This window comes from Catharus ustulatus, chromosome 16 (genome assembly GCF_009819885.2).
Source record: "Catharus ustulatus isolate bCatUst1 chromosome 16, bCatUst1.pri.v2, whole genome shotgun sequence".
Classification (NCBI taxonomy): Eukaryota; Metazoa; Chordata; class Aves; order Passeriformes; family Turdidae; genus Catharus; species Catharus ustulatus.
Window position 1 is genome coordinate 9,018,143 of NC_046236.1, and position 242,263 is coordinate 9,260,405.

The window sequence follows — 242,263 nt, forward strand, 5'->3', positions numbered from 1 at the left end:
CACTGTGCCTGTAGCAAAGGACCTCATAGAAACAGAAGCTATTTTGTACTTCAGGTCTGCACATCTCTATTCAAGTTCAGATGTGCAAGACTTCTCTTACCACATTCTCATTTCTGCATTGAATGGTGCTGGTAGTCAACAAATCAGGAAAAGCTGTGAAGTGATCAGGACTGAAAGGGAAAAATACCTAATTCATTTCCAATTTTATTGCACTTTCAGGTGCTATCATTACCCAGGGACAACACAACTGACAGCACCAGGCATTTGCTATCAATTGCTGGCCTCAAAGGCCAAGTGTGTTATTATAATTGATGGTTTTGCTCCTGTGGTGGTTGCACCCAAGTGCCAGTCTCTGAAAACAAAGCTAATGGTGTCTGAAAGTGGCAGGGCTGAGCAGCTGAACTTCTGCCATTTGCTCAACTAAGTGCCTTCTACCTAAACCCTGTTAGAATTCTCCCAATGGAAATTTCCTCATGTTTGAACACTCTTGTACACTTATATCTCATTAATGAATGAGATACCTCTAAGGGTGTAGGAGAAGAGGCAATTTAGTCTCTTTTTTATATAGGGAACCAATACTAAGGAATAGCCAAACAGCTAACTATAAAATAAGTAGCCTCATGATGTCTACATGTATTATATAAGACCATAAAACAACACAAAGTGGGCAGCAATACTTTTATTGACAGCTGTGGCCTATTTACTCTCTAAAAGACAAATATTCTATACATTCAGATTTATTCCATATTTCTAAAACTTCATAAGGCTACTGTGAATAGCGTTTCACTATGAAAGCCTAAAAAGGGTACTGTAAAACAAATTTAATGTCTTTAGGAATGCTCTAGACAGGTCTGCCCACCAGGCAGGACAACTGCCTTGACCTCCCTGCTGCCTCAGGTGAGTGCTGAGCTCAGGGGCTCTGGGGCTCTGCAGTGGGAGCTCCTGGGCAGCAGGAGCCACCAGCCAGCACCAGGACACGGCTGGGCTGGGGAGGCAGACTGCCCACATGTAACCTTGCAGGAATGGGCAGTGTTTGCACATCAACTCAACAAACATCAGTCCTGGCAGAGCGTTTTTCATGTTTTTGTACATGCCACTCCAGTTTGACCCAAGAGCAATCTTAAATATAAGAACACCATGCCCACAATGAACAGTTACTCATATTTCATGTTGTTTTCCAGGTAGGCCACAAAACTAAGCCTCTTAGATTTACAGGATTAGCTGTTTTAAGATGGCATAACCACAGGGTGACTGCTCTTTGAATAGGAATATAATACAGGAAGGATTTTGTGGCATTATTCTTTTGGGCACAGGATATTACCTGCTGCTTCCAATCAGTGGGAGTTACGGGTGTTACTTAAAGCTCTCCCCTGCTGTATATCACAACTGAAACAATAAATGAACTGAATTACATGAAAATTCATATTTTATTTACATAGCTGTGACCCTTAAGACAAGCCAGTAGTGGAAAACATCGAGGCTGTGAGATTGGCTTGTTCTTAAAAGAAATTACCTTCAAGTTTCTCAAGCCAGTCTGAGTTTTAATCTAGCACAAGGGGAAGAACGAATCTCAGGGCCAGGGTTTCACACCAAGGGATGATCCTTGAGTTTCAAGTCAGCATTGGGACAAATTAAGACCACCACATTCCACCACCACTTTTTCAGCTGATGTCTGGGCACTGTAACATCTTTCCTCAGCACTGACAGTGACAGCAATTTCTCGCTATTTATGCAAGTGAAATAATAACGTCTTACAGTTTGTCCTTGAAGGTTTGAATTCAAAGCACTGAAGCACTGTCTGACCATGGAAGAACCACTGAGCCAACGTGATGGCAGAGTGGAAGAGCCAGGGAATTAATGTCCAAACAATGAATGTGCAGAAAGTGCAAATTGTGAAAAATCAGGCACACAGGTCAGTGAGAGGAGGAAAGAAAACAAAAACTCACACTAATTACCCAGAGTTTTGTCCTCAGAAGTTAAGTAAGCTGTCATTAATCATGGTTACCAACATCAGCCACCAATAAATATTCACAGCTGGCTTTTGTGTCTGGTCTCAGATGGTTCTTTCCTTTGTGTCACTCAAACATTGATGTTTTTAATCCACATATGAAAATCTTCAAAAATTTAAAGAAAACACCACGGGACATAAGAAATCAGGGTTTTAATAAATGGGTTGCAAGGCAGACAGGACTAGGGAAAAAAGTCATCTTCTTTTTCCAACTTCTGAAACGATTTTGAAAGAAGAGGAAAATATAAATTATGAGAGACTTGAACACATCCTTTTCATTAAACCAAGACAAGTAACAAACTGTGTTCTTCAAGAGAAGTCTTTTCCCATTAGCAAAGCACAGGCTTTTATGCTAGAAATGAAATACAAAAGCTAGAAAGCTCTACAAGAAGCATACTCAAAACCCTGCTGGAAAGCAAGTTATAGCTGCACTGGTTTTGATTGGTTCATAGGAGTCACAGGGACAGTCCACTGTAACAATAAGACAACAGAAAGACTCACTAGCATTTCTTTCAGTCTGAAACAAAATTAATACCATAAAGCTAAAACTGTACCAAAAATTAAAATTTAATTCCCCTTATCTAGTATAGTATAATGGAGAGCTTCCTTCATAAGAAGCTTCCAAGCAGTATTTAAACTCAAACTTTGACACTTAGGAAAAAAAATAAAACCAGAAACACTTTATAAAATCCCCCAAGGGTTGAGTCTTTGGAAAGAGCAGCAAAAGGCTATCTGCAGGAAATTAGTCAAAAGGATTCCATTCAGTGACTACAGCATTTACTATAAACCAGTAAGTGCTGCATACACAGCTAATGTAAACACACATGTAGTTTTTGATAAAACCATCAGCAATGCCTGGACTGTACTTCTACTGTTCTAAAACAGTCCAATCTTTTACTCCAAATCATCTCATAATATTCAAGTATTTATATATAACAGTTCTTTCCATTCATGTCAAGACAGCATATCTTTGTGTATATATAAATATATGTATAAAACCCTCCATCAAATTATTAGATTTACCTCATTCTGTTGTTCACACAGAAAAACGTTACTGAGTTCTGCAGTTGTCAGCTCACTTCTTCCCAAAACCCTCTGCAACCAACTCTTTTACAGATCTCTCACTTCTGACAGTAATTGCTCAGAGCTGCTTCTGTGCTGCCTTTTGGCTTCTGTAGCCTCCAGATATAACAGAGTTCATATATGTCAGGCTGGCCACATCTACACAGACATGCACAGACCCCTGCTTTGTGTGCCAGGTACAGGAGATGCAGAACAAAGCTGCAGGACAGCAAGCTTCACCAGAAAGGTGATGCACTCTTGAGCACCTTTACATCTGCTGAAATGTCAGTTCCACCTGCAACGAGCATTAAAATTCTTACACATGTGAATTTTAAAACCAGGACCTCAAAACAAAACCCCCTCTCCTCATTTCAGCACCCTTTCAGAACTCTAGGGCAACTTTTTTTAATGTGTTTGGATTACATTTACCTTTCCCTTATATCACATTTTCTACACTGTCAGAGCATCATTCCCCTTGGACTCGGATTTTGTTTCACTTTGATTCTTCTTTTCTTTTACTTCTTTAGAGCTCTTCTCCTCCTCCTCCTCAGTTTCTGCTTTAACTACCTCTGATTTCTGTTCTTCTGTCAGACTTGATGGGTTTTGCTGTGCATCTTCTTTGTTGCTCTTCACCACCTCCTGTAGATTGTATTTTCTGAACAGAACATAGTCCCTCACCACACTTAAGCAACAGACGGTTTTTATTATTTCCACCACAACCGTGTATTGTGGATTATTAAGATCAACCTTGTTTTCAGGATTGAGGCTGCCCACAATTCCTGTAAAAGAAGATGCAATTTAAAAGATGCTGGGAAAAATGTTTAAGAGCATAAGCATGTCGTGTTTCTCAGTACTTGCAGTGAGATTATTTTTTAGTTACTTCAGTCCTACTAGTGGAACATCCTGCTCTGTTCTGCTGTTTTAAGCAACTACAAAAATAATTGGCTACAACTGAGGGGATCTTGCCTCCTCTCTCTAAATTTTTATCCATTCAATAAAATACTCAAGTAAGCTGGAGCTACTCTATGAGTCAAATATTGAACATAAATAGTAACATTATTATTTCAATACAGCATCCAGAGAGAAAGCCTAATAGCAGTCATTTCAAAGCACATTTAACTGATACTGCCAATTATATTCAACATTGTTCCCTCTTCTGCTTACAGTCTCTTAAGACATCAACGAGGAATACTGATGTCAAGCTTCTTTTAAGTCTTAGAGAAGCTTTCAGAATTCAACATAGAGGTTTTAAGCAACAAATGTGTAAGTCTATTATGACCTCTTTTAATAGTCTGACCCATGTTGTGCATGCAATATACTTGTGCATGTAAACTCTTCTGTTTCATGTGAAATCCATACATACCTGCCAGCTCCTTAATTACTTCTTCCCTACTCATATGGCTGTTATTACGAGCTTTGTAAACAATCTGAAAAGTACCCTTGTTAGGGGCTTTAAACCAAGGCTCAAAAAACGTTTCCGTGTATTTTTTCATATCTTCCATAAAAGCCTTGCAGGTTCCAGAAATGGGCAACATGCGCAGAATGACTCTTGTTTTCTTCTTTTTAGTGGTGTGCATATCCTTTAGTATATGATGCACCAGGTTCTCAGGTTCTACAAGAAAAACAGTTAGATGTGAGCAACAAATTGAAGGCATTATCTCTCCTCTTCCCCTTCTAAATAATAAGCTGGGAACTTGGCTGCACTGCTGTCAGCCTCAAATCCTTCTATGTAAAGCATTGTTTTACCATACCAAAACCAGGGAATCAAAGATTGTTTAGTCAAGGCAGTTTTCTCTACCTTTAGCTTCTTCACTAACAACAAAATGTAGTGGAATGGCCAAAGGGAAGGGTGTTTTTTTTGGTATACAGGAATACTTGGAAGCCACACTCTGTGGCCTTGTACTAACAGTGCTGAGAGCAGCTTGCATTACTCAGTATGAGCTGAAGTCCCACCTATGCCCTGGGTTCTGATGAACACCACGTTGTTGGCACCGCTCTCCACCGACTGGAACCGCCGCAGCTTCTGCTCCGTCGAGGCACGGATCTGGCCAACCTCCTTCTTCAGAGCTGCCTCGACATCATCCTCATCCTCCTCCCTGTCGCTTCCAGACAGCCTCTCCTCGTGATCTGAAAACTTCACACGGGCACCATTTGTTGGTGAGCACGGAGCAGCAGCGCACAGCCCACAGCCCGGGGCACACACACACTCACAAGGGGACTCGTCGGCAGAGCCGGGACATTCGGGGCGTGCGGCACACACGCAGTTTGTCCCACACACATGGCTCCTTCCACACACGCGGTTTGTCCCACACACATGGCTCCTTCCACACACGCGGTTTGTCCCACACCCGCAGTTTGTCCCACACCCGCGGCTCCTTCCACACACGCGGTTTGTCCCACACCCGCAGTTTGTTCCACACACGCGGTTTGTCCCACACCCGCAGTTTGTCCCACACCCGCGGCTCCTTCCACACACGCGGTTTGTCCCACACCCGCGGCTCCTTCCACACACGCGGTTTGTCCCACACACGCGGCTCCTTCCACACACGCGGCTCGTTCCCCACACCCGTGTGTGGAGCCGCGGCCCCGGGTGCCGCTCCGCCGCCCGCCCGCCCCGCTCCCCCGCCGCACGCACCTGCTCGGGCCCGTAGAGCAGGTCCCCGTACTCGCCCAGCAGGCTGTAGGCCTCCCCCACGCACTTGCGCTCGTTCATGTTGCAGGTGATGAGGATGCCGCGCATGCCGGCCTCCAGCTGCCGCCCGGCGCCGCGGGGCCGCTTGGCCCGGCCGGCCCCCGCCGCGAAGTGCCCCTTGGGCCGCCGCTTCCGCGCCGCCGGCTCGGCCGCGGCCATGGGGCAGCTCCGCCAGCACCGCCGCGATGGCGTCAGCGCCGCGCCCGCCCCGCGCCCGCCCGGCACAGCGCCGCGCCTGGAGCGGCGGCCGCGGGCACCGGCACCGAGCGGCGGGGAGCGAGAGTGCGGGACCGAGCCGCGGGCACCGGGACCGAGCGGCGGGGAGCGAGAGTGCGGGACCAAGAGTGCGGGACTGAGCCGCGGGGACCGGCACCGAGCCGCGGGGAGCGAGAGTGCGCGACCGACACTGCGGGACCGAGCCGCGGGGACCGAGCCTCCGGAGCGCTCTGGTGGCGCGCTCAGCCGCGGCCAAACTCGCAGCCCTCGATGCTTCTCCCGAGCTCCGGTTCCAGAGTTAAAGTCTGTGTTAACAATTCCGGGCTGAGCAGAACGAGCAGCCCTCGCTCCAGCCCTGTAACGCCGTGTCCGACACCGACCCGAGCCCTCCACGGGTGATGCTCCGGCCAATTCCCTGCCTGTCCGACTCCCGGAGGCGTCACGGTGTTCAGGGAGCCGCTAAACCAAAACCTCTTTGAACAGGTAAACGGAGGCTTGGAAAAACAGCGAACATGTGCTAACAGAACAGTGTGAGCCGTAGTGGAGTTCCTAAAGGAAGGTGTCCGTGTGCATCCCGGTCCGTAAGAGCTCCTTCGCCCTGCTGTAACTTTTTAAGTTTCTTGGACAATTAAGGGCGTAAGAATTGTAACAGGTTTTGATCTGTGGAAAAAACTGGACCAAGGCAGTTACCCCAAATCCAATACAAGAAAACCACCATTAGAAGCAAAATGCGATGGAAGGGGAGAAAAAATTGAAGTACTTGCTTTTTTTGCAGGATTTTTACAAAGTAAGACACTTGCACAGTAATGTAAAGTAAGACATTACACGATATCCTTCTTACTTTAATTTTGAATGCATTTGTACCCGATTCCCATCATTTGTTTGTCCCAGGGGCTACACTATGAGCTAAAGCAGACACTGATACAAATGAAATGGGAAACTCAGAGAGGGAAGAGCACAACAGTAATGTGTGTTAAATAAAATATTTAATGAAATATCAGGATCTTATCTTTATTGTTACTTAAAGGATAAAAAACTCTGTAAGAGTTTAACAGAATACTTTTGCTTCAAGAATCACTTTTGATGTGCAACATCTCCTAATGAGATTTTTAAATGTTTCAAAAGTTTCAAAAATTAAAAGTTGTAAGCATTACAAATATTTAGAAAAAAGTGCAAATAAAATGTGTGTCATTGAAATCTTTAAGGACTGGACTAGTAAAGTATTTAAAATATATGATAGAACAGAAATTTAAGAATAGTAGCAACAGCTGCTCATACTCTTTAGCACTTAATAGTTTTATCTGTTCTCTCACACTTCATTAAGGAGTTACTTTGTGATCTGCTGATATTTTTGTGTGTTTGAGCAACTTTCTATTTAACTAAGAACTGTCCTTTTCATCCCATTCTGACAATATCTGAATCATTTGACTGTCCTGATTACATTAAGCATGAAAAGCATTAAAATGCCTAGGATTCAGACAAAAAGATTGTATCCATTTTCAAGTTCTCATAGAGGGTCTAAGACACAAATACTTTTTGTAGGAAGAATTTTCTGTATTACTAGAAACAGTTCCAAGAGAGGTCAAAGCATCTGCATCAAAGGTAAGATCATTAGATTTCTCTTTCAGAAGAGCATATTCCCACTTGAAGTATCCACAACTTTTTTTATCACCTCCTTGCTTGCCAACAGGACAACAAAAAAATGCTCTGCCGTGATTTGGGCCAGCATTTGACACAGAGAGTCTTTTGGCTCTTCGGCCACAGTTACACAGAGGGGGAGTTATTTTTCCATTTCTCACAGCTCTTACAGCCTCATTCAAATTGACTGTGGAGTTCAGAACAGCAGGAGATACTTTGGGTAAATTTGAACTTCTCAAAGGTAAGGAGTGATCAAAAGAGGAAGTTTTCTCTTCATGTATATGAAAAGACTGCTTTTTTGCTGGTGGGCATGTCTTTGGACTAGTTGGCTTTCTTTTAGGAACCCCCAAAGGAGTAGAGTAATTTCTAATTAATGCTGATTGTGCTGAAACAGCATTTCCCTTTGCAAATGGTAACTTAAAAGCTGAAAATTTTGAAGTCTGCCTTTGTACTGTCCCTATATTATAGATTGTAGTATCAGGACTTTTGTAAACAACAGACCTCAGAGGTTCCACAGGTGCTGCACTTTCCTCCAAACTCTGATCATCTGAACTTGTCACAGCCAATTGTTTTGAAATAGTTTCTTCTTCAAACACTGTTAGACTATCTGTATTTGAGTCATCCTTGAGCTGAGCAGAGTCTGAATTTTGTTCATATTGAGATTCTGGTATCAAAGCAACATCTTCCCAGTCTGTCAGCAGAGACAAGCACTCAGAACTGGTGCTGATGTCCCCACTGGAGAGAGTAACTGAGGGGATGGTGGTGGAGACAAGCACCAGCCCTGATCCCTGCACTGGGAGGCTGGGCCTGGTTGTTCTCAGAGGCTGCCCAATGCTCAGTCCCTGCTGGATGCCTGTTGATGCAGGACTGGGACATGGCCGTGCCAGACCCAGACGAACAGGAAACCTGGCAGTAGATGCTGCTGAAGAGCTGTGGGACTGAGCATGGAATTCAGTCCTTGAGCTGCTGCTGGGTATGACACAGGCATCTGCAGAGGGATCAGTGCATGTGATCTGCTGTTCCCCAGTCTGTACATCAGAATTTATCTTGTTTCCAGCAATACTCTTGTGTTTGTTCTCAGCCAGAGATTTTGTTTCACAAGTTCCATCTCTAGATGGTTCAGGTCTGCTTTTACTTCCCAGTGGAGTCTTCTCAGTGATATTTACAGCCAGTGTTCTGGAAATTAAATTACTTTTCTGATGTGCCTAGGGAGTCCATAAACAAAAGCAGATTTTGGAAAGTGAATACCCAGACATTTTGGGAATAAATGCACAAAATTAATAAGCGTATCAGCCTAAGGATGTTCTTTCCAAATCATAGTCAAGATGCTGGGTTTATTATTTGAATAGCTCACCTTTCATCTGTATTCCAGGTTACAAAGCAAGCAGACAGGGAGATACAAAGTAGTGGCTAACCTTATCCAAAGATTTGGTAATTTTCAGCACACATCCGTCACAGATCAGCCTCCAAGCAAGACGAGCAGTATTCCGGGAATCATCCAACCCTTCAAAAGTATGGTTATATCAATGTCTTCTTTTTAAACTGCTACTGGGAACAGTTCTTATTACAGGAAAAATGTAAGCTAGGTAAGCCTTACATGAATGACAAGGAGTCACAGAACTGTGACACTTAGTCATCTAGTTCAAAAAAGGGAAGTGGAAATAAAAAATTCCAAATTCTCTATGCTGAAACATCTGAAGAATTAGCCATAGAGCTGAATATCTATTCACAATTTTAAATATCCTTGCTTTTTTTATTAATCAAGTTAAAAAAACAACATATTGTACTGGAATTCTCTCACATTAACATGATATCCAGAGCTATCAAGTAAAATCATCCACCTCCACCTCTTTTCTTTTGCATCCTAGCAATTTATAAATTATCTTGTGAACATACACTCAGTAGTAGAAAAGACTTCAGAAATGAAGTATGAGGTTAGAAATAACAAACTGATCTCAGAACACTTTGCCTTTCTTGTTTTGATGGTCTGTTGGACAGAACATGGCATAACCTGAAACAGTAGTTAGTACTCAGAGTGATGACTAGCTACTAACTAGCTGCTTCAGGTTAAGTTAGCTAACTAAAGCTGAACAGTGCTATTTAGCTAAATACATATATTTATATATGTATTAAAATGAGGATCCTCATGCTTACCAGAATGTTCCCGTCCTTCAAAAACTATCCCCAAATCCTGCAAAGCTCCATTTAGTCCTTTAGGCTTTCTGTTATAGAAGGCCTAAGAAAAGAAATGCAGGTGATTAACATGAAGCATTTCAAAGCCTCTCCCTAGTGAAACAAAGCCATTTCAGAAATATTCCCCTAGAATAGTAAATCTCACAAGGCAATTAAGCAAGTTGGATATCTGCATTTTAATACAGGATAATACTATAAGTGACTTACCCTATTAGAAATCAGAATGGAAAGAACATGAATCCCTTCTCTCAGTCTTAAGCAAATCCATTCTGTCTGAGCTCTGGAGTCAGTTGTCTGCACTCTATGGCTTACATTGATGAAAGTCTTAACAGACCAGCATTAAAGAATACAACTATAAATTATACCTTAAGATGCAATCAAAGGCATGGGCATGAATATTTTTGGCATAGGTATGGATTTTTTTGTAAGTGAAAAAAGTGAGTATTATTACTTGCTCCTGATATGAGTATCTGATTTGATCACTAGAAAGGGGAAATATTCACACTCTTTATCTTTAGAGATCTAATTCTGCTGCCTACCTCTAAGGTACCTCAAAGTACCTCAAAACAGACTATAATGATGACTTCCTACACAGCAATATAAGGCAGCAATAAGAGCACACAAAAAAAGAGGAAGCAAGGAAAGCAAAACATGTCAGGAAAGGAAGAGCAGCTCCTAAATTTTCATAATTATCATTCTTTTATCAAACAACAATCTTTTCCTAGCATTAAGATTTCTATTCAAATTCTAGGGCAGTTGGTTATTGAGCAATAACAATACAAAATAAAACCAGGTTACTGTGGTCACTGGGATATCCAGCATTGCCTTGTAAGCTCAGGTACAGTCAGCCTTTGAGGTGAGTGTGGGGAGAAATGTTTCAGTCTGTCAATCTTCTCACCCTGTACGTCGCCTTGAGATCAATCCAGGAATTCAGAATGTCAGGTTTGCGCAGCTGCTTCCTTCTACACTCGTAGTGCAAACACACACCCAGGTCCCAGTCTGTGCAGGGAAAGCCACAGTCAATCCACCACTACAGAACCAGCCTAAAATCCACATAATGTAGCCTGTGTGTCCCTTTATGAGGCCTAAAAATCTACATAAAGGGACACAACAGCAACACACCGTCAGCATCCTGTGCTGCTGGACAAGGAGGCACAGGCTGTGAAATGTCTGTCCATGGGGAACACTGCAACGGGACACCAGAAGAAGCAAACCCCTTTTGTTAGTAAATAACTTCAGACAGTTAAAGATCTCTAAGACATCAACTCATTTAGACACACTAAGAATGGTCATACAGTTCACTAAAGCAGAAAAATGTAACAGTGTCAGACCCTGGAGTCAAAGAGGCAGTGAACAGAACACATCAGGATTCCATGGATTTCATATTTGCAGTCTTATCCCAATATTCCACATTTTTAATACCTAGTAACAGGACTCTGGCTGCCTAGAAATGAAGACACAATCTCACTAGTGCCACCTAATGTTATTACTATGCAGAAAAAGCAAATGAAAATGTTATTTACCTGTCCAAGTAACAAAGGCACACGCTTTTGCTTCTGAAGCACAATTACTCTGACCATCTGTACTGAATATAATTTTCTTCTCCTTTTGTATCTTTTGAATCCATTTCAAAAACTGTGATAAGCAAATGTTTAGAGGCACCCCTTCATCAACTTGATTCTTCAAAGAACAGAACAAGAAATATGTATGATTTAGAACGCACTGAAATTAATTTCAGATATATTTCTTTTCAGCCTTTTAAAGGCCTCTTTAAATAAAAAAGTAAACAGAAATCATACAATTGTAAAACAATATTAAGTCACAATTATACCTGTGTTATACCAGTTAGTTCTTTACAGAATTCAGAGAGAATAGGATGCTCCTGGGGCTGGACGTACATGTGGAATTCAGATTCAATCACTCCTGTCGACGTGTTTAACAGGACTGCTGGAAATTCAACTGCAACAAACACAGAAGTAGAAGAAGAAACAAAACAAACAAAACAGAACCAAAACACAAAGCCAGAAGCATTAAAACTGTTCACAGGAATTATATCATTTTTATATGGGTCCCTGCCAACTCATCATATTCCATTATTCTATTATATATATATACACATATATATATATACACACACATATATATAAACATAGAGTTCAAGCATGATGCTGGTAAGTCCAAGGTTGTGGGTTTGATCCCTGTGTGGATCATTCACTCGTTAAGAGCTGGACTCGATAATACTTGTTGGTCTCTTCCAGTTCAGAATATTCTGTGATATGTATATATATATATATATATATATACACATTTCTGTTATTTATCTATCTATTATCCCATTACACTGGGGCTGAAACTCCAGGGGTTAGAAGGAACATAATGCAAGGAAGACGCATGACGACACACGGTTCAAAGAGAGCTCGGTGCACTCACTGATCTCGGGCCCGCGCTGCCCGCGGTCCCCCCAGCACGTGGCCTCGAAGTCCAGGACGATCAGGAAGCCGAAGCGCTGCCCTGCGGCCGCCCGCGGCCCGCTCCGCGCCCGGGAGCTGCTCCGGGCCAGCCCCAGCTGCCTGCGGAGACCGACCGCGCTCAGGGACCGCCCGGGAGCTGCGGGGACACGGACACAGGACACGGACACGGGACACGGACCGCGCTCAGGGACCGCCCGGGAGCTGCGGGGACACGGACACGGGACACGGACCGCGCTCAGGGACAGCCCGGGAGCTGCGGGGACACGGACACGAACACGGGACACGGGACACGGACACGGGACACGGGACACGGGACACGGGACACGGGACACGGGACACGGGACACGGGACACGGACCTGGCCAGACGCTTGGTGGCCATGGCCACCCTCCGCCGCCTCAGCGAGCCGCCGCCATTTCAAAGCTCCCGCGGGCCCGCCCCCATCGCGCTCTCGGCGCTCGGCTGCTCCGGCCGCGCCGCCCAGCGCGATCCCAGAGCTATCCCGGAGCTGCCGGCAGCGCGGGGCTGTGCCCGGCCGGGCCGCCTCACCCCGTGCCGGACATGGCGAAGGGGCTGTGCCTCAACGGGTGCAAGCGGCCCGGGCAAGGCGCGGAGGGGCCGCGGAAGAGGCGCAAGGCAGATGGCGGCGGCGCGGGCCTGGGCCCCGAGGTGAGAGCGAGCGCCCGGCGCTGCGAGGAGCGCGGTGCGGGCCCTGTGCCCATTGCCGCCGCTCCTCGGGGCTGTGCTGTGTCCCGCGCTGGGATGCGGTGAGCTCAGCAAAGCCGAGTACAGCGGCGGTGTACCGGGAGAGTCGGGAACAGGCAGTGCCCGCAGACAGCATCATGGAATGTTCTGAGTTGATCCACACGGCTCATCAACTCCTGGCCTGCACAGAACGCCCCAGCAATCCCACCATGTGCATGAGAGCATTGTCCAAACGCTTCTCGAACCTTGGCAGGCTTGGGGCCGTGACCACTGCCCTGGGGATCCCGTTAATGGCTCGGATTCTGTTCCTAGAGATGTGGAAAGTAACTCTTTTGGAGTGCTCAGCATTACATTTAAGGAATTTTGTTTAAAGAATATACACGTTCTCCAATATAATCTTCTCGTAAACAAAGCAGATCTTGAAAGGAGCGTTGTGTGTGCTCAGCCCTGAAGGATGCAGAGCAGCCCCACGGTAACAGCACCCAGGGCACCCTGAGTCAGTGCCTCACAACAGGAGTCGGTGTGTCCAGCCTGTGAGATCAGTCCTGTTTGTACCCGGTCAGAGACAAATTCCTGTGGGTGGCAGAACCCTCTCCTTGCTGAATCAAACCCTCTGCTCTTTGTGCAGGTTTTTTTACAAAGCTTTAATTAGACCGTATTGAAAACAACGGTGTCATTACTTGTCTCGCTTAGCATGAGATGTGAGGCACTAGCAATTACACCAGCCTGTGCTGTTATTGCCAGATGATTCTTAACCACTGGAGCCACGAAGGTTGTCACCTCTCTTGAACTTCTTTACCCAATGACAATGTCTTGAAGAGCACACCAGCTCAGTCCCGTGTGGGCAGGCTCTGTCCAAATTACTGAGCACACGACTTTAGTGTGCAGGGGAAAAGAAATTCCGGTGGTTGTTCATGCTGTGAAGTTTTACATTCTCGTGTTGGGTGGTGTTTTTCCCGCTGTATGCCTTGATGGCTTTTCATCACCTATAAAAAGAATAGCTTTAAAATTTTTACAGGAGTTCTTTGGAGCAGGCCGTCTGGTCAGTGGAGATCACAATACCGCATTTACTTGCTAATTAGCCTTTAGAAGAATTTGTGCATTTAGGCTTTAGAGAATTGCTGTGTAGAACTGCGTGGCACAGTCCCCACCTCATCTCCTCAGTGTTTTCTTTCTGCATCTTCCTTGGATTTTACTGAAGTATGTTTCCCTGCAGGGGTCAGCAAACCCTTCTGGCAGAGCAGATCCCAGCTGTAGACAGAAAAAGCCTCCCGTAGAGTGAGTGGCTACCTGTAACACTTGTACAAATGTTTAAAGCAGCAGTGGGGGAAAGGGTTGAGAGACTAGGATATTGCATTTGCGTAGCAATTGTCTCCTTACTGCATATATCTGCTTGTGGTAATCTTTATGAAATAAATCTTTGAAGTTGGAGTAGCAGGGTTACTGAAATGTTGAGTAAATGTAATATTAAAGTGGGATCTGCAAGGAAACTGTAGTCCCATAATGAGTGGAAGAGTTACTTTAAATGTAGCTGGTTGTATCCAAATAGTTTCTTTCTCCTCTTTTTTCATGGTGTGATTACATGAAACCTCTCTTTACCAGCGTTTCCCTTTCCACAGGAAAAGTCGTGTCGTTTGTCAGCAGCTCTGCTTGGCGAGGACTCTGAAATCAGCCAGGACCAGCTGTATGAGCTGCTGAAATACGCAGCTCTGGGGAGATGCCACAATGCAGCACAGCCCAGGTACACCCACAGCTGCAATCAGCCTGCTCTCCTGTTCTCCTGAGCTGTGAAAACATTCCTAAAGGAATATTGGCCATGCTGGGTTTGGAGCACTTGCCATGGAGTTTCCATAATGGCAGCCTGGATTGTACAGATAAAGTTATTGTTAGACTTGGCCAGGAAGCAGAATTCCTCTTCTGGCAGAAATCCTACCATTCCATCGCTTTGTTTCGTGCACTTTTGAAAAACTAAATGACTGCTGTGGAACTGAAGAAGCTCCACACACTGAGAAACAAAATACCCTGTAAAAGTATTAATGCATTTCATGTTAGATATAATTGAAACAGTGCTAGAATGTTCTAGAGCATTTTAGAAAAAAAAAAAACATTTTAGCCATTTCTCCTTTTCTCTGAGCCACTTCTCAGTACTGGAAAGGAAAGGCTGAGGAGGGTTTGTGACCCTGAATGGCAAAAATTAAATTAAATGAATTTTCAAATGAACTCAAAGCAGAAAATACCCCACTTTAGATTTTAATAGCAAATAGAAAATTATTTTGTGAAACTTACTTTGATGTATGAATTCACCAGACTGCATCACTACAGTTGAAGTTGCTGCTATATTCACATTCTGATGCATATGGATGAGGTATACATGTCTTGAAATGGTATGCAGCAGAAATTTGCAATAACTCTTCTTTCTGTGTCTCCTGTATTCTGTTGCTTCCAGGAATATGTGGCTGTTCAAGATAAGCTATAAAGCCTCTTCTTATTGAAGTCATTTGGCACTTTGCCATTTACTGACTTAAAAACTGGGCTGGTTCCAACTGGTTTTTTAAGAGCGCTTGATAATTGTTTTGCTTTGATTTTTATTTTTCTTTTTTTAATTATTGCTCTTTTTTAACTGCAGCTGGTGCCGTATTTATCACCAAAGCCACCTGGCTGGGGTTGTGGTTGTTGTTCTACATGAAATGAGCCAACTCCATTTCTACAGATTCTATTTACAGTTCAAACACCTCAGGAAAGTGTTCCGGCATGTAAGTCCCCAGACTGCATCGGTGTCTTCTCAGCTTCTTCCTGTCCTGAAAACATCCCAGGGATAATGGCTGCAGTGGAATTACTGCCTTTTCCAAGGATGTGCCCATCCTTGACAGCAAGTGAGAGGATCTGTTTGCAGCAGTTGTCAGCTCAGAACAAAGGACAGGCCTTTGATATTAGGAACAGGATTTCAAGACATATGTCTTTGAAGCCATACCAGGTGAAATGTTTATTGATGTTTTAGTCATCTGACTGTTATGTATCCTGCACCTACAGGATGTCAATTAGATTATAAATATCTTGGAATCATTTCAATAATTTGGAATTTACTCTGAGTGAGGAGACTCTCAATATAGTTATGCTGGTCCCACTGGTTGAAAAAATATCACTTTTATTATTTGTATTTTATGTCAAGTTTCTCCCATTTCCCAAAAATAGTATTAAAATAATTATTTTAATTTCCTACTTACAAACAGCATTTTTGAAGGGAGACAGAAAGAAAGAAAGAAGGACTTGAATTCAAGGTTCTAGAGAGTTCTTCCTGAACTGCAGCAAATGTAAATCAGGACTTAACTGGAAAGACAGGAACTGGCTTTAGTTTCTATCAAAGAAGGTCTTGAGATTTGCCTTCTTGATCATATCAGCCAAGGCAAATCTGTCCTGTAGTACAAAGAGTCCTGTATCATCCCTCATTGGAACTGGTTTGGTTTGTGTTGGGTTTTTCTACTTGATAAAACACCAAATGTATTTCCACTATTTCTTTATCCATTCTCCTCTGAATTTGGCTGGTTTGGGGATCAATAAACCCTTCATTCTCTTCTTATTTCTGCCTGTCTTTCAAAGTCACAAACACATTTTCACATTTTCTCTTTTCAGAGATTCACATTAGCACCTTCTGCTAACTTGCCAGTCAGCCTGTATGGAGAAGGAACAAACCTGAAGCCTCAAAGCACTCCACAAGGTATTTTGTTTGGGTTTGCATTGTCTCTTTCAAGACAGTGACTCACTTTGAACAGAAATGTATGACTTGCATCCTCTGCAATCCCAGTGTGCAGCCATGGTAAACATGTTTAGAAAGGAACATGTACAATGGCTTAAACCATGAGACTTCTTACTCTTACTAGTTCAGTAATTCATGTTGGGCCAATTGTCAAAGTGAATGCAAAATGAGAGAAAGTTTTTAACACATTTAATGTCAATCCCTTTTGCTTTACTACCCATTTTGTGAATATTTTATTCCAAGATATATCTAATTAGAGAGACAGATATATAAATTAGGTTTGAGCTAAGAAGGCTGTGTGTCTTTTTCTCTGACCCTCTCTCTCCAGTCTGTTGTTCCAAGTAGTAATTTGGAATGGTGCAGCCTCTAAATGTTGATGTGATGCAGAAACTGAGCTTGACAGATGCTGGCTTCTTTTTTTTTTTTGCAGGCTTGACTTCCACCAGCAGTGAATGCATTACTGAAAACTCAGACTTGCAATGTGATCCCATCATTCAGAGATATGGAGCAAAAAAACAAGGCCTTACAAGTTATACACTAACTTTAGAAGAGCAGGAAAAAAATGGCTATCCCATAGAAGGTCAGTTTTTGAGTGAGGGCTGATTAGTTGTTTTGTTGTGTTGGGGGTTGTTTTTAATTTTGACAGTTTGTATGTTCTGTCATATAAGACAAGTTGTTGAAGAAAGGTCTTTTTCTTATTCCTGGGTTTATTTTCCCTCCAGGTTCCCCTAGATCCAAGGGCTACATCTCCACAGAGTGTGATCAGCAGAGGACAGACAGCAGCCCCCTCTTTGGCCTGGATTGTGAAATGGTAAAAATCAATGTGTGTTGCCTGACAACACAGAGTCAGGCACCCAGCTCTTAACAGCTGTTCCCAAGTGAGCCAAACACTCTGTCTATTTGTGAAAGCACTTCTGATATCTTCATAAGTGCTGCCAGTCCCTTCCTTGATGGTACCAGTGCTAAGGCAGACATGGGAGAGGCCCCAGCAGTGGTGCTGGCAATGAGACAGAAATAATATCCTGAGAAGAGAGCTCAGTTCTGTTGGTGCCCAGAGCAGCAGCTGGATCTTCCAAGCTTGTCAGCAATATTGCAATAACCCATGAGACTGCTGTGGAATTCCTCCTCAGCTCTCTCTGAGGTTTGGGAAAGGAAAGATACTTCCCTGTCACACATCTTTCCTGTAGCCATCACAGTTCCTCTGGCAACTGCTCTGGTGAAGAGTCCTCCTTTAGTGCAGTTTTAGTCTTGCAGAGATGTCTGTTTGGCATGAGCATTGAGTAACTATTGATACAACCTGGGCTCTGCCTTTAAATTGTACAAAATCTCTGGGGCTGGAGCTGTTAGTGGCATTTGTGCAGTGCAGAGCAGAGACTGATTCTGTGAAATCAGCACTTCTTACAATGTTTTTCTGTGCTGTGCTTGCCTCTGTGTTTACTGTGCCTACAGTGCACATTTAACAATTACAATGAAGCACAGTAGAGTATAAACCCACCAACCATGAGTGGTAGATCTCTAAGTCAAGGAACTCGTTTGAAGTGATGCTGCTGCAGCCAAAGCACATATTAGCTGAGGTTTTGAGTGCCAGCATCATGCTGATTCAACAACTGCCTCTGCTTCTTCCTGACAGTGCGTGACTGCAAAAGGGAATGAAGTCACCCGTGTGTCTTTGGTGGATGCCCAGGGTCAGTGCCTCCTGAATGAACTGGTCAAGCCTGAGAGCAGAGTGATGAACTACTGCACCAGGTCACTTGCACAAACCTTTCTTATTTCTTTGCCTTTCAGAGCTGCAGCCCTGTCAAATTCAGGCTGTTACACAGGACCTTTCAGAAACCCCTTGGTTTGCAGAGATGCTTGCTGCATTTCCCTCAGTGTTAAGAATACAGTTCTTGCTGTGTGATATCATGTGTACAGTCTGCTGCACAGTGCCCATGGGGCTACTAGGCAGAACCATTGCTATTCTGCAGTGTCCATGGGAAAGTTCTGTAACTAATGATACACAGTACATGCTACTCTTCACTCCTGGTTATAAAATAAGATGGAGTCCATAGCTAAATTTGCTCATATGTAAAAAGTACATAGAGCTTTAGGGTGGGGCTCAGGATTATAACAAAAGCAGGCAAAATTCAAGACTTGTCTTCTTCAAAACTTCATCTGGCTTTATCCAGGAGGTGATGTCCCAGTCCCCTCAGGTTACTTGGAAGCATCTCCTTCCACCATCAGACTTGCAGTATTTCCTTACCTGTGCTCTCTGATGCCAACTGCATCACTTAAGAATACCTGGGAGAAACAAACTTTTGAAACAGATTGGTGGCACTCTTAGTTTAGCTACAGTATATCCTCTGATGTTGGAACAGAAAACAGTAAATAGCATTCTGTGATTAGCTACAGGAGTTCATATTTTACAGGACCTGCTTGTAATATTTTCCAGCACACACTGTTGCTAAAGGTATTGCTTTTAACTGACACAACTTTTGTTTTGAAGATTCTCAGGAGTCACAAAGAAAATGCTTCTTCCAGTGAAGACAAGACTGTCAGACATCCAAACCAGGCTAAAAGAAATGCTTCCCCATGATGCAGTATTGGTGGGCCATTCTTTAAATTTTGATCTTCAGGCTTTGGAAGTGAGTATGTTTTTAAGAATATTTTTCCCAACCCTGTGTTCCTCAATTCACACCTGAAAACTCTATAACAATTGCTCTTTTTATTAATAAACACTTGTTAATTGTTATGAATAGGGCTATTCATAATAAGGAATTTAAAAGCCAAGAACTCTCCTTACAGCTATAAAATTTACAAGGGGCTGTTCAGAACCCAAAAGAGAGAAGTCCAGACACAAATATTGTCACAACTGCAGCTTTACCCCTCTGCTTCAGCCAGATGCTTCTGATAGCTCTGGTTTGGGGGGAACTGAAGTCTTTTCTGTGGGTAATTTAACCAATCTAAAATTAATCATAATTAATCTTTCCAACCCAATCTCGATCTTCCCACTAGAGTGGGAAGTAGAAAGGAGATTGGACTTGTTTCATTATTCCTTTTGCTCTCTTGTGGGTGAGGTATCTGCCAGGGAGAAACTGGCAACTGAAATTAAAAGGCAGAAGCACAGAAAATTGTGGAGTTACTGTCCAGTTCTGTATGTCTGCTGTTCTTAAACTAAACTGGTGATGATTTTTCTCCTCCAGATGATCCACCCCAGCGTAATTGATACTTCACTGCTTTTCGCCAGAAGTGAAGGTCGAAGATTTAAGCTAAAATTTCTAGCCAAAGCTGTTTTAGGGTAAGATTATTACTGTACTGTCATGGGAAAGATTAGAAACTGTCATGGTGAGCTATAGGATCTTACTCTGCTACTAATAGTATCTGAATTACTATTTTGTTACTTTCAAAAGAAAGGAGCAGGTTGTGCAAGTAAGACACTGTAAAAAGGAATTTACTGGCTGCTTGAAACATCAGGCAGCATAATAAATGGACTTGTCTTTGAGCAAGCAGGAATGCTGTGACCCAACCAGATCTGAGTCCCAGCAAAACTCGCCTTCCTGCAGGGCTGTAGAGATGTATTGAATTGTAGAACAACAGAGGCACTCTGGCTTACACAGATGAGAGCTGTTTCAGTTAGCAAGAAAGAAAGAAAGGTTAATGCATGAAAGTCTGGTTTACTGACTTGAATCATATTTCTCAGTGTATCATTGGATAGTATCGTAGTGAGATAGTTCTCCCCATGCTCACAGTGAATGGAAATATTCTGCAGTGCCAAACTTCACTGAACTGACAGTTGCCTTCCTCTCTGTGTGCAAATTGTGAGTTGGGCTATTGGTCAAGAAAGAAGTAAAATTTAAAAATAGTCATGCATCAGAGTAGCAAGTATTAGCACTGCTTTTATCAAATTTTCCCTGTACTCAGCACTGGTGAGGCTGCACCTTGAGTGCTGTGTCCAGTTCTTTCCTCTCAGTTTGGGAAGGACATTGAGACGCTTGAGCCTGTCCAGAGGAGGCAACGGGGCTGGTGAGGGGCTGGGAACACAAACCCTGTGAGGAACAGCTGAGGGAGCTGGGCTTGTTCAGCCTGGAGAAAAGGAGACTCAGGGGTGACCTTGTCACTCTCTACAGCTCCCTGAAAGGTGGCTGTGCTCAGCTGGGGTTGGTCTCTTTCTCCAGGCAGCACTGACAGAACCAGAGGACACAGTCTCAAACTGCACCAAGGGAAATATAGATTGGATATTAGGAAAAAGTTTTTCACAGAAAGAATAATAAAGTAGTGGAATGGTCTGCCGAAGGAGGACTGGATGTGGCACTCAGTGCCATGGTCTAGTGGAGATGTAAGGACATGGGTTGGACTCAATGATCTTGGAGGTCTCTTCCAACCCAAAATTCTGTGATTCTGTAAATTCCATAAACCACTTTGCTCAACATTGGAAAAACATTTCTTGCAGTAACTTTTGGGAATATGTCACAAGAATGCTGCTGCACAGAACTGAAATCCTTTTTGGAGAGGGGAAAGCTCTTTTGCCTGAAAAGGACCTAGATTAGAAAAGACAGGATGTTGGTCATTGTGGAAAAACAGATAACCTGCCTGTTTTTTTGATGCCCTAGGAAGGAGATTCAGTCTGAACAGAAGCTTGGGCATGATCCTACAGAAGATGCTAGAGCTGCATTGGAATTAGCTCAATTCTTCATTGAGCAAGGACCCACAAAGGTACTTATATCTAATTAAGATTTCTCTCCTAAAATACAGAACATAATATTGTGCTTTCAAAGGAAAAAACTCCACTCCTGCCCATCTTCCTGTTGATTTAAAAGAGAAAATGGAGCTGTTATAGGGGCCTCCTTTTTGACAGCTTGTAACTTCCAGCCTATATCCAGATACCTGAATAACCTGGGCACCACCAGTGCTCAGTACTCACTGACATCTGCCAGCATTGCTGCTGATCCTGAAGAGAGGCACTGGGGAAAGAAGGACTGAGACACTTCCAGCCTGCAGGAATGCCTGTCATTTGTCTAGATGAAAGAAAAGAGAGACCTTGTGTGTTGTGGTAGTGATTCAGCTGGTTTTATGAGTCCCTTGTGTTGTTTATTTCTGAGAGAACTTTTTTGGAGATGATTGCCTGTTGATGCTGTGAGTGCTGCCTGCTCAAAAATGACAACAGAAAATAATAAGGCTAGAAATGAATGTTTCTTCACTGCTGGAGCGTGCCTACATGACTCAGAGGGAAAGCACAGGCTTTTTGGTCAGCTACAATTAGCTGATGAGATGAAAGCCAGCTAATAACCTTCTTCCTTCCCCAAGGTAGCAGAACTAAACTTGGAGATGCTTCTGACAGCTGAAAAACTGGCTGAGGTCTCACAGAACAAAGCTGTGCTACAGCCACAAGGATGTGGGTTCCAGGAACAGCTGAATGAGCCTCCACCATTACCCAAACCATGGTAATAAGATTCTCAAATATGTGTGTTTTTCCTTCAGTTGAATCCTCAGTAAAATCAAACAAGTGCCTTATGTTTTTCAGGAGCCATTAGGATCTTTAGACAGACACAAACAATTGCAGCATAGTGCTGAAAAACTTTAAGCAGTTTCATCTTAAATTTCACAGAGTATTTCCTAGGCTTCTTTTGATGTTGTGGACAAGAATATTCTTTCAAATTTCCTAAATGAATTTTAATCCTCTGACAAGCATTTCTTGAAAGCTTTTATTCCCCATATTGAAAAGTATTGTGATTCACAGTGTACTTCTCTCTGCTAGTTTTTTAGATTGTCTGCAGGTGACTGGCCAAAAACCCCTCCTCTTGGGCAGACAGGGATTAGACTCTTCTGGCCTGTGTCAGAGTAACCTGAGCACTTCAAACAAACAGGTGAATGGACTTAGAGTGGGTTGGTCTAAGCATCAAAATAGTTCAAAGTTGTTCTTGTTCTGGGAGTGGGTAGATGAGTCCTATTTTAAAAGCTGACTGACAGTACTCTTAGCAATAGTGTTAATACCAGGTTAGCTAAATCCATTTGAGCATTTCGGAAATGAGCTTTGATCCTCTGCATCCTCTCATGACTCACCAAAGAAGAATTTCTGCCTGAGGGCTTTCTTGGACAATCATGAAAATTAAACTTGGGAGTTCAATTCGATAGCCTTGTTTCTGATCCTCTGCAGTACAATTATCCTGTGTGCTCTTGTCTCTCCAGATTCTTCAGAGAGCCTTGGAAGATGTTCCTCTGTCCAAATTCAGTATCATTCAGTTCAGTTTGGGTCCAGAGTATCTTGCATCTCACCTTCATGCTGGACTTCATGAAAAGGTATTATTTTTTATTTGAGAATAGTGTTTGTGCTGAGCTTGTAGAGAGATATGATTTATCAGGAGGCACTGAGTAGTTAGTTCATTTGCTTTGTGAAGTGCCTTCTCTAATCTGTGTTCCAACAGGTGAGAAGCAAGCTGACTGACATGCTGACAATTTACGCAGGTCCTTTTGAAGAAAACTTTTGCCTGAAGTCTGTGAAGAAAGAATTTGGGAGGTGTGGACCAATCCAGTCCCTTTCAGTGGTAACTGAAACATTCCAGGTGAGGAGCACTCAAAGGTTGCTGACAGACCTGGAAGGTCTGACTAAAGTCTTGGAAAGATATGGATTAGAACCAGAGAAATACCAGTCATTCTGTTTGGAATTTTTTTTGTGGAAGTTTAGTCATCAACTACAATCATTGTACCTAAAAAGCTGCTTTACACAATGACAAGTGCAGCTCATGTGCTGCTCAGAGGGTTTCAAGCACTGGGGAAGCTGAGGTGATTTTTGTCCTTCTAAAGAGAACTGATCTGTTAAGGCCTTTAATAGCCAAAGGAAAAAAAAAAAAAAAGGTAGTGCTAATTAAAGAGTTAATTGAAGGGGGTTTTAAACAGCTAGAGTATGTGGAGTGTTACAATTTTACCCCCAAAATTTTTATATTATTCTACTTTTAAAAGAAAGCACAACTTTACTGAGACCTGACTTTTTTAAAAGGGAGAGCTAATGTATTTCACTGATAAAACTGAAGTATCTCACTCTTCTATTTCAAGCCATATGTCTGTATCCAATACGAAGTGCTGGAAGCTGCCCAGCTTGCAGTGGAATGCCTGAATGGAGCTGAGGTAGCAGGATCCTGCATTAAGGTAAGGGCAAACAGCAAAAGTTGTGTTCAGCCCAGGCACAGCCTCCAGTATCCCAAACATCACAGCAGTGTATCTGGGCAAATGCTGGCTACTTGTGTTGTTCAGGGCCACTAGCAGAAAGGAAGTGGATCCCTCTTTTTTTCCTTTCTGCCTTTCAGTAGAAGGGAGTTAGAAGCATGCTGACCTCCAGCTTGAAAAGGCAGAGCCAAGTGACAGGGCTATAAAGAGTATGGCATTTTAGTTTTACAGTGTTTCTGCATCACAAATATGATCTCCCTTTATCATGACTAATTAAGTTGGCCTTCGTTAGTCATAATTATTTCAAGTGATGGAAAATAACCTGTCTACTTTTGGTAATGGGAGAAAAATACTTTAAAATAGAAGCTCAGAACACAGAGCAGTGGGGGCTGACATGCTTTTTTTTCCTGCTGCATCCACTCCAGGTCCAGAGACCAGTCACTGCAGCAATGCTGGACTGCAATGTTCTGATTCAGGAATTAGAACTGGATGTAGAAAATGAAGGTGTGATTTATGTGGCTGGTCTAAAGAATTCATTAACAGAGACAGACTTGCAAGAAGAATTCAGCCAGTTGAAAGACCTGGAAACACTGTTCCTGCCAAAGGATCTTCAGAGTGGAAAGCACAGGAACTGCTGTTTCCTCAGTAAGTAGCTTCACACACACCCTGCATATTTCCTTCAAATAAACTCATTCAGCAGCCCTTGGGACTTTGCACAGACACAGCAAAAGCTATTGAAACCCAGGTAGGCTCAAAGGGATGATATTTAAAATGCTCCAGTGAAAGCACACATTGTTTGGAGGAGCACTTTATAGCTAAATATTTAGGAGGAAAAAAACTGCTTAAAAAAACCCCCCAAACATTTACTTAGAAAAATTTCAGGGTAGCCAATGGGCTCCAGTACTTCCATGTGAGGGGTGGCTACTGTGCAGCTTCACACAGACCAGTAGTCACCCCTGAAAGGTGAGAACAGCTTGATGAGTGCTGCTGCAGCCAACTGGCATTTCTAGTCTGATGTTTATCTGCAGCAAGATGAGGATCTGCTTGCTGCAGTGATTTGTTTCTCATCTCCCTCCTGCTCCACACCTTCAGCCCTGCCTTGCAGGTGCCAAGGAAGGCAGCAACAGCATTGCCAAAGTGTGTTCCCTTCTCTTTGCATTTCAGAATTCCAGAAAACCCAGAGTGCTGTGGATGCCCTTGAAGCTATAAATGGATGGACCATGAAGGGTAGTGAGCTAAGAAGTAGGAATGCTCTTGCTCCAGGTCACCTCTGGAGATGGATTTGGCAAATGAATTGCAGCAATGGGAAGCAAGGAAAACACATCTTCTATGAGAAAATGGAGCAGCTGTCAGACTCTGTGAGTGTGAGGCCCTGCTGGAGATTGTTCCAATTAGTGAGGAGGGACTGCCCTGGGAACCAGGAGTGGTAACTTGGAGCTGCAGAGCTGCTTGTGACAGAAGGGTCTCCTTGTGCTGGAGCAAAGGAGCTGCCAAGGATCAGTTCTCATAGAGCAGTGTGAGAGATAACACCACGAAAGATAATGTGATGTTTGCAGAGCACTGCATAACATTAAAACCAAATAGTGGGTGGTGCTGCCCAGGAACTGAAGCCTGGCACTGGAGAGCTGACAGGGCACAGGCAGCACAGGAGTCACAGGGAGATCTGAGTGGCTGCACAGGAAAGAAGAGCTCTAGCTGAGAACTCTGGAGGTGCAGCTCTCATTTTTGCCATGGTGCCATTGAGCAGAGCCTGTGGTTCTCCCTGCAGCTGGGCCACTGCACTGACAAGTGGAAGGCTCTTGGCAGGAGCAGCAGCACTGCTGCCCTCACCTGTACCATCCCACAGGTCAGGGATTTAATGCTTCTATTCACTTTTGCAGGAGCAGGATCTAAGGAAAAAGGTGAAGAAGTTAGATCACCATATCAAAAAGCTTTATAGGAGCCTGCAGAACAACACCCTGTGCGTTGTTCTCTTCCCTGGAGTGAACAGGTAACTTACTACCTATTTTGTAAAGAATCAAGGAAAATAGAGAGCCAAACATTTTTATCTTATTCTATTAAAAATTAAAGCCCTGCACAAGGAAGAGAAAGTCTAAAAGAAAGGCTGAAGAAGCTGTTGTACTTAATCTCACTTTCATATTGGGCCAGTAAAACCTCAGCCAAGTTATGCCCACACAGCAGGCTTGAGTCACAGTTCATGTGTCTGAGGGTCCACAGTGTTGATTAATTGTACAGATCTTACCAGTTCACCCACCTCCCCCAGAAGATGACTGTGAGATAAGTTTTATGTGGCTGTGAGAGAATCAAGCAGAGTTTCCATGCTGGCAGGAGTTTTTGGGGGGTGTGGTTTCTAGAACCACCTAATTACTGCAGCCAAGGCCTCACCTACCAGTTGTTGTGTTGTGGTGCCCCACAATGTGCTTCAGCCACAGCTGATCCAGGAGGTGGTTCATGCTCTTATTCTCATGTGATGAATGAAAAAACCCAAATCTGTTCACTGAGTCCTTCAGCTTTTGTAGAAAGGAGCAGATCATGCATTTGAGTTGGGCTGCAGCACTGCTATAAGGGATACTTCCAGCTGGAGTGGGCTTCCTGCATCCAGCCCCTGGGCCTGAACTGCCACAGCCTCACTGTTTAACTATTAACCAGAGAGATTCAGTCTTTCCTAAGAAAAGCCCTGGTTCCTGAGGACACAATCACTTAAACAGCCTTCTGTGCTCTCACTGTCACTGGTCAGCCTAATAAAGGTCACACCTACCTTTGTTTTTCCTCAGTGCCCTCAGCAGAAGGGGCATTGTTCCTTGTGGAGACACCAGACATGCCCTGAAACAGAAGCAGAGCCAGAGCTGCTCAGCAGCATCTCTTTTGCTTGACTGGGCAGCTACACCAGGTTCCCCTCCCTTACTTGCAAGGCTTCCTGAGAAGAGCCATGATGCTGTATAATCCTCTGCTCCAAACTATGTCCCTAGAGGATTCACCTGAAACCAAGAGATGTTTGGGCTTAATGGCAGTGACAAACCATTGCAGCCAAGGGCTGCTCTTGGTGTGATTTGCTCCAATTGTACAGTTACTAATAACTTTAGGAAAAAAAATATAATTTGTCATCTTCAATAGACCATCAGTTGTTTCTTCCCCCCACCCCAACTGTAGTTTACAAACAGAGCCAGCAGCAGTTCCTGCCTTTCCAGCAGAGTACTCCCTGCAGGTCACCCTGGGCACAGCTTGGATTCAAACAGTGTGACCTGGCTGGGGGCACTTCAGTGCATGTGGGCATTGGATCAGCTGCTTCTTCAGGCTCAAACTGCATCTGAGCAATCATTTGCCTCTCTCCCCCTGTATCACTCACACACCCTGCACACACTCACCTGTCACCCCACAGGAAGGTCTGAGGCAAGCATAGCTGGCAGTTGCAATCTGCACCAAGTGTCCTTTGCAGCAGTCACTGGGCTCAGCACGTCCCAATTTACTTTTCCAGGGCCATTTCCAACTATTTGCACTTAGCACAATCTTCCATCACCAAAGAGTAGGAATCCCACCAGCAGAACAGGTGGATTCAGGAATCTGCAGCCACAGAGAGCCTGTGGAAGCCCACAGAGCCTGGCTCACACTCTCAGGCTGCTGAGTGGGTTGGATGGGAGCTCCATCTCAAGCTGGGAAGAGATTTCTTGCCAAGTGTGAGGTTCCTGTATTACTGTTTCCCTGAGGACCAACAGTTCAGAGGAGGCTTCTTGATTAAAAAGGATGTCAAATGATTATGGGGTGGAAAAAATTAATTTTTCAATGTGGTGAGCCAGGGGGTGCAGGCCTCTCACAGGCAGCCCAGCAGTTATGTGTGTGAAGGCTGAACTGAGCAGAACTAACACACCTCTTACTTGTATTGCAGCACACATGGATCACAGTCTGGCCTTGGTCTGATGGGAATAAAAGATGATGAAGGGAGGAGTGCTTGTTAAACTGGCAAGATTTTAAGCAAAGTCTTTTGTTAAGATATTTTTAATTACTTTAAATATTGACGTCTTTTTAAAGATCTCTTACCATAAGAACAATAGGCTTTCACTCTGTATCTTCTACAATGTCTAAAAATAAAAGCCATTCAAAGTGTCTCAAAGCACAAAACTTTTTCCATTAACCCTTGTTGCTGTGGGAAGGTCGAGCCAGGCAGGTGCTCAGGCAGCACTGGGGCAAACCAGAGCAGTGCTCCCTAGGAGCTGGGCAGGACTGGCTGTGGATGTCACTCCCTGCTGGAGACCAAGGCACCAGCTGGGGCATCTCCCCTGGAACATCCAGGCCATAGACCAGCCAACCATGTCAGTGTGGAGCCTGCAGCAGCTGCTCAGCAGTTAACAGCTACCCCAGGAATTGTGTGGATTTCTGGAACTGTGCAGTGCCAACCCCTGAATTGGAGTCACTGCCTCCTTTCCGGGAAAGTGCTGTACTTAGTCCATGGAAAGGAGGAATCAGTGATTCATGCTTCTTGGACAATCTCCACTTTCTCCTCCCTCCCTAACCACCCCCCACCCTCCCCTCACACACACACAAAAAAAAAAAAAAAAAAAAAAAAAAAAAAAAAAAAAAAAAAAAAAGCTTCCATGTGGCTGTGGGAGGGGCAAGGGATGTCTGAAGGAAAGCACATGGCTGTGTGGAGCTGGAATCAGGATGAGGTGATCTGCAACCTGACAGCTCCACACCTGTCCTTTGCAGCCACTTGAAAGAGAGGCTGCTTGAGCATATTTTGTTAACATACAGAACTTCCAAGCACAAAGATGCTTAGGAGAGTTTTAGGCACTTAGGAAAAAAAAATGAAAAATTAAAAGGAAATGTTTGTTAAAAGGCTTGACCATGAGATGAGGGATTTTTTCCATGTGAATTGGAATAGGCTAAGATAAAGTTGAAATAGTTATCATTCCAGAAAATATTAAATACAGCTGGTGGAATATTTACACCCTCCTACTTTCCAACCCTAAGTTCACTGTGCTGGGCTGGGCTCTTTCCTTATGTTGGGATTTGAAAGTTGGGAGTTGTTGTGTGGAGGAGCAGGCACAAATACAGGAAAGTAGGAGAAAGGTAAGTCCAGCGCAAGCCCAGAAGCAGCAGTGAGCAGGCAGGAGATGCTCCTGTCAATATCATTAATGACTGAATTTAAAGCCACCTGAAAAATCAGTTATTCAGCAAGATGAATGCAGCCAAATTTCTCACACAAAGGTACTTTGGTCACTCAAGTGAGCCTGGCATTCATTTGGCTCCAGCTATTGCAAACTGGTATAAGCAATAACATCAGTGCTCCCACAGAAAAGGGAGCCAGGCCTTCAGCAGCACAGCCAGTCCCTGCTCTGAGCAGGAGGTGAAGGGCAATCTGACCCCAGCACTCATCCCCTGCAGACATTTACACTGCAAAGTTGAAAAAAACAGCTAATTTTCCTTCCACACACTTAAAAATTATGTGGTCACCTCCCTGCCAGGACTAGACGGGATTCAGTGAGCATCCAGGAGTCCTGCTTGAGAAACTCACATGACAAATAAAACTAGCAAGAGTCCTATTCATAGGCATGAAAAAATAAGTAATTTGTCCCTTTTTAATTGAAAAATGTAAAAAGGACTTCAGCTTTAAATAAGACATTTTGTACAAAGCTTGAGCACAAAAAAGTGAACACCAACGTGTCGTTATGTAAACACCACAAATGTTACTCATTTGTTCAGTAATGCACAGAACAGCGTGCGAGTTCCCTTTCCAGGGGTGAGATTTCTGTAGCTGTTCCCCTCCCCTCAGACCTTACTGGAATACAGGAAACCCAGAAGCTTTGGAACATTTACAAGCTACAGTAGTCAGGATACATTGTGACTAAAGGAAATTTTTTTTTGTTTTGTTTTTTCTTTAAGGGGTCGGTCATTTAAATATACAGAAGTACAATAATCTCACAGGTAAATGAATGGCAGCTTGGATTAGAAAAAGCACCAAAATATTTAATATACATCTGGCACAAATTTCACAAGAAGTCAGTAATGGACAAACCAATGCTTTGCTTGTAGGAAAAGAAAAACCTCAGACTGTACTTAATGCTCTTCTTCCAAAAGGGACACAACAAAAACATTGCACTCAGGATTGCTATCAAGTAAAGACAACCTTCTTATCACACCTTACTTGCATTGTGCCTTAGATTGCACATTCCATAAGATGCTGTTTCCATTCTGTTCCAGACACCAATGGTGAAAATTTGATGTAAAAGTAATTTTACATGATTGGGATTCAGTAGATGCATTGTCCTGAAATTCTCCCAATTTCCTCTAGATCAGGTTTCAAATTTGGTTGCATCCCCTTGAAATAAAGATCCTACATGAAACAGAATTTACTCCAGCTGTTTTCAAGCATTACATTTACACAGCACTTCTGACACTGCTGTCCCAAAGAAGAACCACGGAGCTGCTCCATGACATGCAACACATTCATCATTTCCCAGAGTGAGAAAACTGGCTCATAGAGGGTTATCTCCTGGGTAAGTCTGAAAGGCAAAACAGCCCTGGGCACAAAGAACAGCAGATGTGACCCTGCCCTCCCTTGCTGGTTTACTGAGGAGCCCAGAGGCCCATCAGGAATCAGGGAGCTGTGCTCACACGAGGCACAGTGACAGCCACACAAAGCCACGCTCCCTTAGTTACACTGAGTTACTTCTCTGGGAGCAAACACTACCAAAATGCATTCCTTCCACACACAGGGAGCTGAGGCTGAACTGGGGCCTCAAACCCACAAGAAGGAAATGAGGCTGCACCAACCAGTGCTCCCAGGCTGACCCTTCTCCACAGCCCATCAAGGCCTTGCGGTTGCTTCATGCCCTCAAGAGCAGCCAGTGCAAAACCCACAGCCTGGCTCAGGACAGAATCCTGCCAGTCCCATCGTGGCTCCTGGAACTTGAGTTACTCAACAACTTACAGCATGAGGCCCTCCAACCCTCCTGCCAGCCCATCTGTTTTTTGAAAGACTATTTCAAACGTACAGGCAAGAATGCAAGTGTATTTTCAAATAACTTTGTTTGGCATGACTTGAAAAGTCACAACTTCCAAATATGGAGCACTCATGTGTGAAGTCCTCTAACATGTAACACACATGGGAGCAGCAGCCAGCCTTCAGCTCCACCGATCCTCTGTGCAGGTTTGCCACCTCTGGCCACACAATCTCCACTCTCATGGGCCCAGAGAAGAGCAAAAGTCAGCAGCTGTAACTGCATAAAATGGCAACATTCAAGTAAACACACTGCTTCAACAGTAGGCAACCTTTAGTCCAGATATAATTTACAGGGGGAAAAAAAGAAACACTTTACAGCACAAACACTGGAGATGGATTTTTTTCCCTGCGTGTGAAATGACAAGTTATCCAAAAAGGGCTTATCTGAAGAGTGCAATTAAGCAAAGATAGAAACTTATTAAAAATTAAACAAAAAACAGTATTACCTACAGAACCAGTTGGATTTTCAAAGACTGAGGATTGCAATAGTAGCAAGGAACCGCTGCAATGTCAGTGATTTAAGGCAAGCTGTTAGGACAAGAACGTACATGCTCCTTTTACCTATTGTTTCACATGTCCCCTCTTCTCTTGAAATACGTGCCCATCCTGATAGTGCAAGAGGTCACACCTCAAAACCAGCCCTGACACTGGAAGAATCTTGCAGAGGCAGTTGCTACAGCATCAAACTATGGGGGATTTGCAGTGACAGCAACTGTTACAGTCTGCTTGGGGGGAGGAAAGGAAGGACACGGATGTGTTGCATGGAGAAGAACACCCCAATGCATTAATAAACACAGCTGAGCACCAAAGCCACTCTGGCATCTCCAGTTCTCTTGAGAACACTCCAGCTTTACTCAAGGACAAGGGTTTTATCCTGAGCAGGATTCTGACCTCAGGGATAAAATGGATGTGTGTAGCCTTTGCACTTTGGCAGCTCCCATCTTTGCTGTGTGGTGACAAGTCCAGTCCAACAAGGAACAAAACACAGTATTTTTGATTAAATTAAAAATACACTCATGGCACTGCATCAGGTGGGTTCCTAAAGCTTTTCAAGGGCAAATGAAAAGGCTGATGGCTCCCTCTTGGGGAGCAGCTCCTCCATCTTCAATTCACTGTCAGCACAGGCAGCCTGACCAGGGAAGAGGATGTGTGGTGACAGAAGCCCCTGAGCCACAGGCCACGTAGCTCTGCTCACTCGCTCTATTGCACTCCAAAAGTAGCACCCGGGAGGACCAACTCTGGTTTGCAGCATGACCCGGCCCCCTTCAAAGGGTCCTTTGCATACAGGTTAAACACAGGATACCAAAAACTATGGCAAATAGATAATACTTAACTTGGGTCAATTAAAAAAAATAGATTACTCATCCAGGCATAAAATCCTGGCACAAAAGGATGGTAGCCTTAAACTATTCAAGTCTAAGAACAAGAGGTAGAGATACCTACGTACTTCATGGTGAAGGAGATACAGCCTTCTTTCTGTTTTACAATCTCATGAATTTCACTTCAGTTCACACTATAAAACCAAAGTTCGATCTTCAATAGTCCAGAGAGAAAATGTTAACACTGGTGGGTTTGTTTGCACACAACAAAATTTAAGCAGACACTTTGCTTTAATACTTATTTGAAAAAAAAGTGTTTTTCTGCATATTGAAGCACTACCCTGAAGAACTCTTGAGTTTCAGGTTAAGCATCTTCCTTTTTAATATGAAAGGCTAAATTCACATGCACACACTTTGAGCAGAGTGGGCTCAAGGGAAGAACTGGATGTCCAATTTACTGAGGACCTTCTAAAACAGGATCACACTGCCAATCACAAGGCTGCAAGACCCAGAAACTCACAATGACTATTATTTACCAAAGAATGGGAATGATGTAACCTCAGCCACCAAACAATATCACAACTGAGGCAGCTATTAGCTACGTGGTGTTTCCTTAACTTTGTTGGGCTTTTTTTGGAAACAAAACTTATGTTGACAGTATCACAAAAAGTCTAAGGTCACTGTTAAGTGCATAGGCTTGGGAATCATGGGTGACAGGCTAGTCCTGGATCCATGGGTTCTTCAGGCTCTGATGGACACACTGAGAGTGAAATAAAAGTCACCCAGTAAAGCTGCTGCTGTCCCCCAGCACTGTCCATGGGAGAAGGGGCTGCACCCTCTGCCACCAGCCCAAACCACTCTGTCCTCAGATCAACCTGAGCTCACTTCATGCTCTGAACTGGCTGAGAACTGCCCTGGCTCAGAGGTGATCTAGGAAATCTGCTGGGCCAGCCAGGGGGAGCAGCTCTCACAGTCCCAACTGCCACAGCTGCTTCTGTGCCACCTGCCAGACCTGTGGCCATGTCCCTGTGGTCCTTTCACTAGGATTGCACAGCACTAAAAAGCTGCAGTTTTCCATGTAGCATAGCACCAGCAGCAAATAAACTCACGATTTGGTGTTCGATTCCAACTCATTGCCTCAGTCATGCTTTGTGGTCAGCTATGGGCAGGATCTTTCAAATTCTTACTTCAATCAATAGACAGATCTCAGAAATGCACCCACCCAAGTAAAAATTAGCACAATTAAACCTCCAGTAGTTCTGGAAGCCAAATTTTAAAGGTGTTGCAAACTATAATAGGGTGTAAGTGGTCGGTGTTTTATTACTAGGGGCTAAAGTTTACAGGAGTTGTATTTCTTTGCATAAAAGAGAAGGCAGTAAAATGCCACAGACTGTGGATATCAGACCAGTTTTCCATTATATTACTCCAACTATCTATATAGTTATCTATAGTTATTTATCCCAAGTTGCAGCAGATTCATCACATGCATAAAGTTTCCTAACACATAACCTAATTTTTTAAAAAAAATTAAACAGTTGCAACGGTTTCAAGGATTTCATCAGCATCACTGCTCACTTACAGTCCTGTGCCCTACACAATGAAGAATTAAATTATATAATAATGAAGAGTGAATGTATTTGGCCTGTTCCACAGATATTCACAGTTTAACCATTAAACAAACATATTTTCAGAGGTTCCAATATTATTAAAGACCTTTCAGACACACAAGCCCCACTCCCACACCCCAGCATTACAGAGTCTGGGCAGTCTCAGATGGGATCACAAAATCACCAGGGAATCCAAGAGAAGGTCTGACAGCCCCACTCACTGCCAGCACTGTCAAAGAGCTGCACCTTCAGCTCCGGCTTCAGGAGTTTAGAACTGACAAGTCTGTTCTGTTTGCTTCTGTAAATGGTAATTAAAGGACTGGAATTAGGCTAAAGATAAGTGATACTTTGCTAGACAGATCATTTGGCTATTTTTGCAAGTATCCTGCCCAGCAGCAGAACAGGAGCAGGATTGTCCCCCACACTGAACACGTGGGACCTCAGCCACTGGTAATGGAATGTCCCTTCCTGTGTGTTCACCTCCACCTTCAAAAGAAGCTGCATTACATCTGGCTGAGCCTGATGCACTACAGATGGATTTCCTCACTGCTGTCCACATTCCAACCACAAGATAAACACCTTCCTTAAAGAGCTCTATCCCTCATCCTTTGGAGCTGCTGCATGCTAGGGTGTAAATCAGAAGCTGCCATGAGCTGGTGTGCATGCATGCAATGGCTACCTATTTGAATAGTAACCTTCACACTCTGGACACTTTAAATTTCCTTTAAGGGGAAAAAAAAGAAGTGATGAACAAAGCATTTAATAGCTGAATGAATGAAAAGTCTCAAACTTACAAATACAGACTTCATTTACTATCAAATCAGTCTCCATTTGGAACTTTTCCTAGCAAAGCAGCCTCTGTTGGGGAATTTAGTTTAGTCTCTTAAAAATAACAGCACCATAATAACACCAGCAAAAGTCTCACCATAAATTCAACAATTCCAGCAAGAGTGCTTTGGCCTGCTTTGCTCATCAAATCAGAATAAGGTTTTGCTGCCGGACACTTACATGCCACACAAAGTTAGAGAAGCAAAGACAAAGCTTTGTGTGTATTTACCAATAAAACAGCAACTTCAGGGCACTCCTGCAAAGGAACAGATTCAGCTGCATCTAAAACAACCACACTTGTTTTCCACAGTCTGTGTCCCAGCAAGAGCAGCATGGACCAAACTCTCCTTTTATTAGATGAAAGAGATGCTATCTGTGGCTTCTGGGTTTGTTTATAAACAGTTTGCCTTACCCACATTTTGCTAGTGATTTATGACCTCAAAACCAAGCTCTTGCAGGGCTGCATACCAGCAAAGCCAGTCCCAGAATACGGGCAGATCCTACTCCCCTCTCTGCTAAACCCTGTGGGGGCACAGCAGATGTGCAAAGCATGACACCCTGGACCTGGTGACAAGCTCACCACTTCAAACCTGTTTCCCTTTAGCTTTAAAACCCTTATATCACAAAAGCTATTAGATGCTATGGATGACTATCCAGGCTTGTTTTGTTTTGTTTTTTTCAGCTGAAGTCTGTTTATGATCCTGAAATGCAGCTCTGAAAACAAAAAGGTGTGTAACGGAAGTATATCAAATTCATTAAGCCAGCACTTGGCTATACAGAAAGCCTTGGCAATCAATCCTTTTACCAAAAGGTGTAAAAAAGTTGACATACTAAAATTAAAAAAGGTAGCATCAATAACCCAAAAAGTTTCAACCAGTGTTAATAAAACTCCCTTTAAGTCACAATTTCAACAGGCAAATAGTCCCAATACAGGCATTGTAAAATAATAAATTGACTCCTATCCAAATATTATCAAATCAGTCTAAAAATGACTCATCTACACTGCTGTCATTAAGAACACATTAAGAATTCACTTTGTCATCAGATGCCAATATTGTTGCTCCAAAAAGTGTGGAGTATTAACTGCAATTTAGCAATTAAACATATGGTTTAAAAAATTGGTTCGTCAATATTAATGCAAAAGATAATTCCTTACATAGAAGTACTGTGCTTGCCAGACAAGTAAGGTAATACTTTAGGTATAAATCAAACAAATTAAAGCAGAATTATACCACAGTTTTCCTTGAAGACTTAGGATTTGTGTGTTGCTTCTGTCAATGTTTAGCAAACTTAAGAAGCAGAACCTTTGGTTCTTTTAGTCAAGTAAAAATATTCTCATGTACCACAAAAATACAACTTCCAGAGAAAATGGAAGTCCATCAACAAGTCCACTTTCAATAAAACTGAGGTAGTACTGCTCTTTTATTATGTGAATGTGTAAAGAGATTTAGATACAAATCGTCATCTACCACTCAGTTGACTGACAGGTACAGTAATTTTATAAAACAATCCCAACATTTAGTTTGAAAGTCCAAAAAAGGAATGATCTGGACTCATTCACTAGGAGTTAGCTCAAAATGGGAATTAGCCATATTACAAAAAGCTGTTGCTTATGTTGGTTTTTAGAGCCTTATTACCCAGGATTAATGCATTTATAGTTAACACTGCTGTTCATCTTGGTATAAAACCTTAAAATTATTACAGCCTAAAATTTCAACAATGTAAACAGCACTACACACAGTACAGACCTGCCCTGACAGATGTAGTATGAAAAACTTAATCTGGCACTGTATAATTTAGCAATGTTAATTTAACCTAACTAAAAAGAACTACATTGTGCAAGAAGTATCAGACTTATTTATACTAATCTGAAGTCTTAAAAAAAAATAAAATAAAAATAAAAAGCTTAACTTGTAGCCAGGGTCAAATATTTCAGGGCGAGAGTAAAAGGAATAACCAAAATTAAGAAAGTGCCTAAAACATGATACAGCATTCTAGAGCCCTTTCAAAGACAAGGCAGAAAAAGGTGTAAAGTAGAAAAATCTGGAGCCTCGGTAATTTCCAGAAACATCCAGAGTTTACATTTTGTGAAGGGCAACAAGTTGCTTTTGTCACTGCTGCTTGGCCACCACTAAGTCTGTTCATCCACACACAGGCCCTCTGTGTCTGAAGACAGAATACATTTGGTTTCCTCTTCCTTTTTCCTTCGCTCCATTTCCCACTCCACAAAGGTATCGAAGAGACTCGGCCAGGCCTCGTCCTCGCTGTAGTTGCTAAGGTCCGGTCCAATCACCTGAGTAAAATTTAGAAACATGTTCCACGTGTCCCGGGAGATTCCCTTGATTCCTGAGGGGTTCTTGATTAGGAAGTGTAACCACTGGTCCAAAATAGGGGGCTTGTTTTGGGTGAAGACTAATTTCCAAAGGGCAATGGCTATTTCCCGATGTAGTGACCTCTGTCCTTCTTCAGAGTCCAGGCCAAACTGGAAGGTGAAACGATAGAGATCCTTGAATTTATCTTCCTGCTTGGCTTCGTTTAGGAGGCTGGGGAACCTTGCACAAATGCCATCAATGCTGTCTGCATTTATTGCTTTGCAGCCTTCAAAAAACTCCTTCCTGTTAGGCAAGAGAAGAGAAAATTAGAGTGAGCCCTTCCCACCGACCTTGAGTGCCCAAGGCATCCCATCTCCATTCAGCTTCACTGAATCCAAGGGGATCATCTGGACAAGACAAGCTGTACCCTCAGCTCCAGTGGCACACAGATTTTGGCAATGGGAGCCAATGGAAAGACAGACAATTCCAAGGCATTCCTAAATGCCTTGGGGAACCACACACAACCCCCCAGAGTTAGCATTTGAAAGGTTCTGCTTTCTGGCTTTTCTGGACACTTTCACACCCTGGGATGCCTTTCACATTAAAAAGTGATTAAGAAATCCCACATGTTTGAAATCAACATTTAACCCAACTTGATTCAATACTGCCTGTGCCTAAATGCCCATGCTCTGGGCAAACTGCTTGCAAGGGACATAGCAGCTCACTGCTGCTTTTCCTGTGGTTTTTGGTTGCTCTTCCAGCCTGCAAAACCAAAGGGGAGCCACTGGTGTCAGTCAGCAAGGCATCTGCTGAGAGCCTGGAAGGGAGCACAGCATCACAGGGGCTGCAGCACAATGTATGGACACTGCTTGGAGCACCAGCTCTGGACCAAGTGGCCAAGTGGGACACATTTAGCTCCAGTTTCTCTGATGCTTGTGAGCAGCTGTTACAACCAGCCAGGAGACCCAGCAGGCTGATACAGGATGGGCTGGGGGGAAGACAAGACATGGATCTGCACTCAGGAGAACAGACCACATAGCTTTCCTTGATGGATGAAATCCATCAGCACCTGTACCATGGAGCGTGCCCTTCAACAAATACAACCTCTCACCACTAGATCTGTCCTCTCCAAGGAAATTAAAACCATGTTAATAATGCTCATGGTAGCTGTGCAGAATCACAGACACTACCTACAATCCCTTTAGCATCTTAGCAAATACCTGTGCTGTCAGCCTCCAGTAAATCCACATTTACATTCCAGAGTAACTCATCCCTTTGACACACACCCTCAGCCACAAAACTCTGAAGATGCTGTTCAGTGCACAGCAGAGGCTTGGGTCAAGGCTCTGAACACCAAAGTAATAAGCTCAGTAAAAACAGGCAGCATTACTCAAACCAATCTAGATAGACCAAAAAACAAAAAATTTGTTCTCACCCTGCCTTGTAGGCACTCTTCACTTGCTCTCATCTGGACATTGCCTGGACAATCAAGCTGGGGGAGGTTGCTGCAGTTTGGGTTTGCTTGTGGGTTTAGTGAGGGGAATTTTAGCCATTGCATTATTTCCTGTAGCATCACACACGTTGACAGCCTGTTGACTGAGTCCCTTGTCCAGAAGGGTGCACAGCACTTTGAACAGCAATCATTTGTCAGCTAGTACGAAACTGCTACCAGTGTCAAAATCATCTCATTTCCTTCTCTCTCTATGCTTTAACAAGATTAGTCTTGGAAAAAGACATTAGGTGTTACACTGGTTGGACAGGAACAATTCTGTCATTCTTTCACAGACTGTTAAGAAAGTTGGTAGCAATTACTAAAGAATCTTACATTACTTTAAAGGAAAAATTAATTTCAGTGTCCAATTCCATCACCAAGAAAATGCTGGATACAGTAAATTGCTTTTGGCAAATCAAGAATAAATTAATGTCTATAGAATCTCACTACACTGTTCATCAGCAGCAACATAATGGCCAAAACCACATCTTCTGAAATCCAGTGTGAGGGGAAGGGGAAAAGAAAACAATACAAAGCTTACCTTGTGCAGTGGTAGGAATTAATTTGATCAAAATACAAGTGTTAGAAGAAATAAGTAAGTGAAGCTAATGAGGTTGTCTCTCCAACATACTGTTGACAGGATATACTTTAACATATGAAAATAATTACAAGTTCTACAAGAACTAACCTTGTAAATTTGCACATGGTAGCAGCCTGGAATTTCCAAGCCAAAACTAGTACTTTAAATTCAGTGGGATCAACACAGAGGTCATTGCAAAATCGTTCCATTCCTTCTTCCAGTATGGCATCTTCCCGCTCGTCCTTATACCTCCTGAATAACTCCCCAATCCTCTGAAGAGAAGATTCCTCTGCACTGCAAACAGAGTCTTTCTTTGTATCTCCAGAGAATGTTGGAGGCTGACTGGACTCTACAGCAGCATCTGTTTTCTTTGTCCCATTCACAAGAATGTCTCCTGAAGCCTTCCCGCAAGCTGAGCCGTGGTCGTCTTTGTGGACTGCACCTCTCTTGCTGTGGGACTTGCTGCCAGATTCTCTTTCCCCATTTTTGCTGCCAAGGGTAGAAGAAGGATTCTTGCACTTGGTGACACACTGGCCCATGATGTTGCAAGCCCAGCTCCTAGCACGGTCCCCCTGCCCTTGGACACCCTCGCAGCTGCTCTTCAACACATCTCACCATGCCATTAGCAGCACTCAGCTAACCTGAAAAACAGTTTCAGAGTCAAACTGCTGTCTCTCTATAAAGAATATCTGAAGTATTAAATGTGGGATAACATTTGCCATTAAGTGACTGACTTCAGGATATTTTAGCTTTGCATACTGAAAAGGAGCAGTGTACACAAGGCTGGAATAAGCCATAAATTTCAGGCTGTTTTACCTAAAAATCAATACAGCTCACTCAGTGCTACACTATACTAACGGGTCCTAATAAAGGAAATTCCTAAAATTCTTACTGCAGCATAGGTTACAAAGAGGTTGATTCATGCACAGGCTTCATCACGACACACTAACTCTAACCCAGAAACATTTTAAAGGAAATGGTTTTTAAAAGTATACCCACCTTTTATATATAGAATATAAAACACTGAAACAAAGCAGGGAAAGGAGGACAGGGACACTGATGGGACAACCTGGCAGAGACCTAAGCATTGGATCTAGACTGTACCTCTAGGAAATCAGCAAAAGGGACATCTCAGGGAGGGGGGGAAGGGGCTGGCTGTTGGTTGGCTTGGGGGAAGAAGAGAGAGAGTGGAAGTTGTGTGTTTATTTTTAAACAAAGTTTGGAATCTAGGTTCTGTACTGAAAACACACAGAGTGTGTTCGCCAAAAGGAGGCAACACTTCTTATGCAAAAGAGTATTCAAAAATTGTTCGTTGTTTCAAGTGGGCTCCTCCCTTCAGGTAAGGAGACAGACAGGGGAGAGGGCCTTCTTCATAAAACTTATTCAGACAGACACACATGCAGATAAGAAGTAGTAATTCCAGTTCAGAGGGGATTTTTTTAAAATAAAAATTAAAATGCCAAAATGATTTCATCATACTCTCTTTTTATAAATCACAAAGCCTTGCATATTTGGAAATGATATTCTGCCCAGAGAAAAGGGTTCTCCAATTTTCTCTGTTAAAACCAAGCTAATACACTGATACTGCCCTATCAGCAAGCAGCTACACCAAGGACACTCCACTTCTCAGAAATGTCAGCTCCAAGAAAGCAATTGCTTATCATAGTCCTCCTTTACACACTTACTTGCATTTCACCTCTGCTGTCAGTTGGGCAAAAGCTTCAAACATAAAAATTGTGTTTGACTTAACTTTGTGTACAGCTTTTATTTTAGAATTAGAATAAGAAAGGAGATAAAAATTTTAAAATTAATAAATACAATAGCTGTCACATCAGTTCTATTGTATTTTTTCTTGGGCAAAGCTTTACTGAGACTGAAGCCCTCTTTTAAGTTGTAAACCAACAGCAGCAGCAAGTACAGATGAATTTTCAGATATCAGGATTACAAAAATAAATCTTCTCTCAGCCATTATATCTGCTTTGTCAAAACAGCACGTGTGCAGTTTCATGAGCAAAATATTTTGCCAGTGGAACTACAACAGCCAAGATTCTGGTTTTGACTACCTGGTTTCCCTTTCCCTCCCTAGTCCCTTTTCTTAAGCACATAACCCACACATGAAACTAGCAAATGCCTATATTTTAAGCAGGCAAAGAAACAAAGGTATTATATATTCTTTCATCACAATGCTTTAAATATTAACTTTGCAGCATCATTTTTATAGGCAAGCAAAGTTTGATTTAATGTATTCAAGAAATTCCCAACAGTATGTATTTGAAAGGATTTATAAAAATATGCATGTCAACATAAGTGCATGTAAATATAAATTATAAGATAATTTCACTGGTCCTTAGTACTTCACAGCTCTGTGAGCTGCAAAGCACAGCCTGGCTCTGATTTCTGTGCTGCCAGGTGCCTGAGCAACATTGTCCTCTCCAGTCTACACCAGTCATTATTTCATTACACCAAAACAAACAGGATATTAGTAGGCAGTGTAAAAACTGCTTAGTGATTAACTCCCACATACCCACTTGCTCCCCCCATCTTTAAAATCATCTGAATTCAAATGTTCAATCTACACTAATTCTTGTTCTTCCATCAGTTTCTCAGAGGCAGCTAGCATCACACTGGACAAATTTTTCTTTAGAGAGAAGTATGCAGCTAAAAGAACAGAATAAAAAATCCTGAGTACAGACTAGTATTAGAGTTTAAAGCAGAGTTTAGGTAGTATAGAAGACTTTCTGCTCAAAGATGTAACAGCAGTTATTAGCTATTGGTGATTTGGAACAGCTTTTTCCTGTGGGAGAAGGTTAAGGATCAGCTGCCTATTAGTGAACAGTACTTTCCTCTAAAGTAGTCAAATCACACACATTGTAATTAATCCAATTCACTTGAGGAATCCCAATAGTTTGCAATACATACTATGCCCATAATTTACCTAATAAAAGTGACACATGCTGTCGTGCTGCCTAAGCAACAGCTTGTATTAATGATAACAATCCAATGTTCAGGTTTCCAAAGTGACATCACCAGTGTGATGAAAGTGATGGGTTTTAAAATCATTTGCTGTCAAAAAGAGCACTACAATACACAGAAGGAAGATCTGCCAGCATTATCAGACACCTTTATGTAAGGAGGTGTCCCACCAAGCAGTTTCCAAAAAACAAGCAAGCCCAGTAGCATTAACCCCTAGAGGGCAAGTTAACCACCTCCCTCACATTGTACCCCTCTAACAAACACATTTTGTGTACTCCTACTTGCCTTACAAAGAGCTGAATGCTGCTGAACAGCCACTGCCTGGGCACTGCTAGCACTGCTCTTCCCTGCAGTAACAGAGTTCTTCCTCCTCCCTGCCAAGGAGGTTTTCTGAGCACAATCCTACTCCTTATGAACAAACATCAGAAGATACTGATGTAAAGTTGCTGCAATTCCTCACTTTTCTTCTACATGAAACTTGATGCCATGTGCCAGATACTTAAAAGCATTCTACCCCAAAAATAGCAAAACCAGCTCGAGAAAAAAAAAGAAGTCCAGACTGCATCCGCTGGCAGCTCCTGCATGTATCTGGTTTTGTAAGAGAAAAGTCTTTTGGCACTCCATCAGTTACCCTTCTGTAAATTGCCTTCGCTGAGCTGGATCCACTTCACTAACTAGTCACCTCCGCTTCCTACGTGACTCAGGTTTCAAGGCATGAAAGGAACAAGAGCCTTGGAAGGAGATAGAAACAAGTGGGAGAAGCCGGCCCTTTTGTTAAGGAAGGCTGGAGAGAGGATCTAATTGCAGCATCAGGAGCTGCAGCGAAGCCAGAGCTCAAGGAGTGGGAGACAGCACCCTCAGGAAGGTGAGCAGAGCTGTGTGCTCAGCTGCAGAGCAAAGTGAGTATCACAGAGCACAAGGACCAGCAGAGATTTCTCCCAGCTGGATCAGGAGCTATGAGTATAAAGTTCTTGTGTACACAAAGGTTACACTGGATTGGTGGCAAAGCATCAATTCCCAAAAGGGTCAGTTCCCAAGAGCAAAATTACTAAGAGGCTTGCACAGCATAAAAGCAAGACATAAAAGGCAGCAGTGACCACTGCTCTTGCCATTCTACTAAAAAGGATCAAAATTCAGGGCTAAGGTTGGAATGTGCTCAGAGCTACAGGATGCAGTGCTCCCAAAGTCTATTACTCAGAAAAGCATTGAGCAATGATCTCCAGTACATATGAATCACCAAGATGCCCATGAGGCCATCTTCCTCTTTCAAAGCAGAGATCCACAATGACATTCTCTGCACCTATCTAGAAAGGAGTCAGCAGCTGGAAACACAGGAAGATGAGGGCTGCTGAATACAGCCAGCTAAAGGAAAATCACCCTCCTGGAACAAAGGATGTGCAGAGCCATATGGCCCCACATATTAAATGAAAACCTAGAGAAGATTACAAAGGCCTTGGCTAATGCTTGGTGGGGCTTTTTGATTTGGTGGGAGTGTTGTGTCACACTTTTTTCTAAGTGCTGTAAGGAATTTGCAGCATTTTTCCTCCATTTTCAATGACCAGATCACACATAAACCAAAATTTGAAGGGAGCAAAACAAAGTGACTCAGTAATAACTCTCAATCATACAAGCACACCATAGCACAATTGAAAACAGCAGCAATGAAGTGTGGGGGGGAGCTGGCAGGAGGAGAGAAGATGCAAAGGAGTTATTTAAGCAACCCTGTATTTTTCTATGACTGATGTTGTTGTAGTAATAGAAGTTACTGGATATGACCAGAGAACAACAAGCAAAACAAGCATTATGCTGTTTAATAAAGTGTTGCATCAGAAGGTATTTATAATGAGTTTCAAAACACAGCAAGTATCAAGAGAGTACAGGAAAAAGCTTTCCATACATTCAAGAAGACCTCAAAGACAAATTTAGGAAATCTCATAACAAAAGGGGAGACAGCTCAGCCAACCATTAAATCCCTTTCCAAGTAGCATTTCACTAGCTAAGGCAAAGACAACATAACTAGAGCTTAACTAAGCCTCAACCCAGCCTCAGCTTTTCACAAACACTTGAGCACAGTCTAAGAATTTTACAGAAATCCAATATGCATTATCTCACTTTTAATGGACAGGGATACATGACTTTAAAAACAGCTGAGAGTAGGGAGCAGTGTATCATGGATGCCCTGTCTGTTTTCAGCCCTGAACAGATACACAGAGCTTCCCACTGGGGAGGCAGGAGAGGATCATTGCCACTGCTGAAGCAGAAGCAATCGCTGCTCTAACAATTGTGCTGGACAAGTGATCTTGTAAGCAAACATCTCATACTTACATAGTTTCAGCTACACAGGGAATCATTCCACTAGCTTCACAGCTTCCTTTAGGCTCCCTGGACTCTACATAGAATGCTGGAAGACAAAAGACCACACAAATCTTTACATTTAGAAGAGGCTGTGAAAACCATGAAACGCACCAAATCACTGAGAACCAGTTGTGCATTTAATAGAACTCTTCAGAGCCAAACTCCATTTGCTCAAAGAATAATTTATAAAAAACTATTTCACTTTTTTGACTTACAAAGTAGCATTTACACCATTAACTCTGCAGTCATATGAACCATAAAACAGGTACTGAAAACAACAGACAAATTCAGATGTTTGTTAGGGGTAAATACACACTTCCGGATACTTTCATGGCTTTCAGCATGGGAGAGTTAATTCCTCATTTCGTGCCCTCAAAGCAAAGCAGAGGACATGCTATCACTGCCACTGCATGTTAGCTGAGTGCTGTTTAATCTGTGAATGCCAGACAGCTGCTACCTAGCAAAGCATAATTTGGGTCTGGAGAGTAATTCTCTTTTTTCATTCTCTAGCACATTCTTTTCCATGTTTGTTTTCCCATGTTCAGTCGAGCTGGCTCAACTTCACTTCTCTTAAATTCACAGCTCTGCTGTATAACTAGGAATCTCTGAAGAGAAGCAGACAAAGGTATGTCTGGTTTTTGTAGCAAGAGCTGCAACTGCAGCCCCTAGTCAACACCTCTCTATCTGATCTAGTAGAAAAACAAAACAAACAAGAAATCTCTGGCAAAGCTCCCCTGCTCTGCCATACTAACAGAAACACTAAAACATCTCGTTTTTACAGCTCTTAGTACATCTAGGCAGCAGACAGGTGATCAAAAGCTGCCTTGTTGCACACTTACTTTTTACATAAGATTTACTTCTTTGGAAACAAGCAGGAACATTAGCTTGTTCAGAGCATCCTTCAGCAGAAAGAGATGGGTGAGTATAGAAATACAACCATGAAACAAGGTCTTTTCACACATGCCAATCTCCACACGAGTTTTCCCCAAACCTGAATTCTATATGTGGATTAGGAAAATTTGACTGACACATAAAACCTAATTCAGACCAAAGCTGTTGATAGAGCTCAAAAGCCCCAAACATCTCAAAATGCCTGGAAACTCTAGAATGGTACTTTCACTCATATACACACACAGAGCAAAACCACATCTCCACTGAATCATTTTTAGACACTTACTGTTGAGATGGAGACTAAAAGTCTACTTCACACTGGGTTTATATACTGTGCTCCCAAACCTCATCTTCCACACAACCAACCACCCTTTTTCCCTCCCCCATGGCTTCACAGCTCTTCTAGCAGACACTCCAGTGGGTGCACAGACACCAGGCAGCTTACCATGCAAGGAAACAGAGGATTGTCTGCCTCTCTTCTCATGGTGGAAGTACTAGCTTGAATTTCTTCCTATTTCACCATAGCATCCCATGAATTTCAAGAATTCAAAAAAATGCAACATCTGGCACATCTATGTTAATTTCTTTTGGCCTCCTGCATCTAAATAATTCCTTTTATAAATCACCAGGGAGAAATACAGGCTGCTGTGCAGCCTCATTCCCCAGAAACCTGTATAAACATCTTACAGTTCACATTTTGAAAAATCATTGTCATGGCAACTTTTTGCAATAAGCTACTTTTCAAACGTATTTGTATTTCTTTGGAAGATATCTATGATCCCATGATCCACCAAATCTACATTTCCAGTTGACTTACTGCACATACTGGAAGCAAACACTTATTTCAAGTTCAAAAGAAGCAGAATCTGATGGGGATCAGCCCTACCCAGCAAAAGCCAAACTTTTTCAGGTTGTTTGAAGTAATTTCCTTGTTGGCTGACCTATACACACGCACACTGACTGGAGCCAGAAATTTTAACATGTTAGAACCTCCAGCTACAATTCTTCCCCTTTCTTTATATTTCTATTCTTCTGAGTTGTCCATTTAACCTTTTTAAATTTTTTAATGTGTCAACTTTGACAACACAACTATGGCATATAGAACAAAAAGTTAGTATGAGTTAGCAGTTAAAAGATCAAGCTCTTCAAGGCTGTATTTAAAGGCTGTCATAGCACAGCAATGCACTGACTTCATCCTAAACCATGTACAGTGAGTGCAGCAGGGGTGGACAGAACATCAGCATGTTGGTGGCACAGGTTTTGGTTCAGTCCCTGGGCCAGAGCTGCAAGGTGTAGCTGCAGGCTGTGGTCACCAACACCCCTCCCCCTGTGCTGCTGTGGAGCAGCAGCATCACAGCACAGAACTCAAACAGCCTGCACTGCTCATTAGCAACCCCTCAGCAACCCTGGGGAAGTCAGTCAGTAAATAGTGTGGACCCTTGGGATGATGGAGGCCTTTGTTTTGTTCGACTGCCTCTTTTCACACCTGTGTCTAAGCCCCTGGGACCTCGCTCTCCTGAGCACTGGGCAGGAGATCAGTGCAGGCCCTCCACACCCCCAGCAGCTTTCCCAGAGGTAAGAGCAGGCAGCCTTCTCACCAAAGGCAACTTTCTTTGCTCTCCTGGGGGGAATCAGTGAAGGATCAATGGTATTGTTTCCCTCTTTAGCAGGCAGAAACTGAGAGGATCAGCTCTACACGTGGAAGTTTTCACTGTGCAGTTCAGAGTTCCCCACTAGAGCACCAAGCACTTGGTGCCCAAGTGTTAGAGCATAAACCAAACTTCAGTCAAAGCCACCACGTTTTGGAAACTGCTTATTTCAAGTCTGAACCTGCAATGAAACTTTCTCAGCAGAAACCCTCTGAGTGCAGGACAATGGCACATTATGGGCTGTCAGGAGCCCAGAACACACCCCACCACATCCCCAACCGAGCGCTGCACTAGCACCTGTCTGTCACGCTGATCTGCTCCACACCACTGCTGCACAAATACACTTATGCAAAGTTACTCAAGAGGAAGTCTAAAAGCAGGAAACTCCTGCTACAATTAGTTAAAATTAATTATTAGTTTGTGAGGCTTCCTGCAGCTGAAGAACCTTTCAATGAATTACAGACAGTAATGGTTTTGTGGGCAGATACAGGAGAACTTTACCAATCTGTTCCAAACCAGGATAACAAAACTATTTCTGACTAACCTCAGTCTGAGCTTTGGAAACAAAACAGCTTTAGAAATGTGATCAAAGTGGGTAAAATTTGTCTCTACAGAACATGTCAGCATAGAGTAGAAGCTGGTTTCACAGACACCTGAAAAGGCACCATGCAGAGTTCCAGCTGCCACTTGGCAGAAGGCTACATGGCAGTCTAGGGGAAAACCAAGCCAGGTAACAGCTATGTTGGAAGCCTGAATACTTTCTCAAATGAGAAGCAGACTTCTGAGAAAGATCATACTGGAAAGGCTTACACACTTTGTAAGGGAAGGCCAGGTACAAAAATTTAAAAAAAAAAGACAAAAAAAATCAGAAACAACTTCACCATATTTACAGTCCATAATGCTGGGCCAGGTCTCAGGGCCAAGGAACAGAGTTATCACCAAATCTCTTCCTCTCCCCCCTCAGTCACCAGGATGCAGGCAAAAGTCTCTTTACAACAATTGAGCCCTGACCTGGTGTGCTGTCACTCCAAGTCCAGAGCTTACTCATCAAAGGTGTTTTTTCCACTCAAGACTGGGCAGAAGAAACCTGCTTTCTGCACCGTTGAAGAGCACCTGACTCTGCAGGCACTCACAGAGCATGACACCACATTTCATTTCTGAAGTTCAGTAAGTACAGTAAATTCACGAATACAAGCCGCACTGACTATAAGCCGCATCTCTGGGTGTTGGCAAATATTTTGGTTTTTGTCCATAGATAAGCCGCACACGAATATAAGCCGCTCTGTCGTTCGCAGCGAGGACCCGCGTGCAATTATTAACAGAACGGCGGGAGGGCGGGGTTTACTGGCTGAGCTAAGGCTGTGCAGGCTCGGCCCGCTAGGGGTCGCTGACGGGGCCAGGTGGTCCAGCATGGTGCTGCAGCTCGGGGCCGGCCGGCGCTGCCCCTGGGCTCGGTCACCCCGGGTCGGCGCTGCCCCGCGGTGGCAGGCAGGGACGGAGCTTCCCCTGCTCCTACGGCAGCGGCGGCGGGCGGGGACGGAGCTTTCCCGCGCCCGTGGCGCCGGCGGCGGGCAGGGACGGAGTTTCCCCGCTCCTGCCGCGGCGGCGGCGGGCGGGGACAAAGCACCCCGTCGGCTCCCCGAGCCGCGGCAATGGCTGCGCGGGGCTCCCGTCGGCTCCCCGGGCCACAGCAATGGCGGCGCGCGCTTCCCCCCCCCCCCCCCCCGGGCCGCAGCAATGGCGGCGCCGGCTTCCCCCCCCCCCTCCCCGGGCCGCAGCAATGGCGGCGCCGGCTTCCCCCCCCCCTCCCCGGGCCGCAGCAATGGCGGCGCCGGCTTCCCCCCCCCTCCCCGGGCCGCGGTAGGGGCGGCCCGGGTCCCCCCTCTCCTCCCCGGGCCGCGGTAGGGCCGGCCCGGGTCCCCCCTCTCCTCCCCGAGCTGCAGCAATGGCGGCGCCGGGCCCCCCCCCCCGTCTCTCCCCTGGGCTGTGGCAGAGGAGGAAAGAGAGCTCTCCCGCCTCTCTCCCCGCCCCCCGTTCTGCCTACACGGAGCCAGGCTCCACCCGCGGTGCAACAAAGTAGCGATTTGTAACAATCGCAAAATGCCGACTTTGCAGCTGCTCGGCTCAGCACTCTGGCAGGCACTTCTGAGGTTGTATTAGCCGCTCCTGATTATTAGCCGCATTTCCGGTTTAGGAGCAAAATCTTAGTCAAATTGGTGCGGCTTGTATTCGTGAAATTACTGTACTCTCAAGAAAAAGTGGTACAGATGTTTCAGATCTGTAGTTCACTGCATGCAGCTAATTGTCCAAGGCCAGCTTAAGGAAAAATTAATAATAATGTGAAAAATTATAGGCAGAGGAAGACTAAAGCACCTTACTACTTTTTTCTTATGGAAAATACTTTCCTTAAGTAGCTTTTTCAGCAGATAAATGCATCATCCTTGAATCCCTACCTTCCCTTTACACTCTCTAACCACACAATACCTTACTTACTGATTACTTCTCATTGTTTCTCCATTTGGCCCCACTAAAAATTTTTCAATTGTTTCCTATTATGTGCTTCATCTTACTTTATTAGGTGGGTGGAATGATTTGTTAGGATTATTGTATTTTCAAAGAACAAACCCAAGTCCAGTTAGCTAAACAGAATGTAATTTTAGATGGGTGCCTTCAGGTGCTTTTGTAATGTAAATAAATTAATGAACTAATTCATGCAGCAGCAGTACTTGTTTTGAGAAGTCTATTTAAGCTATGAACAAGACAACGGGCAGAAGGGGAATCAAGACAGCCAAACAACAGTGCTGTTCAAGATCATGCCATCAGTTTTCAGTACAGCTGAAACCAGAACCCAAATCAGATTCCATCCAATTCCCTACCTTTTACATACTCAGACATGAACAAACTCATTTATTTTGCTGCACATAATTCAACCACCTTCAAAAAACAAAAGTTCAGTCACTGAGGAATTTCCCCTTCTCCTTCAAGATCCTTGACAAAGGCCATAAAAGGTCCAGCATGTACAAAAAAGCAAATAATCTTCTAGTGAGAGTTTGTGTGGTTTTTCCCTTTTCATGTGCAAAGGGTTGTACAATAATAATCCTTCAGTATTTTTCCAGGGTACACCAACTTTTGCACAGCATGACAGACCTTTAACACCTCAGTGTGTATTATGAATAATTAAAGCAGCTCATGCCAGGGGAAGAGCTACTCTGTGCTGACACGACCAGTTCACATCTCTACAGCAAAACTGCAGATTATGGGACCAAAAGAAACCACAGCCCCTGGTTATTTGACAGAGATTCATCCCACTGAAGGCATCTGAAAGTTGCTGTGCTACAAGTATTTACCTTACCCTGGTTCAATCCATTCAGCAAATTAACCTACAGAAAATTGCGGCTCCGTGCAGCCAAACCAGAATAACTTTGAAAAACCACCTTGGTCTACAATCTACTCAGCAATGGAAAGAAAAACATTTACTTTTAAACTGAGCTAAGTGTGCACAGATTTTCTTCTACACTAAGTTCAGCTATCACACTTCACCTTGAAGTGTCTGAGGTGCCTTCACCAATTACATTCAGCTGAATATAATCCAGGTTTATATCAAGTGACTCCTGTAATAATAAGATATGCTTTAAACTAATTGTAATAAGTAACTTCATATTTCTTGCTGTTCTCAACAATGAAGAAAAGACAGCAGTCACATACAAAAAAAGGAAGCCCTTCCAGCAGCTCTGGCTGACAGTCTCCCTTCTCCAGCAGAAAGCAGCAGTGAGAACAGGGACCCACACAGCACCCAGCATTGAAGGCCCAAGTTTAAAGAAAAGAGCCAGACCACCTCATAAGATCCCTGCTGGCAGCAGATGCTCTTAATGAGTTTACAGAAGGCCCACTGGCCATCTCAGTGAGTGTAACACAGTTTACAGACTGACAGCCAAAAGAATCACTCACTGCACACAGTTGTGTAGGAACTTCAGTACCAGCTGACCACATAAACACTGGAATCATATCTAAGTTATGTACAACAAATTGTTCTAAGTGAAAGCACTGACATATGAAAGTGCCTTAAGAGCATATGCTTGTATTTTTTTAACTGACTGCAGTTTCTAAAGCAGAAAATACACACCTGCAGAAGCCCTAATTCTCTCTCCTGATTTGATTTGCAACTTCCCTATTTCAGTGAACAACACCAGCATTTCCCACTATATAAAGCATTCTGCAGTATTTTGATGCTAACTGTATCAGTAGCTTCAAAGGAACTCCTTTGAGTACTTGAACTTGGTCATTAGTTGTAACAAAGATTCTTGCCTCTCCTTGAAAAATCTGGTGGCAGCTTTAACCAACACACTTTCCCCCATAAGTTTTCAAATATTATTGATTTCTCTTGACATCCTGTGCCCCACAAGAGACCAGGTGTGTAGGTATCTCTCCTGTGCTTCATGAGACATAATCACTAATCCAAGCACAGGTAACCTGGAAGCTGGAATACATCAGACCTCTGGCACTCCAGGCCACCCATTTATATGCTGATCCAGAATACTCAAGGCTCTCTGTACAGACTCATTGGCAATAAAAATATTGAACAGTCAGCATATGACCAAAACTAACAGCTAGGACATTTGTGTTTGTGCATTTATTACTAAGCTACACATGCCTTCCATAATCATAGTGCTAAGATGATTTCCTCCCTCCCTTTCCATTTTAAAACAAAAGGATAAGACTGACTGCATTGCAAGTTCCAAAGTTGCAGGAGGAAAAGCATCACACATGAAAAAAAAAATCAAGGAATGAACTAAAAACTGCCACTTTCTGCTACTACATGGATGCAAAAATAAGACTGGTGTATTTCAGGAGCACATAATCCTTTTGGTTCAAAAAAACCCACTTATGTTCACTAAACAGGAAAAGTGAGACAACAAACAACTATGACTGTCACACTGTCTCCGGCAGTCTGACTTTGCGGGAATAACAAACTGTGACAGGAGGTCAGGAACAGCATTCTCATGTTTTGCAAAGTAAGTTTTGTCTTTCACAAAACAGATGCTGCAGACAGAACAGCATTTATAACCATTCTTTCTGAGACACCAGAAGATTATACTAGCTTACTCTCTTTACTGGAATCCTATGCATTTGTTGTTTCTCTACAGTTTTCCTACTTCAGAGAAACAGTTCTTTAACACTTACATCTAAGTAGTCCCCTAACAGTCATTATTCTAGCAGCAAAACACTGCAATTAAATAACCTTTAACTAAAGCCCAGATTTTCTGCTTCCTTTAATATGCAGATCATTGGACCAGAGAGCTGTCCCCCAACACACAGATGAAATGGAAAGGTAAATGGGTCAGTTCTCAGATTATATTTTAGGCAAGAGGCTTTGGTTCACTCTTTGCTCTGTTATGGCCAGCACTGAGATCAGAATGTAAAATCCTCACCACACTATCACACCAAAGCCACACGTGACAAGGAGAACCTCCCCATGTCACCACAAAGAACACTGGCACTGGTGCAGGAGAACTCAGAGCTCCCCTTGGCTTTGCCAACCCCCACCTGCCTGGGGCTCTCCCACTGCTCACCCACAGCCCATCACCAAGAGCTGGGTAGATCCACAAACCCTCCTTAGGGAAGGGGGGAGCCAAGGTGCCAGTGAGCAATGGGAACACGTCTGCAAGTCTTGGCTTTCCTGATCACTCCCTGGGAAGGTTTCAACCCAGATCTGTAATTACCTGACTCAAGCAAGAGACAAGACAGGGGGAAGGAGAAATCACTGTTTCAAAAGAGGCACTCAAGACTTACTGCACAGAAGACACTGAAAATGTGCATAGACAGTTTACTTGTCACATGTTTACAGGGGGTAAATTGCAGTTGGCACTTTACCAGAAGGCAACATTTGCCCTGAACATTTGCCATGAAATTACCATTGTTTCAAATCAACTTAATATGTCATTACTGCTGGGTAACTTAAGAGTCAAGTATACAATTAATCCATGTCACTAACACATATAGTCTGCAAAACATTACAGCCATTAATCTACTATTTTTTAAAAAGGAGGAAGGGGTAAGAGACAAAAGAACTTATTAGACTTCCAGTAACCAGAAGACAAAGCCTATTAGTCAGAGGCAAATAGAGGAAAGGAAGCCAGAGAGATAAGATGCAGACCCCTAGGGAGAAGCAGCCAAAGAGAAGGAGCCCAGCCAGGGAATTCTGATGAAACTGTTAAGGGGGCTCCCCCCTCATCTTCCTGTGACTACCAAGTCCCTCAAGTGCTTACAGATTGTTCTTTCAGCCTTCCAAGAAATCTGGCTACCAATATTCAGCTTCTTCTGTATTTCTAAGGATGAAAGAAAGGACTGTTTTTCTAACATCCTATACTTCTATTTTTATAGTCTCCTTACTCACAGTTTTCCTGTTACATTCATGTACAGAGCCATGTGCCTAATGAAACAATAACATTGTTTCTGCCATTTGCAAGTTCTTACAAACTGCCAAAACCCCATCATGATGGATTTTATAGTGCTCCAAGGCTCTAGATTAAATTTATCAACGTTTCCCTGGAACCAATAAAGAAAATCAAGTGCTTCAGTGTGGGACAGATCTGAGCAGTGCTGGGGCACTCCCACTTCTGACCTGCAGCCGTGCATCTCTGTATCCAAACCCTTTGTGCATTCCTTTCTGCCACGAGGAAATAAAGGCAAGCCTAGAAGACATGTCTGTCCCTTCTTCCATCCCCTTTCCACCCAATTTATACCCCACTGCCCCTATACACACACCCAACACAGAGGATTTCTTCCTGTTCCTTAAGCTGAACCAAAGCAAGCAGCAGAACCAAGCCTCTCCCTTATCCACTCTCAAATTTGTCAGAACACATCCTAGAAGTCTGTCAAACCTTCTTGCTCAATATACACTTCTTCAATTAATTTAAATGAGGGTCTTCCAAAAGAGCTGTTCTTAGCTCTCTCTCAAAGTCATTCCTTCATCTGATCATCTTTTTTACAACACAATTCATGTCATGGAAGCCAGACGTAATTATAAATGAATTTCCAAGATCAACAAATTATAGAACTACTGAGACAAATCATTGAGAATTTGCTCACAACAATGAGCACAACATTCAACTTCAAAATAAAGCAAGAATCTGAGCAGAAAAGGCACCTAACACAGCCTTGAAGATCCTTTATATGAGCTGATTACATGAGCTCATTACAGCTCTTATTGCAGGCTGTCAGTCTCACAAAGAAAGCAGCCAACCAAAGCTGTAAGTTCCCCTGTTATTACTCGTGTTACCTTTTTTTAAGAATTACAGTATTCATGCCTACATACAACTTGCTATTACAAAATAATCAGAGTTTTAGAAATCGTTACAAGAGCCAGTATTTGCAGTAAGTTTGTAAAGCCAGTTGCACTTTGCAAATCTGAACTAATTCAACACAGATCACAAGCTCTCCTTTTTCTGCTGATGTGTAGAAAACCTTTGCTTTAGGCTGTGAGCTGCCTGTCATGTAAAAGTGAATGTTTTCCACAGACCACCATGGCACACCTGTGTGGGGGAGACTTTGAGGACAGATTACAGAATTGACAAGAACATGAGGTCAGATCTCTCTACTTACATAGGCAATCTTAACTAAGGAACTGTGTTTCTTTTTCTGAGGATTATCTTTCACCAGGGAAACATGCAGCAGTGTTCAGATGCAGTCAAGGGACACAAGTACTCAGACACTCTCTCTTCCCATTGCTCAAATAAAATAGTAATACAGCACCTACACATTAAGTGTTTAACAATGAGGTTTTTAAACATGTAAGAATTTGTTTAGATGATGTCTTTTGGTCAACTGTTCTCTCAAAAAAATACAGACCATGCCAGTGAGGCCTGTAATTTTCAAAAAGGTAGGGCAGTTCTGTGCTTTTTGTTTGTACAGCTATGGCCCCTTTTTTTTCAGAGCACTTAACTCATTACCCCTTTAGATTATGTGACAGACACTGCCATTCAAAAAAAGTTACCAGCTATGGATCAATGCTGTATTCTGACACTTGGCATCAGCCTGTTCAGCTATCAATGTAACATTTTGAAGGGCAGCATATCAGCACTGTTAACTATTTAGAAGACAATCAATTATTCTTTCCAGCAACTACAGCACTGATAGGATAGGCATATTCTTCCAACCAATATTTGCTTGAAACACTGATTATGCAAGTTATAATTTGTTATGAGTAGCTTATTAGTACCACCACAGCCCCAGAGAGTGATTAATGCAGATTGCAGCTTGCACAGGAAGGGTAAACACACTCAGGGGAGGGAGGAAGGAGAGCTGAAGCAGGAAAAAAGTGGCTGTGCAAAGGAGGTACGTTCAGATAGCAGAACTACCTTGGAAATAAATCGCTTTGCAGTTTATTGCTCTTTCTCCTGAAAACACTACGAACATTCACGTTCTAGCGTGACACGTGAGAAGGCTGGGCACGAAGCGCACCCGAACAAAGCAGCGGCTCTCCCCGGCCCTGGGGGGCTGCGGGGCTGCCACCAGCGCCAGCGACGTTCTGGGACCCCGCACACGGAGCACACCGGAACGGAAAAAAACAGAAGCAAACCCCGGGGCGAGGCAGCCCCGCCGCTGGGGCACAGGGATGAGTGTGGGGTGGGCACGGCCCGGCGGCACCGGACCCCACCGACACCGCTCGGAGCAGCGCCCGGCCGGGACCGCCCCGCCCGCGGCACCGGGGCAGCGCTGCCCGGCCGCTCCCGGCGGCTGTCCCGGCGCTGCAGGGCTGCGGCTCGGGGGGCCCTGACGTGAGGGGGCGGCGGCGGAGGCGCGGGGCCCCCCGAGCACAACCGGCCCTGGCGGGGCTGAGCAGCAGCGCGGCGGCCACGGACGAACCCCGCCGCCCGCGCCGTCGCCCGGGCCGTGCTGAGCCCCGCGCTGCCCCCGCCGCCGCTCCCCCGCAGCCCGGGCGGACGGGAAGAGCTTCGGTCCAATTCACTCACCTCCGCGGCGCCGAGCGGCTCTGCCTCCACCGCATCACTTCCGGGCGAGCGCTCAGCTGGCGGACGCGCCGTGACGCTGCGTGACGTGCCGTGATGTACCGTGCCGTGCCGTACCGTGCGAGGGGCGGGGCGCGCGACGCCGCACGCACGGTGAGGGCAGGGAAGGCGGCGGCTCGCGCCTCCCGCGCCCACCGGAGAGGGGCACCCGGCGGGGCGGGGCCGCGGCACGACTGCACCAAGGTAAAGGGGGAGGGGGGGAACGCGAGCGTACATGCGGAGGAGGGCGAAGGGAGGGGAGAGGCCGGAGGTGCGTGCGGTGGGCCTACCCCCCTCTACTTCGCGCGTTGGTTCCGCCCGGCCGTGGGGGTAGGGCCGCCCCAGCCGCCAGGGGGCGCAAGGACGCCCCGACCGGCAGCGCCCCCTAGTGGCAGCGCAGCTCCAGGCCATGGGGGGCGGCAGCGCCATCTTGACAGCGATGGCGGCCGGTGTGGGCAGCGCTCATTGACCCACAGCACTCCGAGCCCACAGTGCTCAGTGCCCACAGCGCTCACTGACCCACAGCACTCCGAGCCCACAGTGCTCAGTGCCCACAGCGCTCATTGACCCACAGCACTCCGAGCCCACAGCGCTCACTGACCCACAGCGCTCACTGACCCACAGCATCCGAGCCCACAGTGCTCAGTGCCCACAGCGCTCATTGACCCACAGTGCTCATTGACCCGCAGTGCTCAGTGCCCACAGCGCTCTGTGACCCACAATATTCAGTGCCCACAACCATCAGTGCCCACAGCATTCCAAGCCCACATTGCTTAGTGGCCACATGAGGACAAGGCAGCGTCTTAAGCTGCACCAAGGGAGGTTTAGGTTGGACATGATGAAGAACATCACTGAAAAAGTGATTAGTCATGGGAATGGGTTGCCCAGTTTGGTGGTGGAGTCACCATCTCTGGAGGTGTTAAAGAAGACTGGACATGGCACTCAGTGCCATGGCCTGGTTGCCAAGGTGGGGTTTGGTCACACTGGATTCAATGGGCTCAGAGATCTTTTCTAACTCTCCTGATTCTGTGACCCACGGCCCTCCATGCCCACAGCCCTGCTATGGTTCTCAAATAGCAACTATAAATCATGCCTATCAATGAGTTTCATTGAGTGACCCTCAGAATGAAATAAGAAAAGGGTCAGGGAGGATTTTGTCTCTGCTAGCATTAATATTTATACCTGTTCTCGAGCTTGGGAGTGTTTCCAATGCTGGGAAATATTTCTATTCATGCATTCAGTTGCATTTGGCTGGAAGCCAAAGTATGAATAAGGTGCATAAATCTATACTGGAGCTTGTGTCCATGTTGTTATATTTCTGTATGCTTCTATATTATATAAGCAAGGCCATCCAAGGATAGCTGAGAATTCATTTTCTCTGTGAAATTTCTCACTCTGCATTAAAATCTTTCTCTGCCTCTAACAGAGAACCAAACACAGGGTGAAAATTATATGAAAGCATGAACAACAGAGTTGGACAAGACTAGAGACAAGTTCATATTGCTTTAGAGTTTACCTGGACACTGTGCCTTCCATGAGGAAGCTAAGAAATAAGTAAACCAATTTTTTTTGTTTCCCTTCCTCTTTCCCACAGTCTTAAGGCAGCATTTCTGTTCTTCCTGAGGCTCCTGCAGCACAGGAGGCACTCCCAGGGCAAGTCTGTATGTCCTACTAAAACCAGATAATGCCTCAACCACCTCAGATTAAGACAATGAAAACCCAGTGATGAAAAGGAACTAGTTAAGGGTTTCCACTTTCATTTATTCAAGCGAAAAGAATGTTGTAGAACCTTAATTTTGTGTGAATTGGCTTATTTGAACTGACATAGGAAACAGTGATAAAATCCATGTCCTTGCTTTTACTATTTAATTATATTCTCTTTGCATGCAGTTTGCTTTTTCTGATCAAAAGACTGCTCCATATGCAAGAGCAAGCTTAAAAGAGATCCGAGTTCAGTCAGAAATCTGAGGCACAGATAGAACAGCAGAGTTCCCATCCCAGCTGATGAACAATGTGAGTACAATGACTTAGGGAGTCTGGTTCAGAGGTCTTGAGGGGTTTCAGATCTCTCCAGTTTGCCAGCAGAAAGACACTGGCATGACAAAATCCTAAAACCTGTGAAAGTCACCCTGCTTTTAGACACCATTATGAAATATCTTGGTTTAGTAACTTCATTCTTTCTCACCAAATCTGCATATATTTATGAATGCAGCTTGTAGATAGAACAAGTGAGAAATAAATGTCAGAGTCGAATTGATAGGAATGTCTGGAAATGTACAGCTTGTGTCAGTGGTAGAAATGAGGATGTAACACCATCATGGAAAAGAACATGATCTTTCATTCTAGTAGTTTTTCACCACATGGGGATGGAATACTATAGCTGTGATTGAGGTGTTGCTGGGTTTTGGTTTTGTCTGAATCTTAAAAAAAAAGTCATGAATGGTCAATCAAGAAAGAAAATCAAATGAAGTTTTCACTTCACCAGAACATACTGCAGCCACATGTGGTTGGCGTTTGCAGGGTACTGTCACAGGCCACTGAGTCATTGATTTGAGTAAAAGAAGTCAAAATTACTTTTGTGAAAACTAGATTTTGAAATTTAACATTGCTGGAAGGCATGTGACCTACCCAGTTATCACAGGAATCTGTGACCCCTGCTCTGCCCCCTGTACCACAGGAACTCATTGTCTCGGTTGTTGTCCCTCAAGGAAATGACAGCCCAAATCCACTGCTGCCTTAGGAACCACAGACTCATTTTGGCAGGCTTGCATGAAAGATGAATATGGATTACTGACCTCTCGTTGCTGTGGAGAGCTCTGAAAGGAATGATTGATTATCTGCTGCATTAGCAGCAGGAGAGAGACTGCAGATCACTTTTTAGCTAAGTGGCATGGTTTAGCTCCTTAAAAACCCCCAGATACATGAATTTTTATTAATCTCTTTAAATAAACATTAGCCAAAGAGTGCATTTGAAAATAAGAGCTACAAATTGGTATACAGGCTTGACTGGCTTATGGGCACACAGTATGGAACATGGTGGTGTTCCCCACTACAGTGTTGATACACCGTGGTCTTGAATGACATAATTTACTTCAGTAACAGAGATGTGAGCACACCTTAATTTGGAAGGCAGTCCAGCCCAGCAGTTTGTCATTGTGTCCTTAGACTCCTTGCCAGTAGCAAACCAGCTGTCAAATAAAAGTTGTGTTGCTCCTAAATAAAACATTTTACGTCTGAGAAATTCAAAGCTGCCTTATCAAATTATTTCATGCAGGGTTTTGTTTCCCACCTCCCCATAGCAAATGCAGTTTCAGCACCAGCACCAGGTGTGTGTTACTAAAGCGTGCCTTAGCTGGGATGTGAAAGAAGAGATCAGTTGTTTTAAAATACCCTTTTTTCCATGGGCTCTTTCACCCTTTATTTTCTAAAATCCTCTATATACTCACTGCTGGCAGATTTTATGCTTAAAGTGAATAGCTAATGCTTGAGTTAAGATGAAAGGATGAAATAAAATAGACTTACAACTTCACCAAAGGAGCTGTGCAAAGGAATAGAGTGCTGGACCTTCGTTCCCAGCCAAGCATCCCCTGCTGGGAAGCACCTGTGGTTTAGCTGCTCCTGGATCTGTAGTCAGTCTTGGGGCATCCTGTCTTCTATCCTAGCTGTGCTATGACACTACACTGTGGGGTCATTGCATAATGCAGTTGGCAGATTCCTTTTATTATTTTTATATGAACTTCTTGTTTGAATTCTAGACAAGCCTGCAAATAGCAAAATAAGACTGGTGTTTCACTCAATATTCAGATTATTGAACTTTTGGGTCAACCATCTAACAATCCAAAGGAATGTGTATTTGTTTCCTGAAAGAAAAACCTACTGCTCTTTATAGCTAAGGGACTATTTGTTTTAATTAACAGTGAAAAAGTTTGCCTGTTCACCATGCAGTAAGTCATTAACTGCGCAGATCTCCTTTGGGGTTTGGATACAATGGGATGTTTCAGGTGCTTGATGTGTGTATTGATAAGAGGGGGTTGCATGGAGACCGCGGCAGCGTTTCAGCTCTGCCCCAGCATCCAGCAGCGCTTGTTTGGGAGGCCACGCTTGGCTCCTCTCCAAAGCCCGATCCCGGCAGTGGGCTCTGAACTGCGCCCTCCCGCTTTTCCCCCCGACACGGCTGTGCGGACACACCTACCTTTGACCTCTCCTGCTTTGCTTTGTGCCAGTAAACACCCGAAATTTGCTCAGCTAATACAATAGCTCTGTACTTTCTGACAGAAACGCCTGTGGTTAACCTCTGTGGGCTGCATGCTGCAGTAAAATGAAGGGTGGTAGAAGTTAAACAATGGGTGTGACTACCACAAGATGGGTGTTAGTGGGAAAGTGGTGTAACATCCACTTAGCATTCCAGAGATGTGAAATATAATTATGATTTAAATGCCAAAGATGTAAGTTGCAAGATGAGTAACTGCAAGGACATGAAAGCCTCCCTTATCTTCCTTTCTATCCCACTCAGAATCATTTTGCACACCCACAAAACTAATACAAGTAGTGTCACTTGATGAAATTACACCTGATACATGACTTGTACCATCACTTACATTTCTGTCAGTGTGGGCTCTGTTTATACCAAAGGAAAAATTCCAATCTCATTTACAGCATTTAAAGTTGGAAGTAATTTTGCTCTCAGTGGAATTACTGCCTATTTGTTCTCCCACTCAGATCAGAATCTGACCCAGGCTTTGAATTTTGTCTTATTTGTTCTCATCCTTTCCTGTCATAGACAGAAGTCCTCGATCTGTAAAGGGCTCCTCATACCTTCATTTATGTGTCTTTGCAGAAATGGCTTTTGAGCAGGTCTGTAATGTTAAGAATTTTTTACTAAATGAGCCCTGGGAGCAGCTGGTTGCTGAGTGTACATGAATAGCTGCTTAGTGTCTTTTACATCATCCAGCATATGTGGGAAGGAGAGCAAGAATGCAGGATGAAGGGCTACACAGTTCTGTAGCAATTACAGCATAGAAAAGTTAAAGAACAAAGACTAAGTTGTAGCTGGGGGAATGGAAGTGGGGAAAATAATTGTTGGTTCTGGACTTTTCAATAAAATCTTTATAAGCAGATGCTTGGTGTATTTAAAATGCAAGGGTAGCAGGTGTAGTCAGCTCTGAACAAAGGGCATGAGCTGTCCCAAGCTGTCACCTTGGAAATTGTCTGATGCATAGATCAGATTTGAAAGCTGTATTTTAAACATTTTTACCCCTGGCATTGTTCCTTTTATTTTCTTTATGGATTACATGAAAATGTAAGCTGTTATCAGCTTCTTCAGAGGTGACACCTTCAGGTAAAAGCAGGTGGGGGAAGTCAGGAGAGGCTCTAGGTGAGGCCAGGATTTGGGACTCTGCTTGTGCTAGGTTAACACTTGTAACTGAACTGTTTCTTTTCTGTACAAAATATGCACCTAGCAGGGGGAAGCAGTGATTTTTCAGATACATGTACATCTGTGCCTTCATGTCTGACTGATATCACTGCCTGAAATGGAGCTCTAGAGTGGATAAAGTGAAGCACTTACTCCAAAGTGTTTGATGAGCTGGGACTACCTACTTATATTATTGTGGAATTTATTGCCTAGAAATACCATAAACATTTACTAGAAGTACTTTCTGGTGTATAGGAAGAATAATTTTCTGTCTGGGGGAAAATACATGATTGGTTAAACATGTTAAAATACAAATAGCAAAACAAAAATATTTGCTTTTAAGAATCCAGATAAAACAGTTCTTGAAACCACAAAAGGTCTTTAGATCACAGCAACAGTTAAGATAAGGCTAGTAATTTATAGTTCAGGATTTCTTGTGAACAAGAACCATGAGCCAAATCCTGTGTTCAGGTTAGAAACTGTAATTCCAGCTTTGGTGAGGGAAAGAGGGTGTGAGTGTCTGGAGCCACAGGAGGCTGGTTCTGGTCAGCTACTGTGCTGGAGGCAACAACTCAAGAACAGTACAGCCTGAGAAGCCTTTGGCTCAAGCCCCTCTTTTATAGCCCAGAATCCCAGAAATTGCCACAGGCTGCAGGGATTTGAACCATAGCACACTGCCAAACTTCCCATGGTAATTTGGGTGCTGCATTAGGAAGCAACTTTTCCTCACGGCCAAGAGCCCTCCCTCCAGAGGGAAGGTCAAGCTGTCTGAATTACTCTGCTCCAAACTGTCCAGTCCCAGCACACAGGTCTGATTTCAGGGTAGCTTTACTCACAGTAATTAGAGCTCCAGCTTGGCAAATGGATCCTGATAGTCAGATAATGTCCTGTCCCTGACACTTGTTCCTCATTGCATCCATGTTCTTACTTGGCGGTGCTGCTGCACCTCCCTTTGGGACAGTAAGGACCTTTGACAGCTGCAGTGACCCTTAAGCAGAAGTCATTGTTTCTGTTAATTTAATCTGTGGCAGAAATGTTGTTATCCAGAAGTGGATTTGTCTCAGGGATATTTGTGGTCTGTCATGAAATAGCGTAACACCTATATGATAAAATACTCATTTACATAAAGCAAGAATAAGATTTCGTTCTTTCTTCTGACAAATAGTCTTAGCACACCTGGAGGCTGATTCAGTGGGTTCAGCAGGTACACAGCTCTCTGAAAATCAAGACATTCAAGACTTTCCTAAATCCACAGTTAGTCTGCCTCTCCTGAGTGCTTAGATAAAATAGCTTTCATCACCTTTTCATCATATCAAACTCCAGCTGAATCATTACTGCCTACTGTCATGGTATCACAAATAAGCCTCTCAGCCCCTGGAGCCTATACAAGCTTTCAGCAATGTTGTGGTGGTTTTATCATGTATTTCATTCACAGATTTGCAAAGATAGGGTCAGCATTGGTACAACAATGTCTCAGGAAGGGGGACGTGTAGAGTTTCGGTGACTTGCCCAATGTCTGTTGCAAAACATTAGTGAAACAGAACCCAGGCATTCTTGTACCAGTCTTGATTCAGCAAAGCACTAAACCAAGTGCTTAACTTTGAGGAAGAGCTCAAGCTGTTTGAATGGAGATAGATTTAAGTATCTGTATAAATACTTTGCTGGACTGAGTCTTCAGCTTTCAACAGCTAATAATTGTTTACAGCTATTTCAGGGTTTTTTCATATAGCTCAGCATATCTTTGGATGGCAGAAATATTTTTATACTAATTTAATGGTGTGAAAAAATGTCCTGCTTGCTGGCCTTTTGGCAACTCAAACGTTCATGCATATGTTGGGGGATTTATCTTGTCTTTTTAGATGACACCAGCAACTCGACAAGAAGTTCTTGGCCTTTACCGCAAGGTTTTGCAAATAGCCAAAAACTGGCAGTCAGCATCAGGACAGATAGAGGAAACCATGAGAGAGAAAGAGTACATTAGAAATGAAGCCAGAACATTATTCCGAAAAAACAAAAACGTGAGTGTCCTCACAGTGTTGAATTTCTGAATTACTCTTCTCTTACTTTTGGCTAAGATAGGAATATAAGGGTTGAATTCCCAAAATTTCATTCACCTTAAATTCTGTTGTATTTGGGTTACAGTTTAAATATCATCCCTGAGAAAACGCAAACCATTTCAGCTCTTCATTAACTACTGTAGAAGTCTATAAGGTCTTTTTTCAGTAAAAAAGTGCCAAGAAAAAATTAAATTCCAAAGATACTGCTTGTGTAATTGAAGCAGCTTTTGATCTTTACAAAGTTAGCTAAGTGTATCATTACCCATGCAATAGCAAACAGAGCTCAGCAGCTTCTTTTTTTCTTTTCAAAGCAGCAATTATTGGCACTTCTTTTAAAAGAAGCACTTTAATTTTTTTCTTAAGGAAGAAGTTTCAAACCCTGGTAATCAAAGGCCCTTCTTGTAATTCAAGATCACAACACTTATTTATATCCCATATTGGTCTGGGGCTAAATTGAAGTAACGCAAAATATTTTAAAAAATGAATTTAAGTCATAATTCACACCACATTTCTGACTTCAAAGAGAGTTTCTGGATAGGATGGTAACAGAATGTACACCAATCAGTGTCTTTCCTTTCTCCACTGGTGACCTTGCACAGTGATGAACAGGTGAGCATGGTTTTTTCATAGATGTAGTAGTAGTAGTTTATATGTGTATTGTCTTTTTAGAGAGAAAATACCATGCTTGGGTAAAAAACTCCTTCTGTAGCCTCAGTCCTGACAGCCTCTGGGGCCTTACCATTCAGCACCATCAAGCCCAGAACTGTTGAGTTGAGGAAAATACCAATGTTACCTTTTTTGGATGTGAACAATATAATCATTGTATCTTCGGGTTTGCCAAAATAAACTAAGGAAAGCCACGTGCTGTGCATCATTTACACTTGAGCTTCCAATTGCTAATTACTGTACTCATATAAAACACTTGTTTGTCTGATCATCACAGGTAACAGATCCAGAGCTGATTAAGCAGTGCATAGAAGAATGTGAGGCAAGAATAGAAATTGGACTTCACTATAACATCCCTTACCCCAGACCTGTGAGTATAAATCACAAAATCCTCACTGATACCCACTGAGCTTTCCTTGTACAACAAAACCATCAGTTTCCATCACTCTCACTGCACTGCATTTTTAGATGAGCTGGCATTTAAATGTTTGCTAAAGCAGAGCCAAATGTACATTGAGATGTTTTCTTTCACTGTAAATTGGATGATTTCTTCTCAAAATAAGGAGTCAAAGCCTAAATGGAGTTGGAACTGAACTCCCAAGGCCTCTGAATATTTAGCCAACCAATAAATAATATTGAAAAACATGGTAATGGAATAAAATAATAGAAGAGAATGAAAGAATAAAAATACCTAATTACATCTGCCATAGGTACAATAATTTTTATAGCCTACATTACTGTTAGCTGTTCTCCTGGTCACAAATCAGCCCTTATGAAATACCTGTCTATGCTGCTGCTTCTTTTCCCTTCTTCTTACAGGAGAACATGTTCAAGATTACTGAAATGCTAGAAGTTACAGCAAAGTCTTCTAGTGCAGCATTCAATACAGTTTCCTCATTGCCCAGTCACTTCTGTCAGTAATATTTATGCTGCCTCCCATAGAGACACCCGCTCTGCTCCTGTCAATGAGTTTATATTTATACATCTATAGTTCCCTTATCAAGGCAGTCATGGCCAAAATTCAATTGTATCTTTATCAGATGCTTGCCTAAACTATGGTCACTGTTTCCATCTGTTTCAGTATACAGAATAACAATACACTGCTGGCAAACAATGTTCCTAGACCTGGGCCTAAAATGCATGCTCTGCAGTGGTTTCAAAATCCCAAAGGATCTGCTCTCTCAGACAAACTGGATGATTGTTATTTTTCAGATTCTAGAAATCTCTACTGCTGCTTTAGTCAGTGCTTTTACTACTATTTGCACCTAAACACCCATCTTACAGGATGACAGCCTCAGCAACACTAACACCTGACTGCTACCACCTACATTTTTCAGTCATTTAGGGAGGTTACAGCTGCTTGATTCCCACTAACAGTCTTACGAAATATAAAGACTTTGTCAATCAAGAGAAGATTCTGTCACCTATTGCTCCTTCTGCTGGTGGAGTCAATGACATTGATTGTGCATTTTAATGTGCCATATATATAATCATGACAGTAAGAAGGCAGGCTTTCAATACATACAGTTTGGGGGTTTTTTGTGCCTTGTTAAATAGGTATGAATAAATCACACAGTGATTCAAGACCTCTACTCAAGAATTTTTAGGGTTTCTAGTTCTTACTGTTCTGGAACATTTTCAGCAATCTTATTTCATCAAGTATCATTGCAGTCTGATATCAAACTGCAAAACAAAGTTACTAAGGCCTAGCTTATATAGGATTTTAATAAACAGAAAAATTAGGGCCTGAAAGTTACACCACTAATCACTCCTCAGAGAGTGCTCCTCCTAGAAATCTAATAACCTGGCTTGAGACAGTAAGAGTTACCCTCTCCAAAGGGTGAAGAAGTTACTTAAACTCAGTGAAACTTAGTCTGCATTTTTTGTCCCATTATGCACCTAATTGGTGGGATTTTCTTTTCCAGATCCACCTGCCTCCTATGGGCCTTGCCCATAAACAAGGCCGCATGTTGCGACACCAGGAAAAGTTAAGGAAGATTTCTAAGCCAATCTACCTGAAATCCCATGATGAAGTTTCATAAGCCACCATTTAAGCTGTGATGTGTAATCACATCCTTCAAACTGTGAACTGCAATCCAGGTGATTTGTGTGCACAACTGTGAATGGTGTGGTCACTTGCTCACACGTTTCCTGAGGCCAAAAAGCCAATTGATCCATCGTGTATGATGGACAAGGTTGGTTTAGTATTTATTACATTTCAACCACTGACTTGTCAATAAAAGTAACACTTTTTAAGGACTGAGGTGATACAAAGATTTCTTTGACATCAGGACAAACTGCAGCAGGATTTCCAACTCTATCTGTATAAGGGTTCTCTGGTGGTTTGAGGGTTCTCTGTGCTCAGTTGTGACTCAAGACAGTGCCTTGTATTAGATCAGCCAGAATCAAGGAAGTCTGGGACAGTCAAGCAGCCACAGTTCCTCCAGAGCTTCTGAAAGCCAGTAGGAATACAGTCACTGCACCATGTACCTGCTCTCCTTCCTCTCTGCTTTGCCTGCTGTCCCTGGAGGAGAGTTCCAGGTTCATAGTACCTTATGGAGAAGTTTTGTTTCTGGACAGTAGAAAAGAGTAGAAGTGCCACTACTCCTTTTCCTTTTTGCAAACTGCAGAGGAGTGGCCTAGGCTCCCTATGTCAGCTTTTTTTCTCCCTTCCTTTGGAGAGGGTGTGGATGTGAAATGCAAAGTTTGGAATGCTATTACACAACTCTGAGTAAAACATTCCAGTGTTGGGTTCCTCAAGTTCCCATGTATGGACTGGCTGAAAACTCTGCCTTTAGGGTATCACTATGGGAACAAGCTTAGGATGCTTTGGTCTCCTCACAGTGTGTTTTCAGATGGTCAGCTTTGCAGCATAATCAGAACACTGGCTTTCTCAACTATTATTTTAATTTTAGTGTTAAGTTTTAACTCTTATGTTATGGACAGAACCCTAACTTTAGTAAAAGAAAGTATCTACAAGTCTCCTAAGTTTGAGGGGTATTTCTGTTTTCCAGGTGCCTCATGAATAGAAGTAAAATGAAATCCTTTCATGAGTTACCAGTTGTTTTGGCTCCTTTGCAGTCCTCTGACTTTAGCAGGCTGTTGACAGCTTCAGGGAATTTAGGGGAGCCTTCCAACCTTTAGGCAGGAAATAACAATGAGACCAAGCCTGGACAAGAGCCACACTGTACTGGACACTACCTAAGCACAGTCCACAGCGCTTTAAGGATAACCTGTTCCAGCCTGACATTAACAGGCAAAATAAAACAAATTTGCAACATGTATCTGTGTATGATTTCCTTTTAAAGTGGGAGAAATCAGTGAAATCTCATTTCTGAACTCTCCAAGTCATCCAAACCCTCCAAGCTCTAATAAACAATGACAAAGAAATATTGCTGTCTATCTGAAAAGTAGGTTAGAACTGGTCCTGTGCAGAACAGACTGACAGTCCCTCCCCCAAGAATGCACTTTTAAGTGTGAAAAAAGTACAAGCAGATGAGAAAGTATAAGAAAACAATAAGCAGAGTGAATCAGCATGACAGGTACTGGCTGGCCCAATTTCTCACTACCTTTTATGGCTCCACTCTACAAAGGTCTCTATTCCCATATAATTATTTCCTGGGAATGCCTCATGTGGGGAGTAACAGGTAAAATGCCATTGTTCTCTCAGTGGAAGCTTTGTAAATTTACTGCTGTCAGGAAGACACAAAACAAAACTCCTTTAGCCTAAGAAAAGAGGGATTGCACTGAAAAAGCAGAAAAAAAAATACATGATTGCACACACTGCTTAATTCTTCATTGAAAGAGGTCTAAATACAGACTTCCTATCCTAATTCTGATACACCAGTGTAGGGATGTGTCAACTGAGCCCAACCAAAATGTGCAGAGGCAAGGGGTTTGAATGGAAGCTTAAGCTCACTCTTTGTCATTAAACTATCATTCAAATCTTTTGAATTGCTGAAGTTCATGTGACTAATGAAGGTTCTGATGCATCAGGTGAATAAACAGCCATGGAAATGAGCAGTCTATTGTCTGTGTTATAGTTACAACTCTTTCCTAAGTACATACTGTAAGATGTAGATTATTTCAAAAGAACAGCCCTAAAATTACAGAAGATTTACACCAAATGAGATAACAGGAGTTTGAGTTTACTTTTGAAGAAAAGTACAAAGAAGCAATTTTTAAAAGGTTCAAATACCCTCAAGTAACTCAAATGAGTATCCACTTGCATAACTGAGAAACCAGCAAGGAACAGCATCACATAATTTGAGATGCCTTAAAATGCTAGACAGCCTAATAATTCTTCAAAGTGTTGAAAAATTATTAACTGGTGCTTCATCTTCATTACTCTCCATCACCAGAAGGCAAAGACTGAAAATTGTTAAAACTTCAGGCTGTTCAGCTAAAGAAAGGATTAGATCAGCTCTTTTTTCAAGTCTAGAGAGCAAACCCTTTCTTTCATAACTTAAGGTAAAGTTGGTATGGAAAGGAGAATCTAACTAGAGTCCTTTGTTTTTTGAGGTCAAACTGGCAAACTACCATTTTGAGGGATTTCATTAAAAAAAAAATTAAACTGCAACTCAGTCCAGCAGATAGGCTGACATCTTAACTGGTACTCTTGTATTAGATGCCAAAGCCCTTATAACTTCTGTCAAGAAGTATCCCAATGATTGCACAATATGCCATTCCCACACCTTAATTTTACTTGCAAAAACAGGTTGTCCTGAAATGCCTCCTCTTTCTGCAGAATTTGTAATGCACTGGATTCACCCAGTCAGTGCACACTCTGTCCTGTACTTGCTGAACCTTCTCTTACTCCCCTTCCAGTAAATACTGTCATGTTCCAATTTATCATCCTAGTCAGGAGATGCTTTAGAATGATTTAGAAGAAAATTATGACATTAACTTTATATTCTTCAGAAATAAAAGTCCTGAGTCAGTTGCATGAACTCTCCTGCAAGTCAACTGCAAGGCAGTAATCATTTGTTGACACAGTGATCTGGCCTTGAATACCTAAATAACACCTCCTTTCTGGAAATTCTGTCCCTAAATCCATCATTACTAAGGTGGTAATTTATGGAGCTGTGCACTTATGACTAACGTTAGCAAACACACAACCTTTTAAGAATATGGATGTGGCAGCTGCATACTGAATGTCCCCCTCCATTGTCTGGGGGTGAGGAAATGCTCATTTTGCTGCAGCAGTGCCCTCAATTCCCAGGACAGCATCACAGCACCAAAACAGGTTAAGATAGATTAGGTTACCTGATGCACCTTCCTACTAATACAAGCTGCTTCTTGTAATACCTTCCAGATGTGAAGAAAATGAGGCAAGCTGGACCTCACTCTCCTGGGCCCTACTATGTATCCATCAGAAATGGTCCCAGCAACATCCATCTTTTATCCACACACAGAAGGGTCACTTATTTGATCATACCTATGTACTCATTTTCAAGAATTAGAGCAGAGACTTGCAATTTTCACTAATAATTCTAATCCCATTAGGCACAATATTCTAGCTATAAATGGAAGAATTTGGGATCTTTGTATTGTCTTCTGCTTTTTTACTGTATAATTTTCCCTGTAACAGCCCAACAGTGTTAAAATCCACAGGGGTAGTACTTTCTAAAAAGAATTTTTGTACAGATAAGAGGAAGGTTTCAGTCTCCAAAGAAAATGTACAAACCCTGTCTTATAGCATCCCTAGCTGGAAATCTGTCTCTGCTAAGGGAAAAATACCTCTTGCTCCATTAATGACTTTCTTTCCATCTGCCTTAAGTTATTACCAAGGGTGTAAATCTACAATTTGAAGTAATTACAGGTGGGTTTTGTGGCTTATTTAATTAATAAATGAAAATTCTAAACCTGTCAATCCAAGGATTCTAATACTACTGTTACAAGGTATTTAATTTGTACAAAAATTTTTCACATCTCTGTCATGTCCAGCTAGTGTCTGAGATGCCTTTTTTCTTTTTTCTAAATGTCTCAGCCTAGAAAGATTGTGAATTCTAATGTTTAGCCAGTTTATCATTTTCCAGGAAGGTCTAGACAATGCTAAGAAAATAAGGTTGGGAAGCTCATTTCAAAGAACCACAGAAAAATATCTCTAAGACAGATATCCCCTGACAGTAAATTCCATTACTTTTTCTGTACTAGGGAGGGCAGCCTAGGAAATCATGATTACTGATTACTGCAGTAATCATCAGCTGAAGCAAGTCAGCCCTGCCTGATCCCTGGTGAAGGGGATGCATAAATCCTGTCTTACAGACTTCTCTCTTATCTATATATTTTTATCATGTCTATAAAAGCTTAAAATACATCTTTAATTACATTCCATGAGATGCCTCATATCAAATCTAAACATCAGCACACAGGAAGCATTTAGAAAATCAACACAGTAACAAGGCCACTGCACACATGTCATAGCAAAGTCACTGTGTATTCCCAAGAACCACAACTATGCCATTTAATAAACTATCATTTATGTTTGTTCACAAAAAAGGGTTCACAAGCAACCCACATGGCAAGCTATTACACAGATTTCTAACAGTTTAAAAGTAATTGATCTCCATAAAATATAATTTAGGTAATGAATCTGACTTTTAAAAAATAGTTTAATTTAGATTGTTTGAAAGACCAGCATTATCTGTAAGAGGATTGACAAACCTTCATTTTAGTGTTAATTGTTGTTGGCCCAGCCTCCCTTTCAGCAGGTGAGGTGTCACCAGTGCCTTGATAAGAAGCAACATCTGAGTAGATGGATCCTTCTGAGAGCAGTGTCTGACCTGATCAGCCTATAGGGAAGGATTTTACAGCCAGGTCCTGCCCCTTTGGCCTCACACAGCTTCCATACAAGGAGGCTCATGACTGTTTTGTTATCTCTGATGCCACAGTGATCTCATTTGTGATTTGAATTGTTGCTGCAATTACAACAGTGACATGCAGGCATTCAAAAATACAGTAATCACCACAATGTTTTTTCAAATGTAAATTTCTGCTAATTTTAATGATATGAAAACTACAAAATATCTCTCTTATGAAGGCTAAGAAAATATTTTTTTCAAGGACCAATTTTAATTAATTTATTTATAGATCAACTGAAACATGATTCTCTTCTTAAAAACTGTTGTCTGTTTGGATGAGTGTGCTGTAACATTCACAAACAAGTTTTATTTTGGTATAGGTGCCAAATATCATTTAGTCTAATTTGTTAAGAGTAGTTTCTTCCTCTCAGTAATTTGAAACACCTGCACATCTCTGTCCCTTTTATTAAAACAAACATCCTCTAGGTGTCCTGGCCTGACACCTTTGCTCTACTCCCCACACACCAATGATGCACCAAAAGCCTGTGTGCTGGACTGTTAATGAGGGGTCAGGTGTGGAACATGAAGCTGCTGTTACCTGTGCATCTTCCTGCAGAGCAGCACTGCACAACACCCCAACACTTCTGCCTGACCTTGCAGAACCATTCTTAACAGTTACTATTTTATGAATATCTGCACGAAACAAACCAGTGGTTAATAGAACAATAATGAACAATAACAACAGATGAATTCCTATGACAAGAACTTTGTTTTTTAAGGAGTGGTAGCAGCATCCCTTGGAGCATGGAGCAGGATACTGGGAATTGCCAAGTGATGGCAGAATCTCTGACTTCATGAGGCCTCCAGCAAGTCATTAAAATGCTGCAATTTAGGCAATGAAAAAAAATACAAGACCCCAAATTAGTGGATGGCTGTGTAGTGCATGTTTTTTTAAATGTTTGCCTTGATGTTTGTGCTTCTATTGTACTGTGTACACAACTCTAATGATGCATCTTTATTACCTTCTTGGCATGCTGTGGGGATTAGCTAATGACTGCACAGCTCTTTGAAGATGTTCAGGCTATTTTATTTTTAATTAATGTTTGCAAGCTACTTTGAGCTTCTCTGATGAAAGGGCTTAAACAAGTACAAAATTTCAGGCAGTTATTAGTCCAACATGCAAGAGAGCAAGATGAGGAAGTGTGCTATGTTTAGTCAATTAACTGATGGAGAGTCAATTTTCCTCACAGTGGCTGGTATGGGGTTGTGTTTTGGATTGTGCTGAACACGGGGTTGATAATCCAGAGATGTTTTTGTTATTGCTGAGCAGGGACTGCACAGAGCCAAGGCCTTTTCTGCTTTTCATACTGCCAGCCTAGGGAGGAAATTGGGGGTGCTTGAGGGGGTGGCAGGAGACACAGCCAGGACAGCTGACCCCAAATGAGTGAAGGGACATTGCAGACCCTGTGACATCATGATCAGTGTGTACAGTGGGGGAGAAGAGGGGAACATCTGGAGTGATGGTGTTTGTCTTCCCAAGTCACCATTACTTGTGATGGGCCCCTGGTCTCCAGGGAATGGCTGAACACCTGCCTACCTGTGGGAAGCAGGGAATTAATTGTTTTGCCTTGTTTGTGTGCATGGCTTTTGCTTTCCCTATTAAATTGTCTTTATCTCACCCCATGAGGTAGTGGAGGGGGTGGGAGTGAGTGGCTCTGTGGGGCTGGGCTGCTGGCAGGAAGTAAAGTGAGACTATGGGAGAAATAAAACTACTCCATGTATCAGGTACCTGGAATATGTAGGTAAATAATATTGAAAAAAGAATTATGTGGTACAAGCAAACTGTTCTGGGAAATGGCAGCTCCCAATAATGTGCTGTCATGAAGTTTTCCATGGAAATTCTGAGACACTTCATCAAGGAATGACTACAGTTTTATAATACAGTTTTGGTAGTTCATTCTATCTGAGGATTGGAGGATTGGTTTCCTATGTTGACAACAGAATATTCTCATCTCCTCCCTCCTTGTCCTGCATACTCCTGGGACACAGAAGTGGTAGGCAAATCCACAATCTTATTTGCAAGAGTTGTGATGGGGAATTCCCATTAAAATCAGCATCAAAACTCTTTAGGCACGATTTCATTTAAAAAAAAAAACAACCATGCAGCCATTGAGGATTAAAGCAGATCTTTACAATCTCAGTATTGCACCCTCTCAGTCATCCAGCTGGCACAGGGCTGCCACACCTCGGTTTATCCAGTGTTTCTGGGGCTTGTCTGAAGGGAGTTCAATTGACAGAACATAGTTGGTTGAATGCCCAGTGGTGGATAAGACACCTCTTCTTTCACTTGTCTTGTATACAGGGCATGAATAGATGTTCTGATGAAGAAAGTTGGAACTTTCTCCAGGCTTCAGCCATATTATGGGCAAAGGATCATAAAGGATTTTTGGTAGTGATTCTCCAATTACCAAGGATTCTCTATCCCATCGTGCACCTTCCAAAAATAGGCCTCTCACATAGGCCCCATCTTCTGGCATTTTCTCCATTGTGTACTCCTGTTTCATCACCTAGAATGATTAAACCATTGCTTGATTTTATTTTTATCTGGAGTATATTAAATCCTATAAGTGACAGTTTGAAATTGCTCCTTTAAATAAAATACCTTTTCATCTGAAAACTCTATTTCTTGCTGCCCCAGAACATTTTTCAAGCTGATCAATAAAAACAAAATACTTCTGCATTTTTCTTACCTCAAACTCAAATCCAATGTGGTCAATTGGGATGGTGTATTTTCTGGCAAAGTTTTGTAAAACACCAGTCAAAAAAGACTGAGTGAAGAAGAATCCTGAGAGCCAAAAAACTGTGGGTGGTCCCTTGTCAACCCAATCCTGAATAAGAAAAGAGAAAACAAATGTAAAAAAATCCAATGTATTTTTGGCTTCATTGTGCCAATTCACCAGAAAAGGGATGTCTTTTCAGATACATTCAAACAGCACAATGAGATCTAAGCCTTGATGGGATCCTCTGCATCCTTCCATTGGTTTCTGTTTTTCAGAGACAGCAAATCACAGAAATCAGTTCTTTAGGATGACAACAAAAATAATCATCATTCTGAAACAACCAGAACTCAGTGCTACTGAGAAAAATTTCACAAAGTAGCATAAGCACGTTTTGTTAACTATAGGTAGTGGCCTCCAAAAACAATAGAAGTGATTGAATTTGGACACTTTTTCAAAATACTTTATTTTACAGTTTTGTAAACACCAATCTCCTAACATGAAAAAAGGCCAAATTATTTTACATTCTTCACTGATCACTGTGAGGGCCCTCACTACAGCCTACACATCAGATCCCAGCAGAGCAAATCTTTCCTGTACAAAGATGCCAGACAAGGAGCTCTTGGGCCTTGTCCACACAACTCAGTAGGTAAAAGCAAAACAAGGGCACAATGTCCTCACACTACTGTAAGTTCTTTGGAGTCAAAAGAAGCCCATACAATGCTCTGCTCCAGCAAACAGGAAACTGCCATTTATATACATCTCAGATACTTCTTCCTAGCTTTCTCCTCTCTTGACTTCTATGGGGCTTCACTACATCTCAGTACCTCACTATTTAAGGTACTTAAATTTTATGTAGTTTTAAGTAGTTTTAAGAGTGCTAAGAGTGCAAGGAAAATAATGGAATGGCAAGTTAAAAATAAAATAGCCTGTTCAATAAGCGTGAAAGTGGTGTCACAATTTATGAAACTTCAAAGATATTTACAGATACATATATAAAATTTCATAGTGCCTGTTATGCAGGCTCTAAAGCATTCTTCCACCCAGCTCAATGTCCTTTCAGCAAGGAAGTCATTCAGACACCAATTCAAGCTAAAATGAGTCTTCTAGAAATAGAAAGATGGAAACTACCAAAAGCAGCACTGGATTAGCACCACGGGATCATGCTCCCAGCTCACCCTGAACAATTGCCCAGCTAACTGCAGTGCTGCTAATGCAGAGTGTGTGTGAGCAGCTCACAGACTGGAGCTACCCAGGGACTGCTGAGCAAGGACAGCACTGGCCCACTCTCCCCATCCAGCTTTCAACTACAACTCCCCAGACTCCTCAGTGTCAGTTTAGCAGACCTGGAAGAACTCCAAACGACAGAGGAGATCGGACACGTAGCTTCCCAGAGGCTTCAGTGATGGATAGGATTTGGCAGCCCACATTGATGGCACTTTTCCCATCAGCATGCTGTTGAAAACATCTTCAAGCTCAGAAGACATCAACACTTGGCCTTTAATGGCTTTGCCTATATTAATGAGGCTGCTCTGAACAACTGCAGTAAGCCTTCAGAGAAAACAAAGGAATTGTCATTAGTTACTTCCTATTACCTGGCTAAATACCACTCAGTCCAACTTGAATGAAGGGTTGATAGAGGTGGTAAATGTTCTGTCAGAAATTCCTTATCTCACCTGTAGTTATCAAAACTCTTACTTAACTTTAGAAAAGCAAATTAGAAACACACACAGAATATAAGAGTGAAAACTTTCCTTCTAGTCAAGGGAAATCAAGTGACCAGAACTTTAAAGCTTATAGCACTCATAGTGTGCTGTGAATATTGGGACCTGGGTATCACAAAGACCAAAGTAACTGCTCTACCTCAACACAACAAACTCAAATCTGATTTAAATTCATCATCCAAGAATACAGGTATTATTGCTATAGTCAGGTACTCAGCTGCAGCTTTCATATCTTTTTAAAAGATTAATCCAAAGCAGAATCTTAACATGTTAGGAAAAATGTATGGTATATGTATATCACCAATGTAATGTATAGCACCAATGAACACAAGCATATTTCAGTTTGAGAAGTTCTACAGAAAACACTGAGCCATACCTGTTAAACCGAATTAGTTCTTGCCTAAGAACTGTATTCATGGACTCCTCATAAAGTACTGGGTATGCCTTCATCACTTCTTCCATATCAAAGCTACTTGGTAGTTTGGATAGGATGTCCTGTGCCAAATCTTCAACAACTTCCTGAAGTCACAAGTTGGGAGTGAATAACAAATATTCCTTTTCCCCCTTCTATTTTTATTTAATAAATTCCACAAAACACTAGGCTTTATATGTTTTTCTGTATAACCAATAGGTATTTTAGTCCATTTTCCTAAAGATACAGTGCTTTTATGCTCTTATTTGCTTTGGGCATCATCCTGTCTCTGCATGTGCCTGCTTGCTCCTTCCTTCTCAGTAATTTTAAATTTGTTAGTAATTTTTAGTTCATAACAAGGTTTTAGGCGATTACTAAGGAAACAGGCAGGAGAGCAGACAAGCATAATCCTATTACTGCCACAATGATGGAAAAGATGAAGCAGGCAGCATGAGCAAAATAAGGAGAAGACCCTATGAATACCCCAGCCACAAGAGAAGCTTTACTTACAGCATATTAGACATCACAGAATAAGCTCACTAGACAACCCTGCAGGAAATGAGACTCCATCTATTCCACTTTTCAAGAATCCATTTGTGTATAACATATAGATGTCAAATCTGAGAGGCTTTAAAGGTTATTTATCTATATCTCAAAGGGGCATGGATTTGGCCTGAGTAACCTGTGCTGCCAGGTCATGTGGTATTACTCTGTTTGGACTGAATGCAAAGTCATGAAGGTATCTTCCATCTTTAATGGTCCATCTATCCCAAATCCATCTGCTTCTCTACACAGACATTCACATCTACTCCCAAAGCAACAGTCATGAGATGAGAGGTGTTGGATTACTCTGAGACCTAGGACATCCCAGGAAAGGGCACCTTTCCAGACTGCAAATTGATCTTTCTTCCCCAGTTACCTGAGGGGACTTGCCAGCTCCCCCTGCTTCTCTAGGCAAAGTCAGGAGCACTGCATCAAAAAGCTGGTTGGTCTCCTGGTTATCCTTGGTGATGTCAGCATTTTCATGAAGTCCAAACACTTCAGGGTGTGTTGTAATTGGTAAACTTCGTATGTATTCAATATAAGACTGTAAAACAAGCATTCAGATGCCAGACATCATGTAATGTGATATTCATAAATGATCAGCAAACCAAACTGGGACAGAACCTTCCCATTTACAATTCAAGATAGTAGTTCCCTGTTAAACACATCCAGGAATTGACTGACTCTCCACAGAGATAAATGTAAAAGTTCTGAGTGATTCAAAAACTCGTGGAGGAGTTGTTAATACCACCCTCATGTAAGTGGCAAGAGAAAGGAAAGTGCATTAGAAATATCCAAGGAGTGCTGGTAGGAGTCACAGAAGGGGTAGGATGCTGGATGTGTCATCCCTACAACTGTGGGCTACACAAATAGGTGGGATTTCAGCACATTCATTATCTCTATGCAGCTGTTAGAAGGGAAAAAGGGGATGGAAATTGAGTATACACCTGCCATTCCACTTCTTCCTCCTGGTTGATGCTTTCAAGGTCAGACTGGTTGCAAGAAAGTGCATAAATACCATGTGAATTCCTGAAGCCTGACTCCTATTGGTTTCTGGAACTGTATTGGAATTTCCTGCACAGGGGTGGCTCTCTGCATCAACAAATGCCAGAGTATTGGATAATCTCTACATCCCCTTTGGGGTATGGCAGATATAAAGTACCAGATTAAAATTTCATATACAAGATACATTCTGGCATGAATTTATGATCTTATGGGGTTTATTTTCTATTTGTTGTATTCAGCATTATCCAAGCACAATGTAGGTAAGTTCTTCACCAATAATTTAGAGACAATTTACGATTCTTGTCTTCTCACCTCATAAGGGCCATGTGGTGGTATGTAGTAGTCACCTCCAGCTGAAAGCATGTACTTCTCCTGCTCTATATCCTTGTTGTAGACTATGGAAAGAAGGGACAGGAGAAGACGCCTGTCTTTATCATCTGTCACTCTACCTCCATAGTTACACTCCCCTGGAAAAAGACAAAGAAAACCAGGACAAAAAAACCTGAAAGTTAATGAACAAATAAAAATTGCTTTGCAATAATGTAAAACTATAGTAAGCTGAAGCTCCACAGCTCCAGATCTTCCAAAGTTTTCAGGTTTTATATTTCAATTGAGTCAATGAAAATTAGACCCTTGAACATCTATGTGCCAAATTAGTGATGGAAGGTTTAAGTACCTCTATGAGTTGGTCTGAGTAACTGCTACTCATGTCCCAAAATTCTTTTTCATAAAGCTAATCATAATACTAACAAAAATCAAGAATGACAAGGCTGTCAAAGGAGGTGCAAAGGGCAGCTTATCTCCCTGGAGCAAGGGAACAGAATAGCCACAGCAGCTGAGTTACACAATCAGCACCTCCTGCTTTAAACCCCTGAGCATTAGCACATCCTCCAGTGAAGTGCCAAAGCTTCCTGTGTCAGGCTCACATTGATCATCAAAGGTGAACCAGAGGCCATTGATGGTTTGATTTGATGTGCATAAAGCAAAGACCAGGAGGTTTGAGGGACCATCAGTAATTGTAGCAATATACAAGTCAAAACAACAATGATATCTGAGGGTTTGGGATCCACCTCCAGTCACAGTCCAGCTCCAACATCCATCCAGTGACAACCACATTGGATGTGGAAGGCCAGTAAAACAAACTGGTGTGGAATCCACTCAATTTGTCAAGAACTCACCAGTTTATCAGTGTATCAGCTAAAAATGCCCAGCAAAATCAACAAATCCGTGTGAGAGGATGCAGTGTCTGTACCTGTTAGATAGGTCAGAGCTTCAAACGGGATTTCTTCATATTCATTCAGAAACATCTGAATCTGTTGCATACTGATTCTGAGATCAGACTCATTGAATTCATATGGAATATTCCAACCTGTTCAATTCAGAAAAGATACACAAGGCAGTGGTGCAATGTACTGATGGCTGGGCTCAGGAAATGGTGGTGTTGGTACTACACTGCTTCTGCAGAGCTGAAGATACAACTGCAAGTCTAGAAGCAGCCTGGAATATACCAGGCTGTTTATTAAGCATAGGCATTTTGGCATCACAGTGTCCTGAAAATTATATTTTACCTGCTTATACTTCAAGCTAATCTGTTGCTACCTGGACACAATGAAAACAGGAGTTTTAATTCACTTATTGATTTCAATTTTTCATCTGCCCATCTATTAATATTGTTTGCAGATGAAATTCATAGTAACAGTACAACAAAACAAGCAAGCAGGCAGACAAACAAACAGGAACATACTCCAAATAATCCTTCAGAAAGCCTAAATCCCTATTACAAACCAAAAACAGGGGTGTTGATGGAACTATCCCTCTTCACCCAGATAGTTGGTCACATTAGCAGTAGATGGTATGTTAGAAAATGGCCTCTAGAAAATTTAGTTTTACTCTAAAGCAATAAATGAGTGTCTTCATACTGGAAATTTAGTGCTTATTTAAACAGCTATTAAAATAATGAAAGTAGTTTTCAGTCAAAATATATAATTTCCTAATAGCAACCTGTTATGAGGAAGACAGACTCAGCTGGAATGGAAGAACTTCATTTACACAAGTGCAGGGCATAAACTTTATATAGTTATAAAAATGGAATCTCTGAGTTCATATATTTCTATGCTATACAGAAATTCTATATAGTTTTCTATGTATTTGAAGATTACAGAAAAAGCTGAAGCACCAATCTTATGAATGCATATCTTTTCATTGCTGTTATAAACAACACACTGCAGCTACACAGATTTGTTTCACACTAAGTAAATAGATGCACTAGGTGAGATAAAACAAAGTATGCACATAAGTAACAAAAGCAGAATAGAAGGCATTTTTTAAATTACAAAAATTTAAAGTATCTGAATTTCATTGTTAGCAAGAACTACAGTAATCAGTTAATAATTTAGGAAGCTATAATTTCATGTAACTACCGTATAAAATATTTATTTGGAAAAATAGTATTTTCTAATCTTCCCCAAGGTAATACTTTTAGTAGCTTCAAAAGTAGCTTTGGCTGAATAAGAAGCCCTGCAAATAACAGCTTTTAGACTTTATGATGTTCTGTGCAAGGCAGATTGCACTCTTGTAATACTCTTAACAGTACTGCCTTTCTACAGAGAGACTCCAGCAATGCATTTCAAAAGCACAAATGTTCTCTTTTAAATAAAGTGCAAAATAATCTAAAACTTACCCAGTGGGCCAAAGTTTCTCCTTTCCTGCACAACAGCATGAAAAAAGCAAAGGCCAAAAAGCAGTTTTTGCCACAGTTTTGGCTTTTGGCAGCTTTTAAAAAACACAGGGTCAGAGATGGGATCATTCAGGTAGGAGCGAAGGAGGTTCACTCTAACGCCTTTTGGAGGCTCATTTGTCATTTTGATGCCATTCTGGAGGATACTAACAGGAAACTTTTCTGATGGATAACTAGTTAACCACAACCTAAAACGGAGTTTCAAAAGCATATTATTAAAAAAATCATATAATAGTGAGAGTAGTAGTAGAAAGAATAAGAATAAGAATAAGAATAAGAATAAGAATAAGAATAAGAATAAGAATAAGAATAAATCAAAAATATAATCCTGCATTTTGATCTCTAAAAGACTAAGTTTTACTACTTGCTTAACTACAAAGATAACATCTAAATCTGGTCCAAAATACAGGCATAAAGTAGATTATATTGGACAGGTAGAAAAGATGACCTCTTAATTATGGATCTTGATTTTATCACTGCACATAAATTATATGAATGTCATACTTAGGCATTCTTACAGAGGTATTTTAATTTCTTTTTAGCAGTCTTCAGCAAACAGGAAATACTCACATTAGAAAGTACAAAATACTAAAACTCCTACCTGAAATTATCATTGGTATTCTCAGGCACTATAACTTCCTCACAGATCTTTTCCAAGGCAGGCATCCAGCTGGTTGCAAGGTGGCAGTTTTGTAACACTACCCAGGTTCCATCAGTAATAGCCTGGTAAATCATTTTTTCTGCTATTGGGCCCTGGCCCTGGCCAAGTGAAACTGTTTGAATGCTTGAGCTTCCCATGCTAACATCATCAGCAAATTTTAGCAAACCTATGATAACAAGTTTTACACATGCAAACAAAGTCTATTAGAAAGTAGAATATGTTATCATGATCATTTTTATAATGTAATTAAAGGGAGAAAAGTAAACAAATATTTTATTCAATTAAAAAAAAAACCAAACAGAACCATCTCAACAACCCAGAAGCAGTATCATATGCTGCATCAGTCACTGTGTCTCTGAAGCACACAATAAAATTTAAGGGTATAAGGTATTATTTTTAAAAAAACCCCAAAAACTATCCAGATTAAATGGCTGACTCTTCTTTGGCCCCAAGTGTTCAGTTCCAGGTTGCACAACTGCTCTCAGCTCTCTCTACTGGATGGGTACAGTTGTTTATGGGGGTTGAGCTGCAAATTGGATCTTTAGATCTGGCTAAAAATAGACCTCCAGCTTTGCTATCAAAATCAGTACTTTCTGGAAATAATTCCTTACGGTATGGCTTCATATCACAAGTCTTTTGGCAGAAAACCAGATTTAAAAATAATCTGGGTGGTTATAGTTAAAAGGACATTTAACAAATGTGTTTTTAAGTGTGGCCTGTACACCATTTAATCAGCATCTGAGAGGGAGGAAACTTACTGGAGGAGGGGTTGCAATAAAGGCTGGGGCAAACCTCCAACACCCACCGAAAGAATTGTAATGCAAGTACAAATTATAAACAGGTCTGGATGCTACAGTCTGTTAGATCCCCAAATTGCTGCTCAGAGACATTTGAACACCACTTCTTTCATCACACGCTCTAAAAATTTTACTATCATTGTTTATATATGGGCAGATGCCAATGTCTGATATTTCATCATTGCTGTATTGTACTTTAAAACACTTTAAAGATCAAATGAGGGGGCCTACACTATTAATGGGTTAGTCAGACCCAGTGACATTTAACCAGATAAAAAAAGATCTTTTTAATACCAATCTCACCTGCCATAGGATCAGCACCAGGTGATAATATAAAAATCAAAGGGGCACAACAATTAGAATCACTGTAACTTCTTCCAAGATCAAATGTAGGCGGTTCAATAAATGTTCTTCCCATATTTTCCACAATGAACATCTGCACTGCCGGGATAATTTTGTCAGGTCGCAAACACCTAAGAATTACCATGCGATCCAACCCTGTCAGTGAGCTCCAGGAGTCTGGGAAGGTTTCTTCATGGGGCCTGACAGAGTCATAGATTGTCTTCCACTTGGAAGAATTGTCTCTTACGTGTTCCATTAGTCCCTGGAGGTTTGTCAGGCAAGATGCACGTACGATCTCAGCCCATGATTTGTTAGACAGCCAGTCTGGAGCTGGATTGGGGTGAGGATTATCCAGAGCAACACCTCCTGTCAGCAGGAAACGCCAAACAGCATCATCTATCTCACCATTTCCCTTCATAATGCCTACTGTTAGAAGGAAGGAGAAGAGCAGCTTGTCCTTTTCAAACAGCGAGCGGCAGACATTATTATAGATGCTCATTGTGAAATGGTCAGTTATATTTTTAATTCTCTCCTTAATACGTCCGCTCTTTCTGCTTTTAGCAATAGATTGAACATACAAGTTAATGAACCAAATCAATGAATACTGATACATAGGTTCAATGTTTGCCAGATCAGAGATGCAGAAGAAGACAACAGCTGAATGAACAGCAACTGGCTTATACCCCATTCGAGTAGAATCTATTTCCTGCTCAGTTACAGAGGCAATTTTTTGCTTTTCAGAGATCTCTTCAGATAACTCTTTGGATGAAGACAAAATATTAATTGCTGTTTCATCCTCTAAGATGTTTCCTTCTGAATAGGAAAGGACCTCCAGAATTTTATCTTCTATTTCCTTTAGTTGTTTCTTATTGGCTGCACTTTCTACAATGAGCTGGTTTTTCTTTTCTTCGAGCTCAGGCTTTTCCTTTGCAGCTACAATTCCAAGAAGTTGGTCCTGAAGACCCAAAGGTGTAATCATGAAATTGAGGAGACAAACTTTCACAGCCACTTCAGGATAATAATGAGGGTTTCTTAAGTGGGTTGTCATGTAAAACCTGAAGTCTCTTGAATATTCAATTATATTTTCCCCTAATTTCATGTATTCTACTCCTTGTTGTTTGAATGTTTGCTTTAATAAAATAGGTTCTAAGAAAGCATCTAATTCTTCACCAATATTTTCTAGCAAGACTGGTGTTCCAAGCTGAAGAGCAGTTTCTAATGTCCTCACATAATGTGTGTCAGATAATTTGATAACTGCCAGCTTGTTACTTTTCTCCATATTTTTTATCCACTTGTTAGCTTGCCTTTGAGGATCTATCATTAAAGCCCATCTTCTTGAGTTAGAAACAATTACACCATTGTCAATGGAAAAAGAATCCACTGGCAATCCAGCAATCTGCCATGCACGGATTTTGACTGGATCCCCTAATGTATTGCTTAGGCTAAAATCGCTGGAGCACGGAATGTTCTTTTCAATGCACAGATCCTGCCACTGCTTTTGACATTTTAGGCGATAATCAACAGTAAAGGCTCCCAAATACGCCACAGTTCCTGATGACAACAACACATCCCCTACTAGGTCTATGTACCGAAATCCTAACAACCGTGCAGCTTCTGTCCACCTCTCCTTCTCTCCACCCAGACCGCTGATCAGCTGCTCAGCTCGCACAAGCTTCTGCGAACAACGCTCAATATTATTCTCGAGCTCTCTCTTCCGGTTATTCATTTCATCAAACTCATCTTGCAAAGCCTGAAGGCGATCAACAACCTCCTTAAGTTCTGCTTGTTTCACTTGCAGCTTCTGCATTTGAACGTCCAGTATCGCTTCAGCCGCCTGCAGGCGCTCGCGCTTCGGGGCCACCACTTTCTGAACACGGTCGTACACCTCCATGGCTCGCACCCACTTGCAAAGGCCTTCACAGGCAGATGAGACGTTTTTCACAACCTCTGGCTGGAAATCTGGATGATTCATAAACTTCTCTCTAATTTTCTTCATTATAGGAGGAGGAATGTTATCCTTGTCGTATGACTTTAATCTGTCAAGGAACTTAATATCTGAAAGAAGTTTTTTAGCTGGCCCCCAGAAGTCTTCAATCATTTTACCTATATTGCAAATAAGATTAAAATCAGACTCAATATTTCATGTTCAAACTGAAAAAAAATACTTTGAAACACAGTATGAAAAATTAACATCAATTATATTGCAGTGGAATTTTACTATGCAAAGACTATTAAATAGTTTGGGAAAATCATTACCTAAAGGAATTCAGACAGGTCCTTCAACAGCACTAACTAATCTCATATTTATTAACTGCATATTAATTCTAAATCAACCAAACACATTAAGGGAAACAAATAAATATACAGTCTTTCTTATCATTGTCTATGAGATAAATCGGTAACTGTGGAAGTATTCCTTCTTAATCTAGATAAGACCATTTTGGATGAAAGGTATTTCTATAATTCTTATTTTTAATTATGAAGGGTAGAACTGTTTAGGTATAAGGTAGAAGAAAAGTGAAAGAAAACAGTCTCTTTCCTACCTTGCAAATCCTGTGCAATCCCACAATAACAACATTAAACCACACAGAAAAATCTTGTTAGAATAATCACCTGTGGCAGAGCTATAACTAGAATTCCCTCTCCCAGCACAACTGATAGTTTGGAAGCAGGGATTACAAGGGGAAACACAGGCAGGTGTTGCACAGCACACCTCCAGCATCCAGAGTTCCTCAAGGAACTGCAAATCTCAAGGTTGGCTCAAAGCAAGTTGGAGAGATGACTTTGTGCTGGTGACTGGGATCATATTTACAAAGCTGTGCAACAGTGTCAGGCAAGGGCAGTTATGTCAGCATGGCAGAAGCAGCTCTCTACTACTCTGTACTTATCACTGCCAGCAAAATGCACCTCCAGTGCACACAGCTGCATTCATGCCAGAAGCACCCCCACATTCCAGGGGCAGGGATAACAAAAGCTGGTTCATTACCGCTGCCACTGGGGTCGGGTTTCCTCTCTGCTTTAATTGACCTCATGATACAGATACTCTCCATGACGAGCTTGACAGGGCCAGGTGGATTCTGCATGGATTTCACCAGAGTGATGTCGGAGGGATTCAGGGTGTTAAGAGCTGCCTCTGCTGCAGCCAGAGCTGGCAGAGCCTCTGCAAGGTCTGCTTCACATTCATCCTGTTAAGACATGGGGCAGAAAGCTGTAAACCCTCACACAGTGCCAGGCGTGCAGCCTGATCACCCCACTACAGCACAGCCTCGCAGAAACTTTTCTCTTGATCAGTACCCATTAAATAGACTCTTCACAACGTTGTGTTTCTAGGAGTGAAAACTACTTTCACTTTACTTGGCTGCACAGTTTAAAGAGGCAGGGTTTGTAGATAAATCAGTAAATTTCATAAACTGAACTGATAGTTGAAAAATCCAGACAAGCTTTCAAGATCAAAGTCTCTGGTTTAGCAATGAGAATTAAAATAAAAATTAGATACAGTTAAATCTTACAGTGCTGATCAGGTGATCAGCTTAAATTCTTTATCATATACTCTGATCTCAGCAGTTATCCATATTTAATGTCATTATGATATTTCCAGCTAGTTACAGAAAAAATATTGAGGAATATTAAGGCTTCCCACAAGAAATTCTGTGTTACAGACGTCTGGCTATGGCATTACCTCTAAAGTTATGTCTAATAGGACTACATGCAGCATATGCCAAATTACCTCAGCTAACTCTAAATTAACTGTCTTTGGGCCTGGAAACAGTATAAACTCATTATTCAATCTGTTGAAAATGAGAATATATTAGTAGAGAAGTAAGAGCTGTACAACTTTCGGAACATGAACTAGAAAGGGAAGTTATGCAGGACTGTGAGATGCACTCAGACTCCAAACAGCCCAAATTTACTGTGTTTCTATTAGCAGTGTGTCATTCATCATCTGCAATTCTGTTAAAGAGCTTGGCTCACCCCATTAACACATCATCACATCATCACAGCTCCCATTTACTTGGAACCCATTGTGCTCCACGCTCAAACCCTCGAGCTCTACCTTAATACCCTGGGCAACAGCAGCTGCATCATTGGCCTCTTTTTCATCTGCCGACACTATTGCCTTTTTTGCATCTACTTCAACTGTCTCCTTTTCAATCTTGACCATCATTTTATCTGTTTCTGCAGACGTTTTAATCAGTTCAGGCTGAAGGTCAGTCAGTTCTTTCTGCATGTCTACAACCTAATGAAAACAACAGGAAATCAAGAAAAAAATCTGTGCAAACATTGTGTGCATTTCATACCTTGATGTCTTAGGAATAAAGATTGGAAGACCTATAGTAATGCAATCTCAAAAAGGACATTTGATCTAAAGAATTAATAGTTCTCTATTTTTACTAAGAGCTGTTTCATTTAAGTGATTAGATTTTTAAAGGTATTTTTATCATCATCTCTGCAAGACACTTGCTTTTTTAAGATTCATTAATGTCATTAATGAGAAATATATTGATTAATTCTATTTTTTCCTCACAGTCACTTTCAGATAATGAAAGTCCAAATAATCCTTTAGTACACAGGTGGAAAACAAAATCCAAAAGAAACCTGGAATGGAACACAGAATTAGTGACAGTTACAGCTGCAAACTGTATCTTCTTCATCCAGCAAGTATCCACAAGCCCCTTTAGTGTGTATTTTGAAAAGATCAATCCCTAGATCACATGGGTTGAAAAAGGAATTATTTATCTGGAACCTGATCCATTTTCTGCTTGGAATCTACTCAGGAATTAATGTTTAATATTGTCTTGCAATGTTTTTCAATTTCTCCCCTATTTTGAAAAGGATAATAGATAATAGAATGCTGAGGTGGATTCTCCAGATAAGGTTTTGAGAAAACAATGAAATTTATAATGTTTATTCCTCTAACATTTAATGAGTACCTTCATTTTATTTCTCTTTTCTATTAAGAGCTATAATCCAAATGTAGACACCACAGTTTCTTCAACTTACTAAGCAGAAATCTAGCTTTTCCTGCTGGCTTTCTATAGAAAACTATCAACAGCATCATAAACATGAAGAACAAATTAATAAGTTTTACTTTTATAAGTTTCAACCACACAGACCCCACACTGAAGTATGCATATGGCACATACTCAGCAATTTCATCTGAAGCTTACTTGTGAAGATGCAAATTCAAGCTTTTCAAGTCCCACAAGATAACGAGTCCTCATCATGTCAACTTCTTCCCTTTTTTTATTCAGCAGGGTCTTGAAGGTGAGAATCAGTTCCACGTAGGAAGTTGGTGTCACGTAGTTGTGTCTGCGCAGCGTAGCGTAGTAGCCAACAGAGAGTTCTCTCACACTTTCTTGGAAATATTTGCACACTGACACAACCCTAGGGAAAAATTTTCCACATTATTTTGAAAATACAGTCTGTCTTTATGTCAACTCTCAAAAAATTACTCTAAGTTTATGAAGTCATATTAGTGTTGGGGAAGGCAGAAATGTATTTTCCCCATTATTAGAAATGTTTTGGACTCCTCTCAAAGAATGGCCTGATTTTCAGAAACATCAGATACAAATGTCTCAGTATCTGACTTGCTCTGAAATCCCAGAGTTGGCTTAGCTTTGTCCATCTATGAGGACAGATCAAATACACTGGGGGCACGAGGGGCAGGGGAACAAAGTTTTGTTTCATATGTTTCTTAAGAGATAAACTCATACTCTTTTCTAATGTCATCTTTGAGCTCAATATCCTCTAAAAACTTGTTAGCAACCATTTCCAAAGCATCTGTAGGCCAGGTTTGGAACCAATCAATGGTGCAGCAGTTTATCAGTGAAGGGAACATCCGCAATCGATTCCGAAATGCATCTCCAATAGGACTCATGGCTACAAAAACAAAAGCATGATTGTTACCTAAGTTTCTTTGCAGTTAGGAAGCAGAAAAACAAATAAACCTAAATAAAAACATTCTAAGAAACAATGCATTGTATACAGACCTAAGCAAATATGCAAATTTTTCTTCACCCTTTCAATAAAGAAACTGTACATAGCAAGGGGCGTGGCTTCAATTTTCCTGTTCTCCATCCTTGCTGCACTTTGCATTTTCTCAACAATTTCAGCTTTCTCATCTGCTGCAAAGATATTAGGCACATCCCCAGTATTTAAAAGCATGTTGATATCTTCTACAAATGATTCATCCTTTATTTGGTTATCGCAGAACAAGAAGGACAGATTGTTGTTACCAACACCTGCTTTCAGCATGACTTGTTTGATATCATCTTTCCATTCATTGATGCCGTAGGATTTGGTAATTTCAATCTGGAAGAGCTCAAAGGAATTCATGAAGGTGGCGAGCTTGGTGGCGCTTTGCCGGCCGCTCCCGCCGACGCCCACCAACAACAGGTGCCCATTGTCCTGTTTCAGAACCCTGCATATCCTCGAGATGTGCTCAATAGCAAACTGGAACATCACCAGGGACATGGGGGCCTTGCTGATATTGTTGTATTCCTCAAGGTAGTATTCCATCACGCTTGTCAGCTGCTTTAAGTCTGTGATCTCATCATAAACTTTGACAGAAGTGCTCGGCTTTATATAGTCTCCAAAGAACAGGCTGCGGATATTATCATCAGTGACTTTTCCAGTAGGTGAGAGATGACTCAGTACCTAGGAAAAAGACAAAAATCAACAGGTTATTCTAAATATTAGAGAATTATTTTCCTTAAAGTCGTAATAATCCTTATCTACATAGCATTAATACTGCAGGAAGCACTGTTTTTCACTGTTCTAGTTACAGCCTTGGTCTGCAAAATAATACTGTAGGTTGACCTGCAGGTTTCCACATAAACATTCCTCACAGAGAGATACTGCTGTCAAATATAGGCCTAGTTCTAAAAAGGCTTCTCAGGAATGTACCCACTACACCCATCAGATCATCCAAATAATTATCTTGGGTAAAAGCACAGATAAATGCTGTGCAAGACATTTATTCCATTGCACAGAATCCCTCAGAAGTTATGAATCATTCTGATATGAATACTCGATGCTGAATAGAAGACTGTCCATACTTTTTAAATTCACTGATCAAAATACTGCAAAATGTCTCCCATACTGATTTAATCTCAATATTTAAGTATTTCTGAAAATGCATCAGTATCATATTGGTCCCAGCACATTATCCAAAAATACCTTATTAAAGTTCTGCTTGAAGCTGTTTAATGTTGTCTCTTGTACCATCTGAAAGAAAACTTTCTTGTCATCCTCATCAACCAAGCGATCATAGAAAACTCTGTAAACCTCATGAACCCAAAGTCTGATCAGTTTATCTCCATCCTGAAAATGTAAATACAAAAGAATGGGTAAATATAGCTCAGGCAGGATTTGTTCAAAAAGAAAAGGTTAGAAATGTCCATCTGGACCCTGCTATACCTGGTACTAAACTCAGTGGGAATTTTTCAATCCCAAGCCATTCAGCACATGGCCCAGCATCTGCTAACTTTACTGGATTCCTCACCTAGTTACCATCTTGTCCTTCCTGCCAACCCAAACTGGGACTCTCATGTCAAAGCATTTTTCTCTGCTGTATCAAATTGTATTAACAAAATGACAGCTCTCTCCCATAGAGAGAGACAGAAAATACATAATAAGGAATTCAGGGACTATTCTGATCTTAAACCCTGTAAATCTACTGAAATCATAGTTCATGTATTATAAAAAGAATTGTCTTTTTTCAGAGCTCTCTCCTACATCAACATAACTAAACTACAACTTACTTGCAAATGAGTGTGTGGACAGAGCAGAACTCCTTTAATAACCCTGGAAAAGTCCCGTAGATTAAAGACATAGTGGGATTTTGAAGGAGTTGGGAGAAAATTATCAACTGCCAATTTATAAAGCACTGATGTTGCCTGGACCATCATCTTACCAAGCCTTAGGAAGGAAAAGAAATACAATTTTAACTTCAGTAGATAAATCACAGGGAAAAGACAACAAAGGTGCTACAGGAAATAGATCCCATTACCTCAGAAATGAAGCATCAAAGCCTTTGCTGAAGTGCCAGTCAGTAACTGCAGTAAAAATCTTGGTTAAAATGTCATCATTGAAAGCACAGATAGAGACAATATTCAAGTGCCGCGTGAAGCGTCCTGTAGCACACACAGAAGGATGCAGAGAGGTTTAAATATTCAAATATTTTTCCACCTTTCAGCTAGCATCTTTTAGATTGGACTGTCACTAAAAAAAAACATTTGAATCTGGCACCAGCTTAATGATTTTGTTTCTGGCAAATTTTTGCCCTAGCAGTGAAGCAAAAGAAATATAAAGTGGCTTACATTTTCTATCAGTATTTAACTTAAAACTGTTTTGAATATGTAAAACATGAATCTCCATTTACAAGGCCACTATTACCCAATTCAAAATTTCAGCTTGCCTCAGCCTTCTTGAATATGATATGACACAACAAAAATTTTACAAATTATCTTGTTATTGGCTTTCACCTAAAAACAATCAGTCTATACATGAGTAAATTTTAGAAATTTAGCTATATCAGAAGAGTTATTTTCATAAAGCCTCCTCAGAACACATACAGTTATATCTGTATCACAGTGTTTTAGGAAGCAAAGTAGCATGAAGTGCCTTGTAACAATGCAGCTGTATATAGCCTATAATAATGTAACTGCAGCTACGTTAGGGCTTGTATTTACATACTTTTTTCATTAGAAAATATAACCTTCCTTATGGCACTGTAACAAGGATCATGGACTTGCAGGTAACATTCTTACAAATGAATACAGACAGCCTACCTTAGCAGCAGGAGATACAACTTGAGAAGAGACTTGCCAGAGACATGGCAAGCAGATGTATTCCCTCCCTTTTCCAAGGAAAACAGAAATAATCTCCATCATTAATTTTAGAATAACTTTTGTTATTCACAGTTTAATCAACACTAAAAACATTGTTTCTAATGTTGATTGAACTGCCTCTGGTAAAGGTACAGATTTGAACTTGAACATAACAGACCTGTACTTGGAATGACCCACTCAGTGAATGCTGTAGATCCAGCAGTCATAAATAAATGTTGACTTTGCCATCAGCAAACCTGAACCCACCCCTTAACTTCAGCCAGCTAGATAACCACTTGCCATAGCAATGTATTTCCTACCTGTAATGTCATTCCTGCCTCCCCCAGGGGGACCCATGGCTGTGACCAGCAGGACATCTATGATACTGAGGTGGGATGAATCTTTCCTGTCGTACCAGTGCCCATGATCAATCCACTGCCTGAGAAGCTCAATAGCTGGCTGGGCTCCATACACTTCCTTTTCAGGCATGTTTAGGTCATCTGTGGAGAACACAGACACTGAGTAAAAAACCTCAGTGTTTAGGAATTCAGTTTTCTTCTAAGGAAAAATAACTGAACCAGAAGTAGGAAAAAGATGTGTGTTGTTAATTGAACTAACCAAAATCAAATACCATTATACCTCACAGGCATAATTAAGGGTGATGGCTTAACTTAGTGTGGCTGGTGATTTTGTTTTGCTTCATGTCATGTCCCACAGCAATTCTTAGAAGTATTCTGAAAACAACCACCAATTAAACCTCTCAGCAAGGGCAGTGCTAATCCTTCAATGATCCCTGTGGGTCCCTTCCAACTCAGGACATTCTAGGATTCTCTGGATGCCTGAAAAAAGCACTGAGGCAATCCAAACTTACTACTTTTGGTGAACCACTTCCTTTGCCTAAGCCAGAACGAAAATTATTTTTAAAAAATGAAAAATATGTCTTACCCACAAAAATTATAGCTTCTTTCCCTGCTGGAGGTCCAAATAATCCTTTTCTTCTTCTGTCCAGCTTGGACATAATAATATCCTGGGTCTGGTTAGCAGAGGTTCTTGCAGAGAAATTGATGAAACTCGGGATGTATTTTTCCTTTGGAAGTTTTAGTAGAAAATTGTTTGTTATAGCTGTTTTTCCAGTGCCAGTGGGACCCACAAAAAGCAAAGGGACACTATGATCCACATATGTTTTAAGAAAAAACATTTGTCTGGCAGTTTCCATTGTTGGAATGATCAGCTCAGATACCTGTTATGCAGGAAAGTAAAATAAAACATGAAAATCAAACATCTAATACCTTAATCAACATGAATATTTGCAAGCAACTACAGGAACCCTGTAGCATAAAAACATTTTTAAAAACTTCTATTGTCTGAAAACCTAAACTATAACAAGGTTCTAGTAGATACTATGGCCCCACTTCTTGATCACAGTTTATACAGTCAATAGCACAACTAATATTACCTCTATGGTGGTTCACAGACATTATATGAAGTCTGGAGAACTACAGAGTTAAGTATGGCCCAATTCTGCTTCCCCACTGTGCAAAGGGAAAGGAATGCTGGTACGGAAATTTTTTTCTCTTCCTCGTTTTTTATTTATAATTAGCAGCTGTGGATTTGATATCAAGAAAAGATTTTTGGCAGCAGAATGAAATGTAATCTTACATCTCCCATGTACTTAATAGAGAAGACAATTGCAACTACAGTGGAATGAAATTAAACAAGTTATCTTGAAATTTCATCTGCAGATCTCTGCTGTGCTTCCCTTCCATTCAGTTCACAGCTGCCATCAAAATCTGAGTGCCCTATTTGGAAATGGAGGGCACCCAGGACTCTCAGTACTGTTCCCCACATCCCAAAGTAGTAGTAAGTCTCTTTGCTTGCTTTCTCTAAGTAACTGGTACTACAATACCATGAGATCAACCACTGAAAACAGAAATGAAGGAAAGGGAATTCATGCTTTGGCTTTTTCACACCATGGTTTTCCTAATATCAAATGCTGTTAAAAGAACAAAGCAGAACCCAAATTTTAACCACCAGGGAATCTCAGGGCTCTATGTGCACCTGCAGTGCTGAACTTCCACTGTTAGTGGTACCAGAATTGAGACAAAAGCAGGAAAAGGAGCTCACAGAAACTAATGAAATGTTGCAAATCAACCATCAAACAGCCTAATATAGTTATTTATACCTCTAAATCATTAGGTCAAATAATTATTTTTCATAATAAAGATACCAATGTGCACCTTAGCCCCTGGGGCAATAACTTCCTCTTCCTTTCTGATGTAGTCTGTCCACATCTTCCATTGCCCATGGCCATGCTTATTAAAATAGAAGTCATAAACACTCCCTGTTAATTGAAAAACAGAACACAGGAAAACCCACTGATTAAATTATAAAAATAAACTTCAGTAATTTTAGTGTGAGATTTCCAAAACTGTGAGAAAATGGAAGCTTTCTACTACACAAGATACACCCCCCCTCTCCTTCCCCCACTGCCATTATCAACAACAAATGATTTTAGGTCAGATTCAGCCACAGTGTTTGAGTACAACAGGAGGCATATGCTAGTCCTGGTTAAAACAGCCAGGAAAGGGCACCCAACTGTGCAGCCCAAAGCTTGGCAGATGGTGGCTTTGCTGCAGTCTTAACATCTACCAGGCACACTAAGTGCCAAGCTTTCTTACTGCTTTATAAAAGGTCAAGCAAGCACAGTTATGAAGGAGCACCTTTTTCTGGGAAGAGATTGTTTTTGTTAAGCTTCACGTTTTTAGGGCGTGGATTTTCCTCATTCATTCCATTGAGCAAGCTGCGGTAAAACGAATCAAATTTTCTTCTGCTGTTTGCATCAATGATCCCTCCAATTGTCCACACCAAAGCAAAAAGGAAAAGGGCCTGCAGCCACGAGGTGATTTGCTGAGCAGACATGGTTTCACTGTCCTCTTCATCCAATTCCTTTATTTCATCTAAAATACATATTTTGAATTTTAGTTAAATGCCAGTAATGACCATAAATCCCAATTCAAAATGCATTTCTGCAAAAGCATCCTGTGACAAAAGTACAGCACTGTCTCCAGTGGAAAGAAGCCAATCTACAAAAGGAGGATCTTGTCTCTGTAAAATACTGTTTACAAACAAAAATGAAATTCTATGAAAAATATTTAGGAAGAGTCCTAGCTGTTTTGTTCAGATGGTAGCAAACAGCAAGCAAAACAGAACACACAAGATCATGTTCAGTTTTGTAATGACACCAGTTTCCAAATGTGAAAGCTCTGTATGCAAAGAACTATTAATAATACTGATCAGTGAGATCACTGACTGTGTTATGTGAACTCAACAGTAAGGAATTCCTTTGGCATTTCCTTGCATCTTATAACCTGCCTTTTGTCCTGGGACATGGCAGGGGAAAAAAAGAAAAATTGAAATAAAAACCAGGCAGCTTAGGGTACTTACCAAGGAGAGAAGAATAGAGTTTCATCAAGCTGTTAGCCAGGTGAAGAGAGGACGTTTTTACAATGACTTTGCAATGATGGTCAATAAAATCTAAACAGGGCTCGACTAGCCACATAAACAAGCTATTGACCTTCCAGGAGAAAAAGAAACAGCTGTGTGACAATGCAGGACTTGCCACATTCCCCCCATCCCTCAATTCACCCTCAAACATAAGGCATCAGAAATTGTCCATGCTGGCAGAGAGATCAGCAAAGGGCCCTTGGGAGGCAGTACTGAAATGTTCTCAAAGTCACACCATCGCTTTCTGATGGTGAAGACAAGTTCTTTTACCACAGAGAAGTTTTCAGTGGGAATTCTGTTACCCAGTTACTAATCCAGACAGCAGAGCAGAAGCTCAGCCTAGAGAGACTCCTGTCTTGCTCAGGCAACAACAAAATTATTCCAACAGAAACAAAGGTAAGGGTTTCATTATCTCTTAAAAAGAGGCCCCCTACAGAGGACCCAGCAGAGATACTGTGCCACAACAGAAATTCCAGCATTCTGGGGCTGACTGGTGCCTGCAGGAGTGCCACAGCATCTGGGTAAATACTGACCATGGCTGGAGGTATCTGCTCCATGAACTCAAACTGGAAAACAGACAGACCTATCCTTTTCCCAGGGACTAGTACTCAAGGAGATGCACTAAAGGGTCAGTGCAACTATCTGTTGGATAAGGAATAATTATTTTACTCTGATGAACTGAGAAAACTATAAATAAAGAGCTCTTCTGGTCTTGGTACTTCTTTGGAATTTGATTCTAATTTCTTGCAAAAACTCAAAGGGAGTCTTCTCAAAATATAAATAAGTTTTCTACAGCTCCAATCCTAATATTATTCCAATTATTTTACTAGATTTTAAAGCCTATTAATAGGGATTTTTAAATTTTCATTAAAAGCTGATTCTCACCAACACCTATTTTTATTTGCATCTACAGAAAACATAGTGCAATACATAGCACAAAGAGCTCTCCTTCACACAAGCAATGAGATGAAAAAGGCTCTTAAGATTAAACTATTAAAAGTAATAATAAAATATTTGGATTCTGTATGCCTGCCTTCAAGTGGGCAAACTCTGAATGTCACCTTATAGTTCATCTTCTAAATTAGACCTGTGCAAAAAATGAAGTCTCGCACCAGCTCGCGGTGTTCTTCTTGCAGGCTTGAAGGCAGAGTTTTCATGTAGGAATCCTTCAGTGGTTTCCAACCTAACTGTTGTGGGTCCATATAAATCATACCACACCTGGGAAAAACAAACATGTAGAGGAATACATGTGCAAGGTGGGACAGTTCAAGCTTGAATGCTCTCACATTACCTGCTGACAGTTGCTGGAGATGCCTGCTCTAAGTCTGCCGGCTCAAAGATTAAACTCATTTTTGAGCTCATCTGAATTATTTCACCACTCATTAAGCATAACTGGAAGAAGAACATCACATAAACATGGTCTAGTCAGTGCTGATCATACAGTCAAAGCAATGTCTGTCATAAAATCACTGAACATTCCATTTAGTGTCACTCCTCATTCGTTCATTTGTATCTCTACAATACATGGTATTTTATGACCTTGCCTCAACTTTTCCATGTCTTACTGTAAGGCTTGCAGAGACATAGAGAACAATGTTCTAACTTTCAGTAACTCTGCAAGAAAAAGCAGTCATGACCTGCTGCTTTTTAAAAATTCATTTATTCTCAAAGTACGTAATTTAAGCAAGTTCAGTTTTCAGTCACAGAACTGAGGCCATGCATTTCAGTTTCCTAGAACGGTCAATAAAAAAGCCTCAATGATCAACCTCATTTCAATAAAGAAGGAGCAAGACAAGGCTTCTAGGGAGAAGTAATGGCTTAATATTATCTAATACCATCTAAACCCACTCCTACAACTAGGGAAATAAAGCAGTGCTTTTGGGCACATCAGCCTTTCCTGAATTCCACACCTCCCTTGACTAATGTAGTAACAATATTGCTACTACTAAAATTAAATATGTTTATTCAAGGATGAGGTTACAGGCAAAAATCCGGCTACCTTTTTATTATCATCCAGTACAGTGTTCATGTTCTCTATCCAAACTGCATCCACGGGGCCATCAAAAATAATCCACTTGCGATCATCTGTGGTAGAAGATGCTTGTTCCCTGAAGGCCTTTGCAAGAATTCCATCTGACCACTCATGACTTACAGGATCAAAACTGCCATACAACTGCCCCATAGTAATGGCTTTGGGATTAATAACTTTGTACTCAACAGCAAATTCATCCATGGCATTCGCTATGTAAAAAGGCAAATACATGAGCTTGAGAATTTGATAGGTTAATCTAATTCAACAGCTGAACAAGGCGATTCCTGAGGATCCTACTCTAGCTGCTCAAAGCAAAAAAGCCCAGATAATTGGCATCTAAGTAGAAGTAAATAAGAATTGCCTTACTTGTACAAGGCAAGCAAGAAGTCTGCTGTAAAACAACATATGGAAAAAAGAAAAAGCAGAGACGCATAGATTTAATATATTTATGTGAGCTACTTACAATATCCTAGCAGAGCTAATTTTTTCAAGAGAATTATGCACAAGTAAAATGCCTAACAAAATTCAGAAAAGTATGAACACATTAATATGGCTTACTGTTCCAGTAGATGTAGACAAAAATACTATCAGACAAATATACCAGACAAAAATAGTTCAATTAATAGAAATTCTGCAGTCAAGAAAGAAGAATATAGGACAATTAACAACCTGGGCATATCTCAGCGAAGGAAAAATTACAGTCATAGAATTGACTCCATTTAATGAGAAGCTTGTGGCTGGACAATGTTACCTGCACACAAATCAGCCAGGGCTCCAGCCAGTACTTTGTATGAACTGGTCTTCCCACTCATAGGATCTCCAACAATCATGAAACCATGGCGCACCAGCATCATTTCATACACCTGCCAGGGACAGGAGAGCCACTCCTTAACATGGCACAAAAGCAAGTGTTTCATGCTATGTGGAAGAAAATGGAAATCTCCCTCCTGCATTCAGATACGACACAAACAAATCTCTGCACTCTGTGGCTGACCAAAGCCTTAATCCAAATCAGAGCGCAATTCTCACTGAAACAATTTAAGAAGTCGTTTTCCCCAGGCATTCTCTCTTTCTCCTTGCTAAAAGTCATTCCTCAACTGCAACAGCAGCACTGAACAGGGCATGAGGCACTAACCAGACACTGCAAATCACAGCCCTGAACTGAAATCAGCGGTTACCAATGAAGCTGACATAAAGGGACTGAAACTACAGCTCTGAGGATCTGGCATATGGTCAGTGCTACAGAGGCTGCCTTTAAACTGCAGGAGTGGTAGCTTCTTCAGTCACCCCACAAGATCTTGTCAAAGTTCAAGCCAAAGCAAAACCACCAAACAGACCTGTAATAACCCCTATGATGATTTTTCTTATCATGTTAAGGCTGATATTTCTTATTTTAGCTTCCTAACCAGTTAACACTACCCCTATTTAAATGAAAGATAGTTTGGAAAGCAGCATAAGGCAAGTTTGACCATAAGCCATGAAGTCTGAACTGCTGTTGGAGAGGCCACTGATGACCCTGGCCTAGGTCACACATTTTTACCCTTGCCATTACCCTGTCACTAGGCTGCACAAGAAAAAAGGGTAAGTATTGTTTAACAGGCCCCCAATATTAGTAAAAAGGAGGCAGTGGGAACACAAGGCTGTAAGTGAAGCATAAGCAAAGTCACTTCTTTCAAGATTTCTCAAGGAGACTGAACACAACTGGGAACAGAGCCTTACTCCCAGTCCAGCATTCTGTTCACTAGGCTGCACTGCCTCAGTTAGTAACAGATTCAGTTTAATTTTCTATCCTGAAGTACAAGCCCTGCAATGTGGCTGCACACATCAGCTCCTTCACAAACTGTCTGAATTACAAAATTACTATGACCAAAGCAGGCTTTTGTTCCATGATTTCTACTCAGTAAAAATACCCCATTTATAATAGTCCATTAATGATAAGGAAACTATTAGATATTCATCATGACTAAGACACTGAATGAAGAGTGGTTTTGCTTTTGTGCTTTTCTTCCCCAGAATTATGTGAAAATAAACCTGAATAATTTTTCCAATGAACCATGGCACTGGTTGAAGATTCAATTTTTCAATATTTTCAGTTAATGCCTTGATAAATAAGTCATAGTCTGGTGTAGGAAGAACCACTCCAGGAAACAGGTCAGATATGATACCCTGTTAAGGAAAGACAGAATACAACACTATTTAAACACTATTTAAACACAGGTTACAAAAAAGAGAAAATTCCCAAATAAAACAATATTCACACAGATAAGAGGAGCTTAAAACCAAATGTTCTCAGATGGACAAAACTAACTTCTAAGCAAACTTCAGCCATGGAAGTATTCTGTATACTTGAAACAGAAAGCTGTGCCCGCAGTTTTCATGAACACATTGCTATTGTAAAGAGAAGCTTAACCTTTGGAAATTTTCCCCCATCAGGATTACCCAAAATGATATGAAAGCAGTTGAAAGAATTTCAGTGATTAAATAGAAGGGTATGAGTTCCAAAATTTCAGAGTAGTGACTCTGGCTGTGCTTCTACCCTAGCTTTTAGTCCTCAATATTGATTGCTTTGTATGTTAATTTATTTGCTATTAAAGCAGCATGCAAACAAACATCATCATTTTTATTCTGAACTCAAATTTCTAATTGACCTTAATTATCCACATCTCTTTTGGAGCACAAAGCCAGAAAACAAGCTCCAAAGAATGATTTCCACAAATTAAACAGCACAAGATGATTTTTAACAAGATAACATCTAAAAAATTTTATAGAGTAACTTTAAAGGCGCCACTAAAAGTTTGCTTTTCAAAATAATCCTAACAGAACCAAAGAGTGCTTCCAGATCAGTGGACTGAAATAACTCTACAGTAATATGGCATCATCTAGATCAAACTGTTCTAAATTAAGGTAATGACCTGTTTCTCTGAGTTCTTACAATGGATCTCATCATCATAAAACTTAAAACACACTGGCCTGATACCTCACCTGAAACAATGGCACATCCTGGGACAAGAACTTGGCCAAATTAACATCCATTAAGGCCCGAAGCAGCAACACACTTTCATTTTCAGTTGGGTACTTCAGTTTTAGGTTCCCTGCTGCTGTCAGGACAGATTTCACCGCACGCATTCCATAATCATAGTGGTGCTGAGATGACAGCTGCTCTGAGCACAAACGGTAAGTGGCAACAATTTTCTGGGCAAGACTGTGGGTGATAAAATATAACATGTAGAGTAAAAATATCTCACCATGCAAGGAAAATAATTTACCTACCCATATACACAAAGTATTTGTAATGATTCTAAGACATGGCAGCTGACAAGATGGCCCAAGACACCTGGGAAGAAAAACTGTAGATTATGCCATACTAGAGAATGAATGAACCATTTAGGAATTCTCTCTGATATTTAGATACATTTTCAAAATGATTCTGTGTAGAAGTGCACATCTGGCAACATGAGGTGGTAAATGAGAATTGACAAGAAAGCAAGAGATTAAAAAGCATATTCTAGAGAAACAAAACATGGACAGCCTTCCATATATGCCTTAAACAGGAATAGGTATACCAGACTCACTTCAGGTAGAAAATTCAGCATGTCTTACCTCTTAGAGTCCAGAAATCCCATTGAATAAAGTGAAATTTCCCCAATCAAGGCATAATCTGGGACCATCATAGCAACTGTTCGGAACAATGCCTGTGAGGAAAAAAGTAAGATACCAACATTTGACTATGGAATATTGTAATAAATTCTGGCTGTTTTGTAACAGCATCTCTCCATAAAGTCATGAATGCAAAGAATTCATGAATCATCTGAAATCTATGAGACTGCTTTAGAATTCTATTCTATTCTGATCTTATCAAGAGGTTCAAGAGGTCTGTGCTAAGCACTGCAGTAACAAGTGCTTAGAAAGAGTCAATTCTAAAGAACTATGAATAGAGAAAAAGCTAAGTGACATTCATCTCACTTTTATAACAGACAAACTAGCACATGGTGTGATTAATGCTTTGTAAAAGATCATGCAGAGAATTGTGGCAATGTTAGAAAAAGAACCAGGACCATCTCAGTCTCTCCATAGTGTCTCAGCAACTCACAAAGTTACAATAAATTTAAACTGGGATTTGGATCATCAAGCCATTGTAAACCCAGAGAATTTCCAATCAGGGAGAGCAAAGTTAAAGCTGTAAACTGGTATCAATATGATTAGACTGAGACCTTTCTTCTGTGCATTTGGTACAACCCCAACTGTTTACTAAAGCTTGGTGAAGAGCACATCAGGATACACTTGAACAGGTTATCAGTTGTGCTGGTTTTGGCTGAGTTAAATTGTTTCACAGTAGCTGACCTGAGGCTGTGTTTTGGATTTGTGCTGGAAGGAGTGTTGATAACTCAGGGATGTTTTAGTTATTGCTGAGCAGAGCTCACATAGAGTCAAGCCCTTTTCTGCTCCTCACTGCACACAGCAGCCAGGAGGATGGGTGCACAAGGAGCTGGGAGGGGACACAGCCAGGACAGCTGACCCAAGGGATATTCCAAGGGATTTATATGGGGTCATTCTCAGCAGAAGTAGCAAGGGATGGGATGGTTCAGTGATGGTGTTTTCCTTCCTTAAGCAATCATTACACATCAGTTTATTATTCGATTGATGACTTTTTTAATTACTGTAGACTAGAAGTCGCAAATTCAGTTTAATTTTTACAAGAAAGCAGGATTTCAGACTTACCTTCAGATTATCAGGCAGCTCTGCCCGTCCAGCATAGCCAGGATTCATTGTAATAAACACAGCACATGTGGGATTCAGAGAGATCTCTGTCCCTTCAAAGATGAATGTTATGAGTTTGCGAATTATAGCTTGCTGGATGCTAAGTATTTGCTGAGCAACTACAGATAATACTTCAACCTAATACAGACAGAACAGACAGGAAAACATAAGACAATTGGAGAACTAATATAAAATGGGGTTTTAAACTCATTTTGATGGCTGTATTTGCATTCCTCCAGGGAAAAATCACCCTGAGCCTATGTATTAGCCGCCTGTTGAAGGGATCCTCTGAAGTTAGTGCCACTATTGTCTACTCAACTAACAGAGACTGATCAACAGAAGCTTCTAAAAGTCTCCTCAGGGTAATGCCGTGTGCCTGCATGTAGACATCTAAGTTAGTCGGACAGAAACTCCCTCTGGAGGCCTCTAAAAGCACTTTCCCTTCAACTCAGACACAGTTTAGGCTCTCCAGAAAAACTGATTCACTCCATGCCCGAAACTGAGGACAAATAATAGGTGAGGCCTGCTGATTGTTTTAAAGTATCAAGGTAACAGAATATTGGAAAAGAAATGCTAATGCTTGAATTCACTAGAAAACAAACTACAGCAGAAAAATGGAAAAATTAAGGAGTTTAAAATACTAATATATACAAAAGAGAATTTCATTACATTTCCATATTTACTTAAATCTAATTTGATCAAAGTAACGATAAAACTTTTCCAGTCATTAGTGAGAAAATTAAACAAAACCAAAAAGACCAGAGTAAGAACAAGGGGAGAATTAGATGTGTCTGTTTACACAGCTTGACAGTCAGGTCACTCAGCTACTGACACTCAGCTCTACTCATCACAGGAATTCCTCCACTGGGATTTGTCTGTCCTGTGCTGAACACAGACAAATGTAACTCCACACCTGTAGCTTGATTTCTCAAAAAGAGAAGAACATTTCTTTCCCAACAAATGAGTGTCACACACAAAAGAAAAAACTGTCAAGGACCATTTATTTTTCAGCTAAATAGACCCAGAACACAATACTTCTGTAACACAACAGAGGTAGGTATGATTTCTAGAGCAGGCAGCTGAGTGTCTATGTCTGTGTCACTAATTATCAAAACAGAGAGGCCTCACCACAAGTAAAAGCAGAAAATTGGCAATAATGCTGTCATGTCTAAATCTAAAACTTCTATTGTCTTAAATGAAAGCTTTCTCCTTTTATTTGGTTGAGATAAAACATTACCTCAATTCTATTGAATTCATCAAAGCAGGCCCACGCCCCAGCTTGTGCCAGCCCCTTAAAGAACTTGCCCATTGCCTTGTAATCGAGGCCATCGGAACAATTGAAGACAACACACTGCAACAAAAACACAGAGAACATTTCTCAGTATTACCACAAAGTCCGCTATGAAATTCTCAGCATCTAAAATAGGAAGGGATTACTGTTGCTAATATTGGATTAGAAAACCAGGATGCCATATAGAAACAGTCCCAAATGTGAGCTTGTTATCAACTGTTTCCATGAATAAAGAACAGAATCACAGAATCATTAGGTTGGGAAAAACCTTTAAGATGTTCAAGTCCAACTGTAAATGAATAGCTAGAAAATAAGCAGCAGTTGCTTAAAAGTAGCATTTTAAGAAATATCAACATATCCAAACATAAACAGTGGAAAGTAAAAAAAGGGAGTTTTGGTACCTGCTTAGCTATTGCTTTTGCTAGATCTTTTGTTGTTTCTGTTTTACCAGTTCCAGCAGGCCCTTCTGGAGCACCACCAAGACTTAATTTCAAGGCACCCATTAATGTCCTACATTATCAAGAACACAGGCATTAGAAACAGCAATCTTGAACGTCAGATTGTTTCTGAATGGATTGATAAGTGTTTTCTTATACAGGCTCTCCTGAAAACAATTTACTTATGTCTCTACTGACTTTGTAGCTTGCCCTAAAAACCCAGTATTGTCTCATAAGTGATTCCTAATTGTGGAGGGTCATATTTGGCCACTTGGCCTAAAAGGCATGGCAAGGCTTTATGACATGCATCCACCAAGTATACCCTCAATGACACAAGCAAATGAACAGTGCCATGAGCAAAATGGTACAGTCTGTAAAAGCACACATTTCCCTCAAGTGGCACTTGAACTAGCAAGAGCTTGAAGCTGGCTTTATAAATTCATCCAATCTTTAGAAATTGATGAGAAAGCATTTCTCAAGTGAACATCTTACTAAAATGAGATCCCTGTTAACGATGGAGTGATCTGATTATTTTACAAAACCCTCAAAGGCTTTGACTCATGTCTTGAGGGCTCACCAGAAGTAAAATACCAAATGCCTTTAAGTATTTCAACCTTGAGGACTGAAGTATTTCCATTAAAACCTCTTGCAAGCCAGTGGAGGAACAGGAAGCTAACTGCAGTCGAATATCTGCGAAGGGCTCTGTAATTACCTCATTTATCTTACAGGCAGGCATACTCAAACTGTGTGTCTTACTTCAGATAAATTAACTGATCAGTGCTACTGTAAAATTCTTTGTAGTTCCAATACCATGTGCTGCCACTTCTTTTCAGGAGCACCTTCTTGGATGCAGCAGAATCTATTACTCCACTTGTGTAGAAGCCTATACATTGTAAATATTTTACCGTATTTGGGCAAAACCAACAGGAAACTGTTAGCTGCTGAGGTTCCTCCTATTATTAACTAGAACAAATGAAAGCAAACACAGATCAATCTGAAAAAAGAAAACATTATTCCCAGACAGTATGTCTTTACCTATAACATCGATCTGTCAGTGGGGTTATAACCAGACGTTGGGAATTGCCCAGATACTCATAACCATATTTCATTTCTGTTGTGATCATTCGCACCATCACGTTATTCTCTTCCCAGTAGTATCTCAGCTGAGAAATCCACTGGAAGTCATTCAGATCTGTGACTTTGTCTTCAGCCAATTTTGAGACCACATCACGAGCTGCAGAGTAAGAGACAGATTGTTTAAAAAGTCGAGACACTTCTACTGAGGTAGTTTACTTAAAACAACTTATAAGTAACATTTGCTTAAAACTATGTAAGAGTAATTCAACATTTAGAGGCTGGTTTTCATGTTAGAGAGGAATGTGCAATTGTTTTGCATAGGGAATCAGTGTAACTGTAACTAGTCTGCTCTAAGTAGTTGGGAGACCCTTGTGCAGTACTGAGCAATCCTCATTTGCCCAAAGAACTGAGCAATAACTCTGAAAAGGCTGATTCAAGTTAGAGAAAACATTTTAGGTGCCTCTCTCCAATAGTCCACCCAGCTAATGTCAGCAGCACTGCCCCAGATGCCACAGGGGGAGCAGCAGCTGCACATTACCGTGCACGTCGATGACAATGAGAGCCCCAAGGGTCAGCCGGGCTCCACTGGACAGCTTTCCTCTCACTAACTCAACTATGTCCTTGATCTGGAGATTGCTCTTCTCCAAGAAATTCTGTCACAGAAACAAACACAAGCATTAATGTGATGCTGTAGCCAGCAGCTCCTAAACTCCTGCGGGTGCAATCATTGGAGACAGCCTCTCCAACAAAACACATTAATGGTAGTCAGGGCACTGCACAAACAGTTTAAATTCTCTTTTCCACACTGGCATTTTATTTTAATATGAACACTTCAAAAGTATTTATGGCCTGAAGCAGTATAAGCAAAAGGCTTATCTTCCCAATGGAAGTGAAAAAGCTCTACAATGGGAGAGAGACAGATAGTCTTTGTTTTGCTTCTCCCACACAAGAATATGGGACCAAGTCCATTAAAAACATGGTTCAGTTGGCTCTACTTTAAACAGGTGTTGGACTACATGATGTCCACAGGTCCCTTATATTATGTGATTCACTGTTCTGTGATTCCTTCTCATTTTTCTTCAGCTATGGATTATTCAAGATACTTTCTCTGAAAGTAATAAACATTTTAGTTCTGTCTGGATATATCGAATAAGATCTTCAACTGGTGTTAAACAATACAGGCAAGTTAAAAATGGGAAATCCAGTAAGGATAAAGAAACAAAAAGCTAATATTAAGATGTAGTATTTGATGTAAAATTTATTAATACTTTTCTGTTTTGACATTTACAAAGCAGCCCAAACATTCTGTTTACAGAATTAAACTCCAAATAAAGCCTCATCCACCCAGCTTAAATAGGATCACAGAAAAGCCCATTGAATTAAACAGAAATTATTTCCACTACTTGAGCATGTGTTTGACTCAGGCCTCAGTGAAGTGATAGTTAAAACTGCTGTAGTGACAGAGGCACTATGAACACGTAAGAAAAGTTTTTTGTATAAAATAACAAATTTGGCTGCTGCACCTTCCTCACTAGTAGAGTCAAGCAGTAACCAGAGAAATCAGTGGTGACTTTATCCCTCTCTACAGCTCCCTGAAAGGAGGTTGGAGCCAGGTTAGGGCTGGCAGGACAAGGGGACATAGTCTTAAGCCATGCCAGGGGAAGTTTAGATTTAATGTTAGGAAGAACTTCTGCACAGAAAGAATGATTAGACATTGGAAGGAAATGCCCAGGGAGGTGTGGAGCCCTGGAGGTCTTTAAGAAGACTGGACATGCCACTCAGTGTCAGGCTCTGGTTGACAAGGAGGTGTGTGGTCATGGGTTGGACTCGGTGGGTTCAGATGTCTTTTCATCATTGATTCTGTGATTCCCTGAAATAACTGCACCCTTCTGTAAACAGAGATTTCTGCCTGCATGTTTCTCTGAGGCTACCCACGTAGAGAAAGGAATTAGAAATAAAAATACATACTGTTTAACAATGGTCTGTCACTTTCTGTTTGGTACTTCAATTTACATCACTATCACTCATAAGTGAAATAATGCGATTTCTTTCACTAGGATTTCTCTTGATACACACCAAAGTAAATGGGAACAAACCTCTGCTAAGACCCAATGCAAAAGGAAAAACAAAGCACTGTATGAGCAAATTTCAATATATAGTTGATTGAGGATCTTCTTTGCTAGAGCTTTTTATTAATTAAATTTATTAATTAATCAGTGTTCAGTGCCTAGAAAGTTAAAAGAACATCTTACTTGTAAAGTTTTTGTCCTTATAGCCTCAGACACTTCTTCTGTCCAGTAAATGCATGAAACACAAATAACTGTCTGTCCAGGCCACTGAAGTACCCACTCTTTTCGAGGAACCTTAAACCAAAAGACCAATTTCAGAAACCAGAAGTCATATAAACACAGTAGATGATAGCATTGATGACAATTACTTTCCTCAAATGTCTTTTGTTTCATGCTGCAAATAAATGAGACTCAGACTCTAAAGCTTTAATACTTTTTCTTCATGAAACTTCAGAATTAAAACTTCAGATTGGTACTATTGAACAAGAGGAGCTGGATTCCACTCAGCATCAAACATGTTTCCCTAGTTAAGAATTTGAGCAACCTATTCATGTATATTTGTTTATGAAATCAAACTTATTCCATAGTTCAGGAATAATTACCTGGCTATATCCTTTTATACCATCTTGAAGAACCTGTCTTACACTGGCCAACATCATTTCTTCTACTTGCAGAAGCCATTTTTCTACCATGCCCTTCAAGAAAGAAAAATAGTTAAGAGTCAATACACATTTCCTGATTGTATTCTTCTTCAATGACAAATTATTGAAATGTGTTAGGTTTAAATATGCTTTCTTTGGATCAGGTGTATATAAAAGGAGTAAAGGTTGAAATTACCCAAAATCTGACTTAATAAAACTGTAGTTTACATTGTCTGAAGGCAGGTATAATTAAGCTAACTCTAAAGACAATCCAGCTAAAGAAACAGCTTTTGTTTCATGTAAGCATAAACAAAAAACACAGATGGCATGATCAACTAAGCCTGCTCATTTTAACCCAGGGCATGCTTTGTTCCTGCAGGATTAAGGGAAAATTGTATCTGTAACTCACAACATGCCCCACCTTTCAGAGGAATTTACTACAAAATTAGCATGTCTTACTCCTTTTCACAGGAAATCCTTTTCATTCTAGAACACCAATCTGCCTTTCTTTCTTCCTAAACTCTTTCTTCGTAAACTCCTTTCATGATGTGATCCTAAATGGTTTAAATCTAATTCCCTCAAAAACATGCACTTTATGCAATGTATTATGTATTAATCTAATTTCATATAGTAAAATTTTAAAAATAATTACATTTGCTTTCACTGGATAGATTTTGTCTATGAAAGGAACTACTTCTTTCTCTGAACTGATCATGCCTGTGATCTCCAGATCTTTTGTGAACTCCAGTTTAGCAATTCCTTCAAAACACTTCTTCAAATGTGGTTGTACTCGAAGTGGATCCTTTGTTTCAGACAGTATTTCAAGCAGCTCATCATTAGACAGGAAAAAGAATCTGCCAGAAAAATAAAATTACTTTCCAATCATAAAAACTGCCATTAATAATCTATTCATACAATTGGTTTTATTGTTGCTTAAGATACTATATATCAGAGAGGAAATTATTATCTCAAATCCCTTAAGCAATTTTTAACATTATAAAACTCATCACATCTATTTTTTTCAGAATTTCAATGTGACCATCTTTTTATGCAAAGGAAGAAAAAGGGTTCTCAAACTCAGGCAGGAAGGACCATAAGGCTCCAGCCAGCCATTAGGTACCCAGTAAAAGTCTGAATCCTGCTCCTTGTTATCATGTACAACTCCCACAGATCACACCCCTGTAAAGAGGGTGGGGCAGCATAGCACCCATGGGAAGGTAGCAAGCTCCTTCAAAAACACCCTGTAAGTAATAATGCCTTTCTAATCAAAGTTTACATTGTGATAGACAGATTGTGCATCCCCATCCTCACCTGTTCTGGCATTTCACAACTCAAAGGAAAATGAGTTATGTCTGAATATGAGAACAGCTTTTCATTTTTTGCTGCATGGGACTGTATATGTATATAAATGTATATGTATATAAAATTAGACTTTTCAGTAGAAATGGTTTGAAAGAGCTTACAGTTACTTGTTTCTAACTTAGGCCTGTTTAATTAATTTACCTTGGGAAAAATAATCTTTTCGACTCCAAGTAAGTATTCAGCCCCTTTTGAATGTCCTCTAAGAGAATATTTGCCTCCTGAAGTCTGTCTAACATCTTGGGCTGTTCAGTTGCTACAAGTACCTTTGTGTCTTTCACCTTTGTAAAAACAAACACATAGCAGACACTGCTAAAAATTGCAATGAATTTTACATTAAAACTGTTAACATCAATCACATATACTGCAGGAGGCTAAAAAGCTGCAGTTCTTCTCTGTAGTGTGCTTTCATGGTATCAAATACATTTGCACTATTTGATAGTTTTGCTTTTCAGACTGCCAATTTTACCAACTTGAACTTTATAGACATTAATGAAGGAAATATCAACAAATAAGATCTTTGGCACTTGCTCCTGTGTCTTGAGCTTGCTCCATTGTTTTCCACACACAAATAGGTTCTGTTAGAGACACAGCACACGACAATTACTCCCTGTTCTCTCTTTCTGGTTACACTCTTCTTCAGAGGGTTCCATTTCAGTTCAGGCCTCGTCATTCACAGAGTCTGAGCTGTTGGACAGGTCTCAACTCCTATTTAGTTACACTGATTATTTCAACACCTTTATCACACAACCACACACTCCCAGTGTTTTTGACAAACATCGCAGCTCACACCACCACTGTCTGGCCTCTTACTCAGCTTCTTATTTACAAGGAATTGAACAGGTTACCAAATTGCACTTCCTATCCTCATTATCTTAACCTTGCTACCGTGACAGTCCATATTCACTAATTTTTTTTAATAACCATGTTGTCACATATTAGCAAGCAATCTCTGGGGAAAAAAAATCCACTTGGCTGCTCCAAAAATGTGTACACCCTGTAAGTCTAATGAAAACTCTCATTGTATCCAGACAAGGCTTTGTACCTTGTCAGTGAAGTCGTAAGCAGATCCTGAGAGCACAAATCATTCCTCTTTCTACCTAATTCTGACCATTTAGCCATATGAAAGCTAGAAAATTTAGAATTCATGTTCCTTGAGCGGTAATTCACCCTTCAACACCCAGCCTTTACAGAAATCTCAATACAATAATGATGTAATCTACAATTTTACAGCAAAACTAGAATTTGTTGGACTTTAGTCCAAGGATTTTCCACTTCTTTGATACAAATACCCAAATGCAGAAAAGAACAGTGTATGTGCATGATATTAATAATCATGTTACCAGATGTGCATAAAAATGCACAATTTAGGAACTGTTAGCACTTACCACTTCTGTCATAATGTTTTTCCAGTATGAATCCACAATCTTAAACTTTCTTCCCTCTTCAGGCATTTGAGCTATAATGTCTTCTGAACTAAAAATTGGTTCCAAATACAACCATGTTGCCTGACATTTTAACCAGCTATCTATAATATCTTGCATTAAACACAGCTTATCTTTCCAAGCCTGCAAGAAAAAATTTAGTAGTTAAGCAAAATTACAACAAGAAAAAAATAAAAAATATGAATATGTGTTCTTAGTTAATAACTCTCTCACATCTTCTCGTGTCAAAATATCTTGAAGCACTTGGGGAAAGCATATTATGAGACATGCAAGCTCAATCAAACTGACTTTTCCTTACCAAACATTCGGCTTCTATTGGTTTGATGAAGGGAGAGCCACACACTGTCTGAGTCTTAACAATGTGATCATCCAGCAAAAGCTGGATGTCATCCACTGCTGACAGGATGTTGGTGTCCTGTAAACACATCACATTTTGGCAAGTCAAATGGCAGTCACTTTATCCCACCACTCATTCAGTTTCCTATTTCCCTCTTCTCTATGATGTGAGGATATCAAATGGAATCTCCTCTGTACACCTCTGTTTCAAAGGTCCAGAGACAGATTGTTTTGTGATAGGAAGCTGGTGCCTTCTGACTCAATCTTTTGCACTGTGATTCTTGTTTCTTCTGGGCAAATTAAAATTTCACTTCTGTCCAGCTTTCCATACAATACTGGGGAAGTCCTCAGGCTTACAGATTTGTTAGGATGAGTATGTGAGATCACAAGCTGTCCAAATACTAAACTCCACATAAAAGGAGTTATAATAGTGGAGACATTTGCTGAGCTGTGGGTTAAGATACAACTTTCCATTGTGCCACAATCAATCCCAAGCAATATCCCTCTAATATTTCTCAGTTGGGATTCAGAATCAAAGTAATTATTTTCAGATATATATATTTATGGAAATGGGTCTAGTGGGAAGGAACAGAGGAGTGGCTTCACCTGCGGATACCATGGGACATATAGGGACACGTAAGGGCATGGCTGGGCACATTCCTAGTTCAAGTTCATGACTGGACCTTTGCCCTCAGAAACCCCTACTGTTATAAGTACATATTATATTATTGGCTTTTTGCAAATATTAAAATGGATAGTATTTTTTTTTTAGTTCTGCTATTAACAAAACTTAGAAATAGTAATGTGATAAATATTTTTTTTTCTTGGACTATAACATGGTAATGTAAAAAGCTTTTGTTCATGTAACTAACACAGAGAATGTTAAAAGAAAAGATAATCAGGAAATTCTTCACATTCTTGGATTATGGGTGACACACCAGAACCCAAGGAAAGAATTTATTGATCTTCTGTTATCAGGGAATACCGATATGTTGATTTACAGGTTGGGGGGATGATTTTGAATAATGCATGAAGATCTACGAATATGCAACATGCTGATGCATTTAAAGAAGTGTTTTCTGATTTAGTGCTCTTAGCCGAATGTCAAGCACCCAGCCATAAGAACCTTTTGCTTCATTGTCTCCTATTTGTCTTTTTTTTATTAATCCTTTTAAAATTTACCAGGAAAGTGAACCTCATTTTTCACACCATGTATTGTTGAATTCACCACTCCCCTGGGGTCTCTGGATGTGTGCCTTCAAGTTGTACAGTTTCTATGATTGTTATTTTTAACATTAAAGTCTTTAAGTTTCGAGGCCACTCTGTTGTTCCCATCTCTCTGTATTTACACCACGGATTTCCTGGCTGGCCCAGTCCCAGAACAGCTGTCAGTAAATCTTGATTTGGTGTTTACTCACAGTATCCCTGTACTTGGCCAAACCAAAGTGCACATTGACCCACTCCGACTTCATCTTCTCTATTGATTTCTCCAAGGAATACTCCTTACTTGCAGCTGCTCCAATAGGTTCTAGTCTAAATTGAAATTAAACATATCTTTGAAATGTTTTCATAACATAGCTGAAGAGCAAAAAAAATAGCAGTTGTAGGTAGAGTTGCATATCAGACTTCCTATCACAATTTATTAATAATACCATAGACTCTTTCTTCAAGGAAAATTTTTTCCACTTTCAGCCTCACCAAGTTAAAGATATTCATTGGAAGACAAATACAGACAGAAAATTCTGAATGAATCAATTAAGTGATTTAGGAACACAGCTGGATTTTTATGCCTCTGTGCTACAAGAACAACTGACAGTTCACATCTGGATAAATATAGTTGATTTTACAGCATGTTCTAACAGCACACAAAACCCAAAATGAATTAATATTTGCTATCAGAGCTATGAAATACAATGTCTAATAAAATGAGACTTCTTACTGTTCTACAAATTTTGAGAGCCCACAGTCCAATATGTATTTAAGGTTAGTGTTGTTATCCAGTTTGATTTCACATCCTACAATTTCACTAATCTGGAAAAAAAAGTAAGAAAGAAATCTATTATCAAGACGCATTTTTGTAAAATACTTTCCAACAACAAGCAACAAATTCTAACGAAGTATTAGTGAATAACACCCTAATTTGATTTTCTGCCATAAATTATTAATTTAAAGAAGCTTTTGCCTGTGGCATTACAAATTTCAAATCTGGATCTGTTATGTCACAGGATAAAAGATATTGGATTTTCAGTTTCTGTAGCAGAATATTTCCACAGCTAAAGCAGAGTGTAAAGTACCTGCTTCCAGTGTCTCTCCTTCATTCCACGATTGCAGACAATTGACAGCACAGGAAGATGATGTTTAAATTTATCAAGCTTGAATTTCATGGATTCTGCCATGCGCCTGGGCACAGGCACATCTGGGAAGCTCTTACAGAGCTTGTACATGGTCCTCCACATATTTCCAACTTCTTCATTAATTTCATCAGCATTCAATTGCTGAAGAGATCCTGAATACAACAGCATTAAAAATGAACAGTAGGCACATCAGCACAAGGAGAATCTCAGGGTGGTTTAATTACAGCTGGTTTTTAATCATTTTCCTCTAACTGGAAATCAATTTGTGTTACAAAAAACTATCTTAATGCAAAATCCAAGTCAGTAACTATTTCACATTGCTTAACAGCATTTATTCCTTAAAATTATTTTCTTACAACTAATCAACTCTCTCAACTTCTACTTGACTAACTGCAAATAACATGTTTCATCAAGTGAACATCAAAGCCTCACCATTCATCCACTCCTCAGATTTGGTATGGAAAGTATATGCTGTTACCCAAAGCTGCTCAAAGGGCTCTTTCATTGCAATTATAGATTGCAAGAGAGGAAATTGAGTCTTCTCCTGCCCAAGCAAATCTTCTTCATAGTTAATACCCTTTTAAGGGGGAAAAGAAAAGCATATTATTCCCATCAAAATAAAAAATTTCTATTGTTATTTAAAATTTAAACAGACAATATTGAACACAATTATTTTACATGTCTTAAAGCCACACAGATATGTTTATATAGGCCTGTGGATTATTTCTGGTGCATAAGGTAACGGTGTTCTTGAAAATTCCTCTGATTCTTTAATTTCTTTTCCAACATAAACCATCCTAAGATCAAGTCCAATGGTTAGCCCTACATATGTGGGTATCTTTTGCAACTCAAATAAACATAAAAATCCAAATCTATTTTAGAATAAGATAATGTGCCTTGGCATTCAATGAAAACAAGGCTCACAAGTTTCCAATCCACTGTGAAATGAATCTGAATGTAAGCTATTCAGAGAGGCTTGTAGGATTTTTTTAACTTGTGATTATGTTTTTTCCTTTTACAGAATTACCTGGGAGCTCCCACCAAAGCAAGTGTTAATTGCTGTGTTTATTCATGGTAAGACATTGTCCAAAACATTTTACAGTAAAAATCAATGTGCAAAGATTTAGATTTTTAAAAAGTATTGTCTTCTTCATTTTACAGGTAGGGAGGTGAAGTGCAGAGAAATGCTGTCTGAAATACAGACACTGAATTCAGATTGAGTCCTGAGTCTGTGTTTTTATAATGCCAACAGGCCTTTCATACAACTTGTCATCATTTAATATGAGCTGCAGGCAGAAAAAATATAAAGATCCATATTCCAAGATAATATTTAAATTCATGTATTCACTGAGCTAATTGTCAGGTCATCTAAATTGTGTAGATACACCTCTCATTGGGATCATGTATTAAGAAACTTAGGCTTAATTAGTTGTTCTGATCTACCTATAACAGCATATCAGTGCTGTTAATTCACACTAATTAAATATACTGGATGCCTTTAAATCAGATTAATGTGTTGATGTGTAGGACTGCCAATTTATTTAAATTCTAAACTCATTTAATTGGTTCCATTTTTTCTTTTGAGTTTTTTCTTAATTAAAATATTAACCCTCGTGGCTCCATATACAAAGAAATCTCATTGTCTCACTGTGATTTAAAAGACTAATTAAGCCACACAATGCCTGTGAGAGCTCTCAAAGATAACCCTTCTCATTTCCCAGCAGAGTCACAGCTAAGACAAACTGTTCACCTTAGGATGATACAGTAAATTAGATGGAGAGCCCTGAATAGAATCCAGGAATCCTGGTCTTCAGTTTGTTTCTTAGCATTTGAAATCCCTGTTATGTGTTAAAATGTGTATTTAATGCTTATCAGCATTACATGGAAATGATACAAACGGCTGAAAAACATTTGGGTTTAATTAGAGAACAAGCAGAGGGATTGAAAACACAGCTTCAGATTCAGGGAAAATGCCAGCTCCCCACCATTCTGCCTCTGTCAGCTCTGCCAAAAGAATTGTTTTCTGTGAATAGCATCTTGGTACTACTGACTGCTTGGAAACACTGAAATTCAGTATTTCAATTTTTTAATTGAAAATTTTACGTTTTTGAAAATCCTTGAAATTTTTATCTCCAAAATTTGCTCTTCAACTCAGTAGTTGGGACAAATCAGCATACAGGCACAAGATGATATTTGCCACATCTTTGTGATTTGGAATCTTTAAAGTCATCTTAATAATAAATGGCCAGAACCATGGAAAAAAAATCGGGGCAGGAACCAAACTTTTGCTCATCCAGCACACTGTAACCTACTCCATACTCAATTAATAAATACTAACCTCAAATTCTGTTAGTGCACTGTCTATCTTCTTATTTATCTCTTTGAAATTCTCAGCATTCTTCCTCAATTCTTCTGCAGTCACAATATCCCCCCGCTTTTTGTAGCTTTCTACTTCTTTATAATAAACTTCAAGAGTTTCCTTAAACTGAGAACACCTGAGGTAAAGATAGCTAAGGTAATGTGATGCTGTGTTTCATTCCTTTTCAGGTTTCAATTCTTTTATTAATCACAACAGGCACTGTCACATGAAATCTGATCTCAATATTAGTGTAAACACAGATGCCAGTGAAGGCTCACTAATCACTTAGATCATTACTGTGCAGTTCACAGGATTAGAATTCAAGGCTCATTTTCAGACCTCATAATTGATTTACTTACATTTACTACCTCTGCTACCTAGAGAAAATAAAGGAAGAGTGAAAACAATGTAACAAAGCTGTGTACTGTTGTATGAATCAATATAACAACATAAAATTATGAACATTCTGGACCAATCCTCCATTCCTCCTCTCAGATCTATTTAAGTATAGGGATGCTCAAATCCACCCTCATCAATAGTATTTTTCAGAAATCTTCATAATACTACAAGCTAGATTTATTCCTTACTTTCTTCTAAGTTTTCCTTCTTTGAAATTATGTCCCTCCTACTCAGTGAGATTTTTCTTTTCTCCCAAAATTCCCAGTGAAAAAAACTACTTAACACCATACCTTTCAAACAATGCCTTCTCCACCTGATTCCTCTTGTCAGTCAACAGATTTTTACTGCTTTCAAATACTTTCTTGATGTCATCAGGCCAATGGAAAACTCTGCTGTTCAGGTTTATGTCATCATCTGAAATAAAAAATATAGTCACCTTTAAGAAAATACCTTTTAACCAATGATTTAATAGAATGGTTATTATATAATAGACTGGTCAATAACAAGCAAAACAGTTAAACTATTTAGGAATAAGCAAAGAAACTGGTGGCTGAATTATCTTTACTGCAAAGAAACTCTTCCCTAAAACAAGTCTGATTAACAGCAAAACTGTAAAATCAAGTTAAGAATGTGAAATTCTCTAAACAAGACGTTAGCTAGTCAGAGACAGTTTGTAAGAACAGTTATTCCAGAATATCAGTTCCATTCCACAACACACAGAGACCACTCCTAGCTAAATGTGTATTATACCTACATAAGATGGATAAATGTTTAAACCATTTCTAGTCTTCAAATCTGTAAATGCTGAATTCTTCACAAAAGCTAGAGTATCAAAACTAGAAGATGAGTAGACATCTCCATCTTCACATTTGTCTGTTCAGTGCGCTCTGGTCATTATAACTAATGCAGAACACATGCTTATAAGACCAGCTACAGGGAAAATGTAATTACGAAATAGTGCAATTGCAAACGCTCCAGTCCAAAATCTAACAGTGCAAAATTGTCCTGGCTTCCAGAGGCATTCTAAGTTTTATCACAAATGAAGTCTAATAAACACAACGTATCCTTGTTATTTCTATCACTGTCTGATCCAAAAGTGTATTCTGCTTAAGGAAACAGTATCATCCTGACAGTAAAAGAGGTTTGCATTCATTTAACTGCCCTTCCTTTTTAGGTGCAGCAAATAACAGATTGCATCTGTCAATTACATTTTTGCTTTGAATCAAAATGCAAACTAAAAGTAACTTCTACAGATGTATCATCAGTCTTAAAGAACAGCCTTTATATTAATTAAGAACAGCAAACCATGACAGCAAAACAACTGAAGGCCTGTTCTGATCTAATCCTCAGCTGCACAGATGCAAGTCCTCACTTTTTCTACATGCTGTCATAAACACTTTGGCACATGGCGTTCTGGATGGCTTTTATGCAGAGAATTTTTATTTAATAAGATAGAGATGCAACATCATTTGGTCAGATTACATAACATTGACCTGATAATACCTAAAACACATTAAAAAGTCCTGTCTATGCTGTGTGCCATTCCTCTACTCTTCTTTGCTGCACTGGTACATTTTGGCCTCTGTTTAATTCTTTTTATTTCCTTTCTGACTCTTTTGGAACTTTCCATTAGCACTTTAGAAGATGCAACATTTAGGCATGCAGAGTCCATTCTCTATATATAAATATTCTCATATGGAAATTTTATAATCTGTAGGTAAACATACCAGAGAGATCAGCATAGTCCATGAGGACTTGCAGTCTTTGTCCTGCTTTGACAAGCTCCTTTTGCAGTTTAACAACAGTAACTTCCCTGGATTTCTTTAAGAATGCATCATATTCCACCAACTGTTCAGTGTTCTGAGGCTCCTCACTCATTCTCTTTGCGATAAAGTTATACTCTTCACAAATTCTTCAACAAAAAGAAAATAGACATATCACTGGGATTGTAAATTAAGAGGTAGGCAAGATCTAGTAAAATGATTTTGTGTTTGAAACAAAAATATTAAATTTCTTTATAAATTGAACTTTTTTTTTTTTTATTTTAATGAGAGTTCTAGCCAAAGCTCCCTGTTTAGCCAGGCTGCCCATCTTGCACTTGTCTGGTCAGCACTAAAAAACCCAGCAGATGAATAAAGGTATCTCAGCCACAGATGTACAGCATCAATCCTGGCAGACAGCAAGAACCACCCACACAAACAACAGGTACCTTTGATTTAACTGCCTGTTTTCCATCACTTCAAATTCAATCAATGTGTCTTTGAGATTTTGGGTCCGACTGCAGAGTTCCTCATTCAGTTGTAAAGCATCCAGACAGAACATGGCCAGAGGAACAGTGACATCCATAGAAGCAATCTCCCTTTTCAGTTCTGTGAAGCTGTCAATCTTCTAAAAACAGAATATAATACATCTGTTATTTTTCCTAAAAGTCTATTACTGAAAAATCTGACAACTAATAGTTTCCATCTAACAAACAGGATCATTTATTCCAAACAGAAGAAGGAAAAAATCATTTTTATCTTTCCAGACACCTGCTTTTATCCACAGATTCCAGGACTGAAAGCTTTGCACAGTAATTGCCATAGTAGGGAAGACCCCAAGCTGCCTAAGGAAGCATTTAGCCATATGCTAATTTAGGGTTGCAAAGAGAAGAGCAGACAGGGCTGACTGAGGACAAGACATTCAAAAGACAAGCAAGCTGTAGATTGACCAAATATTCTGGGCAGCATTTCTGCTAAGAAAGAACTACAAAACTCACAGAAGAAGGTTATAAATAAACTTCCTCCTACATTTCCACAGCAGCCCTACAGTAATTGAGCACTCCCTAGCATTCCCAAAGGTAAAATAAGTGATTTGTTCTTCAGGCAATAAGTTAGGAAGTCATGTGTGATGTTTTAGCAGATGCATGAACATGCTGCAGTTGTCAGGATCACATTACCTCAATTAAAGCATCTAAAGGAGGACTTTTTTCCAAAAATTTTGCAACATCTTGCCATGAATTGTTGTTCAAAAGGTTGCTGTACTTCCTGTACACATTTAAATACCTTAAACACAGAAGACCACAAAAACAAGTGTAAGTTTCTGATGCAAAGTTTCTCTACAGAAAGAAACAAATACACTCAAACTGCCTATTTAGTCAAACGGGCAGTGTTACGAAACTGAGGGTTTGGAAGGGCAACAGAGTTACCAGCCAAAACTTACTTCTTTGGACCAAGTGTGTTGCTTTCAAAGATCTTTTCAAGTTTGCTTATATACTCTAAAAACAATGACTCGTATGGTTTGACTGTATTAAGAGTGAGATCACGTCTTCGTAGTGTTGGAAATAGAAGTTTCTCTACCTAAAGGAAATCATGACAAATACTGTAAGAAGACACAAAATAGCAAAAAAAAAAAAAGGTAGCATTCCATTCACCTACCACGTTAAAAAAATCATTATTTGGTAAAAACAGTGCAATGTGAAAGGCCCTGATCCATAATTAACACTAGGTTGCTCACATAGTTTGCTTGTGAAATCTGCATGAAAATCAAACCAGTGCTTCAATATAACTTGAATCTGAAAAGTATCTCCTATAACCCAGTTCATGATTCACAATCCTCATCTTTATCTTCTATTTGTCATTCTTCAGCCTCATTGATAACTTTTTATATTACAGATAGTTTTTATTAATATTGTATTTTGTATGTACCTTTGGGAGTTCCTCAGCACTCTGCAGGATCTTCTGGAAGCAATGACTGATTAAATCCCAGCATGCTTCCAAAGGTGGCTCAAAGACAATCTCAGGCTCTTTCACACAGAGTTTGACTCTGAGTACCTGAGCTAGATAGAACTGCTGTCCTTGATATGGTTCTTCAAAATCATTTCCATCCTTGGGGGAAAGATGGAAAAATTTACAGAACAAGGAAGTGAGCTATGGGAATAAAAATTTTTAAACTGTTCAAACTCTCCAAATATCCTTATTGCACAAGACCATGGGATCATCTTTCCTGAAATTTACACAAAACTGGATGTTTCAAACAAGATCTTATGGTGCTGACTCCTAAATTAATTTATAAAAGCTAGAATTGAGAAACTGGATTTAAGCCTAATTGCCTTTTCTCTTAGGTAGCAGAAGTAAAGCACTAATTATCATACAGAACAAAATTTCTAAAAAAAAAAGTAACCCATAATATCTAGTTTTTATTGCCTTTAATTGCATGGTCAGTGAGAACGACACTACCCTCAAATTGCCTTTACAATAATGGAGTCCTAATCCATGACTAGATTCATAATGTCATAAGTAGAAACAGAACAAAACAAGCAACAAAATAAAACAAATAAAAGAGCCCACCCAAACCAACCCACAAGACAAAACTAAAAAAAAATTTAAAAACTCAACCATCAGCCACATAATCATCATCCAGATGCAAAGCCTAGTGGCAAGGCTTAGTGCAAGGTCTGACAGTAAATTGCATCAAGTGAATGATTTAATTGAGCCTCTGCAATGCAGTATTCAGCCCACCATATTTATTCATTTAGTCTTACCAAGGTAGGTCCTGAGTGATCCTATATTTTAAAAAACTCATTTCATCAAAGTAGCAACTTTATGGTAGCCAAAACAGTGGTAAATGCTCCCATGGTTTAATGGTTATTGTTATAGTTCTGTGCATTACTTGAAATAATACAGGTCACTCAGTGGCTATAGACAGGGATACCACACCCATAAATCACCTCTGGAAAGGATTGCACTCGTGACTGTGTACACTTTTGTCTTCAAAGGGGATTATTTCTGTGCCTTCAGAGGAATGCTGCAACTGGTTAAGACCAAGAAAATTTAAACTAAACTAAACTAAATGCACACTCACTCAAGACTTAGCTGAAATCTCTTATAAACTGTTACTTGCAACCCTAGACCTGCCAAGTGATAATTCAAGTCAGCAGTTCTTGACCATGCAAAAATCCACTGATTATAGACAAACCTTTGAAAGATACAGCCATTATTTATGGAGGCAAGAGCCATTTGTAACATTTTAGCCTTCAAGGACCACTGGATTGTATGGCTATATGAATTATCTCCATATAAGACAGAACACTATACATAGACCTGACAGCACATACCTTGTGGATCATAAAAAATGCAAGAAGATCTTCTAAGGATTTGATAACCATCTCACGCAATTGCAATGACATTAGAGCTGCCACAGAACTAAAATAGCTTTCAACTTTCTCAGAGGAATCAGAATTCCTCTGAGGAGCAAAATGAAGCCACATATTTTTCTGATCAATGAAAACAGATGCACAAGTTGGGATCCACCTACAGTGAGATAATATGGAGACAAAGTTTTTGAAGGTTTCTTATTCTTACTTGCTCCTTACAACAAAATTTAAACTCAGAAATTACCCAAAGAATAATAAAATCCAAAGGGCTGGAAGAGAATTGATAATTAGATATCAGACAAAACTATACCTTCCAGGACTCAGAGGAAACCTGAGTTTTAAAGCTAAGGATGCTTGTTATAATGGACCAATATGATTAGCTTAAATTAATAGTAATAGACAAAACAATAGTAAATTATATTGTTTTATTGATTATGAAACAATATTCAATTATTAGCATTAGATGAGAAACAAGTTTGGAAGATATCTCAGGCAACAGAATGCAAACACTTTCTATCATGTGCCTCATATATTCTCTTTTCTTAAATTGACTGATTTCCATAATTGAAAAAAAAATTCCATAACCATTTATATAGATACAGACTCCACTCCTCTCATGGTTAGAAACCTTCTGAATTCCAGTCTCCATTTATTCACAGTTTATTACCATTTATTCTTGTACAAGCACTCTTGCAGTTCCAAAGGTTCTGACAGTATCCTGATGTTTATTCCTTTGAGGGTTATTCACCCCTTTGTTTTGGCAGCCTTGTGGCTGGGAATGGTGTCATCTCAGATCAGTTTTAAAAACAGGCCTTCCTGTAAGTCAGACCCTGAGATACTCTATTTATCTACAGCTACCAGAGATGGACTGACTTGTGCTGAAGGATTTCACGAGCTTCTGCACAGTGCCTCCCAACGATGCGCTCAAAGTCCGCGGGCAGCAGTGGCAGGTCTCCACAAAGCACCTCTGCAGTGCGAACAAAGCGGACATGGCTGTACCTAGGGAAGGCAAACACAGAGGAGATCCCCATGGAATACTGTTCCAAAAAAAAATCCATTAAATATAGTCAGGAAGGCCTCAAGCGTATTATAAACACTAAAAATGTGACTTCATTTATAAATATCACTCCATTGCTAAGCTGTCCAACTGTCCAACAAGGGCATTTCTGGTTGGGTTTTTCTATCAGCAAACATAAAGGGTTTCACAAACTTTAGTTGTACTTGCTGTATTTAAAACTCTTAATTCTTTGCTAAAATTGCCTTGTCTTTATCCTAGATTAATTAGTGTATCCAGTCATTAAAGAACATACAGAATGACACCTATTGCTTCTATTCCATATTAATAAGCAGCTATCCTGACTACTGTATGGGGAAAAAAAAGAAATTTCAGCAGCATGGCATATATCAGAGTCTGGAACATACAAGCTTAAATTCCTGCAAATGTTTCTTAAATGCAAAAAAGAGCTGACAGAATTACTAATTGCCATGTTTAACTTCCTAAGATTACACATGCCAATTTTCAAATGTCCCCAGGACAAATTTCAACTACAAACATTTGACAGATATTCAGTTTTAAGAGTTAATTTTGTTCATATCAGCAACCAGAATAAGAATTCCAAATCACCATTTACTTGAGCATTGAATCTTAATTTAGGCATAGCACCTTTTAACAAAGAGGATGATCTTTTCACAGCATGTAACACATGTTGATTCCGCGACTGCAGGAAACAATCATTTTATGCTGAAATTCTTAGAGGCTCCAAAAAAAAAAATTATTTAGAAAACAGACATATTTGCCACTTTCTATCTAGTGGCTCCCCCAGGAACTCTAAATCAGCAGATGTACTCTCTAACCAAATCATTAAATAAAAACATGCTAAATTTCATTAAGATCCTATGAACATGCCATCTTACTGAGAAAGCCAGAGCTCTTGCAAAGTGAGCATCAATGAATTCACTATGAACAGATTGCTTTCATTCCAACTTTTTGTTTCTTTATAAGAGCTGTGCCATGGGACCGGTGCGCAGACAATTCTCCGGGGGAAAGGGCGAGGGGTGCTTTGAATAGACAGTCTCTTCCTCTCAGCTGGATCCAACAAGACATAATCAACTAGAACAAATCATATATATAATGGTTAGACTGCATATATGGCCAAAACCTACATTCAAAACCACTACATCTTCATAGTTCAGGAAGCAGTAGAATTCTGCACATTTAAAACTAACATAGATATCACAGGTAATTTTCTCTCAGAAATCTACTGTCATTCTACTGACCCCAAAGGAATTCTCCATGGATGCTAAGACTAGAAGGAGATTTGCTTTCCAAGTGCAGTAAATGTCTGCATAGTTAGAACTGCTCAGGGATTTTGAGTCTTACCAATGGCTTTCATGAGGCTGACACAATAGTCTGTCTTAATCTCTTCTTTTAAACGGGCCAGGAATTTCTTCATCTGCAGGCTAGGAAGAATGTCAGTTGGAATACGTTTTAAAAGTTTATTCACCACTTCCTTATCTTGAGGTGCCAGCATGTCTTCTCTCACTCCATTATGTATGTAGTGACAGTACCGCTAAAAATGTTCAAAAGATCACACTTATTGTGTTGTGACAGATAATTAATTACTACAGAGTATTTTTAGATTTTTCTATCACTTAAGCCTTTTCTGTAATTGAAAGGTGTTTGAATATAATGATTTTTGGGTATCTATCTATGCTCCTTTTAAAGCACTGACATATGTGCAATACTTCTACCTGTGTTGATGCAAGCACAAAGACCACTAGAACTCAGTTCAGCATATTGAATCACTGATCAAAAAAGTACTAGAGTACAACATGAGAGGTTAAGAATTTGGGAAGATATCTAACTTTACAACAAAAATCAGAGCAGCTACAAACAAATGAAAAAGGAGTTGGCAATATTTAAGAGCAGTATGCTATATTGAGTATTTACATCTCCTAATCCTCATGTACTGCCTGCTTTTCTCAGCTACCTTTTAGCAAACCGTTTCCAGATATCTTGCAGATGACTACTGCTGCTACTTTCACCTTAAAAAGAAATTATATAAATACCTCTATATCATCACTTGAAGGTGGCTTTTCTCGCTTACTTATCTCCTTCTCATGTAAATCCATGAGAGCCAATTGTTCTTCTGGAGTCAGTGGCTGGTTTTGTGTATAATTTAAGACATGCAGTTCTGGTGTGTGAGCAGGTACACTCAGTGAAATGCGATTCAAACTCTTTAACAAACTACTTTTGAAAGAAAAAAGGATACAAGTTTAGTGAATAAAGAAGCAGTAATATTTAAGGACAGATGACAAGGATTATATAAACTATTTGTACTACACTGAGGACAAATATGAGCTATGCAAGTACTTCAATTATTCAATTTTAAAACTCTCATTAACATTGCATAATACAATATACTACTTTAACATAAAGGATGCGATCATGCAAACCTTACAACTGCCCAGTATCACTCAGACAGGCAGTATTTTATGAGCAGTTCTATCACAGTCAAACCTACTAGAACAATTATTTTGGTTGCACAAGATCTCCATGTATTTTCATGTGAGTATCTTACTAAAATCTTGTGACACAAAAGCCAGTCTTGATGCACATGCATTTTTTGTAGGGACTTAACATTTTATGCTTGGATGCTTAACACAACACTCAGTAAAAAGAAATATTAAATCACATCTCAAACCAGACTTCCTGTAATAATCTGTATTTTATAATATTATAGTATGTTACCTGTCAGAACTCCATCGCCGCTTTTTGCTTGCAGCTTCAAATATCAGTTAAGAAAAATCACATACAGACATGCTTTTCAAATAAGATATTATTTCTTACTGGTGAAAAATAGAGCTAAGATAATGAATCACATAATGAAATAAGAAAAAAAATACAATGTCACAGAGAAGCACCACATACGATTATTTGGAGGGATGAACCGAACTAGTAAATCTGAAACTGGCCTTTCATTTGTTGGATTTATGCATGCATTGGAAAATCTGTCTGTACTGACTCTGAGGTGATAAGATTGTAAGTGTTTATTAAGGATAAGTGATCTGCTCCAGGGATGATGCTTTAGCAGATAAAGAATTAGAGATAACAATGCATAGAACAAGCAAGCCTAAACTTACAAACACATTCAAATACGGATACACGGTGAAGCCTGTGATATCTCTATCAAAGAAAAGGACTTGAACTTTTTCATATTTTTCAATTTTAAATCCCGTGCAGTAAGAGAGTAATTATTAGCTATGGAGTCACTTGGGCTTCTGTGGAGATGCTGTTCTTTGAATGGAGCTGCCAAAGTCCATGATGTCTCCTGCATCAAAGGAGGGTAACGGCTTTTCTGAAGGAGAGCCTGGAACTGGAAAAACAAAAGCAAAAGTTTTACAGAGCACAGTAATTTAGAAAGCCTTGTTAGGGCTAGAACAGGATTAAACATCAATTAGTATAAAAATACATGGGTCAGATATACATTTGCCCACTGATCTATTTTTAGATCACTGTGCTCTCCACATGTATAAGGATAATTTTACAGAACACTTCAGTCATAGTCAGGCATTTTTTTGCATAATCAAGTATTTTTTGTAAATAAGAGAAGACAGTACATTATCTAGGTCCTTCTGCTCCCCCACATCTCTATCTTGCTTCTTTTCTTCTCCTTATATTTACTTAGATTTAGAAAATTCATATTCCTCAGGCCTTCATGGATGACCTGCCTACTTTTAACACTCACTCCTTGTAATAACTGATGAATAGTACAAGTTAACAAATTCAGCTCTTGTCTTTCTGTAACATCAGTAAGGATTTGTAATACTTCTTCTGTCTGTTCATTCCATGTTTTCTCTGGTGACTTGGTATCCATTGATGGACTTTTCATCAGTCCTGATATCTGAACTTGCACATGAGATGCATGTCCCAAAACACCCTCAGAGATAAAAGTACATGAGATACAATCCTAAATATACTTGAAATCATTGGATCATTGAGGCTGGAAAAGACCTCCAAGGTTATCAAGTCCAACCTTTGACCCAGTGCCACCATGCCCACTAAACCCCATTGCAAAGAAAGGGAATTTGCCAGCTCATGGAATGTGTGCATGCCCTGGCAGCAGGGAGAGAGCACCTACCTCATGCAAGTCTGAAAATGCATCTGAAGCAGAAGCAGAAGCAGGTGCAGGTGCAGGTGTGTGCAGGAACTTTGGTGACCCTTTTGGACGACTCATATTGCACATGGAAGTGTTTTGTGACTAGACAGAAATGAAAAGATATTTATTAAATACTCTGTTTCAAAAAAGGTCCATGGAGAAGGAACAGAGTCCTTCAGTTTTCATCAAAAATTATATATTGCAACTTTTAAAATTTTAAGGAAATAGCCATTCTTTGTGGTGGATTCCTCAGCAAAACATGTTTTTTGCAGTCATTTTATAAAACATCTAAACACAAGTAAATGCCAGTTTAAAAAAAAATATATTTTTATATTCCTGAAAACTACTTAAAATTAGTTAAGTATTTAAAGTTACACTAAAAACTCTACATGGAGTTTGTAATGGTATAAACTCTGGACATTAGAACATTAAATCCTACCAGACTGTCAAATTGACAGTGAAACATTCCAAGTTGTGTGAACTGTATTACTGGGAGGGGAAAAAAAACCCTCAAGATTTTTTTCATGTCTAGAAGGAAACAATTGTAAAAGAAGCTATTACCAGGATGCTGCTGGAAGAACAAATTGCTCACAAGTACTCTGCAAAGTGTTGTACTACAAATGTCAGGATATCTGATATGTTTTAGGATTATGTTTCACCTTTTCAAGGTGACAATACTTTGAGATAGCCTTCCAGGACTCCATACAAAGTTCTGTCAGGATATTTTCTCAGAACTATTAAGCCTCACAGTGCTTTAAAATGCTTTTGAATGGCAGCCTTCCTTAGTATAGGCCACATCCTCACCTACAGTCTGTTCTGAATTTCCTAAATTAAATTTGTTTAGGAGATTCACAAGGAACAATTTTCTGAACACATAGTGACACTATGAGAAAAAGGTGGAAGTGTGCTGTATCTGAACACTAGTGAGTAAAATCACCATGAAAGAGGAAGTTATTACCCAATACAATTATGTTTGAGCAAGATATAATCTTTTTTTTACATAATTTTAGCACACTTTTAGCACATGGTTATTGCTTTCTGATGTATCACTGAAAAGCGAGGCTGCTGTAACCCAGTTTTCTAGCAGACAAAATTGTACCCTCCTCAATATCAAAGCAGAAATAAAATTTGAGAAAGGACTGATTTGATTTACCTCCTTGGTATTCCCCAGCATGCCTGCACACACACACACAGAAATAAAGACATTATCACAGTCAGACATAACTCATTAAAGAGAGCATGAATTCCTCTTGATTAATGACTAAAGGATCGGGCCTTAGGGTACACTAAAAATGAATAAATTATACAGTTTATTAGGACACCCATTCATTCATTCTTAAAAGTACAAGAGTCATTTAAAAAGCCATCATTCATCCTAAAACAACTCCTGACATATGCCAACTAGCCTTTCAAACACCTAATATTTGAACAAAGAAATCCTTAATAAAAAGTACATTATAAAGAACTAAGTCCAAAGAATATTTAACAAGAACATGTGCCTTTTAATAAGCATTCTTCCACCAGTAATAGCCAATTTCATCTAAAGTTGTGACAAAGTTATCAATCTTTCACAGTCACTGCAGAAGGAACTTACCCTCAGGAGACTCGGGCTCTATGTTGGCTTTATTTTGCTTTGGCTTTTTTGTCTGCTTCGAATTTTTTGGTCCTCTCCCTCAGTGTGAACATCCTTGTTGTTACATGCACTGAAAAAGAATTAGAGACTCATTTCAGGTACTAAACAAGGTGTCAATCAGCTTCTATCCCAGCTGCCAGGAAGAAGAAAAATCAGCTCTCACATTCCTTGTTTACAACAGTAAGCTCCCTCTTCCTCCAAACCTCCATGCTCTTTTTTTCACTATTCCTCTCAAGCTCACTTTTCACCTTAATATTTCTAACTCCCCCCAGATATCCTTCAAGCAAGACTTTCTTAAACCCTGCCCTTTCCACTTTGTCCAACACCAGTTTCCTCCCTGTTCTCTTCCACTGTCCCAGGGCCCCCCAGCTGGGGTTTACAGCAGAACCACACATTAATTGCCAAGAAGAATAAGCCCATGCAAAAAGGAATGGGAAAAGAGAAACACACCCTGCATGCCTCACACATGCACAGGATGCACAGGTGAGCAGGGTAAGGGTAAGGTACCTGCAGGGGCCCTTGGTACTGGTCCCTCTGCCTGTCACAGCTTGGTGAACTTCTCTGACACTGCCTTTCAGTCCTCAGCTTGGTTGCCACAGTTACAGCATAGCTGGTGCTTGGAGACAGAATTCCCTCCTCCCTCTCCTCCCCCAGCAGACAGGAAACAGCCCCTTTTAGTGTTGTGCCAAGTGGTGGTCAGGGAGATTACGTTGTGGAACCAATGAGGAACTGTACAGGCTCCTTTTACCTCTGAAAGTTATGAAAAATGTAGTCTGAGATACCTGAGATATTCTAACTTCTAACAGAAGGCACTGCACAGAGCTCCCAGAGCCATAAAGGCTCTATAAACCCAAATTTTCTTAAGAAGAATTGGAAAAAAAAAACTATTCAAGATTCAAAATCTTGACTACATCTCTACCACTTTTCTACCATTCAGAATCAAATTCCCTGAAGATCTGAACACAGCAGGTGGGATACTCCTAATTCCTCTAGGCCTGCATGCATTTGCCTCCCACTCACAGACATCACTGTGTCCTGAAAGAGCCTTCCATCACATTCCTCCACAAATGAGAACTACAACTACCCAACATGAAATCCAGCAGTCCCTTAATAGTTTACCCTCAAAAGGGGCCTCATACATGTTCTGGCAACACAGCAAGAGTTCAGTTTTAAACTCTATCCCATCATCTTTGCTATTTTTCATCCAGTTTTCTGTGAGCTGTGAGAATGGCTGATATCCCTGAGTTAACAGCACAGTTTTCCTTATATCTTGCCCTTACACCATCTACAAATGGAACACTGCTGTTGGCCATTGTTCTTTAGCACAGGCCAGCAGTGCAGGGTACAGAACTAGCACTGCTGGTGCTGGTAATTGCTTGGCTAATGTGTGCTGCAACTCTCCAAATACTTCAGTGCTGGTTTGCACCATGAGTATTTTCCTGCTAATTGGAGCTGACACTGGCATGAAGACAAGCTCAATTAAGCAGCAGTTAAGAGTAACTACTGTTCCTCTGTGCACATCAACTCATGCTCATATATGCATGCCCTTCAAAGCTGAGTAATTTATCTCTGCTGCCTGAAAAACATTAAAACCAGTTGTTTTGTATAGAGAAAGATTATACAATATTTTTAGCAGAAGAGATGATTTATGCATAGCAATAAAATAATTTACTAAGAAATATGAGACTATCTTCAAAACTGCAGCTATGGCATGCTTGAAAACAGCCAGAAATTTAAAATCTCCAGTATACTTTAAACTCAGCTCCATTAAACTTTATAGTGCCATTATCACTGAGTTGTCACACTGCAATTCTGCCAGTTAGTTTCCCCTATACTCACTTTTTAAAAAGCACCCAAACCAACAAATTTATTATGATATACCCTAGTGTGCCAGGAATATCAATCCACTATGCACTTTAATAATATGAGAGATTAACACATTAAGAGTTCAAGCAAAATACACTTGGCCTGGCCATCCTCTTCTTGCAGGTATCTTGTGCTAGGCATTTAGACCCTACAGTGCAAATATGTGTTAATATACAAATCTTACTCCCTCTGTCTACACAAATCCTGGGATCTGCAGAGATCATTGAAATCAGCCCTCAAAGGCACTGAGCTCCAACAGTCTGTCTAACCCTCCCATACTTCACAAAAACTCTTTTCCAAATTAAGCATGCTTTTTTTTTTGTTCCCTTTAAAAAAAATAATCACAAAACCATTAACATTCAGTTTTATTATACTCTCATAGGTGGCACCAATTAAATTATTAAAGCAGTCACGAAAACATGAATATTTAACTCATTTCTGATTGCAATTCACAGCATGAAAAATTCCGTGTAGCAGAAGCTGGGAATTCACTGAAGCCTCACGCTTGCATGTTCACACCATCCTGATGGCTCCTGGTGGAGAGAGTGACACACCTCACTGGGCATCACTGCTGAGAACAGTCCCAGCCAAACCCTGAGACACCGCAGGAGCGCTGCTTTTGCTGAAAACCCTGCTAAATTCTTAAAGGCATTTCTGCTCACATGCCACGTCTCCCGGAACAGGTTTGCCACGTGGGCACCGAAACACCTGGAGGCAGCAGGACACGCAGGGAAGGTGTGTGAAGGTGTGTGAGCAGGAGCCAGGCGGGCGAAGGCGGCCGTGCCATGGCCGGTGTGTGTTTGTGCAGCTGCTCCACCGCTGCTCATGAGCACTCCCAGCTCAGGGCTCAGCTCCTGCCAGCCTGGGCACGGTGGCATCACTGACACCCACGGAGCCTCTGCTGGCACCGGAGCCCTGAGGTGCGGTGCCGAGCGAGCCTCTGCACGCCTCCACAGCGGCACGGAAACCGCAGACACCCTCATTTTCCGTCCTCCTTCCAAAAAGCTCCAGGCTGCATGTGCTAAAACAATACAAACCTCTAGCACGCTGAGGAGGGTGCCCGGACTGAGCGGCTGAGGTAGGGCCGGGGTGAAGGGCAGGACAGCAAGGGGGACGCGAGGGACACCCGAGGGCCATCACCACCCCCGCCCAGCCCGGCGGCCTCGGGAGCGCAGCCCGGGCCCCGCACGCCCACACCGCGCTGCGCCGCCACAGGCGGGCCCTGCCGGCCCGCGGGGAGGAGACAGCGGCGGAGGCGGCGGCGCTCCCCCAGCCCCGGCAGGCCCGGCAGCCGGGGGTGAGCGGCCGAGCGGGGCCGCGGCCCGGCGGGGGCAGCCGCAGGTGAGCGGGGACGTTCCCGGGGCCCCGCTCCGCCAGCCCGAGCTCCGGCACCGCCCGGCTCGGCGGCAGGGCCGCGGCCCGGCAGCTGCGGGAGCAGCGGGGCCGTGTCCCCCCTTACCTCCGGGGGACACAGCCGGGGACCCGCTGTCCGCCCGGGGCGCTGATCCGTGGGGTGGCTGCAGGGTGATTTAGGGGGTGCTACTGCGGCTCTGGGTGCCGCTGCAGGCCGCGGGCGGCGGCCGAGATAACGCCCGGGCTCGGGCGCGCCCCGCGGGCAGCGGGGGCTCACCCGCGGTGTGCGAGAGGGGCTGTGAGAGGGGCTGTGTGTGACAGGGGCTGTGTGTGAGAGGGACTGTGTGCGACAGGGGCTGTGTGTGACAGGGGCTCTGTGTGACAGGGGCTGTGTGACAGTGGCTATGTGTGACAGGCTGTGTGTGACAGGGGCTATGTGTGAGAGGGGCTGTGTGAGAGGGGCTGTGTGACCGGGGCTGTGTGACAGTGGCTGTGTGTGACAGGGGCTGTGTGTGACAGGGGCTGTGCGACAGGGGCTGTGTGACAGGGGCTGTGTGGCAGGGGTTGTGTGTGACAGGGACTCTGTGTGACAGGGGCTGTGTGTGACAGGGGCTGTGTGACAGTGCCGTACGCCCGGGAGGCACACGGGCTCCAGCAGGGACACTGGCGCCCTGCCTGCCCGCGGTTGCAAACGGGAAAATGCATCCTCTAACCTGCCCCTTGTAAGGATCCCCCTGCAACAACAGCTGGAAATTTTCAGGGAGACTGCTGAGCTGGGGTTTCCTTGGAACTGCCACAATTAAATATGTTCAGAGCATCTGGAAGCATTTTGCCTTAACAGGCCGAGTTTTGAAGCTGCGTGGGTTATGCTGTCGATGCTGAGCACAAGAATACTCACAGAAATAAGACTCACAAGTGTGTTACCGGTTTCCAGCAGCCATAGCAGCAAATTGTCCATGCAGAAGTGATGTTTTTACTGGTAAATGAATACTCTGATGGGTAAACACGGGGTTAATGTTATGAAGGAAGAGAATCGTCTGTATCTTGCTACTTGGCTTTGGGAGTTTCAGAAGAGCTTGCAGGGACAAGCCCTCTACATTAGATGTGCTTTTGTAAAAGTAATGTTTTAGGCTGTGCATCGCTTCATCTGAAACCTGCATTCTCTCTTTATACAAAGGAAACATTTTGCTTTCAAAAAGCATCTGTATGAGCCTGTTACTAATTGTACCTTAATTTTAAGGGAGATTGGATGGCTGAGTGAGAACTGTCTGTTCAGAAGAGGTCGTGGCTGAGGATTAGTAACATGTCTAAAGAAATGCAGGAGCTCCAGAAGCAGTGGCACTCCGTGATGCAGACCATCCACAGCAACGCCAATGTGGGTCTGGATTCTATTTTTTTTTAATATTTATAAAGCTACTCCTTTTGTAACTATGAGGATATCACACCCTGATCTATTTAAACACACTCCCAATTTTTTAAGGGAACACTGTGAGGCCTATGGGAAGGCCTGTCCTCCCACACCTTCAGTCAAGGAGGAGGGAAGCCTGTTCTGCATTTTTGTGCTTAGCTGGCATAACCCTTTGAGATAGTAGAGTGGCATTTTAGTGAAATGGTTGTACTGCTATAAAAAGAGCTAAAACTGCAATACATGTTTCCTTAAGAGAGGAAACCACTGCAGTAAAATTCTAGTGTATACCTATGACTACCACTGTAAAAGTATTTTTTTTTACTAGTAATATTATTAAATTCTTAACAACTTTCTGATACAGACATGCCTACACTGTACTTCGATTCAATAAATGAGCAGGTTGCAGATATTACTAAGCCATGGATAAAAGAATAGTTGAGCCTTTTTAAATGTTGCAGATTTTAAAAATTAACAAATTGAGGTCTCTAGTTCAAAATAATGGTTACCAAGACACCAGTGAAAGCTACAGCTAGACTGATTGATTTTTTTTTTTTACTTGTTTTCAGATTGCTTTTTTGTGGGTTTGTCTTTTTATATAATTTGTGCAAGAATAGAACTGGGAAGCCAAGAAAAACATGTCTGTTGTTGGTAGAATTATATTTGCCCTGAAGGTATCTAAACTTTCAACAAGTCCCCATGCTTTTGAAACAGAGGCAAGAAGTGCTCCCTATTCCAGCTGCAGATTGACAAAAGATCTATCCTACCTGTAGTTCACTACACTAGCAGCGATGTCTGAAAGGTATCTGTGACAAGAGATTAAAAAACAAAAAAAACCTAAAACATTTTTCATTTATCTGCAGGTTGTTGCCTTTATGAATTCTCGAGTTGGCCAGTATTTAGATGACCATCCTTTTGTTGCCTTATCACTCCTGATGTTTATTGCAGTGTCAGCTATTCCTGTTGGATTTTTCCTGGTTTTTGTTGTTACAACAGCTGTAATGGCCTGTATTGGTGTGATAGTCATGGAAGGTACTGTATGCATTCATGGGTGTACTTACCTGTTCTCTTTTAAGGCATGCTATCTTTTCCCTTTTTAAATTTTGCCTTCTGGAAGTCTGAGTCCTAGCACTTGAGGATTTCTGTGTGTAGTCCTCAGGTCTCAGCAGTAGTAAAACTCTTAATACAAGAATGGTAATCTAATTAAGTGTAGTCTATACAGGGGAAATCCTATTTTCCTTTCTAATCTCAGCTGCCAGGATATGTCTAAACCAGTTATCTTGAGCATATATAGCTTTTCTGGAGCCTAGGTACATGAGTGAGGAAGATGGATTTCCCAAATTGTTTGAAATTGGGTTACGGTAGAATATCAGCTCTTCTATTTGTACATAGACTTGTTTAAATAACACAGTGATGTTTTTTAGGTGTTGTCATAGCCATAGGTGGCATAGCCCTTCTGTGTGTGCTGTGTGGCCTGGGAGCCCTGTCCCTGGGAGTTTCTGGAGTGCTGAGTGTTTCTTACATTGCACTTTCAACTCTGGTCAACTACTGGTATGCATCAAGGTGAGTATGGAGGTCTTGATCCATGCTTGGATTTCAAAATCTGCAGCTGTACTCTTGCATTCATTGTTCCATTTTTTTTTAAGTGAGCCACTGTTGTTTAGTTTAACAATGTTTTTTGAATGCTTTCAAGCTTGGGCTACCCTCATGACTTAAAATGCAGCATACAGGTGTCTGGGTATGTCTGATAGGTATTGCAGTGAGTGTTAATTTATGCCCTTTTTCCTGTTTAGGACAGAGGCAATACAAATGGTCTTTAAATGTGAACATGCTAACACAACAAAATAAATAAAATACAGTAAAATAGAACTTTGCCTTGCTCCAATGTATTGCTTTAATAGAAGAAGGGAGTAAAGGTGGTTGTAGATTTGGGAGAGGCAGAGGAGGACTTAAAAAGGACAGGGTGGTAAAAATAGAAATAACAGGTTTTGTAGGATACTGCACTGTGCAAGGTGCGGGTTGTGCCTCTCAGGTTATTGGGCTTGGAGGCCTATTTCAGTCAGCATTGCCTCAGCCAGGCAGCTGAGAGCAGGAGGGAGGAGCAGGCTGTGCTGCAGAGGCACCTGTGCCCCCTCAAATACCTGCCAAGGACAGAACCACAGTAATGGCTGAGGCACAGGAAAGAGCAAGAAGAAAAATCACAGCTGCTCTCTTCTAGGCTTCCTCAGTTTGCTCCTTCCGCACAGTTGTGTTTGCAGAGCTCTTGGTGACACACAAAGCTGCCTGAGATGGCAGCAGAGTGACAAAAGCATGGTGCAAGGCCCAATTCCAAGGCATGCTGCCAGGTCCACAACCCTGCCCACCAGTTCCAGAAGGCTTCCATTTTCCATAGCACATGTAAGTGCACAATCCAACCTACACACTAGCCCTGTTGAGCTACAGCTTTGATGTTAGAACAGATAATACCATCGATTTCTGTGTTTCTCTATCTTTTGAGAGAAGCTTAGGGAGACTTACAGCACATATAAAAAGCCTGTCTGGGATAACTCACATTACACAGCTTTTTTGAGCAAAAAGTTAAGACAATCTTAGGGCAGAACAGACAATAAAACCCTTCTTTTCTCATGTACACAGGGGCCAGATAAGGAAGCAAGATGTTAATGGAAGTTTACCACAGACGCAGCCTGGCTTGGATCTTTCTGCCAACACTGGAAAGAGTGAATAAGTAGATTTCACCCCACTTCATAGGCACTTAGCTGTACAATTTCAGCCTTTGCTATGTAATTTTTTACTCATTTAGCATTCAGCCATTGTGTACTCCTGGAAACTGAGAAAGCATTCTACACTGGCACTGTAAAAGGGATCTTAAGGATAACCAAGCAGCAGCAGTGCAGTAGTAAGTGTATGTGCAGGATGGAATGTTCCATAGAGCTTGGTAAAGGGATGTAATAAGAGTTGGTACTGTTAGGTCAATGGCAAGTAGGTGGACAGAAAGGGGAGGGAGATATTTCACTTATCAGATAGTGGAGTTCCAAATGTACTCTCTTTAATACAGAGCAGTGGTCATTGTAATACAGAAGTATCAAAGTTCAGAACAGTAGAAACACATTCTGATTGTGAAAAGTATTTGTAAGCCTTAATAATCTTTGTTAAAATAGTATGAGTACACCAGGCCAATGTTTTATTTACATTATACAGGGAAAAGTGTCATGTGTCATAGTCTAAGCTTTTATCTCCCTTTAGCTGTTGTTATTCCAAAGGGATATTTTCCTTATTGTCATTGCCTCATGGGGAATGCTTAGATCTTATATTGAAATTGCCTGGTTTGCTTCTTAGTTGTGACTCTGTATGTTATTTAAACTTTTTTCATTTTTGCAAGTACTATTATATTTTTAAGCATTAAGAAAGTACCTAACTATATTAGCTTAATAAAGTACTCTTTGTTTAACCAGAGTGTTATTAGTCTGTTTAATTCTACAGTAAAAACAGTTTTTTCACATCTTATTTTAGGAAGGCTACAGTTGGAGCCGAGTTTCTTATTGAATAAAGGATTTTATGCAGCCAACATTGCTGAGCCACAAACTGCAGATCACTCCCTTTCTCATGCCTGTAAAGGAAATGCAGATGTCCAAGGTCTAAATTAGTCCTATTTAGTTTTGCATAAACAAACCTGCTGCTTGACTAAAACATGGACACAGCTTACCTGAGCTGTAATGTGCTTCACACAGTAGTGGTGGTACTGGTCTCAGCATTAGGCTAAGCTGGCCCCACACTTCAACTGTAGAGTGAAATAAGCCCCAGAAGATTTCCAGGAGCCCTTTGTTTTAATAGCACATTAATACAGCAAACAGTACAAAGCCACATAACCAGCCTTCCCTCAGGCAAGGCTCCCTGCAAGAGCTTTCCAGAGATAAAGCCCTCACACCTGCCTAAAGTTACAACACTCAAGATCTTTACAGTACAGCTCATAGATGAATACACAGATGAATCCTGTCCCTTCAGTTTCCTTTATGCCCTCATCTTCTGATGAGAAGAGGCATTACTTAATAAAAGTCAGCAGACAGTAAAGTAAGTTAATTCAGTCCCACTCAGTGTCTGACCCAACATGAACCATTTCCGTCTGCATTTTAAGTTCACTTTTCACTATATAATTCATTCTGTCATCAACACTTAGCAGGAACTAAAATGTGAATTCTCAGTTACCTGCAGGTAAACTTGGAACAGTTTCACTCCTGCTGCCCTGACCTTTGCATGCTTATCAAGTTTCAAGGCCTCTCACTGTGTCCTTGCAGCAAGAGCTGTTTTTTGTGCAGTGCCATCACCACAGTAAGGTTTGCAGTTGAGAGATGCTGAAGAAAAAACTAGGTCAGCATAGAGTAGGTGTTTTACTGGAGACAGTAAAGCATCCCTTAAAAGGAGGGTAGAGGTTGTTTACTTCTTTGAATTATTAAAGACTGCAGCAGAGCTAAGTCCTTAGCAAGACAGGCTGGGGAGATGCTGCTAAGTCCCCTTTTTCTCAGTTGCTCTCTCAGCTTTCTGCAGAATAGCACCAACCCCACGAGAAGCTAGCAGGAGACTCCCACTCCAGTAGCACCATTCCCAGCCAGCTCATCAGCCTACTCAGCTCTCCCAGATCTGGTTCACTGCCCCTTACTTCAGGCATAACCATGCCTTAATAGGCAGCCACCCTTGAGGCCCTAAATCCTGGAGGACCCCAAACATCCCATGTCTAAGGGGATTTGGAGCAGCCAGCTGCTGTATGGTTCCTGAAGCAGCTGCTTGAGCTCAGGTTGCAGAGTCAGTGCTGCCTCCATCTGCAGCAGGTTCTTGACTAATTCCTCTTCCTTCTCTTGCAGCACCATCATCCCCACCTCACCCTGCCCTATGTCAGAAGAGAGGGACCTCTATGTGAATGCATGAAAACAATCTTTACTTTTAAGATAAACTATGTTATCTGGAAAATTTAAGCTTAGCAGGGGACAGAGAGGCAACAGTGCACATAGAGGGAAGGAATGCACGTGGCTGGGCTCTAGGGCAAATTATGTACAAAACAAGGAACACAACCCTGTGTTTTCCTTAAGTTAATTACACATGTCTTGATTAAACCATCCCTGCAATATCCCCAAAGAGCATTAACTGAGCCACTCAGAACTATAGTTAACCCTCCCAAAAAACCAGGGACAGATCACTCCCTTGCCACATCTGAAGTTTTTCCCTAGGCAGACAATATCAGCCAGGGGCAGAAACCAGGCAAGAACCATCTTTTTTTAACCTAGATAGCTGTCACCATGTGCAAGCTCCATCTCACCTCCTCAAGCAGTAAAAATAGTACAAAATACAGAAGTCAAAGAGCAAAAGTAAAGTTTTCACTGTTTCCCATAATGAAGGTCCTCAAGCTATTTAAAATACCTTCACTAGGGCAAGTCTGCAAATTCATGTATGCAAGACAAATATTTTAGCTTATTAGGATGTTAATAGTACATTTACATGCTATTGTAATGTTATTTAGTAAACTCCAACTATCCTAGAACAAAGGTCCAAACTATCAATGAGAAACAAGGAAACTTCTCTTCCTGAACACACACAAGGATCTTTTCCCCACACTTCAGAACAAAAAGGATGAAGTGAGGGGGACTATTACAGTTAGCCTTATTTGGGTCAGAAGAGCTAAACAGCCCATAGAGTTAAGTACAACATTGTGTCAAGTACATAAACTCTCTTCATCAAGGATCACTTACCTGGCTTTTGCTGAAATACTTCATACTCCAGCCAAGTGCTAAGTCAACAAGACTTCAGTGTAGCAGGTTGTTTGCTGGACAATAGCTTAAGTAATCCTTCCAACCCTAACACAAGGCCAGTGGCAGTCACTGGCTTGTAATTAAGTGTCTCCAATGCGAGATTCATAGTTTCATTGTGCTTGTATTAATATGATTCATTAAGTACTAGCATAAAGTTCAATGATCATGTTAGTAATGATCTCTGCTCTATGCTCTCTTTACATAAAATTCACATTAATGCTTAGAAAATGCAGACTGAAACCTATTGCATTAGTAATAGCTCATTAATAATGCCTAAGTGAAGTAGGGGCTGTGGGCAAGCCCACAGCCTGTGCTGTTTACACACAGCATGTTTGACAAGTGCCAGGGTCTGGTCACTGACTCAATCTGAAACTCCGCACACTCAGACCACAGAGCTGGACCTGAGATCATCACTTTCCCTGCTCACAAAAGGTGCCAGACAATGTTTAACCTAAGGTTGTTAAACTCCTACCTCAGCAAAGCACTATTACTCTACATGCAATTATATTTTATGCCTCATTTCCTTCACTATGCAAGGCAAGGCATACAAAATAAGAACTGCATTGAAAAACTGCCTCACCTCAGGAGGGCAGCATTACATCTACAGATAGTGCTGTCAGTATCGCAGATAAGATAGCTTTAACTGTACTCACGCCTTTTTTCTCCCCCTCCCCAAATTGCATAATCCTGACCCCCTTAATAAATGGGCAGTGGAACTCCCAGCTGTCAGAAGATCAGCTCTGGCAGCAAGAAGTCTGTTCCACTTGGGTTTTTCTAGTGTGCTTGTGGACTGCTGTACAGTAGTAGCCTCCCTTTTCTATGTATCTCCTTCAGAGACACTTTGTAATGATCTGATTCCCCTAAGGACAAAGATTTAATTTTTTTTACAAGTAACGTTTTCACACAAGTGTTGGGTGTTGCTAAACAATATCAATAAAGCCAAGTTCTAATTTCCAGGTACAGTGCAGGGCTCATGTTTACAAGGGCAGCTACTCATACTGCAGACACTGGCATAACATGGATTTTTAAAAACCCAATTAAATGGAATGAAAATTAATGATAAGAAATTCAAGAAAGGAAATTGGCTGCAAAGTCCAACAGGAATTTAACATAGCAGTGGCCCATTTCAGAACAAAGACACTCAGGAAATTAAGCATCATAGTCATTGTTAAAGACAAGTCTACAATAAGGACACATTCAGAGGATGACCAGTGTCAATTTGCAAAACCAGATGCAGGAGAGGGAATACATGACAGACATAACCCATCAAGTGACTACTCCAAGTTTATTTGGAAATACATATTAATGTACCACATTTACCATGTATGCTCTTCTCTTTAGGCACTTAAGAAAAGCCTGAAACAGTAGCATTGTGGCCAGAAAGAGAGCACTGACAGCAGTCATTGCAATGCCAACCCATGCCTCCTTGGTCAGGAGAGTGCTCCCTGCAAAGCAAGGGGAAAGGCAGTTTGTTTGTGGAGACAGATCCTCACTAAGTCCCAGCAACACCCCCCAGCACCAGACTGGCTCAGTACCTCGGGCTGCAGACCACTCTTCTGGCACGAGGAAGATAGGGCCCCCCAGGCTCACCACTGCAGAGTTCACAGCTGCCATCCCACTTTCTACAACAGAAACAGCACAGTTGAACCCCACAGTGCAGCAGGTTAATCTCGGATCAGTGCAACCTAAATCCACTCAGACACTACCTCGCTTGCTTCTAGACGGCCTCGGGCATCTTGGTATGCACAGTGGGGAGTCTGGGTGGAAACGGTGACAGATCAGAACGCTGCAGTGGAAGTACACCTGCAACAGAGAATGAGAGGAATAAGACATCTGGTCATTTTGAAACAACTGCTCCTAGTCCAATGTCACCTACCAGGCCAGGAAGGGCTTTGTCACCAGATACAAAGGCAAAAGTCTTCACTTCCAGCCTTTGGCGATAGTTAGCATAGCTGACACCAGGTCCCACAGGGTGAAACACGGTCCTGTAGCTGTCCAGGTCATACTCACAGCTGCCAGTAAATAAACACAAAGTTAGAACATCAGGGTAGAGAAGGTTTGGGTTGCTGGTGTTGATGCCTTCAAGGAGCAGATTAAAGTTCAAGGCTGAGGTGCTATCTTCTTCCTACAAATTCCAGCATCCCAGGGCAGTACTTGGAAGATCCCCATACTTAAAGCTCTTACTAAAGAGGGACAGGAGGGGAGAATTAGGGACTCCTCCCACCCACTGCAAAAGGTGCTTTCATTTGTACAGCAGGGCACTCACCCATCTACAACAATATTCCACTGGGGCAGGGATCGTGGATCCTGTGAGGCTGTTGCCCAGCAGTCATCCAGTACCAAGTGGAGGTTGGGGTCATTGCGGTTCAGGACCTGAACTTCCAGGAAGATGGGCTGGCGCAGGTACCTCACTATGGGATACTGATCCTCACGGTATGGCTGCCTGTACGAGTCCTCTGCAAGGGCCAAAGTCATTTATGGTAAGTTACCCAGGGGGCAAAGAGGGTCTCCAGCTCCTCAACAGCAGCTGCTTGGACAACTGAGGGCCACAGATCTGAGGCATCTGCTTCCAGCAGCATGGATGAGCAGGAAGGAAGCATACCAGGACTGTAGAAATCCATATACCAGAACAGTTCTGTCATCCACCCTGCCCACCACAAGCTCCAGGTACTCCCAGCCACTGAGCCCAGAGCCAGCCTTACCTGGGTAGCTTAGAAGAACTAAGGAGAGGGAACCTTGGTTCACTGACGAAGGTGGAGGAGAAAGGTTGTCTACTTTTATAGTGAGGGAGGCATCACCATTGCTGAAGGAGCACACAACTGTTAACCTGTAACAAGGAAGGAGCAGGTAAGTCACATACTGATGTATGAGTAATACAGTACTGGATGGCCTGAAGAGGATTCCAGACACACCTGAGTTCACTGTCCCTTGAGATGGTGCCCAGGGGAAGGTCTGTCCATAATGCTCTCACCTCATTCTCATAATGAATCTGCTCCCCATCGAACTGCAGGTGAATAACAGCATTAGTGAGGGCACTGCCAATTCCTGAATCCCACCCCACCAGCCCTGGCCCCACACTCACCCAATGCCTGGTCCCACACCCATTCAGTGGGACATGAAACCGAACCCTGTCATTCAAAGGGGACTTGTAGGCTGGCCGGCACACAGGATCCCTGAGTCTGAGTGAATCCAAATCCAGCAGGGGTGTGGTGCTTTCAGCAAGGACTTCAAAATCCATGAACCCATCCTGGGTGCATACAGCAGCTGTAACAGAGGTTCACATGAGACAGTGACAGCTCTGTCAGCCAGGAGCTGCTGGTGAGGTGAACTAATCCAGCACAAAGTGTAATAATGAGTCATGCTGAGGGATCACAGCACAGGAGCTGAGGAGCTGCAGGAGCCAATCACTTACTTATTGGTGTGTGCTGCTCACAGGGGCACTCAGGGTGCATCACCATTGCCACAGTCTCCCCATGGAAGTGAAAAGCCAGTTTCAAAGAGGGCATGTAGTACTGAAGTCCTGAGCAGCTCTCCCCAGGCTGCTGAAGGAGAAGTTATCTTAGAGTGTGACTACAAGAGCTCTCTTTAAACACATGCACCTGTTAGAGCTGATTAACAACTAAACCAAGCCTGGAGAGCACACTGGCCACAGGGGAAGCTCATTTGCATTGCTCCAGGCACACAAGATACCTACTCCCCCCCAAGAAGAATATTTTTACGTCCATCTGTTTTTGCCAAAAGAAATCCAAGTTACCTTGCATGATGCCTATCTCTTACAAAGTCAGTTTGCATTTATCTTAATCACATCTGCCCTCAGCCAGCCACCAAAGCATGACTGACTTAACAGCGGCTTAATCAAGGTCAACACTATCATGCTCTGGGTCTCAAGACAAAGAGGTGTGATCATACCAACCCCTGTGACTCAGAACTTACCCTGGACTTCAGGACTGTCCTGCTAATATACAGCCTGACCCCACTCTGTGTGTCCAGAGTGATTCCATTTTCCTGAAGTTGATCCATGGGGATGCTCTTATTCTCTACATCCACATCCATAAGGATCCCTGGAAAGGCTGGGATGGCAACAGTCATGTGTGTTGCATTACACATTGCTGGACCTGCAACAACATCTTTGATAAATGTAACAGCAGCTTCCCTGGGGCAAAATCAGGTCAGGTTCTGGCTTTTTCCATGCATTACCTGGAGCACAAAGCATTCTTGACTCTGCAGTCAGTCTGTGCTCAGGAGGGCCATACATGAGCTTGAGTGCCACAGTGTAGAGCACCTTATCATTGTGCTGGCAAAGAAGATGGAGCTCTATTAGACAGTGCTCAGCTCTGATCCATCATAACAACCACCCCAGAGGCCCATGTACTGCATCAGGTTCAGGTTTGCAACAGCAGTTCCTTCCCACATCACCCTTTCTAAAAACAGCTGCTGATCATGAGACTGCCACTCAGATGTTCCCAGGACTGACTGTGGCCAGAATTCCGCTTCTGGAGACTTCTACTCACTGTGCCTCCCCCATTTCCTTGTGCCAGGCAGTTTAGTGACTGCTCTGCAAAGCCAGACAGCTTTGCACACACCAGCTCAGCCCAGCAGTGCACCAGCTTGACATCAGCTCTGGCCCTGGCCTGAAAATGCATTCCCCAGGTCCACAGGAGGGAAACAGTGCTGGCCAAACAGGGCTGGGTAACTCCTCTGTGCTGATTCTCCTTTCACATACCTTGTAGGACACAACTCCAGTGGCAGCAAAGGCCACCTGAAAAATCAGATTGTGGCCATCAACCAGAAAGTTATAACCTTGCTTCATCGCCTGCCCAAGGCTCAGCTGGTGTATTCTGGTTCCATCATCAACTGACAGATTCCAGGACATTGGAGTTGCTGGAACCTGCAAAGCAAGAAATCCCTGCTTTGGGAAGGAAGGCACAGAAGCATCAAGGCATTAGATTTTCATCCCACAGGGCTGCCACCTCTCAGGCTCTGCATTCAAGTTCTCTATATTGACAGGGCAGAACCAGGCTTCCCAACAAGATGCAAGACCTCTCTGGACAGAGGTCCCTACCTGAACTTTGAGATATCAGGCTTAGTTTATGCCAAAACCCCAGGCACTCCTCCCCAACTCCCTTCACAATGTTGAAGGAACATACCATATTCTCATCACTGAGACTTGAAATGAGTCCTGGGAAGGTCACCTGAAACACAGCATGAGAATTAGACTGCAGGAACTTGAAGGGTTGGAGCCACACAGCAAAATCTCCACTACAGCTTCTCAAAGTAGACAGTCAACATCAACTTCCCCAGCAATAGGACTGGAGCCAGGCTGGGTGCATCATTAATGACCATTTGCAAACCAGCTCTCCAGAGAGCCAGCAGCCAAGCCAAAATGAAGATCAGCCAAGAGACCTCCTTACAGCTCACTGGAGCTTTCCCCAGCTTTCTGCAGATCCCAGACACACAATTCCAGGAAACAGCCATCCTGCCTTGCAAGCCTCAGAGCAGATCTACAGCACTCCCACTCCTCTACTTACTGCCATGGAGTCTCTTGTGCAGTTTGTTGCACCAGCAAATACAGGAGTAGTGACTTCATCTACATGAATGCTGTCACAGTGAGTGCTGTAGGTGATATTTGTCTCCTCTCCCATTGTGTCATTCACCATCAGCTTTAACCAGAGCTGGTGCTGACCGTGCTACAGACAAGAGACATTAATTAGAAAGAGGCAGAACTCACTACAGCACAGGGGCAGCTAAAAGCCACTGGGACTGAACTCTAACTTGAGAGTTGGTTTAGGTGTTTATACCAGAGCAAGGACAAGATGACTTCTTGTTTTAAGAGCTCAAAGGAAAAGGATGAGCTCTTCAGGAAAGCAGGGGGGCACAGGGTCAGACTGAAGAATAAAAGACAACTGCAGAAGTCAAGAAGAAAACTTCAAGGAGTAGCAGGTTTTAGTGTCAGAGTAAAAAAAAAAAAAACACACTTAGCTAATGAACAGCAGAACAGAGTCTTGTGCTATTTCAAACACCTAAAAGCAACAGATACCAGTAAAGCATCTGGTTTTAGCCTCCCACTTGCTACTCTACCTCAACAGCTACAATCAGCATATGGTGTTAATTGTCTGTCAATACACATTTAAATAGATTGGTGCTCTGAAACTCTTGAATCTGGTCCATCTCTCGACAAGAAAGCCTGTCAAGGTGTTAAAGTTTGTTACAGAAGAACACAACATTTACAGCAGGGATTCTGGGCTCTGAGGGATTTAGTATATAGTTGAAAAAAATAAGAATTTCAGTAGCATTAGGTGCTGTTTTCTCTTTCAACTTTTGGCATGAGGTGCTCTTCTATAAGAGTTTTAGATTATCAGCAGTATAAGCAGCCTCAGTTTTGATGAAAGAAATAGAAACCCTATTAAACTCAGTCCTGTCCAGGGAAAAAAATTAAACACCCAACTCCATTACAGCAGAATGGAGACCCCTTTACCTGCAGACTGGTGCAGTTGAGAAACAGGACATTGAGTGTCAGCCTCTCATAATCCACAGTGTGGTCACAGGACACAACCTCCTCACCACTCACATCTAGGAGGGAAGGGATGAGCAAGATTAGCCCTGCAGCAGGCAGGCTCAGCAGGCAGGGCCAGGGCAGCAGCAGTACATACCAACAACATACACATGCCAGGAGTAGTTACTAAGCTCTCTGGAAAACTCTACTTCCATTCCATCCCTATGACAGGTCACATTCTCTGCAGAAGAAAGAGCACCATGAGCTCCAGCAAGCCCTCCTGGAGGCACACACCCTGCAAGCCCCCCAGCCAGCCCCCTTCAGAGCCCCTTCCATGCCAAGGCAGGGCAGAAGCAGCTCCAAGCAAACCCAAAGCCCAAACAGCCCCCACAGCCAGCCCAGAGAGGGCACATTACCCAAGAGATCCTGGTCCCCCAGGCCAGCAGCACTAGGGGCTAAGCACAGCAAAAACCCCAACAGGAACAGCAACCTGCAAAGAAAAAGGGAAAAAAAAAAAAAATCAAATGAGAGAACAGCAAGGAAACAGCCCACCTCCCCCTGTATCCCAAACCACACTTACCACATCCTTGAGGTGCTCCAGCACTGCTGCCCAAACCCCATGTCTTCAGGACACCACAAGCTTGGTCTTTGTCTGCCCAGGGAGGGTTTTATAAGCCCTGGGTCTGGCTCACACAGGTGCCACATCTCTGCTGCCCAGGGAACAGAGCACTTGCACCTGCTGCTCCTTGAGTGGGGCAGCTCACAGGTGACCTTAAGGTGATACTCATCTTCAACAGGGGTTGTTGACACCTTCTATTTTGAAGGCATCCTTTTCTTGCTCTGATAATGCATTCCCTTTATTTGCATGCTAGCTATTTAATAGAAAAATGCATGTCTGTTTTGGCAGTTATTTTTTTAAATGGAGTTTTCTGCGCCAGCGTGACAGCATTTGGAGACACCAATGAGCTCAACATGGCTTTACTTGGGACTATTTGAAGCACTGGTGAGGATACCATGGTGGAAAAGATCCCCAAACTCAAGGAAAATGTTTTAACAAAACCAAGAGCCTGAATGCCAGGTCAGCACTTCTACTTTTGAGCACTCACAGCAAAAACTGCAAAAGTCCCTGTGATACAAGAGATATGTCACTGCTCCCAGCCCTACTGTGTGCAGGCTCTGCAAGGGATGCCCTTGGACCCACAGTAGAGCAACAATCACATCAGGTGGGTGTCAGGCAGCACCAGTGTGGGTCACACTGAGCCTGGCATGGTCACACTGAGCCTGGCACGGGTGACCCTCAGCCTGGTGTGGGTCAGGATCAGCCTGGGCTGCTCAAGACATCCAGCAGCAGGGTGTCCTGGGGCACAGAAGTTTTGCCTCCCTAAGAAGTGAAGAAATAAGCTCTTATTGTTGTTTTAAATGTTGTCATCATCTCTGAATTGTGTAGCCACAATTACCCAGTGTGACTAATTTCATTCTTCTCTAAGCTCATTAGTTCCAAAGATCTCATTAGACAAGCAGAGATTTACTTGCCTCCCCTTGCATGGCCTTTACCATACCACATTTGGTGCTTATAAAAAGTTGCAATGAGGAAATGTTGTGCTGGATAATACCTCATGCAAAACAGATGGCACAACAACATCACTGTGCAGATTTATGCTCCAGGTTATCTACAACCACCTAACTGGTGATGCTGCAGCCTTTCAATCTAAACAGTTTGTTTAACTGGCAATATTTCATTTGAGACAGTTCTCAAATTAATAGGGTAATATCCATATACACAGTGAAATCCAATAACAAATCAAAGCTGCTGGTTAAATAATTCATTAGTTTACAACACCATGTACCACCACAACAGAGTTTCTCTTGAGCCTGGTAAGACATTTCAATTGGAAGGGTAATGGTTCTGAAGTTCTTTTCAAACACAAAAAGAAAAGCTTCATTCTAACTATCCAGGGAGTTTAAAAAGTTCACAATTTTGAGCTTTAGTCTCAAAAGAATAATCTCCATTCAGGCTGAGAAATTTAGCTCATTTGATGTTGAATCATTTATTGCATTTCAAGTTGAGGTTTTTGAATGGGACAAAGATGAACAAGTACCAAGAGTTTAGAAACAGATGAAGATTTTGTTTGGTCTTTTCTTTCTTATTTCTTTTTTGCAATGCCCACTTTTATGGCAGAAATAATAATAAAGCTTGCAAAGTCCTGAAGCTTCTCCCCAACTGATGTGGGTTTTTCTTTACCTCTAATTAAAACTTGGAACAATAGTTTCCCACTTAGCATTATACAGGGCAAGTTAAAAATCAACATTTTCAGATGTTAATGATAAAAATCACTGTGAGAGCAACACTTTTTGTGCTGGATTAATTAAGAGAAAAGCAAATTAAGGTACTTCTGTAGTAAAAACCAAGGATCTTGAAAATTAAAAGGACTCTTCTTCCACCAAATTACTTTTCATGGGTGTGTTTCCTCTCTCCTACCAGGCACTGGTGGTATATGCAGCATGTGAATGGTGAGCATTTTACCCCTGAAAAAAGGCCTAGTAAAAGAAATAAAATTCAATGGCATTAAGAAACAGCTAATCTTACATAATATTTTATATATATGTCTGTGTGCATTACCTATCTTTGTTCTGCAGCAGCAGTTTTTCTAGTAGCTGTAAATTTAGCTCCATGCTGTGCCTGGTTAAATAGAAAACAGAATAAATGGCTGCATTTTTGTTAGAAAATATTAATGCAGTGCAGGGAACCTGGGAAAGGGCTGAGAGTAAAACTGTCTTCTACAGTGGGGATGGAGATTAGGCTGGGTGAGGCACAGCCCATCCTGACTGCCCTGACAGCATCAGGGACAGATGTGCCTGGGGGGGACACGAGGGACAGCAGGGCTTTGCTTTACTCTGCCCTGGAGTTGTTTATTCACAGACTCAAACCTGTCACAGGAGCTGACAGACTCCCCCTGTGCTCATGGGAAGAGAAAGGTTGGTGCAAGTTCATTCCTGAAGAGCTCTTCAATCCCTGTCTGAGAAAATAATGAAGAGAGAAAGCCCATTTTGAGAGGTCTCTGGTGTGTCACAGAATTATGGGATGTAAATGAGGTGGCAGAATTCCATTTGGGGATTGCACCAACGCTGAGCAAGGAGTTGGTTTGTGATTCTCTAATGGGGGCACAACAAGCAACAAAACCCCACTGCTAATTGCTGAGGGTAGAGTCTCTGAGATCCAGGTTAATTCAGTGAGCCACAGAAAACTGCTTGGCAAAAAGTGATGTTTATGTGGCAGCTCTTGAGAATGTGGCCAGAAGAGCCCTGAACCCACAGCACTGCAGGAAGCTGCAGGAGCCTCTTACCAACTTCTGAGCTGCTGTTTGAAATCTGTCTTTTTATATGCCTTGCTCTTAGTAATTCTTTTGAACTTATAGTTAGAATTAGTGTAATTCTATAAGTTTCTGCTTGTAGACATAGACCTTAATGCCACTGCAATGAGGGGAAATTATTTCTGAATCAAGAAGTCATTATTTGTGATGGGGAATGAACCCCTCCATTCCCAGGCAAGGACCACAGTGCCCAGGTGGGGCAGTAGGTGCAAGCCCATCCTGTTTCCTTTTCTGGAATTCCCTGTGGTATCCTGAGGAAATCCTGCACATTTTTTCTGCATCTAAACAGAGATTAAAATACCTGTAAGATGAGTTTTATATTTGCCAATTTCCTGAAGATCTCCTGATGAAATGCAGTTTGCACAGCTGTGGTTTTGCCAGCTGTGACTTGCAGATTTGTTGGGGGTTTTATCCAAACATCACCCTGTTCATAATTTCCAGACTTTGTACACAAAAAGGTTCCATGGAAGTGCCTGGATTGGCAGGGAGTGACTGGTTTTCAAATACAGCATCCCAGTAAAAGATGGGTTACAAAGGGCTTCACAGGTAGAGGTAATTGCTCATCCATTTCCTCCCATCAGACTCAGGATACTTTATTATTTGGGGTGAAACCTGGTCACACTGACATTCATGGCCTTTTGAAGGTTTTTCTCAAGTTCTTTTTGTAGTTCAAAGTCCTTTTGCAATTCCCACAGAACAGTCAGGCAAAGACAGGGAGAAGATGAGTGGATCCCCTCTCTAAGCAGGGAATTATGCAACAAACTGCACATGGCAGAGCCACCTTGCAGGAAATGGAAGCTTTCACCACCCCACAGCCTCATTACCCATGCAGATCTCCAAAGAGCCTGCAGGGATGAACTTTGCCTCCCCATTCCCCTCCTCACAGGGACGTCTCAGCTTGTAATCATTAATGAACTATCCCTGCAATGGAACAGTGACTGTACAGCCTGGAAATCGCTCAGAGCTGCTTCGGGGAACCAGAAGCTGCTGAAAATGTCCAGCAGGTATCACAAAGCAGCAGCTGATGGCAATGTGGACCTGCTGAAGGAGGCCACTAGGAAAGACCTCAACTCTTCTAATGAAGATGGGATGACCCCCACCCTTCTGGCAGCCTACCACGGGTACCTGGAAGCTCTGGAAGTCATTTGCAGGAGGGGGTAAGTCATGCAGCCCCCACTGCTTAAAGCCTGGACCTCAAAAATACAACTACAGTATCGTGTTTGTAATGCCCCATGACCTCAGGCCCAAAAGGCTGAAAATTGCAGTCATTTCTTTCAATGTATTGCCAGGAATTGTTTATTTAGTGGCAGTGGTTTAGGTCCAGAGCCTGCAGGAAGGTGTCTTCATTATTTGCTCAGTCAGGCACTCTGTCAGTGAAAACACATCAGCATCCACAGGACCACGCTGTGTGAGGAGCCTGAGAGAGCAGCTCACAGGAGCAGCACCCTGGGACCTTTCCCTTCCTCATTGAGAAGGCTCCCAACAACCTTTGAGGATATCTTGAGACAGGATAAATAGAGAAATCTCTAATTTGAAACAGTTTCAGCAAAAAAAGATCTCCCATTTGCTTCCAAAGTGCAGTTAGTAGGCACTGGTGAAGATTTAATGGTGTCCAGAGGTGAGTCACAACAGAGAGCTGTGAGCTAGTAACATCTGAAATGGTTATTTCTCTGCTTTTTTAACAATTACCATCATGCAAAAGCCGAGAATACTGTTCCAGAAGCTGTGATAGGACCCTTGTAAACCATAAAAAGAATTGGAAAAAAGGAAAAAATGAAAGGAAGGTTTTCTACGGGTTTATTTTCTAGTAATAAAATGTCTGCATCATTTAAATGTCTTACATGGTTAAAATGTCTTATTGAAATGGTAATTACCTCTCCACCATCAGCACTCTCTTGCTCAGAGCCTACCTTTTAATCTGTAATTCTGTAATAACATCTAATAAAATAAAATCTGCTCTTGTGTAGAGATACACTTAATAAAATGTTCTTTTGCAGAACAGTGAACAGATTGCAGGGAACAGCTGAATAATTATTTGGATGTATCTGAGTTTTATTTAAGAAGGAGTTGAAAAAATGTTTTTTTTCATAGATTTGCTTTATAGCTCATTGGGCTCAGGTGTGGCTGTAGTATCACAATGAAAAAGACCTTTGGACTGCGTGGTTGTTGCTGTGTCCTCAGGAGAAGCAAAAATAGACTGAGAGTTTTTCAACTTGTGCAATTAAGGCAGCTCCCAGGAAATACCTGTCAATAAGGTTTGTCCCTGAACACCTACAAGCCAGAACAACTAGATAAGGAGCAAATAGCAAAATAGTTTTCTCCTAGAACATAAGCTGACAGAAATCACAGCAGATGACACAAAGATCAAAATTTCTGCATATTTGTTATTTCATATATTTCTAAGTCTTTTTCTTGGTAGAGGACAGCTTTGGAACAGTATCACCTCAAAATCTTCATACATATGTGTTTACCTCTATTTTAATCTAAGATTCTTGACACAATCAACAAGAGGTGTCTGTCAGAGGTATGGCTGCATTCTTAATGTTCTTTTGGGGAGAAGCTGAATTTTCTTCAGTCAGTTAACATTTTCTTGTGAGAAAGTATTTTAATTATTTTTAACAAATTCATCCTTTCCTTGAAGAAGTTTCCTGACAGAGGGTCTGAGGCACAAGGCAATTTTCTTGAGAGTGGTTGCAGAGTTTAGGACTCTCAAGCTTTGGCCCTTGGAAAGTTAGCAATACTAACAATAAAGCCCTTTCATCTTGAAATAACTTGTCTTCCCAGGTGTCAGGAGACATTTTCTCTGCTTGCCTTGCAGGTACACAAATAAAGGCAAGACCAAATAGCAGAATCTGCCCTCTTTTGTGTGAGCCCTTGGGGAAGCAGGGAAAGGAGGAGTATGAGAACCCAGAGCAGATGGCAAACCTTGTCCAAAGTCCCACTGAGCTGGGAACAGCCACTCGAGGTTGTCAATTGTTTGAGACTCAAAGGCTGGCAGGTTCCAAGGAGAAAAGAGACCACAAGCAGCTCAGAAGGGAGCAGGGGGAGGATGGAGGAGCCACCACTCCCCAGGCTCAGGGCACCACAGCCAGCTCAGTAATGTGGGAACTGAGGAACCCAGCACGCTCAGCCAGGACCAGGCAGCTCCCCAGGGCACAGCCACCAAAGCAGAAATATGTGCACATGGTTTCCATATGTCTGAGGGAGAAACTTTGATCCTCAGCTGCCACCTCCTTGTGGCAAAGCCTGAGCTCCCATGGGGAGGGGGCTCTGCTGGACCCCTGAGCTCACTCCTGCCTGGGGCAGTTCAGGCTGAAGGATGGGTTCAGATCTGACCCTCAAAAACCTGGGAGTGTTTTTCTTCAGAGTCCCAAAGCCAGAGATCAGTGCCTGAAGGACATTTTGTGACAGGATGAACCATGTGTTTCACAGTACAGCTACTGAGGCACCAGCCACTGTGCCATGTGAATGCTTGAACTCCCAAGAGTAGAAATTCTCCTTGTAAATTTGGTCCCAGGCTCTGAAGTCAATAAAGACTTTGGGCTTCTGTGGCTGCCTTGTTGGTCACAAGAGGACACAAGCTCTGTTCTGAACATGGCTAAGGTTGACCTTGCCAAATGTGCATCTAAATATTCAAGCAGTTCAGTGTGAAGTCAGCACAAGAGTTAAAAACCAAGCAGTACTTTTCACTGGCTTTAAATTCCATTGAAAAATGTGGCATTTTATTTTCAAATGAATTTCTGCTTTTCAAACCATCATGAGTAAAAGCAGCTTACAGAGAACAAAAGAGTCGAAAAACAATGGCATCTATCTGTGCTTAAACTAATAGCAATGGAGACAAATGGGTAATCAGGGCTGGATCATTTACTTATTACCTACCTAAAAAGTGACTTCAGCAGCTCATTAAATGTGTATCACTGTGGCCAGTGAGGAAACCTAACATTGCCCTGTCTTTGACATGCAAAAGGAGTGAATCACCAAGACTGCTTTAAAACATTCCATGCAAATGTTCTTGAAACAGTTTTGCCAGTAATTCTGATGGGACTAAGTCAAAGCCTGAGCCCACTTTTGGTTGCCAAAGCCTGGGATGACAAAGGAAGTGCCCTGGCTCCCTTGTGGGGAGATGCAGTCACAGTCAGCCCTGTGAACTCGTGTAGCTCCCAGGGCAGGAATTAGAGCTCATGCCACACACACAGCCACGCTCAGGGCTTGTGTAAGTGGGTGCAGCCCTGTTCCAGTGGCTGGAGCCCAGCTGAGCCATTGTCCCTGGGCTGTTCTCCTCGGAGCACAGCAGAGTAACACGTTTAGAGTCTGTTCAGTGCCACTGCAGGGCTCAGTGCGGGTAGCCCAGCTCACCGTGTGCTGTTTTCCCTGCCAGGGGTGATCCAGACAAGTGTGACATCTGGGGGAACACACCCCTGCACCACGCTGCCTGCAATGGCCACATCCACTGTGTCTCTTTTCTGATCAACTTTGGGGCCAACATCTTTGCTCTGGACAACGACCTGCGCACTCCCCTGGAGGCAGCTGCCAGCAGGGACCGCAAGGAGTGTGTCCAGATCCTGGACAAAGCTGCCACCGAGCAGAACCTGCTGAACCCTAAGAAGGTCGCCAAGCAAAAGGCCCAGGCCCAGAGGAACGTCGAGAGACAAATCAAGGAATGTGAGAAGCGCCAAGAGAAACACCAGCATGAAATGAACCGGAATTACATCAAAGAAAAGGTTGGCACAATGAATTCTTCCAGAGGAACGCACTCCAGGGTGAAGTTGCCCGGTCTATTTTCTTCAAATAGCACAAGTACTTTAACCAAAAACCTGAAAGATACCCTGAAACTCAAGGCAAAAAAGACAGGCAACAGCACAAGAAGGCAGGAAACAGAAAGAAATGGCCAAGAGGATGATATGGGTAGGAGAAGTGTGATGCATTTGTTTGATGAGAAAGAGGAGGATGAATTACTGAATGACCTCGAAGAGAAAAACCTTGCTGGTAATGACAGTCAGCTCTCCATTTTTCAGAGGCCAGGTCTTGGCAAGATTGTGTTTGGGAGGAATTTGGCTGCAGAGGTAAATCCTGAAGCTGTGTCTTCTGAGAAAGAAGGTATAAGAGTTACAATGGCCAGTGAGCTCTTTCAGTATGAAAATGCTGAGAATGGCGGGGAAGATGATGCTGAAAACAGTGCTGATGTCCCTTGGAATGAGGAAGAAGTCATTTGGGATGATGAGGAAGCAGAGAATACACCCCTTGAGGTATTTCTGGCATCACAGATGCTGGACGAGTTCCTTCCAGTCTTCATGAGGGAAAAAATTGATTTAGATGCCCTAATGCTATGTTCTGATGAAGATCTACAGAGCATTCAGATGGAGCTTGGGCCAAGAAAGAAAATCCTGAATGCTGTGAATAAGAGAAAACAGGCACTTGAGAACCCTGGAAAAACTGCAGATACTTCCTTATAAATTATCCTGCCTGTTGTTGTAACCTACACACTGATTGATTACCTCTCCCTCTCTCCAAAGAGTGTGCCACTCTTTTCAGAGGTCTGCTAAAGCAAAAGGCAGAGAGGTTACCAATTGCTTTAGGCAGTACAGCAGGGATAACAATTTTTCTCTCTTTGTAGATAGTTGTGGTGAACAGGATATTAAGTAAAGTATATTCTGCCGAAAAGCAAGACTGTGAAGGTAAAAACCCAAAAGCTTTTTCTCCCTGAACTGTTTATGTGGATTGGATTTCTTTTCGTCCAGATAATTTCAAATAACAGTGAAGGCCAGGCCCACTGCATTCCTTAATAAAGGCCTTCCTTTCTTCTCCAAAACCACAATGCAAAGAGCATTCTCAGAACTTGAGAGCTTGGAGTTTTCTCCATTTGCTTCTGTAAGATCAGTAAACCCACTCTTCCTGGTACTCATGGTACATTAGAAAAGGAATCTGAATCTTGATTTTAGCTATGGTTTATTGACTCAAATCACCTCTGAATTAATGTAAATAAGAACAATTTACAGTGAATTTTGTGGTTTTGTCAGTAAAGTTTTTGCTTCTGTATTGACAATAATTTAAAAATACATGAAGTATTTCCCAAGAGATATTAAGTGTGAGTTGCATATTCCTTTCTTGTCTCATTAGACAGGATTCAACTGCCATCATGTCCTAAATGTCATCAAGGCTGCAATACTTTTAACTACATCAAGCTGAGGTTTAATTTTCAAAATTTTGGATCTATTTTGGTATAGCCCCAGCTTGGTTCCTGCAGGCTGCATTTTCCATGCAAAGTCCAGAAATGAGGACTCATATCACACACCATTTTCTGTGGGATGTTGTCAGCTTTAGCCTGAGAGCTGTGCATGACACACAGCTCGTGAAAATAAAAAAAGAAAATGAGCTGTGCTGCTGTGGCTCCTGCTCTTCACAGTCATCTGGAGGCACTGACTGCAGGGTTCCCCTGTTCCCTTGGGAAGCCAGCATTATCAGATACAAATTAATTACTCCTGTTGAGTTTTGTGAATCTAAAAAAGTGCTTAGAATAGCCATGCTCTGCCTAAAAACACAGATTTTAGATGCACATTTATTAGCAGAACATGTGTCTTTAAAGCTCTTTTTATGATTTTCATTAGCCAGCTGTGATTTTTTCCTCAGGGGTATGCTGCATTTGTTAATGCTAATCCTGGTTAATGATCTGGTTTTTCATATTTCTTCTTTCCATATCATCTCATGACTGTGATTTGTATATTATAATATCTTTTCTTGGGTGGACTTTATACTGCATTCTCCCTTGCTTGGATTCCTGTACAGAGCAGGTTGATGTGTTCTTACATTAAGCAATCACATCAAAGTCCTGTTCTGTGCAACCTTCCATGATTGCTGTGCTCAGCATAGTAACCCAGACACCTTCCCCTCACTGCCTGGCTCTTTTCATTTTAGCTGAGAAACTCCCAAAGTTTAACAAAGCAAGAAGGAACCAATTACTCTTTCATGTTTGAAGCCATATGATAGGTGGATTTTCAGTCCCCCTTCCCAAAGCTGGAGATGCAGATGCTTCCCATTCCTGCTGAGGCCAGCCCAGCCTCATCCCCCTCTGCATGCTCCAGTCCCTGCTTGAATTCCACACACAGGCCTGACACAAAGTCTGTGCTGCTCCAATGACTCCTCTCTGCTGCAAAGTGCTGACCACAATGCACCTTTTTCAGGCCAGATTTTAAGTAAGTGGGCTGGATTCAGCTGTCCAGGAAATGCTTTCAAAAACTCTTAAGCATGCAAATGCCTGTCACTGATGGGAGGGAAATGTAGGTAGAGGAGAAGGCACTGCAGGGGGAATCAGGAACCAAACTGCACTGAAAATCTGCCTCTGAGCTTACTCATCTGCAGCCTCTGACAGCCAGAGAGAACAGCAGAGACCAAATAACTCAGCTGTCACAGGCATCCTCAGTGTTCAGACACCTCCTCAGCTATTTCAGTGACTGGGGAGCTAAAAGGAACAGCACCAGACCTGTAGGAGTCCCCTGTCCTCCAGAAACTGCATCAAGAGACTAAGAAGCCCCAGATCACCCCATATGACACTTACTTTTAGGCAACTGAATCAATTTTAATTTTTTTTTTTTTTTTTTTAAACTGCAATAGTGCTAACCCTTTTCTTATGAGATAGTATAAAGCAGTCCTGTGGAAAAAATTGGGGGAAAATTAATAGAAAGGAAGACTCACATTTAAGTTTTTTTCCACTCATGTGCTGTTTTCTTTTATTTTTTTTTTTTTAAACCAACCCCTTTGTTTCCTTTGGAGTTTGTAAACATTGGAATCCTAGCTGTGACTCCTTAGGAACATTTGTATAGCTCAGTTCAGTTCACATGTGCAATCCTAGAGCAGAACCAAATCCAAATCATTAAATCAGGAATCTCACAGGAGCACAGCCCTGCCAAGTACAAGGTTCTCCTTCCTTAAGGATTTCATACTCTGTACTGGACAGATATTAAGAAAATGTGCAGCATGGGACAACTGCAAAACTGAGTGTCACAGAGGAACAGAGCACTCCCTATTTCTTCCATTTACCTTCAGTGATCACATTTACTGAGAGAGCAGTCACTGCAACAACTTGAGTATTTTCTTGTCTCCAAATAAATCAAACCAGAAAAGAAATGGACAACAAAATGAAAGTCAAAGAAAAACAGTAGTATCTATTTAATTTTAATATAAATGCAAGTTACACAATTTCATGATTCACTAATTTGTAAGAGAAGGAAACATAGAAATTGATGCTATTATTTGCCCTCAGAAAATCTAAAGCTGGCATCCAAGCAACTCCCATCATAAGTGAACCAAATCCTCTTAATGACATCAGAGGTACAACACTGAAGCCAGGCTCCAAAATCTCCCACTGCCAATGAAGCTGAGAACAATGTGGGTTTTCAGAACCAGAACTTGGGACTGGCTCCATTTATTTTTTAAAGTGCATATTCTGTAGGGGAGTACATGTGAAAATAAACCAGATTTGTCTTCTTTCCAAACACTACATCTCACTTCAAATTACAAATCTGGTATAACACTGGCACAGAACTGGGGTAATACTGTCATAATTATTAACTGCAAGTTTCCATGGAGTTCTTGAATACTGAGAGCATCATTTACTTTCATGTTTACCTCAGGTTAGTGTAGCTCTGCATGACTGAGGTACCAAACTAAGTCAACACATAAATCTCTGAACACTTCAGAAATGACAGAGGAGAAACAAGACATGTAAAAACAGAACACTAATTTTGCTACAATTAAAATGCAAAAGCTCATAGAAATATTTCTGTTGTTCTTTCTGATGGAATAAACAGGATCAGTGGAGTTCAGTTTGGATCCACATGAAACATCCTTCAGCCCTATGAGTGGTCTGGTACCTTTCTATGCTACCTGCACCAGTTAGTACATTTTCAAACTAGCTTACACCAGGAGTATTATTTACATCACACCTGCACTGTACTCATTAACCTCTTCTACACTTACCTATGCACCCTCCAGGGCGTAAATGCCAGCTGCTCCTGACCCTCCTCCCTGTTGCTCTGCTCTGTTCTACTGGCACGTTATGAAATGCCCTGTCATCCAACTCTTCCACAGCATGAAGAAACACTTAATAGCCTGCATGAAATTATACGCAACTGGAAATAAAATTTCACAAGGCACAACTTGTGAGCCTGAGACAGGAATTTGTTTCCAGGGCAATAGCTGTTTTTCAGCAGATGCTCACTCTTTTGCAAGGCAGTTGCATAACAACACAAAACTGGAACTTTTCCTTATGTCACTGGGTTCCTCTGCCAGGAAAGGATCATGAAAATTCCTGCCCCAGCTAATATCTGTGATAATAGAACAATTAGCAATTGAAGCATGGTGCAGCCAAACTGAAAATATTTGCCTGTATACTTGAAACCAGTTTGTGTGGTTTCAGCCTTCAAGAAGTTTAGAAAAACAACTTAGAGGCACCATAGATCAATAGCAAAATCTCCCTACAGAATACAGATTAAAGTTAATTCAAAACACATATTAGCTCTCACATTCTGTGCAACTCCTTGCAATATGAAAATGGCAATATCCCAGCAAAGCAGGTACTAAGGAGCAGAAACCTAACTGTAAGGGGGTATGGCTGTTTACATAAACCCCCTCTCAGAACTGTGCTCTTAAGTGAAAAAAAACTGAGTATGAGGGCAAAGGAAGGTGAATTGCAAGGGGTGAAAAAAAAATGGTGACTTCCAGTGTGAGCTGGAAGGGAAGGTGAGTCCAGGACTTAGAGGTGGGCTCTGTACCTAGGAGGCTGAAGACAAGGTCATTGTCACTGGAGCACTGAAACCCACAGTTGCATTTAAAGTACGATCCATCACAGGTAAATACGATGCCAGAGTCCATTCTACTAACTGATGTATTTCACACCAGAACGAATTATCCCTCTAAAAACCATAAAATCTACACACAGGTTTCTGCTACATGAATAGTTAGAGAAGAAAGGCATTGATTCCAGAATGACACAAAATATGTAAAGATACCCTTGTTAGTATCACTGCAAACATCTAATACTTGCTGTTAAAAAGAGAGACATTTATCAGCAATACTGCAAGTATCTAATACTTGAAATTAGAAGACTTTAGAAATTAGTCTATTGTTGAAATTTTACTTTTCCTACTTGAATGCTCTAGAAGGGCCACATTCAGATAGAACTGGTGCCTTTCTTGTTAACACAGGATTCAAGGAAGCTAAGTGCAATTTTCTTGGCCTCATTGGCATTGCAGACTTCTCTCTTTAGTTACCAGCTGACCATGCATCATAAACAAATTTTGCTGCTACTGTGTCTTCAACTGCCATCCCTGAAAAAGAATGAAGTTACCTTCAAACAGTTATTCAACTGTACAAATAATTTTGTTTCAGAAGGAAACAGGAAGACCAAGGACACTATCTAACTGGACAGGAACAGGAGTTATTTCCCATCCCAAACACCTACAGTGTTACATTCAAAGTCCGTAGCCATCATGCAGTGTTGGGTGTGCTGTAAGAAGTTAATGTAACAGTAGGAATCTAATTCTCAGTGCTCATATCACAACTGGGCCCTTTTGGAGATGTCATGTAGCTCAGAGCATGGTAATTCATGCCCAGTGCCACCCTTCCCCAAAGCCCAGCCCCACAGGACACTGTCACATTGTCTCAGGTCAGACAGACCCCACGGGTGGAACAGCAGGGCAGTCGGGCTGGAGCTCTATTAATAAATGCTGCAGTCATGTCTTGAACAACTGTGAAATGGAAGATGGACTTCTATTGTTTGCCTGCTTTCCTATCACTTTTCATTACATCAATCCTGCTAGATAAATAAGAAGGGAAATAAAGAGGGAAAATGCAAATCACAATCTACTTTCTTGTGGACAGTGCATTGCCACAGTGGTTCTGAAGATGATCAGCAGCTTTCCCACGCATGGGGGACCCAATAAAGAACAAGGCATTGTTTTCTGGCAGACTTGGACACAGGAGGGGCTGTTCTTACCCAACGATTTAAACACTGTTGTTTTCTCAGGCAGGGCTGGTTTTGTACCCTTCAATACCTCCCCCAGCTCAGCAAAAATCTCCGCCTGTGAAAAAAATACATATTTATGCAAAATCATAATAGCTATACATACATTAAGAGGAAAAAAAACCCTTTTCTTCTGAGTGACTTCAAAACAAAGAACTCCTCCAGTGCTGCATCCCAAAACTGATTACTTTCCATGGTGAAGCAGATCAACATTATATAGAAACTGGACAGAAATCAGAGGAGTAGAATGGTTTTCAAAGAAAAACAGCTGGCAGACTTTCCTCAGCCAGTAAGTTTTTTTACAGTGGATAGCTTGTTACTTGTCCAACAAAACACATGGGATTCCACACACATTACCATATCTGGAGCTCTTATGTTAAACCTCAAAAGTGTAAATCATATTTATTCTGCAGACACATTAAAAGAGAAAAAGAAAACTCCATTGAACCTCAAAGAGTCCCTGCTGGCAATGCTGTGCAGATCATTGTCTGCTTGGCTTGTGTGGTCCATTCTTTGGGCTGGTCCATTCAGTGTCAGTCACACTGAAATCTCATGGGAAGAAAGTTACAGGTTTTAATAAAGAGATTTGAAGAATATTTACAATAACCAAACACTGCAGGAAATGTAGGTCTTTCAATAGCAATTCATTGTCATCATCAAAAGCCAATGCTGAAAACATGCTACTGTAATATGGTGTCATATAATGGTAGCTACAGAGGTTTGGTCACAGACAGAGCAGTCAGTTTGAAACCAGTTTATCTTTCAAGCCCTGCCTGGAAAGTGTTAACAATTACATTTGATGCCCTAAAAGTTTCAGTGCAGGACATCATCAGTACCAACTCATTTCAAATGCAAGCCAACTGCCACAAAAATAAAGCCCATAGTTTCAGAAAGTCTTACCCCTGATAAAATAACATCTCCCGATTCTGTACGAGCAGCATCTCTGGAATCCACAAACAGAACAGAATTCTTCATCAGCTCATCATCCAGTTCTCTCCAGTCTGGTCTGCTTGCTCCAACAGCTAAAGCAACAAAAGTGATGAACTTGAGAGTAATGTTTAAAAGAAATCCAAATCACACTTTGTTCAAAAGACATGTGTGGAGCAACTATCAACGCTACTATGGAAATGTAATGTACAAAAAATCCAGTGTTAGCCTCAGAGAAATACTGATTGATAGAACAACAAAAAAACCAAAACATTCAAGATTTGATATGTCATCATTCAAGATTTGTTATGTCAGTAAAATATCCTTGACAGAAGAGGCGGAGTAGCTGAGGCAAAAGAAAGCCCTCTCCCTTTGTCTGTTATCTCTCATACCCTTGTTTTCATCAGATCATTACCAAATGCATTTTACATACCTTTATTAGATTATCACTTACTGAGAGAAACTGAAAACAAATCACAGAGCTTAATTTTTTATACACAGCACCAAGATCATTATCAACTTGTTATGAACTTAAAAAACAAGCAAACAAGAAATCCAACAAAAACTAGCAGGACTACCCGGTTATACCCTATTCAGATATTTTGTTACATGTCCAACTGTTAAGGAACAATAAATTTGCATTTTCTAAATTTGCATTTGTTGCTCAAATGCCTCTTGAAACAGTACAAATGCCTCAATGAAGGGTAAAAAAAGGCAAGGAAGGAAGGGCAGTCTTTGTGTCTGTGTCATCTCAGTGACTGTGGACCATAATTGATTTTGTTTCATTTCTGGCTTCCATGCCATGACACAACACAGACAACAACTTTCAATGACAAAGGACTAAATCGAGTTTGAAAAATTGGTAGGATGCTGTTGGAATGTGGGACCATTCTTTAAATTATTCCCTTTGAGAATTTGCTTTTGTCTTACTACCATGCTATCTGGAAAGTACACAAGGTCATCTGAACAAGGCCCACAATTAATAAAAATAAACAAACAGAGGCATGTCCAGAGACACCAAACAATAGTGTGGCAACATCATTACAAGGCAGGCAACAAAAAAAAGCACCCCTCCAGACCTCTATATATAAACTATAATTAGAGGTTAAATTATGATGCTTTTAATTCAGTTATCGCATCTTCATAACTCAAGTAAAAAAGTAAATTGGTGTGATCAGCCCCAAAGGAAACAAATAGAGAAGAGCACAAAATTGGTGAAAGAAAAGATGACACTACCAGGGCAATGTAACAATGAGCAGCAACTACTCAGGAAAGAAGAATATTTGTGTGGGTTATTGAAATGGACAGCAAGGTGAGAATAACGTCAACATGAAGGCAAAGATGATGCACCACACATATGGGAAAAGAGCAAATCCCATGTTCTAGCAAAAATCCTCTGTTGGATTATGCAGGCATTCTGGCTCCAGGAGGACAGGGCTGGGAAAAGTGGTCCTCACCAAAGAGGAAAAGTCAAAATGTAAAGAACATTCATTCCCTGAAGCACAGAGAACTGCTTTCCAACAGACCGTGATGCTAAACAATGCGCTAATAAATACTTGCCGTACTCAGTGGGAACAGAACATACCATTGATGTGGGCACCTGGCTTCACCCAGTCCCCAAAGAGGATGGGAGTTGTTGCCATAGTGACTGTCACGATCACATCAGCCCCTGTCACCGCCTCCTGGGCGGAGGAGCACACCCGCACGGGGCCGCCGACAGAGCTGGCAAACTTCACTGCCCTCTCCTTGGTGCGGTTCCATATCCTGACCTTCAGGGAGAAACAAAACCAAACAAAGACAAATTAACTTACAGAATTTCTTCTTGCTGAAACAGAATGGTTAATTTAAGTTTTCAGTAGATAGTTAAACATTTCCTAAAGGTTGCAAGTTTTTTCCCCCTCTAATGTTTTTATCATACAAGTGAGTAAATTTCATGAGTGCTCAGTTACATTTGAATGCCTGTTTTGTCCTTGTAGAGCTGTTCTTATAAAATACAAATATTTCTGAAAAATATATTTAAGCTTATCCAACTATGGCATATACATTGGGATTTTCTCAGACAAAAAGCTATCTGAAACAACTTTGATTCCAACCTTTTTTCTTTTCAAGTATCAACATTTGAGCAAGAAATTCTTGCTGCTCCAACTATTCTTGGGTTCTGTAGAAACAGAACCAAAATATGATTAACCTTAACTTTTATGGTGGATTGACCGTGGCTGGATACCATGTGCCCACAAAACTGTTTCATCACTCCCCTCCCCAGCAGCACAGGGAGAGGGAAGAGAAAATAAGATGGAAAAATTTGTGGGTCAAGATAAAGGAAGTTTAGCAGAATAGAAACAAATGTTGGAGACAGCCTTGGTGTTGTGTGAGCACTGCTCAAAAGTAGCCAAAACACTGGGGGGTTATCAGACCCTTTGAGCTGCCAGTGCACAGCACTGTGGGGGCTGCTCTGGGGAACAGAAACTCCATCCCAGCCTGACCTGATACAACTGCACTGGCTGTACTGTCTTTGTAATGAATCCTGCAACATAATAGAAAAAAATAAATGTATCCTCTTAAGATGTGGCTGTTACCTCTTTGAATGTGAACAGTTCTGTGAAGATATCATAATGGCTGTATGCTTGAACACCAGCTCCCAAAATGCACAGCACTTCAGAAAATGCTGGCATTAACAACTGCACAGTATCAGAAATAAAAAAAACAAAAGAGGATATGTAAGGACAATATATTAACAGGTATTACAAATATATATCAACATATTACAAAAGAAAGCAGTACTGTTAATCCTTTCAAACAACAAAAAAGTATATCAACAAATATTCAATAATCACTATGTATATTAGGCTTTTTTTAATGCAAAAGCAAGCATCAGTAGCACCAAAGTACATCTTGGCTTAATTCCAGTGTTAATTTGTCTGACTTGAAATTCAGATTTAAGATGCAACAGCAAGAACAGCAAGTTCCAGGGCCTCCGCACACTCCAACATTAACACACCCATGTGGCTGGGTTAAGTGTAAAAGCACAGTGCTGATGTTCTGCACTGGCTGAAAGCAGGGCTCAGAATCCCAAACAAATCAGTACTGAGAGTTGCAGCTGCTCAGGTAAACTGGTCCTGGCAACCCCACACTCAACCTCTCTGAATTCACTGAATTCACAACACACCACAAGCACATCTTGGCATTGTAAGAGCCTTAATGCACAGACATCGTAAAAGTAGGGATGGTTCTGAGGAACAAATAATAAAATTCAGTTCTACAATTGGTTTTGGGTTTTTTTTCTTTTTTGTTCTCTTTTTTTGTTTTTTTTTTCCTTTTTTTTTTTGTTTGTTTGTTTAGTTCTTATCTGTGATTCACCAGTACTTGGCAAAGGGGAGGACAGAGCTGCTGGAGTCCAGCCCTAACCTATCCTTGTATCTTGTTTATGCATTTTCTGTGGCCACTCACTCCTGCCTAAAAAGCTTTAGAATTGTCTAGGCTCTCAAGGTTTATTCTGCTGCAAACAAACGGAAAAAAAAATCTATTGAGCCCATTTTTCAGTAATAAGAATTAGTTTTAATGTGTCTTTTAAAGACTGTGAAGCACTGATTCCAAAGGCCCTTTGCATAAGAGCGTGGGTCTTTGAAAAGCAAATGCCATAAAGAAGACAAGATGACAAATATGAGCTAAACTCAAACACTCCTGAAAATTTCCAAAACAATAGATGACAATGAAGGATTTGATCTTGAAGTACCTTCAGCAGCCAAGCTCCTTTGAAGCCAGCATGGACTACATAAAAACCATCAGGACTGACCAAATACAGAATGGCCAAAATGAATGAGGTCCTGTAACCTCCTGTCCAAGGAGCTCATTGTAAATCATCCTGTCCTTTGGTTCAGGAGAAGTTCTTGGGGACAGGTCCTTCACTCAGTTTTATGCCAGTGTAGCTCCACTGCCATGGATAGAGTCACCCTGGCATGAAGACTGGCCCTAACAAAATGGTGAGATCAGCCTTCATTCTGATGCAAAGCTGAAGAGTGACAAACAAGAGCATTTTTCAGCTCTGGCCCTCTTCCTATGGCCTCAGCCTTTGAGGTGAAGGCTAAAACCCCGCTGTGCAATGCATAGGCACTTGTTCTGCTCCTGCTGTTAGCAGCCCAGCCAAAAGCAGCTTTTAAAAAAGAATTCCAACACAACAATTTCCAACTGAACACAAAGCAATACACAGCTAGATGCACCTCACCTGTCTTTAGACACTGAATTTTATGGCCATGGTCAGGGACAGTCATCTGGACACCTTCCAGTGACACTGACAGACAAACAGACACCTCTGGACAAGTTACCCATCTATACTGAGCATCATCTATCTTAAGAGAGATGAAATGCTTTTTCCCTCTTTTTACAAGTCGAGTGCAACCCACCAGTCCTGTCCTGAAAGCAGCAGGCATCTATCTAAATAAAATTCAGTGTATCACCACAGCTACATCACCCAAAGCCATAAAGGGGCATGTTAACACAAACACAAAAGAAAGAAAACACACTGAAAGACAGCTCAGTAACTTTCCAGAAGAGGGTGCAATAGAAGCCACAAAATTATATTTCAGGTTCCTTCTCCAATCATACACAAAGTGTTAAAGCCAGACATGACTGACTCAAAACAGAGAGTTTAAGTTTTCCCTGAAAGTGCATATGTTATGATAATTGAAAGCTGTATTGCATGAAAAGCCATTTGCATAATTAATTCCAGTTATTTTATAACTCCAAGTCCAACTTAGAGAACAGAAGACACACCTTGGTAGCAATGGCAGAAACTGCAGCTGTTCGTTTTGCTGTGATGACACTTCCATCCAGGACCTTAAAAAAATAACACAGTGAACACTGAAAAATTAATAAATACCAAACATTTTCATCCAATTTGTGAATCATGCCATATTACAGCTATAACAGATACACACATGTAGAAATTGGCAACTATTATCATAGCAACCACAAAGCACACAAAGTCACATTTAAACTGGGCAGAGTCTCTGTTTATTCCATTTCTTCCATGTTACTCCATCAGCACAAAAGGAGTAAAAATGGTCAAAGAGCCACCTCTAACTCACCCAGCTCCTGATGCACTGCACTTCCCTGGGTCTCCAGCACAGGGAATACATGGATATGACTCCAATACTCTGCACTCCAGGAAAACCAGGGATCAGTGCAAGACAGCAGTGGCTCCCCAGTCTGCACTGTCTTGGTCTGTACAGAGGGGTGACAGGGTACTGTGGAATTCCTCAAATGTGTATCACACATGGGACACTCCTGCCTCAATGTCCACTAGCATGCATATTAATTATGGGACCAAAACCCCAAGATGCTTGGTAGAATAACCCAAGACAGGTTTCTTGACCAGTTTTGTCTCTTTAATAAATCATTATTACTAAAGTGCAATGGAAATAATCACTACTCTTTAAAAAAATTCTTAAATTCTTTAAAGAAAGAAAAAGTAATCAGACTCTGAATACTATTCCCTGCAATGCAAAATGTAAATCTCTTTCAACTTGAGAATCAAGATGGCTCAAGATCCATTCTTCACACAAAAAGGTGGGGGGTATCTTCGCTTTAAAATACAAAATAAACTTCTCCTAATCATTCCTTTCTTCCAGTTACACTCTGAGCTATCAGATTCAAATCACAAGCAGCAGTAAATAGCACTTTGAGTTCAGTTTGACAGAAACAAAAGCCAGACAGCTTTGGGCCAAATCCTGTTGGTAAACTCAAGCACATTTACAGCAGCTCCAGCTTCCAAGGAGCAGAAGTGAGAACTGACAGTATGAGCAGAGAAGAATGCAGGACACACGACACTTACAGCTTTCAAAGTACCATTGCTGGGGTCAAACAGGAGGACAGTCGCTTGGTGAGAAGGCACAGAGGAGTCCTTCAGGTGCTCATAGAAAGTCACCAACTTGGTTGTCAGCGCATCGTCTGCAGCGCTGTACGCGGGCATGACTCCGAGGTACCTCGGGAGAGAATTGCCTGCGTTACTCACGCACCTTCACCTGACGCTCCAAACGCGCCCACCCGGTCCCTTCCCCGCCGCCAGCCGCCCCCGGTGCCGCTGTCCCGCGCCTCACCCGCCGTGCCGGGGCACGGGCAGCACGGTGCGCACCGGCTGCACCACGCCGCCCGCCGCGCCCGCCGAGAAGTTGGCCAGGGCGGCCTCCAGCGCCGGCAGCAGCAGGCTGGCGCGGTGCAGGTGCTTCTCCACCTCCTCGGCGCCGATGAACACGGGCGGAGTCGAGCCCATGGCGAGAGCCGAGCTGGCGGGACGGGACAGGATAGGACAGGACACGATAGGACGGGACGGGACAGGATGAGGGCACTCCGACAGTGCGACACGCCACACCGCCCGCACCGCCGCCCACAACTCGCCGGGTCAGCCGCGCTGCCGCCGGCCCCGCCGCGGAACCGCCCCGCGGAACCGCCCTGCCCGGCCCGGCTCCGCCTCCGCGCCCCACGCCCCTCACGGGCGCGGCGGACACGCGCGCGGAGCCCGCGCTAAAGTCCTGCTCGAGGGCGGCTCCGGTGCCCCGGACGTTGCCGTACGCGCAGGCACCGCCGCTGTCCCGCCTCACCCCGACAGCGCTCGGGGGGAAGGTGGCTGCGAACTCCACGGAATGGCCCTGACATAGGTCGCGCACAGCCACCCCGGGACCCCACGTCCCGAGGGTCAGCCGCCAGCAGGACCCCGCGCCCTGAGGCGTAGCCCCGAGGCCCATTCCCGAGGGACGTTCCCGGGACCCGTTCCCGAGGGACCGTCACCACCGGGACGCCGCGCGCCGCTGGGTGTCACGGCCCCCAGTGCCCGGGAGGGGGCGACACCCCGCGCTCCCCGCACAGCCCCGGTGCTCGCGCGGTGGCGCTGTTGCCGCCCGGCGGAGCAGTAGAGTTCGGGGGGCGCTCGCTGGAAGGTCAGCGCGGCGCGGGGCGTGCCGGGAAGGCGGGGTCTCCCTCCGGGACAGCCATCTTGTTCTGGCCGGGGCCGAGCCCAGGGGCGCGGGACGATGAAGGGGTTTCCGATGGCCGCGCGCTCCCTCTCGGTGAGCGGGATCCGGGCACGTTGTGCGCGGTGCGGGAGAGGCGCAGCTGGCGGTGACAGCCGCTGTCTGGGCCCGGGGCTGCGGGTGGGCCTGACCCCGGCCGGCTCGGAGCAGTGAGCTGGGCAGGGGGCAGGGGCCGGCAGCCGTGGCAGCGGCACTGCCGGGCTGCCCGCGGGGTCGGGGTGGGTGCCGGGGCCGAGCCGGGCCGGGCCGGCGGGCGGCGCAGCGGGACGGCGGCTGAAGGTCAGACAGGCCGCGGGCCGGGTCCGGAGCGCCCCGCAGCGAGCGGCACCCAGAGCCGCCCCGGCAGCGTCCGGCGGGGCACGGGGAGAAGGGAGGTGAGAGAATCCCGCCGCGCTAGAGAGGCTTCAGCTGCTTGAGACAAGGTGGTGCCCTTGGCATTGCGCTTGGCGTGTCCTGGAGGCGTGCAGGGGACAGAGGACTTGTCGTTCCCAAAGGCTCTCGGACAACTGGGTAGAACCTGTCTTGGACGTCCGCTGGAAATGCGCTCGGGTGGGATGGAGAATGACCTCTGAGTGACAGAGTGTTTGTGAGTCAGTTTTACATATAAAGGAGTAGTTCATAAATAAGTAGACTTAGAGTTTAAAACTAGGTGTCTTAGCAAACCCTTGGTTAGGGTGGAAAGGAGTTTTTCCTAGGGTCGAACAATGAACAGTCTCTGGTAAAGCAATGGGAGTTACATCACTGGCATCCGTACAGCCGATTGCAGTGGTGTTTCTGTCACTCGGTTTTCACCTTGGGATGCATGGGAATAAAGTTTCTTTCAATGTGGAAACGAGTAATATGTAAATTTACTAGTATAAGCAACTTTCTGTAGCTGCTGAAGGCAGGGCTCCTGTGATGTTCACCTCTTTTATATGAAGGACTGCTTTTGGTTATTAAAATCCTAGACTCATGGAATGATTTGAGTTGGAAGGGACCTAAGAGATCATGTCATTCTAGCCCCCTGCCATGGCTAGGGACATCATACACTAGACCAGATTGTTGCAGACCCTGTCCAATCTGGCCTTGAAGACTTCAAGGGATGAGGCGTCCAGAAATTCTCTGGACAACATATTTCACTGCCTCACCACGTCACAGGGAAGAAGTTTTTCCTAAAATCTAGTGTAACCCTCTGAGATTTTTTTTTTCCCCCCTTGTCCTATCTGCCTGCCTCTCTATCTCTTTTAAGAGCCCCTTTAACATAGTGGCAGGCTGGAGTGAGGTATCCCTGGAGCCTTCTCTTCTCCAGGCTGGACTCCCTCAGCTCTCAGCCTGTCTGTGTACCAGAGGTTTTCCACTCCTTTGATGTTCTTCATGGCCTCCTCTGGACCTATGTTAACAGGCCCAGACTGCAGTCTGAGGACTTGCCTCCATGTCCTCTGTGCAGGTTGGAACTCTGAGCTGACTCTTCAGGAGCTGAACTGCCTATGCATAAAGAATTTAAAGTTACCTCCAAGGTGTTGTGCTGCATGTGTGGATTGTTGTGGCTCTTGGTTCAGTTAATTGCTCTGCAGCATACTCCTGACTGTATGGGATTGAGAGGGACACCCACTGCACAGCTGCAAAGAGAGGAGGGCAGGAAAGATTCTTACATTGCTATTCCTTGAAATTCCAGAGCCCTTGTGTAAGTCATAGCACAGGTTCTACTGATGTAAGAAGTAATCAGAGGAATTACAAGGGAATTACTATTTTTACTGCAGTGTTGGAAGTCCTTCATTGTATTTCTACTTTAAAATCAGATTCTTTTTCAGTATGTAAGGAAATGTGATGAACTAATTAAAGAAATTAATTCTCTTATGCTTTCTCCTCTAGAAGAGATTTTACTCACTTAAAACAGCTCCTAAAGTTTCACACTCACCAGCTGCAGCAAAAGTGAAATTATCTCCAGAGTCTCAGGATCTGGAGGTCAGTATAAAAATACAGGTTGGGTTTTTTCCTCTCTCTTTTTAATTTATTTTTTAAGACTCAGTTAAAGCAGAGCTGTGATAAGTACTTCCACTGAATGAAAACAAAGATTTTTTTTCTTTTTAATACAGATCACAAAATTACCAAATGGCTTAGTTATTGCGTCTTTGGAAAACTTCTCTCCAGCTTCAAGAATTGGTGTGTTTATTAAAACAGGCAGCAGATATGAAACCACCAGTAACCTGGGAACTGCTCACTTGCTTCGTCTTGCATCTAATTTGGTAAGTGTTAATTGCCTTTGCTATTATATTGACAGTAGGTGAAATGGTAAATGGTTTACTAGTGCAAAAATGAATGGTATGGTAAAATTTAATGTAAGATCTTACAAAGTGGAGAACAGTATACAGTTGTACTTGGTTATGTGGTTCAGTGCAGGAGAAATGATGCTGCTTCCTGGAAGAGGAGAAGTAATACTCATTTATAATTATGCTTTCCTTTGATGTCTTAAACTAGATATATATATAGTATATCTACATTCAAATACACACATAACTCATTTTATTTAAGCTGCAGTAGAAATTAGTTCAGGTGGCTGATACAAACCCAGTTTTGTGCATGTGTGGAATATTTCTGAGTAGTTTCTCTTGCTGCAGCCATCAACTCAATATCTGTTTTGTAAATAGCTACAATTGTAAGCTGCCCTTTTTTGTTTTTATTTAATAGACTACTAAAGGAGCTTCCTCCTTCCGGATCACTCGTGGCATTGAAGCTGTTGGGGGCAGCCTGAGGTTTGTACCCACATAGAAAGATGGTCTGTGTTGGTGAGCTGCAAATGAGCTCTGGGACTAAAGGAAACATAAGACAATAAGCACAGCAATGTGTAGGTGGATAAGCTCAGCAAGGAAGTGGCACTTGAATAGCGAATGTTGTCAAGGAAGATGTACTTTTTGTTCTGTTAAGCTTCAAGGCTGTGCTGATGATTTGTATTTTAAAAACACCTTTCAGTAAACAAAACACAAATATTGTGCACACAGAAGAAATATAATTTGTTTAGAAGCTTAGTTTTCTGTCTACCTTTGCATAAACTTCCTAAAGTCAGATGATTTTTTTCCTTCCTCCATCTTTTGTGAATAGATTGCAGCCTTGGGAACAGTACAGACAGTAGTTAGCTGTTGTGATTTGAGGGTTTTGAGCCTAGGAAAACAAGACTAAGAGGAATAAGAGAGATCTCACTGTACCTGCTTTCTTTCAGTGTATCTTGAAATCATCCAGTAAGATCTTTTTATCTAGAATTTGATTTAAAATAGTGTTTTATGACTCTACCCTTTTCTAGTCTTGTCAGTAACAAATATGTTGAAGGAAAAGGACAGGATCAACTAAGTTTTCTGCCCAAAAAGAGTAATTTCTAAATTGCTTTTTTTCATACCTAGGCACTTTTTTCCCATGTTCTGCTATTCAATTTTATTTGCTCTTTTACCTTGGATTATTGTGGAATCTTAAATTCTGATGGTCACAGACACTTGTTATTACTTGAATATTATTACTTGAATACTGAAGATATGAGTTTTAATTGCCTGTTTCTGCTCTGTGTGTGTTGAAAAAGACATCCCAGACAGATTTAAGGTTAAGTAGTTGTTCCAGTCTGTGTCTTGTTGATGAATTTGATCAATGGGGGACAGTATGTGTGAACATTGACTTCTGTGTTCTTTGCTGAAATGGATTTTGGTTTTTTCTCGTGTAGTGTACACGCAACAAGAGAGAAAATGGCTTACTCTGTTGAATGTCTGCGAAACTATGTGTAGGTATCTGATGGGCTATAAAGGGAATTACTGCCTTCTTTAAAACTGCTTAGTAGTGAAGACTTGTCATTTTACATGGTGGGAGGAATATCTGTTCTCATGCTTTTTTAATAAATCAGTAAATTACTATATTAATTTTGAACTTCTGTGTCATGTTACTGAGCAAATAAATGATGCAGAACTGAATTATCCTACTTTGAGCAGTGCTGATAATTGCTCTGGCTTGAGTGATGCATTTTGTTGTTAATGTGTTGCTTACAGATTGATTTGAATTGCTTTCGACTGCAGAAGAAGTATATTACTCGTGTTTAATGCCTTTGTAACTTTTTTTTATCTAGTGATACAGTAATGGAATATCTCCTGAATGTTACCACAGCACCAGAGTTCAGACCATGGGAAGTAGCTGATATTCAGCCACGACTTAAAGTTGATAAAGCAATTGCACTTCAGAATCCTCAAGTTGGTAAGTGTATTTTCTGTTCCACTGTATTGGTTCTGCAGGAGTTCCTTCAAAATAAAAAAAATGTGGAAAAAATAGTTTCCCTTTTGCTTTGTCACACGAACATTGAATTTTCCAACTTATTGATAGGTATGGCCTTTCTGGTGTTTTTGAACTTCTCTGAATTTACAGGTTTTTCCAGCCTATGATAACATTTAGCAAGTAACATGCTGACTGTATCTTGGACCATTTTCCTTGACAGCTTCCATTTTACATTTTTAATTATTTTTGAGTACAACCAAAGAATGTGCAAGTCATAACTGTTGTTGACAATGTATTTGCAGAAGCTTGTGTTTTGAAAACCATATTTAGGTATTACTCATTGGTGTGAAAACAGTATCCTAGAAAAGACGAATTTGTATGAATTGGTATAAAAACAATCTGTATTTTCATCCCTCTGAAAATGGGTTCCAGCTTAAGGATAGTAAATTTAGCTTTCTGCATTTAAGGGAAAACAAAAAGGAGACACAACACAAAGCCTCAGTCAGATCAGGCCTATTCCAGTATATCTTGTGTTATTAACTCTTGTCATCCAAAATCACCCTGGTTGTTCTACTCAATACACATAATTTGTACCACTCTGAAGCATGTTTACCTTTTGTAACCCATTGAAGGTGACAGTGTAATGTTGGAAAAATCTCTGGCTTACACTGAAGTGGTGCCACTATTTTTTTTAATTATCATAATTTTTTTTTAAACTTATATCAACTGCAGGTTTGTTATTATAGTAATGTAATATTTTCAGTCACAGTAATGTTCAGAAACAGAACTATGAGGAAAGGAATCTTTCTCCTGAGGAAAAACTGTGAGCAAATACAAGGAGAATATCAAAACAGGAATTACTGGAATGCTATTGGCGTGCAAAAAAACTAATGAGAAGGGAATTTAAGACACTAGCATCCTTCGTCTGAGCAGGGAGATAGATGAGACACCTCACAAAGCTACAAATAGTATTCTAGAGAGCCTCTTCTTTCTCAAGAACAAGGGATGCCTACAGTGAAGATGATAATTAAAAGGATGCTGCTCCCCTTCTTCTAAATACTGATTGCATTTATAGCTTGCTGTTGAAGCCAAAGTGTTGAGTGTATATATAAGTTATTTTATCTATATGTTTGTTTTGGTTACTTTTTAATAAGCTGCATAAGAACAGAAGGCCTCAGGCCAGATTGCTCCAGGCCAAGGATTTGGAAATTTCCCTATGAATTGGATTATTCCAGACCTTCTTTTGCAAATATTATGGTCCTTAATGTGGACCACAGCTCTCCTTCATTTAGTTTCACTTGTAACATTTATTAAATGTGGCTCTTGTGTTAATTATCTGAAACTTTGTTCCTCTCAGGAGTGCTGGAAAACTTGCATGCTGCAGCTTATAAAAATGCTCTGGCAAACCCCTTGTATTGTCCAGACTACAGAGTTGGAAAAATTACTTCTGAGCAGGTAGGGTTCTTTGTATTGTGTTATATATCTGTTTCAGTTTTTTGTCAGGAATAGGTAGTGACACTTCTGAGAGAAAATTAATTTAGTGTAGATACAGGTAGTATTTACCACCTTATTGATCTGGTGTTTAAATAATTTATTTCCATGCAACTTTTAATACTAGGTACAGAACTCACATTCACATTTTAAAAGATGGTTAAGGTCAGTGGCTTTCTGTTGACAGTGAGGCTGTCAATGAAATGTAGGTGTTCTTGTATAAAAGGGTTTTGTAGTTGTCACTGGGAAATGCAATAAAATTACATTCTATAGACAGTTCCTTTGGGGAACTTTGCTTTAAGAAGTATAAGGGGCTATGTCAGAAACACATGATTTTTGTTTTTAAACAAAATACCCTAAAATATGAATTTGCTGTTGCAGCTTCACCATTTTGTACAGACCAATTTCACAAGTTCAAGAATGGCTCTCGTAGGAATAGGTATGTATGTTCCTGAATGAGCACTGCAGGTCATGGGAACACTGCTGGAGAAATTTGAGTGCTCTCTAGAAGTAAAATGTTAAGATAGGCTTCACTTTTATTTAACTGCTGTAGCTTTTCAGTGTCATTGCATTACTTGGAGTAACTGTTGTATTGCAGGTGTAGAGCACTCTACCTTAAAGCATGTTGCAGAGCAATTCCTAAATATCCGAAGTGGCTCTGGTGCTCCTGGTGGAAAGGCTGTTTATAGAGGGGGTAAGGATGTTTCTTGTATCTATTCTGATTTTCTGTTTATAAATGTGGTAGTATTCAAAGTTACAACTGAAAACTCTACAGTTGCCCTAAATGCTGAGTGTTGGAAGTGACAGTTCAGATGCATATCCCATTTAAATAAGCAGAAGATTCCACCATGGAAAGTTCTGGGATAAAACTGAACCCAGCCCTTCAAAGTTTTACCTGGGACATTATTTTTTCTATAAAGTGAAAAACAAGCTGCCATATGGTTTCTCTTGGCAGTTTTGGTAAGATTCCTGTAAGGGTATGTTAGGGATTTCTGTTTAGAGAAGATGTGTTAAATGTTGTAAGTCAAAGCAATGCTTAGCTCTTTCAGAGCAGTGTCCTGTACCATTACCAACACCTATTGTTTAGCTGGAGTATCAGATGATGAAGGGGGAAAAGAAAGTTTCCAGCTTAATATTTGACTGGAATAACTTCAGTTTCTATAAGTGAGCATTAATATTATTACAAACAGAAGATACACTATTTTTTGGAATTTTTGTTATATGGAGACTCTTGAGTTTTATCATCCCACATTGTGTATGGTTTAGGGTCAGGTTCAAGTAAGGCACAGCAAGGTACCAGGTTTTGTGCTAGCAAGAAAAATTTTGAAAGTAAAGGACTTTTTAAAGTTAGCTGTGGTCTCATGCTGCTTTCCTGACATGCAGTAACTTCAGGCCCTGGCTTCTCTCTGTTAAAGGGAAATGTTTCCTTTCCATGCCTCTGAATGTGCAGTAGTTTCTAATTCAGCACTGTATTACCTTTTATTCTGTTGTATTTCTAGGAGAAATCAGGAAACAGACTGGGGATAGCCTTGTCCATGCTGCTATTGTAGCAGAAGGAGCTGTCGTTGGGAGCCCAGAAGCAAATGCCTTCAGTGTCCTGCAGTATGTTTTAGGTGCTGGGCCCCTTGTCAAGAGGGGGAGCAATGTTACCAGCAAATTGACCCAGGGTGTTGCTAAAGCAACCAGCCAGCCATTTGATGTAAGTTCAGAGGATTTCTGTATCTGATTTTTAAGTAAAATGTGTATTATCATTGGGAGGTTGCTACCTTCAGCTAGAATCTCAATTGGTTCGTTCTTGCACACATTAGTGTATCAGTGAAGGCTTCCAGTCTGATCTTTCCTCAGCACAGAGGGAGTTTAGCTTCTTGAATTACAGTGTTTCAGATCCTAACAGTTATTTTCCAGTGCTTGATGCTGAATTACTCTGATACTTGTAACAGTTGATTATAATGTTTGTTTTGCAGGTTTCTGCATTTAATGTTAATTACTCTGATTCTGGGCTCTTTGGGATTTATACCATAGCCCAGGCTCCAAATGCTGGGGAGGTGAGTTGCTGATTGGAATTTAAGTATTAATAACATAACCTTCAAAGCAGTGATTTGGTTTGAGATAGTGATTGATTCATCTAAAAAAAATCATCTGATTTCTTGTTTTAGAATGCTACATGTTCAATTATGACTTAGCTCTGTAAGCTGGGAATGAGACTTGCTTTGTGGGAAGGACAGATACATCATATGAACTGAAGTTAGTAAAATTGAATTGCTGACTGTAATGGCTGATTTACATTTGTAAGCCTAAGTATATCATGAAGAACATGCTGTTTCTTGAAGCTGGCAGAACTGAACACTTGTATGAAAAATGGTGAGACCATATAAATGAATGCTGTGGTGCAGTTACAGTCCACACTGGTTTTTGTGCATTTTTGGGCATTTGTTACACTGGTTTTAGTTTTGTTATAAAACTGCTCAGAATCATCTTCGGGCAGACAATCCTCACATTGTCAGCTGCTCTTCCCTTGAAGCTTCCAAGATACCAGATAATAGAAATAACATGATGAAATTTGATGTGGAAATAAATCTTAAAACAATTATATCTTCCTCAGGTGATTAAAGCTGCTTTGAACCAGGTGAAGGCAGTTGCTCAGGGTGGTGTCACCGATGCTGATGTCACAACGGCAAAGTGAGTGTGTAAAGAATTCTCATGTGCTGTAAAGAGAAATTTCTTAACATGTGGCTGCTTGTCAAACACACAGACCGTTCTGTGCAGCAGAGCTTATCCTGTAATTACTTCCATGGGGAATTGCTCATGGTCCTGCATTAAAACTGAGCTCCATCAATATTCTTTTTCAAAGCTGTACTGATTCTCCAGTAGTGTTATTTCCTAATGAAATCTTGTTAGAGCAGTGTTAATATTTCCTGAAGACTGTTTCAATGTAAGAAATTAGCGAGTGTCAGCAGATGCTGTCGTTTTAATTATACTCTGTAGTATTAAGATATATTTGAATTAGAATCCTAAATTGCATTATTTAGGTAATTCCCTTTACAGTTACACTGAGCAATTCCCAAAACAATTACAATAAGCAATCTGTACCATCTTCAAAGAAAAGGAGTAATGAGGGTGTGCAAGTGTAAAGCACTGAATTAGTGATGTTACACCAAGTGCTGGAAATACATGCCCCTAGGAATATTTGGGGAGGGAGTCTCCAAGTAGTGTTAAACTGCATTAAGCTTTTAAAGCTGCAGTTGTGCAAAACAACAATATAGTACAGACTCTATTAGCAAAATGAAAATATTGCCTGTTGCATGTATAAAATACAAGACTATGAAAAGCATAGTTACACAAAATATGATAGCCTAGACATGGTTGGTTCTGCCTTAGTCACTATAACTAAATGGTGGATGCTGCACTTTTATATTGGGCATTATTTGTTTTGTGTGTTGTGGGTTTTGTGGTTTTTTGGTTTGCACTTGTTTTTTTAAACAAAGCTGCCTACCATTAGGGAGTTACATGCAGTGCTCCTGTGGCTAATTTTCTTTTTTTCTTTTTCTTTTTTTTTTGGAGTTTCCCTTCTGGAATCGCTTCATGCATTTCCTATATTCATCTTTTTCCTTTATTGAAAAAAAATAAACCACCAACCAAACTCAGTTCTATTTGCAGAGTCTGACAATTCAATCAGAAATACCAAGCTACTTAATAATCAGCTATTGGAATAAATAGTGTTCTATCTTTTTGTCTTCAGAACAGAAGGACTGGGTTACAAAAATAAGATTTTCTTATGTAGCAGTGATTCTTCATGAAACACAAAAACCATAAAGTCTTAACTAAGCATGGAACTATTACAGGAGGTACCTGACCCTTTACATTCACTGCTTCTTTGTCACTTAGGACAAAATTGCTCTGCATGCATCTGTTCTTGATGAGAAAATTAGATTTAAACCTGATACTTTGTCTGATTGCATTAGTTACCTCAGACAGGAACAAATCCTGAGCTAGACATCTGACTGTGGAGAGACAGCAGGTGTTCAAGTACCTGTCATTTTCATGTTTGGACTATTTGTGGTGCCTCTTTCCTAACGATGGAATCCGTCCGTATTAGAAAAGGGAAACCTTAAAAATGGAATCTTGAGAAGTTTAAAGGGACCAAACCCTCATTGTATTTATGGGTGGTAAGGAAGGTAATAGCAGGACTCAAACTTGCTCATTTGATGCTTTATCTGATGGCAGAAATCAGCTGAAAGCCAACTATTTGATGTCAGTGGAGACCTCAAAAGGGTTGCTGAATGAAATTGGGTCTGAGTCCCTGGTTTCTGGCACACACACATCCCCATCTGCTGCTGCTCAAAAAATCGACTCTGTAGCCACTGCTGATGTTGTGAATGTAAGTATGTGTCAGTATTACAGGTGTTCCTTAATCACTGTGTCAGGTTTTTTATGGAAAACTGATGCTCATTTCTGTGTGTTTATAAACACACACATTTACTATCTTTAAAAATAGAAAAGGCAGCTCATTTACAAATCCCAGCTGGGTACCTTTTGATGTCTTCGCTTTATTAACAGAAGACTTTTTAATCCAATACACTGTCAAACTAGTGTAGCTGGCAATTATGTAAAATTCTCACCTTCTTCACTTAAAATTTACCTGAAACTGCTGACTAATATTCAGAGAAAACTTCATATTAGTTTCAGTGCAGGTGAGTGCAAGTGATTCTGTGTCAAGGTTTTTAGGATTCCTGAGTCTAGAATAATGGGTGTGTTTAAAAAACAATTAAGCTTTCAGTGATAAATTGATGTAACTTTGTTGCTACTGCACATTACCTTGTTGCTTATATGTGAGTGAAGCAAATTTCTAAAAATCTATCATAAAGAGAAATTCTGAGATAAATTTTTTTTTTTCATAGTCATTGCTTATTTGTATTGCACCAGCTGGCAATAGCTTTAGTAGCAATGAGATACACTGTATTTATGGTGTAATAATTATTCTAGGAATAAACATTTTTAGAGTTCATGCTTTTTCTATCCAGTTGTCTATCTGCCATTTCTGTTCAGATTATAAAGTGATGAGTAGCTGTATTAGAAGCAATTAGATTTCTACAGCAAAAGGAGGATTGTTTACATCATGGTATATTATAGGGGTGCCAGGATTTGTCCTTTGTTTTAGTAACTTGAAGCTGATGCTCTAGCATCAACTCTGTTGTAGTGAATATTTCCTCATATCCACTTTCCTGATTTATTTTCAGGCTGCAAAGAAGTTCATCAGTGGGAAGAAATCAATGGCAGCTTCTGGAGATTTGGGAAATACTCCTTTTCTTGATGAGTTGTAAAAGAAATCTGGGATGAATTTGATTCAAGATGGACCTGTGCTCTAAATCACCATGTTCTAAATGAATTATTACTAACTTGTTATTTATGAATTCAGTTCTTTCAGAAAGTTAATCTGGAGTAATTGTGGGCTTGCACTCATCAAATAAAGTGCTGAGTTCATACATTCTGTGTAGAAGTTTTTTTCACTGAAAATGGTATATAAAAGGCTGATAAATTTGGTGCTGTACACTGTTGTACGATGGAGACAAATGCTGTAATTACCACTGGTTATCTATGTATTCTTGTATATTCAGGAAATGTTCTTGATAGATTGTCTCTACCATCCTTATATCAATTAAGTAAAGAAACCTGCCTTCAAATAAAGATGAATGTATTAGACTTTCTTAGAGCTTGCAGTTCCTACTTGTCTGGGACTAGCAGAGGTTTTGTTTTTCCATGACTTCTCCACAAGTACTAGAAGATGTCTTTGAGGGGATTATCCATATATAGCTAATACATCATTTGAAATCTCACAGGACATACATTTTTTGAAGTCGAGGCATGTGTTAAAAGAAAACAGATACATCATAAGAAATTTAGGGTTTGAAAAAGCCAACTTTTGAGCTGTTCTGAAGTCAAGCAAAGGCTTACAGATAGGATGCATGTGACACAGAAGGGCAGGAAGAAGAGGAAAGGGTCTCGGCATGAAGGAGGTCAAACAACACGGGATTTGAATAGAGTATTGCACAGTGCACCAGCATCCTGGAGTACAGCATCACACTGTGCCTACTCAAGTGTCTGGCCTGGAGCAGATATTCACTGAATTTTGGATATTGCTGGTAACATGGATGAACTCACAACTCTAACTGTGAAGATTTATACTAAAAGTATCCATGTCTCTGTCATCATCACTATTGGACTCAGTGTCATCTTCATCCTCATTGTTTTCACTCACACAGCATGCTCTTACTTGAACATGCAGTAATTCCCATAGCCATTTACTTAGCTAATCATGGGATCTTCATTTTTTTTTCAAACATTTGTTCTAAAGAGAAGTTCTTCAGTTCTGAAGCTCCTCTAGTATCAATCATTCTATTGTTCACTGTCCCTTGTATGCTCTTTCCTTTGGTCTATCTCTTTGTTCAATCAACAGAAAAGCAAGCTCTTTTTTTTTTTCTACTCCTTCAGTGTAGGTAATGATTTATTCAAACATAAAGGTTTAATCTCTTGGAAAGCCCCTTGCTGTGTGAGCTTCCTTTCTGCTGTTCTAGCCTAATTATCTCATTTTAATACTTCTGTTCCTTCCCCTACCTCTGAAGTTTATTTCTGTTAAATCTCTGTGCCTCAGGAAAACTTGGAACTACCTTGTAACCATCTACATTAATTCTACTGAGTGTATGGACCACCCTTAGCACTGAGAGCAATATATTCTTAAAAGCTGTATGCCATAGCTCTCACAAAAAGTGCTTTTTCTTTCCTGTTTAATTTTAAAAGTCCTAATCTTGAATCACTGTCAGGAGTTGAACTGATTAAGAAACAAGTTTTTTACAGGATTGTAGCGAGAGCTCCATCTTGGTATCATCAGCTGCTTGTAATTGTCTTGATGTGTGGCCATTACAAACATTTATGTTCACAGAAGAGGCAGGAAGGGAAATGTCAAAACCACCAACACAGGCACACCTTACATTGTCAGGAGAGGCCAGGGATTAAGCAAGAGCTGTCTGCAAGAGCCGAGGCATTCCAGTAGAAAGCAGCCTTTGAAGATTTCTATGGAGTTAACTTCTTGTACCACTGAAGGTATTTTGAGGAGATTGAAACTTAAAAGATTATACTCATTTTTATCAGCTGAGAAAAAAAAAGTCCATAAAGATAAAAACTAATTCACTGCAGGAAAAGCTCCTAAGTAGTGCATTTGTGCATCTTACTTTTCTCAACCCCCATGCTCTGTGCATTGGTATTAATGCCAAAGTAATTGTTCTGTTTGTGGTATCATTAGGAGATGGAGTTTCTACAAATACTGTATTTTTGCAATATTTTACAGCTTTGGTCCTAAGTAGGAATTGAACAAATTCAGCTGTTTGGTGAGGTTTTTTTGCATGAGGCATGTGCTGAGTTAGATCTAGGTGCTCCATGAAGCAAGCTCAGCTTGTTTCCTTTGGTTCCAAAAACTAAGATCAGCTACAGAGGGACAATGTTACAAGTCCTCAACTCACTTTAAACCTTTCTGTACTTGCTGCAGTAAATCAAACACTGTAAATCTCATGTTGTAAATAATTAGATTCCTTGTAACCCTTATTGAAAATGCTTTTGAAGCTTGCCTTCTTCAAATTGTTGCAAATAGAACTAATTATTTTCAGTGGTGCATATTATTAATATTCAATGATTAGTATTGCAATTAGAGATGCGGGAAAAAAAACCCAAAAGCATCAAACTCAAACAAACCAACAGCCAATCAGTATCATAAATACACTTCTGTATATCAGAGGTTTTGGGGGTTTTTTTCAGGGAATGGATAAATGCTATCATGTCCTAAGAAAATCATAAGTATTTAGTTCAAATTTATGCTCCAGATTTTCCCACTGAGTTTTATACTCAGATCAAATGTGCAAAGCCTTTCGCCTAATAAAAGGCCAAGAACTCCATTTGATGTTTTTTATTTCATCAAGCAAGTAAATGTTTCTTCCTGGTGCTTGCAATTCTGAAGGAAGGACTGCCCAAACTATAAAGGCACTGCTAGGAAAATTGTTCTAATTTAAAGATATGCATTTTCACTGTACAGCCAGTAAATTTCTAAACTACTTCTTCGCTTCATAGATTTCAATGTTAAGAGACAATTTCATGCTGGGAATTACCATAGCACAGTCTCGTCCCCAAACTGTAGTTCATGAGTTTAATGTAATTGGGCTGGGGACCCATGTGAAGCACTCACATTTACAGAGCTTTCAATTTCAAGTTTAATACAGGTGTCAGATGTTCCACAAGAAACCTTTAATAACTGGTAATAGTCTGCTAGTTCTGATATGGTTCATTTCAGGTTTAAAACATTTAGCAAATGAACACCTGTGTGGATTGTTAAAGCACAGAGATTAGTCTATTGCCACCTTGTAACTACTCTGTGTAATAAAGAGAAATAAAAAGCAAACAATAAGGCAAATTAATTTCAAGCCTTGTGAAGATCTGTGTTACTTGCAGAAAGAAATTGCTCAAACAATAATGCACTGAATAAAGAATTACATTATTCAAGTTTAGTTGCTACATAAAGGTAATAGTCAAAATATTTTTTGGAAAAAATCTGCTGGTGAATAGGAAGTCTGTTTTTGCTGGAGAACAATGTATAGACTTAAATCTTGATCTAATTATAGAACAGTCACCATATCAGCTATTTTAAGATCACAGGTATTTCATCACAGTGGAATGCTGGCACTGAGCTTTATACAGTTTGTGCTAGTTTCTTTTCTCTGTAATTTTAAACTGAGTTTCTTTTGATCTGTGTAAGTGTAAATAAATCAGAGACAGGCTCAAAGCATAAATGCAGAACAAGGATATTTTCAATGCAATTAAATTTTAATATCAGTATTGGTTCTTTTTACCTGGTTTCAGCTTTCCATCATTAGCTGCAGAGCTTTTTTCAACAAGGCTTGTTTTCTGGAGATATGGCCCATCCTGTACCCTTGTGAGGGCTAATCCTTATTCATCCATCCCAATCTCTGCCATTAGTGCTGCTATCTGTGTGCTCAGTGTTTTCCAATGCTGTCAAGTGCCCTCTGAAAAGTGAGAGGAAAACTTTATTAGCTGAGAGAGTGATATCATTCTTCAATAAAATGTTTAAGGAGACAGTTGAGAGGGTGCTGTCTCCATTCTTAAGTATCCAAACACTTAAGCCTCTCATCCTTAGTTACTTCTTTAGACTGACAATGTGTGCTGAGTTGGTGCCAAGACTCCATAAACTTGCTTTCTGCAAATAAACACACGGAAAGTAGTTTTTACTTAGAAACTTATTTCTTAAAAAGTCACACATTTTGCCAAGAGGAGGAGGGACTGTTACTTCAGTATTCATTACTAACAGCAACATATTCAGGGAAGGCAGGGAACAGGGTATAAAATAACAGAACAGAGGAGTTTACAGCTATCAAGGACTTCAACAAAATACTGCATGCCTATAGCAAATGGATTTTTCAAATCACTATTTCTTCCATGCACCAATTTTTTGTGGTTTGGAGGGAATAATTTCAGTTATTTTTCATCAAAAGCCTTACAATTTTCTCCACCCTTAAGAAAATTTGTCAAGTACAGGCGATTTCAATGGGAGGTAAGTACAGGGCTTGTCCTCCAAATAACAAATCCTACTGATTGCTGGTGAACACGTTAAGATTTCTGATACCTCCATTTTGTTTGTACAGTCTGCCATTTATGTAAAATACTTACATAAAAATAAACAGCACAGGCAATTGCCCACTTGGCTTCCCAGTATGTTCCATATAGACCAGTTGTGCTACTCTGGAAAAAACAGGTGGGTGTTCACTGTTGGAAGGGAAAAAATGCAAACAATTAGATTTTTCCCAAGTATGTGTAGATGTGAGGGCTGTTTGGTTCATTTACTTCAACATTCCCATAACAGGATCAAAGGCACAGAGCTTTTGTGGCCAAAACCGGGCTGGTTTCCCACATTTGATGCATTGTTCATTTTCTGGCTACAGATTCCCCACAATTTTGTACAGCTGAATCTATGGAAAAGCATGCCATCAGAAATGGCTGTATTTGGGTGAGATTTCCAGTCACAATTAATTAAATTTCCTTCCAAAGACAGAGCACAGACACAATGCTGTGTAGCGCTTCTGAGGGGCTCCACAGCCGCCAAACCTCACTCCTTCCATGTCCCCTGTTCTCATCAGTGCTAGAGAGGCAGCTCTGGAATTTCAGGGACTCAAGAAACAGAAGGCAGGTTTTTGTGGTAAACACAGACCTGTGATCATTCCCCAGCCCTTGGCACTGACCAAGAGGCTCATTATCGGTTCCAAACCACCTCCGGGCACCGCGAAGTATGAGGGCCACGAAGGTCCAGCCAAGTGCTGGGGCTCCACGGATCAGAGCCGAGCGGGGACCAGGCGCGGTGGGGTCTGCAGGCACCGCCCGCCCCTCACAACCCGCCCTGGGGCACCGCCCGCCCCTCACGACAGACCCGCCCCTCACGAGAGACCCACCCTGGGGCACCGCCCGCCCCTCACGACAGACCCGCCCCTCACGACAGACCCGCCCCTCACGACAGACCCGCCCCTCACGACAGACCCGCCCTGGGGCACCGCCCGCCCCACCCTGGCCACTTGCCCCGCCTCCTCCCCAGGCCACGCCCACAAGTAGCGCTCGGTACCGCCCCTCTCGCTCCCGCCTTCCGGCCAGCCCCGCCTCTTTCCCCGCCCACCAATCCAAACCCCACCCACTCGGCACAGCCCCCGCCCTTCCCGCCCCCAGCCAGTCCCGCCCATCAGGCACAGGCCCCGCCCCCGCCCCGCGCTGCCCGGAGAAAGCTGCAGAGGCCCCTGAGCTGCCCCGCCCCCCCGGAGCTGGCCCCGCCCCCGCGGGAAGCCCCGCCCCGCCCGGGGCGCGCGCCGGGGACCGCGGGTTCCCCTTCCGGAGCGGCCGCCGCCCCCCCGCCCGCCGGGTTCGCTTCCGGCGCTGTCCGGGGTCCGTTCCTGCCGCCGCCGCCGAGCGCGGCGCGGGGCCCATGGAGCCGCGGCCGTGAGGCGCCCCCGGCCCGGGCCCGCTGTGGGAGCCGGGCGGAGGCCGGAGCCGGGTGCCGCCGGAGCCGGAGGAGATGGACAAACTGACCATCATCTCAGGATGCCTCTTCCTGGCTGCCGACATCTTCGCCATCGCCAGCCTGGCGAACCCGGACTGGATCAACACCGGCGAGTCCGCGGGTGAGGGCGGCCGGCGCGGGACCCGCCGGCAGCTTGCGGCAGGTGGCCGGGAGAGGGCTCCGGCAGCGCTGGGGGGCTCGGGGGCGGGCGGGCTGCGGGGCCCGGGGGGCGCTGGGTCTGGCGTGAGGCGCCCAGGGGAGCCAGCCTGGGGGGCTGCTGGCCGCGGGGCCGAGGAGCGGCTGGGCCGCGTCCCGGGGCTCCCGGGGCTGCCCCCCGGGGGCGGCGGCGAGTGAAGCGGTGGGGGCAGCTGGTGGGACCCCGGCCCCGGGCAGAGCCCCTGGCGGTGCCTCCCGGCCCCCTCGGCAGAGCCCGGTCTTCCCAGGGGTTCTGCAAAGCCCCTGGGACCGCTCTGACTCTGGGAACCTGAGGGCCAGGACAGCATCCCTGCCTGTGCTTCCCAGGTGCCGTCACCTTGGACAGGGAATTGAGATCTGTCTCTGCTTAGTTTGCGGCAGGTTTGGAGTCTTTCGTGCTACACTGACGTTTCATTTGTTGCGGGGAAGTTCTTGGTTTTCTTTATGTTTTTTTTCCCCCCGAATAGTTCCTGCATGCTGATTTTTATCAGCTCTTAAGCCGAGATCCCATGTGGTTTTTATTTCAGAATGTGACATTGTTTTCTTTACAAGAACAAGGATTTGGGTATCTGTCTTTTTACTAATGATATAATTGTCTATGAACAATTTATTTCAGTCTGTTGATAAAGACCTGCCTGTTCTGATCAGTGGAGCAGGGAGAGAGGACAGGAGGAGGGCAGCTCTTTGATCTCATGTCCCAGAGGAACCCAAATCTCCCTGTCAGGAAAGGAAGCCAACCTTACTGCAAACAGATTAAACTAACTTAACCACTTTGACTGGTCACAGGACCCGAGGGAGCAGCATGAAGCTGTGTCAGGGGAGGTTTAGGTTGGGTATCAGAGGGTGATCGGGCTCTGACCAGACTCTCCAGGGCAGTGGTCACAGTGTTAAGCCTGTGTGTGTGTTCAGGAAGTGTTTGGACAGTGCTCTCAGACACACGGTGTGACTTTTGGGGCTGTCCTGTGCAGAACCAGGACTTGGACTTGATGATCCCTCTAGGTCCCTTTCAACTCAGGAGATCCTGTGATTTTTCCAATCAAACCACAGGTTAGTTCAGGGAAAACTGGTCCGGCTGTAAAGACTTCCGTCAAAAATTCTTGCAGAAGGTTTGAAAAATTTTCTTCATCTGGCTTGCATCTTCCATGCCTAATATTCAATGCATGCGAATGGTTGAACTGGTTCAAATTGTGTCATATTTCCTTTATTCTAATGAAGTAGAGTATTAAAAACTGTTTGGGATTGGTGACTGTACTCTGACCAGGCTGCACTTACGGCTTATTTGATTTGCTTCTAATTACCTAGTCTACAACCTGGACTTTCCTACATGGTTCAAAGGAAGGGAACGAGTCCCTTCCCAAAATGCAGCCTTCAGGAACTCCCTGGGTGACTTCATCCTGTAGCTAATTGTGGTGATTTTCCTGCCTATGGCTAGGTAAAATGGTTGGTTCTTTCCTCTTGTAATTCCACCTAACAGCAGTGCTGTGGTAATGAGCCCTTCTTCAGGGGCTCAAAGTCAAATAAAATAGTATTAATTTCAAATATTTAAATATGTCTTTCTGAAATCCTGCCTCACATTAGCAGATCTTGTGCAATGTGTAAAATGTTGGATTCTCTCTGCCTGTATAGAAAGGAGATAACAAAAACTATTCTGAAAAAAGTGCTCATGGAAAAAAAGTCCTTTGGGAACTAAGCACAGTCCGTTACATTCTTGTGTAAAGAAAAATGTTTTATATCTCTTTGTGATACAAAAATTGTTTCCTAAAATATTTTAAGCAGCAGTCATTTCTCAGTTACTTAGTGGATGATTACTTAAGAATCATCTGCTATTTCTGAGGTGCAACTAACAGTTTTACTTTTAATTAGCTGCCAAACATGAAAGCTGTATGGATTTTTTTCTGCAGGACTTTGCTAGTTGAAGAATGTTCTGACAGACCTAAACTTTTTTTTCTTTGCTGTATTTTGAAGCCAAACAAATTGTTGTCTTGATAAAACCATAGAGGAGAGCTAGCTGCCACCCTTAATGACTCTTTTGTAGATTTTTATTGATATAGGATTCAATGCATTATTATAAGAGTTGTGCTTAAAAACAATACAAATGTGTGTTTCTGGTGCTTAGACCTTCCAAAATGATCTGTTTGCCCAAACTGTAAAGAAAGGAAGTGTGGAGATGCCCACTGAACCAAGGACTTCCTATAGTATTGAATTATGAGGTGAATGCTTTTATGAGTGCCATTCATTACCCAGAGACTGCTGGGGAGAGAGATATGGCACAGGAGGGCACAGCCCTGATGGTAAAACCTGTCCCAGCTGCTGGTGACATTCAGGGACTCTCAGCAGACTACTGTGCTTGGAGCACATCCAAGGCATCCAGCTTCCATATGTGCCACTAAGAAGCAGGTTTTTTTTGGAGCATCCTGCACTCAGCTGGTGAAAGGAACTATTTGGTAAAAGAAAATATTTCTTCGCTTTATCTCTGTGTTCTTAGGTTCATCTCCTGTGGGAATTATTCCAGATTCTGCTTCTACAAGTCAGCTTAGTACCAAGGAGGGAGAGTAATAGTGTTTCTCTGCTTGGCTGCTGTCCTGGGGGTTCTGAAAGGCAGTGTGAAACAGCCTGGTCTCCTCAATACTGCAGCTGTTTGAGGATGGCAGAGAGCAGAGGTCTTGGCAAACCTGGGAAGGCAGCACTGCATTGGCTCATTCAGAGCTGTTTACAGCCACTAAGGTTGGGAACCTGGGCTTATGTTTCAGGAAAAAAAGTCTGTTCTGATTTGGATGCTAAACAATATGTACCTCTTACTCCAGAGATAGTAATGAGTTTCAGCTAAATTGGATAGCAGTGTAAATCACTGGCTCTAATGCTTCTCTGAAAAATCTAGATAGTTTTCAATATTTTTTTAAATCAATATAGAAGGGCTGATTAGTCTCCTAAATCTTACTCTTAAAGTTAAGTTTTATAGTCATTTGAAAAATGTTGGCTATAAAAATCTCTCCCCAGCAATTATCAGGAAAGGAATGCAACTGAGATTATTGAAGGTCTCAGATGCTTATCTGTCTTCAGGCCAGAGAAGCTACACCTTTGTGAACATGGGTCCAAGTCTCTGTTGGGCACTTCTTCATTATGTACTTTTGTAAGAGTTATTAATTAACTTGGTATCAGATATTTCATGCATCTTTAAGATGGTAAATGAAAGATGAAGATTAAATGGATTTTTCTAAACAGTGATTTCTCAGCGAGGTTTTGTTATTCGTGCTGTGCAAGTACAGAACTCCAATCTGAAAACTAGTGGCTGCTCAGTATTCTTGCACTGACTGCCTTTTCTTATCAAACTGACACTCTGTGAGAAATAAGGACAGAGCTGGCTTTAATTTAAGCCAGTGCCTAAAGTGCCACTGCTTTAAGTAGGAAGGAATTTTGCTCCTGTATCTCTGCACTTCTGCAAAGAACTTTATAAGCTGATAGTTTTGTCTCCATATGTTCCTTTTTTTTGTGTGGGATGGTCTTTAATGATTTTGATATTTTGTTTTCAGTAGGGGAGGAAGGGGGATAGAGGCAGCTCTAGCTTCAGTTCTCTTTTATGGGAAAAAAGGTAGGAATAGTGTGCACAGTTGAAATTAGAGATGTTAAAAGCTGTACATATGGGGGGGTTGACAACTTGAAATGCTTTTATGGGGTTTAGGATAGGTCAAGTAATTCAAGGGAATAATTTAATCAAGTAAAATCTCCCTTCAGAAAGCTAAGCTAAGTTTGTTTATGTGGCTTAGTCATCCCTTCCTATGTAGCATGATTGCTCATTTGATTCCAATTTACAGAACAACGTGTACCCTTTTTATAGCAGTCAATAAGTTAACATGGATGTCAGCATTTAGGGGTGCTTAACTGATGGGTAACTCCTAAAGCAGGGATATATCACATCCTCCTGTGCTGACCCATAGGTCACCAGGGAGCACACCAGGGAGGAGAATGTTATGGCCCATAGGTCACCAGGAGCACACAGGAGAATGTTATGGCCAGGCCACTCAGCATATGCCCAACAGAGCTGACCTGGGCCATGTTTGTGTTTCAGCAGAGCTTCCAATTTCATCTTGCATCTATGACTAAAGTATCAAGGTCACTTGTGTTAGGAATTACACTTTTCATTTAAACTGCCTTCTGTATCTTGCTGTGCAGTAACAGTGAGAGAATGAATTATAGATATGGAATGTGACATTTATTTAAAATTGTCTCTACCAGTGCTGCCTTTCTATTTATCTTCTAAAGTGTTATGTATAGGGGTTTGCATACTCAGTTGCATTTTTATTTGGGAAGGATGATTTCAGATACAATGGTCTTACAGAAGAGCAGGCTCTGTGCAGCAGGCCATTCCTCCTGAGGCAGTTAACTCCCTGCTCTTGTGGAGTAAGTTGTGTAGTACTTAGTGGAAAATTACTGATGTTGAGTGTTATTCCTCTGCATGTCATAGCTCTTCCTGAGGAATTTTGTTTCACGATTCCAACAGGAGCTGTAGCTTTGTTGGGATCAGCTTCATCCCAACAAACTATCACAGGTAGTGATGACCAAGCAATGATTCCTGGCTCCTTCTGAGCTTGAGACCACTGAGATATATTTCTCTAAGGGGAGCACTGGCTGTACATGGAATAAACCCAAGATCACATTAAGGTGCTCAAATGAAACTACTTCTAAATAGAATAAAACAGATAAAGTAAATAAATTACCCACAACTTAAAGAGGGTATAAACTTGAGTTCCAGCTGGCATTTATTGTTCTAAATGAAGCTGTCTGCTTAAATAGCAGTGATATGTAAAAGTCAGTATGGTGTGTTACCAGTGACTTCTGTCCTTTAGGGCCTGTGCTGAGAAACTGTTCATGTACAATGCTCCCCTGAGGAGAAGTCATGGTATAGAGCAGCCATTGTGCTGTCCTCTGAAGGAGATACTGTTGTTTCTGTGATGTGTGGGTAGCTGGCTTTTCAAAAACTGTCTGTAAAAGGGTTCTGGTGATCATTTGTTAAGCACCTTGCAATATACTCAAAAAACACAGTATGCATCTCCCAGCTCTTCTCAATAGAAAGTGATGGGACATGATAGGAAGCAATTCTACAAAATTACTTTTTCCTAATGTTTTTTGTGCTATCGTGTAGTGACTGTGACAGGAGAAGTTATTTGCCTTTTCATGAACCTGTTTGGATTGTATGCTGAAAATACAAAAAAAAAGGAGGATGATACAGAGAATGAAGATTTATGTACCATCAGGTCCTAGAGGTGAGTGCTGAAAAGCAATCTCCAAAGCCATCTGAACATCAGAGTGTTAAAATTGGATTCTAAGACATAATTTCAGGAAAACACATTTCTTTGATGGATGTTCCCAGGTGTGTTAGGAAGGAGGGAAAGGTGGTGGTGGGCTGTGATGTGTTGCTGATCCCCACAATGAGGGATGAGGATCTCCTGCTTCTAAGATGCAGCCTGTTCCAGCAGCACTTGCATTTCAGAGATGTTGCCAATGCCTTGAAAACAACAATACCAAACCTAAACAAGAACAAGATTCTGAACCTCATATAATCTGAATACTCTTATTAGAGTAGCCTGCTAATGGACCTGCCTGGACAGGGAGGGTCAGTGCCATCTTTAAAAGGAACATTTCCATTCTACTTTGTGTCTGTAGATGTCTTTCAAGTGGATGTGAAAATGTGACAAAGCAGAGTGCTTGAATTGTGCTTGGGTTCTCTAATCGACCAGGCCTTAAGGCACAAGCAAAATCAATAGAAAGGCATTGTTGTAATGAATTAATTTTGTGCTTACTCAACCACTCAGCATTTAAACATATGGAACTATTTTATGTGTAGGAAGAATCTCATGAAAGAGCTGTGTCAGCCTGGTTATTTGAGCCTGCCAGAGAAGACTTGAGAGAACCAATTGTTTTTGTCTATAGAGGAACTGATGTTTTACATCTGCTTTTTAACAAACACAAACTCACGCTGCTCCTGTTAGGTGCACATTTTGTTTCCTCTTTAGCATGTGAAGGTACAAAACTGTTAGCTTGCCTTCCACCAAATCCTACTGAATTCCTCACTCTCTAATTAGAGTTAGGTAAGAAATACCTGATTATAGAGTACACATCTGGGAGCCAGTAACTTTCAAATCTAGTATCTGGTATGGCTGACTCTGGATGTTGGCAAGTTATTGTGGTAGTACCCCAGTTTCTTCCTCTGTAAAACAGAGGTGGTATATTTAACACATAACTTCTATTAGCATTACAGCAACAAAGCTTTAATTTTCTTTTGGCTTTGACTCTTGTTTCCTATCACAGTTTTACTTTATTAAACTAAGGGGAACAATCACAGAATAATGTGCATTTAATTTGTCTTTTCTAATAGTAGGTGCTTTGGATAAGGTACTTGAGTTTCAGATATTTGGAATAACCTTTCTATTTACCAGCAGTGTGCACAGTTCCTACAGAATTAAATTCTATTCACTATGTGCAGATACAGATTTGGTTTCTGTCCATCCTGTGCTTTACTCAAGAAGTATGTAACTGAAAAGCTGCTTTATACACAGGTGGTTTGTCTGTGGGAAAGGAGCCTTGCTGAAACTTCAGCTTTGTGAAGTTTCAGGAAGTTACCTGAGTTTCCTCTGGTTTTTTAAATCAATTTAGACCTGGTTTGAGGTGTGTATTACACTTGTTGCCACAAACTTACACCAGTCAAAACGAGAGTAACTTAAATGTATGAGTCTTAAAAGTAAGGATTCAATAGTGTGTACTGCAAAACAGAGATTTAAAGTTGTGTGAAATAATAAAAAAGAGGAATCCTGTTAATGGCTGGGGCTTATTAAAAACATTTGTATCATTTAGTTTCCAGACAGCACTTACATGTGAGCAGCATTATGTAAACTCCATTTGTACTTTTGCCAAAGCAAAGAAGATCAGTAGGTCAAACTTTCAAGTTTGACCTACTTTTTTTTTCATAGGTACTTCATAACAGCTCAACTTTTTCCCATTTATTTTCATGCAGTGTGTAGGATTTTCATCTTAGGCAGGAGTTCTTCACCTATTTCTTGAATCCTTTTCCAGCAGTGCTTGAGACCTTTTTATTTCAGAAGAATGTAACTGGAGTGACTCATGGATGAGGAAGTATATTGAACTTCACAGAGAATAAATGCTGCTATCTATTTTAGAAACAGATACAAAATGATGTTTGTAGTATGGTGGAACAAATACAATATGGAGGCTGTTTTATTCTTCTGCAAAGTAATTTGGGAAAACTATAAAATTATTTAAAATTTTTTGTTCATACAATTTTAAATTTGAAAATAATTGTCTTATTACCTAGATGTAAGTTATTATTGTAATTCAGAGTGCCTACAAACATAGTAATTGACAGAGTTTGTTATCAGTAAGGGCTCTATGCAGGAAAAAAGTTCTTTGATAATTTCTCAGCAATCCCCTTATGTATGCTCCAGCTGCTTTGCTCAATTTCACTTTTCTTCCCCAAGCCTCTGACTGATGGAGATATACACAGATCTGAAAAGCTGGAGATATGGCCAAGAAGAGGATCTGTGCAGGGTATGTGTCTATTTTAAGGAGAAGGGAAACAAACTAGACTGGCAAAGCACTCATATTGGCCTGATTCTCTGGGGATCTATGTGGAATCAGTGTTCATAGGTTATATACCCTCTCAGTGGGAAGCTTTTGGGTTTTTCCTATCATGGTATATTTTATTTCCTGTCTGATGTATTGTCTTGTACACGTTTTAAATTTTGTAAGTCGAGTTTATGACAAGAGTTTGGTCTCTCTTGGGTACCTTAGGAAACATCTGATTGTGATAGTTTGTATGTGGGATGGGCTAATCCAGTGGGAAATACTTCCTAGTAAGAGTGTGAGGTTCAAAATTCAGAGTGTGTTTAGCCTGGTCTTTGAGCAAAACATACTCAGTCTGTTGCATCTGGGTCCTTGGGATGAACTAAAATGTTCCCTTGTGAGGGCATGGAAAGCCTCCCAGTGATTCACTGCAGTATTCCAAGCCAGCACAACACAGTGCAATAGGCAACAGTTGGCTGCTACCCAAAAACCTCATGGTAGCTGCAGTTCTATGCCATAAATTACAAAGCACTTTGGGATCATTAAGGATGACAGTCTCTCGAGGTGTAGTGATTAATAGCCCACTTGGATGTTTAAATACTTGTCCGGTTGAGGACAGTTCACATTAGGCCTTGAACTTGATGGTGAGCAGTTCTTTGTGCCATTGTTGCACACTGCATTAAGAGGGCTGGGCTGTCTCTGAGCTTGGTATGTCCAAGAATTTATTAATCAAGTGACTGTTCATGGACAGTAAGGTCAGGTAGGTTACTTCTGCAGTGCTCATCATGGTGCCAGCTTCCCAGTTTGTATTCTCACAGTTCTTATTCCTGGGCTTTCCTTTCTTTTGCCCAGGTTCTTGCATGGTTTCCACTCCTCTTGCTGTGACTGCTTTTCTGCAACATAGTTTGGTTATATTTGAAGGAATAGGTGTGGGATCAGAACAGGACAACTGATCATTCAGTGTACCTCAAAACAACTTTGCTGTGAATACTTCAGATGGGCTTCTTTGAACCTAGATTCTTTGTACTTTTCTCGAATTGATGGCATATATACTCATTTCTGCAATAAAATGTTTGTATACGCAGGAATGAGAGGGAACCTGTCTTCATTGATAAGCAGGGCAAATGTAGAGATTCAGGGGAATGGTTTCATCAGTGTGAGCTTAATGTATCAAACATTAACAACCTCTAATTGTAATGTCTTTATACCAAAGTCAAGTGAAGAAAATCCATAAAGGGTTGTCATGGGCTTCAAATTTCCTAAAGGCTGACTTTTATATAGTGGGTAACTTGTTTGACTTGAAAATTTGCTTTGATATATTTGGTATTCTCTATGCAAAATAGAAATACTCTGAATTGAGTAATGAGAGCTATCTTTTCTCATAGACGGTAATCCAGCAATATTCCCACGGTCAGTGGAAGTGTCAGCTCCACAACTGCAACAGTGGAAGAATCTGATTTTCTTTCTTGTAGAGGAGAAAAGCATTGCTGCTTCCTCTGTGTCTGTTGATGTGAGGAGCACATGCTGTGGGGGAAGAGAAGTCACAAGGGTGAAGAAAGAACTTTTTTATTTTCCTTAGGTTGAATTGCATTCTGAAACGAATCGTGCACTTAAATTCATGTGTTAATGATGTGCTCTCCGTCATAGAAACTCGTGGGAAGGAGCATGTTTCACTTTGTTTTTTAAACCCACACTTAATTCAATTTAAAAACTATGCAACAAGATTAGACAGGAAACCTGAAGAGATTGAAAGGCCAGGAATTTCCAGTTTGGTCCCATAAATTCTTTCAGTGGAATATTACTGGGTCACTCAGCAATTTCAAGAAGCACCCTAAAGCTTAATGCATGAAAAATTGTAGTTTTGGAAAAATGGAAGTAGCAGTTGCTTTTTCACAAACAGAAGCCTGTTGACTTATGCCCAGTGTAATCTGAAGTAAATGTTCTCTGTAAGTAGATGTTCAGTAAGATGAAGTTGCTGATAAGAACAGAGGATCTCTTGGTTGTTTATATAAAATCTAAAATTAGAGTGAATGTGTTTCAGAATGTCAATATAACAACTGTATAAACATCTGTTAACAGATACATTATTTGGAGCACTATATAACATTTGGTTTCTTTTCAAGAGCAGTCCTCCATGCTCAGAAAGGACTGAGCCTTCCCCTTTCAATAAAATCATATTTTACTTCAGTGAAGTGCAAATTTAACTGTTCAAGAACAGTCTGTCTTCCCTTTTATGTTTTTTTTACTAGTATAAGAGAACTCTCCAGACTCTTACAGTCTATTTTTGTAGATGCCAATTTGTGATAAGAGAGAAAGTGTTATCACCACACAGACAGCACCTGTTAATTGCCTAAATAATTCAGGCTTAAATTATGCAAGCTTCTAAAACAAGAACTTGCCCTAGCAAAAGCGATAAGAAAATGTGTACTTCCGGATAAATCCTGAATATGCTTCCTGCATTCCTATTCTTCTTCGGGTTTAATGTTTTTGTTGTGATGTGAACAGCAAGTAAATGTCTAAATTTGAGAAATATTACTGCAGAAGAAGATTGGGGTTTGGTTTGGTTTATTTTCCAGTTTGCCTTTTATATTGATGGGGGCTTAAAATGTAAATTAGCCAGGAAACTGTGTGCCAGAAGTCCTGACAGACAACTTGTATGTAGTTAAGCTATATCTCAGTCTGTCTTTCAGCACGTGAAGTGTTACTTGTAGATAATAAAATCTTGGCTCTATACCTAATCCCCATTTGAAGTGCAGTTTAACCTGTATTCCCAGTTGTTACAAACATGTCATACACAGATTTGGCAACAGTTAAAAAGCGCCTTTAGGAATAAAAACTAAGGGTAAGTTTTATTTTACTTGAAGTATTATTCTACTTGCAATCAAATACATTCTTCAGGCAAATAGATGCTGTTCTTTAGTTGATAAAACTGCCTTATGAAAAAAGCAGATCCAGTGGACAAAGACAGGATCTTGTATATCCCTGGCAAGTACAGTGGTGGTAACCTGTGTGTTCAAGGAAAGACTTGCAAGATCAGAAATGTATTTAATCCTTCCAGTTTTTCTAGTGCCTTTAATGAAGGATTACATCTACCTGCAGACCTCCCTTCTCAGGTGCTTATTGCTATAAATACAATCCTGACATCACTTATGTGATGTAAAGAAACTGTCACAATTGTTAGTACACTTGGTTTCGGGTTTAAATGTTTTGTTCTTTATTTAGTGTAGTCTGTTTGTTGTACTTTCAGGTGACCTGGGCCTAAAATATTCTGTCAGTAGTGGGCCAAGAGAAAGTTATGCTCAGGTGTAGGCAAACATTGAAGCTCCTAAGGTGTATTTAGGCTGAGTGTTTGCAGAACAGATGCTGAAACTTTGCAAATGTGTTTCTAACCATATAAATGCCAAAAAGCATTTCAACACTTCTCTTTTCACCTTCACCACTGGGTGATTCATGAGGCCCTGGAAGAGCCAGATCAGTGGGTGTCCTTGGAGCATGTCTGATGCAAGCCGTGATCAGTGCAAAGCACAACAGACAGAGGAAGAGGATCCTTATTCCTCATGAATTTCATTGTTAAAATGCACCAACAATCTTGAAGTCAGAGCCAGGACCTGAAGTTTTCCCTTACGTTGAATGCCTTTGTCACTACCTTGGAGAAATTGAATTAGACTGTAACCAGAAACATTGATACATGTTTTCTCTCCATGAATAAAAAGAGGGAGAACAATAGAGTGCTTTAGTTGGTGTGGTTTGAGAATTTTGATGTATTCGTCCTGATCTGCTTGAGTATATGTAATAAGTTTGTAACTCAGCTAACTTGGGGAAATTATGCTTTTGGATATGCAAAGTTAAAAATGGAGGGCTCTGAAGTCCAGTTATTGCCAGCCTGTGAACAGACCATCTTACCAGGCACCTGTGTGGAAGGTGATCCACTGCACTGAATTTCTGTGTTGTTCTGGTTGTGCTGTACCACAGGGCAAGCCCTGGTGCTCCATTCCTGTCCCAGCCTGGCCACCTGGCCATGGCTCCTGTTGGTGATGCAGCCTCACAGACCTGCACATCACCCACACAGCTGTAGGTGCTGGGCACTCCTGAGAAGACTGGAGTAGGGTCGTGTGATGTATTGAATAAAGAGGTATCATTTTACAGCTCTGTCTGAAGCCAAATGTAACTAACTGTTAAAAAGAACACACGCTCATCAGATGTTAAATGGCAGAACAGCTGTGGGTGTCATAGCTTGTGGCTTTCAGCTGAACATATGGTGTAAAATGGTGTGGCTGACTCCAAAAATCACTTTTAAATATTGACACTGCCTTTGATCTTTCTTTTTTTAGTCAGTGAATTTTGTCAATTTTGAGTAGCTCTGCTTTGGTTGGAGGAAAAATGGAAATAACTGGTTTCTTTGTTTGTGTTTTAAACTAAATAAAACATTGCTTTCTTATTTTAGGAAAGTTCTGTCTTTTTATCCAGGCCATTGCTACTTCAGAAACTGTAAAGATTCTAGTCACTGACAAAACTGTTCCATTGTGAAAATGCTTATATTGTTAGAAAATAAACAACCAGAAGGATGCAGCTTATTAGAGATCCTTTTAACCAGCATTTAATTAATGCTGTCTTCTGAAGTAGGAATGAATACCTTCTTCTGAAGGAAAGAATACCTCCAGCACAGGCAGATTTCTTGGCTCTGATTTGTGAGAACACACAGCCTTTGTTGTGTCAGGAGAGTTGTTACTCATTAGTGCCTGAGGGTAGCTCTTAGAGAGTCTGGTGGTCCATCTCAAAAAAAAAAAAACTAAAAAAAAAGAGGGGTTGCAAAATTAAAAAAACATTAAGTAAAGTCAATACACAAGCATCAGGCATTGAAAGTTACTAGAATTCAGAAATAAAATCACTTTTTGTTGGTCCAAATGTCTGCAATTTAGGCATCTCTTAGAACTAATGTATCATAATGATTGTCATCTGTAGTAATAAACTTTTCTAATATGTGCAAGTCTTTCCCAATAGAAGGCCCCTGATTTTTTTTCTCTTTGAGAAAGGAAGAGGGAGGGAGAAGACTGTGGGTTTTTTGGAGGGGGGATTTGGTTTGCATTAGGCATGATACAAACACAGAATTGAAAAATTTTGAGGCAACTTGGCAGCAGATGTTATTTAGCAGCAAGGCAGGCTTTTCTGCCTGCTGCCACAATTCTTTTGACATTGGCTTTAGACTTTAAAATTTGGAACTCTTCTCTTTAAAAGTCAGTAAGATTTCTGAGGAGTGCCAAAAATGGTACCTAATAAGTTCAGTTTTCTGGAAATTAGATTGTTAAGTATAATTAAAGTGATAAGTTTCTCATAGCTAACATAAGCTGCATTTGAAGCCAGAGATATTACCTCACCTGTATGAATATTTTTAAGAATACTCTGTTCCTGAAGCAAGTAAACATCCTTTACATCTCCAGAGCAAGAAGGATGATGCATTTCAAAGTAGGTTTGAAAGGCAGAGAGCATCAGATTTGAGAGAAGGGGATAAATGGAGTAGAAAAGAAATAACAGATTGTATAATATAATCTTAAACAAGGACTCTTACAACTCTTACTCTCAAGGTTCTTAAAAGAGGCCCTCTAGATATAGAAGGGACTTGACAAGTAAATCTAGGTCTTTATTAAAAACTGACTTTTTAACATTATATAAATATTTTTTAGCTGTTTGCCTCGTACCAATAGAAATCTAGTATGTGTATGACTTGATCTTGCATCTGTCCTTCTTCAAAGTGAGAAATTCCAAAGCTTTTTTCCCAGGGTTATGATACCTATTAGATGATTTGAGACAAATTGGAGTGAAGGCCAAAAGCATAAGATTTGGCATGCAAAAGGCAGGAAAGATAATTTGTAATCTGTTTTGAACTATTCTGTGCCTTTGCAGCTGAATCTTTATTATTCTTTTCAGCCTTCCTGTAGATCATCCTTTAACATTCATAAATCTTATTTTAGTGAGTCTTGGTTTCCTGTTAATCTTCTACCTGGACAACGTACTGGAACATCCGCAGTGAAAGAATCAATCTGTTCTGCTACATCCTGAATGCTGTTCTTGCATGGTAACCTCAAAGTTATTTTAGCAGCATAAGTGCTAAAGAGCATCTACTCAGACTACCTCCATTCCTCACAAAAGAATTAATTATTTTTGTAAGAACTGTGCCAGACATTGTATTCTCATACTTGATTAGAGACTGACAGTTGATATTACCTTATATTTTGATTCTTTTACATACCCTTTATACCTATCTAGGTATAACTCAGTTACTGTGTTGTCCTACAATGACTGAAGCACAAATGTGGAAGACAAGGTGTTCAGCTTGCTTATTATAGTTACTTATAGTTAATTATGTGTATGTGCTGTTTTAAAAAATGCTCTGCTATTATGCTATTTGAGAGTGTAAACTTTTAAAAATTGCTTTAGTGGGTCAAGGTTGACAATTGAAATGAGGACTATAATTTACAAGGCTATAACTGTGGACAGTTGTAGATACAGAGCAATTCTGTGAGCTGTGCCTGGGGACCTCATTCAGTGGGACCTGAAATCCAGAGACCTTGTGATTCTGTTTGACTCTTACAGCATGGGCCTTGCCGTACAGGATCTGGTGCTCTTCCCCAGCATTCTTAGTTCTTCTTTCCTCCTTGGTTTTGCAAACCAGCAGGATGCTGTTATCTTTTTCCTCTTCACACCAGAGGTGGTGCTTGTCCTACAAAGGCATGGCTTTTTCCCTAACCTTCTGCATTGCTGATTCTGAGCGTGGCTAATCTCATAAGAGGGTACAGGGCCTGATTTCTAATAGAGTTTTGCACTGGAATAAGTAGAATTAACTGGATGGAGTACCTGCAAGACCATGGTAGGGCATGATCAGTACTGTCAGTTTCCTGGATTTTGGAAAAGGCAGAAGGGAGAGCCCTCTGTTTCCAAGGAACTACTACTATAGAATTACAGAAATTTTGCCCAAAACAAAACACATATAAATAAACCTAAAGAAGTCATTCTGTCTTCCCCCTTTGTATAGCAACATCACTCCGAGTGCCTGTTGCAGGAAAATAAATTCCATATGTAAGAATGGGAAACATCCCACTTCAACTGCCAAATTCCTTTGATGACTTTGAAAATCATCTTCTTGGAAGTCCCTCCTCCTTGTTTCCTGTGTGGGTAGGTGCATTGGAACTATTCTTTCCATACTGTGTTGTTTGTTCCTCTCAGAAGTTCCTTGGCTATGCTTTGCTGACATTGAAAGCAGTCTTCTGTCAGAGAGCTTGGTTGCAGGCAAGGAGCAGCAAACATGTTAGAGGCAAGCTGGCTAATGCCAACTTGATGCTTATCCTTTCCACTAGTGCATAGAATTATTCTGTCATGACCAAATCACTGGTTTTCTTTAGGCATTTCAAGTTTCTGCTCAGTGCTGGAGCCTGCTCCTCTTAAGTGGACCTACACCTTTTCCCATTCAAGTTTATCAGCTGAATAGAACTTGAAAATTTTCCAAAACCAAGCTGTCCTTGTCTGTGGCCTAGTGAGGGTTACAGGGAATGGCTTAACTGAGCTGCCCTTAACTTCACGTGTGTCATTCCCTGGCGTGACTGTTACCTAACCAGCAGCAATGAATGTTTTAGTGTGCCCAAGTAACACAGCTCCATGTACTGTGCTCATTACTAAAACATAAAACTTAGCAGTGTCCTTGCCACACTGGCAGTTTTTTAAGATTTATGTCACCAGCACCTCATTAAGAAACCTCTAAACTGTGCTTTTCACTTAGCAAATACGCTTTAACAAATCCACAGTACACTAAGGAGAAGTGTCTCCTTTGAGCAGAAACTGTCAGACTCTGCCAGTCACAGCTGGCATTTCCAGCAGCACCACCCCATCTCATCAGGACAATGAGGGAGGGAGAGCAAGTGGTTCTCGGGGGGCAGTTCCATTTTTAACCCCTTCACAAGGCATATTGGCCCATAATACTTTGTGTTAGTATTTAGCATTTTGCTAAGGATGTGGTTGATGTATGGGAGGTAGAAGTAAGGAAGCTGTTGTGAAGGAATATGAGGTTGCAGATGCATTTAAACCCAAGAAAGAGCATTTTGTCTAAAATGATGGTAAAGACCAAACTCATTTTCAAGTAGGGGCAGTAGGGGAGTGCAGAGGAGGAGCAGCTACCCCAGGCTGAGCAAGAGCAGTTCTTGGGGTTTGTGTCTTGAAGGTTCATGTGCCAGCATAGCTGCTGAGCTCTAGGACCTTCTGACATTCGAGCCTCACCTCATTCACTGCATCTTGCTTTTACCATATTCGTTGTTTCTTGTGCTTATGGCAGTGGCAGTGGCACCTCTCCTGTGTCCATCTGTCACACTTGATCCTGTGTGTCCTGGCACTCAGACAACAGAGGAACAGGGAACATCTGAGTGGCCATTACTATGCTACTGCTTTCCAGCCGTGCTATCACTGTGCCACTTTTAATAATTCACAAGTGATGTAGAGGAGGGGGAGTTAAAGGGCTGCAGCAATCTTTGTTTCTCTCTATAAAGTGTGATTCCTCCTTGGTGGCTCTGTAGTTACCAGGGAAACAGGAGAGGGATGGCAGAGCACAGCGGGGCTGGAGTGGGACTTGGGGGTCAGCTTCCTGGCAGCTGCACATTGCACTGGGGGAAAAGGAGGGCTTGCCTTTCCTTGCTGCCTTTCCCCCTCTTTTCCTCAATGGTTTTGTGAAACTTAATTGTTAAATAGGTGATGCTCCCCAACGTTGGTGTATTTGTTGAAGAGCCTTTTTGTCATTGATTCTAGTAAAAATATGCCGTGTTGAAAAATGAGCATTACTGGTGGTTTTGAGGAGTTGGATGCTGACAAAAGCTTTCTCTGAAATTAACTGGAGCCCTGGTTATACATAGGTTGTTATTACTGAGGGGTTTTTTAATGTGTTAGAAATGCTTTGGCACCTCAGGGAATAGATTTACTGGAAAAGACTAAGGACCACTTCAGGAAGGACCATTTACTCAGTGCAGCATTCTCTGATTTGATAAAGGTTGGATTTCATTTTTAGTAGTTAGCATATCTATCCTAATCACCTCCTGCTTTAGCAGTACTGACCTGAATAATGGCAGTCTCAAAAGCTCTGGGGACAGAGGAGGTGAGAGCAGGGAGCAGCCCCCACACCTCAGGGTCATCTCTGTGGCTCCCAAGGGCTGAGCTGTGCAGGCAGGGGGAGGAGGGTGGGCAGCTGTGTTTACTCCACTGCCAATGTTTGGTGCTGGATCCATCTTTCAGCTGCCTAATCTACTGGCATTAGCTGTGCTGTTTGTTCCATACCTGTGTTAGGTGCTTAGATTTTCAGCAATTATGCTGGAGTGGTTCTGAGAGGATGACTTAAAACCTTTTACTTAGGGATCTCGATGGACCTTGGTGATTGGTTTGAAATGGGCTGTTGAGCTGTTCTCTAACTAAGGCAGAAGGACTCTGCAATTTCATATCTCTGTCCCTCTTTTCAATGATAGACTAGATAAGAGGAAACAAGATTTTCTGTAACAAGTTTGTTTGTAGCTCCCTGGAAACTGCTGATTGCTTCAGATTGGGACCAACAGAATAAAATAACATATAAACATGCTCTTCTTTTGAATTTCATGGCAAATGAATACTGTTTTTCCACACCAGAGACTTCTTTTGAAGTCTGAATTCAGCACATTTGTCACTATGGGATGAGCCCTGAGGTTTCATTTCCTTGTGCCAAGTTTATGCACACAACTGAGGTATTCCTGTGTAGTCAACTTGAACTTTAAATGAATTTATGAGCGCATAATGAGGTTGATTTTCCAGTTACCTTTGTGAAACCTTCAGAAATGGTTCACAGACCTCTTGCCCTCCATTTGGCTCCCTAGAGGCTGCACGCTCAAGGTTCAAAACCTTAAATATGGAGTACATCTACTTCAGATTTGTAATCCATAAAGTAAAGAAGAAATACTGTGTATGAGCTAGCAAGATCTTAAGCATAAAACTCAGTATATTTCCTCAAAAATGTCAGATTCTGAAATTTAATTTCTGACACTTTAAAACTCTGATTAAAAAAGAAAAAAACAAAACAACACACCAGAGTGAAACAATACCAGAAGTGATGTTTAGGAAGCCTTCCTCTGAATAGTTTCCTGCTACTATCCATGCGTATTAAGAAGGAATGCTACTGTGGTACTCAAAATTCAGAGATTTTTTTTTTCTTGTTTTCTTCATTTTCAGTTCTGGGTTTTTTTCATTTGGGTGGGTTTTTTTTTTCTAAAAATCACCTTTTGGAGTAGTAGATGTTGATAGTAAGAGAAATTGCATTAAAAATAATAGTTCGAGATGGAGTTTTCTTGTTTCCTCTAGATACGGCACTTCTGGGCTTAGCTTTGGTTCTCTCTGAATCCGACATGTTAAATGTGCTCTTGTTAATTGAAAAAATATCTTTAATATAAACTGCAAATTGCATCTACAAAATAAAATAGTTGTCTCCCACTAATATGTGCTTATCTACAGGAACTGTTTTTCAGTTAAGACAAAAAACTGAACCAAGTTCAGCAGAGTGACTCTTATCACTGCTGCTTTTTCCAAAGTTAAAAATGCACTAAATTATTGCCACTGAAGTCAGGAGAAGTATTTGAATTCAGAAAACATCTATTGAGTGTATGATGTCATTTTTATGAAGTCATTCTTTGATTAGAATTGCAGTTTAGAAAAAAAACTGATTTCTGCTGTAAGGATAGTAAAATTGTTGTTAAATCCTGGTGTTGCAGAGTGATTGAGATTAATTTCCTGTTCTGTGATGCTGCAGTGAATAGTCTCTTTATCCCCAAACTACAGGAAACTGCTCAGGGTTTTGTATGAGGTTCTGCAGTGTGTGTGTTCCAGGGAGCTTGACTTTTAACGACACGAGCACATCTCCCCTTTGCTCCAGCAGCTGATGTGCAATGAAAACATTGCAAGCTATGGAAGAGAAGCAGTTCATGTAAAACTACTGTGCAGATGTGGTGCTGGGCAGGATTGCTTGTGTAACCCTGGCTCAGGTTTGTGTGATCCTGGTGCACAGCAATGGTGTGATCTGGAATAGAAAATGACAACCTTATTGATTTTGTAGTTGTTCTGTTCTTAGCTGAAAATTCATCCCTGAATCTTTCAGTCAATAGATGTGTAATTAAAAGGATATATTTGAATAAGACTGAAATTTTGTAGTTTAAACAAATGTTGCAAGAATACTTCAACAGTACTGATTGGTTTTGCATTTGGTTCTTCTCATCCCCTGGGATATGAAGCAGTACATTTAATAAAACTCTAAACATCTAATAAAACATTATATGCTGCCTTCTAACCCAACAATTCTAAGCTCAGAAGCTGATTCTGCTGGTAGTAATTGCTGAGGTGTGAACACAGAGGATCTGTAGAAATTGGCTCCAGGGTGCCAGAAGGTACATGCTAGGACTGGTTACTCTTTTGACTGTTGGCTTTCTCTTTTGTTTTATGCTTTTCCTTTCCCCAAAAAAGAGGCTAGAAAGTATGACACATGTTTCTGCCTCCAAAGGACATGTTCAACCTAAGCTTCCCAGTCTTACTGTAATTGTCTAAGTTGTCCTCTTTATTTGAAACAGGTCAACTGAAACAATATTTACTTGAAGTAATTTGTGGAGAAAGATGTTGATGCTAATGCTGTCCATTGCTAGGTTTTGCTCCTAATGTAGATAAAGGATTATTGTGATTACTTAGGATAACAGTTCAGAAGAAAGGACAAAATTGAGAAATCTAGAACATAATATTTAGAGATGTTGGAAGAAATGGGTCTTAATCTTGCATGTTAAATTGGGATTAGAAATATAACTTCATTATTAAAGCTCACTAAAAGCTACTTTATAAGTCTCAAAAACACTGACTTGGATTTAAAAGAAGGTGATGATGATGATGATGATTATTCTACAGAAAAAACATCATTTCCGTTAAATCTTTATGGTTCCTGTACCAATCTTATCCTTTTTCTAGGATCTTTTTGATAGATCTTTAGTGAAGATATCCCAGTTTCTGTGCATAGTAACTCTTGCTAGTAATCAAAAGGATTGATCAGTCTTGCATGGAAGGACTCTTTTTAATGAGTTACTGTCAAGAAGTGGGGTGGTTTTTTTAAATGTTTTTAAAATCATACATTAATCAAATGCAGTTTTTGCTGCAAGAGTCAGAGGCTTAAAACCATATTTACAGATGAGGGAAAAAGATATTAGACAATTAAAGGCATTTTAGGGGGTTTGCAACTCGTTTTGTTAGACTGTAAAAGTACTTCATCTTGCACAGATGAGGGAGTGATCCTCTATGCAAGTCAGCTACCACATTAGCAGATATTGGCAGGCTTTATTACGAGTGCTTTATCCCTTTGATTAGACCTTGATTGCCACTCAGGAAGCAGACAGAGCTTGCAGCCATCTCACTTCAGCTTGTGCAAGCATGTCATGAAGGAACATGAAGATAGATGTTTACAGCCTATCCCCATCCTCCGTGTTTGAAAGGCTTACTAAGGTTCATCAAAGAAAGAATCCCTTACTTTGGGGCAATTCTGAGCTGTGGTTTGCAATTGAGCGCCCCTCAGAGAGGATTTTGAAAGTTTACTTGCCTCTCTGCTATGTATTTTCAGGTGCTCTCACAGTTGGCCTTGTGCGACAGTGTCAAACCATCCATGGACGTGACAGGACCTGTATTCCTCCACGGCTGCCTCCCGAGTGGGTCACTACGTTATTTTTCATCATAATGGGAATCATTTCACTAACTGTCACATGTGGTTTGCTGGTGGCTTCCCACTGGCGAAGAGAAGCTACTAAATATGCCCGCTGGATAGCTTTCACTGGAAGTAAGTGACCTCAACTGCACAGTTGACCTGTATGCAGGGGAAACTGGTGGAGTCTGAAATAACACCATAGTGTTGGAAAGGAGCGAGTGCTTAGGGCTCCTGCTATGCAAAACATTCCTTCTCTTTGAATACCACATCTGAGGGAAAAATAAGTCTTCAGAAATGAAGGGGTTGGTATCTTAAGTGGCTGTAATTGAGAGTAATGGTGTGAAAGAAAGGAAGGCCTGACTCCTTTGCCTTCCTTGGGCAGTGCCATTAATTGACCTATGAGTAGGGCTAGAAGAGGTCAATCCTGACTTGAGTGGCTGTAGTATTTCATGCTTCCCCACTCCCATATATCCAGGACTTAATCACAGTAGCTTGCAGTTACTGAAAATTCCCTCTCTGAGGCAGAAGAGGCAGTTGGTACATCTGAAGTAACCTGTCCCTTACTCAGGTGTCTCGTGAATACCTCCTTCAGGATTGAGGCTGGTTCAGTTCTGCTTCATGCCCACAGCAGCTGCTTTATTCAGAATGTCTGCATCCTAATTGGCTATGCAGGAGGATTGCCCACTGCAGAGCATCTGCTGTGCTTCACAGCACTAAGACTTCTGCTTCCAGAAGTGACCTGCAGCCGTGCTTTAGCCAGAGGGAGGAGTAGCAGTGCTTTTCTGCCTCCCTTCATTGTGCTCTGCATGAGCACCAGTGTAACTCCTCACAGCTGAGCCCTCTCCAGCAGCCCTCTGTTTGCACACAGGGAAACATATCCTATGGCTACTTAGTGCAAAGAAAAAAACAGTTATAATGAGCAAGAGGAATAACTTTCAAACTTCCTTTTCTTGGTGTGTGTTACAGGCTTAGCCCAACTGTGAAATGGTGCCTTAATGGTGGGGATGACAGCATGAAAAAACTCAAAACCTGAGGGCTTTTAAATTGACTTGAATTATGACAAACCACTAAAGGTAGTGTGAACACTAACTAGAAAATGCAAGTTTGTGGTTTACATGGGCATAAATAAGGTTTAATGCAACTCTGTGACATCTAATGATATCTGAGTTAGATTTAACCTTGTTTTTGGGAAGGGAATAGTATTAAAAAGTGCTCAGCTTCAACAAAGGTGCTTCACTGAGGCACTTGAATAGTCAAAGCCATCTTTCTGACAACGTTGCTACACAGCATATTAAATTAATAGTGCAGCTCTTGCAGACAATGGAGCTATTGAAATGCTGTATCCATTGTGATTGACTTGCATTTATTTTCTGGTGAATGATTAAAATAGCAGACCTGAGTATTACTGAATATTCCATCCCAACTTTTCCAGTGCACCTGTTTGTTTATACATATTTCATGTGTATCTAATATATGGGGGGGTGGGGGGGTAAAATAAAAATGCTGTATAAAGTTAAAATGTTTACAGTGAGATGGAGTCAAAGCTCTTGGGTAAAGAGGGGAATTTGAGTTCTAGATATCAATGTTTTTCTTTAATATCTCAAATAATTTAGTTTTCTACAGCTGTGATGATTAGTTCAGCCAAAAAGTGTGGTACCCTAAAGCTTTTTTGTTTTGGGTTTTTTCTCTAGAGATTTCTTCAGACTTGCAACAGGTTCATTGTTAGACGTCTCAGTATAGAAGGACATTTTTATTTCAGCATTTGTCTTCTTGGTATGAGATGTTCAATAATGAAACACACTAATTTGTTCTTTTGCAAGTCAGAATTATTCATAATTCTATTAAGATATGATCTGTGCATTGCTGAAATTATAAAATTCAGTGTCTTAGGTATTCATCTCCAATACATACAGTTCTGTGACCTTTGCATTCCTGTTAACAAAGATGATGGGGAATTTTATCTCTGAACTCACTTGTTAGGAAAATTAATTTTGAAAGAGAAGTGAATGGAAGGAAGAATTCTAGATTCTTCAAAAAGTTGTTGAGAGTGATTTGTGTGGTTCGTCAGATGCAAGACAAATTAGTAACCTATTTGTAGGTTACTATTAGAAAATATGCAGCCATGTGGAATCAACTTGGAATATCCTGAGCAGATCCTTCCTGTGAAGTGCCTGTTTAGATGCAAACGTGTAACTCATTAGAAGGGGGTAGGGAAGACTTCATATTTATATTACATCTCATCTGCAAGTGATTTCAAGACTCAGTGGGCTCATGCAGGCTGCTAGGAGATACTTTTCTCCCAGAACTCTCTGAACACAACACAGGATGTGTTGTCCTGGGCAGGCAGGGAAATCTGCTGGGGCTTCCAAGGGAAGCTCTGGGAGTGGCAGCTCCATTCCCTCAAATGCAAGAGGGTCTGGAGTAAACACCTGAGGCAAAGGAATCCTTTTGCTCAGCCTTTTCCTTACAGGTCTGAGAGAAGCAAAGAGAGTCTGGTAAGAGGTCATTTTTGCCCAGTTCATGCTGGAGGTTATATATAGTTGTATAACTTATATTTTTCATGGAATTTTTGGTTGTAATCTTGTCATCTTGGATGACTCCAGGTGTTTTCAAGTACATATCTATAGCCAAATTTTTTCATCTGCATACCTGTAAATATGAATTGTTGCTGAGAGTGGTCTTGTTTATCTTGTTTAGCTAAGAGACATGAAGAAGACAGAAGTTTAATCTGTCAGTTCTCTTTCTTCTATACACTTCTGTTGGGATACACCCCAAAGGGTATTTACAAGCACAGAAGTTGCCTCATTCCCCAGTTGTTGGTGGGTTTACTTCACAGAAATTTATCCTTCTGACATCTCTGCAAACAGTTTTATGGAGAGGAGAGATACTGCTGTCCTCCAGGTCATACTGCATGAGAGACAAAAGTCTTATACAGGTAAATGTGAAGATTTGCCTTCATTTTTTGTAGAGAAGAGTCTTTCAGGAATAAGTATCCCTACTGATGTGTTAGGTATATGTCACTCTGGGCATAGATACCACCAAAACTATCATTGGTGTTTCAGTAGTACCACATTCATGGAGTGTAATGGTTCCTTGTTGGTGTTCATCTGTGCACTGCCCAGGTTTTGTGTGATTCTTCAATGAACAGGGGCTTACAATCCCATAGCTGTGCCTAGTGTGCAGGTAGCAAGCAAAGCTCTGATTAGCTGTTCCTTTGCTTGTGTACCAGAACTACCTTTTGCCATCCCAGCTTCTATACCATCTCATCACTAATTATGCCCTGGGACATAGTGGCACAAGTTGGTAGCCAAAAAGTGACCTGGCTTTGTCTCTGACACTGCTCCTATTTTGTTATCTCTGCTTCAGATTTATGTAAATCTCTTGCCTGTCTTCCAGTTGATAAGATAGGATGTGGTGAAGGTGTGGAAATCTCAAATGTTGTATTCATGGTCCTTCTGACAGATACTGTTAAGTTCCATAAATAGAAACAATGTCCATAGCTTATTCCCCATGGAGGCCACATAGGTGATCTCATGTCTGTTACTGCAGTTTTGGCCATTGCAGGAATTCACAGAGCTCCCTCAAGATCTGTTTACATGGTACAGATTCATGTGTCTTACCATCTGCTGCAACTAGAAGGGGAATTAATTCTGTGTCTTCTACTACTGAATGAGGTGCTTGTCTGACATGTATCAAGGGAGAAGATGCTAGACAGAAAAATTGTATTTCTACCTGTTTCCAGCAGTTACCAGGGAGTCTGGACTTGGTTTGGGTTTTTTTGCTGAGGATTTAAAAGTTCATGAGCAATAATGGACTGCTTTTTGGAATGCAAGTGAAAATGGAGCAGGATAATCACATCCTTAACTAACAGTAGCTATCCTGTGAATGTCTGTCTCTGCTGTTCCCCAGTGAATAAAGTGCTTCTTGAGTTATTAAAGATTTGTACCAGGTGCTGCTTTCTATGTTATGTGTGTCTACAGAGGCAAGCAGATATTACAGTGAGCCCTCTGATGACTAAACCTTTTTTGAAGACCAGATTTCTTTTCAAGTTGTCATTAGATGCTCAAAACAATTTCAAGCTGAAGAATTACAAGAACTAATTGGGTTTTTTGACAGCCACTATTCAGATGCAGACTAGAAAGCTCTTCTATGCTTACACAGAGCTGCTCAGGAAACACATACCCATGCTTTCCTCAGATGGACTCAGATATCTGAGATACAATTCAAATAAGGAAGCATTTTTTAAGGATTGTGTAATGTGGAATTGCATGGACTAATAATCGTATAGATTAAAACTTTCTTTATTGTTTAATGTCTAAGGTCTGGTGTCTGGGTCTTCGGTTCTGTTCTAATAGATGGCCTAACAAGGTGTCACTGAGCAGGAATGTGGCAACTGTGCAGTTGCCAGATGTTTTCTGATTGTGCTCTTTCCCTTCCCCTTTGGAGAATCCCCGGCAGTGCGGGCACAGTGCGAGCGAGACACGAGCCCCCTCCAGTGGAACATCTGGGTTTTCCTGCTCGGCACTGGTAGCCAAAGGAATGATCCTGCTGCTGCCTGCTCTTGGCTCAAGGTGTTGTGAAAGCTGCTTTATGTGTTTTGGAAGGCAAGGAGCATCTGATGTTCTGATGTGGATCATGGTTTATGAAAGCATCATTCAGGTCCTACTTGGGCACTCTCTGAATTCAGATTCATCATGCCCAGTATCTTCTAGAATATGAGTGCTTTTTCCTCAGAGCTGAGACCTGTGCTATGGAAGTCATAAGCATATAAAATATGTGGTAAACTATTCGTCTTGGATATACATGGAGTCCATTTTAAAAATAGTTTAGTGAGGGCTGGATAAACTGGAGCATCTGTATTTAGTGAGGAAGAGCAGTAGTAAAGCTACATTAATAAATGTTGATGCTGCTCCAGCCAATTGTTTCCTCATCTCTCATCTAGAAACTTTGTTCTGGTGATACCAAAGGGGACAGGCAAGCTCCTGACTTTATTTCACATACCTTGGAAACAAAAGCAGCTGCAGCATTTCTTGCAGGGGAACTGGTGATTGAGGTGATGGCTGTTACTATTGCCAGTGGTTTTTGATGTTGCTTGTTTGACTTTTAAGGAGGCTCAAGTAGGGAACAGCATCCCAGGGTTTTCCCTTGTGGTGTTGAAGAGAAAGAGGAGACAAGGACAGCACTTTGTTCAGGCAGGAGCATTGTAATTTGGCTTGAATTTTCTTACTTGTGTGTGGCCAGGTTACAGGCAGAGTTTGAGGACTAGGAGAGGCTTCAGTGTGAGCTGTGCTTTATGTTAGAAGATGTTGGTTTGTGGATTTGTGGGGCTGGTGGGAGAACAGAGCAGGTTCAGCTCCTTGCTCCCCCAAGATCTAAGTAGATTTAGTTGAATTGTAGGTATTGTGGTGCCATAAATATATAATGTCTGACTCTTGAAGGCCTTGAAATCTGTCATGTAATTCTTAAACAGTAGTTCTGTATTTCTTGTACTTTCACACACAGAGTCAGTTGCAAGAACAAAACATCAACGTAAGTTTGAAGTGAAATAAAATCATTGCTTAATCTCTTTGTTCACAGAGTCTGAATTTAGTTTTTCACTAAGAAGCTTGAATTAAACTGAATTGGAAAACTTTCATTTCATTACAATGGGAAATTCTAAGGATATTTCATTATCTAAGGAAACATTCATATAACATTAGGAAACTGGTATCTTTTCATTTTAAAATAAACTGTAATGACAATCTCAATGTTTTCTATTTTTAGCAAAGCTTTTACAGAGAATGAATTTGTGAAGAATGGGAGAGGACAACTGGAGTTAAAAAAGACAACTTATAATAGAAAAAGTTTCTTCAGTGTTGAATGTTACTTTATCTTGACTGGGGAAAATGACTAAAATAACTGGAGAAGAAATGACAACTTTGAGATTGTGATAGAAGTATATCTATCAATTTTTATTCTGTGAAGAGAATTCATGATCTAGTGAGCAGAACTAAAATTACAGTCAAAATTGGGGACTTTTAGTCTTTCTTGGAAGTAGATGAGGGATGTTCTGAAAGCATCATAAAGCCTACTGAGTAATTTGAAGCAAGTTATGAGCTCAGATAGCTCTGATCTCAGCTCTTCAGTTCAGTCAGGATATTTTGCTTGTTTTTCTGGAGTGCACTGTGAACAGGTAAATATTTTCACTTTAACACAGCAGTGACTGTTTTTTTCTTTTTTCTTTGCAGTGATTCTATTCTGTATGGCAGCCCTAATATTTCCAATAGGATTTTACATCAATGAAGTTGGAGGTCAACCATATAAATTACCCAATAACACAGTGGTTGGGTCTTCATATGTACTGTTCGTCTTATCCATTTTCTTTACAATAGTGGGACTTCTATTTGCTGGCAAAGTTTGTTTACCTGGCTGATGAATGTCTGGACTGCAGAACTTTATTTTGGAAAAGAGCAAGACATCAGAATTGCATTCTTAGGAGGATGCCTAAATCATACTATCAAACACTGACTGAAAAGAGGAATGCTTTGACTTGTTCTCACTATGCACTTTGGATGGAAAAAAGGAGAGCCTTTCCCATAACCAAATACAGACCACGTTGACTAATCTCCTGAGCATACTTCAATGCAGTCAGGTCTGCACTGTGATAGGAACTAATGAAGAATGCTTTACACTGAGAAGCATAATGCCCCACGTTACTGGACTGTTCCTGTTTTTAACGTCTAACAATTTGGAAGTCAAAGTATTTATGAACTTTGTGGTGGACCAGAGGGTTGCGGAGGAATTCAAGTGAGGCTGGCCTCGCTGTTTAGGAGATTAGTGTTTTACATCTTCCTTCTGATGAGCAAAGCCTTTGGCACCAATGTGGATCAATCTTGCATTACTGCACCAAGAAGCCAATAGATCAAAACATGTTCTCTCAATGTATGTAACAGCAGAAACACATACATCCCCTGCTCCCCCATAAGCTCTAGGAAACACTAAGGAACATTTTAGAGGGGGATTTCGTCCTTATATTTATATAAATATATATATAAATATATATATATTTTGCTGATGCAGTATACAGTGTGTGTGTATGTGTGTGTGTGTGTATATACACATATGTATATATATGTATATACACACAAATGATTCCTGGAAAAGAACTCAGAATGCTTTGCTAGCAAAACACTGTGGTGTGCAAAACTAGAACTCAATAGAAAAAAGCCATTTTTCTGAAGGCCACATAGCTGAGAGTCTTCAGTTTACCTCATTCTTTGTAGCAGCCCTTGATTTTAACAGTTTTTTGTAATAGGTACAAACGATCCCATGCCTTTCTAGGTGCAATTTTAAGTTAAGCTAAAATTCTTTTTATGGTAATTTATTTGTATATGAGGGTAGAAGGTGAGATCATGTCATACCTTAAAATCCTAATTTTGGGAAACTGACACTATTTACATTATTAGCAACTGTTGTACAGAAAATCTCTTTTTCTACTGCATTGTTACATTAGCATTCATACATGTTCAAGCACAGCATTTTACCATAGGTAAGCATTTCTCTAGCACATATAAAATGCAATGTTTAAAGTAATGCAAACACTATCCCAGTGCAAAGATGGATGAACTTATTTTCAGTTGAGTATTAATTCATCTTTGCCAAAAAAATGAGCAATATAATTGTTAAAAATGTATGCCTTGTTTACTAAAGTTATTTTAAATGTAGATTTAATGGCTACCCAAATTTGGAGTAAATGTTCCTTACTAAAACTAGTTTTATTTTTCAACACAAGGATAAATCATTGAATCCACAGACATCTTAATTCACTACTAGGTTGGTGTTCCAGGGAAGCTGCCTGCACTATCAGTATTTGTTTTCCAGTTATTACATAGTTTACCTGAGATTCATTCTGAAAACAAAAAAATTGTCTGTTTTGAGCACTGTTTCATTGAGCTTACTCAAGGAACTGCATTAATGAATAGACAGCCATTTTTAGGATGAGATTTATGTTAAAATAAAATCAGCAGTTTCCAAAATAATCATGTACCAGATAAGGTGGAGTGTTTAAAAATAACACAGTTTGCACAATTATTTTAAACTCTGTGCCATTCTGACCATAGTGGGTCCCTGCCTTTCTTCCCTCTCCCCCTCCCAAGGTATTTTAATACAAAGAAGTTATTTGTTGATGTATATTTTCTTTTGAAATTTTTGACCAAACTTGCTACTGGAATGGTTTCTAGGTAATTTTTTTTCCAGTCAGCTCATTCACAAGTAGAATGGAGTGTTTATGGATCACTAAGTTTTTCCAAAGTATACTAACCTGTAAATTCAGCCAAGCACTTACTTGGAAATCATGGTTTAAATATAATTTGCTTCCAAATTTAAGCTAAGCCTTCATCTTAATCCATGTCCATCTGCATGGGCAGTCTGAGGCCCCTAGTGATAATGGTGGAGGTAAAAGGCAGGGTTCAGCTGCTTGATATGTGTCAAAATTTTGGTGTTATCACTACTGTCCTTAGATAACGTATTCACTAAAACTTGGATTATAAATTATGTTTTCAGAAATGTTACACTTGTAAATAGTTCAAGATTTTTGTAACTGGAACACAGCTGGGGGGTGGGGAGAGTTTCTCAGCTGCTAAGATTTTTTTCCCTTCCCACCCCTTCAACTTGCTTATTTCAGTTATTGTAACATCATGTGGATTTAGGCTTTGATTAAATGGATCATGATGATAATTAAAAACAAGCAAAACAAAATACACTTGTCTTGGAGCTTATCCAGACTGTGGTTGGCTGACTGGAAATTGATCTGATCTGCCAGTGCTATTGCTATGAATTATTAAATGTTAGCAAAGGTTTAACAAATAGATTTATTAAATATTTGAACATTTCAAGTCCAGGAATAGATATGGCCAAGTGCATTTAAAAAAACCCAAGCCAGTAATTGAAGAGACAGCTGTCAACAGTTGCTTTTAATAAGGTCACTAAGTACTATATAGTACAGTATTAATTTATAGCAGAAAATCATATCTTGTAAACTGTATATAAAACACTGTTTTATGGTGCAATCATTTGTCAAACTTATGTCTGTTACTTTTGTTTTAAAGTTGTGTGCATTCTTTTCATACCTAAGAGCATCACTGTAAAATCTGCTGAAGACTATTTATAGGTTTTATTTGCACAAGGTTTTGTTTTGAACTACAGGAAGTTCATACTGAACATGCCTAAACATCTGTAGACTTTTTCAGTTCATGAGAAGCAAATGTTTCCATATGAATCTTCTCCAAAGGTAATCCCATATTTGTGTTGAGTGTTTACATAAACTTTTCTGCCAGCCATTATTTTTTAACTTTTTGAAGGACAGCTCATTTCATACATGGCTAGAGAATTCCATTTATTCTTTTGCTTCTAAATCCTCCCAAAGGTTTGATGCCCCATCATAATGTAATCTGTGCACACTTTATCATTTATTTGGCTAACAAAATGTAAGATTGGGAACTGACAATACTTTCAGAAGGAAAACCGAGTAAATTTGTCTGTATAAATCTTATCATTGAGCTCAGCTGAAATAATCGCCTGGAAGCTGTTTGGCTCAGACCTGGGGAGGGTGTGCTTCCCAGAACACACCAGCCTAACCATTTACCGTGGTTTTCCCGCTGTTAATGCAGCTGCAGAGCGATGCCGGTGTCCCCAAGGCACGGGCGGTGTCCCCAAGGCACGGGCAGTGTCCCCAAGGCACGGGCAGTGTGCCGCACTCCAGCCCCGGCTCTGGCTCAGCCGGGCCCTCCTGCCGTCCCTGTGTTTGCGACACTTTGTGTAACCACTCCACAACACGGCTGTAGGTTCCTGTTTGCCCCGACACACACACACACACGGGAAAATGAAAGCTGTCCTTTAAAACCTTTGTGAAGGATGAACATAATGAAGGAAATGGTGTCTGCAGGTGGGCTGTCCTGCCTGGGCTCGAGGCCGTGCCCGCCGCCTGCGCCCCCCGGCCTTTACTGAGGGTTGTTTTCTATTGGTTAGAGCATTTTTTCAATTAATGATTTCCGAACAAATGTTAATACAAACTGTATAAAATGAACATAATTTTCTTCACTTGTATTTTTGTTATTGAGCAAGTTTATCAAAATAAATTGTCTACTAAAGCGACTGGCTCGGGCTGCAGTGACTGGAACCGACCCCTCACCGCCCTCAGGTGTGTCCCTCCTCAGGTGTGTCCCCCCTCAGGTGTGTTCCCTCTCAGGTGGGTCCCTCCTCAGGTGTGTCCCCCCTCAGGTGTGCTCCCTCTCAGGTGTGTCTCCCCTCAGGTGTGTCTCCCCTCAGGTATCCTCTCAAGCCCACCGGGCCCCTCGCCTCCCGTCCCCCCGCGCCCTCAGGCGGCCGCAAGCGGCGCGCCAGCCCCGGCCCCGTCTCCACCGGCAACGCTGCAACAGCGGGCGGGGAGCGGGAGCGGGCTGGGCCGCGCCAGGGAAGGGTCTGTCGGGCAGTGCCGGGAGGTGCTGAGGGGGTTTGGGGAGTCGCTGTCACTGGCGCGGTGCCCGGGAGAGCCTTTCCCCCGTCAGGTGAGCCTCAGGGACAGGACTGGGCTGCGCGGGGTCGGAGGAGCCGAGGGTCTGTCCCCGGTGGGGTGCGGTGAGCTGGGCACGGGACAGGGAGGGGTCGGGACCCCAGGGCTCCTCCCCGTGAGGTGAGGAGAGTCTCGGGGACGGGAAGGGCTGCGCTGACACCCGCTGTGAGCCGAAGGCTGGCCTTGGGCCGGGGGAGAGGCGGTGGAGCCCAGCCAAGGGAAAATCGGGATTTAATGGTTTTTGCTTGACTCGTACCGCGCCTAAACCCGAGGGCAGCTCGCCCACCCGCTGCGTGCCCGGCTGGCTCAGCTCTCGCCGCCGCTCTGGGCTTTGCTGTGGTTAATCTCTTTCTCTGGCTGAGCTCTGTAGCCCCAGCAGCTGTGCACACATATAATTGACTGCATAAAATCCATTAACAAGCTGCTCCTGCAGAATAGTTCCTAAATGTGTTTTCTATAACTGGATAATTGTAACTTCTCTTTATTTTTTAGTTTGCTGTTGTCCCACATACAGTATAAATTATCATTTAAGTTGCTGACAATATAATACCTTTCTGATAGTGTTTATTCCTGAGGATTTTAACTTTTTTGCTGTAATGCTGATTTTTTACTTTTATTTTTAACAAAACGAAGTCTAGTCATATAATGGATACACACATCAGGAAAATGGTGTGGTAGTTGAACAATGATGAATATATGGAAAAAATGGGTGAGGAAACTTACTAAATCTAGTTGAGACTTCATATGTAGATAGAAAATAAATTATAGTTCATATTACATATATACTATACCCTTCAAAACATCATAAATTAATGCTTAAACAACTGTTGAAGTATAGAACAGTTCCTACAGAAGAAACTTGAAATGACTTTATGACCATACAAGAATATTATGGGTAATGAATTGTTCTCATAAAATTATTGTCTCATAGGCTGACAAAATTCTATCTACAGGGTGTTCATCCACCATGGCAAGGTTTTGCTGTTCCTCATCTAGAACCAGTTAATGGATTACTGGGAACACAAAGCAGCAAGACATAAAATGTGCTGGTAGGTGATTTTTCCTACAAAATGGAGCAACTAGTACAGTAATGCATACCCACTAAAAATTCATAGTGGGGAGTAAATAAACTGATAGGCAACTGATATGATTCCTTGCATACATTTGCATATATACACAGTTTGATAGATGTGATCACTCATATCATGAAACTGCATATAGTTTCTCTGTAGAGATGAATCTGAGAACAAATTGGGCAAAACAATGAGATGAACTGTTAATACTGTATTTTTCCTCCAAAAGGCAGAAGCCAATATATGGCAGTTCAAGCTCTGAGTTGTATTTGGGAGATGCTTATTTTTATTCTTCTCTGGTAAATCACTGGGTAATTATTTCACTTCTTTTATTGAACTATTCTATTTCTTGTCTTCATTCCTGTCTGCTCTAAACTAAGCTCTCTTTCCCCTTCCTTTAGCTCACAGTCTGGGGGTATTGTGAAAGCTTCTTTTGCTTTGTATCCTGCATTCAAAAGAGTATTCCAGTACATAAAATTATGTTCTTGGACATGCACTGCCTAGCAGCAACTCTCCTTAGGACTCAACATTTTTGTCCCATTTAAACAGCACATTTAATTTCTCGTACTGCATGTAATTTTTTCTCAGTTGATCTGTAAAGAGGACAAATGAAGAAAACACAGTCTCAAACAACAGAAGAATGGATAAGAAACTAAAGTTTGGAATCCTTGCAATTAACATTAGAGCAGCTGGTAAATTAAAGCAATATTATTTTGTAAGTACAGCACTGCCTTTTCTCTAGTCAGTCTTAACTTCTGTGCATCTCTGATATTAACCATGCATAGTGCTCCAGGAATTCAGGAAATGGTGGTGAAGAGATGGAGTTTACAGAGGAGACTGTTACTGATTTTGAATCCAGACTTTCTGAGTAAGTATCCATCTTCTTTACTCTGTTTTGATGTGTAATTGTTTCTGTATCTCCATTAGGATGTAGGTGCTGCCTTAAATTCTCTGGTCACCTCAGAGTATCTCAATATTAAATCCTTTCTGCTGAGATTTAGAGTAAAAGGGATCATTTTTTACTACAACTGAGAAATCTCAGTTTTTAAGGAAGATCCTCATCAACATTGATGTGGAGCAGTTTGCTCATTTTAAACAGGCAGCCAGAGCATGGTCAGGTTCCCATGTGTAACACTGTGTAGTTGGAGATTATACTTAGTGTAATTTGGATTAGCTTCAAGTCATGGATGCAGTTGTGACATGGAAGCTGAAAGTATTCTGAGTGAATTTTAAATGTATAAAATCAAGGAAACTTAAATAATTTAATTCATAGGTTCAATAACCTATAGAATAATCTTCACCGTTGATAAGAGTGCTGCCATTTCAGCATACCTCACTGCGTCAGGCTTTTATAAAACAGAAGCAGCTTCTCTGTTTTGAAAAAGTAAAACTGATTTTCCCCTTTAAAATGTTGGCCTAAACTTTCTATTTGCCGACTTGTAGACACTATATGCATGGAATTAAAAATCCATTGGTTAAAGTAAAACAATTTTAGAGAACAGGAAGCATTTTGTTTTACCTCAGGTTATAATTCTTTTGATATTAAACTGTTGGAAGCTGTTCTGCTTTAGGGAAAGAAGTATTTAATTTGTTAGCCCTGCAGACACCAGTTGTGTAAGGGCATATTTAACATATTTTAAAATACCTATTTCCCACAGATTTTGCATCTGTGAGAAAAGGGTTGTGATGAAGACAGGTGGTTGATTGTTATATTGAAACCCAGTGTGAGAGGATGCTGTAGCTAAACATGTGCTCTGCCTTTTGTCAGAGTGATTGAACTCTATCAGCACCGAATTCACTGGCTCTTGCAGGACAGCAGAAAGGTGACTTAAACTTTGCAGTATATTTTTAGAATGAAACTCTATATAACATTAAAGACTAAATTAACTTGAATAGTAGTGGAAAGTGGCTTCCAGAAAGCCTTTGTATTTTCATGATTTACTACAAGTTCCACATCACATGCAGTGATGTTGACAGTTTTTCCTCACCTTTCATTGGTATGCAGTTTCCTGCTTTCTAGATTTAGTTTTTTCCTTTCTCTTTGCAGTCTTAGTGATCAGGTCCTCTCAGCACAATTTAAATGGGAGCAGACAATGCTGAGCTTAACTTCTGCCTGGGGTGGAGCTGTCTTGTAGCTCACTGTGCCCACTCTTGCACAGCTGCTTCATCACACTGTGCCTGGCAGTGCAGATGCTCAGGATGTAACTCCCTCTTGAAGGGAATACAGAAAGAAGCAGCATTCCAAAATCTGGTTTCCACAAATTTGCTTGATTTAGCCTGAAGGGGACAAAGGTGTTTTTTATTTATCCTCTCAAGTAATGAATAAGTTAACTTGGGAAGAAGTTAATATGATTCACTGGTAAGGATTAACTGGGAGCCTAACTGGAGTAGGGCTCTATTTTTTCTTCCTTTTTTCCTCCTTGACTTTGTCACTGTGCTAAAAAGTGCACATCTTTATGCTAAAAAGTTTAAAATTAAAATAAATATCTAATACTTGATTTTAAAATTGTGTTGTACAGAATAAACAGTAAAATTATTAAGCTGATAAGCTAATATTTACAGTGACTTTTATCTTTTAAGGTGTTTGGTGTTATAAAAGGAACTAAAGTTGGACTTTTGGTTGATGTGTCTCATTTGAGTTATGGACCTAGACTATTGGATTTTCAGAAGAACCTTTTGGTAAGCAATAGTAAAGCAAATTTTGCCAATTTTAAGATACTAATCAAGCTTTTGTGGAACTAGAAGCCAGGAACCAAATAGAAAAAAAAATCTGTATAAAATCCTAATATACAATAAAATAAAAATATTCTGTTGCAGAAAAGTTTGTTCCAAATGTCTTTGAAAATGTAGTATTTGTTAATATCCAGATCAAAACAAATCTAGTATCCTTTAAAATATTAAGGCAAGTGTTATTGTTAAAGTTTCTCAATTCTCTCAACATTTTCTGTGGAATAAACTTGCTTAACAAAAGCAGCTGTAAGAGGTAGAGCCAAATTGTACATAGAGGTATTTAAAGTAAATATTGTTTCCTTTAAGTTAATGTTTTGTCACAGTAAGGCCCACTTCACAATTTTTGTCAGAACCTTGGTGAATTAATAATTTTCTGTGGTTTTAGAAGAAACTTGTCCTTTATTGTACTCATTGTTTTTAGAAAACTTTTGCAGTAAGGAAGGAAAATATAATTTAGCTGGTTAATTGTTTGTATTTGACAATTGGTACTATTCCATTTCCCCCATTCAGGAGTTATTTGCCATCAATTTATATTATTTGTGGTTTTCATTGGTGTGTTTCAAATAAAACTCGTTCAAGAAAACTCACTTTCCACATAGTCTGGTTTGCTTAGCCTGAATAGCTGAGCTGTTGTTCATGATTAAGTGTTAACCATTTTTTAGAAATTGCCTGGCAGGTGAATATTTGCATTCTAGATCACTGCTGTTTCATGTGATCATCAATTAAAGAGAAGAGCTGGTACCAGTACAGCAAATATCCCTGCCTCCTGCCCCATTAACAAATTAGTTGCAATGCCATAAGTTTCCAGGTTTTGTCTCTATTCTTACCAAATATTTGAATCTCTCTGAGCTTTTCTTGGAAGGTTTTTTAGTGGTAGCTGAAAATACTGCTGTAACTATTTTTAGGAAATTACTGGTTTTAGTCTTTTACATAATAACCCTACCAGAAGCAGCATGGATAGTAATGCATTCATAATTTTTTATTTATTAGTGCCTAATAGATGAGCAGCTTTGTTATAAGAAGCAATTGTACTGCCTCTCATTCAGTACAGAAATTTCACCACTGTGGGAGAGTCCAAAAACCATCAATGTTCATGTGTAAGTAAGTTAATTTCTCTGAAAATCAAGGTGTTTCAAACAAGGTCTCCATTTAATTTGAGCAATCTCTTGTAGCTAATAGTGCCTGCAGTGATTATAAGAGGGGAGAAGAGTAATGAATTTGACCTGTAGTCAGTGGTTTCAAGATGGCTTTCACTTATGAAATAGCTGCTCCTGTGGTTTGTAGTAATCTTTGTGATCTATCTTATTTAGCACCTAAATACTCTTTTTCTTGCTTCCCTCTCCTAGGCTTCATGAAGTAAGACAGTGGATACAAGAGCTGGAGCCTGGTCAAGGCTGCAATTTGCTGAAAGCCTTAAGGCATGTCCTTCCAATGAAAGAATTGAATTGCTTGGTTCTTATTGTAGGGAGCTGGTAAGTTCATTATCTGTTTTAACAACCAGATTTAACTTGGATGCAGAATTGGTACAAGAAACTGAACTTGATGCAAAAATAAATAGAAAATTCAAGGTCCATGTATTACATGTTTTTAGTTTATGCTTTTAAATTCCTTTGTTTCTTCCCTGTTTTACTATTTATAAATCTTCTCTTTTCTGGTATGAAACTTTGTTTTTCCTTTGCAGCTCACTTATCACAGTCATCTATTGAGAGCCTGGTAATTCTAATTTTACATCAATTAAGTGTCATTAAAGATGTCACTGAAAGAGTTCCAGACCTCTGGGAAGATAAGAGGATAAGATAGATTTTGCTATAAAATAGCATCAAGCGTTCAAAGATTTTTTGCTTTGTGATTTTAGTAGTGCTGATGGAGAACTTAAAATGTGTGATTAAATAAATAAAACCAGATGAGATTATCCATATCTAGTTATTGACTTAAATTCTACAGTTCTACTGTCATTATTTGAAAATTGCAATATTGGATTGCAAGGAAAGACTACAATAAGGATTCTAGGAGTGTTACCTTACTCCTAGTTTACTAATTGTATTTCATTTTAAATGTGCAACAAGGGATGGTGTAAGCTTGGCAAGATTGATAGAGTAATGGAACTCAAATTTCAACCAGCTTATTGAACACACAGTGTTGATTACAAGGTTCCAGGTTATGCTTAGATCTGCTCTGAAAAGAAAACAGAAGTTCATACTATGTGAAAAATTCCTTAATTTCTGTCGTTGGCAGAAGTGTACTGGAAGGAAATGTTTTTACTAGCCATCAGAACTCAGGAGATGAAAGATATGTGGGACACTAAATTCTAAACATAAAGAAAAGTTTTACTTTCTTTGTTGCCTTTGGAAACAGAATACACCCTTACATACCAGAGTAGAAAGGTTTTCTATCACAGAGACCAAAGCCACAAATCCCAATTTTTAGCTTTCAGGGCTAGCAAGGAGTACTTCAGAACATTTCATGCACAAGCTGTTATGAATGGGAATAGAATCCTAGTGGATTTGTTATCATTCAGATTTCAGGATGGAACCAGATTTCAGTAGTGACATCTCAGTAATGATTGAAAGAGGGAGAGAAGGTGCCTCCAAAAGCATGATAATGCTAAATACCTAAATAATTCCTATGATTTATTATTTCTTTCCCAGGTTTTCTTCCATGTCTTCTTCAGTGTGGCCTTTTTTTCCCATTTGATTACTGCCATTGTTAATATCCTTTTTCTTTACTTTTTTTTAATCAGCCCTGATCAGTCTTTTGAAATATTATGTGATTATGTTCAGCAGTGTACACTGGGGAGAAAAGTGCAAATTCACACTGTAACTTATGATTGCAGCAACCCTGCTTCTCTTGTAAGTAATTGTGTTAATACTTGACTTCCTGAAGTGCCCTATCATTTTTTTCCCTATTCAGCTGTAATGCCTTCTCTCATAAATTGTGGGGAAGCTAACCTAACTGTTAGAGTTCTTGAATTAGTGTTACATTCTCTTCAGAGCAGATTTGCACACATGAAAAAATTGTTTGGAGCATCATCTTGTAACTTACTTTACTGAGTTAGTTTTTCAACCATATTAAAATAAGACTGGTAAGCAAAAGATGGAAACATAATTATTTTGGCTTTCTCACTACAGGTATCTAAAATATTCTTTTTCTGTCTCTACTGAGAACTGATACTAACCCACATTATCAAAAGAGACTATCAAATCAAAGTAACTGTTTCTTTTCCTGGTTTTATATGTAGACAGCTCTAAAGAACCTTGCAGAAGCTGTGAGAGGCTGTTATCATTGCTACTCTTCCAAGGGAGAGGTAGGTGACAGGGAGAGAGGCAAAGCATTTTTCTCTCTTTTGATGATTCTTCACTTGAGAAGGTAAAATAATTATCACCTGAGTAGAAGTTGATAACAAGAATTGGTGTTGAAAGTCTTTGTCATAGAAATGCTGAGGATGTGCTCAATAAACCTGTGGTTAATTCTTTCTTCAACTGAAAACATTTCCTAAAAGTGCAATATATTTTGCAGTTATTGTTTACTGACTTTGGCTGATAAAAGCAGTGGCTTACTGTAGAGTGATTCAAAGTAATAAAGTAATACCTTGTTTACAAATGATTACTAATTTATATGCAGAGTATTAGATACATTTACACTCAATTCTGCTATGTGAGGCAGTCTTGCATTGATGTTTGCACAGTCAAGTAAGAAAGCTGCTTTCTCTTGGTATTTGAACAGTAGTTAACTTATTTTTCCCCATTTGTTTTTATAATTGCAGAATTGTGATAGCAGTGATTTTAATGTGTTACTTCAGGAATCCCAGAAGGCTAAGGACCTGCTCAAGAGCATCAAACAGACTTTTCAAAGAAGAGTTGGTAGCTTGCTTGATAGTAAAACAGCAGATGTATGTATCTTTTCATTTTCAGATGTACTTTGAATAATTAAGGTTAGAAATTTTAAGTGTCTACAATATAAAAAAAAAAAGTATGATTGATCAGGTATTTTGATATGTGAACTTTGAATATTCTTTATTGAACATCCATTGTAAGAGCAAATTAAGAACAAAATCATTAAAGGAGACATTTTAGTAAATATTCTCCAAAATGCATGAGAAGAACAGTGTCCTGTGATGGTAATGGGTATCTAAGGAGCACTAGCCTAACTCTATGCATAATCATATAAATGAAGTTCCAACAGTCCTTTAAATTGGTGAAAAGATACTCCTGTGTGATTTAGTTGGGCATTTAAATCTATTGCAAACTTATGAGGGCTTGTTTTGGTAGCACTGTTATCTGAGTCTGGGAGGATTTTTTTTTGTTAGCAAAATAGTCTGTTCTCTTCACAACCACTGTGTGATGTGGACAAGTGTGATGTGAAAGGGGGCTGAAAGCTCACACTGGGTATCCTTGTGTACCTGCTCATCTGACCTAAGACATTCCAGACAGGAGGCAAAGTAGTCATTTGTGAATAAAATTTCTTATTATTTTTCTTCTCATCCTTCCTATGCTGTACCTTTTTTTTTCTCTCTTCCAATCTCATAGTTACTAAGGATTGTGTAGACTACCTATGAAGCAGAAGTCACTCTTCTGTAGATATAGAAGATTCTATATCCACAGTGAAAGCCCATTTTTAGGAGGACCAATGATAGCTGTTTTCAATGGGTTTTGCTTGTTGGAATCCCAGCACTTTAATTATGTTCACAAGGATTTTATGATGGTTATTTTAAATTGAGTGTAAAAATAAATTATGTTAAAACTTGCAAGAGCTCTTCTTGAAATCAATTTTAGGTTTCCACCGCATTTGCAAATACAGAACCTTCCAGCTTCTTCCCAAAGCCTCCAAAGCACAAAGGACCATTAGTTATTCAAACACCAGGCATCCTGGCCAAAACCTCAGCAGACTGGTTAAAGACATATGGATTGAAAGGTAGCACAGAAAGAAAAGCTCAACAGATATGAAACATGAATTAAAGACAGAGTATGTGTTTTATTTAATGTAGTTTTTTCTTCCTATAGCTAAAAAATTAGACCTTTATCAGGTTCTGGCTCCCAATGCCTTCTCTCCTGTGGAAGATTTTGTACCTATCCTTCAAAAAACAGTATCATCAACTCTACATGAGGCAAGTGATGAGAAACTCTTCTTCCCTGGGTTTGTGGGGTTTTTTCTTTCTATTGCTACATTTTTTCTAATTTAAATCACTACTTTAAAAGTTAGCTGAAATTCTACTGAATTTTGAAATTTGAGTGATAGATTCAACTCAAATACTCTTAATGCCACTCTTAAGGATGACTCAGGAAGAAATTCCATGGTAATCTATCTTATGTTGGGTTCTGTGAACAGCTAACTCTATTTATCCTTCTAGAAAGTGATGATGCAGTTTGAGTGGTATGATGGAACTGTAAAAAATATCCATGTTGACCTGCCAGTATTGTACAGCTATCAGGTGAGTTGTCTATCATGATGTGGCCTTGTCAGGGCTAGACTACCATCTAATTATTCCTCATTAATTGTCTTGTTAGCTAAGTACTGCAGGGATTCATGTGCAGACAGCTGTCTGTGTAAGTCTCCAGCCATTGGAATTCTTACAGGCAGTAGTGATTCTTAAGGACTTTCTCCTAGATCAGGGTGGGGCAAGTTTAATGAAAGAGAAGCTGTCTGGGGATGTTTGCAGCCAGGGTTGGCTGTATAGTGGTCTGTCAGTCCTTCTTTCCTGCTTCCCTGGCAGTCCTGACAAAGGGCTATGAGAATGTTTCCAGGCAGGGCGAATAATTCATTAAAGTGGGAGTGATGTGAAGTCTGTGGAACTCTACAGGCAGACCAAGAGGAGAGTGTGAAGTGGCTGAAATGAAAAGCAGCTTCTGTGGCTCCTTGCTCACTGGTAAATGATTGTGTTCTGTGCTCCAAAAACAAGCTACATTACACTTTTATTTCTGAGTTTAGTGTCCTTTTCTAGCTTGATATGCCCTCATATAATACCTGCATATACTTGGAAAGGTCATGGTGTATAAAGTTTGGACAAATTACCTTAATATCAAAATGATACTGTTAAAGATTACGTGTGTTTGAGAATATTGTGTTTATGTTAGATATGTTTTGTAATGACCACTGCCTAAAAATGCTACTGTAGAAAAGGTAAGCTTGCAAAAACTGTACTTTAAAGCTCTTTTTTTTTTCTTTTCTTGATATGCCTGAACACCATTTTGGAACATGGTGGTAAGAGGAAAAGTGAAGTGGAGATACAGACCTTTAGATTCTTTGTTGCTTTTTATCACAGTATGTTTTTTTGCATGGACTGTGTTCTCATAACTGTTCTAAGAATGAAATGTCGATATCTAAATGAATTAAAATATTTTTTTTCATTACTATGCTGTTAATGTTATTTCTGCACTAAGCATTTAGCAATAAAGACTTGAACTTTTTATTTTTAACTTACATTTTCTTTATTTATGCATAGAAACTCCTTGCTAAAATGGTAAGAATCTATGAGAGACGAATTGACTGGCTGTCTGTTGCTAGCAGAAGAATATGGGGAACTGTTTGTGAAAGAAGGTATTGTATTTGGTTTTGGGGTTTTTTTGGTGAGGTTTGAAATCTTAATGTGTTTGAGTACCATGTTAATTTACATCTTGTCTGAGGCCTTACTCAACCTCAATTGCACATTTACTCTTTCTCCTGTTTACAAACCTTGACTATGGAGTTTCAGAGAAAAGGAAGGTAGCTGAGGCTACCTGTTACTATAGCTTTTCTTGCTCATTGATTAAGGACTGAATTGGCCCATCTGGCCATTGTGTTGTGCTGGGAACTCACATGCCACTGACTCTCCATCACATCTGTGGGTCTTTTCAAAACTACTCCTCCCAAATTATTCCCTGTCCATTAACTGTGATCATCCTGCATTGCCTCTGGAAGCAAGACTTAAAACTGACCATGCTGAGCAGCTCATCATCACCACTTTTCCCTAAATAACATGCTCAATAACATCAGTCAGTCATACCTGAGCAGCCACTCTGGCACTGATAAGCTGAGAGAAAGTTTAACTGTTTGTCTTTGGAGTCATATTCCATATGTTCTTGGAGTGCTGGCTGGGAAAGGACACAATGAACTACCCAACAACTCTCCTTGCTGGCAAACATCCGCACATTCCAGGTGGGTTTTAGATACTCAAGTACTGAGAAGAAGCTGTTTGGGGTTCAGGAGCCATTATGGCACTACAAGTAGCCAGTACCCTGATTATGCCAGGGTATCTCTCTTTTAGGAAAGAGAGAAGTTTCCACTACTGTTCCAATGTTTATTTTTTAAATGTCACCTAATGTTTCACAGAATTTTTTAAAAATACAGATTCGGTGTTTGTACATTTTGATACACAGGTAGAAGATACTTTTCCTGACAAATTAGAGTGCACTGAAGATAAGAATACATAACTAAATAAGACTTTTTTCTGTTTTTAATGAATAGCATTTTTTTTCATATAGGGTAGTTATACTTGTTGATATCTCAGTGACAAACTCTACCTACATCTCTCATATCCAACATTCTTTGCGACTTTTACTTGAGGAACAAATGTCAGATAAGGATCACTTCAATATTATAGCGTAAGTAACTATCTAAGAGTCTCTTAAAATAACTGTCATGCATTGCAATGGGAGAAGTATGCTGAGAGATTGAGTTGCTAATAAGCATATTTTAGTATTTGATGGTTTTTAGTGAAGTATTTGCAAGACTAGCACTGATTGGTCCTTATTGGGTGAGTGCATGAATCAGATGTATGGAGACCAGATATGTAATTAAAAATCACAGTTTTGGATGAGGGTAACTGGAACTGATTGCATCATACCTGTAACAAATATCCTGCTATATTGTTCAGAACAGTATTAATTAATCTGTCAGAAACTTACCAGAAGAGGATTTTAATGTCTCAGGTACCATAACTGAGAGCACACTTTAAATTTTACAGTAACTCCAATACTGTTTAATATATTATAGTGTTAAAATTCTGTACTCAGCACTGACAGGCACAAATACGTGACCCAACTGCTAAGCAGCTGCTGGGCAGATGTCTGGCAGGTAAAAGTGGGAGCCAGAAGCTCATGGAGTTCCTGACATAGTGTGAGAACAGAGCCCTTTTCTCACAAGAGACGTATAGGCAGCAGCTGAGGGTTGGAGTTCCTTTATCACAACCCTTCCACTGAGCTTTTCCCAACTCATGTAGGATCCTATTCAGGAAAGAAAATGAAACAAACCTTGGGTAATGGATAAATGGGGATAATTAAATGGTTTGAAACAGAAAATAATTGGCATCAGGCAGTTTTATGTCTGTCATGCCCCAAATGAGATTTTTCTTCTTCAGTGAATTTATTTTTTTGCTTCTTCTAAACCGTAATCTGAAAATTAATTGCTGTTATCTTTCTGTGAAAGATTTGGGAGTGACATTGTGCCTTGGCAGCAGGAACTGCTTCCTTCCCAACCAGAAAACTTAGAAAAGGCTTGGAGGTAGGATCAGATAATTATGTATGTGAATGTCACAAAGAAAAATTGCAAACTAAAAAATACTGTAATTTTATCATGTTATAAAAATAGGCTGCCATGTTCCACACTGATTGTTCATAGTGGTTTCCTGTGAAAACAGCTTTGTAAAAGTTAATAAGCTTGGTGAGTTTGTATTTAATATGTATATATAATATAATATGTACACAGATACAGAAGTGTCTGTGAAAGGAATGAACAGGCTACATGAAGAATTGAAAACTGCTTCAAATACAACTTGGATGTGAGATCTAAGCAACAGAGTTTTTCCCACATGCTTTGGAAAAAAATTCCAGGTTTTTTTTGTGGAACCACATCTTCTGTATTGTCATTATAACTCTGGTTTCATTTCTGTTTCTGTAAGTTCTACTATGTTAATGTTTTTCCACATAAAATTAGGAGAGAATTCTTTTCTCTTTATGCTTTGTACCTTACTTTAAAAACTAGATTGCCATGCTGGCAATACAGAAACATGGACAAATAATTTGTTATATAATCTGGTTTTGCTCTCTGTCATTTTCAAAAATTTTAGACTCCAGTGCAGTGTTATTCAAGGTACTTAGTTCTCTTTATTGCTTTGAGCAGAAACAAGAGCTTTTGTTTCTTCATTCTTTGAACTGTAAATACCTTGGTTTAGGTGGGTGTTGAGCTTGGAGTGCAAGGGCAGCAGGAATTTCATGAGTGCACTCAGAAGAGCTGTGGAAGTTGACTTCAAAGACAAAGATAAATACAAATCACAGGGACTCTACCTGCTGACCACTGGAATACCTGATCAAGAAACAGTGAGTGTCATCACAGGCAACTTTTCTCTAAGTTCCTATCAAAACTAATAACAACTTTATTTTTCTCTTTTTTTCCCCTTATGGCCACTCATCACAGTTCATTGGCAGAATATTCCTCCTTTACATACCTAATGTAGCACAACTGTCAGGATCCCAAACTTCAATTTATTCAATTGTTAGTCATGTGTTGGATGTAGCAATTATTAATTACACGTGAATTATAGAAAATGCAAGACATGCTTTTAGAATTCCTTTCCCACTCCAGGACATCATTTCACTTCAGATTTCTGAGTTTGAGCAAGCTGATATTTTTTCAATTTATCATTTCTATACAACTCATGGAACAAAGACACAATTAATTTTCCAGTGCAAGCCCACAGCACACTATGTTGACACAGCTCCTGTTCATATCCCAGTAATCCCTTGCTTGGATCCATGTTTGTAGTGAATGTGCTCCGTGGCCTTTAAGCTGCATGCACAGCCTCGAGTTTCTACATGTGTGCAGTGAGGTGTCCTCTGCTTTTCTTACCAAACCTTTGGAAATTCTGGGCAGACCTAAGAAATCATTAAAGCCCATATTGCTGACAAGAAAATGAGGGACAAATAGACAGTTTCATCCCTACTTTGCTTCAGTGCACAGCTAAATTTATGTCCACCATCTCTTTCTTTTGGTTCCCAAATTTGCCCAGCTCACCTCTTGCCTGCAGCAGAGCTGTTGCCACTGTGGCAGCACTAGTGACAATAGCTGTGAATCTGCATGGACTGAGGTATTGGACTGCTCAGGGTGGATTCCTGTGCTGAACTGCTCCAACTGGGAGGATCTGTACATCAGTGGAGCCAGTGGAGTAGATGGAATCTTGTCTGAGACAGGCTCACCCCTGATGGTTCTTTCTCATGTCTTACAGCACACAATCAGTGCTTACGTGGCTGAGGCTTGTGGAGGTTTTGATTTGCAGCTACATGTCTGTCTGTTCAGTGTGAGAAAGGGCACTGACCCCAGTGGGATTATTCCAGCCCGCTACGCCAACCCAATGGAAACTGCCAATGCTTTCAAAGAAATTGTACAGGCAACCAAAGGGAGGTTTCACTGGTTTGGAGAAGCAGGTATGAACACAGGAAAGTCAGCACATACTTCTTTTTCATTATTGAAATAATATTCATTAAGGCTTATTTACTCCCAAATCAAGTTGTTTACATTTTTTAAGATCTGCTGATGCTGTACTAGCACTGAGATATGAACCCAGGTCATAATTTTATTGAGACTTTCAATCACATTGCAGAACATTATAATGCAGCCTTAATGAAGGAATTTGTTTAGGTTTGGTTTTTTTTTCTATTTGAATTCACTATTTTCTGTTGGCCTTTTTAAAGCTGTTTTAAAGTATAGTTACTGGTAGGTCCAGATGATCAAGCTTTCAGGAAACAAAAGTTTTTTGATTCTTTGCTTTGGTATTTAGCATATTTTACAAATTGTCATACATTTTGAAAAATACTTGTTTTGTACACTTTAAAAAACCCATGCTAATTAGCATCTATTTGATTATCAGGTATTTTTGAAAGTGATGATATTACCAGTATTATATCTGAAATGGAAAAAGCAAAGAACTACTCCCAAAAGGTATGAATTACATAGAACTTTTTAAATTACATGTTTGTTCCTTAAAAAATTCAACAGTGTTGGTTCAGCTGACAATTCAGGAGAGGGACAAAACCTTTTTATGATGAGCAGGAATGTTCTAGAGTCTGAGAATAGTGACCACAGAGTAAATAAGGATAGAAAGCAGTTGCACAATAACACACTGCAGTGACAGGTGTTGGAGTAGCCATGATTCCATACCAAATACAAGTTTACAGTTCAAGTGATTCTCCTTTTTGTTGCCAATCCTGTGATGAATTCAAGTAAGTTAATTCTTCATTATAATGAAGTTACATATATTGCAAATAAATAATACTACATTCTTGTAAGTGCCATTGAGGGAGGGCTTGTTATTAGCACAATGGCTTTGTAAATTCTGAAACAGTTATTTTGTCAAATGTTCTGAGGTTGTAGAGCTAGACTGTATCTCACCATATTCCATGCACATGACTTTTGTCCAAAGATATCCAACAGAATTACTGAGGCAGTATACTGCCTGGCAGTGTGGTGGCTGTTTCTTATAAAAGTGTGAACAGAAAGAGATCTGCTGTAAGAAACCTGTCCAGAGGGCTGAGTACCCTGCTGGATGCAAGTCTGAATGACTAAAATTGGACTTTTTTAAAAGAAGAGCTGGTGGCAATTCAATAACACCTTAAAATACTTTGTTATCATTTAACAGTTGCACATACTTGGTTCACCATCTTTCAATTTGTTCTAGCCCTGGTCTATATTCTCTGCTGCCTTTTGGTTTAGTCTGTTTGCCCAGAGCAGAAGGGTTTCCATACAGCCTGTTTGAGCAAGCACAGCATAAAGGGGTTTCTGTTCAGTTAGAGGTGTTAAGTATGGTTAGATAGAAATTTTATTTATTATTGTAGTAGTAAATACAAAATACCTGTCTTTGAAATGTCATTTCCTTAAATTCCATGTATATGAATTTCTAAACATTGTGGATTTCCATTTCAGTGTGCATTCCTAGTGGAGTCCTTAAAACAACGCTCAGTAAATCAGTCTGTGAAACTCCTCACACCCAAAGGACACTCAAATGTGCTTATGAGGAATGAGGGGAAAAAAAACCAGAAGGTGCCATCTTCTAAACCCACAGCTGTGAGTCTGGCCAGAATGGTTTGAAATGGTCCCATTTTTAATATGCTCTGTGTTAATTAAAGATCCTGCCTTGGATGCTCTTCTTGGTGAGAGAAGTGCTCAGCTGAAAATTAAAAAAAAATAAGCGCAGCACTGTGATAGTACTTGGAATTTATGTTTGCATTCAAAATGCTACATATACCAAAAAGTGCACACCAAAAAATGCATCATACTAAGCAATTAATTATAATGGAACTACACTGTAGTGTCAAAAGGTGTCTAAATAATCTTTCCTCTCACCTTAAAAAATAACGTTTAATCTGAACAAAGGCAAAGCAGAAATGTGCTTTACCAAATTACATCAATTTTGCCAGTCCTTCTGGAAGGCACTGAAGATTATGATGTTCTGCTCATTTACAGATGAGACAGCTGCAACTCAGTAGCATATCTTTGGCCTCCCAGAGAGCCAGCATAAAACAAGATCAGGATTCAGGATTTGTTTTCCTGCCTGCTGTGTTTATTTCCATGGAGCTGCACTACTGAATCCCTTGGGATTTTGCTAGTGTTTGTTCATTTTGACTGTGCATACATCTGTTTGGAGTAGGTGTGCACATCTGTAATATGCATAAAGGGCCAGTGCTTGCTGGAACTTTCAGTTCTCATCTTTGAATTGGGAATGGCATTGTAGGTGTGGGAATGTAGGAAATGGGAATGTAGGTGTGGGAATGTTGCAAAGGCTTTGTAGGTCTTCCAGGCTGTTTTATCAAAAGTGACATGTTCTCAACATCTCTTCACAAATGCAGAAGAAACTAATTACTCAGAGATGACAATAGAGCATAGTTTTGCAGGGATTAAACTTCTAGAATACAAGTATGGGATTGTCTGTAGATGTTTGGTGATATTTATAGTAGAGCTGTATGTTAAATTAGATCTCAGTTGCTTGAAGGCTCAGTGTCACAGCAAATCTTATCCTACAGCAGGGTTAAACAGGTGTTTGTGTTGTTTGGCAGGCTGCTCAACCTCTAGAGGGATAAGCCAAACTCAAAGGAGAAATTACTGGTGTCAGCACTAGATTTTCAACAGTCAGTAAAATGCTGAGGAAGATCCTAAATACTGTATTCTGTAAAGCAAGGCCATTGCCATACTAGACTGCTCCTTCAGGTGGCAAAAATGGCTCAAACTCCTCTCCCTGTAGGTGTTAGTCTTCAGGTTTATGGCAGCAAATTATATTGGCAAGATAATTAAAACAGAGCAATTAGAGTTACTCAACCCAGCACGAAACTGCAAATTAATGTGTTGTCATGGCAGTCTGTGGATTTGTCAAAGCCTGAGTAAAGCAGGAATTAAAGAATAAAGAAACACAGTTCCAGATTAGAATCATGCAGTTATGATCCAGCTGAAACACTTTTTACATTTTTTGTTTGTTATTAAAGGTACTGAAGGATATTAAAGACAACCATGGTGCAGAGAGAAATACTCCTGTAAGAATCGTGGCATGGCGTCCTCCTAGTGCCAGAGCAGGAATTCCACCAGGTCTGTGTGATTAGGGGCTTTTTTGTCTTCATTGCTTCAGTGTCTCCAATGAATGGCCTTTGGATTTTCCTTAAAAGAGAGTATTTAAATTAAGATTTTAGAAACACCTGGAATTTTAATCTTAAATCAGATTTATAGGAATCATCCTGCTTATTTTGGAATTCCTTTGGGATGAATAATTGATCTCATTTGCTTCTACACTGTGCAAGGAAGGAACTCTGCACAGCTGTGCAATGATTTCCAGGTCCTAGGACTGAGTACCTGACCTTTATCAGGACATGTCAAATGTATCTGATGGAAAGTGGAACACCACTGTGTTCCACACCTGAAACCATAAGGCTCAGCAGTTCAGACATTTATTATGTTAGTTCAATGTATACATTGCCATGAAATCTGTTAGATCCCATTTTAATTAATATGCTGCTCCACTTGATTTTTTTATGATCTAGTAATGAAGGAACAGTTAGACACCAATGCCAGGTTGTCTGAAGTGCTAACTCTTCCACCTACTCCTGGTACATGAAAAGCTCTTAAACTTCCAGTTCCTGATGGTCGCTTAAAGCCCAATTAATTTCTCCTCCATTTAAAAAAAATCCTGTGTTTTTTCTTTGTATCCTCTCTAACATTTGCCAATTATTCTTCTTTACATTAAATTTGAGTCTTCAAATCTACTGATGTTGATATGTAGTGTTTACAAATCCGGATTAATTTTGGAGGAGCTCTGTACAAAGTTAACTCATTTCTCCAACAAATATTATGCTTGTTCAAACCCCTATTTTTTTTCAGACCAACACCTGTGACATTCTTGCTGATGGCAATTTCTATATTTGTAAAGGTTTCATTTATATGAAAGCTTCTTAAGTAGAGCTGTAATATGATTTTTCTTAATCAGTATCAAAGAAAATGAAGCATTTATAATTGTGGTAATAGGAATATATGAAGAGAAGAACAGGATTCTCATATAAGAGTTTTATCCAGTTGAGCTACATTAATGGGGTTTTTTATCTATTATTTACTTGCAGCACAAACAATAAATTCTCAGAATGAGCATAAAGGAAAGCACAAAGCCAGGAAGCAGGCAGAGCTTTCTGTGTCTGTATTTTACACTGAAGAAGGAAGAAATGTGGGTATGTGTTATCAGGATGGGATGGGTGAAGCCCTTTTCTTATCAGCACTTTTATAATAAAACTGGCAGGATGATAAGTCACTGATAACTGGTGTGCTTTGAACAGTGACTGGGAGAGAGTTTCACTTACAAATAGTGGTAAGGAGTTTTAGTTTGGGTGTAGGGGGGTGGCACTTTTTGCCTGGTTTTGTAATTGGGTTTTCCTTTTGTAACGTCCTTTGGGATCTTTTGGTTGAAGATGCTCCAAGGAAAAGCACTGTGAACATGGTTTAGTTGATACAGAAGATTGAGTTCAGAATTTTTTGAAGGTGACAGGTTTTTTTCAATAAGTGATTTTTAAGGTACTTTGTTCATTTCTGTAATAGGTACAATATATCAGAGGTATCCAAAGGCAGTGCACGTAAGAAAATCTGTTTGCTCTGTCACATTGCCAAAGGAAGAGGAAATCTGTTCAAGCAAAGAGGTATTTTTCTCCTTACTAATAAACTGCCATTTTGGAACCATCCATCTGAATTAATGTAAATGTTAATTGTGATTCTGTACAATATTATTGCTTAAACTGTTCTAATATTTGCCAACAATCAATTGCTGTATTTGTTTGTCTTACAAGTGGCTGACCAAGTACAGTATTAAAAAGCTTAAACTGGATTTGCCCAGACTGATGCTTGGTTGTACCCACCAGAAGAAAACTGTGGAGTGTCTGCACAAGAAAGTATCAGCAAAATACTGTTCTATCTTCCCCAGTGCAGAAATCAATGTAGGTTTTTGCAGATTGAACTACCTACATTATTGAAAAGCTTTGTATTCGTTTAGTGAATGTTAATTGATGTTTCTGGCTTTCTAGTGTGATGTTCTCTCCACTCTTCCCTGTTCTTTCTAAATCATACTTCCACTAGCAAGCTAGACAAGGGCTTTTATTTACCACAAAAAAAACATTTAGCATGTTTGAAGTCCAAATTGCATCTTCTTTAGAATGTGTAGCATCTCCTCTGCTCATACAGTATGAAAAGTAATTTTAAAAATTTAAGTAAAACTTTTCAAAATCATGTTTGTGTTGAAACTGGGAAAGTGTTGGATCTTGATTCAGTTTATGTAATGATGGGAGAGAAGCATAGAAAGTTAAGTGCAAGCAAGAGAGTCACAGAATTTTTCTTACCATATTCGTAGATGTAAAGACAAAAATCTCCCTGATGTCCAATGCTGACATTGCCTATATAGCAGCTGAGCTCAGATTTCCTGAAGTAAGATGCTCTTGTACAAACTGAATTTTTCCAGGGGGTTGTGAAACATCTGCAGCTTCACCCTAAAGAACTGGAAACCTACACAGAACAGCTGGAGAAAGTGCTGCAGCGCTATATCCAGAGAGTGCAGTGGCTGCTCTCAGGTATTGGTGTGTCAAGTACAACTAAAATGTATAAAAACATTCTTGCCTGCTATTTCTGGAAGAATAGATCTGAATATAAATCTGAACCTCCAATGTGAATAAGGGTTCTCTGCCATGAAAGCTTGTGAATACAAGAGAATTCAGCAGCTGATAAACATCTCGCTTGCTAACAAATAATTAAGTTTTGGTCTTTGTGTGTTTGTGAATACAGAGCAGAAGCTTTCTATCAACAGAATATATCCAGTAACAAGTACAAGCAAAATTGGCTTTTCTGCTTGTTTTGCTAAGAATGTGCCCTGCTTAGAAGTTCAGCATTGCTACTGGTGAAGACTGTTGTCATCTCTCTGTCACTCATAAAGATCTTTGTTGGGAAACAGTTAATTTTTTTCTGGACTGTAAAGGAGCTACAAATTATTTAATGCAAGTTGCTACAATCAGCTAATAATTATTGGTTGATAGTGGTAGTTTTGAAATGGCCAAAGACTTTTCTATTGTTACCTTTTAACTACCTAATTGCCACGTAGATTATGTAGAAATGTGCCCAGAATTACCCCTAAAGACTGAAGATTTACATTATGCTCAAAAAATAAGCCTATGTAATAACTCTTAATTAGTTTTAATGTTCTGGCCCAGGAAGCCGAAGATTGTTCGGTACCATTTTAGAAGCAAATGTCTGTGTTTTGATTGATACATCTGGTTCCATGAGCCCATATTTGCCATCTGTCACAAAAGAACTTACCTCCCTTATCTGGGAACAGCTGAGAAAAAATGAAGCCAGGTATGGTGAATTACTGATAAAGACTGAAATCTGCACTCATTATTATGTAATCACATTGCTTAATAATTACAGTAATAGAGCACTGAAACACAATTATTGTGTGTTAGAGTATAATGTGCCTGTGACAAGAACTGCTTTTTCTGTTGCTTTTACCAGTTTTAAGTTCTAAACTCTCTAAGATCTGATCCTCTGCTGTAGGCTGATGTTGTTTACCCTTTTAAACTCAGCATCCCCATAGATTTTCTGTTTATGCAGTCAGATATGCTTTTTGACTCTTCCAAGGCTGAAGATCTTAATCCAACTTTTGGGTAGGGGGTTGGGTTTGGTTTGGGTTTTTTTTTACTGTTGAATTAGTGTTTGGGTTTTTAAAAATTTAATTTATTTACTTATTTCAAAACTGGCTTATCCAAAGTGACTCATTGTATTGATTAAATGTCATGGGTCATCTTTTTTCTCAGGTTTAACCTGCTGAGATTTGCAGAAAATATAGAGAGTTGGAAAGAGTATCTTGTAGAGGCAACTGATGGAAGCTGCCATGATGCTGTGCAGTGGGCTTCCACATACCATGCTCATGGCACCTCCTGCATCCTTGCAGCTTTACAGGTTGGTGTGCCACAGCTTGGAGAACAAATCCTGTCTTGTAGTGGTAAAACACTTCCACCTGACTGGTGACATTCTAGGAAAATTATGTCAAAGTGTACAACTTCTTAACATGCAAATCACTGAACAGTTTAGAAATCAAGTCACTGTTTCTGGCCCCAGGGCTGATAGATACTCAAATCCATTGCTCATACTAAGTAAAAAAAAAAATAAAAAGTCAAATATAAATAGTTTTGTTAATATTTGTGTTCAGAGAATAAAATAGCCAGTTGCTCAAACTGATGTTTATGTACAACTGTGGCTGTGATATGTTGCTCTGACCCAAACAGGATTTTAAATAAGTAGTGTTTGTTGGAATGTCATGGGTTTTGAGTATAATTCTTCAACTTCAGTAACAGGTGAAATTTTTCTCCTATAAAAATTCTCAGTGTAGAAACTAGTAATAATAACTTAAAACTGAACTTGCATTTTCACAAGATTTAAAATTGGAATCAAAAAAGAAATGTTGCCTTTAATTTCTTCTTCCAGACATCCTTGCACAATCTCTGTATAAATGTTGTGGCATTCACCATGAATGACAATCTCTATATAAATGTTATGGCATTCACCATGAATGACAATCTCTATATAAATATTGTGGCATTCACCATGAATGACAATCTCTATATAAATGTTGTGGCATTCATTATGAATGAAGTCCAACAGAGCTACAAGGCATGTGTGTAGTACAATGAGTCAATTACTGCAGCAGATTTTCATAATATTCATTCAAGTCCTAGTGAGCCTGATTTTCAGACATTAAACAACTTTAACTCCCATAAAATATGATGTAAAAATCTTTGTTAGTAGATCTCCAAAACCAGTTAATTTTCTTATTTCAATGAGTCAATTTTTGGCAATGCCCTGTTGTCTTATGCTACAAATTATCTACTTAAGTTTTCAAATTTATATCCTTGATCTCCTTCCCTAATGAGTGAAAATGAAAAGCAAGCTAAGTTGATTAATGATGTGGCAAATATAAAACTATCTTAAATCATTGGAATGGTGTTTTTGTTCTGAAGTATAACCTTTCATATAAAATAACAAATTATTTAAGCATATTTTCTGCTTTCCAGAAGGCTCTCAGTTTCCAAGGTGTAAAGGCACTTTATCTACTGACTGATGGAAAACCAGACACCAGCTGCAGTCTGATTCTGAAAGAAATTGAAGAATTGATAAAGAAACAAGATATTAAAATCCACACCATTTGTTTTAGCTGTGCAGACAGGTATATGATACCTTGCAGAAACAAAAAAAAAATCTTTTAAAATGACTACTTTATTGTCAGAAGTCTGTGCTACCAAGATGGAATGGGGAAGGTTGTTCTGGCACAGGGAATTGCCACATGGCCAGCATTTCATACAGGAATTTATAATTGTGTCCTCCAATCTGTTTGTTTTAATGTCACATTTTTGAGGAGTTCTTAGAAATTCTTTTGCTGTTGCTTTTGAAAAATAATTTTCATAAGTAGCTTTCTACTTTATGCCAACAGAGGAGCTGTTGAATTCCTGAAGAAGCTTGCTTCCCAAACAGGAGGGCGCTTCCACTGCAGTTCTGGAGGTGAAGATGGACAATTAGCAGCACACAGAATATTGACAGAGGGGCTGGATGATGAAGATGTATGTGAAATAAATCAGTTTGTTTGATTTCATTGCAACTTAGTCCTTCATCAGTAGAGAAACATCATTTAAAAAAGAAAAACAGTGAGAAAATACAAAACTTCTAAGATATTTCATATTGAAACCAGCAGAAAAATGTTACTGAATAGAACCAGGTTCAATCTAGGCTTGTTCTGCTCTCCCCTTGTGAGACCAAGACCTTCTCTGCAAGTAGGGAAATTTAGAGCTTAGGATAACAGAAAATAATAAATAGGTGCAAGTTAAAACATTTTAACTATGTTTTCAGAACCCAGTTTTCCCTTACTTTGAAGGAGATGATTTAAAGAAGCTTACTCAAGAAGTAGCAAAAGCTAGAAGTTTCTTAAAGCAGGCAAAATCTTGGAGGTGAGTATTTATCAAGAATCTTTGTATTTATTATTTCATGGAAAGAAGACAAGAATATCTGACTCGCAATGTCTGTTATAAAAAAAAAAATAGACCTGGAGAATTGTATAGAATAAGAGTGAAGGACAATTAAGTTGTATTGATCCTTAGGTTTCTTCACTGTTACCCTTCCTAACTGCCCATCCAGAACAGAAAGCACCAATTCAATAGGAATAGCAGGCAAAAGTACCTGCAAAGAGCTTTAAAATGCATTATACCCCCTCAGTGAAAAGTCACCCAGGGACAGGGCTAAACAGAGACTCCAAGGTGTTCTATGTGAAAAACTGCTGTAATTCTTTGGGATTTGTTTTCTTTTCAGATTATTGCTTGAAAATTGGAACACAAACCAAAAAGATGACTCTGGCTTTCAAAAAAGTGTTCAGGTAAACAGTCACCACATTTACATTACAGTTTATGTATTTCATGTATTTCAGTAAAAAGGTAATATTTTATTATATGTATTCATTTCTAGCAGTGACTTTTTCCAAAGCTGGAAACATTTGTAGTGATTTGAGTTCTTTAGCTGAAATAGTCCTCAGTAATACCCTATATAACCAAAGAACAACTCAAAAAGAACTGTTTAGGGTGAAAAGAGCAAGGCAGATGTGTATTTATAGTTATTAATGGTCTTAGCAAGCAGTTAAGCACATTAAAAGGTTAGAACCAGATGTAATGGCTGTGATAATAATTGCTGCATGGGCTGCATGATTTATCTGTTAAATGAACAAGGCTGACTGAAAAAAGACCCCACTAATAGCAAAGACATCCTCAGCAAACATGGGACAGTCATTACAGAGTGGTGGGAGAGGCAGCTGGGCAAACTGAACCTCCCACAGAGCCAACTTGCTGCTTTAAATTGGCAAGGCAAAAACCACAGGAGAAATTGCTGGGTGGAAATACTTTCTCAGGGTTAAACAAGACAGAAGCATTTGTCATAGACAATGGACACACAGACAACTGCAGAGCTGCACTAGAGAACCTTGACCTTTGAAGATATTCATCAAGGAACTGGGTAAGACAGATACAGAGCAAGACTGGTTTTTTTTAAATCTTGCTTCTGTAGCTGTAGTTGGTATTTTGGTTCAAAAACATTGCCCAGTCATTCAACTAGGAATAAAAAAAAATCCAGTCCAACCTGCTTGTTAAGAATGCCTGGTTCTTGGAGAGTAGAAACTGGAGCCTGGTGTGTGAGTGTGTGTGTGTGTGTGAGAGTGTATCAGTGTGTCAGAGTATGTCTGAGTCTGCAGAATCCAGCATTTAAGGGATAATCACTCACGAGAGGTGCTTGGAGAGGGAGCAGATATAAAACTATCCCAGAGGAGCAAGGAAGTTGTTGCAGGCAGGCAGAGATAAAGGCTGGTGTTCCACAACTACCTCTGTATCTCAGTGTTCCAAGGAAAACTGTATTGCTGGTGAAGTGTATAGGAAGGTATTTCTGTTAAATTCTCCAGAAAGTTCATAGCACTGTAGCTCCATTAAACATGTAAGTAAGGAAACCATTACTTTCAGTTTGAGTTGTATTGTTTTTCCATTACTATTTTGTCAATGGTGACACTGAGCGCGTGCATCTTATATATTTGAGTTGTATTTTAATATGTATTAATGTGCTTCACTTGTAGGATTAAATTTTAGATGAAGAGAAGATGCTGAAGAAATTTGGAATCATACCATCATAACCTGCTTCTTTTAAAAGGGTGCTCACACCTTCCAGCTTCAAGCAGACTTATTTTCTTTGTTGTCACAACTGCTGGCAAGACAAGAAGTTGCAGATGCTAAGTGCTGCACTGACTTCACTTGCAGGTTTTGCAGGATTCAAAGTAAATCAAGCCCTGAACTCTAAAAAGTTTAAATATAAGTAGAGGATAGTTTTCAATATAGCTAATACAAATTTTAAAAGTGTATATATCAGTAATTTTACACGGTCACAATTTTTGTTTTTCTTTTACTGCATCATATTAATAATTTCTTCAATTAGTTGCTGGTATGTCTAAATTGACTATTTTATCTGTTGGTTTGAGAATTCTTTACTAGTGCTTATTATCCCTAACAGATGGCACAGATGGCTGTGATGTTAGGAAGAGAATTCTTTATGCCAGTTTTGCACAGAAAGTTCAAGAAATAACCTTAGTGCAGAAAACAAAGCTTGTAATTCATGTTTCTGCACAGAAATTTTGCTGATAATTATTTCGACTCTGCTTTTCGTGCTGGCAGTAAAGAAAGATTTAGAGCTGATGATTCAGAAATGATAAAACATGCAAGAAAGTAATACCCTGCTGCTGATGTAGCCTGGTTGTGTTTGTGTAACCAGGCACTGCCTATCTGCTGAGCAATCCTGTTCTTACATATTTCCTGTCTAGAAAGATTTAAAATATGTTTGCCAATATCAATTGATTTGTGAAATATACTTGTTTTTTACTGGTTTCTGTAATGACAGCTCACTAGTATTTTGTAGATATTCACTGTTGTCTTTTAGAGGGTTAGAAATTAATCTCATGTGTTTAATATAAGTCATATAATAAAAATGGATTCATACTTCAAAATTAAGAGACTTGATCTGCATTTATTCAGGAGCCATTTGCATCTCCTGAGTGCTACTGGATATGCTGTGATATGGGAGATTGTGTCTTTTCTGTCCCTTTATTTCTTTTGTCTCTATAAGGAATTAAAAATTACTTCTATCATGAATGTATCTATTTAGTGTTGTATGCTCTGAATGTGGTGATTCCTGCCTTCCATGTCAGTGTCAGCCTTTACTGGAATGCTGCAGTTAAACTGGTGCTTTGATTTTATTTATTTATTTATTCTGCTGAGAGGATTTGATATGAAAATGTTAATTCTAAATTAATAGGATTAGTTACACTTCTGTTTGGGGTATAGATGATAATCACTGATAAAATGAAGATTTGTAGTGACAGAAATGTTAAGAGTAAATCCAGGTAGAAAGGATGAGCTTTCTGTTTTGCCAAAAAGGGTTTCTTATTTGTCCCCTGGAGGATTTAAGAAATGTCACAGTACTGTAGCATAGATTCTTATATTCCTATAAAAGTACATTAAAAGAACTTAAAAGGAAACACACTTATGCAGATGTGTTAAATGGTATCAGAGATTCTTTGTGAAGTAAGGTCATAATGAACATGTTGGATTTTGCAAATGTGAATAAGCATCAGAATATTTCAGTCTGTTGTTAGACTGCAATTGTCAAAGCTCTCATTTAGAGCCTTTCCCCCCTGTACAATATTTGTTGTTCAGAGGTTTTACTCTACCAAAACAATTGCATTTACACAGTGTCTCCATTGGTTGATTGTCAGTGGATCTGTAACCCAAAATTTGGGGCAGCCTACATCAGTACTCATCACTGAGCTGTGTGATTTGGCTGGACTGAGCATTTGTTTCTGTGGGCAGAGCACAGCACATTTCTCTGGTTCTCCTGAGCATGGTCTCACACTGCAGTAGGTGCTGGGAGCTCAGGAGCCTTCTCTTTGCTGGTGGTGTGAGCTAAGGGCTTCTAAGCCTCCTGTTCAAGAAAATGCAATGAAAAGTAAGGAGCAAATGTTGATGTTAGAATCTGTGTAGGCACAGAAGCTGTAAAATAGTCAGGTATTAGAGTATTGAGCCGTTTCACCCCATCCAAGCTGTCTTCTGTGAATGTGTTTAGCCTGTGCAGCCAAAGCCTCGTGGTCTCACAGGCTGGTCAAGCCCTGCTACCTCCTTCCTTTGAAATAGATTCCCTCTCCTTACTACCTACCTGGAAACTCCCATCCTACCTGCTCCCATCAGGCTGAGGGCTGCTCAGCAAGGAGGATGTTTTCAGGAGATGCCTCAGTGGGGAGGACCTCAGTAATACTCAGTTAGTGACTTCAGTGTCCATCTGTCAGCTCTGTGTCATTTGCTTTCCTGGTTTGTGCCTGCTGGAATGCAACCCACTGTATTCAAGAAATAATGAAAGAGGAGTTTTGTGATTGACCAAAGGCATACTTTTCTGCCAGCTTGTTTGTAAGTCATGTCATTGCTGTGACTCACTGAATATGCTGATTTGTTTACAATTAATTAAAGACAAACAGCTGAACTAGTTGCTATCTCCGTGTGTGTGTGCAACCCCCTTCAGGAGAGTGCTGCTTTCACAGCAGGAGCTGGGAATTTCCATGTGGAACAGCTCATGTGCTGCCAAAATTCCCAGTTTCCAGCTGCTGAGCTATGTTTAAGTGGTGCAGATGTTCATAACTCTTAGCAGTTCAGGAACTTCCTCAGTCATGGTTCAGCCACAGCTGCTTCAGGGGACAGCTTCCAGGAGAAGGGTGGGACAGCTTGGCATAGGAACAAATTCCTGCATCCTGAATTTGAGTCACCCCCAGCAGTTGATGCTGCTTCAAAGGAAGGTAATGGCAATGTGTGTTGTGTCCTCTAGAGTTCTGTTCAGGAAGAATTTCTCTGTGCCTTATAAGCATGTTCCTGCTGTTAGCACATATCTAGATTTGTAACTACAAACTTCCAAGACTTTAGGCACCCAAATGTGTTAATACAACTAAGTCACTGGAATTTTCATGGAATCACTTTAATGCATCTAAATCAGATGTTTATCAGATGTACATTTCATTCCCTTGAACTTTGGTCCTTTGTGAAACCATCTCAAACAGATGCTTATGAGATGTTTGCTTGCTGATTAGTTTAAATAAATAAATAAGCAATAGGAAGAGAGAGGAAGAAAGGAAAATGCAATTCCAGAAAATTGCCAGCATCATAAAATACCCTTTTCCTTCCCTGTCTCTGTTACAAAAATTGTAATTTAGGTTTGAGGTAGTGAATGTGCTGGCAGAAGTAATTTATAAAGAGTCTGATAATCTCTGACTCCTACCATGTGAGACTTCTTCAGTTAGAATCTAAATTCTACTCAGAATTTGATAAGTAGTTTAGGCAGACCTTGTAAGCCACAAGTTTAGATCCCTTCAGTGACATGGGCTGCCTCTCACCCTGGCCACTTCTAATGTGGTACCAAGGCTTTTCTAAATAGAGTCAAAACTAGTAAATAACAAGCCAGTTGGAATTGGTGTTATAATTTTTTCAAACATGCATTTGTATAGTTTGTTCAAGACTTTTGTTTTCCCTGTGATTCCCATGTGTAGCAAGCCAAGCTGTGGTCCCTGCTAATTGTATAGAAATGTGCCTTTATTCAGTACAGTGTAACACAGTATTTCTATTT

The 242,263-nt window shown here is 40.8% G+C and overlaps 13 protein-coding genes and 1 long non-coding RNA gene across 37 annotated transcripts; 7 read left to right on the top strand and 7 right to left on the bottom strand.

The window, feature by feature from the left end:
* Positions 1–2,141: 2,141 nt before the first annotated feature.
* On the bottom strand, positions 2,142–5,966 carry THUMPD1 (THUMP domain containing 1). The gene is made up of 4 exons (XM_033074510.1): positions 5,706–5,966; positions 5,024–5,204; positions 4,434–4,682; positions 2,142–3,849 (listed from the first exon to the last, which is right to left on the bottom strand). The coding sequence occupies exons 1-4, from the start codon at positions 5,919–5,921 to the stop codon at positions 3,521–3,523; spliced, it is 975 nt and encodes a 324-aa protein (XP_032930401.1). The 5' UTR covers positions 5,922–5,966; the 3' UTR covers positions 2,142–3,520.
* A 1,211-nt stretch (positions 5,967–7,177) lies between these two features.
* On the bottom strand, positions 7,178–12,660 carry ERI2 (ERI1 exoribonuclease family member 2). Its single transcript, XM_033074326.1, has 8 exons — positions 12,638–12,660; positions 12,240–12,379; positions 11,641–11,768; positions 11,333–11,489; positions 10,708–10,808; positions 9,771–9,852; positions 9,032–9,120; positions 7,178–8,821 (listed from the first exon to the last, which is right to left on the bottom strand). Exons 1-8 carry the CDS (start codon positions 12,658–12,660, stop codon positions 7,478–7,480), a joined length of 2,064 nt encoding a protein of 687 aa, XP_032930217.1. The 3' UTR covers positions 7,178–7,477.
* A 126-nt stretch (positions 12,661–12,786) lies between these two features.
* REXO5 (RNA exonuclease 5) lies at positions 12,787–27,982 on the top strand. Of its 3 annotated transcripts, none has more exons than XM_033074408.1 (19): positions 12,787–12,948; positions 14,604–14,725; positions 15,611–15,737; positions 16,615–16,699; positions 17,169–17,318; positions 17,461–17,549; positions 18,369–18,484; positions 19,224–19,362; positions 19,921–20,015; positions 21,328–21,430; positions 22,022–22,158; positions 22,473–22,581; positions 22,904–23,014; positions 23,140–23,277; positions 23,768–23,860; positions 24,304–24,523; positions 25,043–25,236; positions 25,759–25,868; positions 27,762–27,982. In XM_033074408.1, the coding sequence occupies exons 1-19, from the start codon at positions 12,841–12,843 to the stop codon at positions 27,829–27,831; spliced, it is 2,316 nt and encodes a 771-aa protein (XP_032930299.1). In that variant the 5' UTR covers positions 12,787–12,840; the 3' UTR covers positions 27,832–27,982. The 3 variants fall into 3 exon arrangements, with proteins under 3 accessions (XP_032930299.1, XP_032930301.1, XP_032930300.1); XM_033074410.2 differs by lacking the exon at positions 12,787–12,948 and adding an exon at positions 14,091–14,262; XM_033074409.2 differs by lacking the exons at positions 12,787–12,948; positions 14,604–14,725; positions 15,611–15,737 and adding an exon at positions 15,756–15,958.
* A 1,455-nt stretch (positions 27,983–29,437) lies between these two features.
* Positions 29,438–55,930, bottom strand: DCUN1D3 (defective in cullin neddylation 1 domain containing 3). The gene is made up of 4 exons (XM_033074196.1): positions 55,854–55,930; positions 44,312–44,387; positions 39,122–39,654; positions 29,438–37,244 (listed from the first exon to the last, which is right to left on the bottom strand). Exons 3-4 carry the CDS (start codon positions 39,550–39,552, stop codon positions 36,761–36,763), a joined length of 915 nt encoding a protein of 304 aa, XP_032930087.1. The 5' UTR covers positions 39,553–39,654; positions 44,312–44,387; positions 55,854–55,930; the 3' UTR covers positions 29,438–36,760.
* Positions 55,931–55,968: 38 nt separating this feature from the next.
* LYRM1 (LYR motif containing 1) lies at positions 55,969–129,047 on the top strand. Of its 4 annotated transcripts, none has more exons than XM_033074203.2 (5): positions 57,649–57,902; positions 63,162–63,320; positions 64,303–64,395; positions 112,982–113,034; positions 127,004–127,089. In XM_033074203.2, exons 1-5 carry the CDS (start codon positions 57,894–57,896, stop codon positions 127,056–127,058), a joined length of 369 nt encoding a protein of 122 aa, XP_032930094.1. In that variant the 5' UTR covers positions 57,649–57,893; the 3' UTR covers positions 127,059–127,089. The 4 variants fall into 4 exon arrangements, with proteins under 4 accessions (XP_032930093.1, XP_032930094.1, XP_032930095.1 ...); XM_033074204.2 differs by lacking the exon at positions 127,004–127,089 and adding an exon at positions 128,966–129,047 and having other exon boundaries at positions 57,660–57,902; XM_033074202.1 differs by lacking the exons at positions 57,649–57,902; positions 112,982–113,034; positions 127,004–127,089 and adding exons at positions 55,969–56,093; positions 65,951–67,307.
* DNAH3 (dynein axonemal heavy chain 3) lies at positions 71,894–130,196 on the bottom strand. Of its 4 annotated transcripts, none has more exons than XM_033074193.1 (62): positions 129,970–130,196; positions 126,606–126,714; positions 124,994–125,113; positions 124,018–124,228; positions 123,604–123,637; positions 122,922–123,102; positions 122,233–122,422; positions 121,767–121,962; positions 120,726–120,851; positions 119,814–120,009; positions 118,405–118,584; positions 117,920–118,056; positions 117,657–117,762; positions 116,928–117,106; positions 116,446–116,630; positions 115,009–115,132; positions 114,299–114,455; positions 112,393–112,537; positions 111,901–112,112; positions 111,546–111,637; positions 111,025–111,139; positions 109,569–109,685; positions 109,214–109,393; positions 107,970–108,106; positions 107,119–107,320; positions 106,428–106,520; positions 106,009–106,119; positions 104,295–104,409; positions 103,715–103,913; positions 102,644–102,752; positions 102,189–102,302; positions 100,913–101,089; positions 99,794–99,885; positions 99,176–99,395; positions 98,225–98,359; positions 96,945–97,056; positions 96,161–96,402; positions 95,453–95,553; positions 95,274–95,379; positions 94,102–94,231; positions 93,378–93,614; positions 92,895–92,998; positions 91,603–91,897; positions 90,978–91,157; positions 89,838–89,961; positions 89,590–89,746; positions 89,006–89,149; positions 87,817–88,483; positions 87,541–87,706; positions 86,995–87,211; positions 85,881–86,063; positions 84,813–85,011; positions 81,788–83,929; positions 80,628–80,853; positions 79,970–80,214; positions 78,542–78,658; positions 77,602–77,756; positions 76,661–76,828; positions 75,706–75,848; positions 74,952–75,156; positions 73,579–73,716; positions 71,894–73,395 (listed from the first exon to the last, which is right to left on the bottom strand). In XM_033074193.1, the coding sequence occupies exons 3-62, from the start codon at positions 125,096–125,098 to the stop codon at positions 73,042–73,044; spliced, it is 12,129 nt and encodes a 4,042-aa protein (XP_032930084.1). In that variant the 5' UTR covers positions 125,099–125,113; positions 126,606–126,714; positions 129,970–130,196; the 3' UTR covers positions 71,894–73,041. The 4 variants fall into 4 exon arrangements, with proteins under 4 accessions (XP_032930084.1, XP_032930085.1, XP_032930083.1 ...); XM_033074194.1 differs by lacking the exon at positions 129,970–130,196 and adding an exon at positions 127,152–127,243 and having other exon boundaries at positions 122,922–123,099; XM_033074192.1 differs by lacking the exon at positions 129,970–130,196 and adding an exon at positions 127,152–127,243.
* LDAF1 (lipid droplet assembly factor 1) lies at positions 129,159–134,721 on the top strand. Of its 3 annotated transcripts, none has more exons than XM_033074200.2 (5): positions 129,159–129,245; positions 131,104–131,238; positions 132,132–132,300; positions 132,693–132,831; positions 133,903–134,721. In XM_033074200.2, exons 2-5 carry the CDS (start codon positions 131,167–131,169, stop codon positions 133,991–133,993), a joined length of 471 nt encoding a protein of 156 aa, XP_032930091.1. In that variant the 5' UTR covers positions 129,159–129,245; positions 131,104–131,166; the 3' UTR covers positions 133,994–134,721. The 3 variants fall into 3 exon arrangements, with proteins under 3 accessions (XP_032930091.1, XP_032930089.1, XP_032930088.1); XM_033074198.2 differs by lacking the exon at positions 129,159–129,245 and adding an exon at positions 129,315–129,588; XM_033074197.1 differs by lacking the exon at positions 129,159–129,245 and adding an exon at positions 129,745–129,851.
* A 3,647-nt stretch (positions 134,722–138,368) lies between these two features.
* ZP2 (zona pellucida glycoprotein 2) lies at positions 138,369–143,794 on the bottom strand. The gene is made up of 16 exons (XM_033074288.1): positions 143,717–143,794; positions 143,542–143,636; positions 142,595–142,753; positions 142,214–142,258; positions 141,790–141,954; positions 141,264–141,360; positions 141,000–141,181; positions 140,479–140,605; positions 140,149–140,330; positions 139,979–140,070; positions 139,769–139,893; positions 139,333–139,522; positions 138,943–139,078; positions 138,773–138,869; positions 138,602–138,688; positions 138,369–138,511 (listed from the first exon to the last, which is right to left on the bottom strand). The coding sequence occupies exons 1-16, from the start codon at positions 143,772–143,774 to the stop codon at positions 138,369–138,371; spliced, it is 1,980 nt and encodes a 659-aa protein (XP_032930179.1). The 5' UTR covers positions 143,775–143,794.
* Positions 143,795–147,780: 3,986 nt separating this feature from the next.
* Positions 147,781–152,899, top strand: ANKS4B (ankyrin repeat and sterile alpha motif domain containing 4B). Its single transcript, XM_033074286.1, has 2 exons — positions 147,781–148,087; positions 151,309–152,899. The coding sequence occupies exons 1-2, from the start codon at positions 147,924–147,926 to the stop codon at positions 152,381–152,383; spliced, it is 1,239 nt and encodes a 412-aa protein (XP_032930177.1). The 5' UTR covers positions 147,781–147,923; the 3' UTR covers positions 152,384–152,899.
* Positions 152,900–155,063: 2,164 nt separating this feature from the next.
* CRYM (crystallin mu) lies at positions 155,064–165,297 on the bottom strand. The gene is made up of 8 exons (XM_033074406.2): positions 164,970–165,297; positions 164,705–164,855; positions 163,645–163,707; positions 161,451–161,552; positions 160,460–160,643; positions 158,848–158,969; positions 157,921–158,005; positions 155,064–157,252 (listed from the first exon to the last, which is right to left on the bottom strand). The coding sequence occupies exons 1-8, from the start codon at positions 165,140–165,142 to the stop codon at positions 157,188–157,190; spliced, it is 945 nt and encodes a 314-aa protein (XP_032930297.1). The 5' UTR covers positions 165,143–165,297; the 3' UTR covers positions 155,064–157,187.
* A 523-nt stretch (positions 165,298–165,820) lies between these two features.
* Positions 165,821–177,319, top strand: LOC117003918 (cytochrome b-c1 complex subunit 2, mitochondrial). Its single transcript, XM_033074298.2, has 14 exons — positions 165,821–165,935; positions 167,751–167,843; positions 167,975–168,124; positions 168,567–168,631; positions 169,585–169,641; positions 169,981–170,105; positions 171,481–171,578; positions 171,996–172,053; positions 172,213–172,308; positions 173,114–173,313; positions 173,579–173,659; positions 174,217–174,293; positions 175,839–175,992; positions 176,852–177,319. Exons 1-14 carry the CDS (start codon positions 165,900–165,902, stop codon positions 176,933–176,935), a joined length of 1,374 nt encoding a protein of 457 aa, XP_032930189.1. The 5' UTR covers positions 165,821–165,899; the 3' UTR covers positions 176,936–177,319.
* On the bottom strand, positions 177,225–182,041 carry LOC117003920. Its single transcript, XR_004419565.1, has 2 exons — positions 181,341–182,041; positions 177,225–180,679 (listed from the first exon to the last, which is right to left on the bottom strand). It is a non-coding gene; the product is annotated as an uncharacterized LOC117003920 (long non-coding RNA).
* Positions 182,042–182,655: 614 nt separating this feature from the next.
* Positions 182,656–213,334, top strand: MOSMO (modulator of smoothened). 3 transcript variants are annotated; one of them, XM_033074350.2, is made up of 5 exons: positions 182,748–182,833; positions 188,048–188,168; positions 190,398–190,467; positions 203,123–203,335; positions 209,431–213,334. In XM_033074350.2, the coding sequence occupies exons 2-5, from the start codon at positions 188,148–188,150 to the stop codon at positions 209,613–209,615; spliced, it is 489 nt and encodes a 162-aa protein (XP_032930241.1). In that variant the 5' UTR covers positions 182,748–182,833; positions 188,048–188,147; the 3' UTR covers positions 209,616–213,334. The 3 variants fall into 3 exon arrangements, with proteins under 3 accessions (XP_032930238.1, XP_032930240.1, XP_032930241.1); XM_033074347.2 differs by lacking the exons at positions 188,048–188,168; positions 190,398–190,467 and having other exon boundaries at positions 182,656–182,875; XM_033074349.2 differs by lacking the exons at positions 188,048–188,168; positions 190,398–190,467 and having other exon boundaries at positions 182,656–182,833.
* Positions 213,335–213,619: 285 nt separating this feature from the next.
* Positions 213,620–241,135, top strand: VWA3A (von Willebrand factor A domain containing 3A). Of its 12 annotated transcripts, XM_033074097.2 has the most exons (33): positions 213,623–213,747; positions 214,706–214,801; positions 215,414–215,517; positions 215,611–215,693; positions 216,594–216,648; positions 217,406–217,504; positions 218,546–218,652; positions 218,902–219,027; positions 220,296–220,404; positions 220,794–220,859; positions 221,319–221,444; positions 222,328–222,466; positions 222,556–222,659; positions 222,903–222,983; positions 223,995–224,089; positions 225,013–225,132; positions 225,956–226,030; positions 226,701–226,845; positions 227,751–227,949; positions 228,393–228,463; positions 229,445–229,585; positions 230,998–231,097; positions 232,120–232,224; positions 232,589–232,686; positions 232,834–232,980; positions 233,499–233,607; positions 234,241–234,385; positions 234,844–234,988; positions 236,101–236,252; positions 236,517–236,643; positions 236,930–237,027; positions 237,386–237,449; positions 238,686–241,135. In XM_033074097.2, the coding sequence occupies exons 4-33, from the start codon at positions 215,644–215,646 to the stop codon at positions 238,689–238,691; spliced, it is 3,204 nt and encodes a 1,067-aa protein (XP_032929988.1). In that variant the 5' UTR covers positions 213,623–213,747; positions 214,706–214,801; positions 215,414–215,517; positions 215,611–215,643; the 3' UTR covers positions 238,692–241,135. The 12 variants fall into 12 exon arrangements, 11 of the variants coding, with proteins under 11 accessions (XP_032929996.1, XP_032929992.1, XP_032929993.1 ...); XM_033074101.2 differs by having other exon boundaries at positions 213,622–213,747; positions 214,706–215,517; positions 236,104–236,252; XM_033074094.2 differs by having other exon boundaries at positions 214,706–215,517.
* Positions 241,136–242,263: the final 1,128 nt, after the last annotated feature.

Coding starts and splice junctions, on each gene's coding strand:
- THUMPD1 (XM_033074510.1), bottom strand. CDS start 5,921: ATGGCCGCGGCCGAGCCGGCGGCGCGGAAGCGGCGGCCCAAGGGGCAC. Junction 5,205..5,705: donor TGCTCTACGGGCCCGAGCAG/GTGCGTGCGGCG, acceptor GCCCGTGTGAAG/TTTTCAGATCACGAGGAGAG. Junction 4,683..5,023: donor CATCAGAACCCAGGGCATAG/GTGGGACTTCAG, acceptor TTTTTCTTGTAG/AACCTGAGAACCTGGTGCAT.
- ERI2 (XM_033074326.1), bottom strand. CDS start 12,660: ATGGCCACCAAGCGTCTGGCCAG. Junction 11,769..12,239: donor GCAGCGCGGGCCCGAGATCA/GTGAGTGCACCG, acceptor TGTTTGTTGCAG/TTGAATTTCCAGCAGTCCTG. Junction 11,490..11,640: donor AACTAACTGGTATAACACAG/GTATAATTGTGA, acceptor TGTTCTTTGAAG/AATCAAGTTGATGAAGGGGT.
- REXO5 (XM_033074408.1), top strand. CDS start 12,841: ATGGCGAAGGGGCTGTGCCTCAACGGGTGCAAGCGGCCCGGGCAAGGC. Junction 16,700..17,168: donor GCCTCAAAGCACTCCACAAG/GTATTTTGTTTG, acceptor TTTTTTTTGCAG/GCTTGACTTCCACCAGCAGT. Junction 23,861..24,303: donor TAGCAGGATCCTGCATTAAG/GTAAGGGCAAAC, acceptor CATCCACTCCAG/GTCCAGAGACCAGTCACTGC.
- DCUN1D3 (XM_033074196.1), bottom strand. CDS start 39,552: ATGGGCCAGTGTGTCACCAAGTGCAAGAATCCTTCTTCTACCCTTGGC. Junction 37,245..39,121: donor ACCATGTGCAAATTTACAAG/GTTAGTTCTTGT, acceptor CTTGCCTAACAG/GAAGGAGTTTTTTGAAGGCT.
- LYRM1 (XM_033074201.2), top strand. Junction 63,321..64,302: donor TATTCCGAAAAAACAAAAAC/GTGAGTGTCCTC, acceptor TGATCATCACAG/GTAACAGATCCAGAGCTGAT. Junction 64,396..65,950: donor ACATCCCTTACCCCAGACCT/GTGAGTATAAAT, acceptor TTTCTTTTCCAG/ATCCACCTGCCTCCTATGGG.
- DNAH3 (XM_033074193.1), bottom strand. CDS start 125,098: ATGTGCAATATGAGTCGTCCAAAAGGGTCACCAAAGTTCCTGCACACA. Junction 122,423..122,921: donor CTTCAAGTGATGATATAGAG/GTATTTATATAA, acceptor GAACATTTTTAG/CGGTACTGTCACTACATACA. Junction 91,158..91,602: donor AGAAGCTATAATTTTTGTGG/GTAAGACATATT, acceptor TGTTCTCCACAG/ATGACCTAAACATGCCTGAA.
- LDAF1 (XM_033074200.2), top strand. CDS start 131,167: ATGTCTAAAGAAATGCAGGAGCTCCAGAAGCAGTGGCACTCCGTGATG. Junction 131,239..132,131: donor CCATCCACAGCAACGCCAAT/GTGGGTCTGGAT, acceptor ATTTATCTGCAG/GTTGTTGCCTTTATGAATTC. Junction 132,301..132,692: donor TGGTGTGATAGTCATGGAAG/GTACTGTATGCA, acceptor GATGTTTTTTAG/GTGTTGTCATAGCCATAGGT.
- ZP2 (XM_033074288.1), bottom strand. CDS start 143,774: ATGGAAGTAGAGTTTTCCAGAGAGCTTAGTAACTACTCCTGGCATGTG. Junction 143,637..143,716: donor CTGGCATGTGTATGTTGTTG/GTATGTACTGCT, acceptor CTTCCCTCCTAG/ATGTGAGTGGTGAGGAGGTT. Junction 141,182..141,263: donor AAGAATGCTTTGTGCTCCAG/GTAATGCATGGA, acceptor ATGTTGTTGCAG/GTCCAGCAATGTGTAATGCA.
- ANKS4B (XM_033074286.1), top strand. CDS start 147,924: ATGTCCAGCAGGTATCACAAAGCAGCAGCTGATGGCAATGTGGACCTG. Junction 148,088..151,308: donor GAAGTCATTTGCAGGAGGGG/GTAAGTCATGCA, acceptor TTTCCCTGCCAG/GGGTGATCCAGACAAGTGTG.
- CRYM (XM_033074406.2), bottom strand. CDS start 165,142: ATGGGCTCGACTCCGCCCGTGTTCATCGGCGCCGAGGAGGTGGAGAAG. Junction 163,708..164,704: donor GCAATGGTACTTTGAAAGCT/GTAAGTGTCGTG, acceptor TATTTTTTTAAG/GTCCTGGATGGAAGTGTCAT. Junction 158,006..158,847: donor GAGATGTTATTTTATCAGGG/GTAAGACTTTCT, acceptor TTTTTTTCACAG/GCGGAGATTTTTGCTGAGCT.
- LOC117003918 (XM_033074298.2), top strand. CDS start 165,900: ATGAAGGGGTTTCCGATGGCCGCGCGCTCCCTCTCG. Junction 173,314..173,578: donor CAACCAGCCAGCCATTTGAT/GTAAGTTCAGAG, acceptor TTTGTTTTGCAG/GTTTCTGCATTTAATGTTAA. Junction 173,660..174,216: donor AGGCTCCAAATGCTGGGGAG/GTGAGTTGCTGA, acceptor TATCTTCCTCAG/GTGATTAAAGCTGCTTTGAA.
- MOSMO (XM_033074347.2), top strand. CDS start 182,728: ATGGACAAACTGACCATCATCTCAGGATGCCTCTTCCTGGCTGCCGAC. Junction 182,876..203,122: donor CCGCCGGCAGCTTGCGGCAG/GTGGCCGGGAGA, acceptor ATGTATTTTCAG/GTGCTCTCACAGTTGGCCTT. Junction 203,336..209,430: donor CTGGATAGCTTTCACTGGAA/GTAAGTGACCTC, acceptor TTTTCTTTGCAG/TGATTCTATTCTGTATGGCA.
- VWA3A (XM_033074095.2), top strand. CDS start 215,644: ATGGAGTTTACAGAGGAGACTGTTACTGATTTTGAATCCAGACTTTCT. Junction 219,028..220,295: donor GTTCTTATTGTAGGGAGCTG/GTAAGTTCATTA, acceptor TTTTTTAATCAG/CCCTGATCAGTCTTTTGAAA. Junction 222,984..223,994: donor CAGTATTGTACAGCTATCAG/GTGAGTTGTCTA, acceptor ATTTATGCATAG/AAACTCCTTGCTAAAATGGT.